At 47.5% G+C, this 285,857-nt stretch overlaps 3 protein-coding genes across 4 annotated transcripts; 2 read left to right on the forward strand and 1 right to left on the reverse strand.

The window, feature by feature from the left end:
* Positions 1-14,891: 14,891 nt before the first annotated feature.
* Positions 14,892-202,837, forward strand: ARHGEF4 (Rho guanine nucleotide exchange factor 4). Of its 2 annotated transcripts, XM_075417576.1 has the most exons (14): positions 14,892-15,131; positions 72,168-76,583; positions 79,689-80,015; positions 86,536-86,665; positions 154,726-154,865; positions 190,451-190,630; positions 193,121-193,309; positions 195,336-195,515; positions 196,056-196,288; positions 198,214-198,343; positions 199,247-199,378; positions 200,420-200,663; positions 201,344-201,421; positions 202,584-202,837. In XM_075417576.1, the coding sequence occupies exons 1-14, from the start codon at positions 15,093-15,095 to the stop codon at positions 202,739-202,741; spliced, it is 6,576 nt and encodes a 2,191-aa protein (XP_075273691.1). In that variant the 5' UTR covers positions 14,892-15,092; the 3' UTR covers positions 202,742-202,837. The 2 variants fall into 2 exon arrangements, with proteins under 2 accessions (XP_075273691.1, XP_075273692.1); XM_075417577.1 differs by lacking the exons at positions 14,892-15,131; positions 72,168-76,583; positions 79,689-80,015; positions 86,536-86,665; positions 154,726-154,865 and adding an exon at positions 170,194-170,964.
* Positions 202,838-212,117: 9,280 nt separating this feature from the next.
* FAM168B (family with sequence similarity 168 member B) lies at positions 212,118-236,905 on the reverse strand. The gene is made up of 7 exons (XM_075417578.1): positions 236,757-236,905; positions 228,795-228,875; positions 225,122-225,205; positions 221,666-221,808; positions 220,530-220,707; positions 218,610-218,739; positions 212,118-217,252 (listed from the first exon to the last, which is right to left on the reverse strand). Exons 2-6 carry the CDS (start codon positions 228,862-228,864, stop codon positions 218,627-218,629), a joined length of 588 nt encoding a protein of 195 aa, XP_075273693.1. The 5' UTR covers positions 228,865-228,875; positions 236,757-236,905; the 3' UTR covers positions 212,118-217,252; positions 218,610-218,626.
* Positions 236,906-258,291: 21,386 nt separating this feature from the next.
* On the forward strand, positions 258,292-272,741 carry PLEKHB2 (pleckstrin homology domain containing B2). Its single transcript, XM_075417579.1, has 8 exons — positions 258,292-258,358; positions 260,858-260,905; positions 261,526-261,678; positions 262,437-262,539; positions 263,472-263,511; positions 265,113-265,202; positions 266,690-266,804; positions 268,570-272,741. The coding sequence occupies exons 2-8, from the start codon at positions 260,869-260,871 to the stop codon at positions 268,704-268,706; spliced, it is 675 nt and encodes a 224-aa protein (XP_075273694.1). The 5' UTR covers positions 258,292-258,358; positions 260,858-260,868; the 3' UTR covers positions 268,707-272,741.
* The last annotated feature ends 13,116 nt before the right edge of the window (positions 272,742-285,857 follow it).

Consider the following 285,857-nt stretch of genomic DNA (forward strand, 5'->3'; position numbering starts at 1 on the left):
GTTCCATGCTGCAGATGCATAAATGTATCCCCGTCCCTGTGTTCTAACAAGAACAAGAACATCAGACAACACCCTGACATACTTACCTTTGAAAAGACAGAATAGTAAAACTGGTTTCAGAGGGTTCCTGTCTGAGAGAATACCATTCTTCAAACATCCTGGATATTAAATGTTTCTGCTCGCTCCCTGGGAAATTAAGCAGTAAAACAAGCTTGTGTGTATGTGAAACCAGTTATAGAAGGCTTCCAGCTGAAAGTGAGTTGCCTACCTATAAATAGTCTTTAAAGTGTGGGTTTTTTTCGCATGATGAAGTCATTTCTGTTTGCTTTTAACATGGGAGCTGATGATCCTTTCCTGTTGGAAAGGTATAGCAAGAGCTTGGGAAGATGAGGACCTCAGCGTTCCAAAAGCTGAACAGCTTCAGCTCGCTTCCTTTACCTGATCAGGAAGGTGCTGACTTAGAAGCAATCTCAGATCTTGCAAATAGGACTGAGAATCCCTTGAGCTCAAAAGGAACATTTGATACTCCTGACGCCTCAGGAGTGGGGTAGGAGACTGTTCCTGCTGAAAGCTGCACATTGTATGTAAAATCCTAAACATTTTACGAGTCCTGACCTTGTTTGAACATAGGCATCCTAAAAGCAAACTGTGAAATGACAGTTGAGATGATCAGCCACTTCGTAGACACTGAAGAGCCTGTCTTTAGTACTCCTGTTTGAAAATTTGCACTGATACTTACAGTCTCTACAGATTCCTCTCCTTGCAAAAGGAAATTAGGTATTAATTCAAACCCACCGTGGATATTTACGGTTTACCGAAGTTAGGATTCCCTTGGAAACTATGCTTTCATTTCTATTTAGTGCTCCCTAAGCAAGCAAATTTTCCTGGGGTAAAGCTGATTATTAGTGGAACCTTATATGAAAATGCATGTTTGCTGAAACCATATCTGATATCCTCATATCCCTTTCATTGATTTGCAGGAAATGGAAGGCATAGGTTTCAGCAATAGTTCAAAGATGAGATGTGCCACACAGGCTTATGTGGTATAGAAAAGGTTGTGGAGGAAATTAGATTGTTTTTCATCCTCATTTTCCTAGTTGTTGTTCAAGTGGACAATACCTGCAAAGCCTGGGATCCCTGGAAGCAGGAGCACAAGTGCTATTGCTTCAGATAAGGCTTGTATGGAGTTAAAATGGAAGCTAATCAGTCTTGCGTGTGGTTTGAAACACTGGTAGGGGAATAAAAAGCCTTATAAAAAGCTGGTCTGTGGTTGCAAACATAAAAATGATTAGGGTATGGAAATGTGTAATACAGACAGTTTTAATGCTGCTCTAGTGTTGCTTTCATTAGCAAACAGGTATACTGAGTTACTGACTTGGAGATATCATCTAAGTGGAGATGTAGCTGCCTGGAGATTTCAAACAAAGCAGCAGATTTAGAGCAAGGAAAGAGTTGTCCACAACTAAAACAGGTTTGCTTGAGGAAGGGGTGCTAGCATTCGATGATTGGAAGGTATTTAATTTAATGAGACACTTAGAGGACACAGATGTTTTGCTAGTGGATGTACAGCCTTGGTCAATTTGCAAATCGGAATCGGTTTTCCCAGTTTGAAAAGGAAGTGTCTAGAATTCGTTTCCTCTTGAATGACTTAGGTCAAATATATGAAAGCTTTCATTTTCTGCTGTACAGTGGTTCAGCACAATGGTTGGTAGAAGGCTTTTAAGTATTGTTATTTTAGTAGCTGGCACGGTGCTGTCAAGACATGAAGCAGCATGCTACTTCCCTGATGTACCAACGCTGTCCTAGGACGTGTAAACTAAAGCCAACTTGTATTTGTAGAAAAGGTGGTTGGGGCGAGCTTTTCCTAAAAAACCAGCACATAGCTCAGGTGAGAAAAAAAGCAAGAAAATGCTGCTAACATTAGCAGGATGAACGAAAGATGGCAAAAGGAGAATACGGCAAAACAGAAGTTGGCTTCTTTCCATGACGCTCTATGGCTTGCACTGTCCTGGAGCTGTGCAACTGGTTTTGTGTGCGTGGAGCAGATGGGACATGACAGGCTTAATCTTGTTTTTCTTGATGTTGGTGACTCACCTGAGCTTTAGTACGTGTGATTTGAAGACCGGTGATTAAACAGCAAGGACTGAAAGGGCACAGGGAATGACATACCCTGTAAGTCAGCGGAATGCTGTTTCCAGCATGATTTGGTAGATAGCTGACAGGCTGAGAAAGCCAGATCTTCTAATTTGCTATCTTCTGCAACCACATGAGTGTTTTCTCGGAACCTTTTTTACTCTATATTATACTTCGTAGGAAAGAACTGGATTTATGGCGAGCCAAAGGGAGCATCTGGCAAGCTATTAAACTAGTAGCTAACCCTCAATGACTCAGAAGAAAGCTTTGTGTCCTGCCTTGGTTTACTGCTAAATCATAGGCAATCAAGCTGGCTTTCAGTCCAGTTACTAATGCCAGGCGTACACGAACAACACGAAGATTGGGACGCAGTGACATCTTCACAATTTGAAACATTTCCAGTTCTTGCCTGAACTACACCTTTTGGGACAGAGTTCTCCCTTATCTCCATCTTCCCTGCTTTTATTGCTGATTGGAAGGAGATTTTTGCAGGTTACTTATGCAAGATAGTGCAGTGGACAGGAGCAGAAGTAATGATCAAAGCAAATCATACTTGCAGATGGGTGTGTGCAAACTTGAACTTGCAAGTACGTAGCACTGCGTTAGTGCATAAGCAAAGGCAAGCCAAAATATTTGCATTGTCTTATACAAACTCTGCGTAAAATTTGGCCCATGACTGTAAAAATATTTTAAGACTATTCTTCATGCGATAACGTGGTTTTGCTTATGCCTTAAACTCTTGAAGGGATCTACAACATTCAACAGCAGTGTTTGGCAAAAATACAGTGCAAGGAATCTCCTACCCTTGGCCTGTTTTAGAACATAGATTTGCCAGATCTTCAGCTTTTTTTTCTAACAAAGTGCTGCTGTGCAGGGTGTTTAGCCAGAGTGTCTCATCGCCTATTTTTTTACTGGCATTGGCGTCTGAGTTCTTTGGGCTGTGCTGACAAAATAGCCTGGCAAATGTGAGTTCATTCAAGTGTATAATGCTCTGTGTCTCTGACTTCCTCGATTGCATAGATCATCCAAATGCAGTTTTCCTCTCTGGAGACGTCGTAACTATTTTACTTTTATCTCACTGTCAGCTTTTCTCAAATTTTCCATTTCTTGTCCCAGAAAGTTGCTATGAGAAGGTCTCAAAATTACAATGTATTTATTGTAGCTCTTTTGGGAAGCCAAAAAAAATGGAGGGTTTTGTAGGCTGGAAGATGAAATTAGTTTTTTAGGTTTTAGTGTTCCAAACCTTTTCCCTGAGTGACTTCTGAGCTCTTGAAGTACAAGGACTCTGTGCTTGGAAGACTTGTGACACTGTGAATGGACTTCGCTGGTGTGTGCATCTCAGTGAGAATAATCAGTTGCTAAACTTACCACGTTACTGTGTTATTTTTTCTCCCCTGCAATGCTGAAATCCACTGTTCTTGTAGAGCCGCTTACCTCAAAGAACAGGACCGGTAGTTGCCTGACTGTGGTCTCCCTTTTCAATTCTCTCTCGTTGTTTGTGGGGACATCCTGCCATTTGGGCTCTTCTGCACAGGTTGCTCCATGTGTTGAAAGCAGAATATAACAGTGAACATAAATCACATCTTGCTCTGCCATGCCGTTAAAGAGTGAGCAAATAGTTGGGGTCCTGTAGTATCTGGAAGAAAAAAACAGTGTTTCTGGCCCTCTGGGTGTAATAGTTGTCTCCTAAACCTTTCCTCACCACCTTGAATGAAGCTTTCAAGGTTGGAGGGGGAGGTTAACATTTGAAGTAGCCAAGTTTGTAGCTGTATACGTCCATGAGTGAACACTCTCTTTTCTAGCAATTGCAGCTGCCTTGGGCAAGATTTTATCCCTTGCTTAAAGTCAGCGTGGCAAGCGTGGGTATTTGGCCAGTGACTGGGAGGTCACTTGACCCATGGTGTATGAAAAATTGCTATCTGAAATATCTCAGATGCATGAATCTAAAAAGATCTTGCTGTCAATAGACGTAGATAGGTACATGAGTTCTTATGATCCCCCCAGCTGTTTCTGTGCACACAAACTTAACAATATTTTACCAAACGGAAAATAATCTACATGAAAGTCAACCATGCACATAACTGGACAGGCAGCGAACGCCAGCTGCAGGTCAGGAATGCCATGTTGTCTGTTGCTGTGTGCTTGGCGTTCAACAAGTTCAAACAGATGTTGGACTTCAGCAGGCAGAATTAAGAAAACGATGACAAGGCCTTATGATCTGAGTAAAATGCAAGTGACAGTAAAAGAAGTCAAAGCTAACAAAATTCCTACACCGCAAAAGCTGAGTGTCTGGAGACGTTGTATGGCAGATGTTCCAGGGCAACTGGGCACTCAGCGTGCAGCTCAGCAGTGTGGGATTCTGTGACCATTTTGGCACTGGGATGAACGTGCTGTTCTGAAATCTGAGTGGGAATGGATTTGCCTGTTTTCAGGTGACTCTGCTTGTCCAAGCTCTATCCATAAACTTGCAGAGATGCTTCTGTTAGCTTGTAGTTCATCAGGTACCTGGAAGCATTCCATGGTGAGCAGACACCTCTCCCTGTTAATTCATGGGTCTAGCAGCGGGCAGGAAGCAGGCCTTTGCGGAACGGACTGGGACCCCTTGATAAAGCCTTGCCTGCTGTCAGAGAGCGTGACCTGCATGACGGGGGAGCGGCTGTCCCTGACTCTTGCCACCTCTGGAGAGCAGCACATGCTGAACCTTCTGAGGTATGGAGAGCTGTGAAGCGTCACAAGACTTTGTAGGACTTACATTAGTCCTTAAAGCCTTTGCCCTTTGAACTGGGATTATGTGAAGAACTTTGATTTGCTTTGGAAAACGTTTCTGTTCCTTACTGTTGTCCAGAGTGGAGAAAGGCTGAAAGCTACAATTAGGAAGGTAACTAAATTGAAGATGTATTTTGCTTCTCACAGTATGGGGACCAGGCTAATGGTCTTTGCAGCTGGGCAACTGTACGTGTCTCCGTTCCTTCCGTAGGGCTAGCTGTCACACGGCAACAACTCTTAGCTTGTTTTCGTTTGCACATGCCCTGGCTTTTCTTAGCCACCTTGAAAACTAGAGCTGTGTAGAACCAGATCAACATGCCCAAGCTGTGCCTTTTGCAGAGGTCATGCAAAGGGCCTGTGTGCCTCGCGGCTACAACAGAGGTTGGCTGTAGGTGGTAGCTTTATCCAGCTGGAATCAATAATAGCCATGAATGTGCAGATGTCTGGTGTCATCCTGTGTTTCCCAGTGGACTTGTGCAGGTTGTGCTGAAGTGCGCGTAGTCGCATCTTTATTATTATTGCAGCATTGGTTTAGCCTCATAAACAGTGCAACTCTACTGGCATATAAAGCAGGCCAGTAGTATGAAGGCAGAGTAGAGGCTGAGGATTTAATTTGGTTTCTTTCAACAGATGTGCTCAGTTTTCTAAGATCGGTCTAACACGACCATGTCCCAGAGAGGAAATAGGGGAAGAGTAAAATTTCTGGTGGGATGGAAGATTAGCAGCACTTCTGTGGTTACAGCCAGTCTCTTTCCGTTCCACACATGCGTTGCTTGTTAACACTCCAAGTGCAACGTGGACTTCTGCAGTCCCCAACTGTATCCTTCCAGTGGATACACCAATACTTTAGGGCACAGCAGGCTGAAAGTCAGCAGTTGAGCTGTGCCTCCAATACCAGCTATGTCGCCCATTAAGAAACACATTGCAAGTCTTGTGGTACCAATCAGCAGCGAAGGTTGAATTCTTAGGTATTAATTTAACAGATACCAGCTGCAGAGTCCATACACACACAGTTAATCCTTGGAACACGTATTAAATATATGACAGTGACCTGGAACAGCTCAAAGATAAATAGCATGAGGTTTTGGTGCCGGAGCCAGAGATCCCAACAGATGGTCTAGTGCAGCTGTAACTGCATTTGTCCAGCTAAATCCACTCACTAATGGAGCTTGATTTTTGTTTCACAAATTCGTTAAATTTATCTTGAATACAGAACTGAGGAAATTATGGCTACAGGAGCAAGCTAAGCTGATAGTCTGGGAAATTCACCCTCCCTTCTTGCTGCACATTGCAGTTCAAGCCCGCAGCAGCTTCTCGTGTTCCAGCTGTAATCGTCCTTTCTCCTGCCTCAGTGGTTTGCACTGAATGGATTGCATTACAGCTGTGTGACATGAACTAATTGGAGTTGCTCGAGACTGTTCTCCTGCCTGATGAGTTTAGGATTCCAAAATACTCGAGTTAATGTGATTTGGGGGCTTTTGACACCTGCCCATGGAAGTGCTGCCATTTGCCATCTGTAGTGTGACTCAAATACCAGGTCATGGCTTGCATAACAACTGGTAATAAGTTGCCAGAAGGAATTAATAGTAGTAACTGTGTCTTTAACTCAGGAAGTGCCATGCGATGCGAGGAGCGACATGCATGCTTCCTTATTTGAATCAGATACTTTCTCATCTTTATTGGACCGTTTGTGTTGGGGGGTTTCCAGGACAAGAGCCATTGGTAGAGGCGGAGCAACACGTGGGTTTTCCAGCGATGGGTAGGTACCAATGCCAACCAACACATATGCAGCGGAGAGGTGGGGCGTGCCCAGTTCTTGGACATCAAGCTGGTTCTGTAGAAGGGTGGAAACTAGAAGCAGGGGACTTCAACACGTATCACTCAGATTCTTTGTCACTAGAACAAATGGTTGAGTTCTCGCTGTAGACCAAACTGACTGCAAGACAAGGTATTGAAGATATTTGTGAAAAAATCACCTGCTTAGAAAAGCCATATCTAACGTGGAGAAGTCAAAACCAGAAAACCCAGAAAATCATGTAGGCAATACAATACTGCAGGAAAAACACATGCAAGAGGGCGGAAACGGTGAATGGATGTTGGGGGTAGTGTAGGAAATGTATGCCATGATTTTCTGGGAGAAGGAGTGTTGTCAACAAGGCAGGAAGCAGGAAAGCAAGTTGGTCATCGTTCCGTATTAAAAATGCAGAGCAATATTGTTTCTCTGCCTTTGGATTGTGTGCTTACAGGCTCAAACGCTTGATCTCCATTTACTATTTTCCCCTGCAAAGTGTAGCAATATATGACAATAGTGGCCTACTTTGTCTATGGCTCTACAATCTATTGTGTATTGTGTAGCTGTTGTCTGTGTATGCGCGATCTAATTGCTTACCCTACAAGTGAAAGCATACTATTGCTAACACCACCTGGATGAAAAGATGTTGGTTAGCAAGAACAGCATTTATATGTTAATCAAAGGAATAATTGTACCAAGAGTACAAGTACTTTGTTTTTTTTCTCAGTTTTGAAGTAGTTCTTGACTGAAGAACTGGCCCCATCTGAAATGACGAACCTCGTGAAGTCACCTGCTTGGGAAAAAAGCTCTAGACGTTCTTGCTCGCCAGTGATCAGCTGTGGGATCTCATCAGAGAGGGAGACAGCACTTTGTGGGAATTTCTCTGTTGTGTGCTCACTGTCTATTTGTGGAATGGTTTCCAAAGAGCTTTTCCTGCAGACAAAGTTCTCCGTAAAGTACTCTGCCTCTGCCCCACACATAAAACTTTTGAGATTAGAAATCTGAATGTCATCAGACTTTGAAATAGTCTCATTGTCCTAACCAGAGTCTATCACCTAATTAAAGAGTATTGTCTTATTCTCTGTCTTATCTGATCTCCCCAGAGGCCTGCTTTGATTGATTCCAGTAGAGTCAGGTCCTCAAAATGGGAGAAGGACTCTGACTTGAAAGCAGTCTTGTCATAGCCCTGATATTTTTGGTCTTCCATCAGACTGATAATACCCAGTGCTGGTTTATGTCTCTGTCCATGCACCTAATGGCTTGACACTGTAGCACTAGCACTTCTTCTGGTATCACTGCATCTCACCTCACTGTGGGTGCCAGCACTTTCTGTATATCTGGGGCTGATGCAAAGACATGAAAATGGATTTCGTGTCCGGTGTAGGGTACATTGAGCGTGACGGCTTGGATTCTCATTTGCAGCACAGTAATATTTCCAACTAGGCGGAGGAGGTTTTAGCGGCAGACTGGAATCTGAGATAATGGTTATTTCTTTGAGACAGTCGTCAGGAGTTTCTGAATAACTTTAAGAATAAAGATAGTGGAACTCTACTTCAACTTCATTACGCCCTGCCTTTTCATCATCTGCATGCGATAGCACCCCTCTGCCATCCACCTGGCCTGGAGATTGTGGAGTATAGTAGCTGGAGAAGCCAGTCATGTTGCTTCTAACTAGCTTACTACCAGTAGGACTTCTCTCCAGGCACAGGAAAAAATCACAGAAGTCTGCTTCTGCACTGCATTCAAGCTTCCATTTGTTTGAGTTGTACTGAGCATATCTGAGGGCAGAATTGTAGTCTGGGGCCTCAGTACTCCCACCCTGCACTTCCTCTGGACCCAGTAAATTCTTTCTAGCAATTCTGTTTGGAATTCATTTCACTGGCTTTATTAGGGTGAAAGTCAACTATTACACAGTTGGTTTTTAGCTCTTTACTGCAGGGGATTGTTAAATGAACATGAGTAAGACATTTTCTAAACCTATAGCAAGAGCTCCCTATTGGGCTAGGCTACCAGGCATCTAATTCTGTGTTACCTATGCCTCTAGTTCAGAAGAGAACTTTGGAGATCTAACCAGACCTGAATTAACCTTGTGAGATTCATAGCAAGGCTGCCGTGTCTCACAGTCTGGGCTTAGTCTTGAGTGGAGGTGTCAAACTGGAGTAAAGCTACCTTCATATGCCTGCAGGAGGGGGACTGAACGTGTGGTGACAGCAGTGACATTTCTTCTCCTCGTGGCAGCACCAGCAACTCCTCATGGATGCTTTGGCAGAAATCAATGCTGGTGCCACTGCTGACCAGATTACTCTCAGGGTTTGATCCATGGCTTTTGCTGCTCAGATTTTCGTTACAATTTTTCTTCAGAAACTCATAATTAAAACCAGCTCTTCAACAGTCCTGTCATGCAAAGCTTAGCCTGAGCAGTTCTAACTTAGTTGCTGTTTGCTCGTGTCTGGAAGTAATGGGATTTTGCTGGGCAATGGTGGCCAGTGTTGGTGCACAGAGATTTCTGTCTTAGCAGCACAAACGTTTACCCAGCTGAGAGCTGAGGCTGTGGCAAAGCACAGAAATACCTGTCTGGGCTCCCAGAGGTGCAGTTTCCCATTATAAGCCCAGAATCTCTCACCTTCTACAAAGACAGAAAGCACAAATGCTTTGATTACAGGAGGGACATTCTGAAGGACTTGAAGAGTGCTTGAACCAACATGTTAGGCTGCGTCAAGAGGCATGTTTTTATGATAATGGGAATCAAATGAACTGCCTGAGGGCAAATAAGTGATTACACCAGAGATGAAAGTGTCTGACATGATCATTGAGAAATTAGACCTGTTTGGTCGCTTAAGTCACCTTGCTCAGGCAGTCAGTGATGGCTGCCTGCAGCATGTCCCTTACTGCCCAGGTCAGGGTGGCAGCTTAAAGTCTCCATTGCTGGATCTTTTGGTTTCAGATTGCAACATTTCATAATATGAGAGTCTGGGGATATAAATTATGGTTGACTGAGCCATATTCAATGCCTTTTTTAACAGAGGATGGTGAAGTCTTTACTGACATGAACACAATGAAATCTCTCGGCTTTGTGCTCTAAGGGGAAGACAACACAGGGCAAAAATTGTTCCATGGAGGAATTTTATAGAAACATATGATGCTTCCAGAAGAGATGAGAAGGCAAGTTCAGTCCCCATCCTCACTTTAAGCTACACAGCATGCACACAAAAATTCTCTTGTTTGACCTTTACAGCCATAAAGCTGGAATGACATCAGTATATTTTCTAACATTTAGTTGGTTTGGAAGCCAGCGTGGTACAATCTGCATAATAGCCAGTGGTGTGAAACTCACCCTAGTGAACAGTACGTGAAGTAGCCGAATAGTTGAATTCATGGGAAGAAAAACGTTCCACTAGTGCAGAAGCAGAGTTTCAGTGCTGCTTGTCTGCTGCAGGGAATCCTAGTCTCAGTGCTCCGCAAGGTTTTGGTACCGAACTTTAGAGAGATGTTTTGGTTCAGTGCCTGATCTGCTGGAGGCAGTGTCAGTTTAAACAGTAATTTTTGACTGTGGTGGCAAAGGGCAAAATGGATTTTTTTTTTCTGTGATTCAATGACAGTTTTCAGCTGCTGTTCTTTAAAATGCAGAGAAAACATGTAGATTTAGATAGTGTATCGGTAAGAAGAATGTCAACGGTGACTGGCCTTGGGCACTTGAGGATTAACAACTCTGTGCCTGTACCAAAGAGAATAAATCCTCATGGACCAAAAGAAACCTCAGAATCATACACTGGAAAAAGGATCACCACAGCTTTGCAAGTGAAATTTATCTGAAGTGATAAACTCCTCACTCTGAAAACAGACTTGGTAGTAGTGAACTCCTAGGAACCCACAGTTTGCTTTTAAGGGAAGGGGAAAATCCGTGAAAGGTTAGCTATGAAAAAACCCAGTCTGTTGGCAGTAGGCTGGTGTACTAGAAAATGCAAAATTTTCAGCATCAAGAAGCTTTTTATCAAAGTTACTGTCAGGGACTTCTTCATTAGATGTAGGATGAAGGGAGATCTTTTAGACGTTTGCACATATCTTAACACAAATTAATGCAGGTTGCAGATTCTCTGTGATGCTGTTAGGTCTGTTTGCAGTCATAGTGGGCCTGTGTGGTGGGTTGACGTTGGCTGGCTACCAGACGCCCACCCAGCCGCTCCCTCACTCCCCCTCCTCAACAGGACAAGGGGAGAAAATGAGATGAAAAAGCTCATGGGTCGAGATAAAGACGCTTACCAACTACCATCATGGGCAACACAGACTCAACTTTAGGAAAATTAATTTAATCTATTGCCAATTAAAATAGAGTTGGATGGTGAGAAACAAATCACAGAATCACAGAATAGTAGGGGTTGGAAGGGACCTCTGTGGGTCACCCAGTCCAACCCTCCTGCCGAAGCAGGGTCACCCAGAGCAGGCTGCACAGCACCGTGTCCAGGCGGGGCTGGAATATCTCCAGAGAAGGAGACTCCACAACCTCCCTGGGCAGCCTGGGCCAGGGCTCCGTCACCCTCAGAGGGAAGAAGTTCTTCCTCATGTTCAGACGGAACTTCCTCTGCTTCAGTTTGTGCCCGTTGCCCCTTGTCCTGTCACTGGGCACCACTGGAAAGAGCTTGGCCCCGTCCTCCTGACACCCACCCTGCAGATATTTGTAAGCATTTATAAGGTCCCCTCGCAGCCTTCTCTTCTTCAGGCTGAACAAGCCCAGCTCCCTCAGCCTCTCCTCGTAGGGGAGATGTTCCAGTCCCCTCATCATCCTCGTAGCCCTCCGCTGGACTCTCTCCAGTAGCTCTTCATCTTTCTTGAACTGGGGAGCCCAGAACTGGACAGAGTACTCCAGATGAGGCCTCACCAGGGCAGTGTAGAGGGGAAGGAAAGGAAACGAAGACGAAAAGATGAAGCACCTTCCTCCCACCCCTCCTCTTTTCCCTCCAAAGTTGAAGTTCGCTCCTTCATTCCTGACTCCTCCACCTCTCCCCTGCGTGGTGGAAGGGGGTTGGGAATGGGGTGTTGCGGTCAGCCCGTAACACCCTCTCCGTGCCATCCCTTCCTCCCCAAACTTCTCTTCCCTGCTCCAGTGTGGGTCCTTCCCACAGGCTGCGGCTCCTTCAGGATAAACCTTCTCCAGCAGGAGCTTTCCAGGAGCTGCGGTTCCCTCCAGGCGTATCCCCCTGCTCCGGTGCAGGGTTCTCCACGGGCTGCAGCGTGGACACCGGCTCCAGCGTGGGCTCCGCGGGGGCTGCCGCCAGCACCTCCTGCTCCCACCCTGCCGCCCTGGAACGGGCTGTGTCCGGCACCGGGTGGCCCCCGCCTCTCCTCACAGAGACCCAGCGTTCCCGCTGCCACCACCTGGGCACCCGATCCGACCTGTGGTTTTCAGGAATGCAAAAGGACTTAGGTAGCTCTTTAATGGGATTTTAAGCTGCAGGTTCCCAACGGGCTGATTTCTAAGAATTTTCTTGCAATTTTTCTGCAGTTTTGGACAGCAGAGTTCCAGAGCTGGGAGCGTTGTCTTTAAGGAACTGCAGGATTAAGGCAATATTATGCAATTTCCACATCCTACGTGGTGAAGGAAGCCAGTGCAAGAAATGTACCAGTCTGAGGGAAAGATTTCAGCTATTTTACAGAAACGTCCTTATTTCAAACCGCATCAAAGAATAGGGTGAGTGATGGGCAGCTGAGCTTTAACCTGAATTTCAGAAAAGATAAGCAAATGGAAGGGGAGTCAAGTTCTTGTGGCAACCCCCCTGGCCAGCGGCAGTGAGCCGCTTCTGGCACGTTGGTTGCCACACGGGCAGTTGTGTAGAAGGCAGAAATACTTCCAGATAAAAACCAGGCAGCGAAAATCTGGCTTTTCACATCCGTGTTGATTTGTACTGAAAACCCCTTTAATTCATATGCAAATCAAGCTGTATTTTCCTTTTCATTCGTGAAAATGAAATGCCAAGGCGCTCACCGTCACGGGCATTTCCGTCTGCTGGAAGCCCGAAGTGTAGGGCTGCCCGCAAGCCTACGACAAGTGTAAAAGAACAACGGTGACTTCGGAATAAATCATGAAAAGTAATCCTTCAAAACGATTTAAACTGCAGAATTAACAAATAAAAGCGTTGAAAACTTGTGAGCCTGGCCCATTTCCCTCCAAAATAACGTTGGATTTTTAATTGTTTTGGAACATTTTAGGATTTTATCTGCAGGTTTCCTCCCAAATTGTAGGCCAAAAGTTTACTTTAAAAGATTGCTGTATGTATTTAATATTGACATAGATATGTCTTTTAGAACTAAGATTTAAGGGAAAACACTTCTTTTTATCCATGAAATCATAAGAGATGGCAGGACTGAACTTCATTGAAGCTGTGTTGTCATTTGGCAAATCAAATCGCAGACTATATTGTGTTAGTGCCTTGTGTTGCAATTTAGAAAGTATTGGCGTGGTTTCTAGCAAGTGAGGTGTGTCCTTCCTTGTGCCTGTGTGTACTGAACTTACGCAGCTCTCACAATGGCAGAAAATTTGTGTACGTGGTAAAAAATGGCTTCCTCCTCTAAAGTATTTGATTTATGTCATAAATGGCTTATTAAGAGGAGTGTGGCCAGCAGGTCGAGGGAGGTTCTCCTTCCCCTCTGCTCTGCCCTAGTGAGGCCCCATCTGCAGTCCTGTGTCCAGTTCTGGGCTCCCCAGTTCAAGAAAGATGAAGAGCTACTGGAGAGAGTCCAGTGGAGGGCTACGAGGATGATGAGGGGACTGGAGCATCTGTCCTACGAGGAGAGGCTGAGGGAGCTGGGCTTATTCAGCCTGGAGAAGAGAAGGCTGTGAGGGGACCTTAGAAATGCCTCTAAATATCTGCAGTGTGGGGGTCAGGAGGACGGGGCCAGACTCTGCTCAGTGGTGCCCAGCGACAGGACAAGGGGCAACGGGCACAAAGTGGAGCAGAGGAAGCTCCATCTGAACCCGAGGAAGAACTTCTTCCCTCTGAGGGTGACGGAGCCCTGGCCCAGGCTGCCCAGGGAGGCTGTGGAGTCTCCTTCTCTGGAGATATTCCAGCCCCGCCTGGCCGCGGTGCTGTGCAGCCTGCTCTGGGTGACCCTGCTTGGGCAGGGGGTGGGACTGGGTGACCCACAGAGGGCCCTGCCAACCCCTGCCATGCTGGGATTCTGTGATTTACATGTGCTACCAAACAATAATATTTCTATTTGAAATGGACTGACAAGGCGAGTGCCTGCTGGAAGCTGCGGAGGGGTTTGCAGTGTTGCAAATCCAAGGCAAGTGGGGGTGTGCTTACTGGGGAGGGGGGGCGATGGCATAGGGATCCCCTGCAGCACAGCGTGAGTCCAAGAGCAGATTTCAAGCTGGAGCAGGTGTTTGCCTTGGGCGAGGGCTGGGGCATCAGCCACGGTGGGGGACTGTGTCCCTCCTTGCTGTGCTGAGCGCACTGCACCGCTGCCTGGTTTTCTGCCCTGTGACCAGCAGCACGGACCAGCAGAAGCTACTCTGGAGCATCTTCCTAAAACACCTCTTCCTGGTGTAAAGATTCCAGTAGCAGGTGGTTTGGATAGTTCAAATACAAGCCATAGTTAGATTAAAAAAGAAACGAAAGCTTGCAGTATCAGGCTGTGCCTGACGGTTGTTTTAACGCAGAGTGATCCCTCTCTGAGAACTTGCTTGCGCTCGGTAGTTGTTGTCTTTAGCTCTAAGCACGCTGTGAGCAGACTGCCTGTAACTCTCAGTCCTGGCCGCTGAATGTCGATCGATTCTCTGCTACGTGGCGGGAGCTGCATCTCTGTGTTACTGAAGCACAGATAGTCTTTAGGGGACTTTAATGTTAGATGAGAAAAAAGAAGAAACTGGAATTGCGTTTACTCTTCTGCACTTCAAAGGACTTGTTCTGCAGTTTTTCCTTACCTTTAAAGACAGTAACTAGAAAGCTCACAGTGTGGGAGCTTTTAAATTCTGCAGCAAGCGTGATACTCACTGATTGAACTTGCAGTTGGCAAAAGCAAAAGCTGGGGGGGGGCACAGGGGAACATGCGCTGGCCTTTGTAGTTCCAGTTCTTTTAGAAGCACTCGCAAATAGCTTTAGTTTCTTTAGCAAATACAATGGCATCATTCTGGGCATGCCTAGTAGACGTGTTCTGGGGCTAGCAAACTGTGAACAAACCTGTTTGCGTTGCTGTACTGTACAGCGCAGCACAGATAAGCCCTAATTGTTATGCAACTCCTTAGCATAAGCTCCTGGCATGGCTCATATGCTTCCCTTCTCCTAAGACCGTCCAAAATAGCAACAAGAAAGCATGTAACTAAAGACACAGCAGGAGTGGAGGAATTCACCCAGGCCTTGGATGTTCTAAAGATTGAACAATTCCTCGTTTTAAACCTTCCAAAATGCTCAGCATAATGTATTTTCTTCGGAGCTTCTTCAAGGTAAGCAATTTCAAACTTTTCCGGAGTGTGGGAGTTTGTTTGGTTTAATTTTGTTTTGACAAGAGAGAAACTTAGATTTGAAGTCTTTGTACAGGAATGTAGAAAGTAGAAAGCAGTAGAAAGTAGTTTTCTTGAGAACTGGTGCCCAGTAAGTAAGTGCACTCACCAGGTCTGCAATTTGCTTTGCTATGTTAACATTTGATTTGAAGAAAGTGATTATTTTCTGCTACAATAAAAAGGAAACACTTATTGTGGACTTACGTTGAGAGATCCTTATATGATGAAAACCATAAAACATGTGGTGTAATCCACATCCATCAACAGGGGGTTGTTAGCAGTGAAAGATGGGTTTTGTAAGGCAAAAAAAAGAATTATAACTCATTTTTGTTATGTTTTCCTGAAGTGTTTGTTGTATTTTAAACATGCCAAATTGAGCAATTGAACACTCATCACTGAAAATGTTTTAGGTACAAAATAAATTATAAAATGTTGCCAATAAGTATAAGTTTATATTTCATATTATTAAAACAACCAGACCAAAAATCTAGTCTTCAGTGATGGGTGAGTAAGTCTCTGGGGACAGTTTCATTTTCTGCGAATCTGATAAATTCTGCAGTTTTATGACAGAGATCCTGCTGCTGGGCTGAAATAGTTGTTTGAGCTCTGAGTCCCAGCTGGGGCTTTCACCCTGCCCGGAACTGCGGCTCGGCAGCGTTGCAGCTGGAGCGTGTGCTGCGGCTTCGGTCGCAGCCCGCGCTGGGGAAGTGTCGCTCAAAGGAGAGGAGAGTTTAATCGGATCAGCAAATGTTGGATTATTCTGTGATGTAAAATGTTAGAATCTGAAGTGTGATAGAGAATTGTGCTAACTTAGAAGAAAAATACTTAAGGAACAGAATAACTGTGATCAGCTGAGTTCCAGCTTCCCATTAAGTTGTCACTTACACATTGTCACGCCAAGCTACTCCTTGGTAAAGCATGCGGCAGGGTTGCAGCCGTAGTGTCAAGTCAGCAGTAAATCTCAACCCAGAGCTGCTTTGTGGAGACCAACTTTGAGAAAAACGTGAGAAAACATTTAATTTTTGGTCCTAAAACGTGTAGCTACAGTTAGCACCTGTAACTGCCGGATGGCTCCTGGAAAACCAGCAGCACGTCTACGTAGAAGTTGGGCCTTATTTTTGGCAGCCTTCCTTAGGGGGATTGCGTGGAGCTGGTCTTAAAAATTGCCTACGTTTGGCTTGGAAATATCTGCTTAGATTTTTCTGAATTGCTTTGTTACTCTAAGCACTGCATTCTTTGGGAGGTAAAAGCGAGGGACAGGAAAAATACAATAGGAAGGTTCTTCTCCGTTACTGTGGTATAGCTATTGACTCATCACACTGGCATTGCTGTTTTATCACATGACAAGCTTTGATTTTGAAATTTTTTTGCGTAAAACATGCTGCTAAAATGTATGTAAATATCTTCCTTTAAGGTGGGGGAGTATCTGCTTCTCAGTACTTAAAAGATTCTTTTTGTATGTCAGTATCAGGCATCTAAAATAGCATTAAGACACTAGTATTTGAGAAAAACAGGACTGAGTAAAACTGGCAGCTGCCATCTGTCTTATGGTGATGGCTGGATCCATTCTAAAGCTGATAATTTCAGTTTTTAACAGCCTTGTGCCATCTCTGTTGGTTTCACTTTGAGAGATTGGCAAGGGTCCGTTTAGATGTACAGGTTTTATTTTGCATTCATTGACTTAAATCTGACAGTCAGCTGAGTCGGTCAGACTTCATCTGAAATGGAGGTAAAATTAAGACGGTTTTAATTACAGTTTCCTCATTGTTTTCTCTGAGGTTTTCTTGAAACAGAAAGCTCTTAATTGAAAGCTGGCCAAAACACAGTGTATCTGGAGGTGTATTTTACAGGCCCTGTGCAGCGCACTGCACTCTGACATCCTTGTGATTTGTCTTTGCTGTGCTGGAATGACCCAAATAGCTTGAAATGCGGTCTGAGGTCTTAGCCCCGTTTCTCAATAGGATTTTAGCTCCTAAGATCAGATCCCCATATCCACGGCTGGGAACTTTCACAGTATCACCCTTACCTGACTGGAAAGAAAAAGTAGCCCGGGCCAAGGAGCCAAGGAACCTGCCCTTGGCTTTGGGAGAGGTGCTGCTGACCCTGTGGGAGGGTTGAGCTGGTGCCTGACGGGAGGAGCAGGAGGAGGAAGGAATGGCAGAGACCTGGCCCTGCATCTCTAGGAGGGAGCTGGAGCTGGGTGCGGGGCCGTGGCGCGGGGCTGGCAGAGAGGAGCTCGGGACCCCTCGCCTGCCCTCGCTTGTTCCTGGCTGGAAGGCTCTGGCAGCGCAGAACTCCGAGTGTCCAGTGCACGGCTGCGGGACGGTGTCCCGCTTCCTTTCACTGCCTGGTCAAAGCAGGCGCAAAACTGCGTGCACGTCTGAGCTTGTGATGGTGTTTCTGCAGAGATACCCTCTCATATCTTGGCCAGCCAAGATTTTTATCTCCCGTAAGAATCCATTTAAAGCCTTAATATATTTATCTTTGATTCTGCTGAGAGAAATGGAAAGAGATGTTAAGATTGTTATAGATGCACAGTTGCATTGGTTTTAGCTGCTGGTTTTTCTCACTAATTTAAATAATTCTCTAATTAAGCTAGTCTACATGTCAATGCTGATTAATACTGCTGTCTTTGAGAATGATGGCCGCAATAAAAATCACGTTGTCCGTTGGCACGGATCCTTTCAAAACAAGCGGCCTGTTGCAGTCATTTTCAATTCCTGTCTAATACCACTGGTACGGCGGTAAGCAGGGCACGACGCAGATTTGCCACTAATACCTTTAATGCCTCTAAAATAGTACGCCCATTGTGCTCTCTCAGCCAAAGCTGCGCTCCAGGCCACTAATACCAGCTAAACAATTCCCGGCCACTTTAAAAAGCCGGTGTATGCCTGAGCAGCGATTGCTGCAGTCGCCGGTTGCAGGCAGAGCTGCTGGGAGCCCTGCTGCTGCTGGCATAGGAAACAGCACTGCACAGCTGCAGAACATCTGCAATTCCTGTCGCATTCAGTGTTCAAAGTGTCGTACGTTTCTCTCTTTCATTGGCCACAGCTTTCGTTCAATTCTGCTCAGGAATCCATCATCTGCTTGGTTAGATTTTGCAGCCCATCCAGCTTAGGCTTTGGAGCTGAACCCAACTTCTCTGGTTTTCTCTTTGAACCATATGCCAAGCTGGTCTTTACATGAATCGGACTGAAGAGTTTGTTCACAGTGTGTATGTGTTTCTCTGCAGGATTTTTGTTCTGATTTAAGAAATCAACCACCACATTTGTAGCAGGTTTAGGTCTTGCATCTGTTTCACTAGGTACTCACCTCTCCTGAAAGATTAGGTTCCCCCCTAAACTATGTGGTTTAGTTCCTTTTTTATGAGCATCAGTCTTTTAGCTGGGCTAATCCTTGTTAGTCTCAGTCTTGGCACCTCTATGACACCTGTGAAATGAGCACTGACATAATATCTGGTTATTCTGCTGTGAGGGTCAGCTCCTTTCTCCCTTCTAGTGAAACTGTAGCAGAGATTTTTAAACAAAGTTCTGATTTCAGGTGGACCTGTCCCAGACACTTACGTGGAGGCAGAGACCCTGCTGAGTGGACATTCCCTTGGGAAACTCAGAATGTTGTCTCGTTGCAAACGTACCTTGCTCTCTGCAGAAGCGTTGGTTCTGTGGTGTGCAGCTGTAACGCTGCCGCTGCACGGGGTCGTGCCTTGAATGTGCTGTATTCAGCTGAATAATGACTGGGGATATTGCGGGTTTTGCCTAAAACTAAGGAATGACTGTAACATGCAGCTGTTTTAAAAATGTGTTTGTCAGTTGTTTGTCATCGAATCTAGACGATGCGGTGAACTGATGTGATGTCTAAGCACGCTCAGCTGCCAGGCAGGCAGGTACAACGCAGGTATTGGAACAGTGTATTGGCATTTGGCACCCTGTGAGTGCGTGGAATCTTGGGGTTCAATCTTCTCGATATCAAGGTCATCCTGTACAGTTGGATTTCTGTGCACTGATGCTGCAGCTTTCTAAATAGCAACAAAAAGTATAAAGAACAGTCAAAGAGAACATTTCAGTGTTGGGTGGGAACTGCTTTCTTGCAAAACTGGCTGAAGAAGACTGTCGGTGTTTCTCTAATGAACTTCTTGTAGCGTAAATAAAGTCAAGCCAATATTAAGCTGGTGCTAAAATGACAATCCTAGAATGTCAGCTTAGATCTTACAGTAAAGTCTACAGCAAATCATACTACCCGAGTAACAGCCCTGCAAGTAATACCGGAATACACACCTCTTCATTAAAAACTTAAAGAGGGCTGCTAATGTCTCATTTAATATGCAAAACAACAAATTTGTATGATTGCACTCATGGTTCTAAGAACCCCTGGGTTATATATACAAGTAGAATGGGTGTTGTAGTCAATGCTGTGAATATTTGTTCTTGCAAAAATAGAAAAAAAAATTTCCATGCGTTTTTAAATGGCTTTAAAAACACAGCTATCTTAGGAGCATAAATTCGCCTGTGAAGCGCCTCGGTGAAGGTCTTGCTTTCAGGGGATCTGAAGTAGCTGTAGATGAATACTTTTCAACTGAGGTAACCACGAACCCTTAATTTTGTCCACAGAAAGTAAAGTGCTTTGGCAAAAGTGCGTTTTCCACTGAAACAGGGAGTGCAATGTCCAGAGTTAAATTTTCTAAGAATATCTTTCATACTAAGGAAGAATGGAAATTCATATATTTCATTCCTGCAATGGCTTCCATCTAAAAACATTAAGTTGTTTCCCGATACAGAATTAAGCTGCAGAGTATATGGCAAATCATCAGGATTGGGCGTTTCTTATCCCAGGCAGTTATCTTCTACCTTCTTAAGCCAAAACTGCTGCATAGTGTGTGGCAATGGACAGTCCTCATGGGGAAAAAATGCTGCAATATGGGAGAGAACGTGATGCCAGGAGACAGTACAGGAGCTATCCATTTCTGTAGCAAAAGCAAATAAATTGGTGAGATTAAATGAAGAGCTAGTTCATGTATCAGAAGATTAAAGAATTAGCCTGAAAACACTATTCACTGAAAAATGGAATAAGGTCTGGATCATTCATAGTTATTGTGTCAGTGAAGATGTGCTAGTAAGGAAACAAAGTGTCAAATGAACTCTCACTGTTTTTAAGGAGAGCCTGCATTTTGCCTGAAAGAGGCTGAAGGAGATATAAAAGGAAAGGTAGAACTACTTAGTATGCAAAATATCTGAATAATTAAAACACAGAGTCTCTGAAGCATTAATGAGCCTTTGACAGTAATGGAAACTGGAATTAATGGCAGCCAGGTAATTCCTGATTAACCTGCCTGTATGCATGTAAATTAAAAGGGATGATGCTCACACACAGACGCTCTCCATCTGAAATACTACTGCTGGAGTTGCACTAGTAATAATAGCACTCAATAAAGTGCACTAAAAATAATAAAAAGGTGCACTAAAAAAATTAGCACTCAATATATGAGTGCTATTATCAGTCCAGAAGGGTGGAAGCAAATTCTGCATCCAAATCCTGAACATTGGTAGTTAATACTTATTTTGGTATATAGTAATGCCTGTCATTTTTTCAGGCAGGACTAACTGATCCATGATTTACGTTGCAGAGAATGTCTACTAAAATATGTGCAACAACAGGTACAATTGTAATGCATCCATTGACAGGAATTAACAAGTATATCCGTTTGCGCAGACCTTTACTTGAGAGTAAGTTCTACATTTGGTAGAATCACTTTGACTTCTTGGCCACCAGGATTATTTACAAATCTCATCTCAATATGTGAGAACAGAAATTGTTTGTAGGCTCTAGATGTTCCAGTAAAACTAGTATCTTACCTTTTAGAAAAGAAAACTTGGCCCATTAAGAGAATACATGTGAAAAGTGACATCCGAGGATGAAGAGTGGTTTGCTCACAGGTAAAAGTGAGGGGAAAGTCCTGAAGGTCTTGGTCAGCTTCTGTGTAATCAAAGCTGGTGTTATGTTGAGATCAAGATTTCCTGCAAAGTGGCCGTTGGTAGCTAGTCAACAGTTTCCCAGATCACCAGAACTGCGATGTTGTTGGCTGTGTTCCTGAGAATTCAAGCTGCTCAGGAGTCACGGTTTGCTTTTGCCTTCAGAGCTGGAATCCTGCACAGCTAGAACAGGGCTTGCTGCCGAGAAACTTCCAGTAACATTATTGAGGTCATACAGATGAGTACATAATTACTTAGATAAGCAGAGTTTCAATTAACATGATTGCAATCTAGTAGCACTTGAACAGTGTTCCTTAAGAAAAGGATTTCACCCTGTACACAACCTATAAATGAAGTATGAAAATCTGTATGATTAAACCACACCACAAAGTTAAAAATTACCAGGACCTATACATAGCCTTAGGTTCAACTTTTGACCCTGCAAGAATTATTGCCTGAATAAAAATCCCAGGAGACAAGAATTTGCATCAGATTAATTGTCAATGACAATGTTTTTGTGGGTTTATGCAAAATGCAAGAAGAAGATTTAAATCATGAACAATTCCTTGCAACACGCAAGCACTCCTTGAATAGGACAACCTTGTTCCAGGCACCTCAACCAACTGGGGCTAGAGCCCATGGAGGCAGTTTAAACAATTAGCTGAGATACTGCACAGCTGAAACAGCATCTCTCAGGTCACACACGTAAAAATCAAGGTGGAATACTGTTGTGCCCTTCAGAGGACAGGTCTTGCCAAGATTAAAGGTGGAAATTCAGGCAACGCTTGCTCCAGCTATGGCTGACTTCTCCTCCTCCTTCTGATTTTAACATTTCGCCATCTCAAAGCCCCTCTGGTGAGCCAGTTTTCTCCAGTGATGCTAAATAGGTGGAGGCTAATGAGCAGCGTGTTGCTCTTGGAAATCTCCCATGGTAGGCTTGCCACAGACATTCACTCCGTGCCCGCACGTGGCGAGTTGAGGACAGCGTTTAGATTTGGGTGGAAAGCTACCCGATCATATACGTGATTTTCTTGGAAAAAACTAGACAGGTGCTTTTCCTCTTCAGTGGGGTCTCACAAGCATCTTTGCTTCTCTGGTACGAAAAAATTCTCCTGTTAAGAACAGTGTTGTGGTTATGGAGGGCCTTGGATAAGCCTTGTTTGCAGAGCCTGGCTGTCTACTGGCTGAGATTTAAAATGTTCAATAGACAGCTTTCTGATCAAGCTTACAGTATGACCTTTCCAGTTTAAAGTACAACTTCAACAAATATGTTTATAGCAGGTGAGCATCAAGCCCTGTGTATTCCCTGTGCTTATTAAAGAGGTCAAGTATAATAATTTAAGGAGCAGATAACCAACTGTATAAAGAAACCAAAGTTTTAATAAACATCCTTTGAAAAGCAACAACAGCAACAATTTGATGCATTACCAGATGAGCACTCAAAAGTCAGCAAATTGAGATTGGGTTAAAAATGGACATTTGTGCAGTTCTGGGAAGGGAGAGTCTTTCAGTTTACAGTGTGTCCCTATTAATGGAGATCAGCTCCTGCAGTTTATGTAAGGAGTGAATTCCTCTCTGCTATCTCAAATTCTGTCTTATGTATATGCCAATTTTTATGCTGACATTTAAATGGCAAACATACGTCATTGAATGGTATTTGGGATATTCTTTATGTATTTTTCATGGAAATTAAGATGCATGAACTGAAAGTCTTAGGGACCTCTGTAACAGAAATTGTAAAAAACGATGGAAAGGCAATTTGTGGTTGGAATAGTTTGAATCAAGTGTAAGGGAAATCACATCTTTTGAAAGTTAGCCTTAACGCTGTCTAATAAATCTGATCTCTCTGTCTATAACTGACACTTTCTGTAGATTTATTTCAGAGCTTGTCTGCTAGATTGATTGCTCTAGGTAGTTAGCTATAACGCAGATATTTAGTGTGCAGGTAACTTTCAAGCAGTGAAAACAACTGGAACACCCTTGAAATCACCAGCAGGCTGAAACAGTCATGCCCAAATGGAGAAGACCGCTATCATTCATACTGTTCTTTCCTCAGGCACGAAGTTATTCGGGAGTACTCATGGCTAGTACAGGGTTTCAGCTGGTATCAGTTACCATATTGCTATTAATGATAACATTTTGTTATCACACAAAGTCTGTCTGTAGTGTGCTGGTAGGTGATCGCAGTTCCTCTAAGCATGCAAGAAGTGATGTGTAAATTCATTCAGTTCCATGCACAGCCATGTACACCCTCCCTGTCAACACTAATACAGTTTTGTTTATTCTAGATTTCAGTTAAACAAGTGCCATAACGCCCTGGCAATTGAATCCTAATGTAACATCCCGTGGTAAAAAGATTCATTCCAGCTTCAGGAGACTGTTTTGAAACAGATGACTTTTTTTGTCACCAATTACAATGAAGACAATTATTTCTTCAGAGGGAATGTCTATTCAGAAGTTGCAGATCATGCAACACCTCAGCTAGCTCGCTTGCTGACAGTGAAGTAACATGGGACGACACGGGGACTGATGTCACAGCAAAATCTGTTGCAGTGTCTGGGTAAACAAGTGAGCCGGGAGCTGGCGCGGAGCTGCTGCTGCCATGCCTGTCACCCTGCCGCCGACTCCTGTCTGCAACTGTTGCAACACAAGTCGGTCTGAATTTCAAAATTAACATCTCCCAAGTCAGCTCTTACTTTATTTTATTTTATTTTATTTTATTTTATTTTATTTTATTTTATTTTATTTTATTTTATTTTATTTTATTTTATTTTATTTTATTTTATTTTGGAACAGCTAGCTGATTTATTTCAGGAGACATGTAAATGCTACCTTATTCCAATTTGACCATCTTCAGAAGAATCAGACTATTTGATTGCCCTTCATTTATTTATAAAATGAAGTAGTTTTCTGATCCGGAATAAAACATGTAATAAACCTACAGGTAATGTCATGTGCTTCCTGAAGGAAAATGGAAATGACCTGTAAAATTCCCTTCAAAAATTCACAGCAAAGCTAGCCATTCTGCACTGCATGTAATAATGTATGTACACTCAGCATATGCGTAATGTGCATCCCACATTGCTGCAATCCACCAGTTCAACAGAAGAAAGTTCAAAGGACGTTCCAAATTGTATCTGTAAGTGGGAAAACCACTGGGAAAGCCAGAGATGTGGTGTTGCAGTGCCAGAACAGAGGACTGTTGCTGCAAAGGTGGGCAGTTACGGCCATAGCGTACTCCACAGGGGTGTTTTTGTTTCTGAATTTACTCCCAGTAGAACAAAGCCGGTGTCACCACGTTAGAAGAATCAACCAGAAGCCTAAAACTTTGTGTGCCTCTCCCTCTTCTCCTCCTTCCTTCGCTCGCCCCCCAAATGCAACAGAAAATAGACAAACCAGCCCTACGCAGGAGTAAGATGATCTGCTTCCTCAGCATTTTTTTATCTTGCTGGCGAGAGCTCGGCTCTGCCCATCGCATTCCGCCTGCTCGGCAGGTTCAGCTGGACACTGCGGTCCCTGTGCTGCCGCTCTGTTCTGTTGGGGTTTGCTCTGCTGACGAGGTGCCGTGTCGCAGTGCTGGGGGAGATCAGTCTTCTGTATCTATTTTTCTCTTGGGTGTGAGGTTTATACTCCTGGAGAAGTATGCTTTCCACAGACAGTTCCGAAAAGAGGAAAAGAAGTCGAAGTCAGCTTGAATGCTGTACTCCCCGAAGTCGTTACTTTCTGTGAAGAAATAATTCCAGAGGCTTGCTCAGCTCCCTGGCCTCCTGCCATCCCACCTGGCCTCCCTCCGCTCAACGCGTCATCCAGCAGGCGGTAAGAGCGCGGGCCTCCACACCCCGTTTCTGGAGTGCTGTTTCATACTTGCTGTTGCTGCCTTGATATTTTCACTTGTTTATTATTCAGGGGCCAGGAGCTAATATCACAGGTCTTTGCCAGAAAGCCTCAAAGAACTGGAATAATTGTTATTTGCACTATCTTAAACTTTTTCTAATTTTTTTTTTTCATTTTGAAGCCCTGTGGCATTTGTTTCTCTGCCAGAGTTCTGAAATAGGCCACCTTTTGCCTTGCGAAGTGTTTGTTCATCCAAATCATGATGAAGGCATTTACTAGAAGCAATTTGTATGTGATCTTGGTGTACCATTCATAGCCTTCCCAAGGCCAAGAGTTTCCATGACAACTAATTAATAAAGATTAGCTTTTCTTATGGAGCATGAGACTCAAGTACATCTTGTTTTGTCATGTAGGTAATCTCTCGATCTGCTTTTGGAGACTGGGTCTTGTCAAAGAGATGCCACAGGCAATCTGTCCTGATCTATAGCCAGACTTCGAAGACCATTGGGGTGAAATCTTTTTGACAGCTTTTATTTTCCCAGTTCTTACATTTGTCCACTTGCTTCTTTGTTTACTTCTCCTTAGTGGGTGAGAGTTTCTCAGCCACTTTCGGTTTGAAGGACGTATGACATGGCAAACCACACTCCTTAACTTTTGCTAGCTTTAAAATTAGCTGAAGAATAACCTAGGTCTACGGACAGCTAAATTGTGTTAAAAGGAAGGTATTTAGGTGAAATGCTTGATGTTATATTGCTAATAATATAAGAGGTATCATAACAGAATATAACATAATTCTTATTTTTTTCTCACAGAAGTCTTCTATTATATAGCACACCTCTGTCGTAGTTTAACCCAGCAGCTGGCAACTAGGACCTGGCAGCTGCTCGTTCAGTCCTCCCCACCCTGCAGTGGGATGGGGAGAAGAATGGACAAGAAATAAAATTCATGGGTTGAGATAAAGACACTTCAATAAGACAATAAAGGAAGGAATAATAATAATAATAAAGAATATGCAAAACAAACGATACATAATACAATTTTTCCCATCACCCGAATACTGATTACCCAGCCAGTCCCCAAGAAGAGATCGCGGAACTTGCAGATTTTGTGGAACTCACGGATTTCGCGGATCTCCTGCTCCCCCCGGCCAACCCACATGCATATACTGAGCACGATGTCCATGGTGTGGAATATTTACGTTGGTCAGCCTGGGCTAGCTGCCTGGCTGTGCTCCCTCCCAGCTCTTGTACACCTGCTCGTTAGCTGAGCATGGGAAACTGAAAAAAGTCCTTGATTTTTTAGCATCAACTGAAAACATCGGTGTATTATCAGCATTATTCTCCTACTAAATCCAAAACACAGCAGGTACTGGGAAGAAAATTAAGTCTATCCCAGCCAAAACCAGAACAACCTCTTATGTTATTAAGAGGTATCACTGGAACTTCCAAAACAATCTGGATTTTGCCTGCCAAATTACTTTCTGTACTAAGAAACAAATATTTGATTTCATACTTCATCTTTTCTCAACTGTGAAGTTGCTAACCATCCCCTCTTATTTTCTATGCATGGGGAAAGGGAAGACAGGCATCAAAGCTCCCTTGTTCTTAAGGACCTTGATGATCAGCTGTGCTTGGGCAACATCTGCGGTATGTTTCAAAGGTGCTTGGGTGATACTGGCCTGAATGGGACCCTGTTTGTTTTTGTGTAAGGGCAAGCCAGGGACAATCTGATGGTTTACACTTGATTTTACTTGGGTACCTGACCACCCTGAAACTCGTTTTGCTTGCTGAAGGTCCCTTCCAACCCAAAGCATTCTATGATTCTATGAAACAAATGGTTTTAGAAGAGAAGAGTTTTAGATTATATCAGATGGTGGCTTTCTGTAACCTGAGAATATAAGGTTTACATCCATACATTTCTTGTCTTTTTGTATCAAAAAAAAACAAACTGAAATAAGAATGGCAGCCTATCGTAAGTTTTGGTTTTGATCTCCCTTTCTGTCTGTGCCTTACCTTGTTGAATCAGTGAGGTACTACTTTCAGTTCTTGAGGTTATGTCAGTCCAATACTAAGCTATGAGAAAATTCTCCCAGTAAGAACGGTGTAGAGCTGCATAGGAGCGGTAGCACTCTAGTGACTACTCAAGAATTACACTTCAGCAAAATGCTTTGTTTTGCCTTGACTTTTGTACCTTCTTATTGTGAAATCATGTTTTCAGGTGAAATCCTTTTTGCTGCTGACATTTAGTTATAGACCTGTTGGTCTGGGCGTGTCTTTCAGCTAACCTTCAGGTACCAGATGCTTTCTGATGTGCTGTCAACAGACTGAGCATTGTTTTGTCTCTCATAAACCCTTTGACAAAAAGCTAGTCTTAGTAAGATCTGAAAAAGTATCTCCTGAACAGATTTATTTTGTCCTTCCTCTAGTAAAGCAGGTTCTCGCACTAGGCTTGCATGCAATAAGCAAGGTTTGACTGACAAAACAATTTTCTCCAAGGCCTCTCTGTAGCCATTTGGTGCTGCATCCCATTTTCATGAACTGTGCCAAGTGCTTTTGGTGCCCTGGGAATGAGGACCATGCTCTTGAAAGCTGATACATAAGCCAAGACCACCCACATTTAGGAGGAAACGTGCGTTTGCAAACTGAAAATTAACTGACGCAGCATATAGCGTCATGGCACAGTGCGTTGGGCAGAATGGCGATAACGTGGAAGCGGGCCTGAAAGGCAATGAGGAACCAAACTGTCAGAAATCCGTGGACCATCATGTCATTAACTGTATTACAAAGGTCTGACTCTTGCCAACTTCTCAGCATCTGGTTTTCAACACATCAAATTTAGTCACTTCTTGGCATCGGTATTTAGAGTCACACAGACAGCAACTGAGGAATAGCCTGAATTGCCCTTCTGCAGATGTGCACAGCTGGATTGTGCCCTACGGGGCCCGGAGATGAGAAGCGCAGCTCTGGGAGCTGCTCCAGCCCTGGGCTTTATTCCCTGTGCCAGCCAAGAGAGGAGGCTGATTCCTGTGGGATGTCATCCTGGTGTCCCTGAGCCAGCAGGGAGGATGCTGTGAAGGACAGCAGGGCTAATTTACCCCCAAACCTATACCAACCCCAGGGCAGGGCAACAGCAAAGGCGCTTTCTCTTCCCAGCTGCACCTTGCACGAGCTGTGGTCCGATGCCTGTCTCATTCCTTATTGTGCTCTTGTTGCCTGAGTGGTACCTCTAAAAGCCTTAACTAGCGTGCTAAACATTTACGTCTTGCCAGGAGAATTAAATATCAGAGTAGAACACAGTTATCCTAGAGAGAATTTATCCCCTCACTTATCTTAAGCCACACTAGTGGAACTCCGCTGCAATTAGTGGCATATGGCTCTATGAACCGCATTTGTTCTGGGTTTATGGCACTGGATCTGGCCTCACACTTTGTAAGGTGTCACTTGAAAATATACGAATTCTGCTTTTGCTTCACAGTACACGTGGCTGTCATCCTTCTGTTCCTCGCTCTCATATTTTCTGTTTCTATTTTGACACCTCTGCTGCTTTTAAGAGCAAACTTTCCACATTTTTGTAACTCCAGGAGTCCGGTGTTTCAAAAGAAATGGCCCCACTGCTTCCTGCACAGAGCCGTGTCAGCTGGGATCTCCGTGCAGACGCAGGGGTGAGTGGGAACGCAGTGGACTTCCCAAGTACCACACGTGCAGGCAGTGTTGTTGTTGACAAGATTATTTCTGCTGTTGGGTTGTAGAGATCACCCCCAATATTTTGTACTGCAAATTTTACAGGGTTGCAAGTTCCCTGACAGATTATTTGGAATAGAGACTTTTCCTCATTTTGTAGATGGGTGAGAATACTTATTCTGCATTTTCTTATGACGGGAGATAGATAACTCCCACGCCTTTAAGAATTTTTAGCCTGTTGAAAAGGAATGTGTCCTGCTTCTTTTCACAGGGGTCTTTTTTCAGTCAGATCAGTTTCTCAAAGAAGAGTGAAGACACAGATTTGAGCATGAGGGGCTAACGCTAGGTTGAAGTAAATAAAGCATTTGTAGGCACAAGTCACTTTCTGGAGAGATGAATATGCTGGTAGGAAATTTGGCCCAAAGTGTGCTAAGAACGAACAATTTCTCCTGCTGATATATTTAGGCAATTGACATATGATTTTCAAAAGAGACTATTTTCAGCAGTGAGGGATTAACAGGCTTCATTTCTATGCTCGGTTCATTCTCCACTTGAATTTATGAACAGTCTAGAAATTATTTAAACATCAAAATCTCTAGCATTAACTGTGATACAATCAAAAATACAGAAAACGCTGAGTGTTCAGTATCAGCGTGAATTATTGTCACACGTATGTCTGGCTCCTCAGATACTGTCTCACCCTTCGGAGTAAGTAGGGCTGGAAAACAAGTCCTCAGGGAACCTGAATCCTCAGGTGACCCCCTGCTGCCCCGAGGCCGGGGAGGACTGCGAGGCAGAGGCCTTCGGCACTAGGCGATGGTGTTCTGGGCACAGGGAGCAACCGAGGCCCGGGAGCAGAGAATACCGGGGTCTGGGGCAGGGGCTCTAGGGCAAAATGGCTTTGGAGTAAATCCTTTTCCTGTTACCCATGCTCGCACAGCACTGCTAAATCGAAGCGATGCTTTCACTGACATTTAGATATGTATTTGTCATCTTTAAAATGACAAGATGTTTGCGAGTTTTCACAGGTAGTGTCTGTGGAAAAGTTTGACATGGACAACAAAGTTTCTGTGTCTCACTGTGTTTTCTGAAAGAAACCTTTAAATGTGGAGGTACAATAACCTTTGCTTTCTGAGAACAGCATTCATCCTATTCCAGTCATTCTCATAAACGAGGCTTTCAGGAAAGAAGAAGTAAGACTTTTACTTCTGAATCAATAGGGACCTTTCTTGCCCCAAAAGTAAGGGGAACAGAGCACAAGGCTGTATTCTTGCGAGCGGGATGCTATTAAACCCCACTGAAGCAAGAATTCAGCCTTAGAAATAAGTGAACCTTTTCAGATCTTGCTCTTAGTCACTCTCAGTCTTTGATACAGAGATATAACATTATTTTAAAATTATTTCTAAATGTTTAGGGCTTGTCGTACAGCTCACACATTGTACAGCGTGTACATTGTAAATTTAAGCTGATGCCAGGGGAGTTATTTTTACTTGGGGACCAAGTCCCCAGATCCTAGAAAGGAAAAACTCAGAAGTGCAATAGTCTGTGGGAAGAATTTGAATGTTGCATTGAACTGCTTAAAATGACATAGAACTGTGTGTTTCCCTGCGCTGGGTTATGTGCGTGTGCTGTACTGCGTTGTTATCGGGTTTATTGGTCTCTGTCTGTCCCTGAGGCAGAAGTCGCCCTGGCAGAAAAAGGAAACTGTGATGTTGGTACTTTGCCCCTTTGGGATTTTCAGTTTATGCTTGCAAACACGAATGGAATGAGTTCACCCTCCTTGAACTGCTCTGTCTCCTTGGCAACTCCAAAGGGAGAAAAGATGTTGGGAATGCCTTTACAGACAGAGAGCCACTCTACCTCTGTGCGTGTGCCCGCCGGTGAAGACTTCGGAGTGGGTCTGCCCTCTCTGCTCCTGCTGAATCGTGGCACAGGCCTTGATCATAGAATCATAGAATCATAGAAAGTTTTGGGATGCTTCAGCCAGCTTTTTCAGGCAAGGATAGAAACTGCTGCGCCTGTTTTGACTCTTGACGATTACTGAAATGATTCTGAATAGTATAAATGTGAAACAGCCTCTCCCATTCTGAGCAGGAGAGGACACTGAATCTACTTGTTGTCTCTGGAGAATATGAAGAAAGCTCTGACTACAGATGTTTCATAAACCGAGTGTTTCAAGAGCAGATCATGCTCTTCAGGTGCCCAGGTTTTCAAACTTCCTTCTCTTCTCGCTGCATAGCCAAACACAGATTTATATCAAAGACAACTTTTGCATGCTGCTTGTTATTAAGCATATCCCTACAGGAGATGCCAGTAAAACGTTTCATCTATGTGAAGTCCCCGTGGCTGAAAGCATAGCAGGGCTGCTAAAGGGATTCTGCTCGAAGTGCAGTAGTTGTATTTGTTTCATGTGCCCATAGTGAGAAGCTCCAACATGCTGTCAGTGCCTTTTGTTCTTTTGAAACATGTGCTGGGTTCCTCCTCTGACTTTCTGAGCTTCAGTTAGTTCTTCCAAGAACTGTGTATTAAACTGATGGCTCCTAATCCAAATAACTTAGAGAGAGGTCCTTAGAGGACACAGTGCATACTTGCTGTAGTTTGGTCTGCCAGTTTGGATGTCTGGATTATGCTTTTTAGAGTTGTACAGACAACCTTGCGCTCAGTTTTCTGAATCCCTGAGCTGGAAGCACGTGATGCATTTCCATGAGAGAACCTTCACCATAAAGCAGAGTCTGAACTAGTATGTCCTGACTTGTAACACAGGTGCACGATGCACAGCTGCTGGCACCCGTCCATATGGATATGAACTAACTTTCCTACAAAGTTTGGTGCCAGAAATGTAAGCTAACTAACAGGAAGCACTGATAAAAAGACTTGTCTCTGAAATCCCCCTTCCCTCCACTTCAAAGTTAAAGACAACAGTGGAATAATGTGATGTCTGGATTTTCATTTTTGGATTAGTCCTTGAACCATTTGGGTTTTACAGTCAAAAACAAGACAGGAGCAGCCTGGCTACCAGAAGGAAACCTTCAGTGGGTGGTGGTATCCCATTTATGAATGTATCAGCTGACTGTGTCCTTTGGGCAGATTTATTAGTTTTATTGTTTTGCAGTCATCTTCCTTGCTCTGTTCTTGTCATCAGGGCTGTTGTGGAGGTCTAGTAGCGCAGGATATGGGAGCTTCACAGCAAGGTGTTCTCAGCGTGGCTCCTGCAGTTACAGACAGCTCCGTATGTCCATTCTGGGTGGTATGTGAAGTGGGGGGGATGAGGATGGAAGAGTGGGCCCAGGACCCAGTATAACAGGGTTTTAGATGGTGATGAACTGATTGATCACAACAGAATTTAGCAATTTCAGTATTGGCATAGCAGTAAATATTGGATGGGGAGTGAGCCTTGATGTTGCTCTGAAGAGCTGCTCCGGTGATGCTTGGATTCATTAAAGTTGCAGGGGTGCACCAGAGTCATCTACAGCCTGCAGCAACTGAAACCTGATGGTCCCTGCTTGGAAAAGGAGCAGACTGGCGATGAAACAGCATCGCAGAGGTGTGCAGGAAAACAGAAGGGTTTATAGGGTTGTGGAAGTGTCTGGCCTTTGAGGAAGCACAGACTGGAGTCCCAGTGAAATCCTACGGGGTGTTCTTTTTTAGCCTGTTCTTTTAAAAACACAATAGAGAACAGAGGCAGATACTGCCTTTCTACTTCGGTAAATAAGGTTAAAACAGATATAGCAGGACGGGTGTGATAGTAACATGCTGGTGTAGCTGTACTTGGAGGTCTCATTTCTGCCCAGCAAAGCCACCAGCTGCTCAACTTCATGGACATGCCCGTTTCTGCCAGTCAACGCAACAGGCAGAAATCCTGCCTGAAATCCTGACGGAACAGCGTCCTACGTGGCAGCTGTCCAGACATAGTTAATCAGATAGCTAATTATCACCATGATGATGATTAAGCAGCTGATTTGGAACAGAGCAATAGGCTTTTTTGGAGCAATAGGCTTTGGGTTTGGTGTCAGAGCTTAGAGAAGCTGCGAAAAAGGAAAAAAAGAGAATAGTTTGGAGGTGGTCCAGGGGAGACAGGAAGCATCGGCTTTAGCTGCTCGGGGCTGCATGCGGAGGGAGAGGTACCGTTGCAGTGCCTCCCTCGTGAAAGAGGTAGCAGTGGTTTGAGAAGCACTTGTGAGCCAATTTCTGAAACGGCTGGAGAGTTGTGTTTGAATTTTGGATTACCTGTGCAAGAAGAATGATGATGGACGAAAAAATTGGAGTGGCAGAAGTGGTGCTGAGCTGGCTTTGGGTGCAGAGTTGTTCCTTGGGTTGTGCTGGAGCCCTGCAACCCCAACCACGGAACGTCCCAACACCCTCAGGATCCCCGAGGAAGGGTTTCTGTTACTTTATGCCTTACTCCTGCCACTCACAGCCACACAGCTGGTACAAGGGACCTAGTGCAAGAGAAAGACAAAGCTACATTTGCCCATGAACACATTTTTGTTTTGGATTCACCTCTAATAATAAGGAAAAATATTCCTTCTGCTGGTAAATATCTAGAAACTAAGGACTATGTGGACTCCTCTTACTTTGGAGACCCACAAAAGAACTGAATCTATCAGAGAAATTGGGGAGGTGTTTTCTGGAGTACTGTTGCATAATCTCGCGTGTCTTTACATGCTGTGTTTGGATTTACACTGTGCTTTAGAGCATTATTACCCTGAGTTGAATTTCAATTTCATGCTCAATGCACTTCCCTTGGAGTTGAATGTTTGAGCAAGTGAAACTCTGCCAAACCACTTGTGACTTGCACAGATCCAGTCCAAAGCTGCTTCCCTCCTGCCAAGCCCCATCCTATGCCTTCTAGTATGTCAGAAAACCTGATCTTTTCCCTTTTTCTGTGAGCCAAGGTTCAGAGGGAGAGTTGTTCCCTTTCATTAAACATCTGGTGTTTTGGGGGAGAAGAGCAGACACCCAACCCCGCTGTCCGCTCTGACTGAGGAAGTCTGGCTGCCCACCTTCCTTTGGCAGCTCTCTGCTCCCCAAAATGCGATAATATGCATCGGGATTTGAGAGCAATGGGACTCCAAGGATGTGCCTCTGCCCTGAAAGGAAGGCTGTGCAGCGGCTGTTCTGGGCAGGCTGGCTTCTGAAGCCGTACCTGCTCGTCACCTCTGCTAGGAGGCAGCTCTAACAGGGTGTAGCCTGGAGCTGATAACATCTTGGGGTCCGAGTTGGTGTCTCCATGTTCCAGTGTGGGTACAGTAGCCTGCTCAGGGCTTTCTAATCTGGTGTCACACCATATGGGTCAGACATTCCCTATGAAGAGCCCGACTAGGGACCTTTTTTTGACTCTTCTTTTCCAGGACTGGAGGGTATTGCAGTCCTGTTTCATGAGGTTTGTAGATTTGTCAGCAGTTATGTGAAATATTATGAGGTCACCGACTTCCTTCTTTACTGTGAGGGTGGTGAGGCCCTGGCCCACGTTGCCCAGAGAAGCTGTGGCTGCCCTCTCCCTGGCAGGGTTCATGGCCAGGTTGGATTTGGCTTTGAGCACCCTGGGCTGGTGGAAGGGCTCCCTGCGCATGGCAGGGGGGGTGGAAATGGGTGGTCTTTAAGGTCCCTTCCAACCCAAAGCATGCTCTGATTCTCTGATTCCTCCATCTCGTCTCCTTGGCCACCTGAACGGAAAGAATTCTTCCATTTGGGACAATTGCTCCCTTTCCCCGCCATGCTGTTCTCATCCCACACTTACAGCATGAGCCTTTCTGTGCACACAGGAAGATCACAGAATCCCAGAATCCCAGAATGTTCGGGGTTGGAAGGGACCTCTGTGGGTCACCCAGTCCAACCCCCTGCCCAAGCAGGGTCACCCAGAGCAGGCTGCACAGCACCGCGTCCAGGTGGGGCTGGAATATCTCCAGAGAAGGAGACTCCACAGCCTCCCTGGGCAGCCTGGGCCAGGGCTCCGGCACCCTCAGAGGGAAGAAGTTCTTCCTCATCTTCAGCTGGAGCTTCCTCTGCTTCAGTTTGTGCCCATTGCCCCTTGTCCTGTCGCTGGGCACCACTGAACAGAGTCTGGCCCCATCCTCCTGACACCCATGTAGTGGGGGAGCTACGCTTCTGTCTTTGCCCTCTGGAATCTAGCGTGGACTTCCCAAAAACAGCTTGCCTTGGCCGGGGCTCTCACATTAGTTTGTTCTGTGGCTGTGTATGGATATGTGTTTGTACTGCTGACTGGTGCTGTTCTAACACTGACAAGACCCGAGTCTAGATAGATGGAGCAAAACGTAGAACAGAGTAAGTTCAATCACCCAACTTCCCTGCAGGCCAGGAGCCTTCCAGGGCTTCCAAGTGTGATGAAAAGCTGACACGCCTCCTCAGTGTGAAGAAAGCTGGGAGAATACTAGCCTGGAAAGGAAGCTGTTGTTCCTAGGAAAGGAAGCGGAGCATGGACTGAAAAGTAATTTTCTTCTCTGCAGAAGGGGAGCAAAGAAGCCTGAGATGGCCTAGTATGAGAGAGGCCAAGGATACAGAAAATGGGGGCATTTGGGGGTGGAGAGGTGGGGCTAGGTCCTGAGAGACTGGAGTAGCTGCAGGGCTGAAAGGGAGCTGTGGGGAGAGGAGGATAAAGAAGGGGTTGAGCGCTTGATGTGCTGGAAGGCTCCCTTTTCCTTCTGACTACCTTCTCATACCCTGGAGAACTGCTCTGTCTCTGTGGGTGGAGGACTTGTTTCAGAAAGCTTGTTCTTTCCCCTGGAAAGGGAGAAAACAGCAGGTTGAATTACAGTTAATAGCCTAGGGAAACAGGCTTTCCACTCTGGAGGCTGAAGCTCAGCTTCACCTGGAGCAACTCAGGGTAGGCTAAGGTAGGGCTGGCTCCTGGGCTGTTCCACGCGTCAGCACGCTTTGTCAGGCAGAAGAGACATCCAGTGCTGCAGCTCTGGTGGAGACCCCAGCCTGGGCACATCTGGCTTCTCACGTAGATGGGGACACTCACTGGCTTCACCCAAGAGACCTGCCTGATCGAACTGAACTCTTGTTCCTCTGCTCTTTTTTTTTTTTCTCTTTGGATTATGAGTTTAATCTCCAGTGTGATGGATGAGGCTCCAGAACAAGAGTCATCTTCTTTCTGAGAGACAAGCAAAGAGACGGTGTACTCAGCTGTGCAGTGTTGGAGGAAAACAAGGAGCCAGCAACATCAAACCCCTGATGAGCACCAGTAATTTAACAGCAGAAACAGAACTGGGCTCTTGATGCTCCAGACGGTGCTTACTCTGCCTTCATCTGTTCTGCGAGCTCTCTGGACAGACAGTGCTAGTAAAGTGTTAGAATTTGTACTTAACGGGCACAAACTGAAGCAGAGGAAGTTCTGTCTGAACACGAGGAAGAACTTCTTCCCTCTGAGGGTGACAGAGCCCTGGCCCAGGCTGCCCAGGGAGGCTGTGGAGTCTCCTTCTCTGGAGATATTCCAGCCCCGCCTGGACACGGTGCTGTGCAGCCTGCTCTGGGTGACCCTGCTTGGGCAGGGGGTTGGACTGGGTGACCCACAGAGGGCCCTGCCAACCCCTGCCGTGCTGGGACTCTGTGATTCTGTAAAGGAAGGACCATCAGATCCACCGGAGGAGCTGTCAGGTGTCAAGGTCAGGCCTGGGTCGAGCTGTGAACGAGCGCTACAAGTCTCTTTGATAGGAAATGTTGGCTTCCTTTCCCGTTTTTGTTGCAGAGCTCAGGTGGGATGAGGGAGTCTCTCAGGAGGGAAATACAGCAAGCAGACTGTTAGGCCTGGAAGGTTGTCCAGAAATTTAGAGTCCGGTCCTATAAATTCCAAATGTATATCCAGGTGCTGGGAGTTGCTTATCCAAGCAGTCTGAACCTCTTATGCATAAATTGTTGGGCTGGAGTCCTTGCAAAGTTGCTGAACATGGGAGTGAGATTTCTGATACGTCTTTGGCTAGCTGTACCGAAGGGGGAGCCGTGCATCTCTGGAAACAGCACTCAGCACATACTTCTCTGGCTTCCTTCAGATCATCTGGGAAAGGAGTTTTGAAATCATTACGGATTGAGATGCTTTAAAACTGGGGGGGGAAACTTTTTTTCTCTGTACTACGCAGTTCTGGGACAAGTAAGTATCATTTTTTCTGCGTCAGAATAATCCAGTTCTCAACTTCTGCTTGCCAAAATCAGCTCAAGAACCATCAGGGAGTGCCAATAGAGAATAATTTTCCGAATGGGAGAGCGTTATGGCCGGGCTCCACCTGCTGCTGCCTGGGCCTCTCTGCACTGGGCTGCGGTCGCCGGGCTCAGCCGTTGGCAGAGCTTGCCAGGAGCACCAGCCGGCAGGGATCACACCCTGCTTTGTAACTGCTCTCCTGGGCAAAAATTAAACGTGATGGCAGAAAGGAAAACAGCGTCGTTCCTGTCCCCAAGCTGCAAGTTTCACTTGTTGTAGAGTTGTCTCTTGTAATGTAACGTAAGCGTGCAGCAGTTTCTACAGATCAGCTGCGACCTGTAGGTGTTAGTAACATTTGTGCACAGTGCAGTGCCTGCTCCTGGCAGCTGCCTGAGCTTCGCTTGTTGACGGTCAGTCATCTGGATGAAATCTTTGGGGTTGCTCCCACTGAAAGATTCACAAAGCTGAGTTCTGTGCATTTTGCAGCATCAGCCAGTGCCTTTCATCAGTGCTGTTAATTAACTGTTTGGTCTTAATCTGCTGTAGTTAAATACGTGTTTTCTTCAGAAGTGCTCAGAGTATACTTGGTGCTGTATAAGAAACACAGCAAAGGAGAAAAGCAAGGAAAAATTGATAATTCTTGTGCTAGCGTGGATTTGCCAAAAAGGAAAACTGTCCTTAAATGTTCACTGGTACTGCCACGGTGAACACGTTCTTAGGGAACTTGATGAGCTGGCATTTGCTGCTTGCATTACAGTTCAGGCTTCGTGCCTCTACACATGTAATGGAGTTTCTGTGTTTGTTTCTTATCAGTTCTTTCTTTTCCTGCTGCCTCTGAGTAGGGTGTCAGGACTCAGGCTGGATTAGGAGAGTCTGGAGGCTGTGTAAACTAGCTTAATGCGTTGAGCAATAAATGCTGTTTCAAACCACAAAGCGGCAGCAGAAGCAGCTTAGTTCTTCCCCTCCCTCATTCATTTTTCTTTATTATGCTACATTTTGCTTTCAGTCATAAGCAGAGCACTTAATGGTAGCAGACTGTGCTGTACACATCAGCCAGGTGCTGGCTGGACTGCCCGCATACTGCTCAGGACTGAAACATTTGCAAAGAACCCACACTTGTTCTTCCAGTTCTAGGACTTGTCTGGGCAGGAGTTTCTGCTTCAGTGCAGTTCTGGGTTGTGTTTTTTGACGGCTGCTAGTGAACACGATGAAATGCCCACACTTACTTTTCTTTCAGACGGACTCGGGCTTTGAATCCAGCTCCTAACACAGGCAAAGCTAACGCACTGAACTCTGAAGTACACAACATCCTCCAATATTGCTTTTGAGGAGAACCCCCCCAGAAACAGAGTAAATAGAAAAAATCCAAAGAGGGAAATGCAGGACATGTCTATCAATGGAGTTGACTTACGATCATTAAGAAGAGTGAGTGTCATTTTTCCTTGGTCTTTTGTACTAGCCAAAGAACACATTTCAGTGTTGAGAATTAGGATTTGAGAGGTGTAATGGGAAGCCATAAGCAATCTTGTTCTCTTCCTACTCTCTGCTCCCAGTGCCTTTTCATGTTCTCCTCTTTCTGAAGGATGAGCTGCTTGTTCCTAGTTAAAGGACTTTTCCTGTCACCTGTGCTGTCGTGGGGCTTTCCGGAGCCTGTCTCTGCAGTGGCCGTGTGCCACCATGGGAGCTGCCGCTGGAGCTGAGGAGCGTCTCAGGATGAACGGGTGGTTCTCCATGTGAAGCTGATCACTCCCACCCCTAAGCTTCAGTTTTCATTCTGTGCTGAGAATTTTCCTTTCTCTCTTTTCTCTTCCGACGGTTCAGCATATCCTCTGTAGACCTTCTCATTATCTCCTTAAGTGTTTCTGCATTGAGACAGATAATCTTGTCCCTTGTCCCTCTTCCCAAGTGGAAAGGGGCTCTGGCCCAGTCTGAACACCACAGGACCCTGCCAGGGATGGTGGTGCAGCTGATCGAACTACTGCACAACGAAAGGAAGTCAGTTTGCTCTCCTGCTGCGCTCATCTTGCATTTCCATTTCTCAGCTTTGACCACTGCCATTCATTTTATACTCTCCAGACTGACCAAACATTTCAAATTCAAGTGGCTTGACGATGTAGTTTTGTTCCCTGTATAAATTTCTGTCAGCAATTCCCTTTTATTATTTTTAAACAAACCATAGTTGGGGCTGGGACTGCTTTTTGTCCTTTTGACCAGCAAAGCTGCATTTCTATGAATTTTGAGCCTGTGCAGGTGTAATTCTGTCACCTAAGGAAACCTAACTTTTAGAAGCCTGGCTTCGCACAAGCAGGTTATGCAAACAGCAGCTTTGCAAAAACATTGAGAGTTTAATAACTGCAGAAATGACGAACTGTTGTACTGGCAGATAATCTCAAACTTCTGTGGTTTCCAGAGAACTAGACAAATGTCTTTAGGTACCTGCCTTCGCCTCAGCTCAAAAGTAAGACACAGTTGCAGGGCCTCAGAGGGAGCTGGGTATCTCTCAGGGGCTGGAGGAGAAGAGCCGAAGGATGGCTTCCAGACAGGGGCACTTGCGCTTTGCCTTGGTTCCGTTTCTAGTTCTGAACACGAAGGTGGCCAAGAGAAAAGAGCAACAAACAGAGCAGTCCTCTTAAATGTGGAGAGGACGGTGCCCTTCTTCTCACTAGCCTGGAGAGCTTGCAAAAGCTCCATTTGGAGACAAGCTTTCCAGGGAAATGGCTATTTTACATAAAGCAGATTATTCTTCTGTTTCTTGAGGATGTGTGTATGTATTAAGCATGAATAAATCAAACTGTGCATGAATGTTAGCCTTCCTTGTTGAGCTGGATTCGTGTAGATCTGGTGCGTGGGCATGGTTCTATGGTGAACAGTTCCTGGCAGGCCTCATTCCGTGTTGCCGGGGAGGGGGCAGACCCCGTGTGCATTCGTCCAGGGGGGTCCAGTGAGGCCTCATCTGGAGTACTGTGTCCAGTTCTGGGCTCCCCAGTTCAAGAAAGATGAAGAGCTACTGGAGAGAGTCCAGCGGAGGGCTACGAGGATGGTGAGGGGACTGGAACATCTCCCCTACGAGGAGAGGCTGAGGGAGCTGGGCTTGTTCAGCCTGAAGAAGAGAAGGCTGCGAGGGGACCTTAGAAATGCCTCTAAATATCTGCAGGGTGGGTGTCAGGAGGATGGGGCCAAGCTCTTTTCAGTGGTGCCCAGCGACAGGACAAGGGGCAATGGGCACAAACTGAGGCACAGGAAGTTCCGTCTGAACATGAGGAGGAACTTCTTCCCTCTGAGGGTGACGGAGCCCTGGCCCAGGCTTCCCAGGGAGGCTGTGGAGTCTCCTTCTCTGGAGATATTCCAGCCCCGCCTGGACAAGGTCCTGTGCAGCCTGCTGTGGGTGACCCTGCTTCGGCAGGAGGGTTGGACTGGGTGACCCACAGAGGTCCCTTCCAATCCCTACTATTCTGTGATTCTGTGATTCTGTCAGCACACTGACAGGCCCTGCGGTGCCAACCAGGGCTGGCTTCGGAGCATGTCTCCTTTAACCCCCCCTGGCTCGCTTTCCTCCTTGCCTGCTCTGAAGGCTTTGCTGGTGAGGGACTCCCTTAATTTCCCGGTGCTGGTTACGTAGGGTTGCTCACTGAAAAACCGCACCCTGTAAATCTTGCATGAGGTTGAAGATTACTGTGGGGCAACCTCCCTGCGCGTAAGCATGAGGTACATATGTAGGGTTTCCTCTTTTAGCATAAAAGCTTCCCTTACTCAGAAGTCCTTCTGTGACAAATCCCTGGTTCAGAGACTCTAGTTTTAGACTGAAAATTGGATGCTGAAACTCTGCAGGGCACTTCCCGTGACTCAGGGCTGCTTGCATGCGGGGTTTAGAGGCAGAGACTTTGGGGAAAGAGCTAGCGGGCACCGCACACTCGTGCGTGGTTTGGAAGAAGTGGGTGGGTCTGCGTGTGCAGTGTGGATAGAACTGCTTACAGGCAACAGGCAGGGCACGCTCCAGCTCTGGGTGTTCGGAGTTTCAGAGAAGCTGTGGGCATCTGTAGCAGCAAAAAATATGGCCTAGTGTGCCTTTGTTTGAAGCAGTGGCAGCAAGAACGCAGAGGCACTTGTGAGAGTAACGCTGTTTGCCAGACTGATGCACTGCAACTCTTCCACGTTTGTGCTAAGGATCAGATTTTGTATCTGACATTGCTGAAACATATTTCTGTCTGACAACTTGATATTGTGTCTGAAGGTCCTTAAAAAACTGGTGTCTTGTGTAGTAAGTGTAGGTCACTCTTCTGGTTGAAGAGAAACCAAGATGTAAGACTGAGATGCACTCAAAGCTCGTTGTTCAGGAGTGCTATCAAAATAGGTAGCTGCATTCTGCATCACAGCCTTCGTCCTGAAAAGGCAGAAATCCAAGCACTTTGCACAAAAAATCCAAGGAGAGCTAACAGAGTCTTATCAAGTGTCCTTTGAAAAGCAAAAACTGTTTCCATTTCCCTTTTTGACAGGGATTTAAATGTTTGCCTCCACCTTGGGATACAATGCTTTTGAGAGAGATTGAGGAGTAGCTGTGCAGTACCGAAAGATTAATATTCCTATAAAACCATTCTTAAGTAAATACATGCATTAAGTAAATTTATACAAGTGTGTATGTCTAAATGTATAGTGCGACATGATTTATAACGTTCATGTTATATTTGGTTAGTGTCGTGTATTCAGTCCGGTAACTCCTGTTGGATTATTATACAAGGGTTCCATAAATAGGGCGTGCTTCCCTCGGTGAGCTGTCCTGATTAATTATTACGAGGGCACTAATTGTTTTGGCAATGTTTCCTGTTATTGCTGAGTAGTATCCAATTTTTTCCTGTGTTTGCATTGTTGTGGCTTAAAATTTGTATGACACAACTAGATGCCAAGTCAGCGTATGTTTTCAATCTATCTTCATAATGTGCTGCCAGGCTTTTTTTTTGTTTTATAGGAGACAAAAGAAATAATAGCTACACAGTTACTCACAGGGGTGGGAAGGCTTTCACACTCTTGATTCTCAAGGGTTTTTTTCCCAGGCAGTCACAGCTTAATGCTCAGTGCTGTCTCACAGTACTTAATTTTGGTAGGGCTTCCAAGACAGCTCACGAAAGGTAATGTTCTTCAGCTCACGTAGTGTGGGGGTCCGGGTTCTCCTCTTCCTGAGCCTTGCCCTCCCCGGCAGCAGCAAGCATGCAGGCCCTTACCTGTGGATGCACCAAAGTTTTCTGCAAAACACAATCTTGGCCTTAGGCTTCTCAATACTCTGGAAATAGAGATGTTCTTGAAGCCCTCTAGTTTTGCCCCAGCCAAAGGAGTTAACTGGCTTCTCACGTGTGGTTGGTGAGCGAGCGAGCCTTGCTCCCTGGGCTCCTCAGTGTTGCGCAATGGTGTTGTTTGTCATGAAGATGGAAAGGAAAGGTATTCGTCTCTGATTGCTTTGGAGACAAGAATCCCCATGTACACATCAGCCATCACCCATTTCCAAGCCTGATGATTGCCTTTGACCTCCACCTTCTGCTGTACTGGGAATAATAGGAATGTACTTGGATGTGGTGCACTACAGGAAATGTGTTTCATCTCTCCAGCCGTTGGCTTGGTGCACAGTTAAGGTTTTTTTTCTCAAAGGAAAAGAATGAACCCATACATTTCAGTTATGTGAAACTTCTGATACCAGAGCTTTGAAATGAAATGTTGCAGGATACGTTCCACATGCCTTGTCATCTGCTGGGAGCTTTAGCAAGAGCGTTATAGCCAAGGCCTTGTCCAGAAATCCAACATCTGTGGAAATGAGCACTTTCAAGCTTTCAGTTTTATCTTAATTCCCCATACTTGTTTTACAGCATAGCAGATAAAGCTGACAGCACAAATTCTGCACCTATATCTTAGACTTCAGGCGGGAGCTCAATGTACACTTGATCACACTGAGACCAGAACTGGTCCTGCGCGAGTGGCCAGCTGTGGTCAGGTGCATTGATCTTGGAGCTGATAATCTTGATATTAATCCTGATATGAATATCCTATTATTTTTTAATTTAACTGCTGTCTCTCACACTGTAACCTGGAGAATATAACATAGCTAGCTACTTTCCCCCCTCCCTTTTCTCCTTTTTTTCCTTTTTTCCCTCATTATATTTATTTCTCTTTCTTTCTTTCTCTTTTGACACTCATTTTTTTCCTGGGAAAACCTAAAATAAATTGTTGGACTGTAGAGTGTGAAAGCAATATTGGTTTCTCTGTCTCTGCTTTTCTATAATGGGATACCCATTAAGGCTGAAAAATGAAGCTCCTCTATATTTTGCCTCAGAAAACAAACAGGAAGAGCTTCAGGTTTACCCCCAAACAATTGTCATTCATCAAAATACCAGCACAAGCGCATCTTAGATGTTTCCCTCTATGAGCAGCTTTTGGCATTTGAAAATTAAAACATTATCTCTTAATATTTGAACATTGCAGTCTTGCTTAGCAGCTATGAGGGTGGCACTACCTCGCTTCACGGTGAGGTTTTTTCCTCAGCTTTTCAACACTTAAATTGATATAGGAGAACCGAGTACATACGTACAATGAAAAAAAGCAGCCAGGATATCCAGGAAATCCTGGGAGCACATCCAGAAATGGTTAGGTCTTTTAAATAACCTGTTCTCTCTCTTTTATCCCGCGAAGTCAAATGACAGTGAGTACCAGTGGATTCACACCCACCCTGTGTTCGTGTTACAGAAAGAAGCGTTATGGCATAACTGAGCAAGCCGAGGTAACGCTGGAAATCTGGCCGAGGCCGACCGAGTTGGAGTTCTTTCGATTGTCGTGGGTCCCAGAGGAGAGGTTAGGTCGGAACATTGTTCATCTCGACTCGGTAGACAGAGTTGAGCGGTGAAGCAGACGGAGGATTCTGCTTTGGAAAGGATCCAGTATCCCAGTGACTAATGGAAACAAAAGAGGGCAGGGGTAAAAATGGCAGTTAGGACACAGGAAAATGTGCATCTCAGTTCAGAGTTCGAGGCGTCGTTTGCACCTCGTTCAGTGCTGCAAACTTTGTGCAAATTCCACTGGACGGTAACAAAGCTGAACACTTGCCTGACTGGAAGATAAGTGATCCTATTCCTAACACCATCTGCGTTTCAGTGGGACATCTCCATAAAATTGTGCAGGGTTCACTGGTAAAAAGACGCCCCAAGCAATTCCCTCATGATTCTTTTTTCATTTTAAAGAAGTAAAAGAAGGGCCTTCTCCCAGCCCGGGAGGTCTTTCAGCCATCCCTGGAACTGCTGATTCACACTTTTTGTAAGAAGTACTCACTTCAGAAACTGTGAAGTGCCTGATGAGTAATGAACAGGATTTTCTAAAAGCTTCTAGGTGAGACTGTTGGAGCCGCAATCTGCCTGCCTCTCAGAGAGCCTTTCTAGCGAGCAGCGTGTTTATTGTGACAGCTCAATGAAACCCAGCTGCTGAAAAGAGTGCTGTTTTGCTAGGGCAGCCATCCGCATCGCGCTTGCCGTACTGCTCTGTGAGGTGTTTGATGATCACTTGGCACACTAGGTCCAGCAGCTACTGAAGTGGAACTGGGACAATAATCTTCTTTATCTACAGAGGTAGGTAGGAATTGAATTAATACAACTTTTCCTCAGCAGCAGTTACTGGCATGAGCTTCTATACTCCCTGGGCCTGATCCAGTAGTTGCTTACTCTTTAAAGGACAAGAGAAAGGTGGATTCCATGGGAAGGGCTGTTCTTGCCGCCTTTGTTTGATACAGTGATACCATACTGAGTAACTTCGTTAAGTATGTAAGGCATTTAACAGATACAGGTCTTCATAGCAATATAACACTCCTGGGACCAGCCCCATATATCTGCAGTCTTGAAACTGATGGAATCCGTGCAATTGTAAAATAGTTGGTACAGGTTTTGAGTTCAGACTGTAGAACTGATATGGTCATGTAGCACGGATTTGTAGTAATGCAGGAGTTTCTGGACTATAACCAACAGAACTGACCTCCTCTTTTGCTGTCAGTGTGGGAAATGTTGTTTGCAGGAGCTTTAGATCATTCATGTTAAATGCTTTGACATCTTATATGAAAAGCTTTGTGGGGCTACACAGAAACATCATACTGTGGTGTCATATTCTTCTTAGTGCTAGTGCTTCTCTAGTGAATAGCACAGTCATCCTGTCTGTCCTGTAACCCTAGGGGCTCAAAGCTTTGCTAAGATGCGCAATTTATGTTTTTGAACCAGAAATATGTATATTACTCTCTGTATGTGTAGGTATATCACTGTATATCCTGCCAGTACGTCCTTCTTTAAATACCTCTGCTTTCAGTAGGAGCTCGACATTGCCCTTCGTGAGCTGTAGTCACCAGCACACGGAATTTGTGAAATACAGACTGGGGAGTCAGTCTCTATGAGGTGACAGGTACTATTGCAGCTCCCAGCGTTTGCTGAGATCCAGGTACAATGCCAGCCTTCTCCAAATCTGCTCTTGTTAATTTTATAAGAACCTAAATATATTTTCAGTCTCATTATCCATATTTTATACACCAATATTGACATGCACTTCTGCAGTGGAAGCTTTAATATTGTATTTGCCTCTGCTGTAGAAAATGCCACGTGCAATTTTCCCCACTTTCCTAGTGTTGATGCTTGGTGAGATATGTGATTACAAAAAGCCCTTTTCAGTTGATCCTATAGGACCTGTTTCAGTGCTGTAGGGTGTTAGCAACTTCACCTTCCTTCACCTGAATGCACGGTGTATGTGCTCAGAGGGCAAATCAAGCTGCTTTGCGATATTCGCTTAAATGAACTGAATGAAATGATGGCTCTGAAAGGCAAAGTTTCAGCTTTGTGGCCAAGCTAGACAATTCTCACTGGGGAAACCCTGAAGAAATTCTTGGGGCACCTGGTCCCTTTTATTTACTGAATACTTGCAGATACTCATTTCCTGCTCCATAGGGCTGCAGCTGTCTTCCTTTTCTGTTTAATCCAGACATCCCCTTCTTTCTTCAAAATCTCAGTGTTGTTTCTTCAGGGAGACAGGAGGCTCAGCTGTAGCAGAGATAGTGCTGTGGCAGAGACAGCCACCCTGCTCCAGTCTGTTCTTTTGAGGCCTGGACACGTTTTTGCCATGTGAAATTGAGGGTGCTGTTTTGGAGACCTTTCATGTAAGTACTCCTCCTAAACTTGCAGATACTTCCATGCTACAAGGCAAGTCTGGGAAAGGGAAGCAGTTTTTTGTTCCCTAGTGTCTTTACATTTTATTCTGGATTGAGAAGTACATTGCTGAGCTCAGCAGGGTGTATGGCAGCATCACGTTTGTATCTCAGATTCTGATTTCTGGCCGTGCAGCCTCCTTCCTTGCATGGGATGGAAAGGTCGGATGTCAGAATGCTGTGCTATGAGATGTTCACTTCATGTTTACCAATGTCCTTGTCTGGCCAGATTCAGCCAAGGTGTTGTTAGGATGTGAACTCAGGGTTGCAAAAACCTTCTGCTTAGTTCACTGAAAAGGGCTCTCTGAGAGCTGGTTTATTCATTTATTTGTTTGTAGTGTGGTTTATGTCCTCCTCTCTTCCATGAAAAGGCTGTGGCTGGGCAGCAGGAGAGGAGCTCTGCATTTTGGGTTAGGTAGGCAGCTGGGGTGAAGAGTGTAGGACAGTTATGGCATGTGTGCAGCTGAGGGGAAGGGTGGAGAATGCAAGGACAGAGATACAGCCTGTAGAGGTCTGCGGCATGGCAGGGGCTGGGAGAGCAACTAGCAGGCAAACCACTGTACCTAAGAGATGACAGAAAATACACAGTGGTTCCTAGAGAAACCTTTGCATGGGCTTGCTACAACCCTGGCAGCTGTTGCAGGTTGCTGGACTGAGAAGCCCTAAAGAAAGGACTTGTCCTTCAAGGACACCGGGCATGGGAAACTCCATCTACGACCCCTTTGCTTTTGTCCATTTTGTCTGGCTGATCGGAGTTTTCTCTGCTTGAAGTCATTGGTTTTTCTGGATTAAATTCCAATACTGCTGAGGTTTCACAGTTCACAGCCACTCTGGTGTCCACCTTCCCTAAGGAAACCTGCAGGCAGATCTGTCTCATGGCTGGCTCAGGTCACCCCGATACCTCTGCGCCCGATTAAACCTGAAGGGACTGGCTAAACATTGCGTTCTCAAAATACGGCCAGCGCTTCACTCCTTGGCTGTTGAGTTCAGGCAAGCAATGAGTGGGAAAAGCAGACATTGAAAACAGTCTGTGCCGTGAGGGGAGGAATTACATACCTCAGAGACCTTTTTTGGGTCAATTTACTATTTAAAATGAGGGAAAACCTTGCAATTAGTCTGTAGATACTGTATGATTCTTTCACCATAGAGACTGCAGCGCTTCTCAGGAAATTAGCTGCTTTGGAAGGACAGAGCCTCTGGTTGAGAACCTTGAAATGAGCATCTCTGAAAACCCACAGCTCTGTTTCTGAAGGCTTAAACCTGGAACAGGGGAATATTTGTAATAATTTTGGTATGGCATCCAAGAGAAGCCTCGTGCGTTTTTCTGCATTCCACAAAGAGAAGGGAGATACTTGTCAAGCTTGGAATGTAATCAATACAGAAACTAACTTCTGGCTATACAGAACGTTTTGTTTGGTACTGACAAAGTAGAACTGACCTCGAAATTGCACTGATAGAAAAAGTTTCTCTAATTGTAGATGCTGGTATAAGGTGATACAACAGGCTGCCCAGGTGTCTGCCATCTGGAACGTTACTGGAAGCCACAATAAACTGCAGGGTGGTGATTCTTTCAGCTGATGTCCGAGAGAGGGGAAATTATGCCTCACGGCAAAACACACTCTTAATTATTACTGTCTGAGACTTCTTGACTGGGAAACCTCTGTTGCTATTACAAGTCACATGGAATCCTGACATTATTTACGGTGATGATCTTTTTAATGCCTGAGCAGGGATATAGAACACTAACAGTGTTGGCTGGGAATGGATCCTCAAGGCAATCATCTTGCAAATACAGCTCTTGCACTGCACCCTGGAACAAAGCCTGACAGGAGAGCATGATCTTGTTCTCCGTTGCTCTGGAACATCTACGAGTGCTGGTGAGATGTAATGGCATTTGGTAGCGAATCTGTCTTCCCTGAGGCTACCCAACGTGGAGTGCAGAGGTGCAGAAACATTTCTTGTAAGATAACAGGCTTAGCTGATGTGAAGCCCATATCCTGGCTTCTCTCATTATTGAGTGGTTCATGCAGCAAGCTAAGATGGGCAATGTCTCAGAAATTTTGGTGCCTCAGTGCTGTCCTGCAGGAGACAAAAGGCCAGGAGATGTGGTCAGGATTATTTCAGTGGTGCATTGCTAAGCCGTTGAGATCCAAATGTCCTTCAATAGTTGTCCCAGTGAAAAGCATGCTCCATAGCCAGCCCGCTTGAAGGACAGACTTCCGTAGCAATGAGGCTGCATCATAGACCTGGGAGTGCTGGGGCAGAACTGGAGAAATGCTGCTCACACTGCGGCCAACCTGAGGAAATGTGCAGTTTGCAACCACAGGGACTGAGGACACGATCCGTGACCAACTCCAAATGGTATTTAAATCCACCTCCCAAACTGAATTTGCTGCAATGGGGAAGGCAGGTGAAATAAAGAGGATGATGACAGAGGACACATGACATGAATTTGGAAAGAAGTGCAGATTTATTAGTGAAATGTGCAGTGAGGAACATATCCATGTGGAGACTTCCATGTCCACCAAGTCCTGTAGGTGTACAAGCTCGTATGTGGTTTTCAGCCAATAGGACATCCAAAGGCAATCTATATACCGTGCCCTAGCTTGATTATGTTACACTCATGAGCCTTGTGTAATGTGGTCAGACACCATAGAATTGGAAATCTTTTAAAGAAAAGGTTTAGTTTTTCAAATTTCTATCAGAAACTTATAAAATCCTAGCGCCTTATTTACAGGGAGGGCAAAGAAACAGCAGTTCGGGTTTAATCAGTGACAGCAGGTGCTACAAGTAATGCACTTTTATGTGTTTCTGGTATATCTAGATCAAGTGTGGTGTCTCCTGGTACGTGAGCGAGTGCGCAGTCACTCCTCGGAGCAGTAACACACGGCAGTGTGGGAAGTGGGTGGGCAATGACAGAGCAAACGCCTCTTACGCAAGGCAGCTACAATTAGTGTTGAAAACTCGTGTTCAGTCACACAAATGCAGAGCAAATTAATAGTTACAGAAGGGAAGGACTTGACTGAAACATCATGTTTGCCCTTCAAGCTTGGGTTTTTTCTTCTTTGCAATATAATCGGGTTGTTTGTATTCCCAAGTCAGCAGAGTTTGGAGTGTGTTGGAAAGCAGGAACATCTGATCTACCCGCTTGGGTTTGTCTTGTGGTATCATGGTTTGTAGACGAGAAGTTTCAGAGTGGTGTTTGCACATCATTTTTAATCTTACCCCAAGTTTTTTCCCAAAATTCTGTCCCACCAGGGTTCTTATCGTGATGGGGCATGATGTGGTTTAGTCATGTCTTAACAGCAAAGCCAGAGTAAATGGAAGCTTAGGGTGTAGCCAGCTTTTTATTCTTTGTCTGTGTTGTGCTGTTAATGAGTAGAGCCTAGAGAAGTGTCCTGAATGCTAACGCCATTTCTCTTGACTCACCACGTTGCTCCTAACACTGGAGACCTGTTGGCAATGCTATGATATGCCTGTGTGAATTGTGGGGAGTATTATCACCAGTATCAACAGGTTTAACATTTTCCTGTTCAAGTGGCATCCCACCCACGCAGGGGAACACTGAGCACACCCAGGGCTTTCCTCGCTGCCGCCGCTCGTTCGCTCGATGGCGCGGAGCAGAACGTGCGCAGCCCGTGACGCTGCCTTCGTGACGTGCCTTGCCTGCCTCACAGGCATCACTCGTAGAAGCGTGGTTTTCGGAAGGAGCTCTCTGTGGTTTGGCTGAATGTATCTTCTTTCCCTTTCTCCTCTTCCCTGTAAATCAGCAGGGCAGTCGCTGTTTTGGGGCTCATAGAAGTGTCTCCTTCTCCTGTTTTTGTCAGCTGTTTCTTTTCACTGAACTCCTGTCTCTAAATAAGCCGTGGGCACACGTGCACATCTGGTTCTCCTAACTTAGATAGCGGGTGGGGTGCTCTGCTTTTCCTCAGCAAATACCCTGACATTCCTGTGGACTATGAGTGCAGAATTCTCAGGAAGAAAATTAACACCTCAAACAGGAGCAAACTTCCTAACAGCTAAGTGGTAATGAAGTGTTCCACTAGGCCTTTTGGGTGGCTTCATGAGAAAACACGAACCGCTTACAGCTATCCACAGAAATGCTGTAACTTGGAAATGTTTCATAATTAAAGCCAGGAAACAAACCAAAGCATTGGCTGTTCGAATGAGGTGTGTCTGAGTACAGCTGGAGGGTGTCTCTGGCATGACAGGTCAGTTAATCTGTTGCCTCAACAGCTGTCTGCTAGGACCATTCTGTTTCTGGGCACGTTTTCTGGTACTCCTCCATCAGTGTCCTGCTTTCAGCTGGTATAGGGTTAAACCACGACAGTCAGGTGATGGGCTGGTGGCTCCCAGGAAAGTGGGTGGCTGGGAGAAAACTACTGCTGCAAGAGCAGCTTCTCCAGCTCTGAGGAAAGAGAGTGGATGGAGACAGCCAAATTATTGTTGTTGTCAAATGACTCATTCCTGGCATGATCTCTCGAAGGTTTGCTTAGACATGGTTAAGGAGCACAACACACTCTGTGTGTGCAGGACAGTGTTTCTGGACATCCTCCATATGTCCAATTATTTGGAGCCATGTTAGACCCAGGTCAGATGGCATGTGTTTGACCCGCTGCATTGTACAGGGTGATAAGAGCTCTTCATTTCAAGAGCTGGTGTAGTTCTAATTTAAATACACAAGGTCACTCTGCAGTGTATTTCATCTTAACCCAACCTGATTACTTTATTTCCCTTCCCTAGTTCACAGCAAAAGGCTTTGAATACTGATTTTTATAGGCAAGTTCTCCAAAGAAGGCATCCAGATTGAAGTCTCTATGTTTAAATATTCATCTTGAAATTTCATGAAGGAGATCCCTTTTTGGCATCATCCTATTTGAACTTCTTTCCTTCATTGCGAAGTGAGAAGATAAGAATGGCCACTGTGGCCAGATGGATCTGTAGGCTGTTCCATTCAGCTTGATATCCTGTCTCTGTAAGTGACCAAAATAAAATGTCCAGGAGAAAGTATAAATATATAGCAAACATATAGCGAGGCTTCTCCTGAGCATTCTGTCAGCTGCCATCAATTTGTAGCTCGGGGTCTTCTTCAGTCAGAGAAGTCTTTCCGACAGGGTTATTGTTAGATATAGAGCTGGTTATCAAGAGCTGGGGTGGCAACAGATTTGGACTGTCTTTTGACTACTGTGTTTGTTTCCAGAAGTAGAGCTGTGGCGGGGACATAGGGTTAATGAGCTGCTGAAGAAAGGACGTGGGATACCGAATCCTGAAGTCCTCGTCCTGCCTTTGTCTCATTTGTTGTCAGGAGTAAAACACTGTCTCTGAGCTCCCTTTCTCTGTGTGAGAAGGGGAGTACTGACCTAGGGGTGGCATGAAGCATGGTGCAAAGATGCTTGATATGTTAAAGGATGTCTTGTTTGGTCCAGAAATAGATTAGTAACAGTAGGATTGAGAGTCCATCCCCTCTGGCTCCCTTTTGCACAATTATTCTTTTAGGCCTTCTAATCTTTTAGCAAAGGAAACATTTCTTCATGTTCTTCCAATGTGCATGAATTGCAGTTTCCACTTCAGATAAATACTTAAAAATAAGTTATACTGCTGAAACGTCTCAATCTATTAACATTATCTGGTATTATCAATGTATTTCACTGATGGTTTTGTCCAGCTCTAATAAAGAGCTATTAAGAGTTTGACTTCATAGGAACTCAGACAAAGGGCTTTGTGATTATATTTATTCTTTTTCGCCCATCTATGCACTGAATGAAGTGACTGTCAGTTGCTTCTGTGGATGTTAACTACAGCCCAACTCTTCCCATGTCTTTTTTGTTCGCTAGTTTTTGACAACATTCACTTTTTCAGTAGAGCTCCATTAATTACACAGAAGCAGAGAAGTAAACCAGCACACAGACTACTGATGAATAACTTAAACCCATGTTCAAGTGTGTCGGACCCACACCCTGCCAGGTTGCTTCTAGCCTCCGAGACCTTCCGAAGCTGTTGTGCTACAGAAGAGCAGTCCCGGGCGCCTTTCCGCAGTGTCTTCTGCGGCAGCAGCCCTGCAAGGGCAGGCAGGCACAGCACTGGGGATCTGTGTTTTGCCTCCGCTGGGCAGAGCTGTCCTGCCCTTCTCCAGCCATTTTCTGTGCTTGATGTCTGGTGACTACACCCAGCTGTACTCCAGAGTGTTCTGAGCCAAGCAGTTCAAGGCACTCTCGTATTTTAAATTTTAAATTTTGCGTATTTTTTCTTCATCTCCTTTTTTCACTTAGCTTACTACCTTCAAGTCAGCTGACCCCGTAAATAAATTGGCAATTACTACCTTCAAGTCATCTGACCCCGTAAATAAATTGCCAATCTTGTAAAGAACAGTGGACACTGAGAATTTTGAGTGGCAGAAAGATGATGCCCATGGGGTAAAGTTTAAGTTTCTCTTATTAAAATAACAAAAATCTGTGTCATTAATCTCTGTACGGTAAATCTTATTGCTAAAAATGCAGCTGAGACTTTCCAGATTAATTTTAGCCTAAATCCTCCTTTATTAAATTGTTGGGACAATACTATTTAAACCTCTTACAGTTCAAGTCTTTGAAAAATGCAAAAGCTGTTGAGTAATTCAGCATTCCACCTCCACCCAAGCTTGTTGCGTGACCAAGCCTTTAGTGAAACAGCTAGAATGTTCCTGTGAAAGAGAAATGATAAAGCAGTGGGCAAATGTAGGTAAATCCAGGAGCTTCTCCAGTGTTCAGGATTTTTGTTTTTAGCCAAAGGAAGTGTTTTATGCTACTGTTATTAAAAAATTGATCTGTACTTCTGAACTAATGGACTTAGCTAGTTCATTATGAAAGGGCACCTTAAAATTGTGATTATCTTGGCCTATGTAGGGATTTGTTGCAGAGATCTGCTTAACCCTCCATGACTACAGGGTGGGCTGTGTAGACCCCTCTGGTCCGTTTGGCTGGGGTACAGCAGACACCCACCAAAATACAAAAAAAGGGCTAAAAAGTGTTTCTTAGCATCATACACGTTCACAAGCGTGCAGGGCAAGCGAGACATCTCCTCCTTCTTTCTCATTATAGTTTCTACAGCACACACTTTTGAGGTGCTGTGTTTCCAGTTGCAGCTGCTGTGTGATTGCTGAAAAGAGCCGCAAAATGGCCGCAGAATCCAGCCCTGGGAAGAAAAATTGCCCATACAAAGGTCTTGTTTAACTTCTTCATCAATGACCTGGATGAAGAGTTAGAATGTACCCTCAGCAAGTCTGCTGATGGCACCAAACTGAGAGGAGTGGTAGATACACCAGAAGGCTGTGCTGCCATTCAGCGTGGCCTGGACAGGCTGTAAAGTTGGGCAGAGAGGAACCTGATGAGGTTCAACAAGGCCAAATGCAGGGTCCTGCACCTGGGGAGGAACAACCCCATGCACCAGTACAGGCTGGGGCTGACCTGCTGGAGAGCAGCTCTGCGGAGAGGGACCTGGGTGTCCTGGTGGATGACAGGGTGACCATGAGCCAGCAGCGTGCCCTGGGTGCCAAGAAGGCCAATGGGATTCTGGAGTGCATCAAGAGGAGTGTGGCCAGCAGGGCGAGGGAGGTTCTCCTTCCCCTCTGCTCTGCCCTCGTGAGGCCCCATCTGCAGCACTGTGTCCAGTTCTGGGCTCCCCAGTTCAAGAAAGATGAGGAGATACTGGAGAGAGTCCAGCACAGGGCTACGAGGATGAGGAGGGGACTGGAGCATCTCTCCTATGAGGAGAGGCTGAGGGAGCTGGGCTTATTCAGCCTGGAGAAGAGAAGGCTGTGAGGGGACCTTAGAAATGCCTCTAAATATCTGCAGTGTGGGGGTCAGGAGGACGGGGCCAGACTCTGCTCAGTGGTGCCCAGCGACAGGACAAGGGGCAACGGGCACAAAGTGGAGCAGAGGAAGCTCCATCTGAACCCGAGGAAGAACTTCTTCCCTCTGAGGGTGACGGAGCCCTGGCCCAGGCTGCCCAGGGAGGCTGTGGAGTCTCCTTCTCTGGAGATATTCCAGCCCCGCCTGGCCGCGGTGCTGTGCAGCCTGCTCTGGGTGACCCTGCTTGGGCAGGGGGTTGGGCTGGGTGACCCACAGAGGTCCCTGCCAACCCCGAATATGCTGGGATTCTGGGATTCTGTCTGTCTACAGTTCTGCCGCTCTTTCGTGCCTGTGGGACTGGTCCCTGTAAACTCCTAGGGAAGTGTTACCACTTTAGAACGGATTAATAGGCTCCGGTAAGGATGCCGTTCCTGGGCATGATTGCTAGACATCGAAAAATAAAGAGCTGACAGCCTGCCTCTGTGCAGGCACACGCAGGTCCACCTTGGCGTTCAGCACCATCTCCTTGCCGCTGTCTTCTCGCTTTCTGTGCTGTTCATTACCCGGAGCAGCGCGTATAAAGCCATTAAACCTGGTTTTTGCATTTCATTCCCATTAAACACTTGATAAGCTTTAATTTAGGCTGTTGGGGCCTGCAACAAAACCTTCCTAGCAGGTGAGATATTCTTTCCATCTTGACTTCTCGGTTCCTTCCCGTTCCGTTCTCTCCTCTCGTGCTCAGCCGCCGCTGCCCTCGCTGCCTGCGTGGGCGGAGCGCCGTGTGTCCTGCCCCACCAGACAGCCTGGGCCGGGAGGCAGGAGTCTTCAGAGCCTTTGTGATGTGCCTCAGTGCTCTCGCTCAGAGTCGGTGGGGAACACCAGGGAACCGACGCAGCGGTGGCAGTGCGGCCTGGGCAGGTCCAGGTGCATCTCGCTGCCGGTTTATGCCTTACACATTGCTGGAACTGTGAAATCGCTCGGGCCCCTGGTGTCGGTGGCTGACGGTGAGATTTGGCTGATATAGAGGAGTGAAACCTGAAGACTCCCTGAGGACTGTTCTCCAGTATTTGTGAAGGATCAGAGGATTTTTACAACCCTGGTTTCAGCTGCCTCCTTTGAAGAAACAACGAAGAAGCTTTTAGGGCTCATTAAGCCCAGACAGAGCGTGATGTTACAAAGGTTCCAGTTCAGGCAGCGGGCACAACTGCCAGGTGAGACCATTACAGCCTTTGCTTTGGCACTGGAAGAGCTGGCGTCAGCCTGTGCTTTTGGCTGTTGGCGGGCAGAGCTGATCCTAGATCAGCTAATCGACAAAGCAGCAGGCTGGCGAATTCGGGAGAAGCTCTTGATGGAACTTCATACCTTGAGTCTGGCCCAGGCAGTGGAGCTGGGATCGCAGGTGGAGAGAGCGTTGCAGAAAACTTGCCCCAGGTTTATTTCAGTTCTGACAAAGCAGAGGGAGAACTGGAGCGGCAGTGGGAGAATCTGGAAGATAAGAAATGCTGATTGCTGTAATCAGTGGTACTGCTGGCGACAGAAAAATCCCCCTGCCCTCACACCAAAATATGACCAAAAGAAGCAAAACCGATTCCTCCCATCTTGTCATGGCCCAGTGTCATCCGCACCAGTTATGAGGAGGCATCACTTGGGCTGGCAACGGACGTGTCCTGCCTCTGCAAGCACAGAACACGGGAGAGTCAGGAACTTCCAGGTAGGCTGTAGGTTGCAAAGTGACTGGGGAAGAGTGACAGAAAGCTGAACGAGGGCGCCTGGGCCCTGACCGTTCAAACTGTGGGTCCTGTGGCTTGTGTGGAATCCCAGCTCTAGACGAAGTTGCAGCCCTCCGGGTTGTACTGCAGTGCCTGAACACTTAGGTAAAAACTTTTCCCTCTGGAAAGAAGGTATTGCCTGCATGGTGTTACGTACTATGACTTCTGCTTTTTGTCTTCTGCAAGACTTACATCTTGCATGAAGACTTTTGGTGAAGTCGTAACGATTGTGAAAGTGGTGTCTGCACTGGTTCTGGTGTCTTGATGTGTTGGCTTGAGGCTTCTACTAAAAGGGCTGGCAGAGAAATAACATTATTAATGGAGTTTTGAACTCCACTTTTTTATTAATGGAGATTTGAAGTCCATTAATAGACTAGAGGAGGCTGTCTACTGCCTGAAGAAAATCTTCTTAACCCTCTGCAACACATAGGAACAGAACTCATTTCTGTAAGAGCTAAGATTTGTGGAAAACATCATCACTCCACAGCCATTGTGCTTTGGAATATAACAGTTGTGTGGTGAAGCGTCAGATTTATACAGATACCTGTAAATAAATATTATAAAGAATAACATGTAAGGAGGGGACAGGCCAAATGGGCATCATAGATTTGAGTCCACACCTGAGGTACCTGTGAAATAAGACGGAGTCATAGAAATTCTGCTGTAACATCTCTGTCCACAGTATTCTGCTCTATTGTAGTCTAAACTTCCTACTTCTGTGTAGTGGCACAAGAAAGGAGAACAAGTTCCTGTCTTCTTTTTACTTCTTTTTCCCTCTGTTTTGGTTGGTTAGTTTTATTTTTTCTTTTTCATCAAATGACCTATGATTTTAACAGCATCTTTGATTCTGACAATCACTCTCTATTTGATTTCTCTCTGGTAGATCGGTGGAACTAGCCATTTGTGTAAGATAATAACAGGGCTGGGAGGAAAGGAAACAATGATAAGGAAACTCGATGAAGCCAGATCCAAGAAAAAGACACTTGTTAGCAGAAGGAGTAAGGTAGGAGAACCCAAAGCACAGTCTGTGTGCAGCTGGGCTCTTTTCAAGCGAGGTGAGCATCCCTGGGTTGCACAGAAGCAAGCAGAAGCAGTCTCACTTTAAAAGTTGAAGAGGAAATAGGGTTTGTGAGTGGTTTGAAGACATTTCTCCCTGTGCTGCTTGCCTTGTGCTTGTTGAATTCTGTGCCATGAGCTGAGTGGGCAAGCTGCATCCCCTCGCAGCTGCCCTGTCATCCCCTAAGGCAATTATTTGTGATTAGCTACCATAATGTAATTAAATGTTTAAGCTGTGCTGAACAATTGAGTATTGTGCGTCTAATGCCTGTTATTAGTGCTATTCCTGACAGGTAATGAAAAAAATTATTGAGGTTAAAAATGTCTGGTGTTTGCATATTCAGCATTGAAGCAAGTGAAAAGGCTGACTAAAGAGAAATGAATTGTACTGAGACGTACTCTCACCTGGAGCAGTGCCAGCAGCATCTTCAAAGACTTGAAAATGTATGATTTGCATCTTTTTGTTTCCATTTAAATGTCACTTGATCTTTGTGGTTAAGAGCAAAGCCGAGGTCTGTGTTGTTAACGAAAATTTACAGCTTTTTGGATGTTCGTGTAGGTCTGTGTGCCATTTTTCTGGAACTGACCTTAACATGGTATCAAATGAGACACAACTTTTGCAAGATTTTTTTTGGATCTGGTGATGGTTCTAAGTCAGTGCTGTGCCAAGCAAAATCACTAGGTAGGAGGCCATAGTTACTGCATCCCTGATTCTACAGTGCTGAAAGCTGGATTTCAGCTGAAAATGCAGCGCGCTGTGTTTGAACTGATAAGCTTCCAAATCTCTCTGTGTATTCAAGTTAGCAGTGGCTAGGCGAGGAACTGTGGTGTGGGCTGAGTGACTGGACTGTGCTCACCTCTGGCTCTGTATTCCCTGCCACGTGGAGTGGGTGTTTGCTCGTACCTAGGTAGACACACAGGGCAGTTTGGGAGCCTGGGAACAGCTGCAAAATGAAGGACTTGATACAACCGCACCCGCTCCTGCCTCCTGCTCGCAGTCCTGCTGCCCTGGATTTTCTTCTGCAAGACCTTTTCTTCCTTTCGGCACATTGCCAAGTTGGAGAAATTGTGTGTCATGATTTATCGCAGCTTCTCTCACCTTCTCCAGCCCTCTCTCCAGCCTGACGATATGGAAAGCCAGATCCTTCCCACAGAACTGAGGAGTGACGTGCTCTTGAAGTTAACACATTTTGTGGAGCAGCAAGAAGGAGCTGCTCCTTCTTTTTAAAAAAAATAAATTACTTCATTGCTGAAGTTTAAGGAAGTCACAGTGAACACTTCAGCTGCAATCCTAGCATTTCCCTTGGTATTAAATAGGTATGACAGACCAAGGAGCAGTTCCTCCGTCTGAGGAACTAAATGGATATAATTTGTGATCCTCGTTAGGGACATGTAATGCTCTCTGCCAGTGGAAGAATCTTCACCATGCTGTCCGTTTTCCCGTGAGACAGTGGCACAATGCAGATTGTCGGGCAGATGTGCCTCAATGGACTGTGCCAAAGGACCTAGAACATAGACAACTTCTGTCCCTTTTGATGTCTTCTTTATCATATTGCAGTTTCGAGGCTTGGAATAAATTTAAGTTGTAAGGACTGGGTGGTACATGCGTTTGTGCAGTGTGGGGTCTTTTCTAGGCTAAGTAATGGGTCTGGTTCTTTCAGTCTTTTCTCCTATGTCATGCTTTCTAGACCTCTCATCTCTTCAGTGGATGTTCTTGAGCCCTTTCTGAGCTCTGCCCCTAATACTAACTCTGTAGTTGCAGAGAGCAACACAGGTTGCTCATAGATCTGGATTGCTACAGGAGTTCTTTGCTTGTGACTGCTCTTCCGTGTCACCTCAGTGTTATAATGGCGTATCCCCATGGGCCTGTGTATCGCAGTAAAATAGCTGAATAAACACCTACAAGTTAATAATTACTGAATTAGAGGGCTACAAGGAGCCAAAAAAGGTCTTCTCATCTGTCCTAGCACTGGAGATCAGCATTGCTGTGTCATTCCTGTCAGATGTGTATTTAATCTGTACTTACAGACAGAAAGTGATGGTGACTCCATGCTATCCCCCAGGGAATCCGTCCCAGTTTTTTGTAATCCATACTGTTGGGGGCTTTTTGCTTTTCTCTGCTTCAATTTAAATCCCTGAAGTCTTCTCTGTCATATATTTGGAGAGAAGATTACGACCTTGTAGCAGTAGTTAAAGACTGCTTTCACATTGTAATCTCTCTCTGGACTACACACTGGAGTTTCAATCTTTCCCCACAGCTTATCCACCCCAGGTCATTCTTACTTTTGACTATTGCTGCTTGCTCCATGTATCCCGATGTAGGATTCACATCAGGCTTTCTTGAAGGTTCCAGCTGAGGCCTTACCTGTGCCAAGCTCAGGTTCCCCTTGCCGCTGTAACTACTCGTAGCTGTTGTTGTAGCCATGTGTACTGTTGGGAGTGCCAGAAACTCCCTGGAAGCCACTTACCCGAATGAGGCAGGAGTCCTGGGGCAAAAGCACAGTTGGTAGTTGGCATAGTGAGTATATCTAATCTGAATCACATCAAGTGACATCAGATGAAGTCATCTCTGGGATAAAAGGTTCCTGAGAACGGGCAGAATCTCAGAGAGAGAAGGGGGCATTTTAATCACAGATACTTACAACCCCTGTGGATCTTGAAGTATAAGGCAGGGCTTGTGTGACCTTAGTTCATCTCGTGAGTCAGGAGATCGCGTTCCCCTGGGCCTAGTCACTTAATCTTGTATTTACAGGGCAGCTCGGAGGTTGGGAGGTGTTACCATCGTTTTTACAGAGGAGGAACGTAGGTGAGATCAGGTATCCAGGGTCAAAGGAGAAGTAAGGCATTAAGCTGGATACTGAGTAGCTACACCAAAAACAGCACCTGGGTCACTGGCTAAGCCCCAGCAGCCGAGTGGCTTGCGCCCACATGTAGTAGTATGCAGTACTCTTCGGCTTCAGTCCAGGTCTGAAACCCTGCAGGCGCTCAGCAAGAAGGGCTGGCTCCTCCTTGCAGTGTGCTATGTGGACGTAGAAAGGGTTTGAGCTGGAGTAGGAGCAGTGCAGCCTGCTCACAAGTTTCAGCTGCAGATCAGGCCTAGGGCTGATGCCGTTCTTGTGCTTATAGTGAAGGCATTAAACTTCTTGTGAATAGCTCTTCTACTTTGTGTTATGTGGGAAGAGAAGTGGAAACAGCGACCAAAAAAGGTCTTTGCAAATGGCACACCTTCACGCAGCTGAATCCATGCTCTGCAACAGCATTGCTAGCTAAATTTTTCTTGGAAGTTGTTATTTTATACAAATTGGCATGTTATTTGATCTCTTCCGCTTTTAAAAGCTCATCAAGAAGATTTCTGAACCACTGTGGAGAGAGGAGGAAAGGAGTGGGCAGATAGTTGGCACTGGAATATCTCCTGCCACCCAACTAGGCTAAACTCCAACAAGGGGTGAGGATGCAAAGTTGTGCTGGATTCATTCACTTCCTGAACTCGTGAGCAAGACCTAGCCTGTCCTTGTCCCACGTCTGAAAATCATCCTTCCCATGTTCCTCGTTCTGCTGCTGACTCCAGACCTGATGCTGTCTGCCTGTAAGAGCTGCCTTTGGCTGCAAAGCCTGTAAGCTCAGTTTCTGTTTGTGTAACATTAGCAAGAGTCCAGAGGCCAGGTTCTGCCCTTCAGGGCAACTGTGTAAGCAGCAACTGCTGAAGTCAGTAGGGGCAGCTGGGGAAGGGAAATCCTCCTGTATTTTGTGCATATGGAGCGATACGGAGCAGGAGTTAACCTGAAGGTGAAGGGCAATGACCAGAAAAGGAGGAAAAAAACTGCTCTGACTGTCAAAGGCCAGGCTGACTTTGTTAGCAAAGCTCTTAAAGCTATCAAGAACAGGCAGGTAGTAATGGCAAATCAGACTGCGACATATGAAAGAGTAATGCTTTATTATTCATATCTCATGATAGGGGTGCATGTTTAACTGAGCGTCCCTCTGAGCCCCATTAAACTCATCCCAATGATGCAAAATTATTATACTTTTCCTCCATATTTGTTCTTTCTTCCTGCTTATTTTCTTCCCCTTGATGCCCACCTCACTTCTGCCTTCTCCTTGAAGCTGTTCCTCCTTAAAAGGCAGTAAGAAAGAGTCTACAAACGTGTTAGGTGCGTTCCTGTTCTGTAAGCCCGGTGAGTCCCCAGCTGATGTATGTACATGCCTTTTAGTCATGTCCCTCTCCTTGCCGCCCTTGGGGGTTGCTCCTCTGTTGACACAGCAGTCTGCATGCGGAGACCTCAACCCCCAGAGAGGCATTAGACTCAACAAAGAAATGAAAAGATAAAAATAATGAGCAGGGGCTGAGAAGGTTGAATTCCTGGCTGCGCTGCAGACGCTCTGGCGTGACTTGCTCGAGTCATTTACTCTGAATCCGTAAAATGAAGATAGTACTTCCTCCCTCCCCCTGTTTCCCTCCCTCTGGCTTGTACAATTAGGCTAGAAACACCACGGGGCAGACACTCTCACCGTGTCTGTCCAGCACTTTTAGCACAATTAGGTCAGGGGCTCTGGAGCATCCAAGAACTCGGCAGTATGATGTGCCAGAGGAGGGTGTTTGGTGTGATAATATTGTGACAGGCCGGATAAAAAGGAGCGCCGTGACCACAGAAATATTAGTTCAAAAGCAAACAACGTAATCACGAGGGAGATGCGGTGGTTGACCGTACTGGGCGATTTGTGATGAGATTTCCAGTGATGGGAGGAGGAGGTTAAGAAAGGCAGGATCGTGTCTCTGTATCACTGCCTTGTATCTCCCAGGCTTCGTGTAGGGCCTTTCCTTCAAAGTGCTCTTTTAATTAACAGTCTGAATTATAACTGTCTGCAGACTGATTTTCTTGATTAAAAAAAGAAAGGCTACGGTTCTAAAAATGGGCTGAGCCATTAGATTAGAAGACAGACAAGCCATGTATCTCATGACTTTGCACTTGACTCCCAACTTCATTGCAGTCCCGTACCTGGACACTGAACTGCTGATCACTGAGGGAACATCGGTGGATGCCTTGTGGCTGCATATGCACACATACACTTAGGATTTCTGGGACCACTCTTTGTCTGCAATGGAGCCTTTTTTCCAATGACTTTCTTCTCCAGAGGAGTTCGCCCTGTCCTGAAAGTGTTTGCTGTCTTTCTGCTCCTCTGATTCAGCATTCCTTCTGTAATTTCTCAGTGGCACTCAAGAAAACAGAATGGTTGCTGAATAAAGAACTGAGTTTAAAAAAGGTAAATATATCTGTTCTAAACGGTACTCACAAAATAGTGATTGCAACAAGTTGATAGTGGAAGGACGAACCACCAGAGCACTCAGCCTGGTCTCCTCGAGTGGAAGTCTCCGCTCCTTTCACCAGGAATCCTACAGGTTCCCAGCCAGCTGAGTGTCCAAGCATATCCTGAAATGCTCTGAAGGGAAACTAACTGTGGGTGCTGTTTGTTTCGCAGACAGTAGCAGGCCAGAATGATCTCTTACAGAGCATTCAAACTTCCACTGGTAGAAGGATGTCAGTACTTGCAGCTGCCTAGCTGCATAGTGCAAGAGTCCAGCGTGGGGCCTGTCGTTGGAGCTGTATTCACAGAGTTTCTGGGTAGGATTTTGGTCTGTGCAGAGCTGGGTGTTGCTTCTACCAGACAGCTTCAACCTCCTGCAAGCGCGTCTGCCTTAGAGAAAGCTTCAGGGTAAAATTCAGAGGCAGAGCACAGAATCACAGAATGTTCGGGGTTGGCAGGGACCTCTGTGGGTCACCCAGTCCAACCCCCTGCTGAAGCAGGGTCACCCAGAGCAGGCTGCACAGGACCTTTGTGAAGTTGTGCGTTTGCCTCTGTGACTCTGAGGCAAGAACTTCCCTACGGCCAAGCAAGTGGAACTTCCATTTTAGCACAAAAAGTGTTTTCACTGAGGCTTATTCCCCTGTTTCCTGGGAGCAGTGTTGTTACCTGGTCGTACCTTTGCACTGTACCTTCAACATGAACACAGCAACTTCTCATTTTTCCTTCTGGGGCAGTCCTGAGCCTTTCTCTGTTTAAAAAAAAAAACAGAGGAGGGTGGGAGGAAGGGAGGGAGGAAGAGTACTGATATTATGAGGCAAGCAAAATATATTCCTGGTTTCATGAAAAGATAATCAGAAATCTAGCAGTGTAAGCCTTCCACGCGCTGATGGCAAAGGCGTGATGGAGCAATGTCCCCCCTTCTGAAGCTGCCAGGAGAGGGAGCGTTGCAGTGCAAGGAGTGCGGGTGCTTTCAAGGAGCGGGGACGTTGCTGAAGTCCGAATTTTAGCTGCTCACGTTCCAAGTGTTATTGACGTATTATATGGTCGTGTTGATCAAAAAAATGATCTTTTTTAGTTCAGAACGGGGCAATATTAATTATTCATACAGTTTAATACTTTACATTTCAAGAGTGAACATACATAGTGCTTTGGCCAAAACGTAGGATTTCTTTTGGTAGAAATAAGCTGTCAGTTTTTAATGTACTTGCAAAAATAGATCTACAAGTACTTTCATAGTAGTTACGTTTGATATTGCTGCGTTGATAAAATTCTGCTGCGAACTGCAGTTTGCAAAACTTAATGGAAGAAATAAACCACAAATATAAGATACAGTGAGCAATGAACTTCGCAGTTTTGTGCAATCATATTGTACAAATGACATATCTTGCATATTTATCTTCTACTTAACACAATAAATCTTTATGCCTCTTCACTGCCTCACCTCTTCATCTGCTGGGGAGTCCTTCTGCGGCCGGAGCGAAAGCAGTACTGTGGAGTGTGTTGGTGAGACACGGGACCTGCAGCACAACGAGAGACTGGAAGGCAGCTTGTATTTATGAAAGGGAGTTTGTACTTCTCTGTGCCAGCGGAGCCTGGCCAGGCACCTCGTCACAACCTCTAGATGGCACCCAGATTACACATTGCTGCTAGAAACTACTACGCCTTGGCCAACAGGTTGTATCTCGGCCAGCGTTTCTGCTAAGCCGTATGTGGTTAGCAGTGCTGATGTCAAAGGAGGGAGATGATGGTTTTGGCTTTGGGCTGTAAAAGTGTTTTCGTGTTGGAATTGGCTTGTTGAAAGGAATCAGAGAAGCTGTGTGGAGTGCAGCAGGCCCCCCGCTTGTGGCATTTTTCTGCTGATGCAGTCGTGTACTTGCCAAGTGTCACGAGACAACATCGTGGTGGAGGCCCAGATTTACCCCTGGGGACAGGTTATTGGGTTGTAGCGTTGAAGCAGTCACTGAACAGAAACAGAGCACGGTCACTCAAGCTGGCAGCAGGGGAAAAAGCCCTGAGTTTTGGGCAGTTACGATGCTGCTATGATGTTTAGATGTTACACTGGTTCTGTGCAGTGTTCTGCCGTTGGTTCCAACCCCTTCTCCCTCTTGGCTTCATCTGGCGCTGCCACCTCGAGTGATGGTAGCTGCCAGAGCCCGGTGCAATTGCTCACCTAGTCCTGCTGGTTTTGGAACTGCTTAACCCTTTGGAGGCTTTCCAGCGGAGGCACTGAAGACAACCAGAGCGAGACACAGCTGGGGAGGATGTCTGCGTGTTGCTTCCTCGTGTCGCGAGTTGTTGGTGTAGTACAGGTTCTCACAAACAAACAGAGCTGGCTTTGAGATCTTTTTGCTGAAAAAAGTAACTGCACTGTTTGGGAACAGTAAAAAGCTTGTCCACGTCTTGCGGAAAAGGGAGATAGGTTGGGTTAGTGACTTTATATATGAATGATTCTGTATATTACAAAGTTATGGCTTAAGGATGGAGCGCCCTGCAAACAGGGCTGTTGCTGTGTGTGGCCGGTTAGTGAACCAGCTCTGTCACCCAACTGCGAACAGACGGAGTGCCAAAGTTGCTTTGGGATGGCTGTACATGTGACATGTGTACATGTGTGCACTGCCTGAAGCAAGAACCTCCTGGGGAGGTTCTGCTTTTCTCACCCGTCTGTGAATTTTGTTTCTTCTTGTGCAGTTAAGATGCAAATTTTTGTGCCCTGCATCAAAACCAGAATATGTTTTGCAAGTAAAATGTCATCATTCAGTGGTTAGAGAACACCTTCCTCACTGTGCTCAGAGTGTCATTTCTAGTGTCTTTCCGAGTGCCTGTCGAACTGCCATGTGCACAGGGCAGAATCCATCTGAAGGTTCAGGATGACTGCTGACAACAGCATCCCTTCTCAGCAGTGCTTACCAAGGTGCAGTGCTGCAGCTGCTCTTGTTCTTACTGTTTTGCTCTTTGTAAACATCCGTAGCATCTGTGATACCCACTGAAACGACAGACAATTCAGAAAAGTGTTTTTCTGCTGACTGAGAAACCAAAGTTCTGTCTGAAGTTAATGACTTTAAATCTACTTCTTACTCATTAAGTTTAACAAGGTTTGTTTTTACAAGGAAGTAGTAGAAAATGAAGGCTTTGCCAGTGTGTCCTCTTTTCCTTTTTTATTCCCTTCTTTCCATTATTCATGATGAAGACAATTTAAGAAAAGGGCTTGGATAGCTGGTTTTGGTCAGGAAGATAATCTGAGGCCTTGGGGACACTGTGTGTCTATCTTATGTGACGTTTTCTTTACAGCTCCTACTCCAACTCTCTGCTGGGTCATTTTTCAAGCCCCAGTAGATGAGTGAAGAGGGATTCTGGGTGGGCTGCAGCTACTGCTGTGTACCCTCCGCTGCCACCTCCTCTCTGAAGTCCTTTTCCTGTGGTGGCTTTTTGGTGGGCTGGTTGTGTCAGCATTAATTTGAGAGCCTTACCCATGCTCTTGCTTCTGTATTGTGTGAACCCTGAAGAACACAACTCTGGGCTTGTGGGAGGACTCTCCCAAACAATTTTATGTTCTCCCTTCTGAGAATAAAACTTTACGTGTGAATCCATTTGCCACACAAAGTTCCCCCGAGGTAGGCCTGTGACTCTTTATAGCACATAGAATCCAACCTCTGACTGGCATCCAACTTGCTTTAAGGATTTCTGGACTTACTTTGCATTTATTTAAGTATGGAAGAGGGTTGGTAAGTTCAAACCATTAATTTTGAGTCTGTATCATTTCCACAAATATGTTTGAAGGGCTTTTTCTTTATGGCTCTGTGGTGACCAAGGCGGTGTGACTGGTTCCTCAGGACGGCAGCTGTGCTCCATCGTTGCCCTGAACCACTTTTGAACTCTGTGATGGAACTTCTTGTGAAAGGAACACTTTTCGTGCTATGTTTGCCTTAAATCCAAGAACGTAATTTAGTTCATGAAAAGCCATTTTTATGACTATTCTTCTGGAAAGACTTGGTGGTCTTAGATCTTCCCAGGCATTTCCAGGCTGGCAAACATCCAAGTTTCTAGAAGTACAATTACCTTAAGCAAGCTTTGCCAGCCCAACTGGAGAGACCAAGGCTTAGCAGGACCTTGAGGCCAGACTCCTCTCACTCCAAGGCTGTCCCTTTCGGAGCGGAGGTGTATCGAAGGTGCGGAAGGAGAAGCTGGCTATTTCAAATGCTGTTTCTGTCCTGTGACTGAACATACCTTTAGTTTTTACGCTGTGCCCTCAGTTCCTGATGTCCATAATCGCTATAACAGCTCTGTGACCAGCATTTTTCAAACCTGTGTAGGCCATCTAAATCCCTACGTGGATGTAGAAAAAGCTCAGCTTTTCACAGCCCACATTACTCAGAGGATGAGGGAGTTTCACGCTACCATGTTAGGGTGCCTCAAATATTTACCCTTTAGCAATTGTGAAGATTTAACAATTTCATACCCAGTCCCTGTTCCTGGGAAGCCAAGGAGGAGTTCTAGAGACTCACAGTCTTTTCAGTAATTCCATTCAGCTTATTATTTAAATATATAGGCCACAAGTTAAACCAATGTAAGTAACCCTAGATGGCATTACAGCTGAAGTCTGAAGCAGCTGTGTTAACAACCCTGTATTGCCAGTAAAGCGGCCAGCTTCCTCCACTAGTTTTGTCTCTCTTTCTCCTTCCACCCCCTCTTTAGGTGGCTAAATTAGTGTTGCCCTTCTCAAAGACAGTAACGGAGAGAGAGCACGTAGATTACCCCAACACAGAGCCCTGAAGTAGGCACGGCTGAACCCCCAGTGCCCTGAGCTCCCCTGTACTTGCACCAGCAGGAGCTGAGGGCCTACAGCACTCTGCAGGATGAGACCTTTCGTAAACGCTGCCCTCATGTCTTGTCCTGGGAAGTGCACATCTCCTTTACCTGCAGAGCAGAGAGGGCAGCGGGCTTGCTCTCACCTGTGTTGATGGAAGCTGCATTTCAGTCTCATCACATTGGGAGTCAAAGACACTGTCCTGTGCCTTTCAGTCCAACAAAGTGTGAAGGGAGATTTATGAAAGGTGCATTAATAACAACTCAAGAGTTGTTGCTACCATCACCTATGGAGAAAACAATTGTCTGAATCCTCTGAAGTGGCAGTTGAAAATGTTTTTGTGTTGTCTTGAGTTCAGGAAAAGCTGTGCCGATACTCCTTGAGCTGGCAATGAGGTAGTAACTAGGGCTAGGTGCGAGTTCGTGGGAATGCAAGTCAGGCTTGCTTAGGGAACTTGGTTCAAAGACCATCTAAATGGTCAGATTCTTTTTTGTGGTTGTGAGATATAAGAATAAATTCCTTCATTAAAAGACTGGTTGAAGTAATACAATTGTCTGTTTAACCTATCCTACCAATTGTTAGGCAGGGAAAATTAGGGAAATAAAATATCTAGGAAGCTCACAATTGTTGTAATGTAATCTTGTAAGTGTGGAGAAATTATGCAAATAAGAATGTGATGTAGAGAAAAAATGATACATCACTTCCCCACCAAATAAAAAATTTTCACAAGACCAGGAGTGCCTGGGCCCATGGCAGCAGATACCACATATGACCATTGTCAGCCCTCAGTTAGAAGGCACCTTGGATGGAAGCTATCTTATGTTATGGAGATCAAGGTCACAGAATCACAGAATCCCAGCATGGCAGGGGTTGGAAGGGCCCTCTATGGGTCACCCAGTCCAACCCCCTGCCCAAGCAGGGTCACCCAGAGCAGGCTGCACAGCACCGCGTCCAGGGGGGCTGGAATATCTCCAGAGAAGGAGACTCCACAGCCTCCCTGGGCAGCCTGGGCCAGGGCTCCATCACCCTCAGAGGGAAGAAGTTCTTCCTCATGTTCAGCTGGAGCTTCCTCTGCTTCAGTTTGTGCCCGTTGCCCCTTGTCCTGTCGCTGGGCACCACTGAACAGAGTCTGGCCCCGTCCTCCTGACCCCCCCCTGCAGATATTTAGAGGCATTTCTAAGGTCCCCTCTCAGCCTTCTCTTCTTCAGGCTGAACAAGCCCAGCTCCCTCAGCCTCTCCTCATAGGAGAGATGCTCCAGTCCCCTCCTCATCCTCGTAGCCCTCCGCTGGACCCTCTCCAGTAGCTCCTCATTTTTCTTGAACTGTGAAGCCCAGAACTGGACCCAGCACTGCAGATGGAGCCTCACTAGGGCAGTGTAGAGGGGGAGGAGAACCTCCCTTGACCTGCTGGCCACACTCCTCCTAATGCACCCCAGGATCCTAGGTCCTCACACATGAAAGTCACAAGTTTTATTTTTTTGGTGACTTTGGGTTGACATGATTGTGTATGGCTGCATCCAGTGACAGCAAGACAGATCAGTAACTTCAATTTCATCCTATTTTCGTGGCACATTTCAGAGACAGTGAAAGAGATGCAAGACAAAAGCAGGCAGGAGGGAGCTTTGTTTTGATTTGTCTATTGTCTGTGGAATGCAAAAGCCTGATTTCAGAAGCAGTTTCTTTCATATTTATCCTAGGCTCTTGTCTTCCAACTGTTTATCTGCTTTGAGATTGAAGAGATGTAGAAACACACAACTGTGTCCATGGGTGCTGAGGGCTTTCTCAAGAAGCCTTCCCAGGAAAGAGCCGTAATTTGACTTTTTAAATTCTCAGTGTAATCTCATGGACATTAAAGACATTAGGACTGCTGTCTGATCAGCTGCCCAGCTGAGGATCACTGCCACGTGTCTACTCAGTTCTCAAGCCCGTGATTATCTGTGTTGGGTGGACAGGGCTACATCAAAGGACCTGCCCACTGTAAGCTTCCCCCCTTCTGCACCGACTGAGTCCTTTAGACTTAACTTTTACAGAAAAAAATCTAGTAAAACACAAAAAGAAGTGGTCCCACAAATCCTGACAAAATACACACACTACAGGTTGGGAGGAAATTAAACTGCGTATGCCAGGTGGTCAGAACAAAGTCCCAGCCTCCCAGAGGCACCGAGAAGTCAAAGACCTGTAGAACCAGAGACACTGAGAAGTCAAAGACCCACAGAAGAAGGCAAAAATGGCACCATCGGCATGTTGTTCGCCGTGGTGGGACTCCTTCCCTGGTCACCGTGGGAAGCTCAGCGAGTCTCAGGTTTACTGGAGGTCAGCTCTAAGCCTCCCTTGTCTGGTAGGCAGAGGGCTTGGACAGACGTAGCAGGAACCAAAGCGTCTGTGTCCTCTCTGTCCCTGGGTACCTCTGGCAGAGCAGGCCCCACCAAGCTGATCCTGATGCTGGCCCTTCCCCTTAGCGGCGCTGGGGACACGTGGTCAGTCCTGGACATGGGCCAGGAACGCTGGTTGATGTTAACTGGAGCCCTTCATACCTAGAACTTGTTTCCTCCTTTCCCACAAGGTATGGAGGCAATTGTGGGGCCTCTGCTTCTGCTTTCATTGCATTATTTTGTATAATACCCATTAAAAACAAATAACGAATTGGGGGAGGAGGGTGCCGCAGTACAAATACCCTGACATAGCTGTGTTTGGAATGATAGATGGACTGTAAGGGATCTCTGCCCGAATTTTTTTGTAATTTAATTCGCATTTATCCTTGGGGATGGTTGGGCATCTTCATTACTTTGTTCTTTCTTGCCTGAGCAGTTTTTATCTGAGTTTATTGCCATCTGTAAAGCTGTGTTCAGAACACTGTTGAAGAGGCAGTGCTGTTACTGCCGAACAGCTGCTGCTGTACTCACTGCTGTGTGAGCCAACTGCTCACAGCTTACGCTGCTCCATCAGTATCTGAAATCCTAGGCTGCTGCTTGAACGCTGGGCACTTCTGTCCTGGTGATAGTGGGGTCTGACATTATTAAAGGACCTCAATTACATGTATCACTGATTGCACACAGTAAAGGACACGTTGCTCTGCTGGTTACGCGTCTCATGTTGCATTTATAGTGCAATTTGGTCAGGTTTAATGGTGTGAAAGTCATTTTTGGACTTGTTTTGAAGCTCTGAATCCTCCCCTTCCCTCCTCCATGCAATTTGTATTTTCCTTCTTCTGTCAAGAGAAAATACCAATCTTGTTATTGAGACTCCCTTTTGGAAATAGCCCTAATGCCTTCCCTTTTCCATTTTACCCCCTATGCTCTGGAGTCTAGAATCAGAAACTGTGACATATCCTTTGATATGATTTGGAATTTGGCTTCTCATATGAGGACTCACACTCCCACTGTGACAAAGCACCCTGGTGAAGGTGACACACAACTCAGGCTGAGGGACCTTGTGTTCTGGTTTGACGGCTCCCAGTCGCTTGTGGGGTGTTTTGGTTCTTTTTTTAGAAATGCCTTACATTGTTTATTATCTCAGTTTTCAGATTTTGAAACGTGCTGATCATTCTTGTGATGATTGTTATCAAAACTTGGTTAAAGAGCCATCCAGCATTAGGGTTAAAGGTTGCTATTTATATTTATATAGCTTCTCATTCTAGATATTAATGGGCTGAGGCTGGAATTGGCTAAATATCTTTGTTGGGTACATTTGTAGAACTTCTGACAACGGCTGTACCTGAAGCTGACAGACAGCAGGTACTATTTTTACCTCAGCAATGCTTGCCCTGTTTTCATTTTTCTATTTGAAACTCGAGAATTATCCAGACTTCTTTCTGATCGTTAAAGAAAAAGATGGCTGAGACTCTCCCAGGGCAGCTGTCTGGGACAAAGACATTTCCTAATATTGACAGTGTGGTTCTGATCTTTCTGGTCTCAGCCCCTGATTTGAATGTGCTCTAGTAACTCATATATATAGTGCTCCTGGTATAAGCCTTCTGCAAAATCATAGAATCATAGAATAGTTTGGGTTGGAAAGGTGCTTTAAAGGCCATCTGGCCCAACCCACCTGCAATGAACAGGGACATCTTCAACTGGGTCAGGTTGCTCAGAGCCCCGTCCAACCTGGCCTGGAATGTTTCCAGGGATGGGGCATCGACCACCTCTCTCGGCAACCTCTGCCAGGGTTTCACCACCCTCATATAAAAAATTTCATCCTTGTGTCTAGTCGGAATCTGCCCTCTTTTAGTTGAAAGCCATTACCCCTTGTCCTATCGCAACAGGCCCTGCTAAAAAGCCTCTCCCCATCTTTCTTAGAAGCCCCCTTCAAGCACTGGAAGGCCCCCGCAGTGAGGTCTCCCTGCAGCCTTCTCTTCCCCAGGCTGAGCAGCCCCAGCTCTCCCAGCCTTTCCTCCCAGCAGAGGGGTTCCAGCCCTCGGATCATTGCTGGGGCCTCCTCTGGCCCCGCTCCAGCAGCTCCAGCTCTGTCCTGTGCCCCAGAGCTGGATGCAGGACTGCCGGGGGGGTCTCAGCAGAGCGGGGCAGAGGGGCAGAATCCCCCCCCCTCGCCCTGTGCCCACGCTGCTGGGGATGCAGCCCAGGGCACGGTTGGCCTTCTGGGCTGCGAGCACACATTGGTGGCTCATGTCCAGCTTTTCATCCCCCAGCACCCCCAAGTCCCTCTCGGCAGGGCTGCTCTCCATCCCTTCGTCCCCCAGCCTGTGTTGGTAGTGGGGGTTGCCCCGACCCAGGTGCGGGACCCTGCACTTGGCCTCATTGAACCTCATGAGGTTCACACAGGCCAACTTCTCCAGCTTGTCCAGCTCTCTGGATGGCATCCAAATCATCATCATGAGATCTAGATCACCATCATCAAATTGAGATCAAAGACTTTTCACTTTTGGTTCAGGATTTGGTATGGGTAGTATTCTGTTGTTCTAGTGCGAAACTGTTCTGCATATATTTATGTCACATTTCTGTAATTTGGACAGTAACAATTACTTCCCAGGTTTATGGCATAAACCTCCTCCTCAGATTTGAAGATGGATTCATTAGAGTTTTTAGATCTACTGTCAAGATATGATTTCCATTTGACTTACTTGAATGTGAAATGTGTGTTAGTACTGGGCCATGAAAGATATGGCCAAAAGTAAAATTTTGCCCTCTGCATAAGTACATATTAAAATGAAAAAAAAAAAATTAAGAAACATTAAGAAACAGAAAGTAAGAAAAAAAAAGACCTCACATCCATCAATAAGTAAAATATCAAGTATAACTTCCAAAGACATCAGTGTGTGTTGAATTAGTTGTGTTCCTAAGTCCCTTTTCTAATAATAATTAATGCTACCCTGCTGCTGTGGGAAATCATTATTAAACCATGCCTTTCTGTTTATTCGTAGACCCCAGAGCCGGTTGAAAATTACATCAGTGAAGGAGAGTTTGAAGATGATCTGAGTTCTACCCCGAGCACGATAGAGCTGGAGATACGTGGATCCAGCCAAGAAACAGATGAAGATTATTTCGAGACCCTGTCCCATCAGAGTGGATCTTTGTCGGATGTGAAAACTGAGCCTTATGAGAGTGCATCAGATACAGAATCTGTTTCCAGTGATGTAACTGGGGAAACTTGCTTGGATTCAAACTGCCTTTTTACTGACAAAAAATATCTGTGCTGTAGTCTTCCTAAAGCAAAGGCAGCAGCAACCCTCCATGAACTGAAGTGCTTAAGGCAACCAGAATTTAGCCAGCAGGTGTGGTTAGAAGTGTCCTCCAAAATAAAAGCAGCACGAAGCAAAACTGAATTTTGCATACAAACTGTGAAGTCAGAAGGTGAAGAACTGGGTGATGAAGAGCTAATATTAACTCGTGATATTTCCAACACAGAGAACCAAGTCAGTGAAGAGGGCAGTACATCACCGACAAATAGAAAGTTTGTAGCAGTATTGCAAAATAAAGCTGAGTTTGAAAGCAGTAACGTGCGGTTCTGTACCAGCTCAGTACCTGCAGAAGATGATGTTACAAGACAGACAGAACATGCTGCAGTATTAAGCATTGCTTGTTGCAAAGCAAACTCAGAAAGCTGTTTGACTTTTCCTGAGGTACAGCAATTTTCCTCCCGGTCAGATGCAGCGTCAAGCTGTAGTTTGCCTAATCTTCATTTTGAAACAAATGGACCGAACTGGAAAAGTTACACTGAGCCGTCTGACCATAAGTGTGAATTAGATTCTATGTCCAGCATAAAATGCAGCAGGAGGAACTCAGTTGACAGTGAGGAAACTACAGGTAAAAGGATAAACCATGGAAGTACAGAGGCCATGTTGACATCAGATTCATTCTTTTACCAGAGCTGCTTCAAACCAGAATCTCAGCCACCACTCAGAAGGTCAGAGATTACAGAAAGTAAGACATGGCGCAGCGTACCTGAAAATATCAGTGCTCAAAGCAAGACAGAATGCGTGGGGAGCTGTACTCATCTGACAGACAAATTTAGATGGTCATGTTCCAGAATACATCTTCAAGGGCTGGATTTTGAATACACTTGGAAAAACTTAGGAAAGGCGCCTGCAAGCCCTGAAAAGGCAAGAAAATTAGAGGGCAAATTTGGTATAAAAAGATCTCTTAATACTGATGTAGACTCAAATGAGCGTCGGCTTTCTCAACCAGCAGGCCCTCCCCACTGTGTTGATTATTATTTGCACTCCAAACCACAGACGTGTGGCCTTAGCCCAGAAGCACTAGGTACATGTGCTGATAGTTTATCTTCTACAGAGGTTGATGCTTGTGAGTGTAGTCCGAAACAAAAGGAGACTTCATCTGCCCTGGACTGTGAGCCAGTGATCATACGTGCTGAGGAACTTATAAAAAGTGACCAGTACAAAGCCGAAAAAGCTCTGGAAGCAGACCGATTCCCTTGTGATATTGATGTTGAATCTGGCATTGGTGACACCGAGAACCTAGCAGCTTGTCATGTAGGTTTTCCTGCTGTTGTGGGAAATGGAGGTTGTGATTGTTCTGTAAGCTGTATTTCCACTGGTAGAACACAGCAGAAGAGTTCAAAGGACAATGGCCTTGAATCTGAACTGTCAGGTATGGAGGTCATGGTAGGGGAAGGATGGGTAGATGATTCTTCTCACCTTGACTTCGGTTGGAAAGTCCTGGAAACCACATTGCAAGCAGATGGTGGTAACACTGAGGTAGAGTGCAGAGAGTCAACGCAGCAAAGTACAGGTGCCTTAAGGAATCACTCTGAGCTAGTAACAAATCAACATCCTACTCATAAAGGAAAGGATGAAGACAATGTCTTTGCTGCTGACATGACTCCCAGATCAGATAATATAAGCCAGGGAAGGCGCTTAATGACGCTTCCAGAGTTAAGGCCTGCCCTAATTATACTGTCTGTAGAGGAGGGAGGATTACAGCCCAAGACACTGAGTGATAACCTTCCTGCTGAAGTGGCAACTGGAACACTGAGAAATGTGGTGAACCAGGATTTGATGTCTCCTCATACCGTCAGCAAAGCTTGTGATGAGCCAGAGAGAGTTCTGAGTGAAAGCTGTAGCTATGAAGAACAAATTCAGGCCACCCACCCCATTCCTGGTAGTGCAGAGGTGCTCCCTGGTAAGGATACAGCTGAAGAAAAACCACAAGTTTCACAAGAGAACAGAGAGAAAACAGATGCAGTTTCATCCTTAGGGTTCACCTGCAGTAGTTCCACGGTAACGGCTGCAGAAGTGGAATCTGGGAGCGTTACGGTACCACTGGGCCGTGACAAACTCACTGCAGAGAATCAGGCAGATCAGTGTGAAGAAGCGCTCTTAAAATCACATAGCGGAAGTGGTGGTGTGGTCCCTGAGGAAGAGCCTTGCAGAACAAAGGCTGGTTTTGAATTAGAGACAGAACAGTTCAGAAAGTCACAGGCTGAAACAAGAGATGACCAGGTGTCTCGGGAAGAGGAATCCAAAGCACATCGAGGCGGAGAGGAAGGCTTGTATGAAACCAGTGCAGTAACACTGGAAACGTGCAGTGTCAGCAATTTGTGTCAGGGAGATGGTGCTGATGTTGACCTTCAGGGGCCCAGCATCATCTGTGAACAAGCAGTAGGCAGGCAAGGAACTGAAGGCTGTAATGGCTCGAAGGAACAAACAGGCACTTGTGAAGAACCTTCTCCGAGCGAAGGAAAGGAGGGCTTTCCTGCAGGAGACACAGCGAGCCCTGGCAAAGACAGCACACTGAATCTGGATGTGTCTGATGTCTTTAACTATTCAGTGAAAAGGGAGACCCATAATACTGGCGTGCTGGGCCTGGATGCTATAAGTACCTGCAGCACGAACAGCGAGGAGATGGATGAGAACTCGTTCCACGTCCTGGGAAGTAACAACAGTCTCTACAAAGCTGGGCAAAAGCCAACAAAGAATGGGAATAGTGGAAAAGCTTCCAGGTTTTTAGTATTCTCAAAAATGACATCTTTCAGGAAAACTAAGCCTGCCACAGCAGAAAACCTGGGAAGCAGCAGCTTCTCTGGCAGCAAGGTAAAGATAGAAGAACTGGATGCTGGGAAGGAGGATGAAGACACTGAAAGTTTGCAGTCTTTCAAAAGTTCTTCATCTGGTTCAGCCTTCCACAGGAAGGAAAGCTACGCTTCTGAGTACTCTGACGATGATGATTTATTCTATGAGAGACCTCCAGGATTATTCCACAGAATGAGCCTGAGGAAGGCTTCTGGCTCTGGTCGGATACTGATGGAAGATGTAGATACAAATTCAATTTCTCCCACGCTGGCTGCTGTCAAATATGCAGACCAACAAGTTTCAGGTTCATCTGAAAACAATGACAGTGAACCTGTGGAATACTCTGGGATTAGAAAATCATTCCCTGAAAATGAATACAAAAGAAACAAAACCCCCGAGGGTAAGAAGTTCAGGACGAGGTTGGCCTTGGCACACAAATCCCTCTCGAGCTTATTTGAATCCAAATCTCCAGAAAAGGAAAATACTGAGCAAAGCTCAAGAGTATCACTGAAAAATGAAAAGGAGAAAGCCAAACTTCGCCAGAGCGCCTGGAAAGCTTTTCTAAAAAGCAAGGAGGCAGATGGACTAAAAAGGCCTGTCTTAGCAAGTTTATCACCAACACAGGAGAGTCTTGGTGCAACCAGAGGCCATGTAATGAGGACAACATCACTAGAGCGACAGGATAGTTCCAATGGACACACACTTTTTAAAACAGAAACAGCTAATGGCTCCTCAACAGACACCAACTATTTTGACACCTCTGTGGAGCCTGTTGATGTCTCTTCACCTGCAGGTGTGTGGAGAAAACGAATACAGTCCCATGGTCTGAGCATCAGATACTCACAGAGTTCAGACTGTGACGAACAACAGGAGGCCCTGAGCAACAGTTTGAATACTTCTCTAGAGGAGTACTGGATGAAATCTCCATTTAGCCCCACTGACTTGCAGTTGCCATTCAGTCAGTCAAGTCCGTCGTGTCCCCAGCTCTCAAATTCTGATGGTAAAGACATGCCTTGTAGGCCCATGAGTCCTAAACCGCAGAGTCCGCGATCCACTGCTCAACACAAGAGCTTCCGTTATCCCGGGAGGATGTGTGCCACTTCGATGATCTCTCTTGGAAACAGCTCTGCAGCTGAAAGCACTTCAGAGGCTCCTGAGAGACCAAAGACGCTGAAACCCAGAGGTAGTCTCTTACTTTCTGTACACTCGCTGGACAACGAATACCAGAGGGATGACAGTGGCATAAGCAGTCAGTCCCAGATCAGCTTAAACACAGCTTCTTCCATTAGTGACATTCTCCGAGATGAGGTGAGTTGTTGTCTGGGAATGACCAGGTGGTGGTTTGGTTTGCAGAGTCTTTTATTTCAATATGGTTTAGGGATTCCAGTGAAACTCTTTAATGGCTTAATAAACACAACAGTTAGATGGGTGCATAAATACTCCTCTTTGTCTCAGGCAGTACCACTCAATAATTCTGTTTCTGCTCAAGACCATATGAAGTGATGCACTCTTTAAGGGAGGATTTACCACAGAATTCTAAAGGAATGGAGTCACCACAACACCGCTAATGCAGAATATGCCTCAGTCAGATTACACAGACACCACCCTGTGTTCAACTCCAGTTTGTTAGCTGGGTTTTACCACTCTTAAGATAAGCCAGAATCAAGCCTTGTGACTGGTGTCTAGTGAAGAAGTTTCTCAAAGTGAAAGGCAACACAGAAATCAATTCCCCTTGCTAGCAGTCACTTCTAGGAAGTAAAATCTTTTTGTTTAGACAATGAGAAACTGTCTTTCAAAGCACCATGAGACTTTTGCAGACCCGTAACTACCCTTTGGTTGTGACTAGGAGTCCTTTTGTACCTTTTCTACAGCAAACAGAACAAACCCGTGGACTCAGGGTCTCCTTTTGATGCTTTATTGTATTCTGCTCCTGGTAACACATTAATTTCCTTCTGATGGGCTGGATCTCACAGAAAAGATTGTATCTTCAGTGAGGATTTCTTCATTGGCTGAGGCCTTTAAAAGCAGAGTCTTCCTCTGTCAGTAGGCTTTTAATCCCAGAGAGGATTTCCCAAGTTGTAAGTGGCTGGGATCTTACGAATCCCTTTCACTGGCTAAGCACAAACCACCGGAGTGACTGAGATTGATCTGTTGGCCGAAATCTGGTTTGATCATGCTACTTTTTCCATATTGCTGATGATGAGTTTTCATGTTAAGAAATGGGCAAAATAATTTTGTTGAGCAGATTTTCAGAAGTGGCACTTGAGAGGGGGTATGAGATTCTGCGTACCCCAAGCAGACGTTTTTTGGAGAGTTCATGAATCTGGAACTGCTTGGATCAGTTCTGCAGCTGAGGGCTGGTTGTGTTCAACTCAAATGAGCCTTCGCATCTAGAAAAGAGTGGAGAGATGAGGCATGTGTAAAGCCTTGAATAGGCAAGCCCACATCCAAATGTAACCATTGGGAGCAAATAAATAATTGCCTTCATTGATTGCTAGATTAAATTATTTAAAGAAAAACACGAAAAATCTAAATGGTATCTAAGCCATATAAAACCGGTTTATTTTTTCTGATTCTTCTGGAGGCTGCAGAATATGATATCTGAAATTGGATAAATGCAGCTGGAGCCTAGAAATTAGTGTAAATTTCACAGCTTTCAGGACAAAACATCTAATCTATTAAAACAGACAGGGCTTTTATTTATTTCCATTTTCATGACATTGTGAAGTGAAGTGGAACTGCACCCTGGGCTTTTGGAAGTGAAGTTTTTTTTTCAGGAATCTGTGAAAACACAGCAGAGGCATTGGGCAAAGTATATTTGCAGTTTTAAGTCTTTCCGACATAATTATCATATAATCACTAAGGATGGTCTTCCTTTTGTACGTTGCTAAGTAAAAAGGTCAGAAGCTTAAGTTCAACCGTGGATTTGAAGAAAAGTCCTTTTCTGTTCCACATCAGTAAAGACATTAATGCTAAACCAATGCGTAACTGTGAAGTTCCTTGAGCTCACCTCCCAGTGTGCCCTCCACCGTGGGGATACGTATATATTCCCCCAGCCAGGTATTTTTCCAGTGGTATCTGCTTTATCCGTGTTATAGTGCTGTCCCAAACTGCAATGGGGCAGCTCGACCCTGGCACCTCTGGCTCCCACACCGGTAAGTCACCCTGCTTAGCGCAGAGCAGCCCCTCGCTCGTTACTGCTAACGGTTAACGTTCTCCAAGTTCTCCAGGACAGAGATTTTATGCTGAAAAAAGCAAGACAGAACAACTACCAGTTTGCTCATGTGGCAGGGCTTTCATTTCGTATGTAATTAATCTGACTGTTTGTGGCATTATTTTATTTACATAATTGTGTTACCCAGCAGGCAAGAGCACACTGTCCTAATATGTCCCATGTCTGGAATCCGTGCGAGTTCTCCTCCTTGCTCCTCTCTAATACGATGGGGTTAGGCACAGAATACCAGCAGGATACACCTTCCTTTTTGCATAGCATCTAGAAGTGCTTCTAGACTGGCATCTCTTGCCACTGGCAAAGATGAATTGATCTGGGATTGTTGGTTAATCGAGAGTAGTTAGGAAGTGCCTGCAGTGGTTTAAGAGTTTTTTTATTTAGCTTCTTCACATGAACTGTGAGAAACTGGAAAAATACTGTTGTCAGGACACAACACTTTCTTGGCATGAAAAGAGACTCCTGAGGTCATTCATTCCTCAACGTTGTTATCTCCCACCTTAAATATTATTGATTCCAACACTGATGCTACCTGGAGTGGTAGTTAGATGCCTCAGGGCACACTTAGTTTCAAGTTGTTCCACTATAAAAGCTGTAATTTTGTGCAACCACTCGTTAAAAGCAAATGAGAGTGAAGTGCAAAGCTGTGCAATTCCCCGCTCGCGGCCCAACATCAAGCAAAGCAAATGGATAGCACGAAGAGCAGATCAGGAACACATCAGACCTGCAGGCATCTAGGATGGCTTTTCACATTGTATAACTGACGTACAGTTGGAAAAGCACAGACAGACAGGACTGGTCATTATTCCATTTTCAGAGACACTGTCTTTGTAAATAATAGGATACAGACAGAGTGACCTAAATCCCAGGAGTAACGTTATTGTAACACGCTATCTAGGATGAGGATGAAAAGGGCTTTGTCCTGTGCAGAGGGAGCATGTATTACACTCGCAAAAGGTAGCAGAGCACTGCTTCAGGGCACAGGCTCTGGAGAGCCTGATGGAGAGAGCTGAGTGAGTAGACAGGCTGGTTTCAGCCACCCGGTACTCTTGGGAAAGCATTTTCTTCTGAACAGTTCTGGGGCGAGACAACTGAGCTTTGCCACCTTCTGTTCAAACTGATTTGATGCAAACAAAATTTCCAGCCAACAAACCCTGTGTTTTCACCTGCTGTTTGTGAAACAGGAGTCTAAACAGCCATGTCAAATACCACCCGAAAAGAGGCCAAGTGAGAAATGGGTTCCCCATCGCAAAAGGAGGGCCCCCCAGGTCCCACCATCCCCACGCCCTATCTCCACCCTGGAGAGCAAAGCCTGGAGGCTTGCCTTCCCTGCTCCAGATGAAAAAGCTAAGGAGACTCCAGAGAGGAGGAGGAAGAGACCTAAACCCCTCTATAAGTGCTTCAGCTTCGATGATGTTTGGATGGAGAGGAACCAAAAAAGGAAGCTAGAGAAGGAGACACAGCCAGAGAGAGGGATTCAATTGCGACACCTCCCAGAGGACCAGTTAAAAGTAAGAAACCGAACAGCATCCTCCTCATTCTCTGGCACTGTCTGCCGCTCTGCTCCGGCTGCTTCTTTCTACTGTCGTCATATTCCTGTCCTTGCGCTTTGCCTGGCACCAGTTCTGTCTGATTTTCTTTGGGCCCAGTAGTCTGCAGAGACTGGTTAAACACTCCACCGGTCCGTGAGTGATGATCTCTAAAGGTAGTGGGTTTTTTAGTCTCTGGAAGTGAGCAGTTCTTGCCCCGTGCCGTGTCAGACGATAGGATGCGAGAGCGTCAGATTGCTCTGTCAGCTGAAAGATAGGGAGGGCAGGGAGCAAATCAAAGTTGCCTTAAATCAATATAAATTGAACGAATGAAATCTCATTCCCTGCCCTGTGGCCCTGTAACGAGGGACTTCGGAACTAGACTTCCCTTGTATCCGAGGCCAGCTCCATGCTTCCCACTGAGGCAAATTCCTGCTGTGAAGCCCTCAAGAGAGCATTGCCGTTGGAGTTCTAGCTATTAGTATGCTCCTCTCAACCAGGGGAGAGTTTCAGATCCGCATTATGATTGCTTGTGACCAACTTTGTGGCTGTTGTGACTCACACTGGTGGCATCTGTTACTCTTGGATCCAGAGCTAAGGTCTGCTCCCCTCAGGGAGAGCCATGAATCTGTATCCAAGAGCTAAATTTAGCCTTCATACATAAAAAAAAGAACTTCTTGGGAAAAAGGACATGAGACAGAGGGACACTCTATGCAGCATCTGATGATAATATGGAGGAAGCTTCTGAGCAGACTCGAAATCAAGTAGCAGATATTCAAATAGAAGCTTTCCTCAGGGTTTTCTGGTTTGGTCTGTTGTATGGATTTGTTTCCGTTTCTCTCTGTTGTCCCGGTTGCCTGTTTCTGGCTGCTCTTACATCAAAATGATGATTTTGGGCTACAAAGATGATGAGGGGACTGGAGCATCTGTTCTACGAGGAAAGGCTGAGGGAGCTGGGCTTGTTCAGCCTGGAGAAGAGAAGGCTGAGAGGGGACCTTAGAAATGCTTACAAATATCTGCAGGGTGGGGGTCAGGAGGACGGGGCCAGACTCTGTTCAGTGGTGCCCAGCGACAGGACAAGGGGCAACGGGCACAAACTGAAGCAGAGGAAGCTCCAGCTGAACCCGAGGAAGAACTTCTTCCCTCTGAGGGTGACGGAGCCCTGGCCCAGGCTGCCCAGGGAGGCTGTGGAGTCTCCTTCTCTGGAGATATTCCAGCCCCGCCTGGCCGCGGTGCTGTGCAGCCTGCTCTGGGTGACCCTGCTTGGGCAGGGGGTTGGACTGGGTGACCCACAGAGGTCCCAACTCTGAACTGTCTGGGATTTGTTTGAGGGGAGCTGAGTCCCCAGTCCTGTCACCACTTCAGCATGTGCTTGAGCTTGTGTGCACAAATAGTTCTGGGGGTGGCGAGGGGCAAACATTCACCTGACACAGCTCAGCTTGTCCACTCTGGCTTGCTGGGGGTCACCCTGCTGCCTCATACCTGTCTGCCTGGGAGAGCCTCCCGCCAAAGGCCACGGACACCCTGGCCAACTCCAGAAACAGGGTTTCTGAAAAACTGCTCACTTTCCCCCAGCAAAGGGGCTAAAAATCCATGGTATTTTGTATTTGTAGGGGTCTTCAAAACAGAATGTTGCCAGTTGATGCCTGGGTGAGCGCTGGGCATGATACTGTGGTGTGTTGCCTACTCTCAGGTTGGTGAGGACACTTCCCTGGCTCAGCCCCACTACTACCTATGTGCTGAAAACAATGAGTCATGTTCCTGAGCCATAAGTGTATGTTAAGATTTTAAAAATTTAAAAATAATTTAATTGTGTTACTTTTCTACCTTGTTCTGAGTGCTTAGTACCACGTGGGCATGAAGCAAGCTAGGGAAAATGAATCCCTGGCTTACATAGGCTCCGTGATAAACAGAAGCCAGAAAAATATGTTAAAAATGCTGCTTACAATTCCTTGATGGGCACAGATAGTGATGGAAATGCAGCCCACGCTGCAGGGTGCGTTGGCGAGCACGGAGACCATTAGTGCTTCTAAGAGGAGCGACCAGTTACCTCAACAGCTTCCCCTCGAGCCAGCAGGTTCCACAGCTTGGGTGCCTTCTGCTTTGCTGATTGCACCTTTTGGTGCTGCCTGAAAACAGCTTCTCCTTTAAGCAGCTCCACCCTTATTTTCTGGTGCAAACCTCAAAAGCTCTAAATTGTGATCAGCTGTGTGATGCCTGGCAGCTGCCCCGTGCCCCTGGGGCACCCTCCCTCAGCATCACCTGCCTGCGGGCCTTAAGGGCCCCAGGGAGCTTGCTGGCTCATTCTCCTTTGGGTAGCAGAGGTGAGTAGAAGGTATCTAGTAGCACGTAGGTAGATTTGGCTTTTACTGGTTTTGTAGGTTTAAGTGTGTTATGTAGATTTTGACACTTTATCTCTGTGGGCAGGCCAAGAGAGCACAGTGCTAAGTTTTATTGAGAGAACTGTTGGGATTCAAGGGCTGTTTCTTGTCTGCCCATATAACTGCATTTCTCAGCCTGTTTTTTTAATTTATAATAGTCATCATGTAGTTTCTTTTTCCTATTGTGTTTTATTCTGTCTTTTCAGTGCTCTGTTTCTGTAATAATGCTGGCTTATTCACACTAGCGAGCGTGGTGGGAGTGCTGTCACAAGCTGCAGTGTTTGAGGGCGTTTTAGAAGGACGCCAAATCCCTTTTTATAAGGAGAAACAAATTATCACAAAAGAAGGTTTGTAAGATTGTTGTTTTGTGACTGGAACAAGGCAACTGAATGAGGCTTTGGAGGTCTGAAATGGCGAGTCTGATGCTTTCAGACACATGGCTGCCTTGGGATGTGTGGCTTCAGTTATGGCAAGTTGTATTGTGTTAAGTCAAGATCAGGTCAGCATCCGAGGTGATGTAATGGTGCAATATTGTGGAAAGAACTTAACGGGTCAGACCAGGGAGGAACAGAAAACAAATGGTTGATTTTCAAGTGCTGATTTCTGGTACTACCCTGTCATTCAGATCAACGTACACAAATGAACGTAGTGGTAGTAAGAAGCTGTTCTGAAGGCTGGCAGTTGGGATTCAGAGGGAGATGGACAAACAGTCAAGAAACTACCTTTAAACTGAAGCAATAACCACTTGAAACACCAGTCTGAAACAATTCTATATACTGGTCTTTGTTTTGCTCAGGTGCAGTAAGCTGCTCATCTGCTTTAAATGGGAATGGTCTGTAAATCCATAGAGTCAAACCTGAGCCTGACCCAGCTGTCCCTTGTATTGAAATGCTACCAGTAACCAGCTGAGCAGCTTCTGATCGTGTACCTTAAAGTGTCAGTGTTTAACTGGTGGTGGCAAGCCTTTGAAGGTAGCACACCCATCTGTCCTCCCCTGCCCTGTCCCCCACAGTGGAAGAAGAGAAGCTCCCGTGGCTGTGGGCGAATCTATTTTCTTTTGCTTGCACGTGGGTTTTGCTGTTCACATGGCGATGGGTTCCAAGATGCAGTTTAGGGTCCCCTTACTTTTTTTTAACGCTGTATAAATTCCCTAGCTGGAGCAGAGACAATGCCCTGAACCACTGATAATATTGTAACGGGGACAGACTCTGTTTTGGGAATTATTTTAGCAAAAATTGTTTTAGTGATGTCTCTGAACTGCCAGTCTGCTCCCATCCTGCCCTCTCCTATTCTGATAAAAAGTTAAAACCTGACTGTGAAGCTTGATGCCTCTCCAGAGGGCAGCAATAGGAGCACAGACCTGACTTCCCCACATGTTTGTTAGAGCACAGTTTCTGCGCTGCCAAATTAGAGAGATTCTGAAAAGGGCCATGGAGGGGCTATACCCAGAGGGGGTATGGTGCGGAGAAAGCTTGCTCTCTTATTTTGGAAGAGAAATGAGAAGCAGTGACAAACAGATCTTCAGCTTATTGTTCTGAATTGACTCCTGGAAATCTGATTTTACCCCATCTGAAAGCAGAGAAAATTAAGTTTTGCTGTGTGCTACCATGGTTATGAGCGCTGTGGGCACCTCAGACCCAATTCAAGAGAGTAATGAACACACTTTGGAGAGGGGATTGAATGAGATAAGCCTCTGCCTGTTGTGCACCTGACAAGGCACAGACGTGTAAGAGGGGTGAATGCCTCTCCCAGGGACTGAACTGCTGTGCATAAGAGCATGGAAAGAACCCCCTGAGCCTACATCAGCAAATGTAAAAGAGAGGGTCTTTACTGTGCTCTGGTTGCTCATTTCCCCTCCCCTCCCTTGTAGGTTGGGGAAAACCCTACCCACAGGTTACTAACATCTTGAGAATACTGCTTCTCCTGACTTTGGGCTGTGCAGCCCTGGCTCTGCTGCTGTAGAAATCAAGTGATGCCTGTACCTGCGATTTGCTCTGATGTCCTGGAGATTAAGAAGAATGAAGCCTGCAGTTTTTATTGTAACAGCCCCAAGGCAATATTCTGCTGCTTAGTCTTAGACAGAACAATAATGCTTTCTATCACCTTTCATGTAAATAACCTGGACTTTACCCTTGGCATTTTCAGAACAGGACCTCAGTAAGTGGCCTGTTTTGCTTGGTGTCGTTGTCACTGGAAGAGCACGTGCTCCCACTGGGGCTTTGCTCTGCCTTTGCTCGACAAACAGGCGCTGCTCAGGTTAATTTGAACAGGGTTCATCCTGTCCCTTGGGAGATGGTGATGTGTGCCAGACTATGGGCTGTGTTCTCCCTGTTTTAGGAAAGCAAGTCCAGGAGGGCTAAAGCAAACCAAGTGCTCACAGCTGCTTGGGCAGCGTGTGGCTATTCAGTGGGCTTCGTTTGCCATTTTGTTTTCGAAGGACGTTTTAACTAATTGCAGTCTTCTAAAGAAGGGACTTCAGCATCAAGGCTAGTCAGCAGCCTTTAGGCTGATGGGACATAGCGTGGGCTGGCAGGGAGAAGGAAAGATTCTGGATAAACTACTGGACCTCAACATCCCAAGCTCTTGGTTGAGTGCAGGGCGGTGATGTTGTAGCTGAATGTCACAGCAGCAAAGGGAAGGGGCAGCAGCATTACAGAGATGAAAAATGGCTACGCCCATGGGAGCAATGCTTACTGACCAGCTGATCTCCCCGTCGCCGATATTTGCTGTGCGCCAGCTGCAGGAGGGATGGGATGGAGAAAAGAGAGAGAAGAAAAAGGGAATAGAAGCATATCAGCTGCAGGAGGGATGGGATGGAGAAAAGAGAGAGAAGAAAAAGGGAATAGAAGCATATCAGCCGCAGGAGGGATGGGATGGAGAAAAGAGAGAGAAGAAAAAAGGAATAGAAGCATATCTGCTTTAGACATTAAGTACTACAAATTTCAGTGTCTTTGACTACAATCTGTATTGCTCATTGTCAGATGATCTATATTCTTGTAGTATCTTGCCAAGTCCCTGATGAAGTAGCAGGGGAATGAATGTTGGTCTCGTTTCCCTGTATCAAGCAGACGTTATTTCTGTTTCAGAGTGGATGAGAGGAGATAGAAAACATTGAAAGTTTCCTGGTGTGGCAAGATTGGCAGAAAATACTGGTTTTGACACAGAAAAGGAGCACAACCTCTTTTACATCTTGGATTTCTTTTTTTTTTTTTTTTTTTTCCCCAAACTTCAAGTGAATGTCTGCATGAAAGAGTGGGTTAATCTGTGGGTGTGTCTTTATGGCAGTGGTTTGTATGATTGTGTAATTTCTTAAAAGAAAATCTTGTATTGATGTTTATTTTAATCCTGACTTACTGAGGCATTAGAGGTCACAAGCTGTACTTATGTATTTATACATTTTCCCCTTTAAACCAGCAAAAATTATTAATTCAATGAGATCTGGCAATGGTATAGGTCTTTCAAAGTTTCATAAAGGGTACCCGCCTGGACAAGGTCCTCTACAGCCTACTGTAGGTGACCCTGCTTGGGCAGGGGGTTGGGCTAGGTGACCCACAGAGGTCCCTTCCAACCCCTACCATTCTGTGATTCTGTAAAATCAATCAGCCAGGTAGAGGAGAGAGCGAGAGATCCTATTTGTACTTATAACTGAAGAGTGTTGTGTTATCCACCTCCTGTATGGCTGGGGACTGGTACCAATAAATCTCGGAGAGGAAAAGCTTTGTTTACACGTTAAATACCAGAACGATAATTATTAGTCATAAAGTTGTAGGAAACAGTTCTGTAACTGAGGCGTGACTTGTCGGGGTGATAGGCTTCCCCCTCCCACTAGACACACTTCCGAGGAAGGAGTGAAACTTTCTGTGGCTGTGGGGTAGTATGCAAAGTAGGAGTCCAGCACCTGGTTATCCACTTCTCCTGCTCTTCTTACCTTGCAGTTTTCCCTGCCATAATGCTGTTTTCTAACCTCTCTAGCCATAATCATCCACGTGTCTACTAATGTACTACTTACGTGAGCAGGCATCAGAGGTGGAAAGAGGTGCTCCGTGATGAATGCTGTGTTTAGTCCTCCAAGGCGTCCGAGTTTAATGTTTGCTGTCTTTGTTTTCCCTCTGTTGTTGCAGGCTGGAAGAAGTCCATCCATCACATCTGCTGTTGCCTTTGACATCCTACCGCTGAAGCTGCATCCGTTTTCCCAGAGCACTCCGACAGGCTTAGACTGCGTGGGCTGGAAACGGCGCATCTCCTCTCCTGGTGTGTAAGCTAGTCTTAGCTGGGCATGAATTATGAGAGAATTAAGCTCTGGTTTATTGAGTATGGAGACTACGTGATAAGCACTCTAACCTATTTATGTTGAATGCTGCATTTGCCTGCTGTAGGTGACCCTGCTTCAGCAGGAGGGTTGGACTAGATGACCCACAGAGGTCCCTTCCAACCCCTACTATTCTGTGATCCCTGTCTGAGCAGAAATCTGCTTTAGAGTTGATTCTTTCATGTGGTTCTCGTATTCTGGTTTGTTTTCTCCCTGAGCGAATAACCAGGGTGCTGTTTAAAGGCACTGGTCAACTTTCCAGTGAAGAAAAGGTCGCTGATGGCGATGATAGTGTGCTTGATGTAGAAACACTGTGTTTGTCTCATGAGAACTCCGTCTCACCTAGGGTGATGTCATATACATCGCGCTCTTGAATTAGGTTTCTGTAGATGAAACAGACTCTCTGCCTTGTATTTGCTGGAGAGCACTATGGTAGGTATGGCGAGGTTCCTCTCAAGTTGCTGATTAGACACTAAAGCAACTAAATGAGCCTCTAGAGGTAGAAGTTTCCTGTACTTTAAATCATCTTACAAAACAAGTATGCTGTATTTTCATGAGGAATGTACATGAAGTATTGTGTCTGCTCCATTTCCAATGACTGACGCTTTCTCAGGATTAAAATGTAAGTTGCACTGATTATTAAACAGTGAGATGTATCTTTGCCAGGTTTTCAAATTCTCCATCTGACAGTGCCTCCCTAAACACTGCCGTTATCCCTATCGTAGTACTTAGGGATGGGATAAGAAAAGCAGACTGCAGAGGAGTTGTTTGGTGGTTAGGCATCTAGCCAGGGAAAGCCAACCTCAGCTGGGTGCCAAGCTGCCATTTCTGCCTCGGAAAGTCTCTTTGTACCATCGATTAAGCACTGCTGGAATTACCTAATTAAGAGACCATAACATTGTGCTAATTACGTCAGAGTTGAATGGTCATAATATTTTGTCAAGCAAAACTGTTGTGCTTTCTGACACTTTGTACAACTCATGCACGGAGTCGTGAGGTTTTGTCCGGAAAGAAGAAACCAAACTACTGATGATCGTGGTGTCAAGAGCCCTGCCTCTGCTCTCAGCACCGAGGGCTTTGATCACTTGCTGTCACGAGCATCTGCTGTTGCCCCAACGCTTGGGACCGGCTCCCTGGCTGAATGAAAAAAGCTGCAGCTTTACCCCTTGGAAATCCCAGATGGAGACCAGTCATTGCCAAGTTGTCTGTGCATCTCCGACATCAGCTGAAACCCTAATGTCACTGTCATAGGAGTAAAGTTTGAGTCACAGCTGATAAAAATTTCATGATAGTTCCCAACTGGGACTTGAGGGAGTTAAAAAAATATATATATATGAATTTTGGAGGGTCAATGGGGGAGTCAGTGTAGATTGACCAGTTGGTAGTGCTGTAGGTCTTTATATGCTGTCTAGAAATGGGGATGAAACCCGAATCATCTATGGTTCACACAGCATTCCTGAGGTAGGTACAAGTGAATTTCATACTATGACCTAAGCCGGAACCTCAGGAATTTCTGTGTAAACATAATAAAACAAATGAAGTGCAGCAGAACCCTTCTTCCACGAGCAAAAACATGCCAGTGGGGGAGAAAACTGATGACGAGAGGAAGTGCTGTAATGCTTCTACCACACTATCTCCATTAGCTGCTGCTGGCAGGCTTCGGGTGAAGGCATTTTGGGGGTGGTGAGTGTGTGCACGTGTCCTTCCTGTGGTAGGATGTGGCTGGGAGGAAAACTGCAAATTACTGAAGCGATACGCTTAAGCTGTTGGATCAATTTTAGGATTGGGCACGTCTCTGAGGCAGCAGTAGTGCAGCAGAATGCCATCCTTGGTTCTTGCACAGCTTTGTTGTGATATCTGTTGCTTTTGGTGGAGCTGTAGGTCATTTAAAAGAAATATAAAATTAAGTGATGAATCCATTTAATTTTAAGGTTCCTAACTCCAAAGCTGCAAATACCTGTATTAATGATCCTAGCCTATGCTTTAGTCATAAAACACACTGGATATGAAAGTGCTGTGCAATATGCAGAGGTACTGTGTAGTTCTACGTTGAAAATATGGATAAAATTCTCACTCCTGAAGTCTGCACCCGGTCACCTTGTGCAGGGAATGCTGCAGCGACTGTGAGGGATGGGGTGTTTCGGAGCCCTCCCTAGTTCTTCGGGTATGAAAAGATGGCTGTCACGATCCCAGCCCAGAAGGTGCCATGCACAGCTATGAGACTTCTGCCATGCACCTACCCATTACCCTCTACTCAGCCCTGGAGAGGCCCCATCTGCAGTGCTGTGTCCAGTTCTGGGCTCCCCAGTTCAAGAAAGATGAGGAGCTACTGGAGAGAGTCCAGCGGAGGGCTACGAGGATGGTGAGGGGACTGGAGCATCTCTCCTACGAGGAGAGGCTGAGGGAGCTGGGCTTGTTCAGCCTGGAGAAGAGAAGGCTGAGAGGGGACCTTAGAAATGCCTCTAAATATCTGCAGGGTGGGGGTCAGGAGGACAGGGCCAGACTCTTTTCAGTGGTGCCCAGTGACAGGACAAGGGGCAATGGGCACAAACTGAGGCATGGGAAGTTCCAGCTGAACCCGAGGAAGAACTTCTTCCCTCTGAGGGTGACGGAGCCCTGGCCCAGGCTGCCCAGGGAGGTTGTGGAGTCTCCTTCTCTGGAGATATTCCAGCCCCGCCTGGACGCGGTGCTGTGCAGCCTGCTCTGGGTGACCCTGCTTGGGCAGGGGGTTGGACTGGGTGACCCACAGAGGTCCCTGCCAACTCCTAACATCCTGGGATTCTGAGGACAAGAGCTTAGCTGGGCACAAATGTACTATTTTAGGTGAGGCTGCCCGTTCCCAACTAGAACATACCATGAGTGCTGGGAGAAGAGCTTAATGAGCACTGTCTGCTGTGCTCGTTAGCTTCCTCTGGCCAGTCACTGGCACTAGAGCATGGAGACATGGTGTTCTCTATCTTTGTGTCATGCTGGGAGAAATGAAGTGGGCTCAGACCCGTCATCTGGATGCCCCAGCAGCTGGGATTGGGCACCCTGTGGTGCTCGTGGTCGCTGATCGGGTTTTGCGGACTGCTTTGCTGTTGCCTCTTCTGCCCGGAGCAGCCACTTGAGAAAGCTGTGAGGGACCAGTAGATGGCTGTAACATCTGCGAAATGAAGAGCTGCGGAGGCAGTGCTGTTCTTTGTGTTCTGCAGAGATCGAATGAGGCTGGAGCCTCCTCCAGAGTAGTATGGAGGCTGAACGTGCCCACCAAAGCGCGTGTGCGCACGCCTGCACTCCCGAGATTAGCAAAGTTAACTGTCCTGTTCAAACACCAGAAATGTTTGAACACTTTGGGAGGACCTTCTGTGCTGCACCACGTGCTTTAGCAGGTCGTACTGATGAATATCAAGTGTCTTTCCTCTTTAGTTGTCTGGTTATGCCCGTGTCTTCATTTATACCTCGCAGTGTGTATCTGTTACTGCTTAGGTTACTGCAGTGTTTGAATAGGCTCAGCTAGAGTGAAAGGCTGCTGTAGGCAACGAGCCACTTCCTGATGTAGATATGGGAAAGCTTTTCTGCATTTTGGCAGCCTCTGAAGATCTTAAGAGACCATTGGACCCAGAAATCACCCCAGGAAAGGGGTGAGAGGGAAGGGCCCAAAACGTACTGGAGGCAGCGGTGGTCGGATAACGCAAGGCTCTGGGTTAAAGCAGTGCACCAGCATGTTTGTCTTCAGGCAGTCTTACCTATCCTCTCCTTCCCCATCTCTCTCCTGAGCCCAATGCCTGTTTATTTGTAACCTGAAGACTTTGCCTAACGCTGGGGATGTCGCTGGGAAGCTGTTTGATGGGCAGTGTCTGCAGCTGTGAGAATGTAGCTACAGCTGGGCTGAAGCTGGGAGATGTGCGGTTCTGGGAGCTACTAGCCCACGGGTCTAGAGCAGAGGGAACTTTCTGGGGCGGTGCTGCCTTCTCTGAGCTTTCCCACAGGGACTTTTCAGCAGGAGGCAGTGATAAGATGACACAGTGACGGACAGACACAGGTAACAGTCTGAGAGTTGGAGGTGTAGTTCCTTGAAGTCCCTGCTCTCGCTGCTTTCTGTGCTTCTTGGCTGGAGACTTTTCCATTCTTATGCCTGTCCTGGTTACCTTCTCCCAGACGTTTCAAGAAGAGTGTGGCCAGCAGGACAAGGGAGGTTCTCCTTCCCCTCTACACTACCCTGGTGAGGCCCCATCTGGAGTACTGTGTCCAGTTCTGGGCTCCCCAGTTCAAGAAGGATGAAGAGCTACTGGAGAGAGTCCAGCGGAGGGCTACGAGGATGGTGAGGGGACTGGAACATCTCCCCTACGAGGAGAGGTTGAGGGAACTGGGCTTGTTCAGCCTGAAGAAGAGAAGGCTGAGAGGGGACCTTATAAATGCCTACAAATATCTGAAGGGTGGGTGTCAGGAGGATGGGGCCAAGCTCTTTTCAGTGGTGCCCAGTGACAGGACAAGGGGTAATGGGCACAAACTGAGGCACAGGAAGTTCCGTCTGAACATGAGGAGGAACTTCTTCTCTCTGAGGGTGACGGAGCACTGGAACAGGCTGCCCAGGGAGGTTGTGGAGTCTCCTTCTCTGGAGATATTCAAGACCCGCCTGGACAAGGTCCTGTGCAGCCTGCTGTAGGTGACCCTGCTTCGGCGGGGGGGTTGGACTGGGTGACCCACAGAGGTCCCTTCCAACCCCTACTATTCTGTGATTCTGTGATTCTGTTTCCTGCGTGCTACCTCTCCGACAACCTGTGAAACTTTTGGATAGGGCCACGCATGTGACCATAACCCTTCAGGGTTTGTCCTATCCTAACAGAGGGAGGAACTTGCAACTAGTGTATTGCAAGATCAGGTTTGTAGCTGTGCTATAACAGATCTTGAGCCTGTGTTCTTCAAAATCATTATTTAAAAGCAGACTAAATCTTTTGGGCAATTTTTCCTGTGTCGTGTCAGATGTAAACATCCTCAGATCTTTCCATTTCTTGCTGTCATCATCAAGAGATGCCCTGGGGTTCCACCGCAGCGCTGGTGTTGGTTATGCCAAACACAGAGGCATGGATTCACTCATGAATCCATGAGAACATGAGTTCTGACTGATGTGTGCTGATGATGACCATGCTGGTGGCCTTGGAAACCTTGCATAAGCAATAAGAATAGACAAGCCAAGTTCTCAAAGGCTGAATCTTTTGTGGATAGTCTGGAAAACGGTGACCGCTCAGTGATACTGAGTTATCCTCTGGCCTCACTGGTATAGCAGAAAGTATTTCTCAGAGGCAAAGGGACTGTTTGTTTACTCAGCGTCACGTGGCCGACTTTCATCTTCTTTTCCCAGCTATAGATGGGCTGTTAAGCTCACACTTGGCGACAGTTAATGTGAAGATGTTTGACAGTCACTGGAGAAATCTATTCAAGAGGGAAAATATTAGCTTAATAACAGGACTTCACTATGTCTTATAAATATTTAGCAGTCCTGTAGTTCAGCAAAATAACAAGCTGAGCTATTTATTCCATTTTTGTCATTTTAGTTCTTGAAGGGACACAGTCAAGAGTGGTTGTGCAAGTCCTCAGAAGAGTATCATTGTAGCTGTAGCATGAAATGTCCATTCCATCCTCATTAACCCATGGAAGTACCATTGAATTGAAATGGCTAAAAAGTAATCGTGTTGCCTACTATATTTCTCACTCTGTCTCTGAATCACAGGAGGATTAGAGCAGCTATATCAACCTTCATTCTGTTTCACCGCAGCCACAGATGTTTGTGCTCTGTGAGGTCTCTGATAACATGTGCTCGCTCAAAGATTTTCATCCAATGTTAAAAGCTAGGCCAGGTGATGGCTGAGTTCCTAAAAATTTGTCTTAGCAGGTTGAGTGGGACTGTGAGTATTAGCTGCCGAGGTGAAAGATTTAGCTTACCAACAAAAAGTTTCTGTGGGGCAAAGAGTGGAAAACAAGAGCCCAGGAGATCCTGAATGATTCTGGCAATTGCTGTTCAAACCTGTGAGACTACAGGAGAGCCCAACAAAGACTAAAAAATCCAGCAGACATTTAGGATCAGGCTGTCCAAGGCTCAGACCAGCTTCACTACCTTGCTCAGGCTGCGCAGCGAGGTGCTTAATCTGTAGCTGGAGTCAGTTGCTGCTACAGCAAATTTAGCTAACTTTAGCTACCTAGTGCCACAGAAGAAAATCTCCATGTAGATTTAAAACTAAATTTACAAACTGAAGCATAGGAAGTTCCGTCTGAACACGAGGAAGAACTTCTTCCCTCTGAGGGTGACGGAGCCCTGGCCCAGGCTGCCCAGGGAGGCTGTGGAGTCTCCTTCTCTGGAGATATTCAAGACCCGCCTGGACAAGGTCCTGTGCAGCCTGCTCTGGGTGACCCTGCTTGGGCAGGGGGGTTGGACTGGGTGACCCACAGAGGTCCCTGCCAACCTCTACCATTCTGTGATTAACAACAACAAAAGAGTCTGCCGTCGGGTGGAAGCCCTCTGTGATGGGTTGCAGTTTTGAACTCTGATAAAATTATCGTGCTTTCCACAACCTGGCTTTGTCGTATTTTTCCTCTCTTGCCATTCGATTAGAAAATACATACGCAGAATATCGCACGCCTCCGTAGCGCCTTCAGCCAGGGTTACAGCGCTGTCGGCTCTTGGCGTTTGCCAGGAGCGTTCGGCCCCGAGAGCGGGAGGGTTGGCGGAGGAGCAGGTGGGGTGATTTCAGCAGGTTGAGGGCAGAGATCTCCCAGGCAAGGGCAGTTGCTACAGAGTCTCTGCAAATAATGTCGGGTTTAGTAGTGCAGTCAAGGAGGGATAGGGGGAGGTGGAGTATCCTTCGCTCTCGTGTACTAAGCGTGGATTTCAAGGAGCAGGGGGAGGATAATTAGGACTGCATTGTAGCCTCTCCTCAGCACCTTTTGTGCCTGAGGAGCTGCACTGTCCTCTTCTCATCGCCCTGTGCTCCACGTCCACAGAACAGCGGCAGTCAGCTGTTAATGCTTAACTTGCCTTCTCCCCCTTGATTATCATCGAGAAGTTTCTCTCCGTTTGTACTGTAACGCAGGCAGTGCTAGGAGGCCCTGGAAGGACCAGATCAATGCGGAAGAGTGGTTCTATTGCAGTCAAATCAAGAACACATTTCCATTTCTGTACTGAGAGGCATTAGAGGAAGATATTTTGGTCTAAGTAGCTACATTCAGAAGATAATTGAAGGAATTTTTTTGTTATGGGCCACAGTGGAAATGTTATTTTTGCCACTACTGCAGAGACTTTTCTTGTAAAGAATAGCTGAAATATTTAAGGACTCAAAAGTTGATTCACAGAATCACAGAATGGTAGGGGTTGGAAGGGACCTCTGTGGGTCATCTAGTCCAACCCCCTGCCGAAGCAGGGTCACCTACAGTAGGTTGTAGAGGACCTCGTCCAGGCGGGTCTTGAATATCTCCAGAGAAGGAGACTCTACAGCCTCCCTGGGCAGCCTGGGCCAGGGCTCCGTCACCCTCAGAGGGAAGAAGTTCTTCCTCATGTTCAGCTGGAACTTCCTCTGCTCCAGTTTGTGCCCATTGCCCCTTGTCCTGTCACTGGGCACCACTGAAAAGAGCTTGACCCCATCCTCCTGACACCCACCCTTCAGATTCAGCATTGTTGGATGCTTTGTAGCAACTTGCAGTGGTGGAGGGCAAAGGTTTTTCCTTTTAAGAAATACTTAGTAAAATAGAAGTCTCACTGAAATAAAATAACCCTGCTATTGCACAGATAATGAGGCAGAGGAGTTACTCTGTCAGAGCAGGCTGCGATGGCCATATAATAACGTGGCTTTATTTACTTTGGACAGAATTACCTTACACAGAAACAGTAAACCAAACATTTTCAATTCTTGCGTGTGAAATCAGGCTCCCAGTTTTGGGTCCAGGTGCCTAGAGCAGGTTGCTGTGTCCCACCTAGGGGCGGCTGTCACCCTCCCACCTGCGCCAGGGGAGCTGAGCTCCTCCTTGCCTGCAGCCCAAACCCCGAGCTGCAGGGTCTCGCCTGGCTGGCTTTGAGCTGACCCGGACACTCTCACACTGAAGCAGTCTAGTTCTGGTTTTACACTTGTTCTGGTGACTAGCATAAGAAGTTTTATAATGTTTTCTGCTGCACGTGGTGCAAACCATGTGGCTACTCTGAAATTATTTTGATAGGTTGATAAATCTGTCCTGGTAAGGCAGATGTTCTAGCAGAGTGGCAGTCCAGAAACGTCCTTTATCGTAAAACCTCTGTGGTGTCGCAAAGCTGCTGTTAAACAGTACAGGTGTTTCTGCACTCTCAGGAAGCTGGTATTCTTTCAGGAACCTTTTCATAGGGACACGCTGAATCACATGTTAGGTAATGAAAAGATAAAACTTTCTAGTCAAAAAGTAGTTAGTGATGCTGTTTCACTTGGGTCTGAGGTCTCTTACAAAGATCACGCACTGAAACAGGGACCATCTCGGGTCTGCAGTCTGGGAGCGGATGCGAAATGATTTTTTAAAACTCCCAGCTGCAGCCTCCTCGGATCTCAGGCTGTGTTTCTCTGGCTTTGATTTCAGTTTGAATTCTTTTTCTGAGGACTTACAAAAATAGTTTTTTAATAGCAGCAGCCGCAGCCAGTCCTAAACATGATTAGTTTGTATGTTAAGTCCTTTCCGAGTTCTCAGGGGAAGCAGATAGCACAAGGTCTCTCTCACTTGGGCATTTTTAACATGCATGATATTCTACTATTCCCACTTAATTATTTTTAATCTGATAGCTCTGCTAAATTAGGAGGATAAATCTCTGTCCCACCCTTGCTTTTTTTTATGCCTTGAAATCGGCTTTAATAAAAACCGGCTGCTAGAAGCTGCCGCGGAGCTGCCACAGAGGGAGCCTCCTTAGTGGACCCCTATGATGTCAGGATGCATCGAGAGGAGCGGAGAGGAGGGTAGGAATCCAGCTCAGTGCTCAGACAGCACTGCCAGGTACCGCTGCCCCGGGAGCAGCTCCCCGGCGCTCGGCCCCTTTCCTCCCCCGGCAGAGCAGAGCCCCTGGCTCTCCCTCTCACCTGCCTGCATGAGGACCCAGCAGTGCCCCAGTGAGTCCAGTGGGGCACACAGTGGGGAAAACTGCAGCAGCAGTGGAAGCTCCGGGCTCTCACCGGGTTCGGATTCGGACAGCAGCGGCGTGGTGTGTGGCGGGGGTGGGATGAGAGGCGTCCTGTCCAGGTACTGGAGCTTGGAGAGTCTTCACTCTGCTACAGGTAAGACACTCTTTTTTTTTTTTTTTTTTTTTTTTTTTTTTTTTTTTTTTAAACAAAAACCTGCTCTGTGATATTGCACTGACCTTGAGAAACCAAATCAAACCTTCTAGAAAAAGTATGTAATTCAGAAATGCTGCCTCTCAGTCTTGAGAAATGACCAGAATATTCAGTGTTTGCTAGTTGTCCCCCCTGCAGACTTACAGCTGAAACAAGATGACACGGACCTTTAATATACTTCTTAGGTCAGAAGGCAAGAAATAGGTTCTTAATGGCTTTGGAAACGGTGCTTAGGCTTCTACCTGATTAAAGCTGTGCTTTCCTTTTGGAACAGCATTTCTTATTCCAGCTTCATTACACAGAGCCCAGCGTCAGAGCTGGCATTTCTCTGTGTAAATGCCAGGGTAGAGTATTGCTGGCTTCAGAACATGTCCAAGCGAGGTGGTGTGCAGCGGGTGAGGGCTAGGTGGGTTTGCACTGCTCTGTGCTGAAAGAGGGGAAAGGCAGTTCCCTCAGCCAGCTGCTCAAGTTTGGTTGCTGTTTTCCCGTCCTTCATTGAATTCCATTTTGAACCAGAGATTTTGGAGGCATGTTCACATAGCCTGGGTCTGTTCTGGCTCAGCCGGCCTGGACCTGGCAGTCTAGTTTTTAATCACTGATATGTCTGTTTAGGGTTTGGATGTTTGAACTGCAGGCACGGGAAAGCAGCTTTCTCAGTCCCTGCTGATGCTAGCAAAGGAGCCTGGCAGTGATTTTAATGGCCAGCGATTGCTGAGCTGCTCAGTTTGTTTCTCGACTGTTGCTGTTTAGAGAGATTTTTAGCAGAGCTGCAGCAAATTAGTTCCTGTCATAGATAAATTCAGACAAGTGCCTCCAAGGCCACCAGCGACTGCCATTTCCTCAGTAAAAGTACTCAGTGCTACCAGCTAGAGGCAAGGCTTGGGAAGAATTTTAGGTGTAGTTCTGTGTAATCTGCTTTAGTCGCATATACATTTAATCATTGAAAGGTCTTCTCATTCCATTGACTACTGTAGATTCATGTCTGTTAAATAAAATCTCTGGTGCTGCTGTGGAGTCCTCTGCTGAAGTGAGAGTAACTGCGCTATCGTATGGGGGAGGACTACAGCAGGGTGGCCAGCCCATCTGACTTTCCAGCCCAGACACCAGACCACCTAGGTGGCCAAGAAACACTGAACATCTTCAGTGTGTCCTGAGAGTCCAGGGGCAGGAGAAAAGGCTCAGGGCGAGATCAGCCCATCGGCGCTCTGCTTTGGGGCAGGATCTGGGCTGCAAAGGCAAGGGGATGCAATTCTGCATCTCAGTAGCATCTGCTGGCTCGTTTTCTCCTGTAACTGGGAATGCAAATAATCCCCAGCACAGCTCTGACGTGGGGATAAAGTAACCCTGGCACGGGATCCTTTTTCAAGCTACTACTCGGTTGCACATGGGGCAGTAGCACTAGTTCGGTCCCCTCTGTCTTGGAGAATTTGCGGTCAGCTCCCCTCCATGGATGCATTCTGAGCTTAGTCAGGTCGGTTCATACAAATGACATACAGGGATGTAAAAGAAGTAAGGTTGATAGCAAAACCAAACTGTGAAGCCAAGTCTGTCTTTCTAAATGATCTTTCATTTCCACAATATTCTTGTTCCAAAGGCTGTGAGGCACGGGGTCATTTTGTGGACGCTGCATGCATTTAGCAGGAAATGCAAAGAGGAGGGGAAGTAGAATAGAAAATGGTATGGAGACAGACTGAGGACAGGGAGAAACTGAGTTAAGTTTCATAATTATAGTATTGATATATCAATACAGTAATAAAAGCAGATCACTGCACTTCAGGCTCCTTGCTGCCTCAAAATACTATGGTTGATAAGTGTCTCCTCATGTGCAAAAGATGTCTGAGCAGTTTGCCTCTTAACTACTAACAAAATCAGGTCAGAATAGGGATTAAACCTTGAGAGCAACGCACCTCCCAAATTAATTTATTTTGCTTTGGTTCTGCTCTATCAGTACTGTTCTTTGGATTAAACTAAGGCAGCTGTGGTAGGAGAGCTGCTCCTCACCATCAGCCGATGCCGACTGGCTGTCAGCAGACTGAGGCAGGATTTCTTTAAAGCATGTGCTAAATAATATTTTTGAATGCTAAAATTTAATACGCTGCTTGAAGCAAGCAAAAAAAACCAGCAGGAGCAATAGCAGCTGGCAGTGCACGAGAGCGGGGGTAACTAGAACGCACGGCAACGTCCTCACCTTGGAGGAGCAGGGAGTCTCCAGCGTCTTGGCATGTGTTACGTCAAGAAGTTGGGGGGCAAAAGGTCTAAACTGTGTGCAAGCACTACGAACTGCTCAGTGATTAATCAGCCCCTTGCTCTGTTTTAAAGGGATTCTACATTTCCAGTAGTGCCTTCAGTCTGGATAGGGTGGGCTTGGTGGACAAGGTTTTGCTTTTCTTCTCCCAGTATGCACCTAAACTTGTCTATAGGGACTTCGTGCTGAGCCTGTTGCTGTCTAAGGCTGCAGAGAAGATTAGAAAGAAACCAGATTTAAGTGGCTGAAAAGAGGAGGGGAAAGGGAGGTGAGAGGTCTTCAGTACAACTGGAATGCAGCTGTTTGAGGTTCTCTTTTATGTAATTTAGGTTTCAAGAGACTGAAAAGACGGATGTGTCCGTATGTGGTTACGCGTGTATGTATTTGGCAACGTGTGATTTCAGAAATACAAATTGACATCCCCTATGTAGAAAAGACAAGTAGACTTTTCCCAGGTTCAAAAGCGGAAAAAGCTGTCTCTGGTTAATAATCCCCCTCTGCAATCAGTCATGGAGTATGATTCCTTTTGTTTTGGAGTTGACTTTCTTGTAATACATTGATCAAGAGGGGAAGTTTAATGCGATACAGAATCGAAAGAGAAAAGGCCCGTTGTTACAGCCCCAACTTCTGTGCCAATGCCATTCGAAAAAATTATGCAAAACCCCGTAGATCAGACTTGTATGAAGTGAAAAATTCTACTGGTTTTTAATATCAGCCCATGGCATTTTTGGATCTAAATGTCAATATACATTACGTTACGTTACATGAGGAGGCCCTTCTCCCTGAGGCTAAATATAAACATGAAAACTTTGCAGTTCTACCAGGCTCTCCCTCTGAGGATGCCAGAGGACTTCATAAGCATCAACAACCCTCACAGAGGGCCAGGGAGGCTTTCAAAGTTTGAGTTAGGGTAGGAAAAGAGGTACGTACAGGTTGATACTTGGGCAGTAGCCTTGCTATTTTTAAATGCTACAAGAAATTTCCAAAAGTTTGGCTGGTGCAGCAGTCCAGTGGGAAAATAACTGGGAGCTGGGGTTGTTCAGCAGTTCTGAAGACCAGGCCTGAAGTACATCAGCTGGACAGAAAGACGTGAGGCGTCCAAATGAAAGGTCAGTTGTGACAGCAAGTGATTCAGTGGCACTACGGGCACTCTCACCCCGGTTTCCTAGGCAAGACTTTGTATCCCAGGCTCATGCTGCCCCTATCCCATTCATCGCTGTTGTACAGCTCTACTGAAAAGTTGGTTTTCTTTAGAATATCTCCAGATTCGAGCTTGTGAGAAGGTCTCTGCTCTCCCAGCTCCTTTGTTGCAGGTCCAATCCCGACCTCATTAATACTTCTGTTTATTCTTTCGCTTGTCCAAGTCGGGAAGGATTAGAAGAGCAAAGAAAGACAGGGACAAAGGGGAATTGCAACTTGGTGGACTAGCGGTTGCTATAGTTTCCTGAAGAGATTCTCAGTGCTTTTGTGCATGTGTAGCAGTTTAATCGTACAGACTACACTTCAGAGCAGCTCTGCACAGGTTTGTGGCTTCTGACATGCAGTTATGCCTATCTGCTGCCCTTGGGAATATGGCCTTTAAGCAAAGAAGAAAACAGAGAGTATGGGTGGGGAGTGGTTGGGTTTTGTTCCTCCAGAGCTTAAAAAAAAAAAAAAAAAAAAAAAAAGAGGCATCGTTTAGAAAGGTTTTTTCAAGTCATTCATTTCATTATTGTGGTTGATGAGGGAGCCAGTAATAGAGCTGTGGCAAATGCTTTGCATCTCTCTTGTTTGGCAAGAGATTTTCTTTTGAGCTCTTTCTTTTTCCCTTTGCTTCCTCTAACCCTGCCTTTTTGGTACTGATGTCTGCAGCTGTGTTCATGGACTGCAGTGCAGAATTCCACTGACCCTTTTTCTGCAGGGTCACATAGTCAGCAGGAGTTAAAGAGGTCGCACAACGGGAGATTGATTTAAGGTCCAAAGTGTTTCAGAATGCTTCCAGAGGAGAGCGGGGAGGGGGGGGAGTTAGTGCCTCAAAGCATACACTGCAGCATGTTGATGTTGCGTTTCACCCTGGACTTGACAAATTGTGAGCTCCGCTGTTTCAGCTGGATTCACTGGTTGCATTGTAGCATGTCCTGTGTGTTCCCCCTCTCCCCACGTATTTCCCGTGTCACCTGCCAGGATAACTTCCACTCAGCTTCTGAACAATTAATCAATTAATTTAAAAAAAAAAAATAAAGGTCCAACAATCCATGCTAAATTAACTTTGATTTTTCACTCTATGTGGATTCATTCGTAATGGTGACTGATACGGTTAGGTAAACCTAAGGGAGATCCTGAACTTTTGAGGAAGAATTACAAAATGAACATCTCTTGGCTGAACTAAAGAGCTTCCCTAAAGCTTAATTAAAAAGATTTCTTATTTGAAAACACATCTTCCAAATAATGTGTTGAGTGTTGCTGAACTGTGACTTGGCACCATACTCAAATAGTCAAGGCATCTACATTAATAGGGGTTGAGTTCATTCTGGTGAATGCAACCTCAGTAAATGCTAACGTGTGTGAACTTGACCACCTAACACTCTTAGTACACTTAAAAAAATGTTTGTTTGGTGCAAAATATCCTTTAGCATCATGCTTTTCCATAAAAAGGAGTAGAAAAGTCTAATCATGTTTCTGTACCTCTGTTTGCAGCAGAACCAGGTTTTGTAAGTTCAATTATTTTGTAGTTCTAATTACATTTTAATGTGTGGGGAGGGGGCGGTGTTAATTGACTTGCCCTTGAGATTTTTAAATTTTATTTTAGAAGGAGTAAATGCTCATTCTCATCACGTCCCCGTGAGGCACAGGTGGTAACCTACCAAGAGATAAACATTCCCATCTTTGCTGATGCTGTGTTTGCAGGGGTGGGGGGGAAGTAAATCTTTGGGTGACACCTCCCCAGGTGTACACCCTGTTCAGGGACACCATCTTCATTCTTTGCCTTCTCTGCTTTCAAATCCACTCCCGTGAAGAACATCTAGGTTGATAACTATTCCCTTTGCTGAGGAATATGACATCTTTTAAGGCTGTATTTCCTTGAAGATTCAGTTAGCTTTTGAAGTAGCCTTTCAGACCAACAATTCTTTCGGGTACATCCATGCTTCAGTTGCTGTTATTTTTCTAGATGGAAGTGAAGCAGGTTTAAGCCACCTGATCTAGATACTACCAGCATTGGAGCTCTTGCAGCAGGAAACTTGTGTGGTCCAGGAGAGTAAATGGAAGGGGGAGTGAGGTGGTACCATGAAGCCTACCTGAGCTTTCCTTTCTTTGCCTTTGGGTGGACATGCAAAAAAGGCTTGGAGAAACTGTTGAATGTGCCTGTTCATTTGGGTTATCTGGACCTACTTCATGCATGGAAAAAAAGCAGTCAAAAGATAGGCTATAACATGTGCTGGCCAGTAGTGTATATGCCCAGTGGTCTTACAGAATGCATGTAATTGTTGCCTACCCATGATGAAGCTTCACTATTACTGCTTAGCAGTTAGGTTAAATGCTATAGGTAACAATCATGCCTTCTCTTTGCCATGGGGAGCTATCCTTTAACTTCTTCACTTGTCTGTAACTAAGCTTATGCCCTATTAAGGTCTTATTCTCCAATTCATCTGAATCACGAGAGGTATCTTTGAAGGATTACAGAAATATAGCCCTCTTCTGACAGGTTTCTAATTTAATTAGGATCCTGCCTCATCTCAAAATCCTTCTTAGTCTGAGGTTTGTTAAACCAACTAACCAGTTCAGTAATTTGCTTAAAAGTCCTAGGGATGAGTTGGGTGCGCTAGACTGCACAGGATACTGTTCTGAGCCAGCCCAAAGGCTGAAGGTGGGCTGTCTTTGAGTACTGAGTGCCTTCGGTGGCTGTGCTGCTCAGTGGTGTATCTGCACATGAAAGCAAGGCATTAGCTTGGGTGTAAACTGATAGGACCATAGTTTGCACCTGGTTAACTATGGTGGATTGCATTGCGTGGATGTGCAAGTGCTGGTGGCTGTCACAAAATTGTGACAAACTTTTGCCTAAACAGGTATAGAGCTTTGCTGCTGTTATTCTCAATCCCTTCTAACCAAGGAGCAAGAGATTGCCTGGACTATGATGTTGGCTCATAAGAGCTCAAGTAACATTTTTCTTTTTTTTACTGTGGAGTACAGACAAAGAGTAATAGCTGTGCTAGGCTAATTGAGCCGTTTCCAAGTTGTGCTGGATCCCAAGGAGCGCTTGCGGACGCTCTGGTGCATCAGCCCCATGTGCAGGCGAATTTCTGTGTTCTGTGACCTCCCAGTGTGATGTGGGCTGGCAAGTCGTAGTAGGACAGGGAGCAATTCATGTGTCAAAGGCAACTCAGTCCGCAAAGAAATAAAATCCATATCAGCTGTTTTGAATGTCCTTCTCGTTCTTTATCTGTTGAATTCTCTTTTTATCTCATATTTGAGTGTGTGTATATACAGTTGTTCACTAGTTAAGCTTGGAATAATCCACATGCTTGTTATCAAACCTGTCTGTGAGGTTTCTCAAAAATAAATGTTTCTAGATTTGGGCTCTAAATTTGTTTATCTACCAATGGATAAAGATAAGATTTATTTCAAAACCCTTCTTAAGGGATCTAATAAATGCCTTAATAATAATTTGAAATCCATTTCAAATGTACTGTTAAGGTGTTTGGTATCTTCCTGTTGTACTGGAAGGTAAATTACATGTGAGTTTATCTATAAACGTGAAGAAGAAGCTTTTTGTTTCAGTAACATCAGGAAAACAGAGAGCTTTGATATTTTTTTTAACATTATAATATCACTCTAATCTTTCATATTGAGGATAAATAAGGATAAGACTGGCTATGTTTTCATAACAGCTGGCAGAGATGTATTTCTTCATGGGAGTTTCCCTTTTGGCTAATGGAAGTAGTTTCCATGAGGTAGTTTTGAATTCACCTCTTTTTCTTTTATTTAGTCTGTCCTGAAAAAGGTAGGCAAAAAGATGATGTGCTAGGAGGCCCAATGTTAACATGAAATGATCTGTTTTAATGAGTAGGATTGAGCTATTTGTACTCTTCCTCTGCCAATGAAATCTTTGTCAGGTGTTAAAAGCCATCAGCCAAGTGTGAACCAAGATCACCACTCAAATGCAGGTGCAGAAGGACATACCTGGCATGTAGAATCTGCAGTTCATAGATTCTTTTAAGAAGAAAATGAAGACTACAAACAGAAAAAAGCTGTCTACATAATTCTTGGATAAAAATTAGTAAGAGCTGTGTGGAAACTAAAGATTCAGCTGTGGCCATAAGGTGCAACGTGCAGTGAGAAGTCTCATCTGCTGGGAGGGTGCACCCCAAGAGCTGCTGGAGCTTCTGCGGTTGGCTGTCTCCTGGGTAACGTACCATTCCGTTCTGTGATACTGTAAGGCTTGAGAGAATCCCACCAGTTCAGTGACCCCGTTCAGCACTGCGTGCTGAGGCGGTCAGCTGAGAGCTCGTCTGAAAAAACTCATGACCGCAGTGTTCAGACCTGACCTCGGTTTTGGTTGTGAAGTGTCTGCATTTGGAAGGTTACAGCAGGATGCCGAAGGCGGGAGTGTGGTCCGAGAGTCAGGCACAACTGCTCCTGTGCTTATGGTGCAGATTTTGTTGTGTGGATGTATTCAAAGTGTCTCAATTTCTGATGACACAGAGTGGCCTGGCAAAGAAAAGAAAAGCATGAGTTCTGGAGCTTTTGTCTGAAGCGCAGGGCAGCTTCTCGGTTGGCTCGGCTCCTGCTGACTCGGCTGGTGCTCTGGCAGGAGGGCACTCGCCCCGAGCAGGGCTGTGCCCCAGCTGGAGGTCACTGCGGGTGCACGCTGCTCAAGGCGAAAGCCTACCCTGCCTGCCTGAAAGAAGCTTTGACAATCAACCTTTGACAATCAACCTTTTAAGAGAGTTTATTATGAAAACACAGCGTTACTAATACTCTGAAACAGTGGGTTTGGATCCGTTTGAAACGTGGCATTCTTATCAACCTTAAAAGCCTGAATAAATTAAAAATATGCAGAAACCATCTGTACTGAAACTTGTTGATTGGATCTGTCAGTTCTCTAGAGAGAGCAAAATATTTTGGGCTATTTCTGGTCGCAGTTCTGAGCTTCACCACAAACTCAATCCTTCTGTAAATCTAGGGCCTGGCAGTCCTATTTCAGCTCGGTTTAATGTCGGTACGCTCTCCACAGGCAGAATTCTGGGGGTTTGGTCAAGCTTTCTGCTGTGCATCTATGGTGGTCCCAGCTGGTGATACAGCGCTCACCTGTGAAGCATTATAATGCTTCATGCTGCCTTTCCTGGCTTGCTTGAGAGCATGTTCGACAGCTCGGACTTCCGCTTGGCCCCCAAGTAACCACTTGACCATCATCATCTCTAAGCCACTGGAGGAAGTCTCCAAAGCAATTGTATGTAGGACGGTTTATGCATCTTTTAGGCACCCACTTGTGATGGTCTGCTTGAGATAAGTTCTCCAGAACACAGGAGTTAGCTTTCTGAAGAAAACCAATATACTCCAAGGGCAAGATAAAGAAATGTCACAGCTTTTCAAGCCTGGGACTTGATACTTGGAACAGAATTATTGAAAAATCTACTGACTAATGGCCAGGTCATTAGTTTTGACTCCTCTAAATCATTCTTGATGTCTCTGGAATTATAAATGTACATGAGCGTGAGCACTGATGAGTGAATTTCTGAAAGACTGTTTGGCCAAATACAAGTATTTTCTGAATAAACATGGAGACTGCAGCCTGCCATCCCACCTTCCTCTCGAGCACTGCCTTTCCTTTTCTCAGCTTTCATTTTTGAGAAAGGCATCTCGATTGCAAAGATTTTTCCAGTTGCAATCAAAATAAAAGATGAGGATATAGTGCCAGTGCAGAGAAGAGGAGGATCGTTCTGTCTGCTTCTCAGAGGACTTGCCACCTATTCTTATGCTTTACTCTTCTGTTGGGGCATTCACTGATGTGCAGTGGCACCAGTGCCTTAACGTTGCAGCTGACTGTGACCCAGTTCCTTCATGACACCGAGCAAAGAAGGGGCAGTTCAGTGAGTTCTTTGTGCTCAGAGGAAAATGAGCCTTGGCTAAGTGCAAACTGTGTGCAGAGAAGGGCAGAAGTAATTTCTTCCAGTTGCTTCCCAGCCTTTACATGTGACAAAGGTTTTTAATGGCACCTTGACTTGTGTGGTTCGCTGTGCTGCCTGGAGTATTGATCCTCTGCTCTGACAAGGCAGCAGCGGGGATGGCAGCTTCCTCCTGCACCGCTGTGCTTGGCCAGGAGGCTAACTCGTATGGCTGATACCGGTTTTCTTTCATCATGCTCTTGTTTTCAGAGTCCTGGAGAACTGAAGCATCATCTGCAGTGGGCTGCTCCTTTGCCTACTGTGGAAAATTCTAGTTTTGCTTCAGGGCTTCTAAAGCACCTCCCAGCCTGAATCTCAGAATGGTTTAGGCACTCCCGGAGACTGTCCAGTCCAAACCCCTGCTCAAAACGGGGTCGCCTAGAGCAGGTGGCCAGCTGGGTTTTGAATATCACCAGGAATGGAGATTCCATAACCTTTCTGGGCAACTTGCTGCAGGCTGTGACCACCCTTAGAGTAAAAAAAGTTTTATGTTTGAATAGAATTTACTGTCTTTCCATTTGTGGCTATTTCTTTTTGTCCTTTTCTCAGCCACCACTGAGCAGAGTCTGGCTCTGTCTTCTGCACCCCCTCCCATCGGGTATGCATACACATTGAGATCCCCCTGAGCCTTTTTTCCTCCAGGCTGAACAATCCCAGCTTGCTCAGCCTCTCTGTGTACGTCAGGTGCTCCAAAGCCTTAATCGTGTCTGGCCTTTTGCTTGACCCACTCCAGCGCATCCATATTTTCCTTACAGTCCCATGTGCACTGGTTGCCAGCTGAGTCCTGGCTGAGTTGAATTTTGAGGTTTTTTTGAGTCCTAACCACCTTGAGGATCATCCTTCTCCCTGTGGGTAGCAAAGCAGCTGCTGTCACATCTGAAGCTTTATCTGGCAAGTGCTTTCTTTGGCAAAGGAAGTAGGTAGATGAAATGTTCTGAGAACAGAAGCAGATCTTTCCTGCCTTGGTCCTCAGGGCCAACGTTTGCTGACTGTTGGATCACTACAGGCCTCACAAGTTGCTTCCTATTGATCAGGTGAGCACATGGTTGGAGAGGAAGCTTTGTGGAGACAAGACAGGTTGGAGTTGCTTAATTGCAGCAGATCTTGTAGTTGATGGTTCGTTGGTGACGTACCCGTACAGAGTGTTTGATGCCTAAAGCTCTGAAATAGTGTTTGATTTTATTTCTAGGCTGTGAATTGCATGGGGTGGGGTGTTTGTGGGATTTTTTTGGTGGCCTCTTGCTGTACATTTCTACATTTGCTAAGCGTGCTAGTGGGAAGTGGGAGAGTTAACGTCTGGTCAGTGCTGGTTTTGCTCTTCTGAGAGTAACGTCTGAGAGTAGCTGTATCGTGGGCTCGGGTATATGCCAGGCCAGACTTTGGTGTGCCTGTGAAAGGGATGTTGTTACACAAATAGTTTTTGCCAAGGTGAAGACTTGCCTGAAGTATCTCTAGGAAGCACTGAGGCTATGTGCTCTTTGATCAAGCCTTGTCTGTGGCTTCTGTACTATGTATACTGAGACTCATTCAGCCTCCCTATTTATAGCACTTAATAAGTAACAAGTCGTGGCACAGAAGGGGACCTATGATATTGGACACAACAGCCTACTGTTCCACTGCTGCAGCACCGTCATTATTAATCCCAGAAACATATGTGAGAGGCCACTGTGCTTGTTAGAATGAGCACTTGTGAGTAAATTCCATGGATAACCCAGCTGAAACACGGCGTCCCTCGGTGGTGAATGTCTTCCCTTGTGGCCCAGCCTGTGGTGCACAAAAGGTGTCGATCTAGCGTTGTTCTTGCGCAGTTGAAAGCCTCACAGTTACAACAGGGCTTTCTCCTGTGAACGCTGATCCAGACTACTTGTTTCTTGTCAAAGCACCGGAGGTAACAAGACCCTGGCCCAGGTTGCCCAGAGGAGCTGTGGCTGCCCCCTCCCTGGCAGGGTTCAAGGCCAGGTTGGACGGGGCTCTGAGCACCCTGGGCTGGGAGAAGGGGTCCCTGCCCATGGCAGGGGGGCTGGGATGAGATGATCTGTGAGGTCCCTTCCAACCCAAACCATTCTGTGATTCAGTGATAGGTAGGAATGCTGGGAGGAAAGGGGTTTTGCCCATTACTAACTCTGTGCTTTCCATGGCAGCAGGCACATTAGCTTCATTCTGCCCTGTTTTCCTCTCCTGCAAAGCCTAAATACAAGGGACAAGCTTGTCTGGGTTGCTAAGCATTGTCTGTAAGATAATCAAAAGGAAAACAGAGCTGGGCCATAGACCAAAAACATTGCTTCAAGTACCCTACAAGGGCCATAGAAAGAGCTCTGACTCTGCTGCAGGTTGGAATTTCCTGGCTCCCTGCGTAGCTCTGATCCAGGCTCTCGGAGCCACGCGACTGGGAGCGTCTTAGGGGATTTTCAGAGTTTAACAGTAGCTGCGTGTACCCATTCACTATTTTAAAGGGGTTGATGTTAAGCGCAAGCAATTCGCATGCTGTGTAGCTCTGGTTGTGCCAGAATATTTACCACTTAGGGGTCTGCAGTACAGCAAGAGCAAGGCGCCTAGGTTTTGTCTTCTAGCATGCAGTGTATTATGCTAAGGCAGCAGCTGGCAGTATGGACCTTAGGTCAGGTCCTGCACTGCAGTGGGGTTTCTTCAATGGGCAACACTGTTTGGAGTACTCTGCAGGAGCCTTACTGCTGCGTGAACCCCACTGGGCTAGGAGGAGGAGGAAAATGCTGGTGAGTCCTTCTGATGTGACTGTAGAAGTCGTCTGTTCTTTGCTTCTGCCAGTCTCCTACCTGCAAAGCAGAGCTGGTGAAATGAAAATGAGTGTATAAGCCTCAGCTCCTTCAAAGTAAGGGTGGGAAACTAAATTTAAACCTTCCTTCATCAGCAGTTTATGCTCAGCTGTTTGACTCTGTGCTGGAGAACTTAGGGTGAAGCTAGGCAGCTGGTTCCCTCCTCTCTGCAGCTGGAGACAACTTGGGTGGCAGAAATCTGGTGGTCAACAACTGAGAGCACTAATGTCTCAAAGGGCCACCCTTAATTCTTCTCTGTGTTTGCCCATGGCCACAAGGAACTGGGTTTCAATGCGGTGCAGCAGGACACCCTCCAGTCATGTGTCTCTTCCTTCTCTGTTGGAGTCAAATGTCTATATTTGGCACATCCAAGGCTGTTGTCATGGAAATGGCTGTATTGACACATCCATAGCAGAGCAGCTTTGTTCTGTATGCAAGGATCAGAAGGATGATCGATGAACAAGGAAAAGAGGCCTGTTCTCAGCATTCAGACGTTCATAATATTCATTCTTCAGCTTCTTAGCTCCAGTTGGAAGGCATACAGCTGTTGGGTTAGTTGTTTTGAGCCAGTATTGAAAGAATTATGTAGAACAATACCCAACATTTGGACTTCAACACAGATCATTACTGAACATCACATAAGATAGGATCCCCAGTTACAATAGCTGCCTCTTACATAGCTAGTGTGCTACTGATTAGCACCATTGCAGAGCAGGAACATCTCTGCTCAGTCCTTTTTACCCTCTGTTTCTAGTTCGTGTGAGATCTTGCATGTTCCTACAAAGAAAAAATGTGCCTACTGTTCTGAAAATGGTAGGAAAAACCACTTACCCTTTGTGCTCTCCATTTGAACGTTGTAGCTGGAAACGTCAGGGACGGTAGCCAGATATTTCCTCCTGCACATGTGGAGAAGAGTAATATTGAAGAGTTAACGAAGGTGAACTTAGAGGGTAGAAATTAGTCATTTTGGCGCATTTCAAGCCTAAAATGTGCCTATGGTGCTTTCTGCTGCTGTCAGGCCACCCTGCACTTCCCCCAAGACAAGTCATCAGCTGTGAGCAGGGGAAGGAATAGAAGAATGAATGTTGGACCTGTTTGCCTCATGTCAGAGTATTTTCACAGCCTGTTGCTACAGGGAGCTGCTCAGCTTCGCGCCAAGAAGAGTCAGAAGATAAGAAACTTCAGAAGCAGTGAGGGAAGCTGCATCCTGCGACTCAAAGCTGAGCTCTGTGGGGTTCTTTCCTCCAGTGCCTGGGTCTGTGGGAGGAGTTCCTCTCCCTTCCTGTGCATCTTGAACATGGTGGGAGCAGATTTCAATGCTTTTAATCAGATATTTGGGGGGGGGATGTACAAGTGGAGGCTGGTACATGCTTAGTAAACGCCAAGCTATTTCAAATGCAGTCTGGTTATGTATCCATCATGATCCAAAAATCATCACAGCCAGACTGCAGATAAGGACAGCCTTGTCTGCTTCCATGCCAAAAATCTTCACTCATCATGATGGCCCCTGCAGGTTGGCCAGCGTGGAAGTCACGGTGGTTCCTGTCCCTGTGTGACAAGTCCCCGACACTCCAGATCCCCCTGTGAGGAGGAAGGGCAGGACTTAGACAGAATCCAACCCTGCTGCGCTCCCAATCACTTTTAAGTGCTTTAATGGATTTCATCTTTTCAGCTTTCAGAAATGTTTATTCGTTAATCATCTTTCCAGATTCTGTCGTATGTAAGCAATCCATATGCGGGTGGTAAAAGGTATTTGTAATTAGAGCTTCCCAAAACCTAAGTTTTCAAATTTTGCTTTGCGTATTTGATGGAAAAAAAAAAAACAAACCAAGCTTTATTGTTTGCTTAAGGTTTTGATGCAATAGTCTGTTCTGCTTCCTGGTGCTTTTGTGGGGTGGGTGTGTGTGTGTGTGTGTGTGTGTGTGTATGAAGGGAACCAGATTGGAAAGATTTTCAGTTTGTGTACAAATTTGCAAGATTAAGAACATCAACTTAATGTTTTAACTGCTTATCTGTGCCAGCTGTCCTGCCTGGGAAAGCTTCTGCTGCCGTCGGGGTTCTGTGGCCCTGGCACAAACTGGGTACCCTGTAAATACTGGCAGATTCGGGTTACAGAACCCACACTATTGCTGCTGTTCAAAAAGCAGCAGCAATCTGGAACTTAACTGTTTATCTCTGATAAAGCCAAATACTGAAAAATATTCTGTAAACTTGGCCTCTAATTGTCAGAAGTGAAATGAAAGATGGTCAATACTTAAATGTTGTTATCCGTTTATCATTAGATACCATTTATTAAATAAAGTGCATTTTAATTTCTCCTCCTCCTTTCTAGGAAGATCGTTCTCTTGATTAGAGTGAATACTTAGATGTTGTTATACATTTATCATTAGATACCATTTATTAATTAAAGTGCATTTTAATTTCTCCTCCTCCTTTCTAGGAAGATCATTCTCTTGATTAGAGTGATAGCGTGTCTCCATTGCTGCCCCGGGCACAGCTGGGGAGAGCCTTGGAGGGCTTTTGTCTGCAGGATGGGGTCATGGTTGAATAAGGGAATGAACAAAACATGAAGCATGATCAGAACAAGCTCCCAGGCAGTTTTTCATGTTAGAAATTGGGGAAGACCTTACGAAGGAATATTTTCCTTTAAAAAGCCATTTTTCTGTATGTTTCCTCACCCAGGGAAGGAGGGTAGATTGGCTGCTTTCAGTCCCGCTCTCTGGTGAACATTTTGGTTTTGTGTCTCACAAAGGCAGTATAGAATACTTTTGCTTTCTTTTTTTGATTGGCACCACCTCCGAGGCAAATGTCAAGTGAGTAGTGTGAGTATGCTCACCGTGTTGGCATATTGGTAGCAGAGTGGAGAAGGTGAAGAGACCACTGGGAACTTGGATATATGTTCTGTTGAGCTGTACATTGGCTTTGGTAGCAAACAAAGGCAGTTTGCAAACTAACTGTTTTTATGAAGATAACAAAGGTCTAGAGCTGCTGTCCTTATCTGGCTTCTTTAAGGGGAAGGAGATGGAAATCTCTCCTGACGCTGCAGTGGAAAATTTGATACAGTGCAGAAGGAGAGAATGCCAAATGCAAAAAATGTCATCGTCCCTATTGTAGGACACCAGCTTGGCTTATACAGAAAGTCCAGCTCTATTATTGAGCAGCATGAGGCATTGGACAGATTGGCTTTGCCCGGCCAGAACCTGCTCGGTGACACATTGCGGCTCCCACCGGTTTCGCACGGCCAGGGTTTTCACCCGGTTACCTGGTGTATCCAGTCTGGGTGTGGCTGATGGCTGCAGCTAGAGCAGGCATCTCGGGTTGTTCAGAAACGCTTCTAGCAGCCAGAATTTAAGGGTTGGGAGGCCAGTTCAGGAGGAGCAATATAAAGCTTGGTAATCAGAGTCACAGAGGCAACTAGTTATGGTTAAAGCAGCCAACTGTGTTACTGTCTTTTGTTGTTGTCACCTCCCTGCCTTCTGAGTAATTCACTGATATATTCTGTGGAACCTGGGATTTTCATGACATCAGTGAGGAAACGGGGTTTGGTGGCTGGGTAGGTACTTCTGGCCGAGAAGTTAAATGTGCAGAAGATGGTAACAGAAATACTGAATGTATTGAGGTTTTCAGGCGGGTGACCTCTTGGCTGTCCTTAGCGTTTGAGAGTAACCTGTCCTGGATCTCTGTCAGTGTTGCGTTCTTCCCTACACTATCCATAGGGTCTGCTTCTTTATTCGTGCCCCTTCCTTTTCTGCTTGCACAGTCACTCACCAGTCTGCCTGCTGTGGATTCCCAGGTTCCTGCCTTTCCTTCAGTCCTTCTCAGGCGTGCGGACCTCCTCTTCCTGTCTTCTGTATATGACCAGCTTCAGTCAGCTCTCTCCTCTTCCCAGACTTTCTCCATTATCACTTTCCCGTTGCTGAACACCAATCTCTTGTGCTCTTAATACAACTTTAATATTCTGTTTGAATAGTTAAGGGTCTGTGGGAAGAGACTCTTGAATCTTACTTGGGCTCCATCAAAGCTTTGGATGTACGTGTCTATTCTCTCTGTTCTCCAGGCACCTCCACCTCTGCTGGAGGCACCTTAAACTCTTTGTGGGTCGTCCTGTAATAAACCTATGGCTTTACTGCAGGAGTTTGGCTCGGCTCGCCTTTCAACACTGTGCCGCTGGCCTCCACTGCTGGAAGCAGCACTAGGTTGTATCCTCTGCTGTCACATGCATGTGCCTTCTTCACTTTCAGCTCTAGATAAACTATCAAGAGGGTAGAATCGAGGTTTGCTGTCTGGAGGGCGTCAGACCTTTGTCAGTGTAGAGGTGTGATGTGCTCAAAGTGAATCCAGTCCTTGTGTTTTACAACTTTCAGAGTAACCTGTAACTATTGCTAGCTGACTCCAGTCAGCCTTTACTTTTCCAAAAGTTAATCTTAGAAGTGTGCCTGGAATTAAAATTTAGGCTTGCCAGTGTGTCTTATTTTGCTTGTATTGCCATGAACTGAAATTGCCTCCTGCAAGAAAGAATAGTATGAAACGTGAGAAGATGCTATCTTGAGGAAAAAGAAAGTTTCCAAAACATTTGCATAATATAAAGTGACAGGGAAGATTAAAAGTTAATTTGCCTGAGAAGTTAGCTCTGACTTACTAAATCTTGTTCTGCTCAACTCTTAAAACTGTCTAAAATAGTAATTTTCACATCAGATGTCTCATTTGCATTCTGAGATCCTCATGCTCTGGAAGGTGATTCTGTCATTAGCTCTTCTTATGGCTTATTAAATTATTTTTCCTCCTTCAGCAACTGAATACAGTTGTAGATATGTAGCAATTGTGATACATACGACATAAGCTGGGAGTGTCTCTTTTACCTGTACTCACTTTCTTCTCCATACAATTATACTTTGTGTAAAACTACTCGTGCTAGCCTTTGACATTCCTCTTTAAATTTAATTTTATTGTCTTTGCTGTTACATAGACTTACAACCACATGAAGTAAAATCGATTTAGTTGTTTGTTGGATGGATCTCCTAGTGCTGGCCTTCAAGGAAATGCATTGGAAATTGGTGACTTGCTCTGTGAACGTGTAATTAGCATGAGGTATCAGAAAATTGAATTTGCTACATTTGAGCACGCAGAAGTGAAGACTTTCTGTGGCATCAGCAGGAAATATCAATGGTTTACACTGGGCAGCTTCTCACTGTTACTATGATGCAAGCACACATGAGTTAATTGAGTAGGGGTAGAGGAAGCTCTTAACTGTAATGTAAAAAAAGAGGCAAACATGCAGAAAAGTTGCAGGTAGAGCACTTAGTGCTAGAGAGAAAAGTACTCTGCAGTATTAATTGAACTCTGCCTGTAGCATGGTTTTGGTTTGCATCCAGTGAAGAATTTTGTGATAGACTTGGTGGTCAGTCAGCCTCTTTGCAGTTAACGCTAATTTGTGACATAAAATAATCTCACCTCCGCTTTGTGACAGTTGTTGCTTGGGAGACTGGATAAAGTAAGGACAAACCAAGACGAGCATGAGATTCGTGTAATACAGCATGGGTTTTGTGAAGAAGACCGGAATAGCTCTCCGTCAGCGGACCTCTCTGGTGAACATCTTGTGCCTCCGTTAAGAGTGGATATGCTCAGTGTCAGGCTGGCATAGCCTGTCGTGTCCCCTCCTACGGACTCACAGGCAGAGGCACTGAACCTCGGGCGTTGCTCATGCAGAAGGGAATTCGAGGAGTGGCCGGTATCCATTTCAGATACATTTTCACACTTGATGAGGCAATAAATACAGAAGCTCCCATACAAAGCTGTAAGTTCCCAAGGAGGACCGTGTTTTTTTTATGTCGATGGTATTTTTTTGGTGTCAGAAAAGACACTAACTCATTTCTAAAATGAAGCATCCATTGACAGGTGGAATTATTGAAGGTGTATTAGTGATAGCAGGAGATAGATTGATGCCTCAGGAATTCAGTTCTGCGCTTATGTCTCATGTTCATGTGCTGGATTTTTGTTTTTTGTGCATTCTCTCTCCAGCAGCAGCAGGGACTGAGAGGTAGTGAACAACACTGGGTTTTGTTTTGGGCTTTTCAGAGTCTGAAAAGTGAAGGCTTTTAATGTTGTGTTTAATGTAATTACCTCAAGATTTCCAATTAGCCCTTACAAATCAAGGAATTAGCTACTCGTTAGCTTTTCGTGTGGGAACACTTGCCAGAGGAAGGACAAAGTTCAGCCCCTGGAACGACGAGCCAGTGGATGGTGGATGTCTCATGTGCACTTCAGCTAGAGCACAAAGACCATCACCTATCATGAAAACTCCTCTGATATTTCCAGCCAGCTGGCCATTTGTGAAGGCCTGGAGCTGGATAGCTTAGAAACTTGGAGCATGGGAACTTGAGTGGAAAGAAGTTCGATGAACCTGGGCCCTAATCCCCGCTCACCTTGGTGTTCTCATCTGTGGTTTAGCAGTATTAGTTACTGTATGTGCTAAGGCTGAGGTCTTGGTCTTTCTGCTGAAAGAGATTGAAGACGCTATTATTTTCCGTGCATGGGCTTCCAGAAGTTCTGTGCTACCTGGAGACCTATAACCGAAAGACTTTCGGTGCTCTCGGTAGGGTGGCGGATCTCTGTGTCGCGCTCAGTCTGCGCTGGAAGGAGGTTCTGTCACTCTTACTGGTGGTGTTGCGTGACCTTGGTTGATAGGACATGTAAACCCTTCTAAATTTGTGTAACCTTTCCTGTGACGCTTACCATGAACAGAAGCAGGACTGTAATTGCTTAGTGGAGCCCATGTTTGGAGTGAAATCTATTTCGTCTTAGATTAAGAACGTATGAAGTGCCTTGCCTTCTGAGTATACTCGCTACCTATGGCCGTCTTTTCTGGGAGACAAAAGGAACACCCATTTGGGTTCTTACTCTTACTTTGTTTGCTCTGATGGCTGCCTAGGCTTAGCCCTCGGATGAGAGAGGGACAGATGGAAAGTCCCTGTAAAGGGCACGCTGTCAATCTTAAATGGGCACCAGGACTTTTGTTGCAAGTGGGATTTTTGTCTAACCAAAGACAACAATCTTTGGTGCCTCTTTTTACAGATGCCAGCTGAACTCTTGAATAATTCTGTGTAGTTTGGCTTTCAGGGGAATTAGAATGTTTAATGATAACTCATATCTGAGGAACTGAACTAAGAGCATCTCTCAAATCTTAGTTTGACACCTAAAACGGAATACAGAAAAGGGCTATCATTGTTGAACCCATAGCAGAGATGAGAGCAACTGAAAGCATTAGCCTCCTAAGCCAGCGTGACAGCTTTTTTCTATTTTATTAATGTTTACTTTAGATACGAAGATGTGCATGCTCAGTTTGTTCATTTTCTGAGACTAATTTATGTTCCGAGTTCAGCCATACTATTTTCCTTAGTGCTGTGGAATTTGGTTATCCTAACAACGAAGGAAAAATCCGGAGGGTCGATCTAGAGACAGGCATAATTTATGGAAGGAGGAAACCCAGTGGGATATCTTATCACTGCGGTTTTCAGTAATAGAAGGAAACTATTCAACTCTTTTTGTCCAGATGTTATGGCAGACTGAACGCCAGAACTTTGGCTGCAACAGTTGCAGAGAACGGAGTTAATCGCTTTGGCACCTGGGAAGATAATTTACTGCTTGGCTCTGAAAAATGAGAAGCCTGGGAATCTTTATGCAAAGTATATTTGGGAAGAAATAACTGTAATGGAGTAAAAATTAATCAGCTAGCTGAAAGCCTGAACTAAATGAATACTTTTGAGAAAATGCTACAGAACAAATGCATTGTTCGGAGACTTTGGGCGGGGTGTTGTAAATCCAAGGCTCTTCTTTTGAGGAGATTTTGTTACTGCATACAAAACCTATGTAACCCAAGGTGGCAAATACCACTTTTGCTTTCACCACTTTGAAGAAACTGTTTGCTATGAAAGCACTAATTTTTCTTGTTACATTTTGTTGTATGGTGACCTGTGAAGTGTAAGGGCACAAGAACATGAGAAGTTCAGGACCCTGTTTGTACATCTCAGAGGGAGTTACTTTAAATTTAAAAATTGGGCAAGCTGTGTAAACTTCTGGTGTTTTGGTTATTTGGTGGGTTTGCTTGGACAGCACAAAAATGGCTCCAAGTTCTGTCCTGCTCGCATCTGTTCCTGGCTCTGGGCGACTTCACTGGGAGCAGTGAAATGTGCGGTTAGATGCCGCTTGTGCAGAACCCATCACCGCAGAAACTGAAGGTTTGTTCTTCTTGCAAATGTCTTTTAATAAAAAGACAAGACTGTTCCGTTTGTATTTTACCCAAGAGTCTCCAACTTTATGCCTCAAACACCTCTTAGTGCCATGTTTCAGGATAGAAGACAATGTCTCTCTGTCTTGGGTCAGCGAGCACCTAGTTTTATTCCTGACAATGACAGCTAACTGGAAGAAGAAAGCACTACACTTGATTTTAGGTTAATATATTGTCTTAGTTGATTGCATTTTACAATCACAGAGCATAATTGTAAAACTTCTGACATATCAGGGCATTATAACTTTACCACTGACCAAAATTAACAGAAAACTGACCTAAATTAAGGTTGGGGAATTCAGTGCTTGTAACTGTGGTTTTACAGCAAAGTTTCAAAATGTGATTAAAAAAAGATACCTCCAATGTTTGAGGAGGCAATAAAGATTTGGAATGTGATCATCAGTCGAAGACACTAGTGGATTTCTCAGTGTAGTAAGTATGCTCATGGCAGGAGGGCTGGAACTAGATCTTTAAGATCCCTTCCAACCCTTACCATTCTATGAACATATCACCTTCCCATGGTTGTATTAGGTCTGGAAAATTATCAGGAAGAGAGAATATTATCTTTTAATTAAAATAGATCGGTCTGATCAAACAAGCACACTGGTACCAGACCTTTCGATCAGAATGATTCCTACTTTAAGATCATACTTCCCCTCTTAATTTAAAAACGCAGCTCAAGGCTTTAAATAATTGAGCTACAAGGATGCAGCTCTCACGGGAAGAGCAAGAGCAGGTTTTCTGTTCTTCGTGACTACTGTAGGGTCACAGAATTAGGCCTGGTACCATTTAGGGAAGAGCTCAGTTGGGTCAGCTTTTCAGGTGGATAAGAAAACTTCCTTTAATCACATTACAGAGAGCACTGTCTCAGTCAGCCCTGTCCTCAGGAACAAGTGTCCACATGATGATAAATACAAACGGGGGTTTCTTGTTGCCAGGCTCTGGAGCAGGTTCGTCAAGTCATCCCAAGAGGTTCCTTCCTAAACAGGACTAAGGAACTGTGAGCTCCTGGAGACAGCTCAGACGGCCTCTGCCTTTGCTCCACCTGCTCTCCAAACATGATGAGCACTTTGAAGGGTTTGGCAGCCTACTAATGTTTCTCAAGAGCTTCCTTCCCCTCGGAGCAGAAGGTGCTATTTGGGGACATGTCCTTGCTAACCTTGAAACAAAGTGATCGCAGTGGGAATATGAACTAATTCCTTTTACTTCCTAGTGTTCTGGATGACTTCTCTGTGTCCACAGCTAGGCAGCAGCTTGTTGGCTCTGTTTCCTGTCTTTTTCCTTTTCATCCAGATTCACCCTCTTTCCTTTTTAGGTATTTAGGTTTTGATTTCTGACAGAGAAAGAAAGGAATCTCTGATGAAGGAGGTAGGCATGACCATTCTTTTAATAAAGGAGAGAAAGAAAAAGTGAAGTATTGTGTAGCGTGGCTGTTCGCTGAAGAACAGACTATTCAGTGGCACAAACTATTCATGGTTTTATTGTGAAGCAGAATGAAATTCGTAGTGGCCAGGGTTCAGACCTAGAGGAACTGGCTCTTGCAAAGGGCAGCAGCAGCCCTGCTAGCAAAGTTTTTTTGCAGAGATTTTTCTACATGAATAAATTCAGTTTGCATAATGGAGTGAGGAATCCTCTTTTTTTTTAGCTGACCTCTTTTTGGCTTCTCAGCTTCTTTCACTGTCTAATAGCCAGAAACAAGCTCTATCTGGAATTCCCACAGTTCTTTGCCCCTTTCATTCTGCGGCCACCTAGAAACCACTTGCTATTTCTGGATTAGTGCTGGGAAAAAGTTATGTGGGGAACTGGAGAGTAAGGGTGCATTTCTAACTAATCTCAGGATCACTAGAGCTGGGTGATGAAGTATACCTCTGTGTGGTCTGAAACCACCAAAATCCATTCCCATATCCCAGGTAATAAGTAGAGAGTGGAAGCAGTGTGGGAGAGATACTATAACCAAGACAGAGGTTCTCAGATTTGTGGCAATTCCACTGCAGTTCTGGGGCAGAATCAGAGTTTTTGTTTTAGTGTCTGTAGATGCATTAGAATGTGTGTTTCAGAAAGAAAACAACCACTCCTTGTAAGCTGGATTCTGATTCCTGCACTAATTCCTGAAGCCTTCAAGAACCGTACCCGATCTCTTTAAATAACGAGGGAGAAGATGATCACAGAGCTATGTTGTGACCGCTTCTTTACTCCTGTCGTCCCCTGTTTCTGTGTCCCTGTCCCCATTGGTCCGTGTCCCACCCCCCCACCTTGATTTTTGGTGAAGCAAAGAAACAAGGAGGAGGGAGAATATGGTATTTACAGCTATATCTTATTTTCTGAGCATTCTATAAATGCTTAGTTAAGTTGCTTTGTGCCATCAGAACAACTGGCTTTTTTCCTATGGAAAGCTGGTTAGTTGATCACGTTTGAGCCCATTTGCCAAGACCAATTCAGGTGTGCTGAAGAAAAGAACGTTTTTCATTTCTACAGATTTATATTGAGATTTTGAGGTATTTTTATGACTCTGCAAATTACACATCGAATGTAGGTCATTATTTCCCAGGGAAAAATGGGTCAGATCGGGGTCCCCTGATGCTGTAGGTATGCAGAACTGATACATCCTGTACACGTGCCTATCGTGGGATCTGCATCTCTCCTCAGCAGAAAGTGTGAGTAGATCTGGGTTTATAATTGGAAGCCCTAACCCTGTGCTGGCCATAGCCAACACACTCAGTGGCCTTAGGGGAAGTCTGTGATGCACAAGGAATGTGGGTTTGCTGCCAAGTGTTATAAAATGCGGAGATGACAGCTCTGTTCCACCGGGCACGGTCTGGAAAGATGCACAGACATCTTTTACGTGATGCTGGTGTCCTTCTTTTGAGCAAAAAGACAACACAGACTAGGAAATCCAGTGGTAAAGGCGGCTGAAGGGTTTTATTGTCTTACATATAAACTTCGTATCTTGCCTTAAAAAAAAAAAAAGGGCAATTTTGGAGTGTTTGTATAGTTTTCTGGTGGTTTGTTTCTGTCTGGGTGACAGACTTTTTGCTAAGTGGCATTGTGGACTTTAATTTATCAGAAGTCTATTAACATCATGCATGAGCTTTATAGCTCCCATTCCTTACCTATGAGCACTCTTACTGTTTTTATTCAGAAGTAATGTGTGCTTCTGACTGCAGATCTAATCAAATTGATTAGGCTGTTAATCACTGAAGTGGTTTTGAGTTGGAATAATTTAAACCAGTTTCATCACCAAGTCTTGTCCAAATACCCATTAATATCATAGCCTCTGGTAAAGCAAAGACAGTGTCCTTCCTTGCAAATTCTCTCTTCCTAGAAAGAAAGAGAGCCTGAAGCATACAGTGAGTTGTCAGTGGTAAATAAAGTAGTGAGAGGGGTCTCACAAAATAGAGAGAGATTTCAGGTGGCTGTTGCAGGCTGTTCAAACCCGTGCTGACTTTCAGCTGAAATGGAGTTTTTGGAAACACTGGGGCTAAAATCACTCTGGTTTGTCTTGGAAGAGAGGTTGCTGGGGAATAGCTTTCAGGCCTGTCCAGATCTTTGTGGACTTTGAGTACTGGGTTTCTTAGTGACTACTGCAGCAACATGTATAGTCTTCCAGAGGGCCTGTTCTGCAAACCCAAGCTTGGGTCTGGTGTCTGTCTTTCAGCAAGGTCATCCTTCCAGTGGTGCAAGCACTTCCGCTCCCCGTTGTCCCACATACCACGAGCAATTCCAGTTCGAGACCGTATTCTGAACAGGCAGATTTAGTGCTGCTTTTGGTAAAGTGTGTGTGTGTGTATATATCCTTCTCTCCATCCCCAGCAGAATCAGCTGAAGCCAGTATGTCAAGTGTTTTTCCTGCACGCATCACTACTAATGTGGTTCCAGAAGCTGACTGCACATCCCTTGTTTGCCTGTCAGATGCTACAGGGAATTGGTGGAGGATGAGCTTCCTTTGGGACAGCCCTTCAGGCTGAGTGTGCTAATTAGTGCTACAGAAAAGGGAAGTCTGAGGGGAGCTGCTCAGGAGGAGACGTTTGAAATAGGCTGGCTTTTTGGTTTGTTTTCCTAGAAAAGAACAGCTTTTCCATTTTGTAGTCGTGTGAGTGACGACTGTGTAAATGGCTGCTGCAATGCTGTCAGCAATGATCCCTCTTCTCAGCTTCAAACAAATCCACTTTTTTGAAAGTGGTGTCTGACCCACTGCAGCGTGTCGATAAGTCTGAAGGTGGGAATGGGAAACGTTCTGTTCTCGGTACAGGCTGGAAGACGGGAAGGGTTTGAAGTCAAAACAGGCTCTTTCTTTCCGCTAGAGAACAGACCAACTTCACGAGCTCGTTCATACACGTTGTCCGTGATTCCGTAGTTTCCTGTGCTGATCTTAGTACAGAAATTCAGTTTTTGGCTGCCTTTGAGGTTAGAAGTTAATTTAAACTTTTTCAAGTAAGTATTCTTGTGGCTGCTTTCCCACACCTTTGCCTGCATCACACCAACAGACCTCATCGGCAAGTGGTGAGATTCTTCACTTTGTGGAAGTGAAATGCTATTCCAGGTTGATCTCTTCTACGAGGCGATGCATGTGTGTGAATAACTGGCAATTAGAAAAAGTTCTGCATCATTGCTTATGCTGGCTTGGTGACATTTCTTTGTGTCATTCCAGCAGTGTACAATCCCGCATCTCTTTGCAGGACGATATGACAGCTGATGGGGCTGGGGAGAGAAGCATCCCTCTACTGTTTCAGAACACCTCTGTGCTGATTGCTTTATTTTAGGGAACCAACAAGTCTCCGGACATAAATCTGAAAACTTGTTCACAGCCTTTCAGCCAAATGTGAGCACCTGTTGTCATAAAAAAAAGAATTAAAAAAAAAAAGAATAAAAAAAAAAGAAGAAAGGAAAAGGTGGCATTAAAACAAGAGGTGATGTCAAACTGTACAAGACAATGTAAAGTCTTGCCTCGTGAAAACAGCTATGAAGATTGGGACTCTTGAGAGGATTTTTCCTGTGTCTATCTGAACTTTAAAAACAAAAAAAGAGGAGGAGGAGACTTTGAGATACTAGTAGTTACTAGTTGAGAGGCAAATCATGATGTGAAGACAAGCTCTGTGCCAGACAGCTAAATTCAGGCTTTGCTATATTCACAAGTCACAGATACCTCACCCTGGAATTTGTCATCTGAAGAGGGAAGCTGGACACGGTCGGGCCCTGGGCAGCTGGATTACATTTCACAGAATCCCAGAATCCCAGCATGGCAGGGGTTGGAAGGGCCCTCTGTGGGTCACCCAGCCCAACCCCCTGCCCAAGCAGGGTCACCCACAGCAGGCTGCACAGCACCGCGGCCAGGCGGGGCTGGAATATCTCCAGAGAAGGAGACTCCACAGCCTCCCCGGGCAGCCTGTGCCATGCTGTATGAGCAAGGCAGACCTTGGTTTACTGTTTACCTTTGCTTCCTGAATTACGGACCCAGTCAAAAATCTGTTGGTTTGAGTGAGCGTAGGGAAGTACCCGACACAGCGTATCCATGCCATAGCTAGCGGGGAGATAAATGCTGATCACTGTGACACATTTGCAAATCGAACTTCTTACCCCTTCCCCTAGATGGTGGTATCCAGGATCTCCACAGGGAACAATCTGGTCGTTTGTCTGTAATTCCCATGAACATTTTGTGCAAATAAGATGCCTAATCTGATAGCAGGTTGGCAAACAAACTGAAAGAGCAGGTTGGTCAGCAGGCAGAAATGAATACTAAATATTTTCCTTGTTGCCTCCCATATTTTTGGAAACTGTTTGGAAGCCAGAAATGTTCATTGGAAATGTTCATTAACATGATCCCCAAAGTAGATTAGTCAGCTAGTTCTGGAAGAACACTGCAAATTCTTTTCTGTTGTGCTGTTGGCCTCCTTGCATCGCTATTAATTATGAAACTTAGCTCTTTAGCAGACTGCTAATTAAATTGGGCTGCAGTGATACAAATATAGTACCTCTTCCTGTTGCTGCTGAGATAGTCATATATCCTGGGGATGTCACAAGGAAAAGCCAGCCAGGCTGCCAGCTTCCCTTCCTCTAGGGACGACGCATCACATTGCATCTGACTACCTGTCTGTTACAGTGAATCTCTCCCTTCTTCGCTTTTAATTTTAGAATTGTTTCTCTCATCCTTTTTCAAGGCGCGAGTTCAGCCCGACAGTGCCTTTTTGACTTGGCTTGAGGGCTCTTACTCAGCCAACGATGTGATTCAGTTCTGTACTGATGGCGGTGTTGGCCGTAGGCTGGAAACTGAAGGCAAGGACAGGTTACCAGTGGTATCATCGCTGTAATCATAAATAGCGTCCCAGTTCTGTAAATCTGCTGCACTCTGATGTTTTTCTCCTGGGAAACTTGCTTAAGCTACAGGTGCCTCACAACCAGTGTTTCGCTCTCCCCAGACCCAGCCTGATTTCTCTGACTTTACAGGGGAGAGGTGATGCTTTACTTCATCGTCTCACCTGGTTCGTTGTCTGCTCTTAGCTAAAGCAACATGACGATGGAGAGGGAGTTTTGTTCTGTAACTTCACTCTGTAAGTTTTTTGATGATAAAAGGATGCTGAAGGAGAAGATGGTGCCAGAAGAGCGGTTTTGTGTCATCTTAGTGAAGTAAGCTGCTAACTGCTGGCTGATGCAGAGTGGGCTGTGGCTTGCATCCTCTCCTGTGGCTCTTTGTAGGTGGGTATCTTTCAGTTGGGAAGCCCCTTTCACGTTCCTTGCTGACCTCTGGCTGGAAAGCTATGGCATGATATTTGCATACCACTGCTTTTTCAATCTGTTCTCTGTGTGAAAGAGGTTGGTTGGACCAGAGACACATCAATTTTTCTAAAAGAGAGTAAGGCTTCCCTTGTGTGACACATGGCTGCTACACCCTTCTTCTGAGCACCAGTGGAAGACTGTTCTGGAGAAGTGAGAAGGCAGATGTCATGCCACAGCAAGCAATGAGTTAACTTTCTTTCCCACCTTCTGAGAGCTGAATTCCAAAGCCCTGTTGAACCGAAGCTGCAACACCACTACATTTTTTGCTAATTATGCTGTTCAGATATTGATCACAATCTGCCTTTGCGTTCACTGTTTTACCCGAAGAGCTGTTGTGTTTGTCTCTGAGATAGTAATCTTTTCTACAAAAAAAAATAATCCCTTAACTTTTTGTGTTCTCTTGTTTTTTATTTCTAAATATATTCTTCTTGGAAATTTAAAGCTTGTCTAGCAAGTTTTGTGGGTAGGATTTTACAGCCGAAGAATATCGGGTGCACTGTGTGCATGTAACCTCCTGGTCCAAACTACCACTGAAAGCGGATCAAAGGGGTCTGGAATTTGGTTAGTATGGAGGGATTCTCATAGATTTGTGGCTTACCCTGTTTCACCATTACATGTGCGTATTTACTATCAGTATATGAGAAGCATATATATTGATATTGGGTTTTATTAAAAATTAAGATTAAATTTAATTCTGTCTTTTCTATCCCAAATTCCTTATTTGAGTTTTCTTGTAATATTTTTCTTTTGACTTGGGAAAACATTGGAGCTTTCTTGTTTTGTTCTCCATTTCTGAGACGTATGGGTATCTTTGCCAGACTGAAATACACAGCTGAGATTGTTATAAACAGTTAATCAAACACTGGAATTCTTCTTAGTATAAAAAGCCACAGTCACAACGCTGGTTTGTGCGTTCCTATTGCGAGATTTACTGTGATAAGAAAATGCCCACAATGGGCTATTGAAACAAACGTAGTGTGGATTAAAAATATCGTGAATTAAAATCTCCTGTTGAAAGAAAAATAAAAAAGGTCTTAAAACACTTCGCATGAGAAGACCGCGCAGTGGTGCGGAGAGACGTGCATACCTTCAGTGAGTTCATTAACCCGAGATCAGAAGGTTAGCCAGTGTTGTGCACACGTGCACATAGGAGTAAAGAACAAGCTGACTGAAGAAACTTCAACGTAGGGTTTGCCATTCAATGAGCTCCAAATTGCCAGCCTAAAAACCCATCAACTCGACTGCAGATCTGGGACAAAAATGTCCCTGCGAACAAGGGGACTGATTAATCAGGGCTATGTAACGTACCTAAAGAAGTAATGCGTAGTAGTATTTTTTTCCAAGCCAGTTTTAAACTGTTTCACCAGAATTTTGTTGTCTCCCACTATCTCCTGTGGAGAATTCAGTAGATGCTCACCCTATTCAAATAGGGAATTGCCATTGAAAAATAGGTTAGTGTTGCCAGAGGCTTTGTTCTACAAGGCCTCAGAGACTTCTTTACATTTCCTACACATGGGAAGTTTTTGCAAAGCATCTTCTCACCAGCCTCGTTCCATGCTGTGAGTCCATTCGTGAGCGTAACAGGATGACCTGGCAAATAGGTAATGGTTGTCCTGAAGCACGAAGGGAAGCAAGCAGCTGCATCACAGGACTGACCTGAAGATGCTCGGAGGGATTTTTCCTCTGGTACCAGAGCTGGGCTGTTTCTCGTACATATTGATGGGGTAGAAGGAAGGTCTCTTCGCCTATGTTTCCTAACGATATCTGTGTAAGTTTGTAGGCTCAATTGCAACAGGGGAAATCCTGCATAGAAATGAAGTTTTTTCACAATTCTGTCATCTCACTTGCCTGCTGCTTTCACACGAATGGGGGGAGAAAGGTGACGTTAGACTACAGACATTAAATCTGTAGTGACCACTTCTTTGTGCATCTGGCTCTCCTGCTTGCTTCTGCCCCTCTGTTTGTTGTTGAAATGGCAGAGCGGTGCCTGTCGCCTGCAGATCGTGGCTTATACAGCCTTGTGCACCTCCAGAGCTCAGCGTAACCCCTATTCAGGGTGGCGTGGTGGATAGAAAGGTGACACTGTGCTCTTGTCTGAATGATGGATAGTGAAACCCTTCACTTCAGTGGCCCAAATCTAAGCTTTGGCTTTCTATTATGTGTATATTGTCTGTTCCTGATCTAGTGTTTTCTTTGTATTGCTTCCTATAAGCTCTCACCTTCTGCTGTGCACTTCTGAATTGGTTACTTCGTGTATGTGTGAAGCTCCAGCCTTTAGGTGTGACTATGTGCTGTTTGTGTTCTACATTTCTGAATACCATATTTGGACAATTTTCAGCCTGCCTGTAGTACGCTTGGCGTATTTGGTGCGGACATTGATTAGCTCTTTGACAGACTACAGATGGTCTGCTCATCAGTCTGTTATCTAGCTGCTTATCGGCCGTGCTCTCCAACTCCAGTCCTTGTTTCGGTTGCAGAGCTGCAGTAATTAAGACTCCACCGTTGCTGTGCTTGCTTAACGTTGCTCCAGCCCACAACCGGGAGTCCTGCAGCAGCCCAAGCGCGCTTCTGTTTGCCAGTGCCTCCCACCCAGAGTCTGAAGAGGCAGCAAGCAAGCAAGTCAATGCCTCTTCTGCAGTTTGGGCCGAGTCTCTCTTTCTGCTTCTTGCTCTGCTCACTAGGGTAAGCTCTGATCTTCAGCCAAGAGTCTTACAGCAAAAGACCACCTTCCAGAAAGAGGAGTCCTCAACCAGTAGTATTGAGGGAGAGCTGGAAAAGCCTCGCATGAGGGACAAGGCAATGGGAGGAGGACAGAGAGAGATTAATAGAAGATTGAAACTCTTTCCCTCCTGCCCTCGTCCTTTACAAGGTGGAACTCATCAGTTTCTTTGAAGGAAGCAAGAAAGAACTCCTGGGTTTGCATCAAACCAGGAAATGGCTGCAGCAAAACCATCTTGAACAAGATTTTGTAGTGCAGGCGGTGGCTCACAGACTTGCATGAAAAGCTGAAAAAGATTCCAGTCTTACATCCCCTAGTCAGCCAGAAATATTGCACCCCGAGGCGTGTTAAGGGATGGAGCTGTACAGGCAAGAGTTATAGCCCTTCTGTCACTTCTCCGTGGGTGGGTGAAGAGGTCTGCAGAAAGGAAATGTGATCAATTCAATTTAGAGAAATAAAATGATAAGAAGATATTATTTCTTTCATCTTTATTAAATTCTGGGGTATGTTTCCTTACAAATCTTACGTGATCATAACATTTTATTGTTTTAGCATTGTATGCAAAGTAGTTAAAAATACTGTTTTGAAGAAGCTGGAGCCATACCATGGCATCCCTCACAGTTTAACGAACCTTTCTGGTACACTGTCCAATGGCACTTGGCTGATAAGGGATTTTACACGCCTGTTACTTGAGGGAGCCAAGACAGGGGTTTGCCTGTCTTCTGGGCAGTCAGAAGGGTAGCCCAGGGCGGAGCTGAGCGCAGGGTGCCTGGCAGAGTACTCTTGGGCTCCTCTGCACGTGGCGTCAGCATCCCGACCATCGATGGAATGGTTCGTACCCAGCAGGGGTGTCCCCCTTGGGTGCTTTTTTTATGAGTTTGGTTGGTTTGGGTTTTTTCCCAGTGGTGATTGATCCTTAATTTGTCATCTTTAGTTTATTTTAAAAGAAAATGCAGAACCATCAGGGACTTGCTGAGTCAATGTCTTACAACCTCAAATAAGAATAGTCCTTTTTCACTTGCAGCCAGCTCTGTTCTGGGACACCTCTATAACTTCTTTTCCAGCAGTGTCTCTAAATCAACTGGATTGCCCTGCCCTCATCAGTGCTGTTCAGGAGGCTGTTCCATGACCTTACTGCTCAGAGAGCTACAAGCCTTCTGCAACTACAACGCCTTCCCAGTCTTAAATTTCCTTACAGCGAGTTTGTATGCATTTGTCCTTGTGCCAGAGTTGTCCTTCCAGTTGAATAGCTTCTCCCTCCCCACCCTCAAGTTATGTAGGCATTTCTCTTCCGAGAAGCCTCCATTGCTCTGCTTGTCACAAGGGGCCTGCTTGGTGCCAGGAGAACGGGGCTTTGGCGTTAAAGGTTATTCCCTCAAACAAGGATACTTTGTGCTTGGTGGATTTTATGCCAATGGTTGAAAAGAATCTTGGCTTCCTTTGACCCATGGGAGTTCTCCTCACAGAAGATGTGCTTCTTAAATAAAAATACCCCACGTGGGAATTTTCAGACTCCTGTTAGCTTTTGTGATCATGTAGCAAAGAGAATCCTCAGGTAACCCACAAGCCAGATGTTTCTGAGCAAAAAAGGCTTGAGTGCCAGGGATTTGGGGATGTCAAAGTCAAGCAATAATTCAAACTACCATCATTTAGTGGTCCTTTTGCACTGAAGAGGGAATTTGCATCATAAGGATAAATTTCTTCTAGAAACACTGTGAACAAATGAGATATTTGGGTTAAAGCATCTGGCAGCCTTTATCTTGTGAGCTTTTCTGACAATTATAGCTGATGTCAAATTGAAGATTTGGAGCTTCCAGGCCCTCTATTAATGGCCCTGTCTAATTCTTTACATTCCTTGAGATTTGTTTATGTCTATGGAGGCTAAACAGATTTGGTGATGGAAGATACTGTGTGTTAGTTTAAGCTGTGCAGGGAGAGAACTGAATTTGACCCTTCCTAGCATGTCTTTGGTTACTTGTGCTGAGATCAGCATGGGACTAACCTTGTCTAAGGAGTCAATCTAAAAAGAATAATTCTTACTCGGTATTCAAAATTTTAGTGACTGTTCTGTCAGCCATCATGTTTAGGTGATTTCTTTGAACACGTGGATGTAATTCTTGCTTTGATTTCCTAAAAAGAATGGAATTCATCTGTGTGTAGTGGTTTATGCAAGAAATCCCCATTAGCAAGAATGGGAGGCTGGACTAATTGCCAGCTGATATGTTTGCATTTGTATCCTATACCAGCCAGGTTACAGGGCTGCAGATTCTGTGGGTGGATTCCTCCCTGGCTGAGACACAAGCTGTGACTTGCAGTTTACTAATCGCTAGAGTTTGTAGCCATATTTCATGTTTAGCTGAAATTTAAAGCAAGTCTTTTGTGTCTGCCAAGATAACATGGCATTGACTGTGGCATAAATGTTACAGGCTCTATAATGTCATAGGGTTTGAGCTCCTGTGCTTTGGATTCCTTATTGTGTGTATGCTATTGAAGGAGACCGCTCGCTTTGTTCTCACTCCCATGCTACTCCTAAGAGGAACATTTTTTATAGCTGGGATACTGAAAATCTGAAGCAATGTCAGAGAGATAGAAAGCACGGGCTGCGAATCATCTTCCCCTCAGTAATGGCCTCAGCCTGGAGCTATCTGCCACTGCTCGCTCTCAACCGCTCGCTTCTCTTTCTGTCTCTGAGGCTCTCTCCTCTTCCCTTGGTTTGTAGGAGAGGTGCTCATCCTTTCAGTAGCAATGACAGGGCGATTCCTCCTAATGTGTGCAATAAAGATATAGATCCACAACAGGCATAAGGCTTGTGTTTTATATACACCAAGAATTGCTCCAGAAAAAATGTTTTGTTAAATTGTCTTGGAAAGTTCAGTTGTGAGCCCAAATCTTTGCACATCTAGAGCGAGGCAGCTTTAAGACCAGGCTTTCTAAGATAAATTGTGGGTTTCTTTTGTTGCCCCCCCCTTCCCAAAAAGCCATAGGTGAGACTTATAATCTGTTATACTATTTATTCTGGATGAGGATAAAGTATTTGAAAGTAAAACATCCACGCTTTTCTGTTGTTCCCAATAATATGAATGTTTCCACAGTCTCTTGATGCATTTACCATAAGCCTAGAAAAGGCTTCTTCAGAATTATTTTTTCTCTTTTATGTTTTGTTGTGCTGGTTCATCCAAAGTTGCCTACATAGTAGGGAATTGGGGACAGCATAAACCCAGGGGCGCTGAAAGCATCTGGAGTTCCAGCACAAGCGAGATGTAGCGAAGCAGAGGACCGCCAGGTCACAGAGTGCCGTGTTGCAGTTCCTACGAGTCTCACACTTGTTCAGCATCTATTGTGTGTCTAGGACGGAGGGATTTGAAAGCTGGGAAGTATGAGATTCTAACTTTGAGAGGGTTTTTTGTGGCCTTGGGTGGAGGGGGGACTTCTTGCCAGCACGAGTCCATGAGAACAATAACATCCTGGCCTGCTGCTGGCGAAACAGCACGCGTGTGTGCCTGAGGAGGCTGGTGATGCACATCCCAAACAGGACTGCTGGCAAGGCGCTCGTGTTCCCAAGCAAAATCAGAGCAGTGTCGTGGTATGAGTGTGGATTGAAGGGGTAATGTGCAGGCTGAATTGCAGAGAGCTGGCTCCGTGGGTATTTTGAAGCACAAAGTGTGTGGTTCTGGCACCCACCACTTGATTCTGGGTATTGTCTTTTTCCCTGCTACGTTCTTTCTCCGTTGTAATTACTGCTGGGTATGTGGCCCAGCTTGCTGGCTGTGGTGTCATGCCTGTTTTCTGTGCATACACTGGAGTAGACAGGGATTCTGGGTGTGAGCCTGATGAGAAAGCAAAGTTGGGGTACGCACAGCAATGGAAGGGCCACCAAATGCTGCAAACCCCAGCTTTTGCTTCCTATTTTCAAAGCAACAGTTCAGGGGTTTGCTTCGCTGTTTCCTTCAGTCAAACCACGTATGTGGCCATTCCCCCGCCCGGGCTTCCTCCCGCAGCCTGAAAAAGTGCAGCCAGAATAGCAAACTTCAGTCCATTGCAAAAGCTGTACGGCAGTAGCAGTGGAGTCCTGCCAGTCCACCGCCTGCTCCCGGTCTGTGGGGTGGCGGCGAGCCTGCCTTCCGAGGGCAAATCATCTCGAGAAGGTTGGGCTGCACAGCCTGATGGTGGGTCTTGCCGCTGACCTGATCAGACAATAACCAGGTCAATAAAAATGTAATCCTTCTGGCCAGGCTTCTTGCAAAGCCGCTTTTTCACTTAACCTAGAGCAATAAATTCAAGCCCTTGCTGAGGTACTTTTATTAATATTTTTACAAGTGATAGAAGAGTAGCCTTAGGCAAGGTTTTCCGATCTGTATGTCTCAGGACATGATAATCTGAGAGGATGCTGTCATGGCCGATAGCGGTTGCATAAGATGATTACAAAAACAAGTGAGCTTTCAGGCCTGGTTACAAAAGCCGTGATATAGAATAGAACAGACTGGACTATTTCAGTTGGAAGGCACCTACAACGAGCGTCTAGTCCAACTGACCGGTTCAGGGCTGACCAAGTTGAAGCACGTTGTGAAGGGCATGGTCCACATGCCTCAACCCCTGACAGGCTTGGGGCATTGACCACCTCTGTAGGAAGCCTGTTCATGGGTTTTGTGAGTCTTTCTCCCAGTGGTAAGAGCTCCAGGAGCTCTCTTACTGGGAGTGCAGCTGGGGAGTTGACAGAAGTGAATCTGTAGTCCTGTCTGAGCGTGATTGCAGGTAACGACGCACGTGAGGTAGCGGTGCAGCAAAACCTGCAAAAGTAAGAATGAGGAGACCTCGCTTCGGTTTCAGTACTGTTACCAGCAAATTGCTTTGTCTGTGCCTTCTACTGTCAGCCTGGTGTCACAGTTTGTCCCCTCTTGTACTTCCACCTAGAAGAGGGTCGATGTCCTTAAACTGCCTAGCAGAGTGGTGGGGTGGCCCACTCTGAAGTCTCTTTGCATGCTAGTAACACGGAGAGCTATTCAAAGCTTTTTTTTTTTGGGGGGGGGGGGGGGGGGGAAGACACCCATTACAGTTTTGAAACATGCTCATACTGAGCAACTTGTGCAGCAAAAAATAATTGTATTCTTGGAGTAAATGGGCAGCAAAGTGGTTTCCAAGGGGAGATGATAGACCGTGACTAAGAGGTGACTTCTGCAGCGCTTTGTTTCAATGACAGCACACTGCTGTGTGTAGAACTCCTACACTGAGGCAAATTCATACTCTGGCACCGGCATCTGAGAGGTTATCGCATGTTCATTGTAACACACAGAATCCCAGCATGGCAGGGGTTGGCAGGGCCCTCTGTGGGTCACCCAGCCCAACCCCCTGCCCAAGCAGGGTCACCCAGAGCAGGCTGCACAGCACCGTGTCCAGGCGGGGCTTGAATATCTCCAGAGAAGGAGACTCCACAGCCTCCCTGGGCAGCCTGGGCCAGGGCTCCGTCACCCTCAGAGGGAAGAAGTTCTTCCTCGGGTTCAGCTGGAGCTTCCTCTGCTTCAGTTTGTGCCCGTTGCCCCTTGTCCTGTCGCTGGGCACCACTGAACAGAGTCTGGCCCCATCCTCCTGACCCCCACCCTGCAGATATTTAGAGGCATTTCGAAGGTCCCCTCTCAGTCTTCTCTTCTCCAGGCTGAACCAAGCCCAGCTCCCTCAGCCTCTCCTCATAGGAGAGATGCTCCAGTCCCCTCCTCATCCTCGTAGCCCTCCGCTGGGCTCTCTCCAGTAGCTCCTCATCTTTCTTGAACTGGGGAGCCCAGCACTGGACACAGCACTGCAGATGGGGCCTCACCAGGGCAGAGCAGAGGGGGAGGAGAACCTCCCTCGACCCACTGGCCAACAACACAACAACAACAGTTCTATTTTGAGTTGGCCTGTAAGCAGCTTTGGGATTATACTGTAAAAAGCTCTGCAGTACCTGGATTTTAGGCGTTTGCGTTAAACCCAAACAGTTCCAGGAAGCGTCTGAGTTCTTGTGCTGTCGCTTGTGTTTCTCCTCATTGAAGACTACGTGGAAGAGAGCAAGGCTGCGGTTCTGGCCTAAATCATATGAACGAGTGAAAGAATGTCTTCCTCAATTATTTTTAACATTAGTCTGCAGCTTGAGCACCCTTTTCTGGCACGTAACTCCCAGTTCTTTGAAAACACGGCTTGCTTAAGCAAGATCAGAGAACTGTAAGCTACCACATCTTCCGAGCTCCCAGTCCCCACTCGCTGTGCTTGATTACAAGGCTATACTGGGAACGGGAGTAAAGTTCAAGACAGAAGGCAAAACATAAGAGGGCAGCTGAGGTCGTGTTTCCAGGACCTGGGGCTGGGAGGCAGGCTGGGTTCTGCTCCGGGCTGTGCTGCGGCACGGCAGGAGTTGGGATGCGCTTCCTCAGACTGCTGAGCTCTTACACGCTCGTGACATGCCAGTGGTTTACAAGGCACAGCTGCAGAGAGGATTGATATGCTAAGGTGAGCAAAGGATTCACACTTTAGCCCATGACATCCAGTTCTGGTTTGTTGTGGGCCCTGTTCTACCAGAACTTTAGATGGAGCTCAGTATTCCTTTCCTGTAAAGATCTGTGCATAGAAAGCTTCAAAGTTAGCTTCCACCTGTCAAACCAGCGCGCTGTCACAGCCTTCCGAGGTAGTTACGCGTGAGCAGATGTGTCTGTGCGGGTTAGTTCTGGGTAGCCAGGTTGTGACGGGGCGGTGATTAACAGCCTGGCTAATCAACCTTGGCTGAAACAGTGAACCGATGTATCCATGCTCCTGCAGCTAGGTCATCGTGGGCTGACTTGGGTGTGGATGCTTCCAGTCTTGAATTAAAGCTTTAAAATCACCTTGTGCTTTCTGCTGCCCATGCTGTGCCCGTAAGTGAAGATGCTTCCTTTCACTCATTGCTTCACTCCTGACCCTGGCACAGGCTTGCTGTTGTGGTGGCCACAATATACCAGATGTGATGCGAGTCAAGAAGCTGCTGTGTTTGGTGCCCTGGTGCTCTGCCCATCCTAGGACTGAGGAGAGCAGGAGAATTTTGGTGCAAGCCTAACCGAACTCCTAGCTGGACCTAACTCTCAGCAGCAGCCAAGCGGCTTGGATGGCAGAGTGGCTTCAGGCCCTTGGATTCTCTGGTCTCCACACCACAGCAGTAGGCAAGGTGCTGCATCAGAGCAAGGTCAGCAGGCAGATTTATTGAGAGAGTAAAATGCAAACTGCAACTTGGCCAGAGCATTTTCTTAATGGTGCTTGAAGTGAGGCTGGAAGTCCTTCTCCAGCTGCAAACTGCTGCTCTGGGGACAGCAGGCTCGTGAGCAGCCAGGAGCTAGCTGGAGCAGGACAGCATCATCCAGTGCAAGCTGTTCTCTCCTTGTTTGCACAGGTGAGTAGCACTCTGAGCAAACCTCGCTGGTCGAACTCTTCCAACATCCAGTGAAGGCTGCAGGCTGGGGGTTGTGCTGCTCCCTGTGCCCCTTGGCTGGAGCCGGGGCGGAGTGGGAGTGTTCTGCTCAGCGTGAACCCCTGCCCTAAGCATTCCTCCCTCCCCGCTGTGCCCCAGCGACTGCTTGATCTGCTGTGCTGCCTCAGGCTGTCCCAAGGCCCTGCTTCCCATGCCCTCTTCCCGCAGGGAGCCAGCGTGCACCAAGCCCTGGGTGTGCGGGCAGCCCAGCTCAGGCCCGTGGACCCCTTGGGCAGCTCCCCTTGCCCTTGGCCTCTGCTGCAGCAGGACTCCAGTAGCAGCTGCTTGACCCAGTGCACTGGTGCTCCCACGATGGCGTTTGACAGGGCCCGGGGTTTATCTAGAGGGGGAACTTTAACCAACATGAATAATAATAGCTGAAATTTTTTTGCTGGTGACTGAGCGCAGTTAAAAGCTAAATGTCACACAGCAGCGCAGGCTGCACTTCTCCAGTGAAAATATTACACGGTAATTTGGTGGCGGCAGTTAATTAGTTTGGGCAAGTGATCTCTCGGTGTGGATGTTTATTAGTGCAGTCACATTTGTAGTCAAGCTAGCTGGGTGAAAAGGAAAAAAAGGAAAGAAAGAAGGGAATACTCTGCCCTTTTGCATTAGGGAGCGCAGATCATGGAGCTGTGCGACTCTCTGCAAGACAGGGACCTGGTGCTCTGCTTCATTCCTCAGTTCTCTGCTAAGCAAAACGCTCAGCAGCAAGACCTTCTCGTGCAGGTCACTGAGCTGCGCCCAACCAGAAGTGACGGGGCCCTTTCCAGGGTCTGACTGACCTGCAGCACGGAAGAGGAAACCAGAGCCATCCCGGCTCAGCAGAGCTCCGGGGAGAGGCGTGTGGAAGGCTCGGGGACTGCGCTGTGCGCGCTCAGCGCGGATTGAGAGGGCGTCCCAATCGTAGAGCGGGGCTGTGCTGGAACACGGGTTTGTAGAGCCGGTGGGTGAGTGTCTGGCACCTTTCCCAAGGAATCGCCCCGAACTTCCGTGAAGAGAGCAACGCCTGCAGGTGCCCAGAAACACAGTGCCATGAATTTACCGAAATCTGAGCGAGTTCGTGGCCAATATAGTCTAGTTGACCAGTCTAGTCTAAAATGTGCTACATCAATCTTCTCCATAATTTGAAATAAGGCTGACTTGAACTCATAACATTGTAATTTGAATATGCTTAGCTTTAAGCGTGAAACAGTGTGTAGGCTGACTTGTTAAGTGTATGTGTAGTTTAAAGGATATATAGTGCATATTTTGGGCACCACAATAAGAATGCTGTGGGATGAGTTGGAGAGGATCCAGAGGAAAGTAACAAGAGTAATCTGGGGAACGTGATCTACAGGAGGAGTTTGGATGATTTTAGGGCTGTGCACTAAAGGAGAACGGGGGAAGATATGGAACTTGAAATACCTAAAAAAGCTGTTGTGAAGGGAATAATTTGTTTCTTATTCATGGGGTGGGGCGAGTTGGGGGCGGGGGGTAGAGGAGGCAGGGAAATCTGTAGCAAAGAAGACTCGGATTGCGTGCTAGGAGAAGCCCTGGGAAAATATAATCTGGAGAGACTATGAAGTCTCAGTCAGTAAAGATCTTGAGAAGAAGACTGGGGAAACCTTTCTCAAAAGCTACTATGGCTGTTGATTCAGCTTTGGAGCAGATGGACTGGCAAGAAGACATTGTGAGGTTCCCTTCCAGTCTTGCCTCTTGTAGGCAGGGTCAGAATGAACACTGGGCCACCGCTTATGCTTTGAGGTGCAGTTCAAGTAATTGGCTTCATTGATCTTTTTGTTTTATTACTGCACAGTAAATACCTTTTGTTCCACTCTAGTATTCTTCACTCTGGAAAAAGCTGGGTTAAATCCTTTCTGCACAGTTAGGAGCACAGCTATGGTTTCAAGATATTTCTTGCTAACTTTTTATGTATTTAGAAGCATTTTCTGTATTTGTAAAGGACGAAGATGACTTTTACAGGCTGCCCTTTCCACTTTCACTGACATGCTGTGTAGATGTTTGCGTTGTGACTATTGTAGAACTTAGTAGGGTATTTGGATGGTCCCATAGAGAATTTAAACTACCCGAGACATGTAGGGAGGAATTACTAGATAAAGTTTGGGATTCTAGGTGGCTTAGTACCCTGTCTTAGAGAACTTATCTGTGGTGCATCTCCATTCTGTTCCAAAAAGGGAAGAAAAACATCACTCATGGCTTATTTAGATATGATAGCATTTAACCTTTTTATTGACATCATCAGTCCCTGGTGTGTGGGAGACAGAATCCAGATGCAAACCGTTATCAGGGAATGTTTTCAGCAGCAAAGTGCAGCTCAGCAGTTAATGGTACACACAATTTTTGGTGGGTTGTCTCACGCGCTGACTGTCTTCCAGCAATGCTGTGCTACGTCTGCGTTTTCTTGCCTTCCTGACACCATTCTTTCTCTAACACGGGTCAGCAACTACTAAAAATGGTATTGTATATCCACTGGGAGTGAGGGTTCCAGATTCTGCTGTGATGACTCTGGGGCCAGCTCTGTGTTGTTGAGTATTATCTCGAAGTAGCTGCATTCAGCTGCAGACTTGGTCATCTTACAGCAGGGAGGTAACTGGGGAAGGATTGAATGAGATGTAAATCGACTGCTGGATGATGAGAAAATTGAAGCAGGCTCTCAAAATCTTTCTTATTAGAACCCCCCCGTAAACTGTTTTTGGGGCCTGGGGATACAATTTACAAGTTGTTCTCTTGAGCCCAAATTTGTGTGTTGCTTCTCACTGGATGAATGCAATCTTAGAATCACGGCATGCTTTGGGTTGGAAGGGACCTTTAGAGGCCACCTAGTCCAGCCCCCTGCAGTGAGCAGGGACATCTTCAACTGGGTCAGGCTGCTCAGAGCCCCGTCCAACCTGGCCTTGAATGTTTCCAGGGATGGGGCAGTCCATTAGTCAGAGACTGAAGGGACTTGTTCCAGTAACTGAATTGTTTCAAACTGGTTTCTGGAACAAATGTATGTGGATTCCTGTATTGTTTCCAAGGCCCAAACCCTCTCTTACTGCTACAGGGCAGATGCAGAGTGGTTGTATTAGGTTGAGTGGCAGCAAGATAGAATCTGCCTTTTGTGCCTGTGGGGCTGGGGGCCTGCCCCCTTTCCTAGGGTGAGGGTGGGAAAACAAGCAGAGGATCTTGCTGGCATCACCTTGTAAAAGCCTATGGATGATGCAAGGGTGAAGAGCATGTTGATTTGGTCAAAGATCCTCTCTTCCCTGCGGTGTTGATGGAGCACTGAAACAGGCTGCCCAGGGAGGCTGTGGAGTCTCCTTCTCTGGAGATATTCAAGACCCGCCTGGACGCGGTGCTGTGCAGCCTGCTCTGGGTGACCCTGCTTGGGCAGGGGGTTGGGCTGGGTGACCCACAGAGGTCCCTTCCAACCCCGACCATTCTGTGATTCTGTGTATGTTTACCTGGTGATTCTGAGAAAGCAAGCTGGTAGATTAGGAGGAGTTCTGAAACATCCTGAGTTCAGATATAGTATTTACAGGTTTAGGTTGTTTTTTTCTTCTCAATAAATTGAATGAACGCAATAGAGAAATGAGGAGTGGCGTACTCTTATAGGTTCATACCGTAGCTACACTGCACTAATGATATATTGAGAAAATACTCTGCTCTGGTAGTATGTTGGGAGACAGATCTTTCCTCAGGGGAAAAAGAACTTTGAATCATGGGAGTATTATGGAGAGAGGATCACAGGTGGAGAGGGGTATAGGCTGAGTACAAATTTAAAGTTCCTTTCCCAATAGCTGAAGAGACTCTTCTGTTTGTAGACTTGCCCTAGTGTGGGAAAGTAAAATGATGTAACTGTAGTGATTTGGGGTAAACCAGTACTGTGATGCTCAGGACTCTGTTTGATTGCCCCTCCTATTCAGCAGCATGCCTGGACTTGCTCTGCTTTTTCTACATCACACGGAGGAAAGTGAGATTTTGCATGAGTATGGAGAATAACAGCCTCACTCACTGATGTTGGAAGTATAAATGAATAATTGGTGGGGAAAAAACAATTTGCATCTTGGGTCCGTTTTGGGCGAGGTAGATTTGTTCACAATATGATGCAGCCTGCACCCTTCCTCCCCTTTGCTTGCTAGTGTTAGATAAAGGTGCTGCTGCTTGCTTTCGAGTGGGAGACACAGTGGTCAGCTGTGAGCCCCCTGAGCAGCCCTGCAGGCTTCCTGCTCTTGCTGCTAGCTCCTGGTGTGATCTTGCCTTTATGGTGCCTTAGGGATAGTGTCTGCTGTGGACTCTTTTTGTGTGATTGTGGATTTTGTTGTCTTCTCAACTGTGGAAATACCTGGAATTTTAATGTGAGAAATTATTCTGCCTAAAACTCCTGTTTCCAGGTAATTCATTCTGTGACTGTGCTGAAGATGTTGCTTTTTGTGCCTAGGAAAATATTGACAGGAGGCTGAAGTAGATGCAAATGTGTGTGTTTGGTTTTTTTTTAACAAAAACAAACAAAAAACCCGACAAAACCTAAAACCAACCCAAAAAAACCACCCCAAAAAGAAACCACAGCAAACTTCTCCTGTTCCTGCAGCTGTATTTCAGTTTGTTTTCAAAAGGGAGATCTAATTGTGATCATTCTAAGGAACAAGGTGGGCTCTCAGTTGAGGAGGTAGCAGCAGTTGTAGTGAGATGGGGTTCACGCTATTTCCTTTTCCCAAAAGGGTGAGGAAAATAGTAGCCAAGTCAGGATGCCATCCTCACCCAGTCACTTGGGTTTGACTGATTTCACAGGTCAGCTTCTCGTGTGTTCTAGCGAGAGCCGGGAGAATCAAATGTATTTTGTACACAGCTGTGCCCAGCACTGTCACCGGGAGCACAGAAGCCTTCTCCTCACAATTTCCAGGTCCGTTCTTCAGCTGTCATCATTTTGGAACTGAGAAAACCTACCGATTTCTTCATCAACCTCAGTCTTTGTGATCAGTCCCAGAACCCATGGCTCAGAACAGTAACATCCTGGTAACAAGCTGCTCTGCCTCCTGAAAGGCTGGATGAAACTGGAGGTGGCTACAAAGTGCAGTTGTAGGTTTAGTGGTGGAGCCATTGAAACTGTGGTGCTCCATGACCCATGGTATCTGAGTGTCAAACGTTCCTGGATTTCAGTTGTCAGTACCCAAGCCCCCTCCTAAGTGACAACTCGTACCTTCGGTGATCCCAGCCACTGCAGAAGATGATGAGAAATGAGGGGTACATGTAAAAAATTCCAACTAGACCAGATGGGACGAGACTTCAGCACGTGCTTAATGTGAAACACAGGAGAGAACTGCTAATTGAGACAGGACTGTAGATCCCTGCGTTCCCATGTCATGAAGGTTCAAGCTGAACATGAGGAAGAACTTCTTCCCTCTGAGGGTGACGGAGCCCTGGCCCAGGCTGCCCAGGGAGGCTGTGGAGTCTCCTTCTCTGGAGATATTCAAGACCCACCTGGACGCGGCCCTGTGCAGCCTGCTCTGGGTGACCCTGCTTTGGCAGGGGGTTGGACTAGATGATCCAGAGAGGTCCCTTCCAACCCCTACCATTCTGTGAAAAAATTCACATATTGTGCCAACAGTATTGCTTTCGCCTCAGCCAAAATCTCGGGAGGCGAGTGTCAAAGGATGCTATTTTGTTGCTTTGGACTGGGAGTTAGTTGTTATAGTAGTTATAGCCACTAGTTATAATGGCAGTACTCATTATAATACTTTTCATAATCTCTCTGCTAATACGTTGTTTAGTTGTGAATTCATTGTTTCTTTTTGTCCCTCCCATATAGTTTCTGTTCACCATTAAGTGAGAAAACACGTCCACGTTTTTCTTTCACCTCTCAGAGAGCTTTCTGACCTGTATCAGCCTGGGAATGCCGTGCTGTATTGAAACAAGGCAAGCACAGCTTTGCCTGTTTTGATTGTTTTGCTGTTGACATTTTGGAGCTGATGCAGCTAGGGATCTGTGCGGTTTGGTGAAGAGAATGAGCTCAAACCTTGAAGGTTACTGTGAGGTTAATAATGAAACCTCATGCAGCTCAGAAAATGTCCTGGAATCGATTGGAAACAGCGCTGCGTAGAGAGCAATTATTCCCAAGAACAACAATTTCCAGTTCAAACAAGCTCAGGCTGTATTTACAGCGAAGGGATACCGGGGTCAAGGGGGCTGTTGAAGTTCCGATACGCTTTGATGACATCCGCTCCGTTTTCAGCAGGACAGATAAGCAGATGCCGGGAACGTAGCCTAGGAATGGGAGTTTCCTGCCTTCAGTAGGACGGCACCTGCTGAGTAAAACGTCCCACTTTGGGAGCCTCTCCTGTGCATTTGTGCTTGCAAGGAAAGAAGGCAGACAGAAATGTAATTAATCAAGGGTGCGAGGAAACAGGATTGTAAAGAGATTTCGGTACATCAGCTGCATGCCTAATGGCTCTGCCCGCTGCGTGGCAGCCGCTGTACGAAGGAGCTGCTGTTGGCCATGGTGGACTTCAGAGCTCTGTAAGGCTGAGGTGGGCTGGTTGCTACAGGGTGATGTGGGTCCCTGGTTCCCTCATCCTTTGGCGTTGTTCTGGTCACTGCAGCACTGGGAGGGAGAAAGGGAGAGCAGAGGGTCAACACGCTTTGTTAATATAAATAAAAAGCCAATTTGTAAAGATTTGTGACTTCACTTTGGGCTGGTTTGTGAGTAGAAGAGGCATACCTGAATGGCCAAGGAGTATCCTCTTTGCATTTGTCTGGTGTTGTCCTGCACAGGACTGCCGTTGCTGGCAGTGCTGGCGACCTCCGGCAAGAGTAAGGGAGGAGGTCTGTTAATCATTTCGCCTTTCTCGGCTATCACAAAGGCGCTGCACTGCGGCATGGCCCCCTAACTCCGGCTGACGCTGTGTGCTGGAGGTTGGCCGCAGCTCTGAAAGCGGTGTGCCAAATACCGAATGCGTGTGCGTGGAATACCCATCACTGCTGCACCCATGGGGCCTTGGGGACTTAAAACGCATCCTAAATGTTTTCATGAATTTTACAGCAAGCTAAACTTCCATGATCCCCAATACGTGCTACGTGCCTCACTCGCTGATTTTAATCACTAGAATAATCCTCTTGTAAAGCTCCTTTAGAGTATGTCAGCAATACTCTCGCTATTCTTTTCTGTCCCTGCACTCTGGATTTTACAGAAACCGAGAAGCAGCAGACCAGTATCTCCCATGACTGCTTGTGGGGAAAATACTGGAGGAGTGAAGCGAGTGTTGAGGAGAGCTGCTCCAGACCTGCCACGCCGTGCTCGGCGGTGCGGCGTGCGGTGTGTGCCTTGCCCCGCTGTTTCCTCCTCCTGTTGGTCTCTCCAGGTTGCTCTTTACACGCTCTGTACTTGTCAAAGAAAACAAACGGGTTTGGTGCTCAGAGCACTGCTCACTGTCAAAGCACAGATAGATGGCTTTCCAGGCTGGATGGACATCTGCGGGGAATTTGGTTTAGAGGGGTTATTTTTTTTTTTTTATATTGGAGGAAGAAATTTGTATCTTTTGACAGTAGTCTCCTGGGGGACTCTTTCCTTTATTGATACTTCAGTGTTGTCCTTCGGTGTAATAATCCTGCATTGCATAGTCTGTCACTCAGAGATGATGAAGTTGGGCTTCTGGTACAGGGGAATGCCACCAAAGCTGAAAATAAAAATAATTCTTTAAATCTAAAAGACAGAGACAATAGCTGTGCCTTAATTTAAAGGAAGATGCTACTGCACTGGACCATTCATAATGAATATGAAAATAAGCCAGCAGCTTGGTTTCACAAAAATATAATCTAAACTGACAGATTTTGTGTTTATACTTCATCCAGGCTATGTCATCAGCCAACTTCAAATACACAGATACGTACAAGTAGCCTTTGCATTGTGCATTTTTTTTTAATATACCTCAGCCACATCCTGCTCTGTAGCAGTTTTCTCTTTGGGGAAAATAATCTGTTTGTGAATATGGGGGGATTGTTTTTGCTTTCTTTGGAACTTCATTTGAAAATAAAATAGGGGTACTAAGACCCATAAGCCCACAGAATTTGAGCTTGGAGAATTTCTGTTGCTTTGTTCGAAAGATCAAATTTTTATATATGAGAGTAAAGCTCGTAGGCAAAAAATGGGCTGCAAAGATAGAGAAATCAGCTTGGTCAGGGACAGGAGAAACTGGACACTTAGATTCATCATCCTAAGTGAACATGCATCAAGTACAAGACCTTTGGAAAATAAGGTTAATTTAAATTTCACTTCTAAATTGGCATGTTGTTATTGGAAGAACTCCTTTACTATTTGCTTTAGTTCTGGGGAACAAGTGATTTTTAGACACCAAGGGACCAAATCGTTGTGTAACTAGTAAACCACAGCGCATCCTTTAGTGTATTTAAGGGTAAAGGTAATTTTATACCTTGGGTGCTTTTGAAAGCTAGGTGTCATGGGACCTGGGTTCGTGGTTTCTTTTCCCCTGCCCCTCAGCTGCGTACAGTGTAGCTGGAGAGATGTTTGGAAAACCAGAAGGCGTTTCGGGAATTGTGAGCCCAGAGTCTGGAGCAAAGTCTGGAGCAAGCTGACTGTGTGTTTTTTCTCTGCTTTGGAAAAGCTAAGGGTTGGGAAACAGTAAATATATGGTTTCTGTTCAGAAACGGAGCATTTTCCTGTTCTCATTGGTGGCATGTGGGATCTAATTAAGAATCAAAATGGGAACAGTAACAGCAGCACTGTGGAATTAAGTGTTTTAAATTTTGGCTAATCACAGGAAAGGTCCAATTTGGCATATCTGCCTTTCAGTGACAGGATTGTGAAGTTTGCTTTGTGAGCTCAAACAATCGCTAAAGCATTGCAGGTTTGTTGACCAGTGCTGTGTGCCAGAACACAGGAACAGGGTTGCTCTGGACGGCACTGTCCTTGGCTTGGCCTGCCTTGATTTTCCAAGTTACACCGCTAATCACAGAATCACAGAATCACAGAATAGTGGGGGTTGGAAGGGACCTCTGTGGATCATCTAGTCCAACCCTCCTGCCGAAGCAGGGTCACCTACAGCAGGCTGCACAGGACCTTGTCCAGGCGGGTCTTGAATATCTCCAGAGAAGGAGACTCCACAACCTCCCTGGGCAGCCTGGGCCAGGGCTCCGTCACCCTCAGAGGGAAGAAGTTCTTCCTCATGTTCAGACGGAACTTCCTGTGCCTCAGTTTGTGCCCATTGCCCCTTGTCCTGTCACTGGGCACCACTGAAAAGAGCTTGGCCCCATCCTCCTGACACCCACCCTTAGATATTTATAAGCATTTATAAGGTCCCCTCGCAGCCTTCTCTTCTTCAGGCTGAACAAGCCCAGCTCCCTCAGCCTCTCCTCGCAGGGGAGATGTTCCAGTCCCCTCCTCATCCTCGTAGCCCTCCGCTGGACTCTCTCCAGTAGCTCTTCATCTTTCTTGAACTGGGGAGCCCAGAACTGGACACAGTACTCCAGATGGGGCCTCACCAGGGCAGTGTAGAGGGGAAGGAGAACCTCCCTCGTCCTGCTGGCCACACTCTTCTTGATGCACCCCAGGATTCCATTGGCTTTCTTGGCAGCCAGGGCACACTGCTGGCTCATGGTCACCCTGTCATCCACCAGGACACCCAGGTCCCTCTCCGCAGAGCTGCTCTCCAGCAGGTCCGTCCCAAGCCTGTACTGGTGCATGAGGTTGTTCCTCCCCAGGTGCAGGACCCTGCATTTGCCTTTGTTGAACCTCATCAGGTTCCTCTCTGTCCAACTCTCCAGCCTATCCAGGCCACGCTGAATGGCAGCACAGCCTTCCGGTGTGTCTACCACACCTCCCAGTTTGGTGTCGTCAGCAAACTTGCTGAGGGTACATTCTAACTCTTCATCCAGGTCGTTGATGAAGAAGTTAAACAAGACTGGGCCCAGTACTGACCCCTGGGGGACACCACTTATTACCAGTCATACAGTCAGCAGTAATGTCAACTGCGCAAAGATTACTTGGACTCTTCAGGTGTCTCCAAGGAAGAACATCCCTTTTCTGACATGTGCCTTAGGTCGAGCTGCATTTGACTGTACGCTGTACGTACTGGTGAAAAGAAGGATAGGCTTGCTTTAGGCAATGTGACCTCTGAAAAGGCTTCATCTTCTCTTACCTGTTCAGGAGACCTTGTTCAGTTTGGTCACTGCTGATCAGCAATGCTCTTCTATTTGTTAGCATCGAGATTACGTTGCTGCCTGTGTTCACGTACTTTTACCACTTAATTTTACCATCTCCAGCTGGGGATGGGTTCAACTTTTAAATCAGTCTCCAAAGCTTCCAAAATGTTCTGTGTGGTGTCCAGCGATCTGTGAGTGGGAACGTGTCATTTTGAAGTCATAGGTCAAAATGCACACTTAGCTTCTGGGGCTGGTGATTTGCTGCAGTGCTGATCTTACCAATTCTGCGATTCTTCTTTCCTTGTTGAAGCCCGCAGTAAACACCCTAAGTAATGAGTTTAGCTATTCAAGGCACCCTGACCAATGAGACCTTGCCAGAATGCCTTCCTCCTTTTAGAGGGATGATTAATAACGGCTTTGAATTGAATACTTGATGTATTCCAAGAGGAACAGTGTTTTCCTTGGAAGAGTCTTCTTGCTGTAGGGTGAGGTTACATCTGACGCGTTCAGCTATAATTCAGACCTGGAGCTGAATGTTGTGAGAACACTCTGGAATCAGGTACCTTCTTGCACCAGTTCCCTTGGAAATTTAAAATTATTGAATGTGACGTCTCTTTCTTTTTCCTATGATATTTGAAAATTTATTGAGATGCATCAGTCAACAGGTTCAGCATCTCAAATCTAAGTCTTTAAATTTGGTTTGCAGTAATATATCATACCTGCACCCTCAGATTCCCGGGGAGCAAATCCTTCGTGGTGGGCAGCTCTGTTCCTTTTACAGGATGAACTCTGAGTGAGTTTGAAATTTCCACCTTTTCTCTGTCCATGAGGTCCTTCTAAACTGAACTGACCTTATAAATGCTTATAAAATCTGCAGGGTGGGTGTCAGGAGGACGGGACCAGACTCTTTTCAGTGGTGCCCAGCGACAGGACAAGGGGCAACGGGCACAAACTGAAGCATGGGAAGTTCCATCTGAACATGAGGAAGAACTTCTTCCCTCTGAGGGTGACGGAGCCCTGGCCCAGGCTGCCCAGGGAGGCTGTGGAGTCTCCTTCTCTGGAGATATCCAAGCCCCACCTGGACGTGGTGCTGTGCAGCCTGCTCTGGGTGACCCTGCTTGGGCAGAGGGTTGGACTGGGTGACCCACAGAGGTCCCTTCCAACCCCTGCCATGCTGGGATTCTGTGTGGCACCCTCCTATTCTGCACCCATCTTCCCTTGGAGCTGCTCTTGTGAGTATAAATATAAATCAGAATATAAAGGCTGGATTGTACTTGGCCGCATTCAGCATCTCTCCTGTAGCTTGCTCAGAGCCGATCTCCCAAACCTGCTCTGAATAACACCAAGGAGGGATCGCTCCGACTAACTCGGAGCCTGACTTTGCCTCCTCTGTGTAGTGTTGTGTGATTCAAACACGTGTGCTGCAAAGGGCCTGAGCCCTTAGCTATCATGGCAGTTGTAGTTAAATAATATTAATCCTTGATCCCCTGTTTTCCTTTTGGAAATATTTGGTAGCTTGATCTCAGGGATTTTCTTAGAACTCAGATTAAAATATAAATAGGGACAGAGGGATTTCCTAGATGTAAAGCAATTTTACCAGTATTTGTAATGTAAAGACTGTAGCCCTGGTATGAAACCAGAAGATCTGCTGTGTGTTACATGAACACTGGTCATTCCAAGTAATGTCAGCAGAACAATCTCGCTGCCCCTTGAGACGTGTGCTTCATAATGCACAAGAGCAATTGAAAGTCTTCTCATGGCATTCATTTTTAATTACTTCTGTGGTACAAGGTCATGGATATAAGCCACTTGTCAGCCTGGATAGCTTCACGAAGATAAAGACTGGATTTATAGCACGATGCAGAATTCTGGGAAAAAACAAAGGTCACATTTTTCAAATTTAAGTGTTCAAAGTTGGCCTCTTCAATCCATCTTCAGACTCTTGTGTAAACAGCCTGCTTTTCAGCAGCACCCAGCAGCGGCTCTGCGCGCTGGCTTTGCGGGAAGCAGGACGCGCCCAGCGCGTCCGTGTCGGTCGGCGTGTCGGCTGCCTAGCTGTAGGCTTGCAGGTTAAGTAGTTTTGTCTTAACTGAAGTTGGCTGCATTGTCAAAGGGTTTAAATTATTGTCAAGACAATTCTTCATTCTTGCTCGTTCAAGTTTATAATGTGGATTATTCTAAGAAAGACCCATGCCTGTCTTTTGTCCCGCTCCAGGTTTCGCTGTCATGAAAATAGCGTGAGGAAGTTGATATTTCCATGCAAAGTTGGCATGACTGGGTGCAATATTTTAAGGACTTTTGTAATATGAATTGTCTTACTTCCTAATGACAATTCTTCATAAAAATGACATTAACCATTCTTTACAGCGTGGTCTTTTCCAAGCCAGTGGTTAAAGCTTAGTGTATAGTGGAATTTTCTTGTTTCTGGACTGTGACCTAAGACAGAAGAAAACTGTATGATTTTTGGCAGCGAAATCTTTAGCAAAGACTTAGCTTCCAAGCTCTTGGGCTTCTGAGGGTGTACTTGCATTTAAAGACGTAACAAAAGAACAGAATTTTTTTTGAAATATAAATCAACCAGAATTTCCTAGAGCATGTTTGCATTCTTTCCTTTCTATAGTAAAGTAACAGGTACAAGAAAGGAGGCTCTGTGAGAGCCTGTGACAGCTTGTGTTTCTGACACTCTCTTGTGAGTGCTCTTAGGAAGCTGTTTTCGAGGTGAAGCAAACATCACAGCTGAATCAATGGAATTAAAATAGATGAGGGCAGTGTCAGATTTGGGAGATAACAGCACTTGCATTAATAAAGCTCCAGTTAAGTCCCTGGAGAGTAGCTGCAGAGGTAGGAGGAATAACAATTCCTGAGAGAATAAGGGGAACATTTGCTATCCGAGGTCTTTATTTGGGGACTGGTGATGACTAGAAGCATCTGTTATCACAGAATGTTACGGGTTGGCAGGGACCTCTGTGGGTCACCCAGCCCAACCCCCTGCCCAAGCAGGGTCACCCAGAGCAGGCTGCACAGCACCGCGTCCAGGTGGGGCTGGAATATCTCCAGAGAAGGAGACTCCACAGCCTCCCTGGGCAGTCTGGGCCAGGGCTCTGTCACCCTCAGAGGGAAGAAGTTCTTCCTCGGGTTCAGCTGGAGCTTCCTCTGCTTCAGTTTGTGCCCGCTGCCCCTTGTCCTGTCGCTGGGCACCACTGAACAGAGTCTGGCCCCATCCTCCTGACCCCCACCCTGCAGATATTTATAAGCATTTCTAAGGTCCCCTCGCAGCCTTCTCTTCTCCAGGCTGAACAAGCCCAGCTCCCTCAGCCTCTCCTCATAGGAGAGATGCTCCAGTCCCCTCATCATCCTCATAGCCCTCCGCAGGACTCTCTCCAGTAGCTCCTCATCTTTTTTGAACTGGGGAGCCCAGAACTGGAATGTCTGAATTGTTTGAGGATTTTTTTGTTTGCTTTCTACAGGAGGACAAAAAAGTTTCAAACAGAGTTTGAGTGTGTTTGAGTATGAACCAGGGCTTTGGTTCAGATGGACTCAGATTAAGTGATGGCAGAGCAGTAAGACCTGGGAGCAGTAAGGTAGTGTGGCTCCTTTGTCTGCATGTTCCCCCAGGCCATTTTCATGTACTTGTACAAGCAAGAGACGAGAGAAGCCCGGAGATGACCTTTCGGAGTGACAGCACATGTAACCGTGAGCTGAAGTAGTGGCAGGTGTTGAGATCATATAGGGGAATCTGTGGGAATAATCTTTGAAGAAAATGGTGTGTATTTTTTTTTTTTTTTTTTGCCAGATTGCTGGTCTTCCCACTTGTGGGCTGTGCCTATAAGGTTTTGAAAAGCTGGAGCAGATGTTCTCCTAAAAATAAACAAAAATACAAAGTGCCTGGAATCTTATTGACAAAGACCTTCCAAATTTGTGTTTGTCAGGCTCGTCAGCTGCACTAACGCTCTTTGATGTTGCTTTTACCTCCGATGTTTGCTGAAGTAGGTGTTGTCCCCTGTAAATAACTATTGTTCCGATTTCCTGGCTCTCTTGCTTGAATTTCCTCAGTTGCTTTTCCCCTTCTGGGTGAGAATGGGTGGACGTGGAGACATGGACGTGGTATTTTCATCTTTGCAGCTGAGCTGAAAGCCCGGCTGAGGTTCCTGCTGATCTGAATTGACTCTGATCACGCTCTGCTAGACAGTGTCAGAGATGTCGTTTCCAACCAGCAGCCTGTCGGTATTTTGGGAGGCGGTTGTCTGATGAAGGGGCAGCTTTGTTGTCGTTGGTTTTCACTTCAAGGGAGGGCAGTTTGGGTTTGATTTTTACTTCAAGGCATAGCAGGCACAGGACTAAGCAGCAGAGTTCAATGGACAGGTAAAAATTCAGCATGAGTTTGGAATGTCAGTGTTTGTTACCTGTTAGAAACAAGAAACGAAACCGCTTTAGTCTTCCACAGAGGAAACTTTCGAAAAATGATGATGGATGGTTTCATCTACATCCCCACCCCACCCCTCAACTTCTTTAAATAGCAGCAACGGCAATGAATGAGGCTCGCTGTTGGGGCAGTACATGACACGCCAGATATTCCAGCCGGTGCATCCTACCGAGGACACGGTAAAGAATGTGCCTGGCTACTAGAAGGGATTTGTCTGCTAGTTTTGATTGCTGTGGTTGATTTAACATTTAGATTGTGATAGGGCTTAAAGGACTGAACTAGAATTGGCCCCATCTTGTTCAGCATTGCCCAGACATAAAGTAAACAGCATTTCCAAAGACGGCCGTCTGAAAAATGAGAGCAAACAGGTCGGTGTGGATGAGTAATCAGACCTGAGCAAATAAACAACAAATACGTAGAGTAGGAGGACATGCCTGCTTTTTTCCAAGTCAGTAGCTGTGATGGGAGCGCGGCCAGTGAATTAATAGTCTGCATGCAGTACAACAGAGGGGCTTTTCAACAAAGGGTCGGGCTTCGGATCGAGAAAGTACATTTATGTGATTTCCTATCTGCTTTTCCAATTGTTTCCAGTCTCCTCCGAGTCTAGTTCAGCTGCTCCCCCTCTTCTCTCCCACTTGTAACACCACTCGACAAGCGAGGGAGGGACTGGGGGCAGCTCTCTGCTGTGCGTCTGCCAAGGCAAAGCGGACCAAGCCGCAAGTGCGTAGCGAGCGGGAACGTGGGAGTCGGAGCTGCAGAGCCATTCATAATCCGCATCGCTCTTCCCCATAATTATCTCCGCTACCCGAGAGAGCTGAGAACTCCCTTAAGCCTCCCTGCAAGTCATTTAGATTCTAATTGGGACTTAAAAACTCATGAAACCTGAGTGGGTGGCTCAGTGCATTACTGCTGATGAATGTTGCCCTGGGTGATGTGCCCAGCAGAGCCGCAGAGGACCCGCGCTCAGCTTTCCCTCGAAGAACGGTGTCCTTTTTGTTTTCGAGAGCAGATTTGCTCTTTGCCTCAGCTAATTAGGAACTGGCTTCATTCACAACAGCGATTCCATTTGTGGCATTATACCAAAATGTTAATTTAATTTTGTTATGTTGAATCCTCTCCCTTCTTAATGTTTCTTTAAAATGGAGGCGAAGAAGTTTACTTCCTCCACTTACATATTTTCTCCCTCACCTCGTTCTGTGTTCCTGTTTTTCCTCAAAGATTTTGGACTAGATGACCCACAGAGGTCCCTTCCAACCCCTACTATTCTGTGATTCACTGAACACAGTTTCATTACCTGCTCAGAAATGTCGTTGTGAGGACCTTCGCTCTCTAAGGCTTGGCTTTGCAGGCCCACGTCCTCGGCTGGATGTGGCGTGGCTTGGTTTTTCTCTTTCCCTCATGAAGCTCACACTTAACCGGTCATTGCTCCCTTGTTGCTAATTCCCTGCCAGACTTCCCTCTTCCAGTTCCACTGGCCCGCAACCACGAGCGGAGTGATGGGAGAGGGTCCATCAGCACCGTAAAGGGCCGGGGGAATGGCACTGCTGGGGCAGAAGTGGGATGACATCACTCTGATGGATGTCACCATGGCAGCCGCGTGGGGACCTCCGTATATCGAGCAGCGTGATTCGGAGCAGGACCGAGGGAGGCCGCGGCACTGCTGCGGCAGCCATTTTGAAGGGAGACAAGGGCTCGGCCATTCAGAATGCCTGCGAAGGAGGGCGGAGGGGCTCTCTTCACCTGGGCAGTGTAGCCTGGGTTTGATGTCCCCGTCCCACGCACCCCTTTCTCGTTTGTTTGTCGTCTGAAACCTCGGGAACTGCTCCCTTCGCCAGCTGCGCTGCGCTTTCCTGTGGGCACTGCACGCAACCGCCGCGTCTCTGCTCAGTGAGGCAGAGGGAACGGTGTTGTTAGCTCTGAATTCATTTGCTCTGTGAGTGTAAATCAGGCTCCTACGGTTGTTTTGGTGAATTATTTTAAATGCAAATGCTACAGAGACAAATTAAATGTGTGGATGTGGTACTGAAGAAGCACACTTGAAAGAGAGGTACTTCAAATACACAGAAGTTGTTCCCTTTGTCATTAATATAATATGCTTTTTAATGAACTATGGATGCTCTCAGCTTCCAAAGCTGTCTGTAACCATCATGGATTCCTGTCCCAGCCTTACCCCTACAAACTGTAGGCTGTAAGTCAGGTGAAAAAAGACAACCAAAATTTTGGGAAAACTGCCTCTAGCCCAATTTCCTTCAGTCCTGGGTCATTGCTCAGGCTTCTGACCCAGGCACACGCCAGAGCTCCTCACCAGCGAGGAGCTGCTGGGGTGTATCCCAGCTGAGACATAAACCCGTGCGACTTTGAGAGATCTCTGTTAAGAGGCTGTGCTAGATTCGGGGCTGCAGTGCCCAGCTGCTCTGAGGAAACTGTGCTAGAAATTTGTTCTGTGTCTCTCCAGTGAGAGGATGAGAAGGTCTGGGGGCTTTTTGGTGGTGGTAGTAATTTTTTTTTTTTTTTTTGGACAAAACCAACTTGTGTTCACTAAATTCTGGCGCTTGGAATGTATGAAGAGGTCCATCCTTTGAGAGAGGAGAGGAGCTCAGACATGGCCAACAGCGTCACCTGTACTAGGTGACAGTAGTCTTAACTGAACTCTGGCCTATGGTTAACATTCATATTCAGCCTGTGACCTTCAGTAGCTCTTCTAATCCTAACTTCTTTCTGGTTTCCCACCAGTTAGATGAACAACACTTCTCTCATTTTTTCCATCCCTGCTGTCTGCTGTTGGCTGTTGAGATCGAGACTGTCCCAGTGTAGCCCGGCTGTTTTGTTCTCCCGTGTCAGATAGGCTTGGTCGGGGCTCCCGAGAGCAAGCGTCCCACCGGACAGGCAGCTCTGAAGCCATGTAGGAGAGGTACTTCTCGGGGTTGCTTGCCATAAACCTTTCACATGCTCCCCTTCGGCAAGGCGGGGGCACAAGCAGAGCCCGGCCAGGTCCCTTCCCACCGCTGACTCCTTATGCCTCCATCCCAAAGCCTTACATACATACACCTCCTTCCTCTGTGCCATTTTGGTCAAGCTTTATTTGCTTTTTACCGAATTCTTCCCTGCAGTTTGTGTGACTGTCCTTGAACGTGGCCTGTCTCTGTGCTGTCTGCTCGGGCGCTTGAACGCAGACCGCCTGTGCCAGTCGCTGTCTTCACTGCCGCTTCTCACGTGACTTTTGCTGCTGCACATCCTCAAGATATTTCTTCATGGAGTCAGGCTCTTGACACCTGATTCTCCATTCAGATGCATAAAAAAGGGTTTGTGCGGCATTCTTTCATGAGCTACTGTTGCTAGATTATCCATCTGCTTTTGTACTTCAGTGACATAAATCCACAGAATCCCAGCTTGGCAGGGCCCTCTGTGGGTCACCCAGCCCAACCCCCTGCCCAAGCAGGGTCACCCAGAGCAGGCTGCACAGGACCTTGTCCAGGCGGGGCTGGAATATCTCCAGAGAAGGAGACTCCACAGCCTCCCTGGGCAGCCTAGGCCAGGGCTCCGTCACCCTCAGAGGGAAGAAGTTCTTCCTCGGGTTCAGACGGAAGCTGATCCTGAGCTACACAACAGTGTAAAGCAGAGTTTTAATACTTTCACAGAAGGTTGTGGTACCAAACATTGGTGACAGCCCCTCCCTGTGTTCCTGTGTATGGAATTTGTTGCCATATTTAGTGAAATTTAACAGGATGGCCATATAAAATATGGAGAGATCTGCTTGAACTAATTGGAAGCTTGGCATCATTTTTTGGCAGAAGGTTGTTCTTAAGTGCTGCCTGATCGCCAGGGACAGGTCAGGTTGGTGCTTTCGGAGAGACAGGGAGAGGCCAGCCGCGATCGTACCAGTGGATTGCAGTGTTCAATGGAGATGAGCATTGTGGGGGGCAGGAATGTGGCATCCGAGTTGACTACCCAGCAGCTTGGTGGCTGCCTGTCCAACTAGTCCTGGGCTGCTGAGGAAGCGGAGACTATTTCAGCAATCTCTGCTAACTTGTCTTTAAAGGTTTTTGTGTAGTGCTTGCTGCTTTTCTGCTTGACCTAGTTTATGCTGTGCTTGTTGAGTCACTACCTGCATTAACAGCCTTCATTCTCCTCCTTCCTTGATGGATTTCTAGTGCATTGGGTCACCATTCCAGGCTGCTGTTTATTTATTTGTAATCATGTCTCCCGTGTAAGCTGCTTCACAGCAAATTCTGATTTTTCATTAGTTTCATTCTTCCCTGGAACATTAGATACTTTGGGAAAATGGAAAATGGCTATCTTGGGTCATTCTTCATCAAGGATTGAGAACTTTTGTATGACTATGAACTGTGTTTTTTGGTGAAATAGGTCCATGAAGACTTTTCTGCCAGGAAAACTGATTCAAAATGCAGTAGCAGTTTTTGAGACTGCAGAAAATTGATGAGCTTGGTAAGATCAGAGAAGAAAAACACATCTCTAGTAAAAGCAAACACAGCTTTCAAGGCACTTAGCGGAGGTATAGACCATTTGAAGTGATACAGATAAATATCTCCCCAGAGCTTTTGCTTTTTCATCTAAGCATGGATCAGAGAACAAATAGGAAAATCTGGGGGAAAATCCAAAAGCTTTAAATATGTCAATGAACATTTTTCAAGCTGAAAACTTTCACTTTTAGCAGTGAAAACAGCAGAAGATGCATAAGGCAAAAGCAATGAAGCCGTGCATAAAAAAAAGAAAAAGAATGAGATCAGGAATGCAAAGAAAGTTTTGTACTGACTGCTGACTTCCTCCTTAGAAATGATTTATTTGTATTTGTTCTTGGAAAACATTTCTAATTTGTTTTTGTTGCTGTACTAATACACTGGAAGTTGTTCATTACTATCAGACAAATGTTTTTCACACGGTGTATAAGCAAAAAGCAATACTTTAATGCTCTTTAAAAAAGAAAAAGTTCAAACCATGGTAATTCTGCATTAAATGATAATATCAGTGCATTCCAGCTGGCTTTGAGTTTTATATTAATGGGCTAGGTCTTAGCCCCAGAACTGCTTTATGCGCAATCTATGCTCCCGGCATGTGTTCGGTGGAGAATTTCTGTATGAGGATGTGATGTGTTATAGCAAAGCTGTAAGAATGCTTGATTTTTTGGTGAAATGTCACCCGAGTTGAATGGTTGGGTAGTTACACACTTGGACAGAAAATTCAGCTTTCATCATAAGCTCGTGTGCACCTCCGTGTCCTGAGCTGCCATCAGCATTGAGCGGGGTTCCGCATCTACACCAGGAGTGTGGCTTTGCTACGTTGTGTGTATTTGTTGAATTCAAAGCATAAACAGTCAGTGTTTAGTTAAAAAATAGCTCATACTCCAGTCATTTTGATGTCGTTACTGCGCCGAATTGATAGCTGCTGATGAGAAGTAATCAGGTGGTGTGGCTTTAGCAAAACTTCACATGTACTGAAAGCACTGATGAGGACGATCTTTGCAGGTCTTGATGCACTTTATTTTGTATTACTGGGGAGCTTTGCTTTCAGGCAATAATAACCGAAGGAACCCTTAGGCGCTTTGTCTTGGCCCATTGACACAATTAGGGTCAGAAGATGTATTTGCATTACAGAGTGAAACGAGGGCTCGGGGACAGGCTTCTGTGTCCCCAGGCTGCTTTTCCTGCCCGAGCTGTATAATATCAAGCTCAAAGTCTTTTTTTTTTTTTTCCACCTGTTCTGCAAAACTTTGAGTGTGACGACATGTGCAACTGGGACAGCCGAGACTGTCACCAGGAGTGCTGATAGCAGTATCTGTGTTTTCACTTCATGCAGTTCTACTCTTATAGCCACATCAGGCCCGTTAACCTACAATTACTAATTATATCAGCTGTTGTCCGTGTCGTGTTCGTGTTCATGCACAGAAATGGTTGTGAAGCCCACCCCTTTGTCATGGAAACTGTTGTCGTAGCAGTTGCTAATCCAGATGAATATGTCAGCAAAAGTTTTCTTTAATCGCTGACATTTTTCACAGATTTTGAGGACAGAGAGCTGATGCTCGATACCCGGTATAGGTCTGGGATGAACGCGTGGATGCTTAACACGCCACTGAAGTGTATTTGCTAATACCTTGAGGAGACCTTAGGGAAGGTTCCTGCCTTTATGCACTTCACAGATGAAGTGCTATTTTCTTCTGTGCAAGGGGTATAAATGCCATGTTTGTATTTCTCTCAGGCTTATGCTTGCATCCTGAGATTTCAGTGCTTGCTCTACTTGTGGACCACTAGCCCTCCATGATCTGTAGCTTATCTGGGGCTGTGCTGAGCAGAATGGCCCTCCTGTGGTAATAAAGGATGCTTCTGTAGCAAGCACCCTTTTAGGCGACAAAAAAGGTTCTCAAATTGAATAAAGGTGTGGACATAGAGGAAGGTGAATGTTTTTCCCGAAGGCCGAGAGTTTCCTTGGTCTGATAGGATTTGGTAAATGATAATCACCAAGGTATGACTTGGCAGACGCGAGCTTGTTACCTAGCCAAGTTTCCTATCAGCACGGCGATGTCATGGTGAAACCACGTTTGTGTCATCTCTGCCCTGCGCCCTTTATTTCCTCGCCTTTTTTTCCTTTCTGCTGTGTTGCAGTGTCCCTCACCCCAGCCAAGCTCACAGAACTGATGCAGTCCTGCTGCGGATGATGAGGTCTATACCAGTTTGTGTTTTCTGTTCTTGCAGTGCTCGCTGATGGGGCCCTGGATAAGACAGCTCTAACAGACGATGTGGGAAGCGAGGAGGACCTGTACGAGGATTTCCGGAGCTCCAACCACCGCTACGGCCACCCCGGGGGAGGCGGAGAGCAGCTCGCCATCAACGAGGTATGGCGCTGGTTGGTTTCTGACAGGCAGGAGAAGGAAGGGTGCTGGTTCTTGCTGTGAACCGTGAGAGAGGCCAGTGACCAAACCGATAACGGCAAAGTGGATGGGGCTTCAAGTGTCACTTACTGTGGGTACCACTTACAGCTGGGTAATGACAGGGTGTGGGCCTTCTGTCAGGGTACTGCCCCTGATAGTAGAGGACAACAACGTCAGGTAATGCAGAGCCACAGGTCCTGAGTAGGTGACTCTCCTCTGACGTGTTTTTTGGATGGGAAGTTTAAAATCTTTAACAAGAAGCCTGGTCAAGGCTGGTGTGAGACTTTGAAATGTGGTGTGCTGAAGGCCTAAAGGAAATGTTGGAAAAAACACGGTCTACGTACTTCTCTATTAGTAGGTAAGAAGGGTGCGAAGTTTCGTATAGGCTTGGTCTTCGCTGCTTGCTCCTGTTCCCCAGTGAATTCACTCTAGGGGTGTGAAAGTCATGCCTTTTTAGTCAGTACTTTTAGCTGTTTTCTCTTGTAGTGCTGACACTGATTAACTTGAGATCAGCAATTTAAAAATTTACTACTTTAACTGATGCGATGAGCAACATGTTAACAGGATTTAAGATGTTTTTTTCTGAAAAAAAATACAATGGCTTTGTCTAGTGCATTAGAACTGGCATCCTGTTGCACACAGAATGCTTTTTTGGTGGGGTGAACTAATAAGCTTTTTATTGGAAGAGTGGAGCGTTTTCACCACCTGAGTGATCTCTTGCACTCTTACACCTTTTCTCTCTGCCCTTTACCCTGTTACCTTAACGCGACCTGCACAAGACGAGAAAGCACGGATAAAAGATGCATAATATTTTCTTGTGGCTAAGCTGTAACTGAAACTATGTTGCCTGAGGCTCTGTGCCTGTATGTCTGCTATACACGGTGCTTCTGGAGTCTGCAAAAGCTTCAGGAAGCTGTACAGTGAAGATAATGGCTTTTCTTCAAAAATAACAACAGCAAATGCGCTTCTAGCAGGTTTCCTGCTCCTAGTGCTCAGAATCCCTGGCTACAGCCCTGGGTGCCTGGGGTAGGGAAGAGACTTGCTGTATTTTCTTCCCCTGTTGAGGGGTTATCAAACCATGGGCAGAACTTTTTGATTTCATCTCAGCTGTTTTGGGCTGTTGTCACTGGCGAGGAAACATTAGCAGAACACCAGCAAACCTTGCGTGGCGTTCTCCCACGTTTACCTGGTGTGTTTGGGACAGAGTCCTGGGCACTGCAGGAGTCCGTCCCGCAGCACTGAGAGTGTGGGAGGGGGATTCTGCCTCCCTCCCGTCCCGGCGCTTGCCTTGGTAAGTCGTCTTAGTGTGCCTCATCAGACAGAACACCCTCTGTTTTTTTTTTATTTCCTTGCTTAAAAGGAAAAGGCAAAATATTTCACTTTTTTAAAAGGAAATTTTTACAACTCTTTAAAATCAGGAGAAAAATTCACTTGGCAGCAGGCCTGTATATACATCATGCATGTTGTGGTTTTCTCTTTAATCGTTCATTGTTCTTAAGAACAATTGTTTTTCGTTCTTTTCTTAAAAGTTTATTTTATTGGAGTAAAATTCTGTCATTCAGCTTCTAATCAGGAAAGCAAGTGGATGTGTCCAAAGCAGGTAGAATTTGTATAGTCTTTGAAGCATACATGGGGTTTTGTTGGCCAGCTGACTGGAAGAAAAAAGATTATTTTTGGCTTGTTCCCTAGAAGCTTGTCTGTTCAGGGGCCAACAGAACAGTAAGAGCAGGCAGTACATTATTTACTTTGTCAACTGGTTCCTACAGGTAATTAATCCATCACTTAGCTTCACCGAGCCTTAGCAAAGTGCTTTCCTACACAGTCGCTTCCTGGAAGAAAAAAGTACAGTTAAATACAAAATCTCTGAGGTGAAATACGAAGTCTGCGAGGTAGGGATTTTAGATGAACAGACATCTGAAGGGTTGGAACTGAAACATCTCCAGAAGCTGGCAATCGGTCAGGCTTATCTTCACCTTCCCTGCTGGACCTAAAGCTGGGCATCGAGAAGCCTGGAGTATTTTCCGTAGTAGTGCTAGGCATGATGTGTAGGGCGAAGACATCGATGTCCACTCATTTAGTCACGTTTGGTGAGTAGTCTTGTCTTTGTTTTGTTATATTCCAAATTGCATTTTATTGGTCGTGGATAAGGATACTATGGTAACTGCATTATTCTTAGCTGCCTTGAAAGAAACAGCTTTCAAATGAAGAGAGAAGGCTGAAATACATTTTTAAGGCATTTGGCAGACCAAGTGTTGCATTAAAAAACAAACCACCAAACCCACTGAGTTTTAGCTCATTTTGAATCAAGAGAAAATGATTATGAAATCAAAAACAGAAACCTTTCATAAAACTAGGATTTATTGGCAAGAAGACTAAAGGGATGAAAGAACGCTGGGAAGGTTGTATACAGCCCACCTAAGAAGATCAGCAGGAAAGTGTGTAAGAGCCAAGAAAGATCACTCAAAAAGTAATAATAAGGGTTTGAGATGAGAAAAGAGGCAGGGGAAGTCGTTTTCTTGGGGCATCTGTTTGACATTCTTTCAAATGCATTCTTGATGCTTGTGAAAAGAGACTTTTGTGTTTAGATTGTACTTGGTGGAGTTGACTTTGCGTTTGTTCCAGAGAAAGACCCTATCCTTGTATCTTTTTCCTTCCGCGGTATAATTCGGTGAAGCGCAGTGAGAGAAAAACCTGGACCGCAAATGTATCGTGGTTCTGTCCCGCCGGCGCAGAAATGTTACGTTTGGGACAGACGTAGCTTCGAGCTGCATGGAAGGTGTTCTGTGTGGACTGAGGTCGAGATGATGAGGGATTAAGCATATGAAAAGCTTGCCTGCCCGGCTCTCGAGTAATCGTGGGGATAATGAGGAAAACTCTACTGCTTAGCAAGTAACTGGCCTGGGCGAGGAGGCTGGGACTTGTTTGCTTGGAAATACCCGATGCGTACGACGGGTTTGTTCTGTCCTGCGGTGCGAAGGGTCCGTGCGGCTCCGTGCTTCGGGAGAAATGCTGTTGCAGCTCAACGTGCGGGCTGCCTACCCCCTTGCAGCCCTGGATGAACAGTACTGTCCCCATCTCCTGAAAGCAGAGCACTCGCTGTCTGGAAAAGGACGACAAGGCTCCCTATTTTTTCCTTATCTCTTGTGGCTCTGTGCTCGATAAGTTTGGAATTTGGTATGTGAAGTCTTGTTCCTGAGGAAATGCTCGTGGGCTTCAGGGGGCCTGGATTTTATCTGAGACGCGTCCCACCATTGCCTTCTGTTTTAAAGAAACAATATTCACAGAATCACAGAATGGTCGGGGTTGGAAGGGCCCTCTGTGGGTCACCCAGTCCAACCCCCTGCCGAAGCAGGGTCACCTACAGCAGGCTGTAGAGGACCTTGTCCAGGTGGGTCTTCAATGTCTCCAGAGAAGGAGACTCCAGAACTTCCCTGGGCAGCCTGTTCCAGTGCTCTGTCACCCTCAGAGGGAAGAAGTTCTTCCTCATCTTCAGCTGGAACTTCCTCTGCTTCATATTGTGGTGTATTACGGATGTTTGTGCTAACCAGTGCTTGTTGACAAGATGCAATTGAGCTAATTCACTCCAACATATCCATTTCTGATTTAACAACATAATTTGTCCAGAAAAATGTTCAGAAAGCAGCGCCAACGATACATGTGCCCCGTACCGAAGGCGGCAGGAATTGCAGCAGCCCTCTCTGGCTTGCTGAGCAGCATACAGCTGGGGCTGCTGAGTCTCTGCGGCGTTATGCCTGTGCTAAAATCTCTGATCGCTCACTGGGAACTTGTTCTGGGCTCACCCTGTGCCCCTCCAAGCACAGCCAATTTTAAACAAGACAGATATGCAAACCGTTTTTGAAAAAAAAAAAAAACAAAAAACCCAAAACCAAAAAAACACACACAAAAAAAACCCCAAAAGAAACAAAAAAACCAAATCAAACCCCAGAACTAATAAAATACTAATGCAGATGAAATCAGAACAATGTAATTTAATTTTGTTAAACGTAACTAATATCCTCCATAGCATTTTGCACATTATCTATGTACGTTCCAATTAATAGAAATCTCTTATGTACTATCTGAGGACAAATTGCAAAAGACAGAAAAAACTTTAAATTATGCTGCAAAATATTCTCATCCCCTTTTTGTAAAAGAGTGGAGAATAGGTTGAAAAAGCTATGGTCAAAACAGATTTCCAGCCTGAAAACAGATTTAGAATTATTGATCATATGGAAGCAATCTCTAACATTCCTGTGTAATCTGGGAGAGGAGATTTATTACCACTTTTATACCTTAATGTGAGTATATTGCTCTCCCAACTGATACTAAAGCAAATAGAAACCAGTTAACAAATACCACCTCCTGCCCCCCCCCCCCCCCCCACCTTTTTTTTTTCCGGAGGGCTTCATTCTGTGATTCCTGTTTTTCTGTCTTACATATTTCTGCAACCAAGGTTGACAACTGTGGTCCAGAAGCAACAATTATGATTTATTTGCAGAATAGTGTGTAAAGCTCAGTGCTGTCAAGGACATGAAATGATGATCACTGATGGACATAAATCTTTACTGGATCCAAGTTTTTGGTCCCAAGTGCTTGCGTCACTTTGTATAGGGCTCAGATGTGAATGTTCAGAGTATGGATCAGAATTGTAACTTCTTTTACTGCCTGATGGATTTAGTTTTTACAGTTCTCAGGTCTGCAAACTTCTAATGTCATTTCAGAGGGCTTTTTGCAATGGATTTAAAGCAAATCGGTCTGTTCAAATACTCTCCAGCCATTATGTCTCATCAAACATCGGGATCAGGAGCTAAGTGGTCCCAGGGGTTGCCAGAGCTGTATTTCTTCTTCCTACCTCGGGCAGCGGTGGCTGCTCTGAGCCGCTGTCTGGTGCCCTCGTCAGCGTGAGGACTGGGTCATCCCCTGCCTGAGGGATCCTCCCCGGCAGGCCACGGTGAAGAGAGGGTGGTGGAAGCCAGTGGAGCTCACTCGGCGCTGAGGATTATCCTCATCTGAGGAAAGACCGTCTGGCAAGTGGGGTTTTTGGGAAAGGTGGGAGAAATGGGATGAGCTTTCACGCTTGCAGTCCTTAGCAATCCGAATGCTTGTTCCCACACGTGGGTGTGAGGGGTGGGTAGGTAGCTCCCGTACCATGTGTGTTGTGGTCTGTAGCATAGGCACAGATCATCAGCAGGAGCTCAGTCCACATGGAAGCATTTCTATAAAACACATCATTTTTTTTGCTAAACCTATGCTCTTTCTAAATAGCTGTATTAATCTGAGACTCATTAGGAACAAGCGAAAAAAAACCCCAAACCCAGGTGTAGCTTAGTTCTTGGAGCAAGAATAGCACATGGGGGCCTGTCACATCTTTAACTCCTAAAGGAAAACGGGGAGGTGTTACAGTGGAAGGGCCCTGCACGTGCAGAAGGGAGTGACTGGGTTATGGGGTCTGTCTCTGAGTGGAGCTAACTCCTCTTTCCAGGAGCCAAACTGAAGAAGCAGAACGGGAGAGGCAGCCTCGGTGTTTCACCTCTCTGTGGACACGGGTGCGTCCCCGTGCACATACCGACGTGTTCAGAGAAGGGAAGGTACAGCCCAGACTCATCTGTGGCTGTACACCAGACCTAAAGACGTCACTCAGAGGAAGTAACTGGAGCCCGCGTGATGGCTTTGGGGTTCTGACATCAGCCCTGCCAGCTGTTAAATTGTAAAGACTCTAACAGCTTCTGTCAGCGCTTGTTAATGATAGCTGTGGATAATAGAGGACTCTTAATAATGTTTGTTGTTTGCCGGCATTAATGTGTTCCCAGTTACTGGGGTGTAGAGAGAGGCTTGGCTCCGCAAACAGTTTTCCCCTTGGAGAAAAAATGATCCAACAATGCTTTAACTCCTGAAGTTACCAGTGCCAAATTGTCTCAAAGTCTGCCTGATGCTCCCCAACACTTAAAGAAAACATGGAGGGGTAATGGTTTTAAACTAAACCAGGGTAGGTTTAGGCTGGATATAAGGAAGAAATTCTTTACAATGAGGGCGGTGAAACACTGGAACAGGTTGCCCAGAGAGGTAGTGGAGGCCCCATCCCTGGAAACATTCGAGACCAGGTTGGACAGGGCTCTGAGCAACCTCATCTAGTTAGCAGTGTCCCTGCTCGCTGCGGGGGGGTTGGACTAGATGACCTCTAGGGGTCCCTTCCGACCCAAAGCTTTCTATGATTCTACTGAAGCTAATCATGAGAGGTGGTTGTCTCTCCATGGTGAAGACTGCAACCAAATTCCAGTACTTTGGCATCCCGTTAAAAGAGCTCTCTTCATCCATACCAGTGGCGTTGTATCCTGTAGGGCTAAGGGTGACGTTTGCAGCAGGTCTTGGCTCCCTGCCTGCCACTTCCAGCCCAAGGGCCACCTACAGTGGTGCCACTGAGATCTTCAAATCCTTCTCTGCTGCCCTGGAGTTATGTGGTGGGCTGGTGCTTGCCCTCAGAGGTCCTGATGGTCCCTGCCTGCTGAGGGCCCTCACGTGCACCTCATCACAGGCTTGCTATTCCGCCATCGCTCAACCCGTGCTGCCCACACGACCTGACTGTGGGGTGCACACGCTCTATCGGGCCCTGTGCAGCTACAGCCAAGGAAAACCTGTGAGCAGGTGAAGCTGAGTGCTTTCACCGTTCATGCTTAGAGCAGGAGCCTTGCTTTCAAACCTGCCCTCTGCTACAGCGAAGGAACGTGCCCCTGTCGTCGGTGTCTCTCACTAGCTGTCTCCTTGGGAGCTTTCGGGGATCCTTGGGTTGGTACCGAACGCTCCATCGCTGTTCTGTGGGAGGAATAGCATTAGAAGCACTGCAATATTTGCACCCCTTCTGAGACTTGACTTCAGAAGCGTAGCATAAATTAAACTGTAGTTATTGCTGCTTGAAATGATAGCCTGATGGTGTGCAAGGACAAGTCTGTTTTGCGAATCCTGCTGTTACAATTCGCTCTGCCAATGTCTTTATTTTAAAAATGGGTTTTGGGATGACCGTGCCCCAGTTCGCTTGTTGGAGAAACACCTGTGATGGATAACAGCACAATAACAAAGTGGATCTTGAAATACAAAGATTTGCTGGGAGAAGGGGATAAAGAAGGAATGTGACAGAGTGGGAATGCTGGGGAAAGGTTAGTGTAGAGGTTATTCTAGGGTTAAGTGCTTGCATAGAGACAGAGGAGTGAATATATCTGGTTTCATACTGTACTTGTGCCTCAGGTTCCTCTCAGCGTGGTTTTGATATCGGAATGTTTCTTGGATTCGTTCTCCTCTCCAAATCCTGATTTAGAGCAGCTCCTCTCTGCAAAGTTTTCTTTTTCTCCTAATCCCCAGAAGACATTTGAAGCCTGTGGTGGAAAAATAAAATCCCTCCCGACTCTTCTGGCCCTTCAGAGAGCACTGTTAATCCCTCAGAAGATCTTCCCTGCCAGCTTCACCCCCGTCCTGTGACCAAGGCCCCTTGTCCCACACTCAGTAATCTGGGGGCAGAGTTAGCAGCGAGTTCAGCCATACTTCAGTGCAGTGAAGGCATTGGTATATTCCTCGCAGTTTTGTATTACGGCTCTGATAAAAACAGCGAAACTCCGGGAGCTGCAGAGGCAAGAAGGATCAGCGAGGACAACCAAGCTGCTGAGGTGCCAGCCCCGCTTTTCCTGAGGCTCCTGGCTGGGGCGCTCGGGGCTGGCCCTTGCTGGCTGCCCTCGGCGTGCCCTGGGAGAGCCATGAGGGAATGCTGCTTGCATGAACCCCACGACTCCCACCCGTAGACACGCGCGTGTTCTCCATAGGCAGGCGAACAGAAGGGCCCTTGTCCCCAGCAGCGTGGGACCGACTGGAACAGTGACCTAGAAAGGTGTTGATGGGGATTCTTTTCTTCAATTCTACTTCCAGCTGGTTTTACCCATAATCTTTAGAGAGGATTGTGCTTCTGGCTATTCCACAAACCCACCGCTGGCAAGTCTTCACGTCAATGGGTATTATGAAAAGAAAGCAGGCTGCTTGAGCTATCAAATATGGGCTGAATGTCCTGATTTCTCATGTTCCTCTGTCCCTAATGGATGCTTTGCTGGTAAAGCAGAGGGGGACCTTGTTCGTTGATGGTTGGGGCTATCAATTTCCCATCCTTGCCTTGCTGATCATCTTGAAAGCCACTTACCAAGTTTGCTTCTGAGCTGTATCTTAGATCGTACTAGTTTCTTGGTTGATGGGGCAGGCTCTTGGAGAACAGCCCATCAAGACTTCAGGGTGTGTTGTTCCTCTGCATTTTTTCTGACCTGCTGGCTAAAACAGAGGTATTGGAAATAGTTGGCCTCAGAAGGCTGCTTGGCACTGTACGATTTCTGTCCTGCTTTTCTGTTGTGTAGGGCGTAAAAATGTCTAGCCTGTTTCTTATACGCAGCTTATGAATGTCCTCTGCCCTCTCATAGCCCTTCTCATTCTCCGTGGAGCTGCTTGTTCTCCTCAGCCCTCCTGTGGCTCCTTTAATTGTATCAGGAGATGATGGAGGAGGAGGATTCTGGAATTAAAATTATTATATGCCAGCTTGGAAGAACTTTACAGAGCTGTAACTTGTAAGCAGTTTTCCTGTTTTCTACATCTGCAAGACAGGTATATTCTGTAAGAGATGAGGAGGCTGAGCAGTCACAGAAGTGTCATAACACTGCCCTGCAGCCAAACTTTTCTTTTTTGAAAGATAACAGCTAAAGGAACCTTGTAGTCATATTTTATAATGTGTGGGCTCAGTAGCCCAAATCTACTTGGCTTTCTTCAAAACTCCTGTATAGTCAGAAAGAAAGGAGTCTTAAGGTCTTGCAAACTACCTAAAAATAAAGCTTATCCCTGTTCCCTCCCATTTCCAGGCACCTCGCTTAAAAACTCTTACGGGGATTATCTTCCAGTGTTGTTCAGCTCTGTACGTTGTGCATCTTCCTCTACCCCGCGCTGGTCACCACATTCATCTTCTCGCTCACCTTGCGCTGTTACTCATCCCCTTCTTCTCACCCACTTTATCTGTTTTCACGGGCTTCGCTGCAGCTTCCTCTGCCCTCGCCTGCTTCAGGTGCCCCAACTCTGCCCAGGCCTCTTCCCTCTCCCCTTTCCCTGACTTTTCTCAGAGTGTTTCTGTGCCTCTGTTTCTCCCTTGTTTCTCTGTTCCAGCACACACAGCGCCCAAATGAAGACCATTCCTTGTCTTTGTGTCATCCGTGGCTGTCCAATTTTCAGCTCAAAACCAGGATAGCCACAAAAAAAAAAAAAAAAAGCAATCAGATAATTTCTAGGACCTCCTGAACACCACCTCCCTTGGTCACCAAGGATGTCGTTGCCACCCTGTCTGTTCCTTAGCTCTGTAACAAGAGTGTCATCTTCTGTTCTGCCCCCTTTCTAGTTACTGCATTCAAGCTGTTAATCTTGCCACGTCTCTAAGATGCAGAATTTTCTTTGCTGTCCACCACCCATCTTACTGCATATCCCATTCAGCCTGTCTTTATTTCTGAGCATCGTTAACACAGCAGCCTTTGTTCTGCCTGTGTCCGATTTGGGTTGAAAAAAATCCATTTTCCTAGGCTATTGCATGGACTGTTCCAGCCTGGTTTGGCTTCTCCCTGTTCCTTGCTCCACCACATCTATCATAATGTGCTTTGTTTTGTTTCCCAGGCCGTTCCCGCCTGTATTTCTTGCCTGTCACCTGTCATTCAGTGCCGAGAGAGAATTTTCCACCTTCAGTCAAACCCTAATGCATGGCCAGCGCTAGCCCAGCCCACCCTGGCAGCGTCTCATCTTCTGCGTGCGATGCGGGAAGCTCCCTCGCCTCAGCTCGCTCGTGGGATGTGCCGCGCCGGCCCGTGGCCCACGGCAGCGACGCTTCCGCTGACACCGGGACTCGGGGCCACGGCAGGAATTCCCAGGTGCTTCAAACGTGGGAACAGGCATCGTTGCTGTTCTTGAAAATAAAACTTGCTTTAGGAGAGCTTGGAAGATTTTCTAGCTTTAGCGGAGTCTGAAAGCCAAAGACTGGTTGCTAAGCAGATTGTGTCTATTTTTTTTTTAATTATTGTCAGGGGTGGCCCATCTAGAAAGCTGCTTTTCTTGCAGTGTACCGGTGTGGCCATGCCTGAATCTGTGCGCTGCACAAAGAAACTGTCAGGCCAGTTTTCTTTCCATGGATAATTATCTGGTGAATCTTAGTACTCAAGCAAGAGAACAACTTCTAACACTTTGGCAGTGTTACACGAGTAAAGGGCTCAGGGAAGTACTGGCTGTAAAAGCTGTGTGGGCTGAAACCATGCGGTGCTAGCTGGAGAAACACGCGGTGGGAGTGACCGCGCTCTAGTAACACGGCGTTACCCGCTGGAAAGTTCAGAGCAAACCATGGGCCTCTGACAGACCATTCTCCATTTGAGAAATACGTGGTCGTATGCGGCTTCAGAAGCTGCGCTTCTTCTGGTGTCCTCTGGCCGTGGCTCAGTAGTGAGTGAGTCCTTTTGGGAGGCCTTAGGTGCCGTCGTTCCGGAGGGTTAATTCAACGCAGAGCAGGGTTGACAGCTGCTTAGTTTGGATGCTGGGCAAAGCGTGATGGGGGGTATTTGAGAGTTAAGGAAATTTGGCTTTCATGGATTGATTTGCAAGTAGCAATGCTTGCCCCCTCTCGCAATTTCGTTCTCAGTCCTTGTTTTCAGCTGCTGAACTGAAAACTGGAGTAGGAATTTGTCCATTGAACGTCCACTCAGAGCCCGGATTCTCCTTCCCCAAGAAGCTCTTCAGCAGCGATAAAGGCAGTAATAATTTGGTGATTTTTATCTCAAAGAAAGGTTAAAGGGGGGGGAAAAAAACCAGTCACATGGATCCAGGTGAAATTTGTTACTTGGGCTGTTGAACTGTTGAGGGTTTCTGCGTGTAGCATCCGAGCAGCCAGCGATGCCAACTGGAGGGACGGGGAGGTTCATATGTGCATCCGTGGCTTCACTGGTGTGAAAAGAGAGAGTAACTGCTACCTCAGGAGATACCCTGCTTAGGAACACCTGAGGAAGACCTGTGAAGAAGTTAGCATTCGCGCGCTCCGTGCTGCGTTCGCATGGTAGGCAGAGCTCTGCTGAACAGCGCAGGCAAACACAGCACGGAGCTGGCTGCCTTGTTTGGGGCAAAAAGTACGTGTCTGGGTACCCGATGGGCCTAACCCAGGCTCGGTTCTAGCCCTCCTTCTCCTCTCTTTGTTCCTTGTTAATATTTTGATGCGTTTTTCACCTCGTTGGAGAGAAGGCGTTGAGAAGTGACCCCAGTAGGCGTTCTTTTTCCCTCTAGCGATTTTGAGAGCCGTGCGTTTGTGCCTACAGTGCTCAATGTTAATGCGTCCTTGGCTTTAAGAGGAGTTGAACAGCTTGGCTTGCCTTGTACTTGTAGCAACCACGTCCCTGTTTGTGCAAAGTCAAGTATAGGAAGGCCTGGAAATGTGCTTTAGCATGGTATCTACCTTCCTGCTCAGAGCCTTGCTTTCCAAGGCTGCTCTCTTGTGAGAGAGGGGAAGGTGCTGACGGCGGGGCTGGTCCCCGCTCACGGCTGCTGTCGTCTCCTCGGTTATTTATTTGCCTGTTCTACTTATGTACACGTGCCTTTCTGGTCCCTCTTCAGCTGCTACAATACCAAAAGGCTCTTTTTGTTCAGCACGCAAGTGAGTTTGTCAGTCTGTGCTCTCCTGGCCTCCTAAAACTGACTCCTCAAGCAGTCTTCAGAAGCTCAGGTCTCTCTTGCTGCACATACAAGCAAGGGGACGAGTAAGGGCTGGACAAGAATTAGTAGCATTTTGATGAAATGTAAAGAAAGGGGGATCTTTCTGTTTCTGCTTTATCTCATGTTAGACTGGGGGTTATTCTTGAAGGCTTGGTCGCTGACCAACTTAGAACCATAGAATCATAGGATGGTTTGGGTTGGAAGGGACCTGAAAGCTCATCTGGTTCCAGCCCCCCTGCCATGAGCAGGGACAGCTTCCACCAGCCCAGGGTGCTCAGAGCTCCATCCAACCTGGCCTTGAACCCTGCCAGGGAGGGGGCAGCCACAGCTGCTCTGGGCAACCTGGGCCAGGGCTTCACCACCCTCATGGGGAAGAATTTCTTCCCAATATCTAATCTAAATCTGCCCTCTTTTAGTTTAGAGCTGTTCCTGCTTGTCCTGTCACTACACACCCTTGTGCAAAGCCCCTGCCCATCCTTCCTGTCGGCCCCTGCAGGCACTGGCAGCTGCTCTAAGGTCACCCCGGAGCCTTCTCCAGGCTGAGCAGCCCCAACTCCCTCAGCCTGTCCTCGCAGGAGACTTGTGTAGCCATGGCGCAGCTTCATGAGCGCTCAGGCCTTCGAGGCTGCTCTGCGCTCACCGCTTGCTCCCTTACTCCCTTGGTGCAGTCCTGGCTGAGGAGGGCCCTCAGAGGAAGGCCTGGAAATAAATTATTACAATTGCAAATTGGGTTCCAATGAAGATTGTGCAACACTTAGTTGAAGTGTGCTCCCTCGGTGATAGTTATACAAACTAAATCCCACTCTACTACATGCCACAAGGTAACACCTTCAGCTATTTCATCTCTTGCTGATGCCACCTACCGCAGAAGCGTGTCTGATCAGTGAGGAGTAAGAATGAAGCTTTATTTCTGCCGTGGAAAAGTGCCACATGGTGTTTAGCAGCGTGTGGCAGGAGCTGGAGAGCCCCACCACTGCAAACGCTTTGAGTTACCGTGGAAGGAGCTGCCTCATGCGCAGACTCTGTGAAGGACTGGATGGGGGGATTCACGGCATGGGGGGACGAACAAAAGGCAGGTCATGGCTAGAGTCACTCTGTGGTTTTTGTCCATGTCGAGATAAGTTTCTACTCCTTCTTGCTTATTTATTGTGGGGTCTGAAGGGTGAGTGCAAGTTAACGTTAACTGTGTAACGCTACGAGATGTGCACAAGGTGAACATACGTGCATGAGAGCACTTCGGTCTGTGCATCAGGAAAGCAAAGGAGCATGGCTGTGGTGCAGGAGGTTTCTTACAGACAGCTCCAACAAAGTTAGGTGAACATGCTCCCTCCGTTGCAATTTGGCATCTTTTTTCTGCATTTTCGTCTTGGTGTCGGTTCCCACCCAGCTTCTCCTTCCAGGTGGTCTCAGAGCAATGTCCAAGAAGTAAACTACTTTCTCCTTTAAGATGTTTTTATAGATATTCAGCCAAACTTTCTGGGCTTTCACCTTCAAACTCTCAAGCGTGTTCCTGAGTGGCAAAGATTTCAGCAGATTCCTGGAGCATTATATCATCACGGGTTTTAGGAATCGCCTGGTGTCCTGTGGCACCAACAGTATACCTCTACCAGTTTAGCTCACCAGTGTGTGCCTCGGTGGGTCACTGGAGTTTGTCTATTTGTTTTCAGTGTAATGAAGAGACTGGAGATGGTAGTTGCTGCACCGAAGAAGCAGGTGTGATCTTGCTTCCCATTCACCATGATTAGCTTCCCCGAAGGTCCACATCCCTCCCACGTACTGTTTGGTGGCTTACGCCCAAACTCAACCAGTTCTTGAAAAGCCATTAAAACAGGACAGGGTTTGCAGAATGCCCAGGAGTTGACCCATGCAACGATAAGAGTCAACTGTGGGCTTGAAGGACTTCCATTAAATCGAAGTCCACAAGCTTAGGGATCGAAGTATCGCGCCGTGGTGCATATGGCAGGGAGAAGTGGTTTTTTCAAAGCCATTAAGTGAATGCAGGCCAAAACCTCTAAAACGCCTGGGAGCCTGGGAAGCCTCTGGATCCCAGTAGTTTGCTCCATATGTGAAGTTCTGCTTATCAGGTCTTGAAGCTGCACCGAGAGCACGAGCCCTCGTCCTACACTTTATTCCCCTTGTACTAAGGCTAGAGACAAGGAGAATTGCAGGGTCTTTACGTTCAGAAACCAGCAAACTGAAATAATTCTAGACTTGATTTTATAATGCCTACAAAAGACAGATATCTTAAACGTTACGGAAGCATGAGGAGACAGTGGCAGTTGATTGACTGCTTAGCACTTTCTGTCAAACCCCTGCTGAGGTTAGCACAATTTGGGAAAAAACAAAATGAAAGAACAGTTCCCAGCCAGACCATAACTCTGGAACCTTTTCCCTTTTAAATCTCTCACCCACTGTGTTCCAAGGTACATACAGCAGCCTTACAGATCTTCAAGAAACATTATGGGCATTGATGTGCTGACACCTGAAGACAGACGGCTGTTTTTGATGTGCGTTCTCTCAACTGTGCGAGCAGCCGGGTGCGTTCTGTTCATACCCACGTGATGTGGCTGCTCCCTCGCGGCCCTTCCCAGAGATGGGTGCTACCATAGGTGTTCAGGAGTTTGTGTGTTTAATGGGGGAACCGTGACTGCTGGTTCCTGCTCCTAGGGATGTGTGTATGTATGTGTGTATATATACATTTATATACACATTGGGGTTTTGGATTTTTTATTTTTTCATGTTTGAAACTATTGGGCAAAGTGCAGAGTCATCCTCCTTGCACCCAGCTCCGTGCACTAGCGACTGCACCACCCAGCCCTAGGTCCAGGGGCTGGATTGCTGGGTTCGTCTTTCTCAGTTTCCAAGGGGTGTGTGGGGGGGTGAGCACATGAGAACTGGAGGATGTGGGGTTACCCCCCATCAGTTCAGGTCCTGAATACTGGGACCCCTCTTGCTTTCCTGGGGAGTGCTATTGCTGCCGGCTGTTGAGTAGAAGGTGGGCTCTGCTTTGCTGGCTAGAGGACAGGACAGGGCTGCAACCGTGGTCAGAGAGCCCGTCTGTGACGGGTGGTCCCCAAGAACTGTCCCTGGCCCTTCCGAGGAGGAGTGCCTTTTCGTCCTGAGCCTGGTCAGGCACTGGTGGGAGCTGTGCTTGGGCTGGGGCATCGGTCAGTGTGCTTCAGGCGGCTTGATGAACGTCACGGTCCAGCAGCAAAATGTAAAGTTCATGAAAGCACCTTCAGGGCTCTGCAGAGCTGAGTAGAGGTTTTCTGGCTGCAGAGATGTGGGGTTGAAGTGCCTCAGTCCCACGGAGGCGTTGGCAGAGGTAGCCAGGTCCTTCGGACACCCTGGCTCCAGGACCCCACCAGGCAGCGGAGGGCAGAGTCCAAGAGGAGCCGGGTCAGAGGGCTGCTCAAACCCCCGTCCCCCTCTCAAACCCCCGGCAGGCCGGCGTGCGGGACGCCGTGCGGGACGCCGTGCGTGCCCTCGCCGTGCCCTGCGGCACAGCCAGCCTTCCCCAGCCCCACGGCGCAGCGGGATTGCCTCCTGGCACCGCTCGTCTCTCTCGCTGGCACGCTCTTAGTGCGGGTGGAAGGATTTTAAAAAAGCAGCCGCCTAATCCGCTCCTGACCCTCCTTAGAAGCTTGCCCGGCGTTGCTAAGGCCTGCACGTATCCTGGAGACGGCGCCCAGCAAATAGCCGAGCCGCTCTCTGGAAAGCCAATATCGCAGCCCCCGTTGCGGTGCGCCGGCACGCTCGGGCTTTCTGCGAGGAGGAATCCGGCGTCTTCCTTCTGCTGAGGCGATGGCGACGGTTCCCTGGGCAGAGAAGATGTGGAACCCCGCGGCCGTGCTGACGAGCGTCCCCCGGAGATAAGGGGGTGCGGAGGGGGTGTTCTGGCACGCGTGCGGTGCGGGGTCAGCAATGGCTGTGTGGAACCATTCCGACTTCTGCTTTTAAGAGCTGCGAACCAGCTTTTTGTTCACAGCCCTCTGCCCCCCCGTCCGTGCCCCTGCTGGGGGCTCTACAGCGGTCGCTTAAGAAGCCTGCAGCCTTTTTGTGTGTGTCCCCCCCCCCCCCGCTACCTGGGGGGCTGAAGCCATGGCAAAGGTCCCCGACCGAAGCAGGCACAAATGGAGCGCGCTCCACACCTTCCTGCGCTGCAACATGAACCCGGAGACCCAGCGGGTAGTGGTCTTTGTCATCCTGCTCTTCCTCATCATCGTCAACGTGGTGCTGATGTTTCTTTTGGCGTTTCACTGAAGGAGGACTGCCGGTAGTGGTGTGGTGTTTCCAGGACCGGGCGACAAATCCGCAGGTCAGCTTGTCGTTGTCTGCCTCTGGTCTGCTTGTCTGCCGTCACGGTACCTGTGTGTCTCAGAGTATCCCTCCTTTGTTGTTGACTCACCACCCCCTTCCCCACCCTGCTCCCCTCACCTGTGCCGTCACCTGTGCCTTGTGCTTTGGATCCCTGTTAACCCAGAGAAAGGGAAAGAGGTAACAGAGCCAACCTGCTTCACGGTAACCGCTCGCCGTGGCGCTGACCAGTCTCGATTCCGCACCATGACGATGCTGTGCCTGGACGTAGCACTTCTCAGCCCGGGAGAAGCCCGGGGTGCTGCTGCTTTGTGTGCCGAGGGACAGCCACCCTGTAACGAGCCCTTGCACGAGGACCTGCTACGTGCAAGCGCCCGCTGCGAAACGCTGGAGCCCGTAACGCCTCCGTTGCTCGGCCGCTGCGAAGATCGCGCTGTGCGGTGGGGTGAGTAATGCCCAATTAGCCAAAGTGATTTGATCGATAGAGCGCATCAGGAATTCGGGCCGAACAAACGCTGCAGCGGCGTGGAAGGAGTGTTTTGCTGGCTTTTATCCTGTTTGCTTTATTCAGTCTCGCTGCTGACCGGCTGCGGGTGTCAACGTGGCCGGCAGGGCCACCGCGCAGTGCCTGCAGGCCACGTGTTTGTCGCCGGCCGGCAGCGGCCGCGCGCAGCGACTCGAGGAGCGCGCCTGCAGCCCATGAGGAGGGAAGGGCAGCGAAGCAGCGCGCCCGCTCCAGGCCCGTCCGCCTCGGGGATGTGTTCTTGGCGGCCCCGTACGTCGCAGCGCTTCCAGGCTTGGGCATCGGCACCTCGGCGGAGCAACCCTCTGCTTGGTGGCGTTGAAGACGACCGGTTCCTGGAGGAAGATGGACTGGAAAGGAAGCCATGGTGCACTCTTCTCGGCGACACTGCTTGCATTTGTGCTGGAGACTGTGCAAAATATCCAAGCCCTTAAAATTCAGCAGGATCCTTCATCTTGCGTGTTAGGTAATCTGCAGTTTAATACAGCTTTCACGAGTGGGTTTGCTGGCACTCGTGGCTGGAGCGGTCCGTTCAGACCTGAATGTTGATGGCTCCCGGGGTCTGACCCGATGTTGAGAAAGGCCGGATGGCGATGTTGGCTCTGTCGTCGCGAGTGGTGTACTCTGTGCCGGTTATTTGTGTGACTGTGTGTAATACGTCAGTGTTGTACAACCCCACGTCACTTGAAAGAAATGAGATTTGTCCTTGCTGAGCGTCTTTCTGAGTTCCACCGGAGTGGGGAGCATCCCTTTCCCCGAGAGGAGCGTCTCCCGCGGTGCGGGGTGCGCGGCAGCCGCAGGCCCCCCTCGCGACGCCCTGCTGGGAATCTCTTACGGACGTGAGCAGCTTTGAATTATTCAAAGTCTCAAACTAAGCTACCAGCTCTATTGGCTGGACTTTGTGATAAACAGCTACTGGAGCTATCCAGTATATGTTGTTTTCTGAAGTTACTATTGAAAAAAAAAGCCAAACCACCAAACCTCAGCACACCACAGTGGCTTTCCAACCTGTTTTCTCTCCCCTCTAAACTTCACCTGTGGTCTTAGTTACAGCTGGAATCATAACTTTATGGCGTAAGGTGGAAAACAGATTGTTTATTGGAAAAGAGAAGATGTAAAAGCATAGCTCAGCCTTCAAACGACAGGTTGGGGGAGCAAAGTCTGGCTTTGGGGTCGTAGGTGCCAGTGGCAGAAAGCTTTTGGCAGCGGCGTGTGAGGACGGGTCGTGCACAAGGTTTGAGCAGGCTCTGAAAGCGCTGGGAAGCCCTCACCCCTCAGCTAGCGGGCAAGGGGTTGGCCCTCGGCTGGGCCGCAGCAGCGTGGCAGCCCCTGCGAGGTGGCTGAGCTGTCGGTCACCGCGCTGTGTCTTGACATGGTGCAAAACGCGTCTGCTGGTAGGCGAGAGCTGCAGGGCCTGCGCGTACACGCGGAGCTCTGGAGAACATCGGGCGGGCCGACTCCATTCGTAACCCAAACTCCTGGCTCACCACGCAGAAGCCGTGTGGGGCGGCTGGTGAGCGGAGCACAAGCGTCTGCCAGCCAAGGCTCAGCCGAGAGCCACGAAGTGACTCGTGCTGGTGTTTAGCTCAGTGTCGTGTCACTGAAATGCTCCTCGGGTGGCTTTTGTCACCGAACTGGAGACTGCAGCTGCCTGTTACACTCTGCCTAGGAAGGTGCCGCAGGGAAGGCTTCCAGGAACTTCTTTCTATTTAGTGTCCTGCAAAACTGATTAGAGTCACAGAATCTCAGCGTGGCAGGGGTTGGAAGGGACCTCTGTGGGTCACCCAGTCCAACCCCCTGCCCAAGCAGGGTCACCCACAGCAGACTGCACAGGAGCTTGTCCAGGTGGGTCTTGTATATCTCCAGAGAAGGAGACTCCACAGCCTCCCTGGGCAGCCTGGGCCAGGGCTCCATCACCCTCAGAGGGAAGAAGTTCTTCCTCCTGTTCAGATGGAGCTTCCTGTGCCTCAGTTTGTGCCCATTGCCCCTTGTCCTGTCGCTGGGCACCACTGAACAGGGTCTGGCCCCATCCTCCTGACCCCCACCCTGCAGATATTTAGAGGCATTTCTAAGGTCCCCACTCAGCCTTCTCTTCTCCAGGCTGAACAAGCCCAGCTCCCTCAGCCTCTCCTCGTAGGCAGCTGGAGCTGGTCTTGTGGCGATGAAGTAACTCACCCCCTGCGAACTGCTGCTTGCTCAGTGTAAGGACACCCTGTTCCAGCTGCTCGCTGAAGGACTCTGCCAGGTTTGGAAGGGACCGAGTACCAAACCCGGCGATGGCCGGCTCCTGGGGCAGGCACAGCCCTGCTGTGAGCAGGCAACTGCTCCCCCGCCGCTGCAGCCACCTCCTTCCCTTCTCTGTCTGCCCCGCTTTCACCACATCTACACCATACCTGGTACGGTGTCCTTATTTAGGGCTACGAGGATGGTGAGGGGACTGGAGCATCTGTCCTACGAGGAGAGGCTGAGGGAGTTGGGCTTGTTCAGCCTGAAGAAGAGAAGGCTGAGAGGGGACCTTAGAAATGTCTACAAATATCTGAAGGGTGGGTGTCAGGAGGATGGGGCCAAGCTCTTTTCAGTGGTGCCCAGCGACAGGACAAGGGGCAACGGGCACAAACTGGAGCAGAGGAAGCTCCAGCTGAACCCGAGGAAGAACTTCTTCCCTCTGAGGGTGACGGAGCCCTGGCCCAGGCTGCCCAGGGAGGCTGTGGAGTCTCCTTCTCTGGAGATATTCCAGACCCACCTGGACAAGGTCCTGTGCAGCCTGCTCTGGGTGACCCTGCTTGGGCAGGAGGGTTGGACTGGGTGACCCACAGAGGTCCCTTCCAACCCCTACTATTCTGTGATTCTGTGATTCTGTGATTTCCAAAAAGCTCTCTGTGCTCTGCCCAGCGGCTGTGTCGGTGGGAGCCAGAGCCGTTTGCCTTTGCTTCTTCGACACATCCAAGCTGGCGGAGCAGCAGCCAGCGCAGGTAACGGGAGGTGGAGGAGTGTTTGGCTAACAGCCGATCCAGCGCCCCGAAATGCTCGCTGCTGGTGCTAGCGAGAAAATGCCAGTCTGGGGACTAACGTGGGTCTGGGCAGTTGGTGCCTCCGAGGCGCAGGGCTGCCACGTTGCTCCCTGCACGGCCGCTCGCCTCTCCGGGAGCCGTTGCGGTTGTTGGCGCAAAGAAGCCGGGACTTCAAGGGCTACGAGGATGATGAGGGGACTGGAACATCTCCCCTACGAGGAGAGGCTGAGGGAGCTGGGCTTGTTCAGCCTGAAGAAGAGAAGGCTGAGAGGGGACCTTAGAAATGCCTACAAATATCTGCAGGGTGGGTGTCAGGAGGATGGGGCCAAGCTCTTTTCAGTAGTGCCCAGCGACAGGACAAGGGGCAATGGGCACAAACTGAAGCAGAGGAAGCTCCAGCTGAACATGAGGAAGAACTTCTTCCCTCTGAGGGTGACGGAGCCCTGGAACAGGCTGCCCAGGGAGGTTGTGGAGTCTCCTTCTCTGGAGATATTCCAGCCCTGCCTGGACAAGGTCCTGTGCAGCCTGCTGTAGGTGACCCTGCTTGGGCAGGAGGGTTGGACTAGATGACCCACAGAGGTCCCTTCCAACCCCTACTATTCTGTGATTCTGTGATTCCCCAGCGGGAGAAGACCCGCCTGCTGCCAGAGAAATAAAGCAAAGAAGTGTTTTCTTCAAGGGCTGTGAGGAGTCCAGGACAGCGAGGGGTGACCTGGGAGAAAAGTACGTTATCGAAAAAGGTAACGCGACCCCTGGTGAAATTGCCTCCCCCTTCCCTGTATGGGGCAATTTGCATTACCCCTGCACAGAGCAATTTCACCAGATTATCGGTACCAGAATAGCTGGGAGTGAAAAAACCATAGAATCGTTGTTGCATTTAAAAACTGTGATAAGACAAATTGCAAGATTAGAGCGCGCTCATTGGGGATATCTGTTCTAACGCTGCCTGCCGCAGGTGTTAACGCTGCTTGCTAAGAGCCCGGGAACACGCTTCCCCTTGATGCTGGGTGAATGTTAATTTTCTCTTTCCGTGGCTTGTCTAGGTGTTTGATACCCGACTAGTCCTGAAGCGTCTGTGTCGAGTTGTGTTATGGTGAGCCAGTGTTTTTCTGCTTCCTCAACTTCACCTGCGGCCATATACGTTCAGCTGGAACCTGCGGTTGGCGTATAAGCGTTAATCGGTCTGATTTTAGTTGTGCCTCATTCAAGCCTCAGATCTTGGCTGAAGAAGCTGTGATGGCCGATAAAGCCCAGGAAAAATAAAGCTGGTGAAGGATCCCCGAGTCTTGTGCAGGGAGCTGTAGGTGGTGATAGAAGGACGGTGGGGAAGGAGAAGCTTTTGGCATTTCTGTCAACAAAGTTGGCTTTTTTTCGTTGCTCTCAGAGCACTTACTTGACAGAGGAGATGAGTGCTCTGCAGGAAGGCTGTGATTGCCGTCCCTGCAGCCATCTGAGCTCGGGCTCGGCCGTGGCGTTCGGGCCGCAGCCCCGAGGAGGGAGTAGCATGGCCAGGGAAGGGGGAGACGCACAGTCCCTGCCCCTCGGCAAAGCCCGTGGGGTGCCTGGTGCCCACGGTGCTCTCCGCTCCTGCTGCCGCCCAGGCCACGACAGCCGGGCCCTTGTGTGGCTGCTGGACTCCTCTTCCTCCTCCTCCTCCTCCTCCCCAGGGTGCGGAGGAAGAGCTGGGCCTCCACCTTTCGTGCGGTGCTGGGGTTCTCCAGCAAAGCAGCGTGCAGGGACGGACGGGGCTGGGTGCTGCCCGGGCAGGTTGGGCTGCCCCTGCCTGGGGCAACACCTGACGGGCAAGAGCTTTGCTTTGCTACCGCTTTACTTCGAGCCTCGCAAGCGCGAGGAGCAGCTATGAGCAGGAGTGGGACCAAGGCAGCATTTCCAAAGGGAGATCTGGGCTTGAGATTGTGCCTTCTCTCCATTTGTTCTCGCAGGCTACGCTCATTTCTGTGGTGATACGTGGTATCTGCTGTCTTTGTGATTTATTCTCGGAATCTAAGGCATGAGCTGGCCAGATAAGAAACACAGTAAGCATTTAGGATGATACCATCAACAATTACTTTTAATTAATGCTTCCAGTGTTTTGGTTTAAAGAAAAAAAAAACAACAAAAGAAGTCCCATTACACAGGTTTAATGAAAGATTTTAAGAGGGAGAGTACTTGTTATTTATGCCATGTCATGGGGCTTGTAAACTACAGAATGTGCTGGAAACTCTGGAATAAAATTATGTCGTATTTGAATCTTTGTATCTGTTTCTTGGCTGGGATTGCTCCAGGCGTGACTGCGGTTGTCACACACAGTGCGCCCGCTCTGTGTCTGCGTTCGGCAGGGGTGGAAGAGGGGCTCGAAGTGGGAGCATGGCCCTGCTGAAGGCCCCCAACGCGGTTCTCCGCCCTGATGCCCGCAGGCAAGCCTGCTGCGCTGGTGACTGCTAAGGGTGATAGTTGGCTCGGCTCTGCTGGTAACGCAGAAAGCAAAATGCCTCCCCAAGCACCAAGGGCATGCGGTCGGACCTTCAGCGGGGGAGCTGGCCAGGTGTGAAGGACCGTGGAGGGGGAAATTTGGGAGTCTGCTGTCCCTTGGCGCTGACCAGCTGGTCTGGCAGGGCTCTGGTCCCCCACAGCCCGCTGCAGCACCGAGGTCCCACGTCTTCCCCTCCTCCTCCCTCCAGGGAGGGAGACCCTAGCGCAGCCCCTTCCAGCGTGCTGTTCCCTCCAGACAGCACCAGTTTCATGCTGGGCTTCTGAATCTCTGTGGTCCCTTGGTGGCGGAGCAAGTAGAGCCCCCACCAGCCGGGGGAACAGGGGCTGCCTGCAGCCCCCTCCCTCCTTCCTGCAGCAGCTCCCATCCGGAGCAGGCTGCTGGGCAAAGCCAAGGGGACCCGGGGAACGGAGCAAACCACCATAGCACCCACGCTTAATCTTGTGCTTGCTTGGTGTTGCTTCCATTTAGGATATCAACACAAGAATGGACTTAGTGTGTTGTCTTCTACTAAGCTCTGCTCGTTTGTAGTGACCGCTGTGCAGGGGCAGTGATGTTATTTATAGGCCCAGCGTCTATAGCATTTGTGGTCATGTGGCTCAGAGCAGCACGGCAGAGGTGGGTTTGACTGCTTGTGGTTGGCTTGAATCACAGAATCACAGAATCACACAATGGTAGGGGTTGGAAGGGACCTCTGTGGGTCATCTAGTCCAACCCTCCTGCTGAAGCAGGGTCACCTACAGTAGGCTGTAGAGGACCTTGTCCAGGCAGGTCTTGAATATCTCCAGAGAAGGAGACTCCACACCTCCCTGGGCAGCCTGTTCCAGTGCTCCGTCACCCTCAGAGGGAAGAAGTTCTTCCTCGTGTACAGCTGGAGCTTCCTCTGCTTCAGTTTGTGCCCATTGCCCCTTGTCCTGTCACTGGGCACCACTGAAAAGAGCTTGGCCCCATCCTCCTGACACCCACCCTTCAGATATTTGTAGGCATTTATAAGGTCCCCTCGCAGCCTTCTCTTCTCCAGGCTGAACAAGCCCAACTCCCTCAGCCTCTCCTCGTAGGAGAGATGCTCCAGTCCCCTCACCATCCTCGTAGCCCTAATCATGATCTTGTCCAGTCTGGGGATGCTGAGTGTCTGGAGAGTTGTGGCAAACTTTGTATGGAAATACAAACACTGTATGCGGGCATCACGTGTGAATCTAAAGAGCTGCCCCAGGATCTCTCCGTGGCAGCCTAGCACAGCCTCCCTCACCGCACCAAATGAAGCGGTTCCGGCAGGAGGTTAAGAAAAGACAGGCTGCTAAGTCATGACTTCGTATTTTTAGTATCCCAGCTCACACCTGTAGCACCAGGAGTCAGCACTTGTTACACTACGCGCTATCTAATTATGTAGCGGGAAGATTTCCCCTAGACACCGGGAGCGGAGAGCCGGAGACTGCGGCATCCCGTGGCTGCCTCCTCATCTAGAGTACTGTGTCCAGTTCTGGGCTCCCCAGTTCAAGAAAGATGAAGAGCTACTGGAGAGAGTCCAGCGGAGGGCTACGAGGATGATGAGGGGACTGGAACATCTCTCCTACGAGGAGAGGCTGAGGGAGCTGGGCTTGTTCAGCCTGGAGAAGAGAAGGCTGAGAGGGGACCTAATAAATGCTTATAAATATCTGCAGGGTGGGGGTCAGGAGGATGGGGCCAAGCTCTGTTCAGTGGTGCCCAGTGACAGGACAAGGGGCAACGGGCACAAACTGAGGCACAGGAAGTTCCGTCTAAACATGAGGAAGAACTTCTTCCCTTTGAGGGTGACGGAGCCCTGGCCCAGGCTGCCCAGGGAGGCTGTGGAGTCTCCTTCTCTGGAGATATTCCACACCCGCCTGGACAAGATCCTGTGCAGCCTGCTGTAGGTGACCCTGCTTCAGCAGGAGGGTTGGATTGGGTGACCCACAGAGGTCCCTTCCAACCCCTACTATTCTGTGATTCTGTGATTCTACCGGAACGTGCTCCGCACTGAGCTGCTCTTGCACAGCTACCTCGTCCTACCGAAAAGCCTGCGACTGCTCTGGGAGGGTTGTGCAGGGAGTCAGGGCGACTGAAAGGAGAACCCATGGGGAACAGGAGATGTGCTGATCCTTGCCTGTTTGGACTGGAGAAGCCACGTTCTGCGGGAGGAATGGCAGGCGCTTCAGGCTCCCGTAGTTAGAGGGCTTGTTTGCAGTGCGGTCGTGGAAACAGGCATGTGGTTCTGGTTTGAGGCTTCAGCTTTGTTTAGGCCATTAGGACTCTTCATCCAGATGATGTGGATTTTAGAAAAATTAATAAAATAATAAAATGGGTATATTCAAAAGCATAATAGTCCAGGGTCTCAGACGATCCCAGAAACCTGCTGCTTCTTGAGTCAATCTTCTTTAGCTAGCACAGGGCAAGCAATATGAAAAGGGTAGTGTTTTCTTTTTATTTATTTTTTTCTGAGTGTAGTTAGCTTGAAGAACTTTCAGTAGTGACTACAAAAGAAATGACTCATTTTTATGTTTACAGATGCTAACCAAAAACAAAGGCTATGCGGCCTCCTTTGCCTGACAGTGAGACATTCTCAAGGCTTTTTTGTTCTTTTCCTTCTCTCAATCTGATACTCAGATTTTCCTTGGTGCCAGTTTCAAAGAAAAGGACAGACAGCAATGCTTAGTTCAGTGGAGAAAGGATCCAGAGCCGTGTGTTCATGCTGGGAGAGAGCTCACCAGAAAGAGGGGTGGGGGGTGCAGAAATCAGAAGTTTTGGGTCACCAAAAACCTGCCAGGTTTTCCTCTCAGGAGAAGGTGAGGAGAGGAAACAGCTACTAAACTGTGCTTGGTTCTTCTGAGGCAGGGAGACCGTCTTGGAGAGCCAGGTCCTGGAACTTGCTCATCAGTCTCTGTTGGCCCAGCGTGTCCGCCAGCCCCTACCAGTGTCGTGCAGACTTTGGTGCAGTGCTGCTAATCCAAGGGAGACTTTTCACAGGTGACAGGAGCAATAAAAATCATTTCAGCGTGTTCTGTTAAAATTAAACCACGCACACATGTGAAAAGGAAAGCCGTGCGCTGCCTTTCTGGCTTGCTGCCCGCTCTGAGCCCAAAGAGGTGCCGACCTTTGGATGATTCAGAGCGGCTTGCTGGCAATGCAGCTTGTATCTGCTTTAAAATGTTTTCTTTAACCTTATTTGTAAAACAAATTTAGATTAATTAGCCTTCAAGCTATAACTGATTCTGTAGCTTGCTCCATCTTTTGGGGGAAGGGAATAGCAACAGTCATCGGCAGGCAGAGAGCTCTGGGGACTGCAAGGTTCCCTTTCCTTTTCTTCTGCAAAGAGCCGGGGTGCAAGGCTGACCCTCGGTAAACCCCTGTGTTGGGGGAGCTGCAGCTGGGCTGTTTGGGGTGCGTTGTCCTGGTGGAGCTGTACAGTGTATTCATCGCTTGTCCGGAGGAGTAATGGTGCCAGAGGAAGCAAAAAAGGAGGTAGACAGGAAAAATCTGAAAATGAAGTCATGGGAGAGGCAGTGGAATCGGGAGCAGTCCTGCAGGGAGGGGAAAGGATGGGCAACGTCCCAAGCGGCTGCGCTGGTGGGAGCGCGCGGGGGAAGGGTGATGCTGCAAGAGGAGAATGGGGCAGGTTTGTAGCGTCAGCAACATCAAAATGTGGTAACGTAACATGAAGTTAAATTTTCTAAAGAAAATAGTTTCTATCTGGGTGCCTGAGAAACAGCTGTGTGAAAAAGGTGCAACAGCCATCACTCTTAACCATGAGAGCAACCACGCAGGAGCATCCTGGGCTATTTCCATTCCCAGGCTGTACAGGTAAAATCAGGGCATCAGAAAATGTAAAAATTGCATTAACCAGGTGTGTTTCATGTTCAGCAGTAAACGTAGACTTCAAAACTGCTGGCGAGGTGAAGAGGGGAGTCGGTCTGACACGGTTTTCATCTGCAGCCAGGCTGGAACCAGAAACCAGACACCTTGTAGATGCGTGAGCCTTAGGTCAAAGTCTTGTTCCAGCCTGAGAGTTCAACCCCAGGCCTCACTCCTTTCCAGGCTTTGAAGCCAAAGAAAACAGGAGAGCGTGCGGCTGATCTCCCGGGGCTGCGGCAGAGCCCTGGATAGCCCAGGGGCACCCACCTCCAGCCAACGTGGGGTGGGGGGTCTGCGCTGGGCTGGGGGAGAGGGTCTGAAAGAGAGCGATTCCGCCAGCGATCTGGGCTGCCTGGGGAGATGGGACTGTGGCGCTTGGCCCGCAGTGACGGGTGCTGTGCAACTGGGAGAGGTACCAGGAGTGCGTTCGCCAAAAGCTGAAGATACTGAAACCACTCTTAAGCCTTTGAGTATTTCAAGCTCCTTAAGCCACTTTAAGGCTTTAGATGGGTTTAAAACGCTTGAAGGCCTTAGATGAGTTTAAGCTGTTTAAGCTGATTTAGAGCTTTGGAATGACTTAAGTGCTCTGGCTTTGGGTGCTTAAGGAGGTTTTGAGGTCCTCTGAGCTCTGCATTGTACAGGCCTTTCTGAACACTTTTGGAGTGGGGATGTGACACGCACCCGCTCCTGTGCCCTGCACCCAGGGGGGACTCACAGAATCACAGAATGGTAGGGGTTGGATGGTCGGGGTTGGTAGGGGTTGGAAGGGGTCATCTAGTCCAACCCCCCTGCCAAAGCAGGGTCGCCTGCAGCAGGCTGCACAGGACCATGTCCAAACAGGACTCCTCCTCCCTGAGTGCCTCCCAGGCCATGGCTGAACAGCCAGGTTTCCCCAGGTACGCCTTCACCTTCCCTTTGCTGGGCAAACCAAAGAGGCGAGGCGTTGGACATCCACGTGGTGGGGAGGAACGGCTGACCTTCCTCCACGCGCCTGGCGAGGCTGCGCGAGCGGGATAAGGTCTGCGTGGGCTCTGTTGTGGCGGGGTGCCGCGCTCACCTCTGCTGAGGGGCCCCGGCCAGGAGGCTGACAGCCCTACCCATGACGGCATCCTAACGTCCTCGTCAGTACTGTGTTAGCAATTGCTAATTTTCCACCTGAACGACAGCGTTGCTGTACCTCAGGGAGCATATCTGTCCCTGTCAAGTTAACATTTTCAGGGCTCAGGATTTGCATGTATAGTCAGCATTTCTTTTCTCTTGTGCTTTTACTACCCCCACGTCCCGTAAGACCAGCTCCATAGGGCCAGCCAGTAACGCTTCTCCCTGTGACTCGGGGTGCCTGCCCAGCAGTAGCTGCGAGTGTGGCCTGGCTCTTTGCCTTGCGTGCCTTTCCAGGTGTGTGTAAGCTCCTTGACGGGCTGCACCCAGATACGATGGGTGTAAGTGGCCTGAAAGGACATACTTTTGCTTAATCTCTTTCAAATTCATCTGTGTTTGGTTCTGTGGCATCCTTAATTACGTGTCACAGGGAAAAAGTGCTGCTTTTGCGCTAAACAACTTGCCTGGCCGCTCCACTGGGGCCCGTGGGCTTTGCGCTACGAGCAACCATTTTGTAAGGCTTCCTCTCGCGGCCGCTCCGTCCCCCTCTCTCCGTTAGAGCTTCGAGCTCTGCTGAGCTTGTGCTGGCCTAGAAACTCTTCCCGCTCTTGATTCGTGCTGCTCCTTGTGCCTTGCTTAGTTCTCCTCTCCCCTCTTTCTTTCTGAGTCATTCCTAACATTCAGACTTTCTGACTCCGACGGAGCAGGTCGCTGTTTTCCTAAATCCGTCTGCAGAGACGTTCCCGAGGAGCAGCTCGTTGAGTCAGTCAGTTGGGTTAGATGTCGCTCCTGTTACATTTGTCAGCATATAATTTCATTTGCCATTTTGTCACCCTGTCACTCAGCACTGGAGCTGCTTGTTTGGAGGGAGATTGACAAAATATTTCGCTTATACCAGAAAATAAATGACTTGCAGACACAAGTTTAAATAGGCATCCCCTGGAAACTCGTACACAAGGTTAAAATGGAAGCTGTTTTACAGCTTTGCTTGCTGCAAGCGCTACCAGCAACTCCAACATCTGACCATAAAAGGTGATACCAAGAGAACCTTTGGCAGGGTGCTAACAGGTTGGAGCAGGGCTTTGCTCCTGTTGTTGCCTTGGGCCAGAGCTTCAGGCCGTTAGTTCCCAAAGTCAGCAGGCTGCCTTGCTGTACGGGTCACGGGAGAGCGATGGCTGTGGGACTGCGGGCACCGGCAGGATCTAGACGAGTAGGCGTCCTCAGCTACAGGTAACAGCCCCCACTCTGCCGCAAGAACTCTCTTGGCCTGTTTCAGCCAGAAGTAAAACGGTCTGAAGAAACAGAAGTCGATTCGTTTTGCGTTACAGCACTCGGTTCTCCTGGGTGAGGAACTGAGAACTTCTTGTAGCGCTCTGGAGTTTGACCAGTCCCGTGTAGCTGGATTCGGGTGGACACACAGCTGGCACGCTGGCTCACGCTGCACTCTGCACGCAGGCGGAAAGACCGCGGAGCGCGGCTCTGCCTCCTCCGCCTTCTGCAAGGGCTGCTCCCCTCCTCCTGCCGCGCTCCGCGCCGTACGGAGCTGGCAGAGCTCCTCCGTGCCCGCTGCCGGGGGACCCTCCTCCTTCCCATCTGTTTAAACCACTTCCGAGGGGGAATCAGGACTCGGATGATAGAAATGAAAAGGAATAACGTAATTAGTGCCAGTCAGAATGGGTTTGTGGAAAATGCTTCTTACCAAATAAATGTGATGACAAATTTTGAATGTTGGGCAAACGGAGGCAGCTGTACTAGATGAGCTCACGTGAGGAGTTAGGCTACAGGCGTGGATTAAAAAAGCAGCACTATACAATATCCGTGTGGCGCACGTAACTGGATTAAAATCTTGTCTGACTGACATCTCAGATTTGTTACAGAGAATCACTGTCAAACTAAAATATTTTCAATGGAGATCTGCAGTGTTTGGTAAATGCCGGAGAGTTCTGCGCTATCCTTAATCAGTGCTCGAAAGTCTCTGCTGGCACAGCAGGCAGCAGGGCCGCGAACGCCGAGGGCACGGCTCGCCCGGGGGCACGGGGTGCCGGTCTGTGCTGCCGCAGAGCCCGGGGGCTTGGTTGACTCACCACGAGAAGATCGATGCCCCGGACGACCCCTTCCCCGGGCGCCCGTCTCTCTCCGCGAAGGGAAGATGCCCCAGACAGACGACCGAGATAACGCGTTCAGCCCAAAGGCCTGCTGTTCAGATGACAGCAGCTCTGTGAGATAAATGTCATCCCTGGTGTCCGCCGTTGCACAGCGAAGCTAAAAGCTTTGGGAGGAAGCAAGAGCAAGCTGTCCAGATGGTCTGAAAATACCCCTGGGTTCAGGTCAGGGAGCAGCTAGCTCCTTCCTACCCACATTCAAAAAAAAAAATCAGTATTTCTGTGAACGAAGCACTACTTTGGGGCAAGGGCGTAAGTAAAACTCTTCTTTAACTCCCCTGCTGCATTTTGCCTGAGAGAAGGCGGAGGAGAAGCTCTGGAAGCAACGCGTCGGGTGGAGGAAGAGGAGCTGGGGGGGGCTTTCCCTCTGGGGTCAGGGCTGCCACGGGCTCTAAATGTTTGATGCGCTGACCCAGTTCAGCTCCAGTCTGTAACACCCAGGCACTGGGGGGCCAAGCAACGAGCGCAGGCTTCACAGCAGCCATCGGAGCTCACCAGGAGGGGCTTGGGCTCGGGTGCTCTTCGTGGAAGGCGTCTGTTTTAGGGTCAGAGAGCTGAAAAGTGAATTCCATTTCATTGGCACCTTCTCCCTGAACTGCCCTGTTCCCACTATCTTCTGATGCTCCTGGGTTCGTTTTTTTAGCTCTGTATGATCCAGTGCACTTGGCGCTACCAAGAGAAAGCTATTCAAATCTTATTCAAATAGAATCGAGTAGCTCAGAGATAAATATTTCCCAAAGGCATCTTCAGCCCTCCTTCTGTAAGCTGTCCAGATCTTTTATCTCTGTGAATATTGCCTGGAGCTCCTGTCAGAACAAGACCAGGACATGTGAGGTAATTCTGTCAAGGTGTCCAGCTGGAGACCAGCGGGGACCGAGTAGCTGGAAACGCAGACAAGCCCACAGCCGCGGGCCTTGGTGCCAGATCTGTTCACCCACGCGTAGCGGGGCTTCGTTTGGGGCAGCACCGCGGCGGTCGTCCCCCCTCCATCCTTCTGCCAGATGCCGAGCTTTATGGGTGCCGTCCTCAGCATCGGCCGCGTTTGTGGGTGAGCGGGGAGGCCGTGGCTGTGCGGGAACGCCGGGGCGAGGTCAGAGCTGCCGTTGGGTTCCGGTTTCAGAGCCCCAGTGTTAGTACTGCCCTTGGGGTTGCCAGCGCTGCTGTCTGCAAATTAAATGTTGTCATAAACAAAGAAAAATAGCCAGGTTTGGTTTGTTTTCCCAGCTGCAGTAGCTTGAGCAGCTGTAGGGCACCTGGGTTTGCGTTCTGCGTCTTCTGAGTTTTCTCTTCCAGAGACTGGTTCGGAGCCCCTGGAGAACACGTACTCAGTTGTCCTTGCTGTTACAAAGCCAGCACAGAGATGTTGTTTCGTATGGAAATGCACAGTTGTTTTTCAAACGTTGCTTTAATCACAAAGATCAAAACCTCTGTGGTAAGACGCGCCTTTGGAGCCTAGGAGCTGCCACGCTCAGAAATGGTGAGCTCTCCCCTCCATGCGTGGTCCTCGGGAAGATACGCAGCTCTCGCAGCGTAGCTGCCACGCTCTAACACGTTTTGCAGGAAACCTTTTTACCTGCTGGTGCGTTTTATCCTTCCTGGGACAGGGAGGAAGAGTCCTAACCCTTGTTTGCACGGGAACAGCGTGCTCCTCGGGGCGGTCGCTGCGGCGTGCGCGGCCCCGCTGGAGCAGCTCTGCTTGCTGCAGTGACGTGCAGGGCCGCAGGTGCTTCTGTGCCACGGAAATGTCAGCCCTGGCTCAGAGCTACCCTCTGGTCTTTGCTCTGGGAGAGGGAACGCTGGACAGGGTGTATCTGATATTTCTGTATCAGCCTAGGAATTGGACTGGATACAACTGAAAAAAATAGAGTGTGAGGTACAGACTGGTACGGATTGGGAGCTAACAGAAAAATGAGCGCTGAGCACGGTGATCGCTATGAGCGTGGTGATCGCTATGAGCGCGGTGATCGCTATGAGCGTGGTGATCACTATGAGCGTCGTGATCGCTGTGAGCGTGGTGATCGCTGTGAGCGCGGTGATCGCTATGAGCGCGGTGATCGCTATGAGCATGGTGATCGCTATGAGCGTGGTGATCGCTATGAGCGTCGTGATCACTATGAGCGTGGTGATCGCTATGAGCGTGGTGATCACTATGAGCGTGGTGATCACTATGAGCGTGGTGATCACTATGAGCGTGGTGATCGCTATGAGCGTGGTGATCGCTATGAGCGTGGTGATCACTATGAGCGTGGTGATCACTATGAGCGTGGTGATCACTATGAGCATGGTGATCGCTATGAGCGTGGTGATCGCTATGAGCGTCGTGATCACTATGAGCGTGGTGATCACTATGAGCGTGGTGATCGCTGTGAGCGTGGTGATCACTATGAGCGTGGTGATCTTTATGAGCATGGTGATCATTATGAGCATGGTGATCACTAAACACTTTGCAGTGTTTGTGTCTGCTCCCTTGCCCGACCCCGCTGCACAAGCACCGGGCAGAGCCTGTCCGCCTGCAGTCGCGGAGGAGTTTCAAGTGCTGCCATGCTGAACTGAGACAGTCCAAAGCAAACAGAAAGTATGTCTCTCTTCTTTATTTCTTGCTTTATTCCATATTGACTGTTCCTCCCTACAGACGTGGTGTTCGGTGTCAGCTAATCAAATCCTGGGCTGTATTTTGGGTGTCTTTTTAGCTGCACCGTCGCTTGAGAACTTGCCTGTGCCTGTTTGCCCAGGCTGGTGATGGGCCGGGTGTGACTTTCGGTATTTGGCACATCATAGTCACAGTATGACTGTCATTGAATGGAGAAAATTTAAGATATTAAGATCAGTGGATGGATTAAAATGCCAGCTGAGGGTTTGCGAGTCAGTCACATGGCTTTCGGTGACTCCGGGGAGAGCCCTGCGGCTCTGTCCCCCTGTGAGCTGGGCCCGTCGGCCCTAGGAGGCTGTTCAGGCTAGGTCAGGCTTGGGCTCTCGTCTTCTCAAGACACCGAGCTTGGACAGCTTGGTACTGCGAGGTATTAACGCCTCCACATCATCAGTGCTCTGCTTGCGTGACCGTCCAGACGCTGCAGACGAAGTCCATCTGGTGTCTCCCTGCTCGCGGTCACGCCGTGCGTGCCAGCCGCCATGTCACACCGAGAGCACCGATTCAGAGCGGTGCATTTAAGCGCACCGCGAAAGGTGTTTTATCTGATACCTGTAAATGTAAAATTTCCACTTACCAGAGTGATTGTAATTAAACTAAACTAGATCCTTGCTGTTTTGAGAAGACAGGAAAGCTGTCTCCGCCTTTTCATGGCATCATATCTCCAAAAGAGCCATGTTCTTCACGTGCCGGTCACAATGTGTATGTGGAAAAGCCCGCCGAGTGCCACTCTTTCCAAAGATTTATTAGGATGTGCCATGCCCATTTCCCAGGCAGCAGCCAGCCCTTGCCCAGCAGCGCGGGATGGCAGCAGCCCCGGCGATAGTGCTGACCTCCCGACGGTCTGCGTGAGCCCGGCACCAACCGGCTCCGCCGCGTAGGGGTGGCCGGACACCCCGTCGCACCGCGCCGTCGCCCTGGGGCTGCTCGCTCTGCTGCAGCGGGGAGGCAGGAGCGGGGCTGGGCTCGCGGTCCGCGCAGCCACGCGTCACGGAGGCTGGAGGGCTACAGCGAGCGGGTGGGCTGCGCGCGGGCGGGCTGCTCGGAGCAGCAGCAGAGCTCGCTTCCGGGGGTAGCTGGCATCTGCCGTCACCCACAGCCCAGCTGTTGTTCCGTGACTGGAAGCTGATAGCTGATTTTGGAAAAATACACACTTTTACAGCCACTCTCTTCCCTACTCTAGTCATCGCTACTTTATGTTGGAAAGCTAAAACCTCTACGTTTCTGGAAGCGTGACAAGACCTACAAGTGTTTCAAAAATAGGAATAAAGGGTTTATTCATAATGCTGAGTATTCTTCAAGCTTGTCAAACCGTACACAGTATGGCTGTGAAGGGGGACCTAATATATACTTATAAATATCTGCAGGGTGGGGGTCAGGAGGACGGGGCCAGACTCTGTTCAGTGGTGCCCAGCGACAGGACAAGGGGCAACGGGCACAAACTGAAGCAGAGGAAGCTCCAGCTGAACCCGAGGAAGAACTTCTTCCCTCTGAGGGTGACGGAGCCCTGGCCCAGGCTGCCCAGAGGGGCTGTGGAGTCTCCTTCTCTGGAGATATTCCAGCCCCGCCTGGACGTGGTGCTGTGCAGCCTGCTCTGGGTGACCCTGCTTGGGCAGGGGGTTGGGCTGGGTGACCCACAGAGGGCCCTGCCAACCCCGAACAGTCTGTGATTCTGTGATTCTGTGAAGTGAGCTGTGCATAAAAAGCACCACGCGTAGCTCTAGCAGCTGTGTGCATTAATCGTCAAGCCCAGACGTCCCCTCCCTCCGCAGCCCGCGCGGACACGTCCCTGCCATCGGACCGGGCGTAGCGGCCTCTGCTCGCGGCGCGTTCGTCGCCCTCTCTGACACGAACGGTGCTGCTTCTCTGCTTGCCCCGTGATCAAAGCCTGGCCTTGCTGCCGGAGCTTAGATTAGCGAGGCACCGTTTAGGACTCCGGGGTGACCTTCCCGTCGTGCCGCTGGCTGGCGGGGCGGCAGCAGCGTGTCCCTTGCGTTCCCTGCCTGCCGGGCCCCGGCGCAGCCACTGCCCACCTCTGCGAGGGGCAGAAACCTGCAGCCGGGACGCAGCCAGCCCTGCGGCACAGCAATGCCGACACGCGGGCTGTGGGGAGCCGGGGGAACCGCTCATCCTCTGCTTCCCCTTCATCCTATCATTTCTGTCACAATGGAAACGCTGCATTAAGCTGTTTCTGGTTCAGTGCAGGGCCATTTGCTATCCAAAGGCAGACTCTATTTGAATTTTCTTTCAAATGCCTCGTTAACTCTCTCCTGGTTTACTGTACGCGCGATTATCCTGACCTTCTTGTACAACGCGCATCTTTCTTCTTTGGGGAGGGGCAAAAATAGTAACCCCGAGCAGGAGGTAGCCGACGGTGTGACCGAGCAATCCAAGCTGCCCCGCGTGCGGGACGCGTGCGTTCTATGGCTGCGGTGATCCTGCCGCGGTGTTGTGAGACGTACCACGGACTGGGGGGTCTGCACGGGTTTTCTCTTTCTCCCTTGTGCCTCACAGTCTTCTCTTTCTGTTGGCTTCCCAGAATTTATCATTGCTCCGTTTCCCTGGAGAGAAATAGGGCTTTGGAGACATTCAAGACCCGCCTGGACAAGGTCCTCTACAACCTACTGTAGGTGACCCTGCTTCGGCAGGGGTTTGGACTAGATGACCCACAGAGGTCCCTTCCAACCCCTACCATTCTGTGATTCTGTGACTGCCACTCCAGAATGGCTGAGCGTGTCCTTTTAGCAGGACTCCAGCACACGCTCTGCCTTCCTTGGTGTCCAAACAGCCTCAGCCATGCTCAGGTCCCAAGAACTCTGCGTGTACTCCATAGTTGTTGAGATTCAAAGGAGGCTCTGACGAGATAAGGCTGTGGGCATCAGGCAGGCGCTCCTCTTGCAGTGGCCAGCAGGAGCAGCTTACAAATACGCCGCTGCAACAGGTCCCAAGTGGTACTTGGCTACGCCGTAGCTAAGGTGTGAATGGTTGAGAATGGCCTCAGGCAGGTACGGACCCAACCAGCGCTGTGCTCAAGAGCCCCCTCACAGCCTCGAGCCATCGGGGCTGGGGTTTGGTTTGGTTTTTACAGTTGTTGGGGGTCCTTTTTTTCCTAGAGCAGACCCTCTATGGGACATGGAGTAAATAACCGTTGTCCCTCAGTTTAATTACTTAAACTCTCCAGGAGACTTACTTTAAGCAGCTTAAGTGCTAAGTTTAACCACCATAAAGACTTCAGGCTCCACCCGTCCTAGACCAGCTCTGAGGCCGCAGAGTGCTTTCTGCTCTGCAGCATGTCTCTAAACATCGATGCTCGAGGCTTTATTTCAAGGCTTTGCCAAGCAGGGCTGCACTGGCAGCAGAAGAGCATCTTCCACCACCACCAGACCACTGAGCCGTGTCTGCTGGGTGAGGCCAAGTCGCCAGTAAGAAATTCCAGAGCATCGCGTTGATGTTCTTTATGGTAGTAAATGTACTGTATCCAAGTGATTCCGAATAAATGCTGCTGAGAGCAAGGTCAGTTGAAGCGCCTGCCGGACTAGCACCAACTCCTTTTCGCATTGCTCATGGGGACCAAACAGCTATCCACCCTCGTCTGGCTCAGCAGCAACGGTGCCAAAGCTGCAGCCACGGTGGCAGACGGCGCTGCTTTCCGGGGGAGAGCTGACAGTTTGACTTGCTCTGCCCACAGCTCATCAGTGATGGCAGCGTGGTGTACGCAGAAGCCCTCTGGGACCATGTCACGATGGATGACCAAGAGCTGGGGTTCAAGGCCGGCGACGTCATTGAAGTAATGGATGCTACCAACAAGGAGTGGTGGTGGGGGAGGATTCTGGACAGTGAAGGCTGGTTTCCAGCCAGCTTTGTACGGGTAAGAGCTTGATGTTTCTTTCTGTCGCTCCATTAGCACCAAGTGTTTCTTCTTTTTCTCCAGGTTTAGTGTTCTGTAGTGACTCCTCACTTGGTTCAACATGCGTTGCTAACTATTCCTCTACACGTGGCTACAGTACGTCAGGGCCTCACGGCTGAGCTGCCACCAGTGTGAAGTCCCTCTTTACATCAGTAAATCAGGGCAAGGGTGGTTCAGTTCCAGCTGGGGAGCTGCCCTGCGTGGTGGTTTGCAGCTGGGGCTCCTGCTTACCCACACGTATCCGGGCTCATTTGTGCCCGAGCACGCAGCATCCCCTTCAGGAGCGAGCAACAAATACTCTCCGAGAGGGATCCCCGATGCAGCTGGCAGAGGTCTTCACTCTAGTGTCCACCTCAGACAGCATGGCTGAGCATGGCACCACATTCAGCTTTCTCCAGCTGGTGCAGTGCCACAGCCCAAATTTATGCAACCACCGACTCACGCACGCGCCTTCTCCGAGCCCTGGAGCATTAGAAACACCGGGCTGCTGGGCTGCCGCACAGCTCTGTGCTCCAGGCATTTCAACACGGAGCAGAAACCCGCAAAAAGTGTCTGGGAGGTCATGTGGGACAACTGATGAGGGGAGGCAGGGAACACTTGGTGCCTTTGGGCCAAGGCTCTCCTCGGTGCCAGCTACAAAGACCACATGGAAACAGCTACACAGAACAGCCCAGGCAGTCCCAGCTGCACGCTGCAGAGGCTGGATGAACTTCCAGCAGAGCGTTCTGAAGGACACTGAGTTCTCTGTGTGAGGTGGGGAGGGAAACAAGAGCCTGGGTGACCGCTGTGCACTGCTTTCCTGCTGTGAGGAGCAAGGCTTTCTCCTTTCTGCGGGCGGTGGCTGCTGGTGTGGCCGCCTGCTTCTGCTTTCACCGCTTCAGGGCAGGCTCCGCGGTACTGCAAAGGCACCGAGGTGCCCACGGGCAGCGATCCTCAGCCCTTCAGCTCTTTATCCGGGTCACTTCAGATCACAAGTGACCCAAAGCCAGGTGAAGCGTGAAAGGAGGTGACACGAGGTGAGCCGGTGTCTGCAGCAAAAGCCCTTGGAGAAGTGGGGCAGACAGTGCTATAAAAGTTTTGAAATGCTTCGCTATAGATTGCAGGAGACGGTCTCAGCTGCAGAGCTGTTACAAGTGGTGGATGTTTTTGCAAGTAAGGTTACTAGGACCAACCTCTCAGCACTGCTGGGGATGGAGCTGCTTTTCTCGCAGCCAAAACACAGGCCTTTTTGCCTTTGTGTTACCGATACGCTGAATTGTTGTCCTGGCTGTGACAGCATTTCAGGGGAACGCAGACTAGAGCCAGAGTCACCAGAGTAACCACAGCACTTACTCGAGCGTCTGGGTGAAGGTTTCCTCCTAATTATCACCGGGGTTCACGCTTACTGCTGGGAATACTGGTGTGTGTGTGGGGACTTGGATAAATCCGCAGGTCTCCCAGTGACCCCTCACAAGTTTCAGGCTGAGCTCTGAGCGTTAAGACCAGCCAATGTTGTTCTGCTCAGAGTGGAGGAGAACCTGGACTGCGGATCTCCAGGGCTTCACCAGCTGGGAACAGTGAGTACGTGTGATCCATGCGCACGTTGACAAGGACGGGCATGCACCATTTTTCAGATGTAGGGATGTGTGTGTCAAGTGGTAGGTGAGCCTGGCTAGAAGCAACTACACTGAAGGTTCAAAGCAGCTCGGTGTCGTCGTACTAACGCGTGTTCCTGGTTTGTTTCACTTCTCCTCTGTGTTGTGTGCAAAATACTCCCATGGGCACTCGAAGAGCTACAATGCTACTACACAGAGGAACGTTCGTAAGAGGAACGCACCAACGCCTGCCCGCTGTTGGCGATGCAGACCCCGCGTGCCTGCCAGAGGCTGGTGGTGTTCTCTGCTCATGCTGTGCTGCCATCTGATGGGCGCTGGGGAGGGACCAGAGCCCCACGCACAGCCCTGAAATGTGACGCCATTCCCTACCGCATTACGTGCCCGCTGGCACCTCTGTTTGCTTTTACATTAACGACAAATTCTCTTTAATCTTGGGGAAGCAGTTACTGAGAGGCCAGCTGTTATTTATAGCACGAGAACAATAATAGAGCTATATAAAAAACTAACCATTGTTATTATTCTCATATCATAACCCCCTCACAAGGCCCTAATTTCACTTGACAAACTATTTCCTCTCCTGATTTTGTATGTGTTCTTCTGGGAGGTCTCATTCCACGAGAGATGCCTGCTTGAAGCCCCGCCACGTCACGCAGCAGGCTGGAAAGTCCCCTCCCAGAACTATCTGGCCTCGGCTTCCCCAGGGGAAAGCACGTTCACACGTAATAGCAGCCCCCTTCCCTCCTTATCCTGGTGCAATCTTTGTCTGCCATTCTGCCCACCATCCCAGACTTCTCTTCCCTGGAAGAGCTGTGTTTGGCCGTGCAAACGGTGACCACCGTGTGTGTGTCTGGCGCAGCTGCGAGTAAACCAGGATGAGCCCATGGAGGATTATCCCCTGAAGGTGGAGGGAGGCAAAGAGGACGACTCCGGCACCCGCCGCTTCGGAATGGGGCAGACCACCAAAGATCAGATGAGGACCAACGTCATCAATGAGATCATTAGCACAGAGAGAGACTACATCAAGCACCTGAAGGACATCTGTGAGGTAAGGGAGCAGCGGGGGGAGTGAATGTTGGGACTTGTCTGAAGGATCACAGAATCACAGAATCACAGAATAGTAGGGGTTGGCAGGGCCCTCTGTGGGTCATCTAGTCCAACCCCCCTGCCAAAGCAGGGTCACCCAGAGCAGGCTGCACAGGACCTTGTCCAGGCGGGGCTGGAATATCTCCAGAGAAGGAGACTCCACAACCTCCCTGGGCAGCCTGGGCCAGGGCTCCGTCACCCTCAGAGGGAAGAAGTTCTTCCTCATGTTCAGACGGAACTTCCTGTGCCTCAGTTTGTGCCCATTGCCCCTTGTCCTGATCATGGAGTGTGTCCTGTTCTTGCCCCGAGAGTGAGCCTAAGCAGGTAACGCTTTTTTTCTGAGAATGGCTGTATTTCCCCCGGAGCCTGCTCTGCTGAACGGCGCTGCACGCCCAGAAAACAATTCATTACGGCAATACCCCAAATGCCTGTGTCTTTGGAGCACCCACTTGGGCTCCGATTAAATGGAATTAATCGAATTTCCCAAGCTAGAGCAAAGTAAATGCCTAGCATTGCTGTCCTCTTTAATGTATGTTTTGAGGTAATGTAATCAGCAACTCCAGCCTTTGGGCAAGCCGTGCGCAGCCCAAAGCAACGGGGATGTTCAGCCAGTTAGGTCTCACTTGCAAATACACTGAGTATCGTGACACCTCTTCCAGAAGAGACACGCTGTCACCTGCACAGGGGTAGATGAAGGTCATTGACAGGAGCGTTGCAGGAACGTAGTTCTTCACCGGAATCACAGAATCACAGAATCGCAGAATAGTAGGGGTTGGAAGGGACCTCTGTGGGTCATCCAGTCCAACCCCCCTGCCGAAGCAGGGTCACCTACAGCAGGCTGCACAGGATCTTTTCCAGGCGGGGCTGGAATATCTCCAGAGAAGGAGACTCCACAGCCTCCCTGGGCAGCCTGTTCCAGGGCTCCGTCACCCTCAGAGGGAAGAAGTTCTTCCTCATGTTCAGACGGAACTTCCTGTGCCTCAGTTTGTGCCCATTGCCCCTTGTCCTGTCACTGGGCACCACTGAAAAGAGCTTGGCCCCATCCTCCTGACACCCACCCTTCAGATATTTGTAGGCATTTATAAGGTCCCCTCGCAGCCTTCTCTTCTTCAGGCTGAACAAGCCCAGTTCCCTCAACCTCTCCTCATAGGGGAGATGCTCCAGTCCCCTCACCATCCTCGTAGCCCTCCGCTGGACTCTCTCCAGTAGCTCTTCATCTTTCTTGAACTGGGGAGCCCAGAACTGGACACAGGACTCCAGATGGGGCCTCACCAGGGCAGTGTAGAGGGGAAGGAGAACCTCCCTCGTCCTGCTGGCCACACTCCTCTTGATGCACCCCAGGATCCCACTGGCTTTCTTGGCAGCCAGGGCACACTGCTGGCTCATGGTCACCCTGTCGTCCACCAGGACACCCAGGTCCCTCTCCGCAGAGCTGCTCTCCAGCAGGTCCACCCCAAGCCTGTACTGGTGCATGGCACAAAGATGCAGTGCCTTCCAGGAAAGCCGGCTGGGGCAAAGCGCACACGCTCACCAAACACACCCTTCTTCCTGCAGCGTCCCCCCATTTTCTTTGTGCCCTCCTTCTCCCTCGAGTCAACCAGGCATCTCCGAACACGAGCACCCAGACCAGGTCTGCAGCTGGATTTAACTGGCCTGAATCTACCAGTGGAGCAGTGCTGGGGCCGGAACACCCCGTAGGCTGCAGACGCATAAAGGTGTCTTTAACAGGAGCGCAAGCAGCTCTGGGACCCCTCCAAGTGTGGGTGACAGTATCGTTTAAGGCGGTGATGCAACTGTGGCTTGGTTTCTATTTCTACCACATTTTGGGTGGTATTAGAGGAAATAATAGCTAAAACATGGATGTGCCTATGCAGAAAGGGGGTACAGAAACCCGGTCCACAGCTGACGAGGTCCACGGGGTTTTCTGGTGAGAACCAGAGGCCACCGAGCAGATGCCCAGGAAGCTTTGCTGTTTGGTTTCCTCCTAGGGTTACATTAAGCAGTGCCGCAAAAGAGCTGACATGTTTACTGAGGAGCAGCTGAAGACGATCTTTGGGAATATTGAGGACATCTACAGGTGCCAGAAGAAATTTGTTAAAGCACTAGAGAAGAAATTCAACAAAGACCACCCACATTTGAGTGAGGTTGGCTCATGCTTCTTGGAATACGTAAGTAAATTTGACTTCATGGGAAAGGGGTAGCTGAGCGTGGCTTAAGCCAGAGGATTTAGAGATTGATCTGACAGAACCAAAGCTCTGTTTAAACCCGTCCCCCCCAACCAAATTTAACACCACCACCTCCACCCCATTCCCCACCTCCTAACCAAACATCCTCTAGCTCTCGTGGCTGCGGGAAGACCATTTTCCAAGTCCCTCAGCTTCTGAGCACTGTGCTCCCTGCCAGACCATGCTACTTCAGGCAAAAATGTAGGAAGATCCAAAACCTCGAGCTGGACCTGAGTTTCCAGCTATGGCGTTTCCAGGTCAGTGCAGGATCAGCAGCTGCTGGACACATGGACGTGTCTCGGCTTCTCAGATAAGCTGTGCGTGCTGTAACTTGTCGTACACCCTGCCCATCCCTGGGCTTCAAAGTCAGCGAGGACACAAATGACCAAAGAGCCCCTGGTGACAGCGGGACCAGGGAGCTGGCGGGAGCCAGGCCATCCCCCTGCAGCACACGGACAGCAGATCCCTTCGTTCCCCTTGCAGCAAACAGAGTTTCAGATATACTCCGAATACTGCAACAACCACCCCAACGCCTGCATGGAGCTCTCCCGCCTCGCCAAAGTCAACAAGTACGTCTACTTCTTCGAAGCCTGCCGCCTGCTGCAGAAGATGATCGACATCTCTCTGGATGGGTTTCTGCTGACTCCCGTGCAGAAAATCTGCAAATACCCTCTGCAGCTGGCTGAACTGCTCAAGTACACCAACCCCCAGCACAGGTAGGCCGGCGCGGCGGGAAGGGGCGAGACGGGGCCGGTGGAAATGGATCCGCACAGCATCGTATGTCGAGGGCAGCTTGCCAAGAGCAGCCGGTACCACGATTCTTCTGTGTTACCACGCAGAAAACAGGGAAAAAAAAGTCTTTTTCTATCAAATACATCATTTTCCATTCCCGTAGCACTGGGCTTTCCTGTCTGTCACAGACCTGGAGCTGCACGGTGCACCTTGTAATGGTACTTTTCTATTTTCTTTGGCCCACATACCCATGATATCAGCTCACAGATTCATAGAAACATTAATGTTGGAAAAGGCCTCTAAGACCATCAAGTCCAACCAGCAACATACATACTTTGGAGTTAAATGTTTCTGGTGGTGGTGTGGAAAACTCTGCCTCCAAAAGCCCTGGTTGAGTATCATAGAATCATGGAATTTACCATTCTGTGGTAAATGGTTGGAAGGGACCTTAAAGCTCATCTGGTTCCAACCCCCCTGCCATCAGCAGGGACATCTTCCACCAGAACAGGGTGCTCAGAGCTCCATCCAACCTGGCCTTGAACCCTGCCAGGGAGGGGGCAGCCACAGCTCCTCTGGGCAGCCTGGGCCAGGGCCTCCCCACCCTCATGGGGAAGAATTTCTTCCTCCTATCTCATCTAAATCTGCCCTCTTTTAGTTTACAGCCGTTCCCCCTTGTCCTATCACTACACCCCCTTGTGCAAAGCCCCTCTCCATCCTTCCTGTCGGCCCCTCCAGGCACTGGCAGCTGCTCTAAGGTCACCCTGGAGCCTTCCCTTCTCCAGGCTGAGCAGCCCCAGCTCCCTCAGCCTGTCCTCATAGGAGAGGTGCTCCAGCCCTCGGATCATCTTACATACCCAAACACGTCCGTGGAAGCACCCCATAGCAGATCGGGGCTGAGCGGCAGTCGTGCATTTTGCCCAGTGCTTCCCCAGGGGCGAGTCGTGGCCCACGGCACTCGAGCCATGCACGCTCGGTGCCTCTTCAGCCTTCAAGCTCAAAGCCTCCAAATCCATTGCTTGGTTTCAGGGTGAAGGCACTGCCCTTGGCTCAAATAACTGTGTTACTTAATCAAGCATCTGAAATAATTAGCTACAGAAATAAAACGTGAAAAATCTGTATTAAAGTGTTGATATTGGTCCATAGTGGCTTGACTTAATTTCACCTTCCTAGTTACAGCACTGGTATTTCTCGGGATGGTTTTAAGCACGTCTCATTAAATCCATAAGCACGTTGTTCTGAAGCTGAGTGCTTCGCAGAAAGCTCCTTAATGCAGTGCACAGATGTTTTGAAAATAGCGTTAGCGACAGGTCGTGCAGCGCGGCTCCCTCCCAGCTACGCTGAACTCGGCAGAAGTAGCTGGTGGCAGCAGATGGTGGGGGGGAGGGCAGATCAGCGTCTGTCCAACCCTTCCAGATAAACCATTGGCTCCTCTTTGAAATGAAGTCAGGTGTTGTGGAACTGCCTTACCTGCACATGACAGAATCAGCCCCTGTATGAAAACAGTGGGGTTATGAATATATTGTATTATGCTGCAGAAAAAAACCCGAGGCTTGGAAAGCCCTGGAGATCCTTCCAGCAGCTCGTATTTCACAGAATAGTAGGGGTTGGAAGGGACCTCTGTGGGTCATCTAGTCCACCTCTCTGGCTGAATTCGATTGCTTTCCCCCCTCCCCTCCACAAACTGGGCCTGGACTTGTTACAAGCCCATAATCTGTGCCTCAAAACCAGCACGTGTCTGAAAAGCTGCCCGCAGAACAAGGAACCTCCAACCTCCAGTACAAACCAGCTGGGACAACTGCAAGCGGAACTCGCGTTTTCTGCTCTCCAGCCCCAGGCCACGCTCCTTTGAGGTGCAGTCAGGGGAAACACGTGTCCTTCTGTCACACCTAACACCTCTGCTCTACCTTAGGGATTTTAAAGATGTCGAAGCTGCCTTAAATGCCATGAAGAACGTTGCTCGGCTCATCAACGAGAGAAAGCGGCGGCTGGAGAACATTGACAAAATTGCTCAGTGGCAGAGTTCGATAGAAGACTGGGAGGTAAGAGACTTGGACTCTCCCCGTGAACGGAGGGTTCTGTGTCGCCCCTCTTCTCCCCCTGCCAGAGCTTCTGCCCACAGCAAGATCTTCGCGAGGATGACTGTCAGGCCCTACCTCAGTTCTGCTGCCCCTTTCTGTGTGTTTTTTTTTTTTTTTAATTTAAACAGATGTGATCTTTTAGTACAACTGAAAAGCTCTAGCACATAACCCAGCTCGACCAGCTGCCTTTGCACATTGCCTGGGATTTTTGCTTCCCCATTTTCCTTGCAGAATAAAATCAGCATGTAGGCTAGTGAAATCCTGTTATTTTCCTCGTGCCCCCCCCCCCCCCCCCCCGTTTTATCTTGAGTGATTTCAGACTCTCAAGATGAGCAGAATTTCCCCTCAGTGCTTAATAAGCCACGTTACTCTTGCAGAAAGGCAAACTCTGATATAGTGACAAAGGAAGCCAAGGTTCCCTGTGGACTCATTAAAAAAAATTGCTAAATAAAAGAAAGAAAACTACTAATTTTTTAAATCCTAGACTCGATAAAACCAGACTGCCTCTCTCCCCAAGGATGGCAGCCTAAACTCTCAGCTCCCTGCTTATGGGCCTCCTTTAACATCAGGGACGGATCAGCTGCCCTGAGCAGACTCCCTGGAAAAGGAGATTTTTTTCATTTAACACGCTGTAGTTCTTACCGAACTCAGTTCCCGTTCCCTGGCCATCAAGGGCACAGCATCTCCCTGGGGTGACAAGGGCTGTCCCCAGCGCAGCAGCTCCCTCTCATTCCCCGAGGAGCGTTCCATCAGCAGGAGTTCAGTCCCCTTGGCCAAGCTGAGGTTCTCCTGTGAGACTACGGGCTTCTTTCTTCTCCCGTTTCCAAACAGCCGATACCAACCTGTCCTTTGTGCTGTTCTCAGGGTGAAGATGTCCTAGTCAGGAGCTCGGAACTCATCTACTCCGGGGAGTTAACCAAAATCTCCCACCCTCAGGCCAAGAGCCAACAGAGGATGTTCTTCCTCTTCGATCACCAGCTTGTCTGCTGCAAGAAGGTAACCGCGCCAGCCGGGCACAAATGCTATTTATTACAGTGCTAAGGAATTTGAGTGAACTCCGTCTTACCCCTTTGTTTCCTTAATACTTACTGGTACCCTGTGTGCTTCTGGCACAGAGGTTCCTGTGTGCGTTCGTTGCAGTCTCTTCTCCGACGTCCTGGTGTGTTCTGTGCCCCTCACCGCAGCAGTAAGCTGCAGGAACTCACTACTGGCCTAATTCTTACAGCAGGAGAGGAACGCATTGCACCGCTCCTAGGCTTAGCGTATGAATTTATTTTACACAGCTGGAGTGTGAGCACTGTCCTCCATTTCCCTTTACACACGGGGTTTTTTCAGCGGCGCTGCCACGGGAGACGAATACCCTGTTCAGAAGGTAACTGCGTCGTTGCTGAAGAGCTCTGTGCCTTAGTGAGACCATAGTAACAGCATATGTAGGGCTGTAAGCACACCCCATGCCATGTTTCATAATCTAAGTCATAAATCTTCCTTCAGAGAGCAAATGAAAGGTATCTTCCGTTGGAACTTCAGAACTGAACGTGCCCATTTTTGTTGTACAATCCAGATAGCTCCAGGTAACTTAGGCCTGAGACCCTCCCTGTTTGACCACTGCTCTCAAATTGCCCACATAAAAAAACAGACACCAGTTAGGATTTTTCATTTGTTTTCTAGCTGGGACTGTAGAATTCAAACACATTCTGACACTGGCTTAAGGAGGATTTGGGATCCTGTGTAATAACACAAGTGCGTCTCATTCAGCGCTCTTCAGGGCAGCCGCTGTCCCACAACGGTAGATGCCAGCCTGCCCTGACCCCTCCGCATGAAGAAATCACGCGACTCCCCTCGCTGCCAGCGGTGTCGACGGGAGCTTAGCCCTCGGCAATCCCCTAGGCTCAAATCCCGTATAAATTTTTTCCTACAGGGCTGTAATGACTGCCAAGAAGATTAGATGCTCCATCCTAGCAAAGAAAATGCACATCGAAGGAAGGGACGGGACAGAAAGCGGCAATGTCTGCTGAGTCTGTGTGGTCTCTCTTACAGGATCTTCTGCGTCGGGACATCTTGTATTATAAGAGTCGGATCAACATGGATGACATGGAAATACTGGATGTGGAAGATGGGAAGGACAAGGACTTCAATATCAGCGTGAAAAACGCATTTAAGTTGCACTGCCGGGACAGTGAGGAAATTCACTTATTCTGTGCGAAAAAGCCTGAGCAGAAACAGCGCTGGGTGAAGGCATTTGAGAACGAAAGGAGACAGGTTCAGCTCGACCAGGAGATGGGTATGGAAAAAGCAACGCTGTGGGGTTTGTTTTTTGTTTGGTTGGGTTTTTTTACTACTACTTTTTTTAACCACTAGCCAATGCATAGGAGTGAAAGGGGGGAAGCCAGTCCATGCTCCAGTCCAGGTCTGGGCTGCTGAATTGCACATTCTGAAGGAAGCTGTGGAAGTGAAAGAAAAATAAATGCAAGCCACCTTGAGGAGACGCTGCAGTATGTCCTCAGGGAGGCCGATGTGGCTTTAATGAGTGCAGGCAGGGCTGACAAAATAGTCAATACATTACATACGGCTTCTGCTATTTTGCAGCGTAGTGCGAGTGCCCAGCTTGGCAATGTCTGTACAAACCAGTCAAGGGTTTGACTCAGTCATTGTGAGAGAGGGTTTTCATCGTTTTGTCCAAATCCTGCTTAATTCAGACATGTGTGAGCTACAGCATTTGAACCACCTGGACTGGCTTCCTCGCCCAGCGAAGCGATGGGGCAAGGGGCAGGCAGTAAACCCGGCGCAGCACAGGCTGGGGGAGCAGTATGGGTCCCTTCCAGCTCTGGGAGTAACTTCAGCTCGTGACCTCTGGCCTCGGGCATCTTCCTGCCCCGTATTTCCCTTGCTGTCTGTGCCAGCGTCTGCCCCCGAGATACAAAACGAGGACCTGCTGCTGACAAACTCTGTTTTCTCTTTCAGGTTTCTCAATCACGGAGGTGCAGAAAAAGCAGGCAATGCTGAACGCCAGCAAGCAGCACCAGACTGGGAAGCCCAAGGGTGAGTCCCACCTGAGCACAGCAGTGCTGCTGGAACAGGGGGTGGGGCTGCGTCTACCCTATGGGGGTGGTTCCAGCGCAGTGGCTTTAACAGGCTCTGGAGTCAGGGACCTGCTCCTAACTCGAGGGGAGCTGCTCTGCACCCGATCGCTGAGCGCTGTGCCAGAAACCAGAGTGACATAGGAGCAGGCAGCCTCTGGGGAAAGGCTGCGTCATGGCTTGATGCTAGAAGCCCGGCTCTCCAAGCACTATGGCGTTCCCCTTGCACAAAGACAAGGTTAAGTGTCATAGTAATGCCCAGGATGCAAAGAGGGTCACAAAGGTGACGGCAGCTGGGGCCGCTCCTGCCTGGGCAGCTGTGCCTGCGGAAGAGGACCTGGAATCCATGATTGTGGCAGAATGCCATGGATGGGTACCACCCTCACCGACAGAGCTGTTCGTTAGAACTTTGAGAGACAAGGAAGATCCAGCTGCAGCCAGGGGAGTGTGAACTCCAGCAACAGAAGGGAAGGTTCCTGTGCCTGCAGCGCTGGCAGCTGACGATTCCTGCCACCCCATTTTCTGATGCCACCACCCCTCTCTGTACCCAGAGAAGGGATGTCACTTGCTTTCCTCTATGCCCACTGAGAAGCAATCACGCTGGTGGCACCAGGCAGCAGCTAAATCCTAGCCACCTCTCCAGTAAGAAAGCTGGGCTAAATTTCAAACTAAGGCAGAAGTAAGATTTGGCTGTGAACAGAGGGGAAGTTTGGAAGGAGGCCAGACCTCTGTAACAGAGCAAAGCAGCAGAGGAGACCCCCACCAGCCAGGCCCTGGCCTCTGCGACTCGCAATCCAGCGCAGGAAGCTGTAGCAGGCAACAGAGGTAGATGAACATCAGCTTCTTCTCCCAGACCAACCGAAGGCACCAGTTAACTCTGGCACTAAGGATAAGCTACCGCCCTTTAGCCCTGCTGTGGTGTTGACAGAACAGCTGTCAGTTATGATTCACACTTCTGGGACTTCCACAGCATCAAGGCTAATCCTAAAAAGCTGTGCTGAAACCGAGGGCCACCCCAAGGCAAACCCAGCTCACTCCCCTGCAGCTTTACTGGGGACCGGGCCCGGGGTGGGGAGGGGAGCTGTGCTCAGCTAACGTGCTTCCCCATCTCCTCCTCGCCACAGCTGTCACCAGGCCATACTACGACTTTCTGATGCGTCAGAAGCATCCCACCCTGCCGACCACGCTCCCTCAGCAGCAAGTCTTCATGCTGGCAGAGCCCAAGCGCAAGCCCTCGAACTTCTGGCAGAACATCAGCAGGCTGACGCCCTTCCGCAAGTGAGGGCAGCCCCGCGTCTGTGCCTGAACCCCTTCCGAGAAAGCACTTTATCGTCAGTCCTGGGAGCTGGAGCCCGCGTTCTTCCGATCCTTTGTTTACAGAGGATGGCACATGTGCTCCTGCCTTCCCTATTTATTTTGCAGCCCGGCTGACTGCACTGGCTCCGAGGCGAGACGCTGCGTGTCTGCTTGCACACGCGCGTGCGCTGTGCCAGTCCCATCGAGCCAGCCCTGCACAGCGCCCAAGGGGCAGCCTTCCAGGAAGGGATGGCAGGAGGGAGCCGGAGGTGTTTCGTCAGAAAAGACTGAGCTGGTCAGCTGCGCTCTGACACACTCCTTCCCGCTGTGAGCACCGCTGCTGTCCGGCGGCCGACACACCGGCCGGCTCCGTGCCCCCAGACAGGCCCCCAGCAACGCTTCAGAGTCACCGACACGACACCTTCGCCGTGGAGGGACAGACCCTTCTGCGTGCTGCCCGGCCCCACTGCCCCGCTGCTCGGAGACACGACCCTCCTACGCACTCCTCACTAACTCAGCCTGTGCAGGCCCGCAGACGTGACAGCAGTGAGTATCGCACTGTGACCTCCTTCCTTCCTTTAGTTCAACGCCACCGATGAACTACATCGAACATTAAACTGTGCCAATCAACCTGCAGCATGAGTAAAGTTCAAGAATCTCTCTAGTGGGTTTGAGCTACATACGTTAGAGAAAAATGTGCCTAATGAATTCCGTACTCAGTTCCTTAGATCCTCCTCTCTCCATCACTCTGCCATATTTCCTGGCCAATGAAAATGCTCCTTGTTTGTAATGTGTTTATTTATGGTAAAAATCAGAACTGTGTATTTTGTAAGTCTGTAATTGTTCTTGTCGGATGTTGTTAACTCGATGCCTGTTCTGTCTGTTTTATTATTTTTTTTTAATTTCTTTTTTTTAAAGAAAGGTCAATATTTGCAAACCTAGCTCCCCGAAGTCAGAGTCCACAGTTCAACTCTGAAAGACAACCACCATGGTTGTTATGCAAACTCCCACAGACCCTCAGTTCCAGGGTTACCACTACCGGTTTTTGACACCTTCAGAAAATGATAAGCCACTTTAAAAAGGCCTAAGTTTGGCATTAAGAGCCTCACTTTAAGTACCCAGGTTTCAAACTGTGGCCAAAATGAATTAAGTTAAACCTTGGTTAGCAAAAGGAAAGCTCTGCCTTACCACAGCGAGAGTTAGAAGCCATACTGACCGAATGCCCTAGCTTAGGAGATATCCCATGGCACTGGAAGGCACCTGCTCGTCCCAGCGCGACGCTGCCCGGACGGCTCTGCAGTCCAGTGTTCACTGATGCAGTAGTTGACCAAAGTCTGGTCATCCAGGGATATCAGAATTTAGTAGCATGTACCAAGTCATTCTTGCACTATCTCTTCCCCCCAGAGCAGGGGCAACATTTAATTTCATAAAGAAACTCGTAAAAGTGACTCTCGGCCTGTGTTTGTCTCCCACGTGTCTATCTGTGTGAACTTGTTTCTCTTCAAACTCACTGCAGAGATTCTGCTCTTGCAGCTTAAAAAAAAAAGTGACTGCTAATCAGCAGAAGCCGTGGTAGAAGGCTGCCCTGAAAGCAGCCGTCCTTCGGCTGGAAGACTGGTGAAGCAGTGACTGTACCAGAGCGGTGCTGGTCGCTTAGAACAGCGATCCAGGTTAGCAAGTCACCGGCTCCCAAATTCCTGCCAGCTGCTTAAACGGAAAACATGTCTAGGAAACATCAAAAAAGCTGCAGGGGATGCTCAAGGCCACCTTGAGCAATGTGGAGCTGAAGACGAACAGCAAACGCCGAGACGTACGAAACCAGCTGGAAAGAGATCCCAGCTGCCCCTGCTGGGACTTGCCCACCCGCGCAGCCTGCGCCCCTGCCCGTCTTCCCGGGAAAACACAGGACTCCGTGCTGTTCTCCTGGGACGTGACAGCGCTGACGTCACCCTTCGGTACGGTCCTACGGAGTGGGGACTAAAAGCCCCCCCGCTTTCCCTCTCATGCAGAAGCACAAGAGCTGTCTGCCCAAGGAAGGGTCAGCACAGCCCCCTCTCCCCGTGTCACCCCACGCGGCGGAGGGAAACGGGGCTTCCCAAACTGGAACCAGAGCCTCGAGCCGCTGGCTGCCTGCCTCGCAGTGACCCGAACCGGCACAAACAGCGACGGCGCTGGGCTGGCCTTCGTCAGCGACGCATCTCCAGGGGCTGGCAGCAGTGGGGAAAGCCAGCCAGCGGGACACGGCAGGAATGGCCTTCGACCACTGCACCAACACCTGTGGGTCACTAAACTGGGAGGGTGAAAAACCCCAAACCAGCCAAAAAAAACAAAACACCCACAAAGAAATCAGCCCTCATAACCGCTGCGTTATCAGCCTTACAGCGCTGAGCACTGCCTGGCGTCACCCTCTGGGCCCTTCAGCCCGCGCCTGCTCCCTGCGCCCCGGCTCAGCTCCCCTCAGGGGTCAGAATGCAGCGGCAGCCCCCGTTTTAGCAGCCAATGTGAAGAGCTTCTGACAGTTGGGCCCCTCTGCGTGGACTAAGAAACAGAACATTTGTTCTCTACCCTTGAGAGGACAGTGTGTCAGTACATGGGGGGGCTGAGGGGGACTGGAAAAAAACCAAAAATCTAATCTGACTCTATGAAAAACCACGGAGCTCAGGCTCCACCACTTCTTGCCAAGTACCATAATTACCAGTGACCCCCTCCCAGACCCACGCCAGGTTACGGAGCGCTCTACATGCCCCCAGCATTATGTGGTTTGGACATCCCCCCCAGCCCAGAGCTAAATGCTCCTGAGCGCTGCCTGTCCACGGCATGGCCTCTGCTAAATCCCGCAGGCTGCAGCCACACAGCCTGCCCGATGCACTGGCAGGGGAGGGTAGAAGCTCTACTCAGATAACCCAGACATAGCAAAAGGTGCTCCTCAAGGCTGGGGGGGGGGGGGGGGGGGGGTTACCCTACAGCGCTCCTGCCTGCAGCTACACCAAAAGCAGCCAAATGCCCTTTCACAACACAAACATTCACCCCACCAAAGCCTTTGCAAGCGCGAGTTTATCTGCTGTGTAGTAAGTGGGGGAGGAATGCTGGCTTGGGCCAGTGAACCTGGGCTGGAAGGGACCTAGGGACAATCCCCACCACCGCCACATGCGCACACCCTCAAAGCATGACCACTGGTGAAGCTGCATCAGGTTGCTCATCGTCTTGTCACACTGCTACATGTGCTGAACACTGGAGCGTCTCCCCCAAAACAGCCTTGGGTCCCTGTTCAATACCCCGCTGTCCCTTTGTGGTTTAAAAAAAAAAGTTCTTATCTATTCACCGTTCCCCTGCTGCAATTTCTGATCCATTTTTAATCTGTATGTTGCTTTATACACTCAGCTTTATGTCCACACTGGTCACTCCAGTACAAATCCTGACCCATTCTACTGAACGAAATGGGGGGGGTGACAGCGGCACAGCACCCTAAAGTGCAGCAGCTCTCAAGGGCAATTAATAAAAAAAAAAAAAAATGCCCCTGCCCACCCCTGCTAACACACAGCAGAATTAGCTACTGTTGGCTATCTGCATAGCAATACTCTGAACAGGAAAGCTGCAGGGCTGCTGACTTATCAGCTTATTTACCATCTCTTCCAGAATGTACCTCATCGCTGACCAGTGCACACAATTGGTAGAGAAAACTTTTTATAGCAATCTTTCCAAGTGCCAAAACAGGCTTCTCTGGCCAGTTTATCAGTCAAGGAAAAGCTATTTATTTCTGGCGGGGAGACATATGTTTTCCACTTGACTGCCTATTGGTACGCTTACTTAAAAATGTGTCCTCAGCTGGGATTCTAGTCTTGCAAGAAGCGTTGGAGCTCTGATTCGGTCCCCTACACAAGCCTGAAATCAGGTAGACAAGCTGAGCACACTGACAGAGAGCACACCCTGTACCACAGCAGGTGGAGTTACAGCACAGGTAAGACTCAAACTCAGCTCGGTACCCCTACGCTCGCACTGGCAATAGACTGCTGAGTAAATCTGAAGACAAACACCAGCCTCTATTTTCTACCCAGCACTACTTCCCGAGTCTCTAGCCGCACAGCCTAGTATTTCCCAAACAAACTGTATCAGCTCATGTGTAACCTCCATCGGTTTTAAGTGATTGACGCTCAAAAGACGTCTCCTCTCTCATGTTTCTGATTAAATGGTAAAATGTGCACGTGTTAGACAGTGGTAACAGACTAACCACTGCTGGACTGCTCTCCTCTTCACCCTGCCAGCTGGATTTTCAATGGAGTTACATTGTACTGACAATTACAATTATCAGGGAGAACGCATGTATAGGACAGCAGGCCTTTGTGTACACATGATGCAGATTCCCAAGGTTGTCATCTCAACTCGTGATAAAGTGGTTTTTCTGGCATACGAACAGCAGGTGAAGCGCAGCTCCTGTCAAGCTTTTTGAGCTTCATCACAGAGTGGTTTGGGTTGGAAGGGACCTCACAGATCACCTGGTTCCAACCCCCCTGCACAACATGATCTCACCAGATTCACAAGTCCAGCTGAAGCATCACTAAGCAGAGACCTGAGACTTCAGCCCCATCCTTTTCCTCTCAATGCGAACCTTCTACAGGGCCAGAAATGTACATTTTCGTGCAAAGCAACCTGCAGCTCCCAACAGGAGTCTGAACAGCACCCATCATTCTGCATTTCAGGGCAGAACCTACCTAACTACAAAGAAAAAACTGCATTGAGTTATATAAAGAGGACAAGAAGATTTGATCCAGGGGTGGTTTGGGTTTGGTGGATTTTTTTTTTTTAAGGGGTTTTGGCTATATCTGCTCCCCCCTTCTGTAGCTATTCCTTTAGGAAACGTCTGGTGAAAACCAGCCATGTTTCTTAATGAGTAAAACCTGCCCTGATTTCACTTGGACAAGTACAACACAGCGCTATGTAAAGTACATGTGCTGATCAGAAGACTGATTTGCTGAAGGTGCCGGTAGAATGAAGAGAACCAGGCGCTGCTAAATAATCTAGTTTCTGACCAGCTCTGTTTTTTTAACTATTAGTTTGGACTGAGTCAGAAAAGGTGGGGGTATCCACTAGGAAAATGCCCACGCTTCAAGTTCTGCTAGCATCAACAGCAGTACAAACCATCTTTGTCCTAAATCAAAACAGCAGCGATCAGCTCCCCCGCGGCAGCCTTTACGGTCTCTCGGGCTTGCCCGTCACCTGCAGGCCGGCGGGCCGTGGGGTGGGCAGCAGCCCTGTGGCTGGCCGGCCTGCCCACCGCCTCCCCACTGTGACACCACGGGTGGGCCCAGCGGCCCAGGGCACTGCCCCGCACACCCAGCAGGCCGGTCCCACCCGCGAGGTCACGACGTGCAGACCGCCTGCCTCTGGGTGCCCAAAGAGCCTCCGGAAGGTGACAGAGCCAGGCCTGCCTGCCCTCAGTCAGGACAACTCAAAATGGAGGCATCCACCCATAACAGACATTCCAAGGGAATCTCAGCTTCAGACTGAAAACGCTACATTTCTTGGGATGCCAGAGTAACAGAAACTAGCTTTCCTTAATAAAAAGGCCCTTCATCTTTTGCAATCTATGCGAAAACATCAGGCTGTGCCCTCCTCCAGAATACCAGACTTTTGAGCAAGCGTTGTACCACTTACTATGCAGACTGCTCAAGAACTCTGTCAGCATCCGCGAGGAGGTGCAGCTGCCAGCAAGTGCTGATTTCTTATTTTACTGTTGTTACTTCACCTGTTTTTAATTCTCATGTGAAGTTTCACCATGTACTTGCTAATGAGGGTTATGGCATTGCATTACCTATTTGGAGGCAAATATGGCAGTGCAGTAATTCCTAAAGCTTTAAGAACGGAGCGGTTCGCACTTCTCCCAACCGCTGGAGCCTCAGCCTGTACCCGCTGCTACTCCAGCTCTCTACTAAAGCTAGCAGGACTCGCCGCCGCTGTTGACAGGTAGCAGCACCACACTGGTACAAGTGTAAGGTCTCCACTACCATCTCCTGTCCCAGCCTACAAGGAGAAAGTCCTTGTCCCCAGAGCTCCCACACTAAGCAAAGCTGTAGTACCAGGTCTTCAGGTAAGTAATGGGTTAAAGAATGAGTGCTTTGGTAATGGAGAGAAATTAATAGGAAAAAATCTGAAGTGTTTCAGATGATCTGAACCCACTGAAGGTGCAGTGCTGTTCATTTAGTTTGATCGTGCAGGGGAGGGAATCAATGTTCAAAGCAGCAGAGACAAATCGACGCAACTCATTTCAGGGCTGAGCTGGTGCAAGGCGGCCACCCAAAACGCGACACGGCAGCAGGCAGAACGCACCCCTGCGTTCTTCTGCTGGGTGCGACAGCGATCAGGGTGGGGTGTCGGAGGATGGCCTACCACGCGCTCCAGAACAGCCGCAACGGGATCTCACTTGCCTTTATATTCACAGCCACGTGGCTTCAGGCTCAGGAGAGGGCAAAGGGCGCTCCTTCCCGGGCGCGCAGCGACCGCAGCTTGCCCTGCCTTGGGATTAACACCTCACTTCAGTGCTCACCAAAATCCCAGTGCTGGTGGTTTTAGGAGAAATACAGGCTGCTAGTTCTTTCTGCGTCACGCTCCTGTCATTTTGCTCCTGCAACCACGCTCTTCTCCGCACGCAACGAGCTATTCTTTCGCACAACTCTGCTACCGAAGCAGCTCCCTGTCCCACAGCCCGTGCAAATGAAACACCCGTGGTACTTCACCCAGACCTGTGTACCTTTGTGTGACTGTTTACATCTACATTTGTGAGATGGGAAATAAACAAGCTATCAACTTCACTCTTGTCTAATTCTGTAATCCTCCCATAAAACATTAACTACTGAGTATATACAATAAGCCTCTGTATCTGCCATAAGCAAACAGAGCTACGTAACAGTGTTCTGCTTAAGAGTTCCTTCTATCTTTCCACACCTGCTGCTTCCCCCTTTTCTCAGTAGCAGCCTACCTGCACATCCACTACCTAGGCTGGATAACAATTTTTTTTTTTCTTTAACCTCCAGCAACCTGAAACAACACACTTGCTATGTAAATCACACCATTAAGAAACACCTTACCCCCAGCTTCAGCCCTGTTGGCATCCACGCCCTGAAAGAGGGTACAGCACCTGATCTCAACGGTGAAGTTCAGGTGCTCGCAGTTCTTACAATACGGCCAGTAAAAGCCAAACTGTGGAAAGGTGCGTTTCCCTTTTTCTGAGGCATCAATTTGCCCGTGTTTTTTACCTTTCTTGCCCAGAAAAGAACAAGCTATCGCAAAACACTACAAAACAGATTAATACAGCCCCAAAATGAAGGTCCAGCTGCACCAATTTAAGCTGACAGCTGGGCTGCTCGGTGCCAAGTCTTCCCTGTCAAGTCTGTGCCTGAAGTACCTTCCAGTCCACCATGGTCTCTAACTACGGGTTACTGGTACCCGTGAGACTCAACAGTCTCCCCTGCAGGCCTGCCGTGCTCTCCGTAACGCAGATGACAACTTCCCATAGCTAGCAACGGCCTCTTACTGCTGTACAACTCTTTTAAAAAGATTTTTCAAGTAGTCACATGGGCCCCACTCTATTCTGGATGACTAAGACAGGATAGCTAAGAGCCTGAAGGATTTTGACATAAAATCCAGGAGAGCATTTATCCTCCCCCACATGTCAGACGGTTTATCCATGTCATGCAGCAACACCTTCTACCCCAGCACTAGGACCGACATTTCCTACAAGGGAAAATTCCCAGGTAAGTAATAACCAGTACAGCGCTCCCGATTCCAGGGGAGCTCGCTAACAAAACTATTTCTGTTACCTTGACTCTGCCTGCAGTGAGCCATGGGGTTTAGAATCCAAAGCAAGATGTCAGAAAAAGCAAACCTTCTTTTTGTCCATAAGTAGTTACAGGAAAATTTGCAACTCCACACTTCTCGCCTTCTTTCTGACAAGCGCTAGCTGTGCAGCTGCTCTTCTGGAAGTGGCTCGGGCTGTTGCCAGGTGTTCAAAGCTGCCTCTAAAATGAGGGGAGTTCTATCAATACATCCACCCTCCACACCAAATTACTAACAGCCACTCACCAGCGAGTAAGTGGAAGAGCAGCACACGTCACAATGTCATTGCAAAATGAATCTGGGAAGAGGGAAAAATCAAGCCACTCCTGAGCCACCATTTTGCTAGTTCCATGGATACGCTTCAACAAGAAAGAAACCCCCCATACAGATGTAAAGTTCCTACCATGCTCTTACGAGTGTCAGACACAGTACAAAGTAATTCTTCACAGCAACAGACCACCACGAGAACAGCTACCCCAGCACCCTCCTCTGCCCCAAGAATCATCAGCACCATTCTGAAGAACAGTATTCCCCCTTTACATCCCCCCAGACTCCAGCAACCCACTTGTTCAGGATTACAGATTTTCATCGGCTCCTGTGATTTGCAAAAAAAAAAAACCAAACCCAAAACCCCAAACCTATCTCCCTGCAAAACAAAAGTGATCCCAGGACAACTGACCAGCAATTAGCCTGAGGTAAAACACACCAGAAGAAATCTGTCCATGAGATTCCTAGTGCTCTGCTACTATTTTAGATGCTCAGCTACTTGAGTGAACAGGAAAACACCCCTGTAGCAATAATCTCAAAAACCAAAGGCTATTTCTGTGGGTCAGTGCGGTTACTGGTGTTGTACCTTCCTCTTCTGCTTGCGTTGCTTTTCACAGGAGCATTACCAGTTATTGTTATTTTTGGAGACCTACAACAAATGAAAATAGCCGGTTAGTTCAAGCAGTACAGTCCTGTCCCCTCTGATATACATACCTCCGTTTCAACATTAGTGTCATTTACAGCCGCCCACACTCTAGAGAAATATGCTAATTACCACACCTCACACCTACTCAATTGATTTCCTTCTGGGGAACACTCCAGACACTGATTTGCAGCAGCTTTCTGCTCAAGGCCTGTCACCACTGAACCAGCATTGATTTGGTATCAAGTAAATGCTAAAGCATTGTGAAATTTTACATCTGTTCCATTTTCTTTGTTTTATGCTACAAAATAAAGTAGTAAAAACTCAAACCCCAGCAAATACCTCCAAAGGGAATGAGGCAGGGTCGCACCATCTTTACCACGCGCTCAGGCAGCGCAACTCAGGGCACATTATTCCCCGTTGGGAAGCCTTTACTACTGTGTTTTGTTAGCCATCAAGAAACCCTCCTGAGAACAGTCACTTCAGCAACTGAAATGTTTTGCTTCATTTCGATCACTCACCAGATTTCATTAGCATAAGGAGAGTAAACATAGCACACAGCCATCCAAGGGCAGAAACTTTTCTAAAAGGATGTCACCAAAGACGGCAGGAAACACCCACAATAAGCAACACAAGTCAATCTTTATTGAAAACTGAAGTATTAATACATAACAATTCTTGTTACAATAAACGTGCTTTTAAGAATTTAAATCTGAGCTCATCTACTCATTGAATTGCATAAAAAATAAAAAAGTATGAATTTTCACAATTGAACTGGCTCAGAATGGAATCTCCACTCTTTGTGTTGATGCGATAGTTCAATGCAGGAGTGAGTGATGCCTTAAAACTTATCCTGGAAGACAACATTGACCTAAACTTAAAAAAAAGTACCAATACAACTGTTCGTAAGACAGTTTTTAAAAAAGTCATAAAAAGGAAACCTGTGTCTATTTCATAACAAACATGGAGAACTATTACTGGGGCCTCTTGTACTTCCATTGCATGCACTCACTTTTTCAAATCTTCGACAGGAGGGCAGCCAATAATAGCGTTACAATTAAGAAAAAAAACCCACTAACAAATCCATTCTACTTAAAACAAGTCTGTACAGCAGCCAGCTAAAAAAGCGCTCCCAGTTCGCCTGCTAAGTGCCCAAAAGTCACAACAGTTTAGAAAAAGTCATGTTCGCTTTCTTGATGTTGAAACTTCAGAGCCCACACGTTGTTCAGGATATATTTTACATCACAAATGGACCCTTACTACCCGTGGAATTCAGATGTTTCAGTGTTCTAATTCAACCCACACACGAAAAGGTTTCCTTTCCCCAGATAAGCACTGTTCCTCTTCCCTCTCTTCTGTCCACCAAACACGCCTTGCTCTCTCTCGACACCCCCAACCAGAGGTGCAGCCAGCCTGCTCCTTCAGAGGAGATCTCGGAATGAGCCTGAGCCTTGGCGAGGCTCGATGCACGCAACTACCCTAACTCTGCTGCAGTAGCTCTTCTTAATTGGCACTCCGCCTCGTCAGATCTGAGGGGCTCTGCAGGAAGCTCAGAGTCGATAAAATACAGGATTAGAAAGCTGACACTTTTGAACGAGAGCATTCTGAATGAGCTTCAATCTTTCTGTCTTTTGACCAGGTGTTCACAAACACCTCGACACGAGGGGGTCAGTGGCTTGCTCGCGACCCCCCGCACGTGCTGGGCCAGCCAGTGACGCCCGCTGGAGAAGCTGGAGGTGGATCGTGCCTACTCCCTACTGACTACTGCACGAACCACAGCCTGGGCAACTGCGAACTGCCGCTCAACCACCACGGCACCTGCCCTCTCTCCGCAAGTTCCAGCTGAAGCATCGCTACTGCTCACGTTCCTAAGATGGCAGGTTTCACACGCGTGGTGTTTACTGCTCTCTGGTACGAGTTTAAGCCTAGAGCCAAGTGGCAGCATCGGATCGCTGTGCTTACCCATTCAAGCAAATGTTTGTTCTAAACCCAAATGACTGGTGTATAACACTGTGCTTCAGCACCGGGGAGGGATTCCAAGTCAATTCTGACGGCCTCTTGCTCAGATAGCTTCAGTGGCCTCCTGCCCACGTAGCAGGGAGGCCAGAATGCTCCAGGAAGAGTAGTCAATGTTGAGTACCCTGGTATACAACTCTGTACCATGAACTATTCTCAGACAACACTAAGACATGGTGGTACTTACGGGTGGGTGGTGGTGGCGGTTTGGTTTCTTTTCAGTGAATGAAGCAGTGTAAGAAAGGACTTCAGCTAAAGTAACAGATTTTTTTCATCTACCACTGCCTCTAAGCATTTAACTTGCATAGGACACTCAAAAAGAAGCTTTCTTGAACAGCATTCCTGTACGTCTCCTAGAAACTTCAAACAGCAGATGGTTACAACAAGCGTAAGCAACATCTAGTAGTAGGTTCTCTGTCTTCCTTCCTAGTGTTTCGTTAACAGCCACCACACCACTGACTAGGGCTGCACGGTTTTGGTGCCAATTATTAGCCATTTTTCTTTTGCTGCTGCTACATTTAAAAGACATTTTCATCAGTTGTTACTGACATAGGGAATACCTCAGTTTTTAAAAAATACTTTTATCTAAACTCAACACCTGAAATTTGAATTAAAAAAAAAAATCTTTCTTGGACTTCTCTTTGTTATTGCTGCAACGGTTATTTTCAGTTCCAGGTTTAAAGTAGTATTTTTTTTTTAATCATATAAAGCTGCCATAAAAGTTTGTTGTTTGTTTTTTTGGTTTTTTTTGTTGTTTTTTTTAAAGAGAAGCTTGATCTGAAATGCCTCTAATGCACTAGCTCCAGTCATCTGCTGAGGAGCTCTAGTGCAAACACATACTGCGTATTTATTTATAAAGGAATTCTAAATAGGGAATGTTATATAAAAAGCAGGAGAGAATGTTTCGTAAGACCCTCACTGTGTAAACGCCTATTTAATGATGTACAGTTTCCCCCGCCACAGTTTTATATCCATGCTTTCTACTATTTGCAACAAAATACCATTAAGATAGTTATATATACACATATTCCCCCCGTCCCCCTGCACTGTGCTTTTGGTTACTTTCCATATTCACTAGCGGAGACACGCTCCACCCTCCCAGTCGATTCCAATCTATCGGAACTGGAAGGTGTAGTACCTTCTAAAAAAGGTACAGTTTCCCCCTCGTGGATGAATCCCATAATGCAACTTAGAAAAGAAAGTGCTCAAGTCAGTGAGACTGCCTAAATGTTATGCAATGTTATACAGAGACCAGTTCCAAGGCAACGCTGAGCAAATCTACAGCAAGTTCTATCCAGTCCTTAACTATTTCTCTATTGCAGCACTCATGAAAGTCCTCTCCTATGATTTTCAAAGCTTTAGTTTATTGGGTGACGAGACAGGAGACAGCAAAGCTTTTGGCTTGTTCTTTACAGCTTCTCCCCAGTATAGCACTGTTTCATACCTCAGCTCTCTGTTAAAATCACGCTAAGACCACAAAACGTCACTCCCTACTAGCTACAACGGACAAATGGCCTGTGTTACTGTTCACGGTGCTCTCTGGCACACCCGACTAACCAAAGCTGCAAAGCCACTACACAAACTTCAAACTTGAAGCAGTACAGATTCAAATAAGTTTGTCTGGGGTAATTTTCTGCTCCACATAAAAACAAAGGAAATCCCTAAGCTGCAGTAAGTGCTCATGAGTAAGGTTTGAAGTACTTTGTTATGTTCAAGGCATTAGAAATAAGGGGGCCGTCCACTGACAGTGGTTCATGCAACATAAACCTAAACTTTATTAAACAAAAAAAAAAGGGGGGGGGGGGGGGAAGTACAAAACATGGAGAGTGCTTACTGTAAAAAAAGGTACTGAAGGCTGTAACCACCAGCGGGTTATGAAGGTACGTCAGCCTCCCGCCAGGGCAGAGTACTGGAATGGCAGCATTGTATCAGCACTGATGCGACCCTGAAGCAGCTGCCAAGTCTGTACAGGAGCAGAACACCCCCAAACAAAGCCTAACTAGATACACAACTTTAAAAAAATTACTTCTAAATGGAAGTTAACCTAGAAGAACAATACAGCCTGATACACCTCTGTGTAAACCCTTAAAAGGGAACAACATCTTATAACCATTTACTGCATAATTTATTGCAGGCAGAACATATCCAAAAACAGAAAATTGCATCTTTCTGGAATCATAACTCAAGCAGGTTTAAGAAAAACCTCGATTTTATGTGCAATATTCAAATTTAAAAATTTAAAATCTCCCCCATAACAATTTCGGTATACTAATGGGTTCTAAGGGTAGCCCTTTATCCCCACAGCGTTTGCTTTGAGGTACGTCTTAAAAATTGAAGTTGCAAGAAAGAATATCAGAAATGACTCATTGCAATGAAATGCTGATCTGCAGTCAGTCTTCTTTTACGCGCTTCCAACTGCAATTTAGGAGGTGAAAGAATACTAAGGAAACACATCAAAAAGCTGTAACCAACAAATGGCTCCTACTTCAATTACAACTATTCTCAGGAAAAAAAACAAACGAACAAAAAAAAAAGAAGAGCTATTTGAAACCTATATTCTGGCAGCCCCACTACAGCGTATCCATAGTCCATACTGCAAGTAGCTAATAAGGAAATTGTGTTCAAATGGTTTGTTCCCCTTTAACATACTCATCAGGCACACAAGCTTTCCTCAGAATAACGTGCAGCTGAACTCCTCCTGTTTGTCACAGAAAGCCCTAGCGTTTCTTCAATTTCAGGAAAGCAAGCTGGATCGACTGCACATACGTTTTCCACTGACTACAACATTCTGTAGGAAAACCAGCACGGATTTCCTGAACTGAGAACTAGAAGAAAGTGTTTCTCTATCGCTTTGTGTGGCAGTCTCGCTTCGACGCACCTTGGATCAGATGAAAGACAGCACTGGATATGTATCTCCCCAGGACACGCAACTCACTACGCAGGTGGTGTCACCTCCTCCTATTCCCAGGAGCCAGCTTTGCCTCAAGGAAGTTTGCTCTTATTTACTGGCACACACGGCATTACCTTTCTCATTTCATTCTCAACCCTAAGAACATCTGTATAACACTGAATCCATGTAATGAAAATGAAAAGGTATGAAGTAAACTAATTGTGTGCGGGATTTCTACAGCTTGTCTGACTAATTTTCCAGTCGCTCCAATTTAGTAGTTGAATTTGAAAAGAATACATCACTTAAATAAAAATATGCCCCCTTTAAACTGGCAACTCCATCAACCCGAAAAAGGCTGAAGCACTTCTCTAATGTATGTTACGGTATTCTGTAAAGAAACTCACTTTCATGATTCTACCTCTTAAGACCCTGCATACGTTACAACAGTGCATTAGTGATACAAGTTGTAAAATACTTCTCGGTTCCTTTGGGTTTGCATATGATGGTTTTTGCATCAGTCACTGCAGGTAGATTGAGCAAGCTTTGTTTTTTGTGTTTTAACATGCATTCAACTAGATATGGATCAGAATAAATTTATACTCCCTTTTTATCATTATAATTAGCTAAAAAATTGCAAGACAGTCCACAAAACAGGATTTGCTTTAAGACTAACTGCTGGAGTTCCAAGATGTAAGATATGCAGCACTGGAAAATCTTCAGTGATCAGGAATTAGTAGTGTTTAGCCAAGTGTTGAAAGCGTTCAGAAGAAAAGTCCTGGTTGGAGGCATGAGGGCTTCAGCACCAACTTTTAAACCTCAATTTCTTGATTGCATATCTCCCATCTTCAAACCTACGTTAAGAGGGGGGAAAAAAGTAGGAAATCTCAGTTGTGTGAAATGCTATTTGAGCGTGGCAGAACATTCTGACATTGCAATCACCTCATCGACACGCACACACCACAGATGTCACGTATTAGATAATGCTACCCCAGCACTTGTCCAGTCAACTGAAATCTACAGGCTCCTAGGTGAGAAATTCACTGCTACACTGATTTTCTCCTGCCATGTCCGTCCCAGCTTTCTGTCATCGCTAGCAGTTTTGTCATAAGTAGAAGGTTCATTATGAAAAAGGTGTTTTACGCCAAATTATCAGCAGTCGTCAGTTCAGTCACAGCAAAACTCTCACTTTTCATACTCCTGTAATATGACACTCCTGGATGAAATATTATACGTGAAACATATCTGCAGACTGACACACAGCACCACAGCAGAACGAGAAACGGCTGTTGCGTTACTAACTCCAAGGGAATACAGTCACCTGTCATCCCAGAACTCTGGACTCCTAACTGCTGAAGCAGAAATCCAGGCAAAGTTAAAACAAAGTTAACTTTGTCATAAAGTAAATGGACTAAAAGCAAAAATGTCTAGTTCAGCTGGTCTGACAAGTCCTAATTTCAAAGGAAGCTGTTCTCAATTTATGCTAAAAAAACAGAAACAGAAGCGATGATCCCAGAAACATTAGGCTTTGTGTCAGTTTGACACACATTATGCCCCCAAAATCCATCCCACCTTACAGCAGATTTCAAAACTAAACTCCTTTTCTTGAAACCCATCATCTAAATTTTGGTCCACACTAGAAATAATTTTTCCACGCTGACTGCAAGAGGTACGAACTGAAACTTACCCGAATCAAAGAGTGAATATATGAAATTAACTCAAGGTTGTGTATTTGTTTCAGCAGCTTGTGAGACAGATTCACCGTCAGAGCAAGGCAAAACCCTTACCCTGCCAACATATTTGGCCAACCAAAAATAAGACCACAAAGTTACACACGCTGCTTCATTCAGCAATCACAGTACTGCCGATTTCAACAATTACCAAAGAATCCAAAATACTGAATACATTTAGTCCCAGATGTATTTTAGTCAGGCAAACTTCAGGCTCGTTCTTTCATATTCAACAATCACAAACTATGAAAATGATTCATGCTTTCTGAAGATACAGACGCCCGAAGCAGCCCCGCTAGGCTTCTCTCCTTTGCGGGGAGCCGCTATTACATAAGCCATAATTTTTGTGCATTCTTACTCAATGAGAGTACTGTAGAAGTACCCCAGACTGCTTACCTTCTGACAATGTTCCCCGAAAGAACCTGCAATGCTGTCATTTATAAGAAAGATTAACCGCTTTCAACCTAAATCGGCAACTTACACTGACTGCCAGGATGATCACCACTGCGGGGGCACATAACTATAGGTTGGCGTTCCTGGAGCCCGGTACGTGGGCATAGTAACGGGATGAGGGGCTACTGGAGTTGGGGAATGAGTTGTCAACAAAGTACCTAGGATGAAGAAAACATTTTTTTCAGTAAGCACAAATTCTAGTACAGAGGAAAAAAAAAAAGGAGGGGAGAGGGGGGCCAGGAGAAAAAGGAGTTAACTTTAGAAACAATTACTGCTTGCTCATCTTCGATGTAAAATTACCAGTATCGTTGTCCACTCCAGCCCCAATCTTCCTTCAAACATCGACGCAAGAGGATCATTTTGATGTTTAGTCCAATGCACACAAAGATACTCACTACTCAAAAATAGCTCTAGCAGAAACCCTGCAACGTAAGTGCTGTTCACTGCAAAACTTTTTCCCGCAGCAGGCTTCACATGCCCTCAGAATAACTGATGGTATAGATAGCTGCACTGAGAAATCAGAATAAATTCGTTCTTGTTTGCATGACTACAGATAGGTTTTTTACAGACTAAGGGGCTTCAGCAACAGGCTGAGATAGCAGGATCTCAACAGTCTCACTCTACAGCACTTTGTAGAAACAGTAACCGACACCTGGGACAAGCCTGCCCCTGTACGAAACCCCAATGTTAGCTCAGTTTGTGACACGTAACTTCTCTAGTTCTGAGACTCCTCAAATTAAATGATAAATCTGACAAGATAAAAACCAGAATCTGAAGACAAGCTCATGACTCTCGTTTTCTTAGATTACTGAATTGAGCGTCCTTTGAACAAATGTGGACATCTCTTTGCGAGTCAACACCCGCTGAGTAACAAAGCGTGACACCCCGCCTCGGCAAACACTCACAGATGAGTCTGCATTATTTGTTAAACCATGTTTTCTCCGAAACACTACAACTAAGAGAGCGTGGCATTAGGAAGCAGACATTCCTAAGCATTGCCTACGACACAGAAGACCTGCAGGGAGTGCAAACACATAAAACCCTACATCTCAACATACAACGGTCCACGATACGAGGGGTGGGCTGGTAATGCTGCATTTTCCTCAGCCTCAAGAGGCTGCTGTTTTCAACCAGGCATAGAGAAACGTACCGAGAAGAGCAAGTCAGACTCTTGACACTGGTAAGATGAGGAGCAAAGGAGGCAAGTGAAATTCCATACACACAGAAAGAAAAACTATTTTACCACAATACTAAAACCTGAAAAGGATTTGGTATCTCCATCCTTAGAGATGATCAAAACATCACTGAACAAGTGTGCAACCTGATCTAGCTGGACCCACTTTGAAGACGCTGGACTAGATGACCTACAGAAGTCCCTTCTAATCTCAACAATTTTCTCCTTCTGCCAAGTGCACCTCTGGCATCACACATCTGTGAGGCAGCTGTGTTCTGCCTCGGACTGGAGGGAGAGCTTCATCAAGAAAACACAGAATCACAGAATGGTAGGGGTTGGAAGGGACCTCTGTGGATCATCTACTCCAAAGCCCTGCCGAAGCAGCGTCACCCAGAGCAGGCTGCACAGCACCGCGTCCAGGTGGGTCTGGAATATCTCCAGAGAAGGAGACTCCACAGCCTCCCTGGGCAGCCTGGGCCAGGGCTCCGTCACCCTCAGAGGGAAGAAGTTCTTCCTCGGGTTCAGCTGGAGGTTCCTCTGCTTCAGTTTGTGCCCGTTGCCCCTTGTCCTGTCACTGGGCACCACTGAACAGAGTCTGGCCCCATCCTCCTGACCCCCACCCTGCAGATATTTAGAGGCATTTCTAAGGTCCCCTCTCAGCCTTCTCTTCCTCAGGCTAAACAAGCCCAGCTCCCTCAGCCTCTCCTCGTAGGACAGATGCTCCAGTCCCTTCATCATCCTCGTAGCGTACACAGAGGCTGGCAGCTCACGTACCTGCTGACATTGCCATAGTCGTCCCAGCCACCATCCCCATCGTCACACCGTTTCCTCTCGGCGGTGGGATCGGAGCCGGATACATGGTCGCTGGCATGCCGTTCGGCTGCACAACCGTGGTGTGGTGAATTACGTGGGGTGGTGCTGCATATAAAGGCTGTGTGTAGTAAGTGCCTTGCTGTTGGAGGAAAAAAAGTACATTAAGTAATGACGGTACATCTGGTGCGGAAGATAAACGTCTTCTTCTATGGATGTATCACAAAATAAAAGCATAATTCTAAAGATGCAGTGTCTTTATAGAGCAGAAGCCAAAACACTCATTTCAGCTATTCCAGTTGCACTGCACTAGCAACCTTTTTAACATTTAGCCCCTTTTTAAGGCATTCAGGGTAATGATCAAAAGCAGGGACCTTTGCAGAACTCCAGTGCCGACTGAACCTTCAACAATAAGGGCTATTCGTCACTCATTCCCTTTGTTTTGTATCTTCTCATCTATTAATCCATGGCAGAACTTCTCTCATTCTTTCACAGCTTTTTATTCAGCTGCATTTGGTTTATGAACCAAAGGTTTTTGACAGATTCGAATACACTAAGCAGATGAGATAAACCTTGTTACACGCTTATTAATTCCTTTCAGCTACTGCATACACACCAGGCAATTTTCCTCTGTGCAAAAAGAGGGCCTGCTTTTCTCCAAAATACCACGTTTACTGAAGTATCTTAATTCTATCCTAACAGTTTTCAACAGTTTTCCTAGCATGAGACTTGGTAGCTCCCTGAATCACAACGGAGGCTTCCTAAAAAAAAAAATTAATGCAAGTTTACGACAATTTCTGACGAAATCAGGAGGTGGTAGTTATAGCATCCAGCACACATTTTTAAAATCACTCAGTCCAGTGTCTCTTCAAAGACTGAACACATTACCAGTAAGTGCAGAGTAACTGTCACGCAAGAGAGAATGTAAAAGTGCACACACACACTCTAAATTACTGTATTAAGAATTCTCACGGGAGGCAGCTGAAAATTCTCCCCGTCCACAAAGAAGTAGATGTGATGTAAAGCTAAAGCTCAAGCAGACATTACAAGCTAAACGAAACACTACCCGAACAGACAGTTTTTTGGTCTCGTTCCTTTACCTGTGCATACGGATTCTGCTGTGGATAGGCACTTCGAACTGGGTACACAGCAGTCTGATAGGGATTCGGCGATGAAGAATACGGTGGCACTGCACCACTAGTGGGTGAGCAAGATACTTTGTATGGGGTGCCTGGTGTGTAACCTGAAACAAAGGTAAATCTGCATTAAACACAAGAAAAACAACTGTCAATACACTGCGTTCTAAAGTCAGGGGTAACAGTTTTCCTAATTTCCAGAGTCCTTAACCTTCATGTGAGGACTTAGGAGGCTAGTCTCACTATCCAAGCACAAGTTCTAGCGCGCACGTAACACTGATGACAGCCTGAAAATTACATCTGACTGCGTCAGCTAAGCATGAGAAGGTGACTGTGTTTTTGCACAATTTGCTTTTCAAATCTATGGATACAGGATAAAAAAGTGGATTTGGATTTTCATAGTAGTATCATTAAATACTTGGATTCTGCATATTAGGCAACATTCCCACATAGGAGGATTTGGCACGTGTTAGTATCAGCCCAGTTCTCAATGCACCCCAAATTGTACCAGCAAAACACAGTAACAGTTAACTAACCCTCAGTTACCTTCTGTAGAAGATGATACAGCAAAAGAATAACAATTTCAAAAGTCACAATCACGTAAAGAGCTCAAGATGGATCTTCAGAGAACAGAGAGGCATCATCTGCAACCTCTACTTCAACTTACATTTATTCGTATTTGTTTTCTGGCATTTTCTGAACCGGCCAAAATAAATATGAAAGGCCATACCTCTAAAACAGAAGCACTGTAGCGTTCATTGCAAATCAGACCTTGAAGGCACCTTAACATCTTTAAATCTCCTTTTTGTGTATTACATACATAGACATACCCTCAACCATCACTTAAGAATTGTTTCTATACATTACAGTAAGACTTCAGACGTCATCAGAAAGAATTTTGCATTCCTATTACAAGGCCCCCACAATCAGCCTGCCTTGTAATGTTGGGAACTGTTCAACTTTCACAGGGATAAGCAGCAACTGCTGGCTCAGACCCTGCCTAAAGACAGTTCTTCCGTAGCTTCTCCAGCCCTCAGACAAAGTCCCAGGACAACAGAACAAGGGCTTGAGGAGGCACGGAGGAGATCTCTGAAAAGCACCACTGCCGCTCCTTAAAAGTGAACCACGTGGTTATTCAAAAACCCAGAAACTTAAGAAAGCTGCCTGTAAAAAGGTACCCTTTCTGAACAGCAGTGGCACAGCACATGTGCGTGATGTGAATTTACTTAAGGTTTGAGTCTACACACAAGCAGTTACATCAGAAAAATTAAAAAAAAACCCTACAAAAATCTCAGCTGTTAAGACAATGGACTTCAAGTTGTCATTGCCTGAATTAGAAGATCTGGACATTTTGAACTTCAGTTCATAGCTTACAGAGTAGGTAAAAATTAAAGCTATTCTTAGCTCTGAAATGAAAGCTTATTTTCTACTCAACAGCAATAAAGACTTGAATAGTATTAGCTTTAAAAAAAGTTACAGACATTTGAAGATGGTATACGACTTCTATACGTCTTCACTCCTTTTTCACACAAGAGTGCAAAATTTCTTCCTCTAACTTTGTTAAATAGCATGAGATGTGTTCCCAAATCAATCAGTGCAAACTAATCTTACAACACGATCAAGTCTAAGTAGTCAAGAATCTTCCCCAGAAACCATAACCTTCTATTACAACATAGCTGACACAGAGGAAAAAAACCCAGTCAACAGGATAAAAACATCAGTCTTGTGATTTGGTAAATTGATTGCATGCAGCTCGTCTTCACCTTCCTGCAGCAGGATTTGCAAACTACAACCAGTAACAAGACTGGAACTACCTTTCAGCTGTCTGATCCCAGGATCCAAACCTCCAGGCACCCACTCCTCAGCACAGCTGCTGCAATCTCGATGATACACACAACGGAGCAGGGAGGCAGAGACGCATCACTAAGGCAATCTCGGCCGAGGAACTGAACAGCCTATTAGTAACACAAGTCGATAATAAAAGCCCACACAGGGTTTTGGTTCCCATGCTATACCCCTGGTGGGAACTGCTCTCCCTTGAACATCACTCTTTCTTAAGCAATCCAGCGGATATCCAAGCTGGTACCCCTAGACAGGATGGTGGAGGCAATACCCTATCCAAAGGGCAGATTTTTTTTTAATTACTGTGACTTGTAATATCCATCCGTTTCCTCACGTTAAATTCAAGACCGAAGACAAGCCAAAATCATTTCTGCACTCGCTATGCCTCTAAGCAGCAAAGCAAACAGAGACACAGGCTGTACCACCCAGAATACTCCACGGTTCCAAGGACAGCTACGCAGCTACACACTCTTAACAGGTGCTGCAGGCAAACACCGTAGATGACTTACTCTCTCTTGCCTCAGTAATTGCTGCCACGCCCTTTGTAAGAGTCTCCTGGTAGTTACTGAAACGCCACACGTTACAGACATCGAACCGCAATACTGCAAGCGGGCTTCCACAGCGCAAGCTTCCCAATTTCAAGCAGCGTCCTTCCCTGTCCCTGTAAGTTACCCAGGGGCACTCGGACAAACCTGATGATGTGCCACGTGTATCTCCGAAAAACGGGCATAATACACACAAGGGAAAGAGCTCCCGAGGACGGCCCAGGTCTCCATTAGCAAAGCAACGTAAGGAATTCCTTAGTATGCAAACTACCCGCAGGGAGAACACTCTTCTATCACGTCCATGTTCCCGGTTTAAGAGGAAATTAAATGCTCCCAGTTTCTGTTTTGTTTCAAGCATCAGCCCATCCAAATCATCTTCTACTAGTGAAAGCAGAACTACATGAAAGCAACTTAGGGGAGTGCTTTGGTTCCCCTTGTGTCTATTTTTCCATCTCCCTTTTCCCAGGCTCATCACATTCCCTTTCTCTGAAATGACAAGCGTGCAAGCGCAGTTACCTAAATCTTCCCCCAGTACCCACTACAGACAGACCAGTTTTACCCAGCAGCTGCACTTTCCAGAGAATTAGTTCCAGGACAATTTTACAGGCAGAAAGAAGGCAGCAAGCTGAACTTGGAACAATATGATTTAAGAAAATGATGAAAAAGAATAATTTTGAAGACAACAGACAGAAAAATAAGAAACAGGAATCTGGAAACAATCAGTAAGATGCAAAGCAAGCAGAGTCAAAGGAAGCAGTGCAGGGCAACACGATGCAATCCTCAAGTATCAGCCTGAAATATAGGAATGACAGCTAAAACCTCACCTTTTCCCTTCTCTGAAGGTGAAAGCAGTACAACTCAAGCCAAGATTTACTCAATTTATCAGATGATTCCTTATGAGTCATATTCAAAGTAACACAAAACTCATCCCACAGCATAAGTGTTCCTGTAAGCCCCTGCAGCTTTTCCTCGTTCTCGGTTCTCACAACTTCCAAGCTTCGGGTCACTGCTTTGACACACCTCTTGCACATACCTGTCTGGAAGGTAGGATTTGCTCCGGGATACATGTTAGGGGAATAGGCAGGAGCAGCCGCTGCATAGCCCATTGGGAAGCCAGCTACAAGAAAGAATATGTCAAAGTTATTTTCTAGACTGACTGCACAGTCTAACCAGACTTTACTCTCAAAGATTCATGCTGTACATCTTTTAATTGAGATAATCTAACAGATGGCCTTTAATCACACCTCTTCAACTAAAACACCAGGCTCCTCTTCTCCCAAGCCACCTGAAGCGGAATGCTAGATCAAGGCAACAGCCAAGGAGTCAAAGTGCCAGTCCCCCTTGCATCCCTGCCTCAGCCATTTCAAAGTTGGCCAAGTAACTCTTAAGTTAGTTCAACAAAAAAGTTTTGTGCAACTGTCTGACCCTCCTCCCTCCCGCCCTGAATTTCAAGCCCTGATGTACATAAAATATTTATCTGAAGGGAGTTTTTCACAGACATAAACCCCTAGAAATCAGAGCGACTCTGACTCTCCAGATCAGAGATATCCCAATTGGGGAGTACAAAGCAACCTTGGGTAGTCCACAATGCTTGCTGCATTTATACAGATTTGTTATCACACTCAGAAGCTCACCAGTTTCAGGCATGTACTACGACAGTGAGCAGTAACAAGCGAGTCGCTGTGGCAGTGGCAAAACGCTGGGCAAACACTTCTACAGCAGAATACAAGCACCGCCACGGCTGAACTAACCTTGCGATGCACTGGCCTCCAACACCAGGCAAAAACCAGCATGACCAGAAGCTACAGTTACTTGAAAGATATGAAGTTTGTTTAGATTGTAATAACTGACATTTCTGAATTAATCATAGCTATTGATTTTTCCAGGAACTTCTTCACGTTATTCCAAACTGTAAAACTGAGTAATGTCTGTGTTTAGAAGACAGAGTTACTACCACATTTTGTTACCAACATACAAAGATTGCAACTTCTCCAGATAAAAGGCACTTACTGTTTGCATCTTCACTGTCAGGCTTAAAGCTGCTAGTTTTAAACTGCTATTCAAGTTTGCAATTACTCGCAACAATAAAGATTCCTTAGCTCAGGACTATATATGCTAGCCTAGTTTTGTAAAGCACTCTGTAAACTTATCAAGTGACTCACACTTGGCACTACTATTAGGCGGTCAGCATGGGTAAGACTAAGAGAAGCATTAGGCTTAAAAATCAAAGGTAAAAATCACACATCCAATTCATAACACCTTTACAGAATGTAAATAGCTCTTAAGTTTTCAAACTCACACGCTGCTAGTAAAAAGCTTTAGTACAGCTTTACACCTTAGACTGACAACACATCTGCAACGCCATTTGTGCTATATACATTTTCACTCCTCTACTCCTCCTTCACAGGTTTAGCTCCACAGTGGAGCACTGAGCTGCTCAAGAAACAAGTCAGTTTGTGAAAAATATAACTACTACAAGCAGCAGTTTTAACTTCTACACAGAACTTTCACCCGCGTCAGAACATTTGGATGCTGATTCCTTGCTACTGCAAGCCCATCCAGCCCATCCAACAACCTGAAATAGTTGTAGTAGAATATAAACAGCTATTAAATATGCAACAGCTTTAGAAACAGAGTGCCTTTAAATAATACATTCCACCTAGTGATACATTCATTAGTTTCTATCGCCATGCAACCCCTGTAAATTCAATGATTCTGAAGGGAGAATCTGTAGCTTTTAAGTTAGGAGAGGCAAAAGATGGAGACTTAGCCATGCAACAGTTTTTTAAAAAATCCTAAAATGCAAGTCTACTCTTCATTTCAGACAATGTGTTTCGCCTTTCCCCCACAATCTTGAAGCCCGAACCAGGCAGCCCAGCAAACGATCTGTAACAGTGTACCACTGTAGACCTTACTGACCGAGCTGAATTTAAGGGTCGCAGCTGTGTAAACTGACTGGCTGCTGCAAGGAAGAATTTTGAGTGATCAACTCGTAGCATGACACTTAAGGCATTTCCATAACAATTCTACTTCAATTCCATATATTATAGTTATGCTAATTTACAACCAAGTGAAGACTGGCAAATACATAGTACTTACATAATTCAATATGTAGTCTACTATGTGTAACAGTAGAATACAAGATCAGAAGTTGTAATGTTGTTTCAACTGCTATTTATGAATCTACAATAGTATATCTTCCTATGTAAATTAAGGTACCATTTAGATTAGTATAAACAAGAGCATCAACGCAATGTGTAAATAGTTGTAAGTACAAATGAACCCCTGGTTAATACAAATCTGTGTTTAGAAAATAAACAGAGATAAAAATACAAGGTTATATTTAAATAATTCATAATAATTTTATCTAAAGCAAAAGAAAGCCTTGAAAAAGCAATCTATTACAAACGCAGAAATAATTGTACTGTAACTGATTACTAATTAGTGAACCACTGCTGCTTGTCTTATTATAAAATTACTGTAGTCCATACAACTAAAAGAGTCGCAGAGAATAAAACCATCCCGCGGGACTTACGGTTACACTGCATCAGCTCTACAATTTATTACTGCACCATTTCAGTCACTCAACAGACTTAAAAACATTGCAAGGAAGTTTGTGTTTTCCCCTTATAAATACTGTAGAAATCAAGAAAGGTACACTAGTTTGAGGCCAAAAATTAAAAGTATCTGAAAAGCAAGAATAAAAATTAAAATGTTTTTGAGACAATCAAGTTAACAGTAAAGAAAATTCATTTAAGCACCAGGACATAGAAGAAGGAACAGCGAGAAGTGGAGCAGGAAAACAGGAACTCCAGTACACTGCCTAAGCTGAAACCCAGATTTAAAAACTGTAAATACCAGTAGGAAAATACAGTACAGTTACAAAGAATATAAACAGTAACGGTGCAGAACGATCTCTAGCTCCCAACGCAGATACCAACTACATCACCGACCAGCGTCCCTGTAAAAGCTACAGAAGTTTAACTGGTTATGATACATAAAGTCTGAGCTGAAAGACCCTCCAGCTTCTCCCAGGATGGAATAATTCCCTTACCCCACAGGCAGCAGAAAAGAAAAAAAAAAAAAAAGAGAAGACTGCATCAAGGAATACTGCTTGGAACACCTCGGAGGGGCACACAGCTCTTCCCTTCAGCCTTCCGGGAAAGTTCTGTCCAAATCACACTATTGCCTCACCCAGCTTCTGAACTATGGGGACATCAGAAATGAAGCCTGCTCACACACACGTCAGGAGATGAGGGGAAAAAACCCTGGTGAGAAATCTGAAGCCAAATGAGAAACAGAGAAAGCAAGAAATACATTTATTTTCTGATTTAAAGACCTTTTTTGGCCGTTCTCTTGGTCCTGCCTTTGGTACTCTACTTCGGGCAGTCATAAAACAGATAGCATGAACAAGACCTAGAGGATAGAAAGGTTAACAGCACCAGCCAGCTAGCAGCAGAAATAGACCGACTCCTCTTCTTGCAGGGTGTAATTATTAGAGCTCCTAAAATAAGCTGCTTTGGAAGAGATGCTGAAGTTAGAAATATAACAGAACAACTAACACGACTCTCGAAATGTCACTTTTTAAATTTAACCCATCCCCCTAAATCTTGAAATGGATTACCACGTTCTTAAGTGACTATTTCTTCCTGGTTACAAACACAGATCAGTGTAACTGAAACTCATTAAAAACCAGAGTTACTTACCTGGATAACCAATTCCTTTGGCATTTGCATAGGGAACCCCAGAAGATCCAGGGCTATACACAGGATTCATGATTTCAGTAACTGAATCGGGGAAAACAAAAAAAAAGAGAAAACAGTATTTACTGAAGTACCGGGAAAGCTCGAAATCTAGCAACAAAAATGGAACTGGAAATGGGGGAAAGCATATCGGAAATAAAAGTAATGGAGGAAAAAGCAGCAATTCCACTACTCACCAACATTAAAACTGTAGCTACAAGCGAGACAGCGTCCCTGCAGAAATAAGCTGCAAAGTATCAGAGCTCTCAATCGGCTAGAGAATCTCTCGGGAATGAAACCTCCCCTGTTGTGGAGCATGCTTTCAAAATCCTTCCATCCCTCGGAGCTCCCCCACGGCACGCAAACCCATAACCCACGGCAGGAGTTCACCCGTGCTGGACTTCTCCCCCCATACCATCTATTACCTCCCGAGCACTTGGGATCTTTCCACCACCTACCAGTCTTGGTTTCTTCCTGTTTCTTTCCTGAAGCATCTAGCCAAGGGATGCAAATACTTACAGTCTATTCCTACCGGCATTTCAAGCCGGTGCTTACAGTCCTTTACAGCACTAGATTCATCCACCGCCAACAGCCCGAGCATTACAGAAGCAAGTGGCATCAGACTCCCTGTACTGGACAGCTAACTCACATTTATTTATCTGCTCACTTGCTGCCAAGTTCTTCAGGGTCTATCACAAGCTGACAGTTGGGTCCAGTCACTCCCGAATTAAGTATTCACACACCAAAAAGGCACCTACAGCTAGCATCACTAGCAGGAATAAACTCAAATCCCCAGTTTTAAAAAGGATCTCGTATGTAAACACCAAGGAAAATAAAATGGCACTGGAGACGCTTCTCAAATTTTTCTAATCTGCCTGTGTACTCCTAGGAATACAAACCACTGCAGCACAGCTCATAAGCAAGCCCGCCACGTGCCTCTTACGACAGTACTGCTCTCAACCACTTTTCTAGTATTTTTTAAACACAACCCATATTTTAGCCCCAGTATCTTCAATCATCTGATTTTCTGCACATATTTACAGATTTACCACTTCTCTTCCTGCAAGTGCCCATTTCTCCCTACAAACAGCCTCCGAAGGCAAGACGGGAGGGCACCCTACGGAACCAGACTTTTAACTGCTAATATCTGCTGCTTGGGTCACTTGCTCGTCCACATCTTGAGATGCTGTCTGACTGCGTTCACCAGTTTAACACAGTTTAATAGAATTTTGTAAATGAAGTTTATGAAGTGAGAGTCATAATTATGCATGCACTACTTTAGTTACAGAATCCATTATGGCAGGAATCTCGAGTTCAGTTTATCAGTACAGCTGCGCTGACAAACCTATGTTAAGCGACTGTATAAAGCCTAAGTAGTTTGCTTTTTAAACACAACAAACAGCTGTGCCAAGAGTTTTAGCAGCACCGGCTACACACCAGAAGCAAGAGAAACATTTGTGCAAAATTAGGAAATCGGAAAGTAAATGCTGTCAGAAAGTTTACCATCAGGTTTCACAAAACACTCAAACTCGCTGTAAGAGAATTACACGATTCAACAGTTTCTTGGACTTTTCTTGGACTTCCCCCCCACACCAGCACTTAGCAATAATGCTACCTTAAATAGAATTGCTTGTATTTTTTCCAGCTTCATATTTGATTCCATACGTAAGCCTATGGGACCTGACGAGATGCATCCCAGCATCCTGAGGGAAGTGGCTGATGGAGTTGCCAAGCCACTCTCCACGCTATTTGGAAAGCCATGGCAGTCTGGTGAAGTCCCTGGCGACTGGAAGAAGGGAAACATTGCACCCATATTTTAAAAGGGTGGAAAGGAGGAGCCTGGGAGCTACCGATCCATCAGCCTCACCTCTGTTGTCTGGACAGACCGTGGAACACACCCTCCTAGAAGCTCTGCTAAGGCACATGGAGGAGAGGGAGGTGATTCAAGACAGCCAGCATGGCTTCACCAAGGGCAAGTCCTGCCTGACCAACCTAGTGGCCTTCTGTGACGAAGTGACTGCATCCGTGGACAAGGAAGAGCTACAGATGTCACCTATCCAGACTTCTGTTAAGGCCTTTGACACAGCCCCTGACAACATCCTTCCCTCTTACATTGGAGAGATACAGGTTTGATGGGTGGACTGTTTGGTGGATGAGGAATTGCTTGGACGGTCACAGCCAGAGGGTAGTGGTCAACAGCTCAACATCCAGATGGAGACTGGTGACAAGTGGTGTCCCTCAGGGGTCTGTATTGGGACCAGTACTGTTTAATATCTTCATCAATGACACAGACAGGAAGATCAAGTGCACCCTCAGCAAGTTTGCAGATGATGCCAAGCGGAGTGGTGCGGTTGACAGCTGAGGGATGGCATGTCATCCACAGGGACCTGGACAAGCGGGCCTGTGTGAACCTCATGAGGTTTAACAAGGCCAAGTGCAGGGTCCCACACCTGGGTCGGGGCAACCCCCGCTATCAGCACAGGCTGGAGAGGCTTGGGGGTGCTGGGGGATGAAAAGCTGGACATGAGCTACTGATGTGCACTGGCAGCCCAGAAGGCCAACCGTGCCCTGGGCTGCATCCCCAGCAGCGTGGGCACAGGGTGAGGGAGGGGATTCTGCCCCTCTGCCCTGCTCTGCTGAGACCCCCCCAGCAGTTCTGTGTCCAGCTCTGGAGCCCCCAGCACAGGACAGAGCTGGAGCTGCTGGAGCGGGGCCAGAGGAGGCCCCAGCAATGATCCAAGGGCTGGAACCCCTCTGCAGGGAGGAAAGGCTGGGAGAGCTGGGGCTGCTCAGCCTGGGGAAGAGAAGGCTGCGGGGAGACCTTACTGCAGCCTTCCAGTGCTTGAAGGGGGCTCCTAAGAAAGATGGGGACAGGCTTTTTTAGCAGGGTCTGTTGCAGTAGTACAAGGGTTTATCAGTTTTAAACTAAAAGAGGGCAGACTCAGACCAGATATAAGGAGGGCAGTTTTTACATTGAGGGTGGTGAGGCCCTGGCAGAGGTTGCCCAGAGAGGTGGTCGATGCCCCATCCCTGGAAACATTCAAGGCCAGGTTGGACGGGGCTCTGAGCAACCTGATCCAGCTGAAGATGTCCCCACTCACTGCAGGTGGGCTGGGCCAGATGGCCTCTAAAGGTCCCTTCCAACCCAAACTATTCTGTGATTCTATCTATCAAGACAACGTAATCCATTAAGAATGAGTAAAAAAATCAAACCACCTGCCATTTACATTGCTTAGTATGAAGAAAGTTCCCCAGAGCAGCATCTTTTAATCACCTGACCAACATTGGAAAAGCAGTTTGACACAAAACTCTTTGGAAACGTTCTACAGCAAACTAGCCGTCTTCAAGTATGAAGCATTGTTTCCCTCTGAAGCCCCACGGAGATTTAGCAGCATTAACTCTGCTGTGCCATAACCAACAGGCACATTTTTCTGGACTAGTATTTCACTGTAGCAAGACTGTTCCTTTTTCCCATATTTTCTTCTTTGTATCCTCTTTTCTAAATAAGGATTTTCATTTACTTGAAAACTTTCAGTCTGTTCCCTCAGTATTTCCCTGCCTTTCCTTCTCATTGGCATCTCTGCTCCCATTTCAACGCTATTTTGTCAGGTTTTATCTCTAAACTTACAAAACCCGTGAGAGATTCAAGTTTCACTTTGGCCTTCACATTTCCAAGCTGTGGGTTAAAAGCCTTCAGGGATCGGATCTACCCTTCCACTCAAACACAAACAGCACCCTCCCACACCTCCACATCCCTACAAACACGCCGCTCCTCCTTGCGGTCTCCGCAGCAGTTAGGAGGAAAGCAGACCCTGCAACCCTCTCACCATTCTGAATGGCAATGAGAAGCAAGGCAGAGGACTGGAAAACCAGCAAGAGCATTCTGTGAACATCTGGGTAAAATACATAAGAAAAACACCAACTATTAGAAGTACTAGTAGTCATTGACTGCAGCAGAATGTAAGGACATAGATTCTGAGGGATGACTTAAGCAGAAGCTATACAAAGCTGAAAAGGTACAGAAAATTAACAGAAAAGGTCAGAGGACTTATCAGACTCGATCGCAAAGGAAGCACAGGTTGAGAGAGAGGAATTCCATTTCAGCAAGGCAAAAAAACCCTATGGCACTGGGAGCCTGCAAGGTGCCTCTAACTGGAAACAATGTCAACTTCCACTTCACACGCATCCATACTTCAAACTTCGTGTGTGTCCACATACAATAACCCAACTTTGGTTGACAGGTATGGACTTTCACCACTCCTGCTTCCACACTCCAGTCTTCACCACGGAAACACAAGTAGAGACCCACCAGCCTGCGACAAGCGCTTACAGTTTTCACAACGCAGACAAAACTTCAGATCACTTCTAATTAAAAATAATTATTTTCAGGTTTTCTCTGAAGGACCCAACATGTGTAAGTATAATTATATAGTACTACCCAGCGGCTGCAGTCATCCCACTCTTCCCGTACTTTTACTGGGAAGGGCATCTGTTATATTGAAACACGGCACCTTGCAGTCCACTTCCCCGTAACGCCTAAAGTCCACATCAAACGCTTGGGAAACAATTACAAAGTGAACCCAAAGAATCGTGGCTTTCAACGTTTTTGTTGGCATCCCCTCCAAAGCATTCTCATGTTAATGTATATGTAAATAAGTGTCTGCTGTGCATCATCTGTATATAAAAGGCACAGAGTCAATGGTATATAAATTACAGTCAACTAATTGTCTCAGCTGAAACGAAAGCAATCACACTAATGAAAGATGCTCCGATTAAAGACTACACAAGCATGCCTGGGAAGCTCAAATGCTTCGCCCTCGGTTCTCGCCAAAGCCAAACAATCAAACTCAGTTTTGATCAAGCCTGTTAAATCTCACCTTGGGACAGACACCAGGACAGTCGTCCTGCCCTTAAACCCACGTTTTGGGAAGCTGAGCACAAAGGCCAACCGCTGCTCACGCTGAAGCTCTAGCACTCCGAATTAGATATGCTTCTGCACGTAGCTTTTCCTCCTACACTCAGAATGAGCACGTTTCTAGGAAATTCTGCTTTTAAAAATCGTTTCACAGAGATAGATGCAAAAACCCCACAGATCAATGCAAATACTGCAAAAGAAACTGCACACGTCTTCGTAACAAACATATTTTCTAACTATTTATTTTCAAAGTAGTGCAGAAACGCTATCAGAACAAGGTCTAACGAAGGCCACTCTGTGCTCATTCCATGACAACTCTATCACAAGAGCTGGGGAAGAACCTCTCTTAAGTAAGCACCTGGCCTAGAGCACACTACTGTGATCCACTAATGCTTTTGTTCTTGGAAGTTAGACAGACTCAGACTAAGTCATTATGGTATTTAACATCTCTCCATCTTGGAATACTTGCAGAATGCTGTTTGCTATGAAACCGCACAAACGACCCAGTTTCCACTTACACACGATTCCTTAACAATGTTAATCACCATCTCAGTAAAGTTCTACATTTTACCCATGCGATTTCCACTCAAAGCTTAACAGAAGTCACATGCAATTCCTAAAAGTCTGGTAGTTTGTAATGTGAATAAAAGTAATTACTTTGTTACTGCTAAGTAACAAAGAAAACAGTTCAGGACACTTCTGCTCTTCGAATAACTGACAATTATTACAGTCTCAGTTGCATCACATTCTGTTAAAACCTCAGCCACCAACACGAGCCCTTCGATGCAAATCCTAGGCCAAACAGCAGATACTTCTGTCACAGTTACTCTAACAAAGGGGGGCTCGTATCAGCAGGCATTCAAGACTTCATAAAGTCTAAGACTTCCCACGCTGCACTGGTACTTGCAGGTAGCGCGTACCTCATTTCTTCCATTCATCCCAGCCCTCAAAAACGGTCACTGAATTTCACCAGGACACGAGTACTACGCCTGTCCCAAACAGCGCACGAGTTTACGGCAGTCCATGACCGCAGCCAGCTGGAATCCGTGCTCACGCAGAACTGTCGTGCAAGCAACCCCGCTCCCCACTCGGCGACAGCTCTGGCACTCTGACCCCTCAGCAAGCTACAGCAGCTAGGTCGGCTGGCAGAACTCTGGGTTTGCCAGAGTTTTTTGGGCAGAGGGCTGCTGTGTTTTCTTCCTCGGAGCTGGAGACAGCAGAGACTCCTCACCAAATGGCTAAGCACCAGTTCCAGCGCAAGGAACGGAGCAGGACTGGACAGTGGCAGTACAGACCGAGGCTGCAGAACCACAGCCTGGAAAAGGACAACTAACCACTCTGCCCAAAGTTCACATCGAAGTAAAATGCAAAGCTGGAAACATCATTCACATGCAAGTCTTCCTCCCCTGCTCGAGTTACAAGATGTTCTTGTCATAAAAGAGAAAGAACAAGACACCTGCAATCACCCTGCTATGATTTGCGTGCGTGCAATCTTTTTTTCCAGGACTACAAAAAAAAAAAGAGCAGTTCAGACTTTTTAATCCTTTGTAATGGATCCAATACTCATTGTAAGCCTATTCTACCTGTGGTTTGTTGTTATGTGGGTTTTTTTGTTGAACAACAGATTTGAAATACACGTAAACACCAATACTACTGGTACCGGGTATCAGTAAGGACAGAGAAAATGTGATTATATATTAGAGACTCAACAGAATTAGCTGTAGATGTCATTCACAAAAAGAAAGCCTACACCATAAATTTAATACTAAGACCCTGCTCGTGAACCAAATTCATTGTACGTTAGCGACATTGCTTTGTTCTTTAAAAAAAACAAAAACCCCAGAACATTACCAAAAACCTTTTTTCTTCAAAAAAACCCACTACCTGTGGACAGATTACACAAACGGCCCAGCATTTCTTGAAGCCTACAATTTCTGTTGTTGCTGCTGCACGGGGGGATAAAAATTGTCAGCTCAAATCCTCGCATCTCCAGCGTAACTTTGAGACCGTGTACATTCCTACTTCAAGGAAGCGCAACCGTGCAGCAAAACTGTCAGCTCCTCACTGTAAGGATCCCAGAAGCCTGCCTATCGCCAAATTTAGGGAAGTTAATCAACTGTGAGACACAGAAAAAAGAATCAAGTTGGAGGGGTAAAACTACGAAGGAATCACATTCACAACTTTCTGGTTAAATCCTGAAGCTCTGCTTCTTGGCAAATTTTTATCCCACGAAACATTTTTACCACAAACTTCGTTTTCAGCTTACTCCACCTTCCTTTCTGAAGTAAGACGAACCTGTCACAGGTTCCAAATCGTGACAGAGTCCCCAAAAGCCCCTCAATTCCTCCTCCTTTTCAAACCTGAGAGTTAAAGTGCCTAACTACTCCCCAGAAAGCCCAGGCTGTGAAGCGTGCGGGAGCTCCGCGACACGAACAACCGCAATAATCGCGACACCAACAATCGCCCATCTTACAGCCAAGCCCCGTGAGGGCAGCCAGAGAGCCCAGCCGAACCAGGCAAGGCGCAGGCGACCGCCGCGGGTTTAGGAACGAGCGGCCTCCCTCTCCGCTCCCGCCGAGCGCCGCGGGCCGCCCCTCGCTCGCCCCCGGCTTCTGTCGCCCCTCCGAGCGCCGATGGCACCGGCCAGGGCCGAGGGGCCCTCGCAGCGCGCCGGGAGGGAGGTAACGGGGCAGCGGCAACCGGAGCGAGCCACCGGCGCGGAGGCCGCCGCCCGGAGCCGGCCCGCCCCGCAGAGGTAACCCGAGCTCCCGGGGACGGGACGCAGGGCCCGGCCTGGCCCGCCGCCCGCCTCCGGCACCTGCTCGGGAGAACCCCCCGCCCCGCCGCCGCAGGAGGGCCCGCCCGGAAGGCCGAGCGGCGCAGGCCGCGGCCGAGCCCGCCGCTCCCTCACGCCAGGGCCCGGCGGGAGGGAAGGGGGGGGGGGGGGGGCGAGCGGCTCCGGAAGCCGGCGCCACCCGCGGCCGTGGCGGGCCCGGCCGCCGCGCACTCACCGGGCTGCGGCGCTCGGTGCTGGCGGCCCGGCCGTCGCTGCCTGTCTCGCTGCGGGCGGGCGGGCGGGCGCGGGTGCGGGAGGCGGCGCGGGGGGAACAGCGGCCGCCGGGCGACTCCGGCTCCTTCCGCGCCCGGCCGCACCGAACAACTGCGCACCGACCCAGCCGCCACGTCACTTCCGCCGCGGGGGGGGGGGGGGGGGGGGGGAAGGCGGAAGCACGTGAGGCGCGGCCGCCATTAGCGGCTTGAGGCGGGCGGCGCGCCGGGCTGCTGTTACCGAGCGCCGGGCGGCCGGCACCGTTTTAATTTAATAAAAAAGCTAATAAAAGCGAAGGCCTCGCGGTGTTTCTGTGGTGCGGAGTCGCGGTTCCAGCGGTGGAGGGCCCTGTCTGCGGGATGAGTGCCTGAGTGCCACGTCCAGCTCTGGGGCCCCCAGCATAGGAAGGACGTGGAGGTGTTGGAGCGGGGCCAGAGGAGGCCACGGAGATGATCCGAGGGCTGGAGCCCCTCTCCTGCGAGGACAGGCTGAGGGAGCTGGGGCTGTTCAGCCTGGAGAAGAGAAGGCTCCAGGGTGACCTTAGAGCAGCTGCCAGTGCCTGGAGGGGCCAACAGGAAGGATGGAGAGGGGCTTTGCACAAGGGGATGTAGTGACAGGACAAGGGGGAACGGCTCTGAACTAGAAGAGGGCAGATTTAGATGAGATATGAGGAAGAAATTCTTCCCCATGAGGGTGGTGAGGCCCTGGAACAGGCTGCCCAGAGAAGCTGTGGCTGCCCCCTCCCTGGCAGGGTTCAAGGCCAGGTTGGATGGAGCTCTGAGCACCCTGGGCTGGTGGAAGATGTCCCTGCTGATGGCAGGGGGGTTGGAACCAGATGAGCTTTCAAGTCCCAACCCAAACCATCCTGTGATTCTGTGGGCAGCCGTAACACTGGTAACCACGCTGACAGTACAGAAACATCACTTGGGAAGATGCAGCCTCAGACACCTCGGTGTCGCTGCTGGCGGGGACTCAGTCGCTAGGAAGAAAGCGGTGGTGATAAGGCACGGCAGGGAAGGAGACCATCTACACCGAGACGATACTTGCTCCCAAATGAACTCCTGTGTTTTGTGGAACGTTCCACAACATTTGGAACACCCAGCAGCCCACCCCCTGCTACTCCATGCTGCTGAGTCTCCCCTGCTGTCACCTGTCCCGTCGGGAGTTGCTTGCACGGTCCTGGACACTGGCACGTCTGTGGGTGACGGGCTGGGACAACCCCTGGCCACTGGCAAGGAGAAGCTTGAGCAGCAGCGCGACGCTTTGAGCCGGGTCGCTGCTTCCCGGTTCTGCACACAGATGGACAGTTACTGCGTTCGCAACAGAGCACAGCGAATAGTAAATAGTAAGAGTTGCTTGGTGGGTTTCGGCGGGTTGGAGTTGTGTTGTCTGTGTATTTTAAACACAAATTCTAAAGGAAGCAAAACTTACTGGCCTGCAAGTAAGAGCGTGCGATGGAGCTGCGAGGAGGGTCCTGTTAATTCAGGAGAAGTTTTAATAGCGTGTCTATATTTTCCGCGGTCTCAAACGAGCCTGTAATTAAAAAATAGCCCTAAGAGTTGGTATCTTGATTGCAAAGTAGATTTTAGGCTGTTTTGATTGCCCTCAATAAGACTGGTAAATGCCATAAAGATATTCATAAGCATTTCTCATTTTTGGCGTCTTCCATTCCCACCCCTTTCTTCACCATTCGGGACCCTTTCTCGTGCTTCTCCTTCTTTGTTTTTTCCACAAGATCGAAATGCCATCTCTGTGGGCTTTATCACTCTCTCCATCACGAAAGGCCTTCCAAAGTGTCTTTTTTGATCCAACGCTTTGGGTGCCAAACGAATGCGAAGGGTGGCATGCGGATGAAGAAATGTGCCAATGCGTTCTGATTTTCTGCGGGCATCTGTCGGAACCCTGCTGACATACCGACCATGTGAAAACATCTCAGAATGCTGTTCTTGACTCTCTCCCTTTCTCAGCAGTGGACACATTCCCTTTGCATAGGAGCTTAATTCCCTGAGGATTCCTGCGTGGGACACATGCTTTTCTATAATGACAAATCCATCACAGGCATCTTTATCAGGTACACAAAAGCCTCGGAGAAAAACAGTCCATGTGGACACCAGCTGCAGCAGAGATCTAACCCAAATTCAGACAGGAAAGGTTTATTATTCAGCAGAACCATTGCTTTTGATTCTGTTTTGTGGGCATCAGAAGAATTTTCTCTCAGTGCATACCTACTTTACGCATAGCTAACGTCAGGACAGTACGCTACGCCGCCGCATTTCCTTCTCCAAGGAAGAAACCTGCGGTTTCTTACAGGCAGTCAACTTGGCTCTTAATTCCAAAGCACAATATGATAATTAATACATCTAGTTAAATAACCAGACAAAATACTATTTCCATCATAGTGGGGACTGAACATGTGCGACAGAAAACATGAGAAGAACTTCATAATGATCCCAAACAAACATCTGAAAGCCGGGAGTTACAAAATCAAAGACTGACATGAAATTAAACAGAATTTGGAATGTATGTAAATATCAAGGTCTCATAAATCAGCTCCACTCCGTTATTACACAGATAAATACGAACCCACAAGGTAAAATCCTTACTCTACGGGTTAGATTTCCACTGAATGGAGGCAGATTTTAAGCCACTGTGTCCTGTTGATAAACCTGCGGATAGCTGTTGTCGCCGAGGTACGTAGTTGCTCAAAGATGGAGCAAATAATAATGAAAGACGGAGCTCCTGTGTTTCTGTCAGTAGGAGTTTACACCGAGGACCACTGCATTGTGGCGTTTAGTGGGGCTTGAGGAATGCTCGTTACTGCTGTGACTGACTTTAATGATGCAGATCATCAGCAACAGTTTTGCCGGACGCTGCTGAAAGCACTGTGAGGATCTGCTTTAGTTTCAAACGCAGAGGAGAGAGCCTTCCCAGACCTGCGGGCCGCTAGCAGTCGTTCCGGCAGAGAGCACACCTGCTCCGTTTTTATGGTGCTCTAAGTCGCCGTGAGCCGCGGCGCAGATAACTGACAGATTCTTCTGGATTTAACAAGAAAAATCCTACATAGAACTAGTTAGAATCCCCTCCCCCTCAGCTTCAAGAGAAGTAAACTGCTACAGATAAATGCTTAACATCATTCAAAGGGCTATCAGTAGAATATTTTACAATTCCCAGAGAGTATTTTTGAATACTGCCTTCAGTTCTGTCCTGTGTTTGCCACAATCAAGAGTAAGAATAATAGCGCTTAGAAAAGGAAGCCAATTTGTGTTCCCTGTCACCGTCCTGCTGGCTTTTTATTTGATGCCGGTGTTTTGCAGAAGACAGAGAAGTAGGGTTAACTCAGTGTTGTGAAGAAGGAAAGAACAATAATGTTACTATTTGGATATATTAAATAAAAAATACGTTTTAATTTATGCACACTTTTTCATTTTTCATTACTAAAGTGAAAGAGTATATTTGGCCTTATTAAGGTCATCAATTCCTGATTCTATTTATTTCTCCAGACACTACAACAAAGAATGACTAAAATCAAGCAGCAAGAAGTCAGGAGCTTTGCAGAGTCCTCTGCAGAGAGGTGCCAGCGAGTGTTGCCCACGTGCAACAGTACGACTGCAGAAGTCACCAAGAAGCGCTTGGTTCAGTTCAGAAGTCAGCCTGCAAAAATTAGGATTTTTTCCTAGAATCTGGAAGGAAGAAAAGAGAAAATGTGACTGTTTTTCTGGTATTGCTAAGTTTTAAGCGCGTTTTGTAGATATCTGATGCTGGTAATTCTCGTTAACAGTACACTCATTTTTGCGCAATGTAGTTGTTTAACTTTGGTGTACCTGCTACCTGCAAGGACTTTTCTGTGGCTGTTTTTTCTTTTTCTTAAAAATCACATCCTGTTGTGAGTGAGGGCCATGTTCTGGCATTCATGAGTATAAACAGTTGTCTCAAATGTAGGAAACGTACACTGCTTTATGGAACAGACTACGGAAACGTGGCGTGCAGCCGAGAGCGCCGAGCAGCCCGGGCTGGGCGGGCGGGGGTCTTCGCCGAGAGCGGCACGCCAGCGCAGCAGTGGGCAGGCCAGCGCGCTCCGACAGCGTCGCGTGCCTCCGGCCGGGACAGTCCCAGCACCGGAGGGTTCGGCAGAGGAGCCGGAGAAAGCGAAAGCAGCAGGAAGGGCTAGCGTTAGGATCGTGGCCAGAGTGAACTGGTCTGGCCAGCTGCTAACTGGAAGAGACTAGATGCTATGAGTAAGGAAACCGTCTTTGCTTACAAGGAAATGGACCTTTGTGTAGTCTTTGGAAAAGAACAGGGCTGCATCAGAGTAATACCCTGCTTCATTCTCCGTTTCTCCTAATGGGAAGCGACTGACAAGATTCCACTACAGAACGCTTAGGTCAAAACCAAAAGCTGTATCTGTGATCCCAATGAAGCGGTGTTCTGGGGAGGTAAGGTGGATGGGGTGGAAATGGGAAAGAGACTTTGGTTTGCAAGGGATGTGATTTGAGAGATTTGGGGAAAGGGCTTTGTTAAAAACACGCGCTGCATCCTTACTCTGCAAAGCCTTGAAATACCTGTTGAATGATAACCAGACGTGCAGGTCTCACAGAAGAGTCCTTCTCCCGTTCTCTCTGTGTTTCTGCTTTCTCTTCTTGCCCCCAGCCCACACTGAACCCAAGCACAGGCCTGAGAGCTGGAGCATCCTTCGGCGCTGGAGCAGGAGCCCGCTGCACGCGCAGTCGATCGGGGACGGCACACAGGCAGCCAGTCAGCGCGGAGGAGTTCTCAGGGACGAAATTGTGCCTTACGCAGACAGAGACGTTAGCAAATTCAAGCTGTGGATTTTAGGAAGGCAAGATAGCGTATATGAGAGAAGAAATTTTTCAGAGGATTAAAACTTGGCCAAATTTGGGTTAATTCTTAGTAGGGCAGCAAAAAGCTGTGTCCATGACAGCAAGGCATCATCCATGTGCTCTACAGCCCTGTTCCAGGGCTTGCTGGAAAGGCTGTAAGAACCTTCTCCATGAAGGCAAGGGTTGTTTTCTTCCATAGCCACATTCCTGGCTACAACCGAAAAAATTAGCTGAAACTTCAAATTATCAGCACAAAAGAAATCTCTGGAATGTAAATTGGGCTGAATAGCATTCAACCTGAGTGGCCTCAACTTGGCCACGCTATAAGAAGTTGAAAACTGAAGATTTATAATGAGGTGTGCCATTGCCAGACAAATGTTCACCATAAATACGTGTGCCTGTGCGTGTGTGCCGGTACACACACACAGCACGCACTGACCCACATTACAGTGCCACCACACCACTGAAGATTTGGTAAGCAGAAATATCCCTGAATAATACATATGCTGGCAGTAAAATTGTAAGAAGACAGAGCTGGACATTTCGAGGATGTTAAAATTGTGGCAAGAAATGTTCAAAGTGGCTGTGAAGTTAAATGGGTAGCTGCTATTTACAAATGCGATGATTACATGCTGTTACCATGGAAATGTGGGACAGAAAAGAAAAAGCCAGTTTAGCTTCATCTTGAAATGGCCCTGACTGGGAGGAAAACAATATCTGACATTCCTCCAGTAGCAGACTAATTGCCCCTCTTAGAGAAAGTACAGTGTGTTTCTCCTTATTTTTAGCTACTGTGCAAAGTTTTAAAACTGTAACCAAATGAAGATAAGGCTAGGACAATAGATATGTGCGTTGTTAAGAATCACAGCACAGAATGATTTATTATTTTTCCTATGCTGTTTACTGAAACAGTAACTATTAAACGTTTTCAAGTCTGCTTCAAGTGATTTTGTGTCACATCTGAGTATATGGCCTGGTAGTTCCCTCCAAGTACATTTCTTTCCTTATCTATGTTTGTGCTTTGACAATATAAAGCGCGAAGCGTGCTCTAAGGATGTGACTCATTTCCATCAAAACAAGCTTCCTGAGAACCACAGAAGAGGCAGGGAGATGACCACAGGCCCTGGAAATTTTTAGGACGATTCTAAACGCGAACCAGTTGGCAGCATAAACCGAACAAGTTATTCCTAAAGAAAAGATGTACCCAGGGAGGCTGCAGCGAGCACTAAGGCTGGCAGCCAGCAGACGACACAGATGGTACCATCTGGCTGTCTTCTGGGAATCATTCTGGTGCTGGAAAAACCCCTGCGGAGACAGATGCCGAGAGCCACAGCAGTGCTTGCTAACAGACACACACGCTGCACGTGGCGATGTCGTGCTGGTCCCCGGTGTTCGCCAGGTATCTGCGCGCAGACGGCGCTGGCGTAGTCAGTGCGAGATAATCACGGAGTGGAAGGCCTGGTCACCAGAGGCTGGAAGTTCCGTTCAAGGTGTGATTAAAATCCAGATTCCAGCCTGAGTCTGAATGCAGTAAAAATTGCACCGCTCTCCCCATCCCTGTCTCGGGAAAGCTGATGACCTGCTCCGCTTGTCCCACCAAGTCTTTCATTCAGAGAAGGGCAGCGGGCCAAGAGCTGCAGGCACAGGGACATTCACTGACACTTGAAGATGAGTCTTTAAGTTTCTTTACTTTGATTTTTTCTTCTTTTATACAGCAAGTGTTCCTTTTGTTACATACTGCAGCTTACAAGGCAGTAGCTCGTTTTATATGGACACGCAGAGTCCCGTCTGCATCAGCTGCCGTTCTCACCTCTTTCATTGGGAAGAAGTGGTGTTAGTGCTATACGGAAAGAAATACCACGTACAAAGCTCCTGAACTTGTTGGTTTTCTTCTTTTGGGGGACAAACTCTTTTCAAAAAGCTGTGCTATTCAACAGCTGAATGCCCTTCCACTTTGTCACTTTTCATGGTGTTTTTAAAGTTATTCCAAATTATTGAAATGAACAGCAGCGAGACTGCACGGAGACGCTGTCAGCTGGTAATGATTCCGCCCTTCTGCTCTGATAGATACCTGTCTCGCTCAGACACGCGTGTCAAGCACTTTAGAGCAGAAACAGCCACGAAGATTAATAGACTCAGCCTGACAGTTCCTAGTCCAAGTGCTTATAATGGCAGAGACGAAAGTCTTCAGCAGTTATTGCAGAAAAGCAAATGATAATTATCTGCCAGACATTTCCATGACATTTTCAAGAAAAAGTGAACGTTCGGTGCTCTCGGCACCTCCTCTGTGATAATGTTCACCAGCCATTTCCATCTGCCTATCGATATATTCTGCTTGGAAAGTTCAAGTAATCCAGCCAAACGCTGACACTTATGTGACAATAACCAGACCCTACAGAGAACTGGTTTCTTCAAGAGCTGCTGCCAGAACTTTATTAGAATTAGGAGAACTTCATATTCACTAAAAATGATGAAACGGTTCTTCCTTCTGTTCCCTCTCTGTCAAGCCTGTACTTGAAACTTTCTTTCGTCCCCTATACTGCCAGGCCGCGTGGCGTGCACGGACAAGCCTCGGTTCTTGTGACACCGATCCCAACAGCGAGCGTCAATTGTTTAATTGTTAATTAGACGCTAGCCACAAGGCTGACCCCAGCCGTGACGATGTGAGTGAGCACAGGGAAGCACGGCTTAGCTAGGCCTCGTCTGGACAACGTTGAATACATTTCACTTTTCAGCGCAAAGCCTGAGCCGCCAGATTGGTGGCCTCCCCCTCATTTTTAATTACCAATGTCATGCTATCTGGTCTAGACACAACTCTTATCGGGTGAGCATATTCCCCCCACACCACGCTCTGCATTGCTTTCTTCTTACTGTTGAGTAACACCCAGGGAAGTACTAGATATTGAAACTCCATTCAGTGGGGATATTTTTCATTATTCTGATGCTGCAAATTGTGAAATCCTGTTGTGGCTAACTCCCCCGTTAGACAAATATTTGTTCAGGTCCAGAAAACATTCTTCTGATGAAGTTAGGCTACCCTTGATGAAATAGCTTGTGTTTCGTAGCCCTCTGCCACAGGAAAACACAGTGCTCAGTTGATGTCTTCATTTACAGTCTGCTATTTTGCATTATAGCTCTGTTTAGTGAATAAACAAAGAGTGACACATTACTGAGACTGTTCCATAAGACATTAATTAAGGAAAAATACTATATTGCTTATCTTGACACAAGCAGTGCTTTCAACTGCGTTCTCTTGATACTCGATGTTAAACTACCCCATAAAATTAAGACTTTCAAATTTTTCTGGTGCCTTGGATTTTACATTTCAATTTCTGAATTTGCCAGCAGATATGCTAAAAATCTGAAGCAGAAACTCTTCCTACAGCTACGGATCTAAGAAGTGCCTAGAATAACATTCATCCTACCAAGTAAGATCTGTCACATCTTCAAGATCAGAACAGAACCCGACTGCTTTTCCAGAGGCTTCGTGTGAATAACTCATGTGTCAAGTCTGCAGCTAGCAACGAGAAGGCTTGCCTATCAACCAACATTTTGTATGCTTTTTTTAAACCTCTGGGGTATGTAATGCTGTTACCATTCTTTTCTTCTCTTTCTTTTCTTTTCTCCAGGCTAGGTACACACTCCTGTTTCTAGCAAACTTCTGCACGAAGATGCAATCCTTCACACCGGTTTGCAAACGCTGGCCGCTCGCACAGCTTGCGGAGCTCACCGCAGCGTGTTCATCAGCGAGCGCTGCTTTCTGTGGGGACCTTGACTTTGAATGCTGCATGACTTTCTGACGCTACCTTCTTTTTCTGAAGGATCTGGATTTTGTAAACATAAATTGAATTCTGGACTAGGCGAATCTTTGTTTGCTGGATCGGAATTGCTTTGCTGAAGGTGTTAATGGTAGGTGTTCAACCCTGCCTTTCTCTAGTAAAATTTTACTTTTCAGCATAGGTAGTTTAAAGAATTTATCACCTCGTCTCTTCCTATCACAGAATCACAGAATGGTAGGGGTTGGAAGGGACCTCTGTGGGTCATCCAGTCCAAACCCCTGCCGAAGCAGCGTCACCCAGAGCAGGCTGCACAGGACCTTGTCCAGGCGGGTCTGGAATATCTCCAGAGAAGGAGACTCCACAGCCTCCCTGGGCAGCCTGTGCCAGGGCTCTGTCACCCTCAGAGGGAAGAAGTTCTTCCTCGTGTTCAGACGGAACTTCCTCTGCTTCAGTTTGTGCCCGTTGCCCCTTGTCCTGTCACTGGGCACCACTGAAAAGAGTCTGGCCCCGTCCTCCTGACACCCACCCTTCAGATATTTGTAAGTATATATTAGGTCCCCTCGCAGCCTTCTCTTCTTCAGGCTGAACAAGCCCAGCTCCCTCAGCCTCTCCTCGTAGGGGAGATGCTCCAGTCCCCTCATCATCCTCGTAGCCCTCCGCTGGACTCTCTCCAGTAGCTCTTCATCTTTCTTGAACTGGGGAGCCCAGAACTGGACACAGTACTCCAGATGAGGCCCCACAAGGGCAGTGTAGAGGGGAAGGAGAACCTCCCTCGACCTGCTGGCCACACTCCTCTTGATGCACCCCAGGATCCCATTGGCTTTCTTGGCAGCCAGGGCACGCTGCTGGCTCATGGTCACCCTGTCGTCCAGCAGGATACCCAGGTCCCTCTCCGCAGAGCTGCTCTCCAGCAGGTCTGTCCTAAGCCTGTACTGGTGCATGGGGTTATTCCTCCCCAGGGAATGTCTATGAAGACAACTTTCTAACATTCATAGGTTGGGTGCTGAACTTTCGATGAACCTATTTCTTTTCCTGTCAATTTAAGGAGGTATCATCTAGTCACAGAAAAAAAATGCTACAAATACCAACTTCCTCACACAAGAATAATACTTACATTTCTTTTGATAGGCAGAAACACAATGCAAATAAAGAGACTTCCGTAGCACCACATATTGATGGAAGCATGGCTCACAATCATCATTACACTTCTGTAAACAGTTTACTAAGCAATTGAAGGCAGTAAATCCAATGAAAATAAGCAATGCATAGGAATGCATGCAATATGCTGCTCGCAGCTTTCTGTATTGCCTTGCTCTTCGGAGTCCGGCGTTTAGGCATAGGGACAATGCTCGTTGTGGAATCTGTGTTATTGTATGTTTCTTAATGCCTATATAAAGCTCTTCTACACTGGATTATGTCTGGTATTTTTTCTAACATCCTTCTTCCCTCGTGTAACCCATACCTGAGAGGAAACATAGCACAAAGCTATGAAACAAGCGTGACAAATTTCAATCCTGTTTGAAAAGAAAGAAAAGAACCCCAAACACGTTAACAACTCTGAGTATCATGAGCTCACTGCATTTCTGCAAGTATCTGGAAAATGCCAGATGCACCCTGTCTCAGCAGCCTCTTGGCACACGCCTGACCTTGCGGTACAAGTCTGATCGGTTCCACGGAATCTGCCCTGCGCTTCCCTCCCGATTCAGCCGGCAGACCTCCGCGTCGCGGATTTTTTTCGCTGCCGACGCAGAAGCTTTCTGCAGCAAAGATTAAGAACCAAACGAAACCCTCGGAAGCGAGAGCCTCATGACGGACGTAGCGGCCACGGCCGCACTGTTCCCGGGTCATGCTTCAGTCCGGCTGCCGTTCAGGGAGCTGCAGGACGGCAGCCGGCTGCGCTCCCACCGCCCGCGCCCGCGTTGCCCGCCCGGGAGCCAGCCGGCTGCTCCAGCCTGCAGCCCGGCTGCAAACTGGGGTGGGCACCGAGCGGTGCACGAAGAAGAGAGAATGCAGCGGGCCCTGGTGTTACCGACACGGGGCACCTTGCTGGCCTTTGATGGACCAGCGGGTACAGGTTTTAAAGTGAGCCAAAATGTGGAAACAAAATAGTCAGTTATCCCCCTAAACAATTACTTTCAAACAAGTCCAAAGCAAATAGGGACAGGCTACTCTTAAGCACGTATTGGTAGACTGCGTATCGTCTGAGGGCTGTATCTCCACAGGTTCTCTATTTAGATAGGCAGGCAGGCATTTCTGAAGTACGGCTGGCTCACGACAACTGTATCTGACCGTAATAACAGCTCCTAGAGTGAGAGCCTTTCTCTGTGCAAGTGAGTCGTGATGGGCTTTGTTACACTGGGTCTATTCTCCCTGCGAAACCAAGTTTTTAAAGAAATCAATAATGTCTTCTCAGCTGCAATAAACATCTTCCATATACACGCTGCTTTCATAGCACTTGTGCATGTGACAAGAGTGCTGGAAGACGTAAATCAAAAGAGTATTCTCCCCAGCTGTCCCCATCCCCTTGAAAGCTCTGTTTATTCCCTGCTAAACTGAGTGCACTCAGTGCAGCACCGACAGGAGAATAATTAGGCTACTGTCTCCGTCCCTGCAGTGTGTGCCTGACTCCTTGCCAGGCCTCTCAGCTGAGGCTGGCACAGACGATGCCAGCAGTGATGACTTCTTCTTCAGCTTCGTGGTATAAAGAGTGACACCAGGGACCAGATACCCTCTTCCTCCCGAGCTGGCAGTCTTTTGACGCCAGTACAAAATGGGAGTCCTATTTCAACTTGGCATCCTTTTTGCTTCCATTTTGTGTGAAAGCAAGGGGCTCCCAGGAGGTCAGGGAAGGTTTTGATGAGGGCAAGTGCATAGAGGTAAACCGGGAAAAAAATCCATTTGCAAAACATGACGTCCATGTTGTATTTCTGCTGTAGTTGTATTAGATGTGGAGATGATGTCTTTTACTCCCAAACATGCTCCATGAATGCGGCGTAACAGAAGACTGACAAGTTCCTAAGTAAATTGTTGGGGATGCTTTTTACTGTCTCGTAAGGAAAGGGCATTGCTGTAGGTCATCTAATTTACAGCTCTTTCTGTCAGCATCGGCTCTTGGATTCAAAGCACAAAGGCTGGGGGTGAGAGCATTAATGACACACAGATGTGAAAGCATTAACGACATACAGAGATTCCACGGATAAAAACACAGGGGAAGCATGCAAGTCAATTAGCAGCACAACTTGGCAATGACAGCCACCAGCCCTCAAACACACGAGTTTCCAGGAATTATTATCGCAGTGCACGAGTGCTAGGGATTTCCACTCAGCAAAAGGAAAGCGGACTGGACTCAGGCAAAGAAAGAGAACCTGCTGTCATCGCCTGCTTATGTCTATTTTAAGGGTAATATAAATATTAATGCCTTCCAGGATTTTTTTTTAATGTACCTATGCTTTTTAACAGGATCACGTCCAGGTGGGTCTTGAATATCTCCAGAGAAGGAGAAACCCATCTGGGCAGCCTCTTCCAGTGCTCCGTCACCCTCAGAGTGAAGAAGTTCTTCATCATCTTCAGCTGGAACTTCCTCTGCTTCAGTTTGTGCCCATTGCCCCTTGTCCTGTTGCTGGGCACCACTGAACAGAGTCTGGCCCCGTCCTCCTGACCCCCACCCTGCAGATATTTATGGTCATTTCTAAGGTCCCCTCGCAGCCTTCTCTTCTCCAGGCTGAACAAGCCCAGCTCCCTCAGCCTCTCCTTGTAGGACATATGCTCCAGTCCCCTCATCATCCTCGTAGTGGTCCTGTGCAGCCTGCTCTGGGTGACCCTGTTTCAGCAGGGGGTTGGACTAGATGACCCACAGAGGTCCCTTCCAACCCCTGCCGTGCTGGGGTTCTGTGACAAGCATTATTTAGGTGTGGGGCAGTGCTCAGTGCTATCGCAGGGCAATGCAGTATTAATATGAGTACTATATCTATTTCTAAGCTCTTCCCTCTTCCCCAAGGAAAGAGCTAACAGATCTTTATGTAAGCTTTGGAGAAGCAACTACTCCTCTGCAGTGCAACCGGCCCGGGGAGCAACAGTGAGTGTGAGAGCCACTGCTGACGCTGAAGCCGACGCTCTCAGAGTCAAAGGGAATGCGTGACCCCCCACGCTCTGTGCTTCTCAAGGAAGAGGTCATCCTGGACCACATTTTCAAAACACTTCAAGATACAGGGAGAAACCCTAGCTCCAGGTTTTTTCTACTTAGCAGTAGGCCCCTCATAGACCTAAATGAGGAGAAGGATCACTCTAGGGTTTCTCTTTGTTCAGTGGAGAGAGAACGGCACCCTTAAAGAGCGACTGAAATCGAGATGGGCGGAAGCACTCCCTGGAGACGCCTTTCTGTCTTCTGGAGGTTATAGAGGGAATCTAAAGCGACTACATCACTGTCTCAGCGCCTGAGTGAAGTGTCTGGAGTTTGGTAGGATGAATTGGTAGCATGGAAGTATTTGAAAAGTGCCTCAGAAAGTTAAGCAGCAAGGTGATGCACCTCCTTAGATTCTTTATAGAACTGATTCCTAACTGCTTCTTTAGGCCACTAAGAAGTTGGCAGATCTGGACTTCTTACTAGGCAAACAGGGACAGCCTGAGGAAGCTTCCAGGAAATCCCGTTACACATCATAACTTGGCTGGCTTCGTTGAGGCTCTGTCAGCAGTGGAATTATCACGTTACAGGGGCTCAGTGGCTGGCAAAGAAAAGGGCACCATGAGGGGACTCTGAAATGAAATGTCTCCAGATTAGCGATTATCTCCCTTGACTCACTGGGTTTCAAGCCAAAAGCATACTCAGGTACTCTGACCTTCCACACACTGACCCCACTACACGTTCACCCACCTATGCAGCATGTTTTCCTTCACCTTTACAGTGTATCTTCCAGAAAGCTGTCCCACTCGGAATCCAAAACTTTGAAGAATGACCAGTGAGCATAAGCAGTTAATTTCAGGAATTACTCACTACGCCACTGCATCGAAACCACCAGTTAAAATGCCCCCTCTGCAACACAAGTGTCTCAACACCAACTTAAGGGCATGCAGGTTCTGTCATGCCAAGAATTTTATTTAGAGGTAGGATATTCTCATTTTAAAGCTTGATCTGGTTAGATACAAACACCTTAGAGCTCCAGAACAGTTAGGACAGATGTACAGATGATGTGCTGATGCATTTGTTGTAAATGCTGTGGAAGGAACATGAATAAATGGATACCTGGCTTTTCTATACGGAGATCCCGTGTTGGCTCCAGGTCTCTGAGGTAGTGTCAAACACCAGTCGACAGAAGCCAGTCCCTGCTGAACATGAGGGCTGGGGATACATTTTTTTTTTCCTACTGCACTGGCCTGATGCTTTGATTCAGCACAGATGCCTATCGATATGAACAGTCCCAGCGAAGTTAACGCCTGGAGCAGACACCTTTTATACACTGGATTAGGACTACTAAATCTCAAACTGTGCTAATTCTGAGGGAGCATGAACTCTCTTGATATGCCTTAAACTTTATGAGTGCCTGTTCTGCAATAATTTTTTCTTGCATTTATATTACAGTAGAGCCTGGCTGAGACGAAAACCCACTGCGTAGGGTTCCACACAAAACATAGCAGGAAGAATTCACGTCCCACAGATCTGACATTTTCCTGAAGGTTTGTACCTTTTACGCAGAGTTGAGTGACACTTGAACAAAGAATGTTTGAAATATTGCCTTAACTCTTATGTCTTTGGCTGAAATAATTTCTTTGAAGACATGGATATTGGCTGAATGTTATTGCAGAGTTGGAAACCAGACAGTGCGCCGTGAAATACAGACACAGCGGGCCATAAAGCTGCAGTGAAACCACAACCCCTGAAGTCACGCTGCTTTTCTGGCTTGAATGGTTTCGGAAAACAGCTTTCTGCTTTGGAGCCAACTTATCCACCTGTTCAGAATAAGTGAAGAGCACCTTGTCTGGTGAGTTGGTCTCAGAGCTGGGTGGCAGTAACCCTTTTCGTCTGTTAAATGGTAAATTACTGGAGGAAGAGCTGCCTCGTTGCCTGCGTACGTACAGAGCGTGGAGATCCCCAAGCCTCTGTGAGTAGTGTGATACAGACAACAACAGAACTTTCCATTTCTGGTCGTTGTTAGATCATGGGTCAAGTCATGTAAAGAGCTTTTAGTGTGCGCTCGGAAGGGTTTTTTGTGCAGATGAGGTTTTCAGCAATTGATCCACACACTGTAAAAACCAGTTGCGTATTGGCTCCATGCCTGGAGCTCGACTCTTCCCATCACTGGCTTCTGGCGAATGCTTTCTGCAAGGCAGATAGAAATTGTCAAGTAATTGTCTCTTAAGCTTTTGTGTATGCAAAGAACGTATGATATGGAGAGCGTTGTCCTCTCTAGATTTACCAGCTACTGCAGAAATAGGCACTGTCTCTACTGTTTTTCACTGCATTCAAATGAAGGGCTGTCTCTTCCAGTGCTGGCCCAACACATTGACGTGGGGGAAACACCCTTAGTGCTTCAAATGGAAATCTTTACAGTTTTCCTTTTGATGGCATTTTACAGCAACCTGCAAACACTTCAGAGCTGGCACAGTAAGGAAACAAAAGGAGAGAACATTTCTGCTCTGACTCAAGGCCGGTATGATGATCTTGGCAGAGTTCAGGCTGCCAGACGCTGTAGCGCTGTGCTGCTGTCATGTTGGGGGGGAGGGGGGAGAAGGGATGTTTCTTAGTTCAACCTAGGCATAGGCTTCCATCCTTTGCAGCCTTTCTAGTAGAGGGAAACCTAGGTGCAGGCTGGAAAGGAACTACTCTGCATGCCGGTCAGATTCATACAGGGAACATTTCGGCTTGATATGCAATCTACGGTTTTGCTTAGACAGAGTGGATTTTCCTGCATATTTCCTCAGGTGCCCACCTCTTTCTACTAACTGCAAGCTGAATGCTGATGCTAGGTGCCGATTTCGCTGTTCTTCTTCTTGCAGCCCACAGTCCTAAAACATTTCTGCTTCGATGTCTGTGCGCGCGCAAGATAAACACCCAGTCCCAGAAGTGACAGAGTGGAGGTTTGAAAAGAATGAGAGTGAAGTGAGAATGATCATGCTGCAGACCTAAATACAAAGGGGGAGATGGAGAGAAACGCTGCTGAGGCACACTTCCGTGCTGGCCTTTTCCTTGTTCTGGTGGGAGATAATTTGCTTCTGGCTAGTCTTAGTGACAATTAATGGCACTACGCTGTCTGGCAGCCCTAGTACTGCAACGCAGCCAGAGGATCTCAGTGGGAATACAGAGCTTGGCAGAAATTACTGTCAGCAAAGAATTCAGAGTACCTGGCTTTGGGTGCGTAGAATGTGCTGGCCCTCTTTCTGGACTGGTTCTGAAAAGTAGCTGTCGGATTTTCTATTTTCAGCCAGAGAAAAGCAGAACACCTCAGGACTGTACAGCGGGGCTCACCTGCAGAAATAAAACACTGTCAGTCAAGAAGCTCTGCTCTTCGCCACAGCTCCTGCTGCTTAGTCAAAAGGTGTGCAGAGGCTTCGGGGAGATGGAGATATTGGAGTGTGTCCCTATAAAAAGCAGAAGTCAAACACAAACACGTCCTACACGTTTCTGAGTAGCTAGTACACAGCACCATAGCTCCCAAGAAGCGACGGACAGCCATCCTCCACTTTGTAACAAGGTGTTTTCACGCCTGACTGCTGGAACAGAAAGGAAAATATATGGGCCCTAATGCAAAACCTTCTGAAGACATGATGATTCCCACCGATTCCAGGGCTTGGCAGGCTGGGTTTAAGAGGGCAGGCTCAATATGCATTTGAAGACAACACAGAGCGGGGTCTGCAGAGCAAGATGAGGGAATTGACTTTTAATTTACTAGTTCCAGTGAGCTTCAAGAATGAAATTAGGCAAACCAGATGTCCCCTCATCAACAGTCCTTCCTAAGCCAACTCCTGCCCAAAGTCCAAATCTTCACCAACAAGCAGCGTGTAACTGAAGCTGTCTTAGCTAGGTTCAAATATAATGATAGACTAAAACCGATCAGGGGTTTCGATGGTGGTGGCCGTTAGGCTATGGAAGTCTGATGGGGGAATGCAAATCTATAGTGGCTTGGCAACGGGAGGTGTAGATCGGATTCACCACATCGGCACTGATTTTTTGAGTGCGTCTAAGTCTTACTGTCCCTGTGCTTTAGTCCCTTCAGTGAAAATGGAGTGGAACTACTCTTTCAATCTCTCCCTCTGCCCTTGCCATGTCTGTCTTTTGGCTCTGAGTGTAAATCCTCTCCTTTGTGTGTGTAGCACGGTCTTTAAATGCTAATGGAATAGCACAGCCAACGTAAAGCAAAGGTGAGAGACAGAGCCCAGGTAATTCCGAGGAAATACTCCCACTGATGCTAGCTGGCTGTTTAGGCCCAAGCACAGTTATTCGTGGAAAACAGAGCTGTGTTGTACAAGTTTGTGTTCCTCTTCCGCTTCAGAACGGCTGCAATGAGGCAGGAACTTTTCTGCAAGCTGCAAAGGGCCTGGCCCATCTCTGATGATCCTGTGCTTTTGAAAACTGCCTACAAATAACAGTGAAAGCCAAAACTCTGTTCGTGCCAACCGGGCCACATCACTAACGGTGCAATGGCTTTCTGGTGGCGTGACCTGCAGGGATGCCTGATAAGCACGTGGGCTTTCTCCTGCCGGTTTGTTTTCAATCAGATCTGAACAATAGAAGCTGACAATGAAATCCCAGAGTCTCACCCAGAAAGTTCCTCAGCTTTTGGCTGGACGTTTTGTTTTTCTGTCGTTCTCGGTACACTCTGCAGTCTGCTGCCTGGAGAGCGACGCTGGCCTCGCTCCAGGAAGCTGCAGGCAGCATCTTATCTGCGTGTAACTCTCCATACCGATTCCTCTGGAGCCAGTGTCTGAAGAGCTCACGTCACTGCAGAAACGCACCGAGGGGTCTGGAGTGCTCCACAAACCACAGCCCAGGAGGGGGCAAAGGAGAGGAAGCACGGTTTCAGTTATAGGTCAAGAAGGAGCATCCTCCACCCCTGCTGCAGCCTTCTCACGCGCTCAGGCAAGTCTCTCGGTCTTGCTGTCGCTACGCTAGAGCTCAGCAGGCATTGCTGTGCCTAAAGGCAAGTCCCATTTCAAAAGCAGTTTAGGCTTTTCTCAACTCTGAAGCCTTAGCCCCCAGATTTTCCCAAGACGTTGATCTCCAAGCTCTCGCATTGCTCTGAAAATGCTTATCTGTTCTGTCAACACCGTAGACAGTTGCTCACGTCACCTCTAGCAAAACCCAGCTCTCGGGGCTAACGAGAGCTGGGAAGATGTGTGCAGAGCCCTTCTGTGTGTCTGCAGCCACCGTCCCCGGGAGCTGGGCGGCTGCAGTCCGCGCTGCCGGGCGCTCACGACCAGCGACGCTCAGCTGGAGCAGGGCGTTTGCGCAGCCTGCAGGCAAACTCCATCTTCCAGTCGAGTTATGCAGGCACGCTACGTTCTGCAATTACGTTTTGTTTTGCTATACGGATACTCCCGTTAGGAGACCTGGCTGGCTCGTAGCTCTTCAGAGGGAAGGCTGTGCTGCACTGCCTGCGTACTGCCGTCCTGCTCAGGACCTCCGTACGGCACCACAGGAACCCCCTTCCGTCGCCAACACAGTCATCTCGTGTGACAACGTGACAAAAACTGACCCCACGGATTCATTTTTGCAGGTAAAATGGGCCAAGGAATCCTACTCCCGGGCACAGGTCAGTTACCTGCAGGAGCGGTCGGAGCTGGCAGCTAGGAGTCTTTTCTGCTGGAGAGAAGGAAGGATGTGAAGGCAGTCTGGATAAAGATTTTTGTCACAGAATCACAGAATCACAGAATAGTAGGGGTTGGAAGGGACCTCTGTGGGTCATCTAGTCCAACCCTCCTGCTGAAGCAGGGTCACCCAGAGCAGGCTGCACAGGACCTTGTCCAGGCGGGTCTTGAATATCTCCAGAGAAGGAGACTCCACAGCCTCCCTGGGCAGCCTGGGCCAGGGCTCCGTCACCCTCAGAGTGAAGAAGTTCTTCCTCATGTTCAGACGGAACTTCCTGTGCCTCAGTTTGTGCCCATTGCCCCTTGTCCTGTCACTGGGCACCACTGAAAAGAGCTTGGCCCCATCCTCCTGACACCCACCCTTCAGATATTTGTAGGCATTTATAAGGTCCCCTCGCAGCCTTCTCTTCTTCAGGCTGAACAAGCCCAGTTCCCTCAACCTCTCCTCGTAGGAGAGATGTTCCAGTCCCCTCACCATCCTCGTAGCCCTCTGCTGGACTCTCTCCAGTAGCTCTTCATCTTTCTTGAACTGGGGAGCCCAGAACTGGACACAGTACTCCAGATGAGGCCTCACCAGGGCAGTGTAGAGGGGAAGGAGAACCTCCCTCGTCCTGCTGGCCACACTCCTCTTGGTGCACCCCAGGATCCCATTGGCTTTCTTGGCAGCCAGGGCACGCTGCTGGCTCATGGTTAACCTGTCGTCCACCAGGACACCCAGGTCCCTCTCCGCAGAGTTGCTCTCCAGCAGGTCCGCCCCAAGCCTGTACTGGTGCATGAGATTGGACCTCCCTGTCCAAGTTGATGATTTACCTTTCTGTTTGGGACTATCATGTACACGGCTAGGACAATACGGCCTGCTGGAACACCAGAAACACGTTCTGTTCCATCTCCCTCTCCCCAGGCTGTGCACACCCAACCGAGCTGCTTGATTTTTGGACCTACCTTCTGCTCTGCTGTTCTCACCTAATGCCTCACTACTTCCACATTGTCTGTAGCCTTCACATTTAAGCTTTGAAAAACTAATAAATACACTAATAACTGTGTAAAAAATTTGGAATCCAAGATCTTTGAATCCTTTATTCAGGTGTTCTCCAGCAGCAGCTCTCCTGATCCTTCTGTTGCAACCAGGGTGGTTTCATCAATTTATTAATACTTTTCTTGGTTTTAATATTTTTCATTAACTTGAAAGCAATGCTGATTCAAATATGATTTTTTTAGCCTTGTTGAGCACTGTATGAGTTGTAGTAGTATTAACAGCATTAATTATAGTGGTTAATAATGCTGGCACGTATTTTGTTTAAAATAATTTGTTTATCCTCAATGAAAAGGTGTATTCTGCTTGGTTTAGAATCACATTATATATTACAAACCAAAGTAGGCAATCTGAAATTTAAATTTCAGCAGCATATAAAGAATCTACGAAGACCCTCAAAGGACTGTGACAATTCCCTCACGCTGGTGGCAGCCAAAGTTCAGTGTGTGTTGAAGAGATGCGTTATGTCAGCTGCATTATGACAAAGAACGAGAAGTCACCATATGGTTTGATTTTTTCCAAATAGCAATTTCTTAGGCATTCAGAAAGTTAATTTTCCCAATGAATTTTAACTGGTGTAACTACAGCTGGCAGGTTGAACTTCAGCCTTGGTTTCTTTGATTCAGGACAAGAACGGGAGTAAAGAAAAAGGGGGACTGGAAAGTCTGAAACGTTCCAAATGTATTTTTTTAAGTTATTAGCGAGGGATGAATCTTACACCACGCTTTGAACGTGAGCAAACTGAAGGTGCAATTATGAATAGGCTGAAAATATCAACCAAAGTCTTCACTTCCACACAATTTGAAAACAATCTACATTCGTAACAGTATTAACCTAAATATTCCAGTTCTTTTGCCCCGGGTACTACGACTGCCGCTCTGCAGCACGGCTGGTCAGAAACTGCCCGGTGAAAGGTTCCTCAGCGACTGCAGAGCTCAGTAAGTTGAATTCAAAACATTTCGGCATGCGATGAGATGACAAACCCCATCTCTGTCTGCTGGGGTTTCTGGCAGAGGCGTGAGGGAAGGGAGGGAGGGAGGGAGGGAAGGAAAGAGAGAGGGAAGTAGGGAAGGAAGGAGGGAAAGAAGAAGCGAGGGAAGGAGGGAGGGAGGAAGGAAGGAGGGAGGGAGGGAGTGAGGGAAAGAAGGAAGGAAGGAAGGAGCGAAGCAAGGAGGGAGGGAGGGAAGGGAGGAAGGAGGGAGGGAGGGAGAGGGGAAGGAGGGAGGGAGGGAGGGAGGGAGGGAGAGAAGGGAGGAAGGAGGGAAGGAGGGAGAGAGGATGGAGGGAGGAAGGAGGGAGGGAGAGAGAGAAGGGAGGAAGAAGGGAAGGAGGGAGGGAGAGAAGGGAGGAAGGAGGGAGGGAAGGGAGGGAAGGAGGGAGGGAGAGAAGGGAGGAAGGAGGGAGAGGGAAAGGAGGGAAGGAGGGAGGGAGGGGGGAAGGAGAGAAGGAGGGAGAGAAGGAGGGAGGGAGGGAAGGGAGGAAGGAGGGAAGGAAGGAGAGGGGAAGGAGGGGAGGAGGGAGGAAAGGAAGGAAGGAGGGAAGGAGGGAGGAAAGGCAGGACAGAGGGAGGGATGAAGGGAGAGAAGGAAGGAAGGAGGGAGGGAAAGAAGGAAGGAAGGAAAGAGAGAAGGAAGGAAGGAGGGAGGGAGAGAGGAAGGAGGGAGGGAAGGAGTGAGTGAGGGAAAGAAGGAAGGAAGGAAGGAGGGAGAGAGGAAGGAAGGAAGGAGTGAAGGAAGGGAGGAAGGAGGGAAGGAGGGAGGGAGAGAAGGAAGGAGGGAAGGAAGGAGGGAGAGAAGGAAGGAGGGAAGGAAGGAGGGAGGGAGGAAGGAGAGAGGGCGGGAGGGAAGGGAGGGCGGCAGTCCGTCCCCGTCCCGTCCCGTCCCGTCCCGTCCCGTCCCCCCGCGCCAAGCCCTCCCCGTGCCGCAGCGGACCCGCTCCCCTCCCCCCCCCGGGCCACCCGCAGGGGCACGCGCCCGGCGCGGCCCGCAACGCCCCGCTGCCGCGGTTGTGGGGGGGCGGAGCCGAGGGCGCGCGGCCGGCGGGGCGGGGCTGCGCGCTGACGTCACGGCGGGCTGGCGCTGCCCGCCGGCGGAGGGGGCCCGGCAGCGGCAGGCAGGTAGGCTCGGCTCGGCCCGGCGCGGGGGGTTCCAGGCCGCGGTGCTGTGCGGGGAGGGAGCGGGCCCGGGCCCGGGCGGCCCGCAGCAGGCCTGCCGGGGGCTGCTGCCCGCTTCGGGACCGAGAGCTGCGTCCCCCGGAGTAAAGGCGGCTTCCCGGGGGAGAGGCCTGCGGGTGCAGAGGCGGGCTGCGGCGCTGGCCGGTGCAGGCCGCGGGGGGGGGGAGGCGGAGGTGGGCCGCTGCTGCCGGCCGGGGGGTCCAGAACGGGCGAACGGGGCCGGGCTGCTGGCAGGGAAGGAGCAGCCGCACCCCGTGTACCTGTGGTCAGCTGAGGGTGCTGCTGCTCTGAGGTGCCAGTCGCTAGGGAGCTCCTGCTGAGGCCGGCGATAAATGGATTGATCTGTGTTCCAATCCCGCTTTCCGTGGTGGTTGGGTATGAAGCAAACAATACTCGGTCGCGACCGACCTTGCCAGGCCCTCTCCTAGCTCTGCAAATGCTCTTTTAAACACAGCGTGGGTTGACCGGGAATACTGTACAGGGCTTTGAGCGAGTGCTGGTGCTGAAGAAAGGCCGGAGAAGGCTCTCTGATTGCTTCTGCACCTCCTCCTTCAGCGCTGAGGGACCCCTCTGTGTGGCTCCTCGCTCTCTGTCCGGAGCTGAAGGCTGGGGCACTCGGTCCCGCGCGGGGAAGGCGCAGCTGCCGCCTCGGAGATGGCGTGCGAGGTGCTGCGCGGCTGCCGAAGCCTCTCCTGCTGTTGTAGCCCTAGATAGCTTCGCTCTGCGATGGGGGGCTTTGACTGAGAGGCATTCTGTAACGACAGGTGGAGCTTAATTTGTCAAGAGAAACGGGTTTTTTTCTTCATTTCTTCCCCCTTACGCGTCTTAAGTTAAATCTAATTATGCTGTTGTGTAACAGAGTCGGTTTGAAGGCAGCAACAAACATTCCGTGGCCTAGTCTAGAACTGGCAACAGAACTGAAGGTCATGGAAGTTCTTTAGCGGATCTTAGACTATTAAAAGGCCTCTGGAAATACACAGTGATTTCACCTGAGTGGGCAAACCGGAAGACATGGAAGCACCATTGGGGAGACCCACGCCTGTGAAAACAAAGAGCAAGACGACTGTTTCCTCATAAAGGAGAATCTCCGGGGAGAGGAGCACGTACTGGGGTGGTGGGAGGGTGAGGCTCAGGTCCTTTGCACAGCGTTTTTACTTTGGAAGGATAAATGGGCCTCGAGTTCTGAAACTCTCTGCGGACAGGTGACAACAGCATGCTTAGACCTCGGAGCAGGACCTGATGACCAGGGGTAAAGCAGGGCAGGAGCCTGACGCTCCCTTGCAGTGGGCTGTCAGCTGAAGGTTTGTTTTCCCAGGGAGCTGGTACAAAAGCCAACTTCACATTTTACTAGAAGATAACAAAACTCTCTTCCTCTGCCCCCACTACTTTAAACACACTCCTTGTCTGGGAGGAGTTCCTCTGTCTATCAAACCTACTACGGCACTTTTTCCTCCCCTCTTCTATGCTGCTACCGGTAGAATGTCAGCTGGTAGGTTTAAGTATCTGTCCCTCATACTGGCTTACTAGCCCCACAAATAATTTCTAAAAAAGGCAGCCTTCTCAAGGGAGGCTTAAAATGCTTCTGTTCTTGCTTTTCTAATTCAGTTGCATCCAGATAGTTGTGTTTCTATTAATCCATTTTAGAACAATAGTCAGAACACCGTTATGCTATAAAATAAAACCTCATCCTCCAGTATATCCCACGCTTGATCTCTTTTCTTTAGCATGCTCATGCACCAGCGTGCAGTAGCTGACTGCTTAACGTCACGTGTGATAACTTGAATTTAAAGCTGGGCCCTTCCCATGCCATTTCAAGCTTCATTTAAAAGTTGAGGAGAAATGAGAATCTCACTTTATGGGCTTAACTTCTCCTGATTTCAATTCGTCTTGGAGGGAGCTAGTGACGATTTGGAAGAAATACAAGCCATAAAACCAGCTTTCTCTTTCCTGTTTAAGATTAACCTGTTTCAGCTTTTGTTTTGGCTGAACTTTGAGCCAGTGAGTGAAAAACCAGGAAGTACAGAAGAAGGGAGCTAGGGAAGAAGTGAGGGAGCTTAGTAACCGGAGACTGCAGAACACAGGAAGCACTCGTAGGTCAAGAGAGCCACTTTGAAGGCAGCTGCTGGTGAGTCACCCAGCCAGTCTCCTCCCCGAGTTCGAGAGGGGTAGCTGTCAGCTTGTGCGTTTTTCAGCTAAAAGTGGTTGCTCATAGTCACATGGGATTGCTACAATTGCACATTTGTTCCACTCATGAAGTCCTAGAATACTCGTTGTGCCTCACTGAGTATCTTCAGCTGAGATCTGCCATGTCTCCCGGCAATACTGCCTGGGTACATGCAGATAATATATGACATTGTACCTTGAGATGCCTCTTTCTAATGTATCATTGTGAAATACTGAAGACTGCTTTTCTCCCCCTCACCTTCCTCTTCCTCCCACTAGATTAAGCGACGATGGCATTTGTGAAGAGCGGATGGCTGCTCCGGCAAAGTAAGTCACGGGCCTTTCACCTCCTTTTCCCCCCTCCGTGTCTAACTTCTTAAAAAAACATCACAGCAATTTAGTAATTCCCAGGTCTTTCTTGAAACAAGTCTCTAGCTCTGTAGGTAGTTTTTTTCTTTTTTTTTTTTTCTTCCCCAACCTTGAGGACACCTCACAAAAGGACCTGTCATGACAGCATTTCCCCGTGACCTTTTGGGTCTACCGGTGGGAAGCAGGATATACCGTACCTGAGGTGTCTGACGGGCACGCAGCTGCAGAGGCTGCTCTGGAATTCGTGCTGCAGAAGTGCAGACTTGGAAGCTTTACCCAACACCTTAACTTAATATCTTCAATTAGTCATGCCCTCTGCTTGTTCTTGCAGCAAGTCAGAGCTAAAGCGCCAGGTTATGCACTGCAAATAAACTCAGCTGTGACTTTGAATACTAGATAAAATATGGGACCCAACTCTGTAAAGTTCTGAGGTGGGGATGTTCTAGTAACAGGATTTTGCTGGGCCCCTCAGAATGTTTGGGGAAACTGTGAAGGGCTTCTTGGTTTATTTTTTATTAACTGCAGGACACAAACACTTCCCAGTATGCGCCCTCAAAAGTGACTGTCTGGTTTTTAAGGTACTATTTTACGGCGTTGGAAGAAGAACTGGTTTGACCTGTGGTCTGATGGCCGCTTAATATTCTATGATGATCAAAATCGCCACGATATAGAAGATAAAATCCACATGCGAATCCACTGCATCAACATCAGAGTGGGGAACGAATGCCGAGGTAATAAAGAAACCTTCAGGATTTGTCTATTCAGAGATTCTTTCCAACTTCACTGCCTGCCCACCATACCCTTTACAACACTATTGCAGAAGTAAACGTGCCCGAAAAATGCGCAACTGCGCTGTTGTGGAAAAAAACAAAACCCAGCCCCCACCCAACTCAACCAACTACTAAATTCGCTTGTAGATACCCAGGGCGTGGTATCACCATATGATAGATAAGATTAGGGTTTGATACTTCCTTTTAGAACTCGGGGAGGACAGTGTACCATATATGCAGGCGGCAGGCATGCGTGTGAGCATGAGGTGTTCACAGTAGACCCGTGTGTCTGATTACAGAGTGTTACTGGGGTAATTACAGTGCTGGCCGGAGCGAGAGGCAGGACTAGAAACGGGAAACTAGAGCAGATTTTTTTCCAGTATTGCTGAGTTCACTTCTAGCGTTTGTTAGTTCTCTGCTTGATGCTGACATATGTGAAGGACCCAAGTGTTGGAGAGCACTTACTGCTAGGTGTGGATTGGTTCTGCTCTAAGACATTTGCGTTTCGTAGGAATGATGGTCAGAGCTGCTTAATTTCAGGACGCTCTAAAGAGTGACGACAGGTTATTTCCTTCTGTAATTTGTTCTGATGCCGTGGAAAGCAGCTACAACTGCCCCTAGTTTATTTTGTCCAGACTTTTGCATAAACTGTCTCCCTTCTTGTAAATGGGACCGTGAAACTACAAGTTTTATAACTTGTCTCTTTTTTCCTGCCTCAGATTTCCAGCCTCCAGAGGGGAAGCAGAGAGACTGTTTACTGCAGATTGTTTGCCGTGATGGGAAGACAGTCAACCTCTGTGCAGAGAGTGCAGATGACTGCCTGTAAGTCTGCCAGAGAATACTGGGTTTGCTGCCTCTTTTATCTCTCTTTTTCTCTCTCTCCCTAATTAGTTTCCTTCCAGACTTTCAGAAGCACGTTTTAAGAAAGTTTTCAAGCAAGTAAAAACAGGCTTTCAATGACAAAAAGCATAGCTCTCCTGTAAGAAGTTGTCTAGCTCACACAAACCAACTGCAGGTTAAGTCACTGAAAACACTGAAGGGTGAGGAGGAGTAAAAGAACCTTATTAATATGGGTGATGCAAGACTCGCTGAACAGATTTTTTTCTTTTTCCACTTCTCCCATTCTTCAAGTAGAGTACGTGACCCTCCATAGCCCAAGGACTTCCCAGTCAGTAGTGAAAGGAATAATACTGTGTTATTGTGAACTCTCAGCTGAGCTTGGCCACGTATAGCTAGCTAACTTCTGGCATCAGTGTTTGCCAAGGCTGCGTGGTGCTCCGAGCGTGCTCCCAGCCCTACGGCGTGGGTCTGGCCTGTGTGAAGTGCACGTGCCTGCTGCTCAGACCGTGACAGCACTGAGACCCGCACTCAGCGTCAGAGATGCAGCTGTTCAGGCAGGAGAGACAGCTTCCCTGGTGCATCTCTTCCCACTACCTTCTGCTGAGCATGGCTGCGGATCACCTGGCTGTTGTGCTTGCAGTGAGGACCTTCAAAACCGCATCTGCTCCATCTCATGTTCCCCCTCATTCCTTCTCAGCTTTGCAAAGAAAGTAGTTATTTCTCAGTCTTGGTGTAACACCTTTGTGTATTCATTTTAGTGTATCATTAGGCTTTGACATACGCAGTATCTTAACCTCTACTCCTGCTGTACCTCTAGTTGCTAACCCTGTTTTTTTCATAGTCCTAAAAGGAAAAAGTAGCATTAATTTTTATCAGTGTTCCACTAAACAATGGGAATTTTTTTTTTTTTGCAGGGCATGGAAAATTGCTCTCCAGGATGCCAGAACAAACACAGTAAGTGTACTACCTAGACTTCATATTGATAGGGAAGCAGCACATCAGTGTTACGTGTGGTCCAGCAGTTTACTTCTGAAATCCCATTCCATCCTTCTCTGCTAGAGAAAAACAGGGTCATGAGCATGATGGTAAGGCCTGTGGGTGGGCAGAATAATGATCCTCTGGATCACAAGCTTATGTCATCCTTGCAGCTGAGTCCAGGCAAATGCATGCTGGGTGGAAGTGAATGATGTCAGGGAGTGATTTCTCTGGGTGGAAGTGAATGTTTGGGAAGCTGGCCTGTGAGGGAAGTGGGCACTGAGGCTGTGAGCAAAAAATAAATCTTCTGCAGCCAATGCCCTTTCTGCTCCTAGTATTTGTTGCCTACCTGGTGCAGTGCTAGAGGAAGCTCACTGCAAGGAAGCTGTTTGTTAATGTAGATCCATTACGTTGTGGGATGCTTCTTGGTGGCGACTAGGGGAGGAGCAAGAGGCGCTTGGAGGGGCGTGCAGGCATGCCAAGAAGGAGTGTATTACCTCTGCATCGGCTTGCTAGCTGTGGAGGTGAAGAGGTCAGGAATCATAAAAGCCTCACTATGAGTCTTGGAGTTCTCTAGAGAACTGTATCTGGGGAACTACATCCATCCACTTGCGTGTGTTGCTGATTTGTTTTTCCTCCAGACTGCCTGGCTGGACTGAACCAACCTGAGAGGTTTCTGTGTCATGGGGAAATGCTGGGGTTTGTGGAAGCTGATCTCAGTTTTTGATGAGTCTCATTGACATTGCCACTGTACTGAGGCATCTGTCGTATGATATAGGCTAGATATAAGGAAGAAATTCTTTACAATGAGGGTTGTGAAACACTGGAACGGGTTGCCCAGAAAGGTAGTGGAGGCCCCATCCCTGGAAACATTGAAGGCCAGGTTGGACAGGGCTCTGAGCAACCTGATCTAGGTAGCAGTGTCCCTGCTCGCTGCGGGGGGGTTGGACTAGATGACCTCTAGGGGTCCCTTCCAACCCAAAACTTTCTTTGATTCTATATAGCTTGGCTCTGTAGATCCCCAAAGCAAACTCTTGCCATAGCAAGGCTCCCTGGACACGACTGCCTCTGACTGCAGCCATGCTGTGCTGGCTAAGAACTATGACAGTGTTCTGCTAAAATGTTGAGGTGCCTCTTTAGGCTACTGCATTCGTTTCCTTTATCTGCTCTTGCAGAACTTGGTGACACCATTCTAGGGTGCCAGGAAGCAGCTAGCTTAGTTGTGAAGACTTTTTTTCTGAAAACAGAGAAGGAAGAAGAGGGTAATTTCTAAAACTGAGGCTACAAAATGAGGGAAGGAGTCGGTGTGCTTGCATACACATGTATGCACGTGTGTGCGCGCGCACACAGAGGTGAGAAATGTTATGGCTCCTTCCTGTGGTTGATCAGCCATTTGTGTTCTCTCAGGTCTGCTCTCCAAGTAGTTTCTTTCTGCAGCACTTTATAAAGTAGTCATCGCTTTCTTAACGTGCGGCACGTCTAAAGGTTACTCTTTCTTTGGGGTCATTAAGCTTTAGTCCTTGCACTAACTGGCTGTCTGTAGGAAAAGGTGCTCACTGCTGCCTTTCCATGGTGTTTAGGGCTACGTGGGATCTGACGTGATGTATGATGAGACAGCCATTTCCTCAGCCCCTCCTCCCTATACAGCTTACGCCACACCATCTCCTGAGGTAAGAGTTGCCATCAGGAAGCATTAAAATAAGTGAGGCAGCAGAAGCGGCCATCCCTCAGGCATCTGAACTGTGCTCCCAAAGCGCTGCGTTTCACAGTTAGATCCAGCTTTAAGGTTTGTACGAAAGGAGAGGGAGAGTAAGGCACTAACAATCTATTGTCACTCCTGTTTGAGATGGGTTTCCTTTCAAAGGGACAAGGCAGATGTGTTGGGAGGTATATAAAGGCTGGCTGCTCGGCGAATTTGGAAAATAAAGCTTCTGAAAGACAGGGCAGAAGTTATTTGGCTAATCTTGAGAAATATTGGCCGTGCAGCTTTTAACATAAGCAGATGCGGCTACACTTTCATATTGTGTAAGCACTGGAAGGATGTAGAATCTGGAGTTTTAAAAATAGGATTAGTTGGGCAGAGAGGAACCTGATGAGGTTCAACAAAGGCAAATGCAGGGTCCTGCACCTGGGGAGGAACAACCCCATGCACCAGTACAGGCTGGGGGGGACCTGCTGGAGAGCAGCTCTGCGGAGAGGGACCTGGGTGTCCTGGTGGACGACAGGGTGACCATGAGCCAGCAGTGTGCCCTGACTGCCAAGAAGGCCAGTGGTCTCCTGGGGTGCATCAAGAGGAGTGTGGCCAGCAGGACGAGGGAGGTTCTCCTTCCCCTCTACACTGCCCTAGTGAGGCCTCATCTGGAGTACTCTGTCCAGTTCTGGGCTCCCCAGTTCAAGAAAGATGAGGAGCTACTGGAGAGAGTCCAGCGGAGGGCTATGAGGATGATGAGGGGACTGGAACATCTCCCCTACGAGGAGAGGCTGAGGGAGCTGGGCTTGTTCAGCCTGAAGAAGAGAAGGCTGCGAGGGGACCTAATATATACTTACAAATATCTGCAGGGTGGGTGTCAGGAGGATGGGGCCAAGCTCTTTTCAGTGGTGCCCAGTGACAGGACAAGGGGCAATGGGCACAAACTGAGGCACAGGAAGCTCCCAGCTGAACCCGAGGAAGAACTTCTTCCCTCTGAGGGTGACGGAGCCCTGGCCCAGGCTGCCCAGGGAGGCTGTGGAGTCTCCTTCTCTGGAGATATTCCAGCCCCGCCTGGATGCGGTGCTGTGCAGCCTGCTCTGGGTGACCCTGCTTGGGCAGGGGGTTGGACTGGGTGACCCACAGTGGTCCCTTCCAACCCCTACTATTCTGTGATTCTGTGATTTAATGACTGGAGCTGTCACTTTTAACATGCAAGGGTTTTGTGGTATACAAGATCTAGGCATTCACCATCCAGGAAGCTTGGAGAGTGAATGCTGCTTAGGAGCACCCTATTTTTTCAAGCAGCTGTTCTGAATCCCTCGCAGGGAGCAGACAGCCTGTATCAGTACAGAACGGATGTTTTAGTGAAACTTTAACTGCATTAGAAATGAGGGAGACCTGAACAGCGTACATAACCGGAGACATAGCAAAGAATACTTTTGTAATGGACATTTCTAATTTCACCAGGTTTATGGCTATGGCTACGATCAGTACAACGGCGCGTACCCACCTCCTGGGCCTCAGGTCTTCTATGCCTCCAACGGACAGGCTTACGCTGTTCCCTATCAGTATCCATACCAAGGTAAGCAGCACCAGCCATGTCCTTCACCTTCCCGTAGAAGCTATCTGAGTCAGTCTGGCTGGCTTTAACTCTGTTAATCACCATCCTTCGCCACCCACCACTCCTGCACAACAGAGTAATAGAAAGAACTCTGACTTGTAACTGGAACCAAGTCCCCATCCCTTTCACAACAAAGCGAGCGCAGTGAAATTTGTATTAAGTGATTTAACCTTCCCAGCGTGATCCCAACATATTTAAATTACTTCATAAATGCTGTTTGAAGCACACAGAACTCTCTAACTACAGTAGTCAGCGTATTTTCTGAGGAAAGATAGAAGAGCCAGAACGAGATTGATTCTGGCCTCCATACTGCGCATTGATGGAGCTTTTGATTCATCTGTTGCTCTTACACCTAGCTTAAGTATTTCAAAACTGATGTTCAGCTGTGACCTCAGAATTAAATGCAAGTGTCAAAGGTAAATCCACTCCCAAAGCGTGGTTGCAACTGGTTCCTTCCCTGCGTGCTGGAATTGCTGCAAGGCAGTACATTCAGCCTTGTCAAGTCTGCTGTTGCTCTGTTCAGGTTTGTACAGCTTTCAATCTCAATAAAAGAGGAAAGAGACTAAAATTTTAGGGTGTGCTTTTAAGCTTAGTCACCTTAATTTAGCTTTACATAGAGAGCCACAGTCCTACAGAACTGGGGCTTTAGAGTAGTACGGGTAATATAAATCAGACAACTTATTAAGTGCCTATGGTCTGGCTCTGCAAACAAGAATCTTCAGATTTTTTTTTTCAGTTTTGAGGGAGATTTTTTTTTTACATTTGACATTTGTCAGGTTATTTCATTTGGCCTTTTCCGTTGTTTATTACAAGGGAGGTGCATCAGCCTAAAGCTTTCCTCATCTAAGTTAGTGAAGTCCCAAGATACAGGTCACATACACACAAACACGGAGGCAGGTGGGTTCTGTTGGTTCTCAGCAGCTGAAAAGCAGCAGCTTGCTGAAAGTTCCAAGAACCATTTTTTAAAAACTACCAGCAGGCCTTGGAAATCAAGCCTCAGAAACCTGAATGATAAAAATGCAGCATTAAATAGTACCTCTCCTAAACAGTTTGCAAGTCCAGTGTGTTAAGATACTAGTTATAGGTTGGGTGTAGTAACCAAGCCTTGATGTTTTCCCTCATTAGGGGGACTGCAGCTAAATCTTAGGGGTCAGGTTCACCCCTAGCAACTAACTTAACCCCTGCAACTTTCAGCTTCAACACAACACAGCAGTCCAGGATGTGAAGGCTGAATTGAAGTAGTAGGCAGTACCTGCAGAGTAAATAACTTATACACAGTTTCTGACAAACCCTGGCTGAAGAGCTCCTAAAGATATTTTTTGGTAGGGAGGGAAGTATGCTATTGGCCTTAACTTCAAGGTTGAGTCAATTTTTAGACCCATTTCTTGCATTAAATCTACGGAGTGTTTGATAGAATGATACAGGTAATTCACAGGTTCTTTGCTAATATAAATGCAGAACAGGGTTCAGTTTCACATTTGTGATGACCTTTTCTCCCAGATGTGCAACTGTTGTGATGCTAGAAGAGTTGCTAGGCCTCTGGATTTATTTGATAAATGTGGAAGCTGAATCCAAAGCAGAGATGTATTCTGTCTTCGTAGCTGACCTCATCTGAGTGTTCAGTGGAAGGAAGAGGGTGAAAGAATGGGCATGTTTTGAAATCAGAACGCATGGTATTAAGGTACACGCTGCTTCTGCCCTCCTCCTAACGATCTCTTTTACCTAGGACCTTATGGCCACCCCCCTGCAAACCATGTCATCATTCGAGAGCGTTACCGTGACAGCGATGGAGATCTTGCACTGGGCATGCTTGCTGGAGCAGCGACTGGAATGGCTCTGGGATCATTATTCTGGGTCTTCTAGATTACCCGTTCCTTATCTTTGTGGTTCCAAAAACCTTTGTTGTGTGCAATAATATCTTGGCAATGTCGTTTACTGTTAAACTTTAAGAAATGGCAATAGTTATTTTTCAGTAGTGACTTCTTGATAACTGATTCTTAACTGTCCTAAGCAGAGTCTAAAGGCACCGTTTAGTTACGTGGTTGGAGATGGCGTGTGCTGCTCTTGAATTCTGTTCTGATGTTTGGAGTTACAAGGATTTGTACTGAGAAGGGTCAATATGAGCACCAGTGTAACACGGTAGCCGTTGCTGGCTTTATGAACAGACTGTTACTGTAAACACCGTAGAAAAAAATGGGGTTTTCTGGGAGGTCCAAAGTCTGGTCCAAATAGGAGGTTTACAGGAGCCCTGCATTAGTGTATGTGTACTATTGGCTTCTAAACATTCCCTGGACAAACATACAGCTCAGATGAAGCTCCCTGGCAATAGGTTGTCTGCCATGCTTGAGGACTTTTTTGTTTTCAAACTTGCCTGCAGATGGTAGTGTATTTTCTTAGATGGAGTCCTCTGCCTGTTTCACACCGTCCAGGTGAAGTTGTCTTTGAGAACGTGTAAGCACACCGCTAAGCAGCGGCGGCAGCACTACTCAGTTCCTTTATTCTCCCAGAAATGTGAATGACCAGGGGCAAGGAAGACCAGTGCTTGTTGTTCCAGCTCCCTGTTTATCCTGCATCACTCTTTTCTGGTCAGATGGAAGTAGTGGATCTTTAGCTTTGGAAGTGGTCTTCCCTGGCTGTAGAGCAGTCTCCTCAGGCACTGTACCAACTGCATTGCTGGGGAAGGGGCCGTTGTCTGGTGTCTCTGCTCATTAGTGCTGTCACTCTGCAGGAGGAGATGGAGCTTGAACAACCCTTGCCTTGTTGGGCCTGCCAGAACCCCTCACAGGCAGTGACAGTCAAGAGGGGAGAGGCAAACAGCACAAGCAGACCTTGCACATGGGCACTTTGATATCAGCTGCCTTGCTGTGCCTAGGATATCATCTCTGCCTCTTAGCCTCCAAGGTTTCCTGAACCAGGTGCGTTATTTGCAACTAGTTTTGAGCACAGCTGAGCCTGGGTTTGTTCTGTGCACACTCCCCCCTCACATTCAGCAGGTCTCTTCCTCCCTCCACGGCTTGTTAAGGAAAACACTCCAAGGAACCTGGCTGGCTTTGCTTGTCTGTCCTGTTCCTTCCACGATGTGCTCCTGCAGGCTGCTGTGCTATGGACTGCAGCCTGGAGTGCAGCTGTTGTGCGTCTTACGGGGCCTGTTACCTTACCCTGTTACAACCCACGCTGAGCTGTGCTTGGCAGGGGAAAGAAAGCTCTGAAGAAACGCACATGCTATGTTATTCAGGTAAAAGAGGCAGGGTGCCTAAGTTGAGATCTTTATAGTAAGAGAACTTATTTTTATACTTCACTTTCAGCTTCCTGCGTTCATACTGGTCTAATATGTTAAGTCTTGCTTACACTTTCATTCAGAGGTAGGTTAATTTCCTTAAGGTTCATAGCGTTTCAGGTATGTCAGGAAAGATGAAAATGAATGAGAATTTGCACCCACATAAATTTAGATCAAGCCCCAACCTTTTTGCTTTCATCCTAAAGCTGTCTTGGCTCTATCCTACATATTTAAGCAATAGAGGTCTTGGACAAGAGTTGGGGTAGCAGCAGGGAAAGCATTGAGCTTTCACGACTCTTAGGACCAACTCAAACCGAAATCATTGGAAGGAGACAGCCAGATGCGATCTTGGCTGCATTACTGCGAGTGGGCCTAATCCAGGGAACGTGAACTTCTTTCAAGAAGCTTCGGCGCAGAGCCGCACACCCATGCGCACACGTGTGCTTTCACAGGTTTATACAAGCAGCCCGTGTCCTGCCAGGGGTACGCACTGAAAGGACGTGGTGGAGGTTCAACAGAGGACTGAAGTGAAAGTTGGCTATAGCTAGTCCAAACCAAAAGAAATTAGAGCACACTGCTGAATTTCTTTAGGGGCCTGGTACCCTTGAGCTCAGAGAGATGGTGACTGTCTGGAACTGAAGTGAACCTGCATTTCTACCCTTTTTAAGCCTTGAGATAACCTTGGAAGCTGATTACAGGTCTACACCGCTGTTCAGTCTGCGCTTTGCAATAGAACTAGTTCTGCAGAATGGCTTTATCTCATCTCCTCCCCGTGTGATATTTAGCTTGTAAGGGGCGGGGGAGAATAAAACAATTGACCATCATTGTAATTTCCTTTTGAATTTCATAATGATTGTGAAAGAATAGGAGAAAGCGAATCAGCTAATAATTTAAGTTCAGTGTTTTAGTGTGTGAGCTTTTTTTTTTTTTCAAGAGCTGTTGGTCGCAGCAGGGGAAGGTGTCTCTTGCGCTTCCAGGAGATAACTGAATCTATGTTCCCAGCTTCTAGAAGTGAAGCATAGAAGATAAAGACTCTGTTGATTGTAAAACATTTCTGGGTTGAATTCAGAGCAAGAAATGATCTTTCTAAATGTTCATATTGAAGTAAGTCTCCATTAACAAAAAAATAACCTTATCAAGGGGAAAAAAAATTACATATGGAAACTGAAGATTCTAGTTTCATCTTAGTAACAATAGATTGATACGAAAATCATGAGCTACTTCTCTATCCTGGTACTATAGGCATTTAGAAGTTAGAAAGCAAATGTACAAAACTGCTAGACCATAAGAATCAAGCGAGTAGTTGTCTTATTGCAGGTGCTTGTAGCCTTTCTGATCTCACTGAAGAAATGGAAGCGGAAATGTCTTGGTGCACAAAGCAGCAGCGGAGGGACAGCTGCTGGAGTTCACTGGTGGTTAAAGCCTGAAGACACGGCTGTGCCTCCTGCTGCTCAGGAACAGGGTGGAGGTTTGGCCGTGTCTCTAACGGACGCACAGTCATGACCCTATAGCCTTTCTCTGCCCAGTCCAGTACTTCCTGTAGCTGCGGTCTGTGTAGGCACTGCGTGAGCTGGGGGAGCAGGGCCAGAGTGGAGTTTGGGGCCTGGAGGGACTGCTGTGGCAGCCTCTGCGGCTAGGTGATATGTTGTGATGGGAAGAGGTAGTGCTCATGGCAAGATCATCTTCAAAACAGGCTGAGATGATAGTCCTGCAGAGGTGTTTCAGAATGCTGCTGCTCGTGATGTCACGAGTCCAGTTACACCTGCGCAGCACCCAGCCACGTGCTTTCCTACCTGGGCCCTGATCCTTGACCTCCCTAGAGCTGTGGGAGGTCCACAGCCACTGCAGTGCCACTGTTTTTTGGAGCATGTGCTGTCAGTTAAGGATGAGTAAACCTGTTGTGTAGCAGTTACAGTCCGGTCAGAATTACAGGGCCGTGGCTGCAGAGGCCACGAGTCTATACGCTCGCCCGCAGCTGGTTACTCCTGGATTCTCCGTTACGGACAGCGGGACAGAGCCAGGCTTCCAGAGAGCAGGGTGGAAGTGCTCACCCCCCGGGGAAGTCCCACCCCCTTGAAGAGGTGAAGCAGGGCCCCTGCCCAAGTTCTTAGTTACATGTGGAAACACAGCTGTTGGCTGCTTCTGCTGAAACCAGGCGGTTCGGGAGCCAGCCCCTTCCAGCGAGCGGGTAGGGGCTTACGCACTCGAGAGGAGCGGGTGGGAAGCGTCTGTGTACACAGCAACTGCGCTGGCTTCTGGCAGAGACGCATCCTTTCTCGTGCTGGAGCACACTGAGCCACGTCTGGCTGGAGCTACCCTACATGTCACACAACGCTGGCTTCATTTTGGGTGTTCTTCAGTGGAGATTCAAGAAGCGATGGAACCGGCTAAGCAAGCTAGGCAAAGGAGAAAATTCACACCTGTGTTCCTCAGACATGTTTGTGGCTCTTCCTCTTCATGATATGACTTAGATATGTGTAAGTGGCAGAGGGTAGCATGCAGCAAATGTTTCCTCCCAGCTCCTTTATGTTCTTGTGCACTCAACTGCTGCTTTTACTTTATGTCCTCATTATTAATTTATAGCAAAATAACCTTAGCAATAAAATTCATATTTAAGTACAGTTTTGTCTTGCCATGTTTACTAGCCTTTGCTCAACATTCCTGATGTAGTTAGTCCGTAGATGGGTACATGTTTTTCAGACAGGCGGTTTGCTTTGCAAGGAAGCGGCACCATGATGAATTCTGCGCACCTCCAGTCCCTCCTCCGCAACGGGGGGGCTGACTTGACTTGGTAGAAAAATGAACTGAGGCTACTACGGCTGTTGGAGTTCAGGCTGACATACCTCAGTCAGCTCGGTTACCATTCAATCAACATGAAGTAGAAGTCTGAAACCAAAGTAACACCACACTAACACCACTACACCAAGATTAGAATGAAGGCCTATTTCTATTTTAATGGAGTTGAAGGCTTTGACTCAGAAATGCTTAATCTTGGATATAAGCAACGCTGATCCAGATTTGCCCTTTGCCACTGTGTTATCAAATCAAGAGATTGGTTCTGTTTAGCATTACAGGGAGCAGCTTGGAGCACAGATGTTGCTCCGGGCAAAATGCTGCTGGTTGCTGTGTTGGTATTTCCCGTTTACGAATTGCTTCAGTGGCGCTGGGTACAATCAATAAGTTTGCTCAGGCAAAGACACCAAATGACCACAAAGAGCTCCGCCACCTAAAGCCAGACTATCTTGCACATTTGCTGGGAATTAAACTATTTGTCAGAAGGACCACAGTACATTTTGTAAACCATTATCCCTGCTTTATGCACATTTTGTTTTGACTGTTGAGGGGTTGTGGATATTTTAGCTGCTAATCTGGGTGAGGAATGAAAACAAAACTGCTATTTCCACCAGTTAACGTAGGAGTACACAGCGCTCTTCTCCCCAGCATGCTATTCTGGCCGTGCTTGTTTTACTAGTCATCAGTTCTGCGCTAGGCTACACGTACCCCTGGCCACCCGGGCGCCCACCTTCACGTACCCCTGGCCACCCGGGCACCCACCTTCACGTACCCCTGGCCACCCGGGCGCCCACCTTCTTCACTTACCCCTGGCCACCCGGGCGCCCACCTTCGCTGAAATTTCTGCACTCAAGCCAGTTAGGGAATTAAATTTGCTGTGCAAAGCTTAACAGCTCCACGCCTTCCTGAACTGGCAATAGCTTAGAGAACAGGCTTCGCCCCTGTTACTGCTTTCCCTGTCCTGTCTGTGGCCGCTAAATGCAACCACAGTGGTTAGCTGGGGTCGTACTCCTAGAGGTACCTTGATTTGCTCCTCTCTCCTGTTGCACTTCCACCGCAACGCGCTGAAGCCAGCGTGCAGTGTTTGCTGTTCCCTCCATTTAGCGGAGCTGACGGTGTCTGCCAGCACGTTGTGACTGCAGATGCGAGCTCCTGACAAGGGGCTGACACTACCACACCGGTCTGCGAGCCTTCTGACTGCCACGGGCTATCTCGGGAGGTGTCAGACTTTGAGGCATCTCTGAAAGGCTCCAAGACTCACAGGGCAAATAACTCCGCACGCGTCTGCGTTAGTGACTGAAAGCTGAAGACCCGTGTGACCATGGCTTGCAACGTGCAGGCTGCGAAGGTTTCAGACTACTGGGCTTCATCCGGCTGCGTGCGGTGGGTGCAGCAGCGATACCGCCTCGCTGCCCCCACCCCCCCGACACCCCATCTCTGGGAGCAGAGACCCTGCCTGGGGGGGGGCTGGCACCCCCCACCGCCCGCTAGATGGCGGCCCCAGCCCGCCCTGTATGATTTTTTTAATCATAAAGTTACAGGATTTTATGATTTTTTTAATCATAGAGTTACAGGATTTTTTCTGTTGCTGGAAGTGGAGGGGAGGTGTTGGTTCTCCTCCCCGTTCTGCCAAGCTAGCAGATGAACTGGCATTGCACTAACCAGCACCCAGCCACGCTCGGAGAGCTTCAGCCCCCCAGATCGGAGCGTTCCCACCATGCTGGAAGGAAATGGGCTTCAGCCGTAGGCAGCCTCACAGGGGCTGCTGGCTGAGCGTGTGAGGAACGGACGCTGGCAACACGCTCAGCAGGGTCTGCGGCTTCCCAGCCCATGCTCTAATGCAGGAGGTGGGCCCAGAGCCCCAGCCTGGGACCAGGGTGTTCTGGGTCACTTCTCCCAGTTCTGTCACAGGTGGCTTGTGTCAGGTTGGAAAAGGCCACTTTACAGTGTCACATCTCACGTCTCATTCCCGAGAGATGGTGGCACGAAACAGACAAGTTCATGAAAAGCCTGCATGAAAAGCCATGAGCTGTTCTACTCTGTATACGCACAGCAGATACAGGGATATCAGTCTTCGTTGACTTTCAGAGGCCTTTTATATGATCATAAACAACATTAACTAGTGGCATTTAAGTAAGAAACTAGTGAGGCCCCATCTGGAGTACTGTGTCCAGTGCAGGGCTCCCCAGTTCAAGAAAGATGAAGAGCTACTGGAGAGAGTCCAGAGGAGGGCTACAAGGATGATGAGGGGACTGGAACATCTCTCCTATGAGGAGAGACTGAGGGAGCTGGGCTTGTTCAGCCTGAAGAAGAGAAGGCTGAGAGGGGACCTTAGAAATGCCTCTAAATATCTGCAGGGTGGGGGTCAGGAGGACGGGGCCAGACTCTGTTCAGCGGTGCCCAGCGACAGGACAAGGGGCAACGGGCACAAACTGAAGCAGAGGAAGCTCCAGCTGAACATGAGGAAGAACTTCTTCCCTCTGAGGGTGACGGAGCCCTGGCCCAGGCTGCCCAGGGAGGCTGTGGAGTCTCCTTCTCTGGAGATATTCCAGCCCCGCCTGGCCGCGGTGCTGTGCAGCCTGCTCTGGGTGACCCTGCTTCGGCAGGGGGTTGGGCTGGGTGACCCACAGAGGTCCCTTCCAACCCCTAACATTCTGTGAAACAGCCTAGAATACAGAGGACAAGGGCTGGAAGAGATTTGAACCCTTCGTTATCCAATGCAGTCTTGGGTCCACCACCTTGCAACACACACAGCAAAGCCAGCCCTCCCCAGGAGCCCGAGCCTTCGGAGGACCCACGGTACGCAACCTCCGCGTGCTGCAGGCAAACAGGGCAAATAAAGACCACACGTTATTCTGAAGTGGGGGAAGAAAAGCAGAAGAAACGCAATTCTCTTTGGACAGAGATTTTTAAAAGGAAATGTTAAACTTCAATGTTCATGTTTCAAGCTCACTTTAGCTATATAGAGAGGAGAGATCAATTTTGAAACCATCTATCTTCAATTCATAGCAACGTAGGTGTTATCACCATGTAACTTTTGTTATCATCTTTCCAACCACTGCCTCGTTCAGCAGATGGAGCTGCAACTGTGCCACGCGCATCAGACCATGCGTGATTACAAACAGACTCTGGATACATGAATCGACGTCTGGATCGTGAGTCTTTACAGATAACACTATAAATTTGTTTGCTTTCACCATGACTGGCTGACAAAGAAGGGGAAAACAGACACATTTTGTCTTCAACTACTCTAAAAATACTGAAGTGAACCATTTCACTGCCCGAAATGCCTCCTGATGTGGATGTTCGACGCAATGCCATGTGCCGTCCCTCCGTGCAGGCACGCGTTAGGGCAGGTAATCAGAGACCTGCAGAGCACACACCCAGGCAAAACCCCTCCCACCAGCACAGGGCTGTTCGCCTACTTCTGGAACAAATCCTGGTGCTGATTTCTCAGTCGGCTGCTCAACACCACAAACCACTTCCGATTTCCATGTTCCTTGGTTGGCAAATATGGCTTAGCCACCCCCCAGTCCCAGAAAAGTTCCTATTCCCAGGAAAGTGATGAGCGCATGGACTTTCCAGACAGATTCTGAACAATGGCCCTTTTTAACACCTTCCTGGTTACATCTAGGTAATGTTTTCAATCTGTGATTTGGATAGCTGAGAAATAATCAGGAAAATAACCCTGGCTTCCTACGCTCCTCCATAATTTTCTCTGAAAGATGTTCCATCACCCCGCTGCCTTTTCTTCTTTCTTATAACTTTCTTTAAGGATTATTCTCAAAGTTCACACCAAAGCTCAGCATCCTGCTGAGTTGAGAAAGGAAAACTGTACGCTCACAGGCCGGAAGAATCCCCTTCAGTCAATCAATAGCGATATTTCTGACTGGTTTCAAACCAATTGTTTCAGATGTCGCTATTCCAAACAGCTTTTTTTCCCTGATCAATATCTCTGGCAGCTGCTCAGATAACCCATCAGTGGAACTAATTGCATTAAAGCTATGCACCTATGCTCAGTCAGGCTAGGATGGGTTTTCCTTACGTTATTGCAATAGAAAATCTCACATCAATTCCACCCACGCACAGCACGACCACTTTCCGGAACGGGCCCATGTCAATTTAGCAGAACAAGCATTTTTTTGGTGCTTTCTTTGTTCTCGCCACAAAAAGAAAGAAATCCAGGAATATTTCCATTACTCCACACCCTGTCAGCGTGCTGGCCCAAGCAGTCAGGGCGCTTAACTGCGGGCATGGAATAACTGCCCTGACGCGAGTGGCAAGGACTTCAAGGACTCGTGCTGCCGGGCAGGCCAGCGGTCGTGTGAAAACAAAGCTCCCAAGAACATGTTAGTCATCTGAGGGGGAAGTAGAGTGACCCTCCAAACTCACTTGATTTGTCTATATGTGGTGCAAGAAACCAGGCCAAAATCTGCACCAGTGTAAACCAGCAGAACACTACTGAATCCACCTGCCAGCTTGCACCCTGGTTTTACAGCTAATGCAGGCTCTCAAGGATCCATTTTAGGTGAAGGAAATGCCCGTGCTGTAAACAAAGCTGTCTGCTTCCCCCTTCAGCAGAAGCATTACCAAACGCTCCTGAAGTGACCCCCACCCAGAGTTTCGCAGAGGCACCCACATACTCCTTCACGCGTGGAGTCACCTACAGACGTTGCAGCACTACTTTAGTGGCGCAAGGGGAAGACGAGAAGCTGGGAGCTGCGCTGGAGCGTTTCTGTTCCAGGGAGGCGAGGTGATGGTTTTGATCACACCCCGGCGGACCCGAGTCAACGCGGCACGGCAAGGCGGTTCCAGGGAAGGGCAGCGTCCTGCCCCGCACCGAGCGGAAGGCGAGGTCGAAACACCGCCGGCACTGACAGCCGCAAGCGCGTTTGGGTCGGGACCTCGCTGCAGATGAAAGCGCGCCTGGTTTACTAAAACTGAGCTAATTCGTATTCAGACCAGAGCTAATCCCACAGAATCACAGAATAGTAGGGGTTGGAAGGGACCTCTGTGGGTCATCTAGTCCAACCCCCTGCCGAAGCAGGGTCACCCAGAGCAGGCTGCACAGGACCTTGTCCAGGCGGGTCTTGAATATCTCCAGAGAAGGAGACTCCACAACCTCCCTGGGCAGCCTGGGCCAGTGCTCCGTCACCCTCAGAGGGAAGAAGTTCTTCCTCCCGTTCTTTTCTGTGGAGAGCTCTCAAAGCACAGCTCTCACGAGGGCCTTGCCCGCGTTTCCAAGCAGCAGCTTTCACTCTTCTGCTGACCATTTAAAATAAAGCACAGCAATTTCTTTCGTCTTCCCCCACCTCAAAACTGGAAACATCAGTGTCCAGTACAAAATAGATAAAGATGAGATTTTATGAGCATTTCCTGCAGGAAAACTGGTTTTCTGAGCAGCTCTTCCGGAAGCGTTACTCGGACGTGGCGGTGCGTCGGAGCTGATCCTCGCCCCCCAGCTAAGCTTACTTTCCCATTATCCAGCCAGCTTTTTGCCTCGCCGCTTAAGGGGACGACTGTAACACCAAGTGGCAAGTCCACAGGCGTCAGTTCACCCCCTGCCATCACGGCTGGTGCCTCCACCACAGCTCAGCTCCGCTCACCTCTGCGCAGCGGCGGCCGGCTGGCAGGCAGGGCTTCTCACAGGACACAATAACACGAAGAAGTGAGTAACACTGGAGTTTGATCAACTCCTGAGGCACCGTTGAATCAAAACCTGCATTTCCATCCCACACCTCGTCTTTTTATCCCTGGAATACTCCTCTCATCAAGCAGCTCTTCTCAGCGCATCAGGAGCGAGCCGTCTGAAGGCAGCTGCAGGCGGAGTTCACCACGATCTCGTCTGTACTCGGAGTCGCACAGCGAGTGACCCGCACGGCGGGCACGTACGCCGAGCACAGCGAGTGCCACTGCAGCCAGGGCTACAGAGGAGGGGAGCCATTTTAATCCCCCAGCAAGGTCAGTATTAATCAGATGGCTATTTCTCTGCAGTAGCTCATTTTCCACTCTGAATAAAGCACAGACAGGAGCAGCCCCAGAGCTTGGTGGAGGTTAGATCCGAGGCAGTCGCTACACAGGTGAGCGTGTCCAGTGAGACCAGATACTCCCCACAAGCTCTGCAGCTGGAGCTGAAGTGCTGGCTCAGACACCCACACACGCACCTTACAGCAGCTGTGAACTTTCAAGCTGTTGAATGCGTTTTGTAGCTTTTCTGCATCCCGCTGCCAGCAAAGTTTCTCTTTATAGGGGAATCTTCTACCTATCCCATATGAAAATTCAGGTTGTTGGGTTATTACTGCAGCAATTTCTGTATCCAAAATAAAAATCATATAAAATAATAATCATTTTCTATATGAATTATATCTATTGCAATACTACGCATTTCTTTTCCAAGGATCTTCTTAGTATTTGCTCTTTTCATGGTACTGAACAAGTCAGCTGCATCCACAATTCGGCGCCATCGCTGCGACCATCCAAGTCTTCACGGCCGCGTATCGCCGGCAGCGCCGAGCGCTTTGCCTGACGCAGCAGCGACTACATTGGTATGCTGCCACAGTGTGCAAAACTGCAATTACATCAGCCATTAAAACTGGAATGGAAATGGAGAGCAGCGCTTTACGTTAAGCGATACCCATTATGGAGTAAGTACCTGATGCTAAGAAAAGCGACCGTTATATTTATGTGGTTATAGAACTAACAGATTGAGCAAGCTCTTGCCCTCTGCTTATCTGCTGGGCTCTTATCGTTCCAGGAAATGAGTGTCTACCTCCACGGGTGATCTCATCAGCCAGGAAACGCGGATTTCAGAGTGAGATTGCTGCTAGGCCTCTTGGAGTAAGAGCAGAGCACTGAGCTATGTTGTTATGTTAATGATAGTGCTCTAAGTACCGCGCTTGCACTAAACCACTGCCTCTTCAGGGACTCGCAGAAGGGCTGAGATTGGAAGGCACCTCTGGAGATCATCTAGTCCAATGTCCTGCTCAAAGCAGGGTCACCTAGAGCAGGTTCCTAAGGACTGTGGCCAGTCAAGTTTTGAACGTCTGTGAGAATGGAGACTCCACAACCTTTCTGGGCAACCTGTTCCAGGATCTGACCACCCTGACAGTAAAAGAGTTCTCTTACATGTAAATGGAATATGCTGAATTTCAGTTGGTGTCCATTGCCTATTGCCCTTCCACTAGGAACAACCGAGAGGCATCTAGCTCAGTTTTCTGTACTTAAACACATTGAGAAGACCTTTCCGAGCCTTCTTTTGCACAAACTGAAGAATTCAAGCTCTCCTCAGCCTCTTCTTACTGAGGGATGCTCCAAGCCCTTAATCATCTTTGTGTCTCTTTGCTGAACTTGCATCTTTCTTGTGCTGGGAAGCCCAGCACTGTACCCAGCACTCCAGACGTGGCCCCACCAGTGCTGAGCAGAGGGGAAGAGTCATCTCCCTCAGCCTGCTGGCAGCATTCCTCCTGATGCAGCCCACGATGCTGTTGGTATTTGCCACGAGGGTACTCTGATGGGTTCTGCCCAACCTGGTGTCCACCAAGACCCCCAGGTCCTTTCCCACAGAGCAGCTTTCCAGCCAGTCAGTCCCCAGAGCATATTGGTAGGTGGAGTTATTCCTCCTCAGGGGCTGGGCTTAGCATTTTCCTATGTTTAACACTATGAAGTCCCTGTCATCCCATCGCTCCAGCCCATCAAGGTCCCTGTGAACGGCAGCACAGCCCTCTTGCATATCAACCACTCCCAGTTTGGCATCGTTTGCAAGCTTGCTGAGGGTGCACTCAGTCCCATCAGCCATACCATTAACGAAAGCATTACACAGTACTGACCCCAGCACCAGCCCCTGGGATACGCCACTAGTGCCTGGCCTCTAACTGGAGTCTGTGTGCTGATCACACTCTCCCGGCTTGGAAGTTCAGCCAGTTTTCTGCCTGCTTCATTATCCGTTTTTTTAATCCCATACTTCATCACTTTGTCTATGGAGCTGTTACAGAATCACAGCATGGTAGGGGTTGGAAGGGACCTCTGTGGGTCACCCAGCCCAACCCCCTGCCCAAGCAGGGTCACCCAGAGCAGGCTGCACAGCACCGCGTCCAGGCGGGGCTTGAATATCTCCAGAGAAGGAGACTCCACAGCCTCCCTGGGCAGAAGCTTACATGTTATGGAAGACAGCGTCAAGAGCTTTAGTAAGGTCAAGATAAACAACATACACCACTCTCTCCTTGTCCACCAAGCTAGCCTGCTACGATGAGATGATTATGAAGCTGGTCAGGCATGATTGCCCCTTTGTAAATCCATGCTGACTTCTCCCAAACATGTTCCCATTAATTAGTATGTTTGGAGGTGAGGCTGACTGACCTGTATTGCCCTAGATCCTCTTTCCTGAAGGTAGGAGTGACATCTGATTTCTTCCAGCCCTCAGGAACCTCCCCCAGCTGCAGTGACCTGGCAAAGACTGAGAGTGGCCTGGCAATGACATGGGCAGCTTCCTCAGCACTCACGAGCGCATCCTGCCAGGTCCCAGGGAGGTGCATCTGTCCAGTGCCTTTAAATGTATCCTAGCTTCATCCTCCTCTACCAAGGACACACATTCCTTGCTCCAGAAGCTCTCTTCAGCACATTAGAGACTACTCTGTTGTTAGGAATTAAATTCTCCATAAGAGACAGAATTTAGGTACAGATGGTACCCATTAAGTGGCTGTATTCTGGGTTCTGTGTAACTGGGACTGGTTAACCATTCATCTGCTTACATTCTGCTTTTTAATAAAGTTTTCCATGAGGGCAGTTATATAAGCAACTTGCTTAGTTTAAGCCCCCCCTCTGTAACACAGAGGTACTGCCCCTTTTTTTTTAGCTTTACAGTGCTATTTACAATGAAACACTTCGAGCCTCTCAGCCGGTGGCACTAGTGATGCTGAGCGTCACAGCAGGTTGCCAGCTGTAACCTCTGAACCTTACACCAGAGCAGGATGGGCTGCTCAAGAGCAGCGGGCTGTTGCGGATACACACCGTTAAATGCTGCTTCGCTCACCACACACACCAAGTCTCTTCCTCCTGATCACCAGTTTGGTCTTTGAACAGACTGCTCGAACACCAGAGACAGGCAGTGCCCCAGGAGAAGGCTGCCAGGCACACAGAGCCTCCCTGCCACCCCTTGCCTACCTCATCCCACCAAGCCCGTCACAAGAACCCTCCCTACGCATCCCTTCCTTAAACCCTCTGCCAAGCTAGGTCTGAACATCCCTTTCCGTAGGACCCGAGCACCTCTGCTCTGCCGCCAAGCTGGAGAAGCTAGCTGAGCTGCTTGCGTTACGTCAGTGACAACGGCGCTTACAGAATCACAGAATGGTCAGGGTTGGAAGGGCCCTCTGTGGGTCATCTAGTCCAACCCTTCTGCCGAAGCAGGGTCACCCAGAGCAGGCTGCACAGCACCGTGTCCAGGCAGGTCTGGAATATCTCCAGAAAATGAGACTCCACAGCCTCCCTGGGCAGCCTGGGCCAGGGCTCCGTCACCCTCAGAGGGAAGAAGTTCTTCCTCATGTTCAGCTGGAACTTCCTGTGCTTCAGTTTGTGCCCGTTGCCCCTTGTCCTGTCGCTGGGCACCACTGAAAAGAGCTTGGCCCCATCCTCCTGACACCCACCCTGCAGATATTTGTAAGTATATATTAGGTCCCCCCCGCAGCCTTCTTTTCTTCAGGCTGAACAAGCCCAGCTCCCTCAGCCTTTCCTCACAGGACAGATGCTCCAGTCCCCTCACCATCCTCATAGCCCTCCGTTGGACTCTTTCCAGTAGCTCCTCATCTTTCTTGAACTGGGGAGCCCAGAACTGGACAGAGTACTCTAGATGAGGCCTCACAAGGGCAGTGTAGAGGGGAAGGAAAACCTCCCTTGACCTGGTATTTACCAGCACAACAGAATTACAGCCCTGGCACAGCCCGAGCTGCCACCCTGGGCCTGGCTTACTTTGTGCAGCAAATGAAGACAAATGGCTTCCAGAGGCAAGTAATGCATTCTGGCAATATTTTAAGGCAGTGGTAACTCAGCACAGCTATAAAGGCCTCCAGACTATACAGAGTTCTCAGATTTTAAGTACCGGTGGTCTGCTATCCAACCTCCGGAGCTTTAACCCATCCTTCTTTCCAAATGATGCTGCAGGGGCTGGATCACTCCCTCACAGCAGGGTTTGCAGCAGTACAGAAGCAACTGATGTTGTGAAGGCTGAGCAGGCGTAGCTAGAGGGTAGGGTCCTTAAAATACCACTCTGCTCAACTTGTGTCAGCTCAGCGCCGCTTTCCCAAGCGCTGCTCCATCCTAAGAGCGTGGCCAGGAACGTGAGAGCAACAGCACCCGCTCCCTCCCTCAGCCCCGCTACCAGGCAGATCTTGTCTATTCTGCAGTCCTTCCTCACCACTTGGTGGAGGACTTTGATACGGAGGTTTTGAAGCCTTTTCTCTGAAGACTGTTTGAAGCAGAAAGACGATTCAAATAAAGAAAGAAACAGCAGCTTAGATGCTCTGTTGGTTGCATGCCCAGAGCTGGAACATTCCCGTGCACAGGCCAGCAAGGCTTTGTGTTCCTGTCAGCAAGCTTTCTGCAAATCGCTGTGCCACCAGCCGAAGTTGTGAAGGGTTGGAAGCACAAGGAACAGCCTGGCAGTCAGGTTTGCAGCCACGATTACGCTAGTTCTTTGTAAGATGGAGCAGCTTTCAAAACGCAGCAGCAACCCTGCTCTGCGAGCCCCCGCCTCAAACACGGCGCGGGCTGCAAGGATCCAGCCACCACCACGTAAGAACTTCTGAAGGTCAGCGTGATGCCCACAGATCACCCCGCTGCCAGGACATTCCCATTGATCTGCGCCTATTCCGGGAGGGCTCTGCTGGGTGAAGATGGCATGGTGCTGGCAGAAGATGAAGTACAAAAGCACAGTGCTCCAGGGCAAGCGTGCCACCGAGCGCAGGTGAAAGGGCCCCCAGAGCTGCCAGAGGCAGGCAGGGCACACGCATGCACTGTGTGTACTGCCACGGCTGGGGTCCTCTGCTTGCACCAGGCCTTACAGAAGGACACGGTTTGCATTCTTGCTTTGCCTCCACTGGGCACAGCTTTTCTTCCCTGCCTGACAAACAGAAGGGTTGTGTCAGACTGGGCACTGGTTTGTGTTGGGATTTCAGCTTGCTTGACTCTGCCACGCATCAAAGCCACGACCAAGCAGCCTGGGGCCATCAGTCAGAGCCCCGAACCGTGTGTAGTTTGAAGACAAGGCATAAGGAGGTGGGAAACATCTCTGAAGGATGGTAAAACCAAAGTCAACACAGAATAATAAAGAGCCCAGAAAACAGAAAAGCAATAACAAAAGCAGACTAGAACAGGGGACAGAAGTCAACAGTGCTCTTAGCAAGGAGTCAGGGACAAAGGCAACTGCCCTGGTGCTGGTCTGTCACCACAAGCAGTCAAGGAAATGAGTCTTGTAGCTCCTCATTTCACCCAGCTGTGAAAAACCTTTCTTGGGCCCTTCTGTCATCTCACCCAGCTTCTCCATGCTGGAAACAATCTCCCTCTGGTGGTTTTTTTTTTTGGCTTTCCACATGTGTAACTCATTATAAAGAAAATACCGGGCTTGACTGTGGTGGGTGAAGGAAGCAGCTGGAGTGCATGCGAAATGGCAGGTCTCTTCTGATCCTGAATGCTTGTCCCGCAGGAGAACAACATAACAGAAGCTACTAATACAACACTTTAATGAAGACAGCCCCCACGCAACATCTGACTGCGTGAACACCCATACGTGCTTTGGCAATTCTCACTTATAATCCCACCTACAGCTGACGCTGCGCTGTTACTCTGGTTACAGATTGGAAAAACCCAAACATCATTTGAAATTAAGGGAAGAAAATAATTACCTTGCATAACAAAGTCATTCTACATTGAAGGGAAGCCTGCTCTACTCCTGGGCCCTGAAGGACAGAAGAATTGCTAGGCCAGATAAACACTGCGGTAGGTGCTTAGAAGGAAAGTTCCTGCTGTCCTGCAGTCACCCGACGGCCACGCTGCTAGGGATCTCAGAGAAGCTGGAATATTCTTTCCCTAGAAACCAAGTCAGTCATGCCAGTTGTGAAAGCGCTCCTTAGCAAAAGAATACAATCAAGAGATTCTCATAAGACAAAGTTATTTATCCTGCTAAGAAGAGCTATAGAAACACGACTGTATCACAGAATAAGGCAACTAAGGTATTTTTAAAACTTCTTCTGTAAGTAAGGCCCACTTGCACCAATTCTGTTTCAGCAGGCAGTTATAAACAAGCTCAGCATAGACAGCGCAATAGCAATGAGGCAGAAGTTTCCAAAGTTCAGGGTGCAGACCAAAACAAGTTTCAATGCAAGTTCAAACAGTGAAGGCACAGCAGTGAGAAGTGCCCTTTCCCCCCAGATTTGCTCTGAATGCCAGCCCACTCACCATCCCAATGGGATAACTAGTGTTTGCCCTGTAGTAACTCCATCTCACATGATGTGTATTAAAACATTGAAGTTAAAATACAGTTCGCAGTAGAAGACAGTCTTTAGTGGCTTCCTTGTGGAAGAAGCTCACTTGTCTATTCCTGAGGCTAGCTAATGGACTTGGGCCTTGTTAGCCTCCAGACTTCAGTGCTGATGATAAGGAGGCTCAAATCTGGCACAGGTCAGCTGCAAACCAGTTTCTATTAGGGCTACAGCAGAAAATGCAAAATAGCTCTGTGCTGGAATCCAGCGGTGTGGGGAAAACTGGATTCCTCAGTCTGTGCAGTGGGGAAGTCCCGCTTCAGGATTTGACCAGAGCACTGCCTTTCATGAGCAGACACTGCCATATGCTTTCTTGAAATACTGGTCCAGAAAGCTCCGCTTCCTGGTGCCTCGCTCAAAACGCAGATTGCTTGGTGCTAACATCCCTGCTGGGACCCAGTGGCTGCCCCTGTAGGA

Source organism: Opisthocomus hoazin, chromosome 4 (genome assembly GCF_030867145.1).
Source record: "Opisthocomus hoazin isolate bOpiHoa1 chromosome 4, bOpiHoa1.hap1, whole genome shotgun sequence".
Classification (NCBI taxonomy): domain Eukaryota; kingdom Metazoa; phylum Chordata; class Aves; order Opisthocomiformes; family Opisthocomidae; genus Opisthocomus; species Opisthocomus hoazin.

Bases quoted from the DNA above. Each gene is read 5' to 3' on its own strand.
- FAM168B (XM_075417578.1), bottom strand. From the start codon at position 228,864: ATGAATCCTGTGTATAGCCCTGGATCTTCTGGGGTTCCCTATGCAAAT. The intron at 225,206-228,794 runs GTAAGTAACTCT...TCTTTCTTGTAG, and splicing joins CAAAGGAATTGGTTATCCAG to CTGGCTTCCCAATGGGCTAT. The intron at 218,740-220,529 runs GTACGTGAGCTG...TCTTCATCCTAG, and splicing joins GACTATGGCAATGTCAGCAG to GTACTTTGTTGACAACTCAT.
- PLEKHB2 (XM_075417579.1), top strand. From the start codon at position 260,869: ATGGCATTTGTGAAGAGCGGATGGCTGCTCCGGCAAA. The intron at 265,203-266,689 runs GTAAGAGTTGCC...TAATTTCACCAG, and splicing joins ACGCCACACCATCTCCTGAG to GTTTATGGCTATGGCTACGA. The intron at 266,805-268,569 runs GTAAGCAGCACC...TCTTTTACCTAG, and splicing joins CTATCAGTATCCATACCAAG to GACCTTATGGCCACCCCCCT.
- ARHGEF4 (XM_075417576.1), top strand. From the start codon at position 15,093: ATGCTCAGCATAATGTATTTTCTTCGGAGCTTCTTCAAG. The intron at 80,016-86,535 runs GTAAGAAACCGA...CTGTTGTTGCAG, and splicing joins TCCCAGAGGACCAGTTAAAA to GCTGGAAGAAGTCCATCCAT. The intron at 190,631-193,120 runs GTAAGAGCTTGA...TGTCTGGCGCAG, and splicing joins TTCCAGCCAGCTTTGTACGG to CTGCGAGTAAACCAGGATGA.